The sequence below is a fragment of the Ischnura elegans genome, chromosome 8 (assembly GCF_921293095.1).
Source record: "Ischnura elegans chromosome 8, ioIscEleg1.1, whole genome shotgun sequence".
Taxonomy (NCBI): Eukaryota; Metazoa; Arthropoda; class Insecta; order Odonata; family Coenagrionidae; genus Ischnura; species Ischnura elegans.
The window spans coordinates 26,768,222-27,007,169 of record NC_060253.1 but is presented as its reverse complement, the minus strand read 5'-3'; the positions used below and the strand labels follow the sequence as shown (position 1 = coordinate 27,007,169).

Sequence of the window (238,948 nt, the reverse complement as noted above, 5' to 3'; positions counted from 1 at the left end):
TAGGAGTTTTATATTGTATGAGATTACAAATGCATGCATGAGGCACAGAGCTTAGGGAAACATCTTTTAATAATCACCCATTAAAATTACCTAAGTTCGGAAAGTTTACTTCGTTTGATAGGGTAATAATAATCCTTATTTAAGCCAAGCGCTACCTGCTAGCAGGGTACTCTGCTACCTGCTGGCAGCCTGCGTCGTATCAGCGCTCAAAGCCTCGCCGCAAGGTCACCTCATGCGACGACACCTGGAACCAGAGATACTTCACACGGACTTTTCCCACTATTCCTACTTAGCCGTCGCGTTTTCGCGCGCTTGAAAATTTTCACTTGCGTCGAATCGCGAAAATTAGATATCGTCATTTAAAAATCTAAAAGCGTGAAATACGTACTCCAGGAGTAATAATCTTTCGATTTAGTCAATAAAAAAAATATAGGAAACCACCCTATTCTCATGCCGGGACAATCACGCTTTATTCTTACGTCATTAGCATACCCACGCCAACTGACCAACGTGCGGTCATCTTCCTCTTGTCAGCGCTTCAATTATTGGCTCGGGTGCATAGCAAAATCACATTCGCAGCATGTCTTACCTAACTTAGTCATGCTAGCACTTCCTGTGGCCGACGGGGTTGGGTGGTGTGGAAGGTGGGAAACGAAAGGAAAGCAAAAAACGCTGATTTTGGGTGAGATAGGGAATGAAGGGAGAAATACGACGCGACAGTTTTCTCTTGCAGTACCTATGGAATCAATTTGTCGATATCATTTTCAGATATCTTTAACAGAGTTCAGTACACAAAATAGCTATCGTAAATATGTTTACGTTTTTTCCTTTACGTAAATATCATCATTTTTTACTTGAGGTTCACTTCTATTATGTATATGGTTATTCTCTCCGTATCCCATCGTCGGGTATTCGGTGGGTTATGCGACTCTTGTCCATCTGCCAATCAGCTGTTGGATGCATTAGCCGGAGATCGTAAACCTTTGCTCCGGCGGTTTCCAAAGTCAACACGTGCCCGTACCAATTTTGCTTGGGGTTCCTGGGTCTCATACTAAGATAAGGACGGACCAGAACGACCTATACTTGGCCTTCATCATTCCATTAGCGGGGCGTTACGAGGTCTGTTTGGGGACGTGCTCGCAGGACGAAATGATTTACGAGGGAGAATCCCTGTATTATCAGGCTGTTTGAGTATAACAGTGAATGTGAGTTGTCGCCTTCAAGGTTAACATGTTACCCTACCAGGCGCTAATAGGGTAATTGATATGGGGTGTCAGGAAAATCTTGATGGAGAAGGGTTTTACAGTAAAGATTTAGAATACATACTTTTAAGTTTTAGAGATTCGCGGAATCCGAACGAATTTTTCCGAGCGAATTAGGTTAAGAAATTCGTTTCACCGCAGAACAGTGAGGGCTTTAATAAATGCTAGGTGGTAAACAGTTGTCAAACACTCCAACGCGCGTTTCTTTTCTCTCGCTTTTTTACCTCGCTTCGTATAGTTGTCTTTTTCATTGATAGAACCTTTTTATTAATTTTTACCCGCTTTTCATTGTCTTATCGGATTGAAATTTTGCGATTGGCATGATTTTTGATGATAATAAAATATTCAATAATCAGAAATTTTATATTTTGCTCCATTGTGATCTAATTAATTAACTAGTTTTGCATATGACAAACGATTTTAAAATTTCCCAATAGAGTTTTTGGCAAATATTTCTTGAAATGCTCTGAATTGAATGATTCTCCACTATTTTGAAGCCTCCTTTAGGCCTCCTGAGGATGACGCGTCGAAACCATAGTAATGTACTAGTAAAAATATTCCCTGGAAAAATAAAGTTTAATTTTTCCTTCAAAATGAGTAAATTCCATAAAATATCGCCAGAAACCATCATCAGATTCCCTGCTAATAATTTTAAAATAAAAATGAAATTGAATATCATTAAATATCAAGCTTTTTCCAAAAAAAAGAGTAAATTGCACTAAAAATAAAAAAATAAGCATTCACTCGTAGAATGTAGCGTGAGTGCTGATTAGGCAATATTATTGCGTGCCAATCCTTACTCCTACATCCATCCATCGGATGGGACGTTAAGCCGTGGTTTCCGTAGAGCCTTTCGTTAAGATAAGGCTAATGCCGACGACGCAGAATATTTTATATAGTCAACTCACTTATCAGGCTATTGTACACTAATTTCTAATTAACCTAATTAGTAGCTACGCGCAATTCTCTGCGCGACGAAAAGCTCATTTCTTTGCTTCTTAGCACATTATTTACTGATTTTGAAAAAAGCGTGTTTTTAAAAAGATTTTACATTTTATTTCTATTTCCTTCTGTTTTTTTTACCAAACACACCGAGCCGCTCGCATCTGTAGACCACTTACGGGGGTAGAATGTAGATGCATACGCTCTCAGCCTCTGAAAAAATATTGCTGTTTTTTTAGACAGCCGCGTAAAAATGGGAGGAATTTCCCTCTGCCCGACCGATACGCTCCGGGAATGGAATTTTGCGTGGGCGTTTACTTTGGCTGGCATATCATCTCGTCCTAACAACCCCCTTGTTGATGTGCCAGAGGGATTTATTCTACCCGTGATTATCCCCTCCTCTCTCTCCGCCTGGCGTCCGCCCACTTCCGCGAATATATCCGCCTGATGGAGCGTGGGTATCTGCTTTCACTCAACGGACTCTGACGTAAAGATTGAGTCAGGGATATGATTGCTAAGAGGCCAGATATTTCATTTTTGAATCGGAGCCGAAATATGCTTGGTATTATTTTCGTGAAGGAACAATATCACCCGTCATCAATTCGAAGATTGGTCTGAAGAATCTCTCCACTCAGTTCTCCTTTCGTGTAGTCCAGCGGCTCCCAGCCTTTATTTTCCTCCCTAATCCCTCTCTACATATGTATATCACTAATATCGTACCCCCAAAAATGTAAGGTGCACATTTTATTCGGTTAGGTGAAAATTTTAGCTTTAAATAATGGTATAAATACAAAATATTTAAGTATACCGGGACTAGCTACGGTGATAACTTTAACGGAGTCACCCGCAATGCACAAACAGTGCGAAAAATCCATAGAGGACAAATCATTCGCCTAGACCGGGATTCGTACTCGGATCCCTCGATTTCCGGCCGAGTGATTTTAGCCAGTTAAGCTACCGAGGCGTCCGGAAATCGAGGGATCCGGGTTCGAATCCCGGTCAAGGCGAATGATTTTTCCTGTATAGATTTTTCGCACTAAATACAAAATATTTTGTAAATTCCCCATATGATTAGTATAAATATTTCCTGGTTAAGAGATACATAGTGCCTAAATTCCGCCATTAATGATTACTTCCGACGTACCCCCGACTGGTTCGCCGCGTACTCACAAAGAGTTGGCGTACCATCGGTTAGGAACTGCTTGTCTAGTCTGTTAAAACTTGTATAATTTTTTCTGTTTTACATCCTACATCGTCTGTTGTATACAAGGTGTGATGAAAAAAAGACCGGATATTGACATCGGTCGCGAATGACATCGGTTGTCGCTGAAAACAGTCGTTAATGACATCGATCGTGATTGATAAGGTGGTGACTTACGATCGCCCATTCGCAATTGACAAACACAAATGAGCGGTTAACGGTGATTGACAACAATGATACGAACTACGTGGCTCATCACTCCTCTAAAGCTTATGATACAGCTTCTTAATTTTCGGTGTTTTTTAGAAGATCCTTGTCAAAATTTGCATGTATTTGTGATTTTAAAATTAAACTCAAGTATTTACGATTTGGTAACTCTGTGTTGTACCTAGGCAAATGTTGACAAAGGTCTACCTTATATGACCCGAAACATTTGAGACAATAACGTGCGTTTTATAGGAGTATCGCTTCACTAAAATTGACATTATACAATCATTCGAACAAAAGTCATATGCCCCCTTTTTATAACGTTTTTTTTCAACTCGCTTTGTTGTTTGTCATCTTGTCCGGGTCAAATCTTGCTACTCAATTTTAACCCACTTTCCGATAAGCTATCAATCTGAAATTTTCAGGATAACCCAGAACCAGATGATAATTCAATATTCTTACACTTTTATTATTATTTTAACTGTACCTTGATTGTTATTCAGAGTTTAAAATTTTATATGGAGATTAGTTTTAAGAAATGGCCACCAAAATCCGATGGCAGCGCTGCGATCATTTTAAAGAGCGATAATTAGAGGGAGTCACAGCAACATATTTATTTACGCCATAGTTCATTGAAATATTGGTTTAACAAAAGTTTACTTGTATTATTTTTGTTCGTGAAAAAAGTTGTTTTTTTTAATAAAACATTTTTATTTAGGTTTACTTCTCTCCTGGGTCAGTTAGAATCATTAATTATGGCTATGCTTGCGTCTCCGATTTGTTCTTCGTGCGCACGTGTACGACTCTGCTACTCACTGATTTAATCCCACGTTTTCATTCTCGGACGACTCCAAAGAATGCCATCAAGCGATCAGGAGCCTCCCTTTTCACTCTTCATTCATGAATTATTCATCTGCTTCGGTTTCTTTCCCGCCAAAGAGGAGATCCCGCCAAAGCTACCCACCCGAGGCCCGACGCACAAGCCAGACTGCTCGGCTCCCAACCTCTCCCCAATCTAATGCCACCTCCCCTCTCGTGACGACATCGTGGGAGTCAAGTGCCGCCCACGCTCCGTTGTCCCGCCTCTAAAACCCAGGCTGGACCATGTTGCCCTTGTCCACACTCGCGCCTGAAGAGGAAGCATTCCTTCCGTTCCTTTCTGGTGACGTAACGCTCATTTTAAACTTTAAAGTGGTGATAGATCGGTCCAAGAGCACTGCATAGAGGTGTCCCAAATCCATCTCATGGGAGGCTGATTTCTGTTTCCACTTTGGTCGCATTTTAATCGGTTTTAAGTAATGTACGCTGAGCGGAAATGGGTGCAATGTGATCCTCATTTTTCCAATATTTTGCAGTATTATGTTTTTCATTGCGAGAAATATCATTGAATTGCTAAGAGGGAATATTGAGGGTCAATGCTATATGAGAATAAGTATACAATTGAGCGTCTATGAATTTCATAGATCACATCTTCATGTGTATAAATTTCGGTTAACACTCGTAACTATATCTTACTTTCCCGTGAAACTCGGATCAATTTTCCCGTTAGCGACACGAGTGGTGACTTTTGTAAACCCATTTAAATGCGCGATGGGAGACGACACATTTAGAGACCGTCTTGAGAATCGTTTTTTGTAATATTCGGGTCGGTCGGCGGGTCGGTCGAAGGCAAGGAGGTTGTAAATATCTGGAGGGGGCACCACTGGTTTCGAGCGTGGAGCACAGTGTGGCCGGAATGGGGGTGCTTGGGTAGGACAAACCACGCCCACTTTGACAAAAGCATTGGCAATCCCATAAGGGTCAACGCTTTCTATCAACGGTGAAATTTTTTATCATGACTCGTTAGTAAATTAAAGTAACCTATGGAACGCACGATTTTAACCTTTTTTCTTACTTCATCGGTGGGCTTCGCGAAGTTATGACTCAAGCATCTTTTCCCAGGGAAAAATTATTATCAATCCCCATGGTTACGTTCTTCAACCAGCTCAGCTGAAAATAAAATTTACTAGAATAAACTAGTCTTTTACCTGCACGTATATACTCGTATGTAATCTTATTATAGCCAACGGAAATCTAGCAATTATAGTCATAATGTATATTTTCTAGGATATTCCCACTAGTAAAGTGGCTTACAGAAACAGAGTTAATGCAATAATAGAAGTGTCGCGAATGGTGGGAAAAATCCAATAACAATTACAGGCGAAATACTAGTGATTGTAGTAGAATTTTTCCCTTATCGTAGCGCATTTTCAGAACACAACTTAGCCACATCAAAATTTCAGTAGGAGACTAAGTGCAAAAATTGTCGAACCAAGATGGTGGAACTTTGACCACGCTAAGAACTCGGAAACAGCGCCTCCAGATAATTACAACCTCCTTTTTCGAGGGGAATAATCACGAATTTTTCAAAAGAGTATCCCAGAGTCGGTCTCTAATTGTGTGGACAACCACCGCGCATTAAAATGGGTTTACAAAAGTCGCCACTCGCGTCGCTGGCGGACAAAGTGATCCGAGTTTCACGGAAAAATAAGGTAAAATTAGCGGTTTTAACAGAAATTAATATGAATTATGATGTGATCTATAAAATTCATTGAATCTAAATGCAATGTCTCGCAATTACAAAAAAATGTACTTCAAAATATTGGAAAAAAGTGGATCTCATTGCAGTCATTGCCGCAAAAGAAATCACCCTTCTATGGAATGGAATTGGGCCTCGTCTATGCAGTACCCTTGGGACTAACCACGGACTAGTCAGCGGAATTCCAATATGGCGTCACCCAAGTGCGCGTGAAAATTTTTCAACATATCATCCTGGTTTTTTATCAATTTAATTTTAGTACTTAAACTGAAATCAGGTTAATGCTTTCGGAGCATCCTGTTGATCCTTACTCTGAGGCTCCCCCTATATTGAACCGTATCCGCCCGTCACGGTATTTGTCACACGAAATGCGAGTACCTATACCTATCCGCTCGTCAAAGTATGTATCGTAATTGATTTTTTCTGTCGAACCTATCAATATAAAGAGGCTTTAAGATTACATTCTGTGTGTCGTTCTGAAATATTTTTTTTCGCAGCGCTAGCAATGTAAGCCTATCACGTGGCCTCCGAGTCTCTAGTGGCTCCCATAGCTTAATTCGTGTAAAATCTTTGTGCCGCTCTCTATTCTCTCGTTGCAGTTTTTTCGAATCTCTTAACTTTCCTTTGTATTTTATTAAACTATTTGTATGTATAGGTGGGGATAGACCTCAGCCCGAACTAAGTCTACAATCCACATTTTTTCGGAGTAAAGGGGCGCAGTACCTTTCTTTACCTGGGACACCTTGCGTTTTGAAGATAAGTTAAACCCACTGTTTTTGCAACAGTAGTGTAATGACATCTCGGCCTACAAATTCCTTCCACTGGATTGCTTGAGGAAACTCCTCTGCATTGAGAATATCTCAAAATCTTTTTGTATTGACGTAAAATCCCGTAAGCCATCTCAGTAAGCGTGCGGCGAGGGATGCTAGGCAACCAGCCGTTAAAAAAAAGGAAGAAAAAAGATACCCCTAACTTGGCCAACCTGGTTTGTGCTTACTCTTTGAATGACTCAGTTTTATATTATAGGTACTTAATATTTAAACATGCGGAAAGATAAATGTATTCTACCACGTACGGGCTGATTCGAAGAATTACTGAGATTCTCTTAGCTCTATGGATAACTCAAAACATATTTATCTATCATTTTCATACATAATTGATTCATTTTTTCCTCTCGTTGTTCTTCTTCATTAATGTTTTATATGTTTACCCTCCCCTGCTGTCTCGATTGTCTTAAATTTTTGCTTTCTATGAGGGTGGCTGAAAAAATGAAGCTTAAAATCGTTTGAATGAATTTTCAATCTTAAAATTATTTAAATAAATTTTCCCCCTCGATTCGTATTTTCCTGAAAATCACGTCGAAGCCTAAAATTTCACATTTTTTTTTTGTAATCAACAAGAGATTTTTCCCTTGAAAACCCGTTGTTACAATAATCACAAAATAACAGCAAATAGAGTTGAAATGTATTATCATTTCCAATCCGTTTCCATCGGCAGCTTGAGAGAAAAACTTTTTAATTATCTTATTTATAATATAATATTATTACACATGTTCCTCTTTCGATTAACGGGCTACAGGCAAAGAAATATGAACAGGCAGGACATTTGTTTTTTCCTGAAAATCACGTAGAAGCCTAAAATTTCACATTTATCTTTGAAATCAACAAAAGGTATTGCTTGAAAGCTAGTCTTCATAATAATCAATCGCGATTGGGTTAAATTGCAGACGGTCTGTAAGTTGAAATGTATTACCATTTCCAGTACGATCGAATTGGTAGTTAGAGAGAAAAGCTATGTAATTATCTTATACATTATTACTATGTACTATTCCTGTATGTTCCTCTTGTGATTGCCACGCTGTAGGTAAAGTTGTATAGACAGGCAGGACATTAGTATTATCCTGATATTCACGTAGAAACCTGACATTTCACGTATTATATATTTGAAATCAGCAAATTTTATTCTAAATCCTGCTATTGTAATAATAATTAGTCGCGAGTGAATTTATAATTAGTAATTGGACAGTGAGTTGAATTATATTCCCGTTTCCAGTTCGATTGCATCGATAGTTTTAGAAAGAAATATGACGTATTATATGTATTTTCCTCTTTCGATTACCACGCTCTAGGGAAATAAACAGGCAAAACGAATGTGGGGGGCTAGTTTCCATGTATAATTTATGCACATGTGCCATTCTTTGCCCCTCCCCACCCATTTGTTCTCCCCTCCCCCACTTCCGTGGTGGTCTTGGGAGGGGGTTGAGGGTGGTTACGAGGGGTGGCTCTCTCTCGGAGGCAGGCGGCGGCGCCAGAATATTGATTCCAGGGGCCTCCCGAGTAGGAAGGCGAGGGGCGGTGGGGGGTGCGCGCGGAAAGGGGTAGGTTTCTCCTCTGAGGGGGTGGAATTTTCGGGGGTGAGTCGGAGGAGAGTATTGTGGGGGCGTAGAGGGATGATTTTTCGTCCCCATGTGCCGTTTTGCGGGGGTGTGTACCCGAAAGCGGGGGGGGGGGGGGGGGGGTTTGGAGGGGGTTAGTTTCCTCCCCTTACTTCTCTCTCGTCGTGGTGAGGAAGGGGTAGTGTTAGTGTCCACTGCGTGGGTGTCTGCTTTTGCGGATACTTTGCGAATGGGCGGGGTGGTATTGGATTCATATCGGACCGCCAAACCCAAACGCCTTCCCCTTGCTCACACCTATGCCGCCTCAAAGGGTGTACGGCAGGGGTTGTAATTAGGGCAGCAGACGCGAGTCGAACGCATGGCTTGGATTGAGTGGGGATGTTCTTGATGGAGTGACGGTATAATCGTCATCATCAATAGTTAGCAATCTTTATATTGGTAATATCTGATGCTTTCCCGGCGAATATAGTCAAGGATATTATTATTCGGGCTTCCAGCCGGGTGGTCTCTCTCCATTCTGCCGACGTTTCGAAACTCGAGTCGTTCGTATACCCACCCGCTCGGCATAGTATCTATCTTTATTGATCGTTTCTGCCGGACCTATCAATATAGCGAGGCAGTAAGATTACATTCTGCGTGTCGCTCTGAAAGATTTTTTTTCGTAGCGCTAGCAATGTAAGCCTATCACTTGGCCTACGAGTCTGTAGTTGTTCCCATAGCTTAAATTCGTGTAAAACCTGTATAGCTCTTTCTGTTCTCTCGTTGCAGTTTTTGCGAGCTGAGTGAGTGCTTCAGCCCTGAGAATGGAACACGAACCGAGTTCCGAAATGTTGAAAGAATTGAGAGAGGCCACCCAGCTGGAAGCCTGAAGAGCCTTCATTAAATCCTAAGATTAGTGTTTGAAGCAGCTTCTCATTCCTATTTCCTATGGGCCAATCTTTTAGCAGTTACAATTTATAAATCGTCTCTGGAATGGCTAAGGCGAAGAGGGCATTCAACAAAAAGGAGAATCAACTTAAAGCTCATAACACAAGCATAGTGGATAAACTTTTCTCGCGATTTCCACCGGATTAAATTCTTAATTTTAGCTAAGGTTTCGAGCTCTGACTCGAGACTCATCCTCAGGGCTGTAAGGCATACTCTCTTGATAACGGTGGGGGTGTCACGAAGGGGTTCTCACTGTCAGTGAAATTTCGTGTAGAAACTGATTGAATTTAGTAGGGCATCGGTACTTTTATGGAGTATCGGCGTCGGTAGTATTCAGCAGCTCTGAGGATGAGCCCCGATTTGGATCTCGAAACGTAGGCTAAAAATTGAGAATTTAACCCGGTAGGAATCCCGAGAAAAGTTTACCCACATTGATGAAAAATTTCTCGGGATTCCCACCGGGTGTGGTATTGGGTTAATTCTCCCAACGTTTCAATGGCAAAGTCTGCCATCGTCCTCAGGGGTTAACTCTTAATGGTACTTTTTACGGTACTAAAAATAAGTACCATTAACAGTAAATCCCTGAGTACGATGGCAGAATCAGCCATTGAAACGTTGGGAGAATTAACCCAATACCACACCCGGTGGGAATCCCGAGAAATTTTTCATCAATCTATACGCCGGGAAAACCTAAAATTTTCCTACATTATTCGCGGGGAAAGCATACAATTGTATTTCACAGCCATATTTGTTAGGAAAACATTCATAAGATATTATATTATTGAGCATGTTTCTTAATATAAGCGGATCTTGGGCAATGTCAGCAGCAGAGAGGGCAAAAGTAGAGCCATTTGCAATGTGGAGAATCCAAAGAATGATGAAGATTAAATATATCAAACTAGTTAGCTATGAGGAAGTGCTAAGAAGAGTGGGAGAATAGAGAAGTCTGCTCAAAACCAGGAGATGGGCCAACTTAGTCGGCCACATTTTGAGGCATGATGGCTTGATTAAGGCAATCATTGAACGACAGGTGGACGGGAAGAATGGAAAGCAACGACCCCGAATGAGTTACATGGATGTTAACCCTTTCTAACCTAGATCTAATTCTGGAAGAAATCAAATTTCAACGTCTCTCAATTTCAAAACTGTAAAATTTTGCACTCAATCATAATTATCGTGGCAGCTAAATATGTTGTCATTACAATTCAAACAACAAAATAATGCGTAGTTTAAATATTTCCTGAATAGAACACAAAATTTATACATTTTTGATGTTGATTAGAAGCAACATTGGGTTATAATGGGTTTAAAAGAAAAAAAATACCACGCCATGAAAAAGCTAGCAGATAGGAGAGCGGAATGGAGTCGTCAAACCAATCTCACGATTGTTCACGTATGATGGTAATAACACTTCGGTTTTGTATTCTTCATCACCTCTTCCATGCATCTCATCTGAGGCCTTACTCTGAAGTAGTTAATTTTCCAAGTATTTCATGATTAATTGTTTTTATTACCGACAATTACTAATTGCAATCAAGGAATACCTTTTTATGATGGCGGGGGTGTCACGAAGGAGTTCCCATTGTTTGTAAAATTTTCTTGTAGAAACCGGTTGAATCGAGTAGGAGATCGGTAATTGATGGAGGATCGGCGCACTAAATTTATTTCACACATTTTTTTCCGCCAATCGTTCCTCGACAATGTTAACCATTATTGGTAAACAAGGGATAATCTTTGGATAACGTCGGGTGTATCCCAACGGAGTTTTTTGATTGTGAAATGTTCTTATAAAGACCGATTAGATTGAGTGTTGTATAGATAATATCTGTGGTGTTGGTATATTACACGATGTAGGAATTTATTTTACACATTTATTTATTTTTTATTCTGAACTGTTCTACTCTAGTAAATTATCTGTCATAACCAAAGGGTACTATCTGGATAACGTCGGTAATGTCACACGGGAGCTTCCTTCGATCGTGAAATGTGCATGTAGAAATCGTTTGAGTTGGTACTTCATGTTGTTTAAGTACAATAATTCATTTTATACGGATATTTAAAATAAGGGATTCTATTCTTTGGAACGGTATTCAACTGTCGTAATCACGGTATACCCTTTTGATTACGGCGGATGTATCCTATAGGATTGTATTTTTATTGTTGCGCGTACTTATAAAAGCAGATGGGGTTTTGAGAAATTCTATGGTACATTATATCCTATTTTGCTGTTCGTTATCACGGTAACCATTCTTTTTTTAAGATTAAAAAGTCTGGTAAAGACATTGCATTATATTGTACCTGGAAAGTCATGAAGTTTCGGGGGTATCTACAACGGAGTCATATTTTTTGTAGAAATCACGGGGTGTGTTTTTTTTACTTTTTCTTTGCTTTTTTCCATGCAGGAAGTCATTCAATAGCTAGAGAAACGAAGTCAAGGAGTCAGGCGCCTGAAGAAGTATGAAAAAACCATGTTGTAAACAGTGGATTAAAGTTAAAGTTATAATGCCATTACGGGCACAACATGAATGTCGATGAAGCAGCTTTGAATGAAACACATCAATGAAAACCAATAAATTATTCAGTAGAATCCCAGCGAAGTGAAATTGGCGAGTTAATTGCTGCATACATTAATTAATACTGAGGTAATTTAGATGTCTACTTTAGAATCCCGATGTTATGAAATAATATTTTCCTTGGTGAGAGTATTTTCAAAATACCTCGCATATGTGAATTCATTAAAATTTGTTTAGTGGAAGTGTCAGTAACTGGCAGATTGCAGACTTATGCAGCCACAGAAGAAATTCAATGCGGACCGTAAAATTATTAGCAGTTTCATGGAAAATATATTTCTTGAAAGGTCGAGAAGTATTTTTTTTCAATTAATTATATTGAGGCCAAGAAGACTTTACCATTTATCAGAAATTAATTAGTTTTAAATTTCAGGCTTATTTTACCATTTTGGAGAGCTAATATCGACTGTTTTCTTAAACGCTGCATTGCTTAGAAAAATCAATCAGCCCTTTCTTTCCCAGTTTTGCCTCCAAGAAACATCAAATTTGAAGAACCGAGATTTAATTTTTAGCATTTTAAGCTCTTTCAACGATAGTTCTGAGCGCAGAGTTATTTTGATTGCAAATTTTTTGAATGTGAAGTTGCCGTGATAATCATGCATGATTGGAAGATGCTCGGGTTTTTTGAATCACAAATTTCAAATCATAAATCAGGATTATTACGGATGCTTCCGCGGTAATTAAATTGGTGATTGTTTTTCGAGTTAATTCTGCGTCGACTCGTTTTTTGGCGGACGACAGTTACGGGCGCGTTCCAGCTCCAGTCTTCATTTGGACCGAATCTCTACGGCTTCTTTAGTGATACGGTCCAAATAACCTCTAGTCCTACTGAGTTGGGTAGTTTCTTCCCAGTGGATGTTGTGGTTTTCCTGGGTACAATGGCATCATTAGCCCTGATGTGTTGGGAAAGTCTCCCGACGAAACTTAGGCCCGAACCTGACCCGGTTGGAAACCCGAGAAGATTTCATCCTTGCTATTCACCAGGAAAAAATTCTCAGATTCTACATAAGATAGGTTAAAAACGATGTAAAAGAGAAATAATTCAAACTGAAGAGGATAGCACATATATGGGCGGAATGGAGAACGTCGTCAAACCGTTCTAACGATTGCTGACTTATGATCTTAATAACTCTTCTGTTATGCAACTTTCATCACCTCTTCCGTGTATCTCAATCAGATTTTTCTAATAAGAAGCACTTTATTTGAAAGCGTAATGAATGCAATCAGATAAAATTTATATGATCGCATCCCACGAGCCCATTTGGTCATTTCGAATGCATATGGCCCGCAGAGGCAGGCGGTCGACCTATAGTTTAGCATGAAGTAACATTTAGACAAGGAGGTGAAACTGTTCCAGGTGTTAAAATTCAAAAGATAATAAATGAAAGTTAAATTAACATATGTATCCGAGCCTTATTAAAAGAAATGGGGTGAGTGAACGTTTTTTCTTTATTTATTAAAAACTTTATTTTTCAAAATAAGTTAGCCAATTATTTATTCTTAATTACCTTATCAGTCTCACTTTTTAAGTAGCCCACTAGAGATAATGATTTTAGGGATATAATTTTCATTTAATTAAAATGGTATCCGTAAAATGATTTGAAAACCAAAATAATTGTAATTCAAAGATTGATGACATATAATTTAAGGAGCTTTTTTGTATATAAATGGCTGTATTTCGTTATCGAAAGATAAAGTGCAAATTGAAAAAAATTCGTCTGTTTATCATAATACGGTAGTCAGTGTTTGCTTGGTAACTGAATCCATATATCTCATCTTAGGCCTTCGACGCTCCTCCTGTTCGCTTGTTATGCAATAATACTATTCATCATACCATCACGTCTCGTTATGTGCCAAATAATTTTTCATGTCTTTTTCTTAGGGTGTTAGGAAGGCATCTATTCTCTTCCTCTTATTTCATGACTTCCTCATTAATCGCTTTATCGATTTTAATCATTCTTCTTAACCACCACACTGGGAATGCTCCCGCGCTGGACTTAATGGTCACTGTTATTGACCATACCTTGCTGCTACAAAGAAAAATAATCCGTATCTAAGTTTTGATTCATTATTTCCTCTTATCTCTGACTATATCCTTTGTAGTAATGATTTTTTTTCTTAAGAATGCCCTATTTGCTTGCATTTTTTTTTTTTACTATCAAAGCCTTTCTCGCCCCGTCCGGAGCTGGGTACTGTACTTGACTTCTGGCCATATCCTTGGAAATATGCAACACGCGATTTAAAAATGGAAACCGGGTAGCAGAGATATAAGGATTAATAGGGTTTATAAAAGTCTAATGTGTAGCAGAATCTCCGTTTTTGCCTGATGATTTGATACATTGATTTATTGTAAAATTATGTTATAATTTTTTGGCATAAGTAATTTATAATGAAGAATGGGCTTTATCAATGAATGGTACTTTGAATGTGAAGGAAGTCGTCGGAGTACGATCTCTCTTGAAAGATTTCCTTTAGATGAAAAGTAAGAGGTGTGATAGGTGTTAAAATTCGATTCGTGCAAGTGTGCCGTAAATTAATAATAATTTTTTGACCAATAAGGAAATTAGGGAGTGCAAACTTTCACAAAGTAAATAACGAACCTCTATTTATTTCAGAGTTGTCTATTCTGTAAGCCGTGTGGCAATGTATAATTCGGTAGAAAATCAAACTTCGAAGCTAACCAAAACTTTCAGTTACCGCCAGGTAAAGTGAAATTCTGTATCATCTTTTGGTTATCGCTGATTAGTGTCTTGTATTGAAGGTCTTTAAGAATTAAATGCAAAATTTTTGGCCAACGTTTCGATACATCTCTGTTCCTCAGGGCTTTTTTGCGATGAATATGTTTAGTTTATTTATTTAATAAACTAATAATATGATTTGTTTATTTATTTAATAAAAAACTCATATTCATTGCAAAAAAATCCCTGTTGAAAATATGATAATGTGTCGAAACGTGGGCCAAACCTTTTTCGTTTAGTTCTTAAAGACCTACACTTCAAGACACTTATAATCGTTAAAAGTTGAGATCAAGAGAAAGAATAAACACTCAACTTCTATTCATCGCTAATCAGAAATTATAAAACCGGTTGTAAATGTTTCTTTCTGAACGTGGGAATTCCTCTTTTCATTGAAAAGTTTCCCCTCCCTCGTGATGACGTGCTCATAGCCTCCTTGCAATTCATCCCTCTGATCACGGCGGCCTTTCACGTGCCGCGGCATCCTCCAGATGGCAGCAGCGGTCATTTGTGCGATAGGCGGGTTAGGAGAGGGTGGGAATTTGAAGAACACGTGAGCGCTTGCGTGGGATGACCTCTCTCGGGGGAGTGGCATATCCTCTTTTTTGGGCCAGTCTGCTTGCAGACACCTCTCTCATCTGAAATGAGATCTCATGCTTTCCCAGCGTTTGCTATCGGTGAAAGATGAGCGGGTTCTCTAGCGAGTCAGTTCAAGGAAATATCCGTGAACTGGTTAGGTGCAACCTTGACGGAGTCACTCGCAAGAGATTATTATTATTATCGTCTATTTTTATTAAATTTTATTCAGTTTTTTTAAATGTAAAAAGCAAGATTTCTCACTTAGATGACTCTTTACTGTTTTATTGCGTTAAGAAATTTTTTCGTGATATGGAAGTTGAAATTATTACAGCCTTTTGCAATTTGATGAATGTATTTCGATGAAGGTTGAGTATTTTGAAATAATTGTGCATATGTTTTGGGATGATACCGGTAGAAGAGATGACCATTGGAGCTATAAAAACCTGTTCCATATTCCATTTTCTTTTTATTTCTATTTATTATTATTCGTAAAGTATTATACCGAATAAGGTGGGCTTACATGGAACGTTTTGTGATTTAGCTAGACCAAATATTGATCACGCACCCGCAAGTCCATATTATTAATATTATTAAAATATTATACCATTTACTTTCAAATTTATTCACTGCATCATGAAAGGGTCCTTCAGATGCATTGATCTCCTCTCATTCTTTTCATTCCACATACCAGCGCACACGACCTAAAATTCAGAAAATTTATATCAGCCAAAATTCCGACTGCAAGTTTCACGTATAGGTATCCCTTTTTCTAACATTTACCTTCCCTTTTCAATTCCCCCTCGAATACTTCTTCTTCTCTTGACCACTTTGCCTCCCGCACCAGCTTCAACAGCCAACAGCAAAAATTTTCATTCTGATACCCACCTTTCTGTATATACACTGCATTTTTTAAGCATCATGGTGATGATTATGATTTCATTTTGTGTTTGGAAGGAAATTTCTTAGCTTTTCTACATAAACACACACTTTATTGCCGACTAGTTTCGGTTACACTGTACCATTTTCAAGACTGAATTATCATGAACATCAGTCTTGAAAATGGTACAGTGTAACCGAAACTAGTCGGCAATAAAGTGTGTGTTTTTGTAGAAAAGCTAAGAAATTTCCTTCCAAACATTAAATATGGAATTCTACAAAGTTAAGGCCTCAACAATTCAGTGCATTTTATTTTGTACTTATTTTTATCATCTTTAAATAATTTGTTATTTAATATTTAACCCAATATAAAGGCTCCAGTGCTGTTTTTTGTGTTAAATAAATGAATAAATAATGCAGGTTTACATGGAGTGCTTTGCGAGTCAGGTGAACCAGTTCAGATTGGAACTCTCTCTTCAGTTCACAATAAGGCCTTCTCCCTTTCATTCTGTCAATAAATTCCATTCTCTTCCTTCCCCTACCTCGCTTACCTAACATTCTAAGCGTACCTGGGCTAGCCACGGTGAAACCTTTACGGAGACACCCGCGATGTGCAAATTGAGCGAAAATACCACGGAGAAAAAATCATTCGCCTTGCCTAGGAGCCAGTTCAAAGCGGATGATTTTTTCTCTTAGGATTTTTTGCACAGATCTTATTTATCTTTTCATGAGATTAGAGTGAAAGACATTCGTAAATTTCCATTTAATTCTGTTATCGAATGACTCGGTTTCGACACTAGATGCTATTTTCATAGCTATCTCCACAAAGTTTTGACGAATAATCTGACACTAGGCCGGCGCTTATTTTTTCAAAATCGTCCAATTTAAAAATTCGTGGTCTCAAAATGTGCAAAATGATGAGGAAAAAATAATAAAAAAGTTTTAGGTTCGTTCGACGTCGGAGGGCCGTCCTGAGGCGCCTGTGGGCGCCTACACGCCCTTAATGCAGTTATTTTGAATGTTGAGTTTTTCGACCCGGATAAAATGTTTTATTAGGTAAACATGATATTTTAGAGCCCTCTGGGCAAATATTTCAACATACTACTCTTACGTAAATTCTTATTTCTTACACAAATTTTAATATCCCCTTTCCGCTCAGTACTTCATCCAAACCTGCCTGATCCTGGGTATCTTGTCTTGACGTTTCCTCTCCCAACCCATCATGCCTGGCGAATTTTTGTTTTTTATTTTTCTCTCCGTTCACTTCACCTCCTCCATTCTCCTTCAAAACCACATCCAGAACATCTCCAGAATTTTATCTCCTTCCTCCTTGTCCCTTCTCGACAGTTATCTATGTAAAACTTGATACATAAGCGATGATATCCCGTTATATACTTTCAAGATAAACGCTTGGCAACCACGGGAATTAAAGTTATGTTTTAACACTTTTACTACCGGTCGCTAATTGAAAAGCTCTACTGAAAAACCCAGCCATTTTTACTAAGTTCGTACATTTTTTTAAACATTTGCATCAAAACTATATTAAAACGAACTTTGCTCTTATTTATGAATGAGTTGAATAAAATTGATTGTTAACTTTTAAATATACAATTTCACAACGAAAATCTACTGTTTTTGAAAACTAATAAAGTTTTAACAAATTATGCATAGCCATAAAATGTATTTTAATTTTTTATTACGCTCTATTGAAATTTTGAATAAACGACCATTATCTTAAACGAATATTGGAAAAGTAAATTACAAAAGTAATAAAAGATGAACGAAAATGAGGTCTATAGACATGCATGGATACCAATTGCTAAACGCACTCTAAGGTCATTAGGCTATAAAAAAATAAAATTTACCATAGAAATGATTGAAATAAAAATGTTTTCACAACCTATCCTCATACATCTTGGGTTATTGGATCCCTATATACGATGGGGAAGTCCTTGTTTTTTGTGCTCTTGTGAGCAATACCTCTCTCCAATAAAAGGTTCTCTCCGAACGAGTGAATTAATAAAAACTCTAAAAGAACAGGTGATAGCGGAAGCTTTTGTTATTCTGAATTTGAACTTGAGAGGGATGGATGGTGAATATTATTTTTACTTCATAACTTATCCTTCCCCTCCATCTCTCGAATTCTTTCTATAAATTGCGATTTCGGCGATCTAAGTTTACAACCCCATTACTGAGGGCTTATCCTGATACGGGGTCAGCTCAATTTTCCGTGAGGCTTAGATAAATTGATTGTTGCATCAATCTCTCCTGGAATTTTCTATATCAGCAAAGTACCTTTGTTTTATCCCACCCAATGGCATGGTCGTGGCAGATGCTACGCTCAGAGACGACTGACTTTTGTGGCTTATCTTATTTTCCTTCACCCTTGATGGCGCCTCTCCTTTCTATTTCCGCTACATAGACTAGACCACATTCGTATAGAAGACTGAAAATATTCTACCATTCCCCTTATACCTAAGGACTATGTACGGGTTATCCATCGAAGAGTTATCTTTATGACAGAAGTTAGAAAACCCGTATATTCTCATCAGTACCCCCACTATGGTTAATTTTAGTGCTCACCTGTGTGGTTTAATGTTTTAGTCCTATTATAATGAAGTATACTCCGAGTGACTCATTTTTAGCTATAATTATCAATCATTGATCTACCTCATGGCCAATGTTCTTTAGTATTTTCGGGTTTTTAATGTAAAAATTTCTGTAATGTACGGAAGTGACCAATTTATAATCTTACAATCATCACAAATACAAATCATTATGTGAAATATTTATGTAGATGAAAACATTTTATCAAAGGCTAGTTTTAAAATTGCAACAAAGCAAAGAAAGGTAGCAGCTGTGACAAATCCATGAAAAAGAAATATTCAACAAAAAGTGGGTGAAATTAGTTTTTTTGGCGTGTTTTTTCTCTATCAGCATTCTAATTTTCTTTCAGGACTGTGAACTTTAATCTGAGAACATTATTTTTTATTGAAGGTAATGCTAGTGGGGAGAGGAGGGATAGAGATTTGGGCAGTTGAGTCAGTTTCGAGGAAAGTGAGAGGTTTATTGTTGTGCCTTGCGTTAGATGGGAGACCTGGAGAAATTTGGAAGCAATGTCATCTTCACCCATCCCTTCCGAGCCTTGAAGAATGCTGAGAATGTTTTCGGTTGCTCCCTCGGGGAACCCTATAGGCAGGGGTTAACTGCCCTATTGCTCCCCCCACTAGATGGCTCCAGCCCCCACTGATACCTCGAATCGTTGTGATTTCACTGTGTCACTTGTTTCTGAATGCATATTTAAACATTTTTCTCATCTTACTTTCTTGTTTCATTTCTTTTGTTCAATCGCGAGTCTATTATATCCGCACATAAAATTTCAATAAATTACCAAAAATATCTAGCTGCTGCAATTGTTATCAAATCTTTTGAATGCTTCTATTTACAAATGCACTGATTTATAACATATATTTATTGTTAATGAAGCGTAACTTCTCTTCCGGGTGAAAGAATCCGGAGGTAGGTGTACTACACTGGGTTGTAGGGTGATTTTTATGATTATGTCTCCAATCGGTTAAAGGTGCTTCAAGGTTTTGTTGCGACAAAAGATTTTCGAGTTTATATTGCAAAGGATTGATTGCTGATGATAGAATCTTGGTTGTAATGACTTAAAGTCTTCTTACATCATAAGTATTTTTCTATTTCTAGTACACGTTTTCTTGTGGATGATTTGTATCAGGATGAACTGTAACAGGTGAGTAGGAATCTGTATGGGAACATATTTTAAATGGCGGGGGAGTAAAATGTAATTGCGAAAGTAATGGTCATTAGGGAATTAAAGGAACTAGGTTTGAGGTGAAGTATTGACCAAGTTTGTATGGAAAATGCCCATAAATCTGGAAGGAAAATATGAAAAATTATTTTAAAGAAAGAACTAGTTGAGATTCTAAGGGATTAAATGTTTTAAGCACGGTGATTATTTAATTGATTCTCTTGAAATTATGACTCAGTGACAAGAGAAATTTAAATAATGATTTCCCAAGAAACGTCCCTTTTTTATGTAAAAATATCATAATGCATTAGCTTTTCTACTGCTTAGCAATATACTCAATTGATATGTTTCATCATATTAAAGGTTTTCGTTTTAATATCCTCTCAAGTTTTGTTTTCATTTTTGATGCCCACGAATTAAAATTCTACAGTAATATGGAGACCCAAATCAGAGTAATGAAACATTTCGAATTAATGATTTTATTTTTGTTAACGTCCTTTTTCCAGCTAGCCACTGTCTTCGCTAATTTATTTTGTAATACCTCAATAATTTTGGTGCCTTTATACACATTATAGAATAAAATGCCATGTCAAATTCCTCTTGAAGAGTCAGCAGAGAGTAGAAGTGGTCCCAATACTGAGCCTTGCGGAACTCCTGGAGTCGCGTTCGAATCAATTTTTTTAAAGAGGCAGCAATATGAGACGGGATATAAGGAAGACGTTCCCCTCGTTAGTCTGAACGGCTCGTGATGAGACTCAGTCCGTCCACAATGAAATGATTTTTAGTATGGTTCTATCGGTTAACCTGAAATTCGGTTAGCCACCTCCTCCTGAGAGATATAGTTAGGCACCTGCTATCTCCGCCTCCTCGCAACCGAGCTCTCCGAGCAGGAAGGGGAAGGAGAAGTACCCTTCTCCTCCTCTACCACCCCTGGCCCCCCTGCCGCCCCCACTACCACCCCTACCTCGAGCTTTTAACCCCTCCGTAGCGGGAGCCGAGCAAGCGGTACAGCAGATAGACTTTGGTGGGCCCAGTGTGGACGAGAGGCCGGGCGAGACGTGGGTACTCCTGGGATTAAACCGGGGCCCAAAGGTGAGTGGAGTGGATGATTGGCGTTTATATATTGTGTGTATGTGCGGTTTTCTTAAAGGGATATTGCTCCATCAATTTTTCTCGCTCGGGGAGATTCCGGATATATATTTCAGGGCGTGAGAGGGCGCTCGCTTTCCTCAGTGTGCTCCGAGGACATTTCCGTGTTCATTTTCTGGAAAATTTTCACGTGGTTTTTCCTTTCCAGTTTTCTTCAGTTTATTTATTACTCCCACGGGGATAGTGGGGATAGGTATCTGGGCGCGAGAGGCCGCTCGCTTTCCTCAGTGTGCTACAAGGATGTTTCCGTATTCACTTTATGGACAATTTTAGATCGTTTTTCACGTGGTTTTTCCCTTCCAGTTTTCTTCGTTATATTTTTTTTATTCTCTCGGGGATTGTGGTGAGATTTCCTTCAAAGGAGACGTGAGAATCCCGTTCTTGTGTGTTCTTCAGTGCCATTTCCTGATCGAATAACACCAAGGATGCAGTTCGGAGGATGCTCGAGACGCATTTTTTCAATGGAATTTACTGCTTTATGTATCCTTACGGGGGTAGTTGGAATATTCCCGGAGAAATGGACAGCTCTCTGCTTCCGTGCCTTCTGCAAGAGTTTTGCGAGTACCTTTAGCCCCAGGATTACCTCTGTATTTTCCCTTAGTGCTCTCAAACTTTCCTCATTTTGGAGGCAATTCAAGACCTTTTGTTCAGTGTCGACGTTGAGATTTTCTCTGTTGATGTTATTGACGCCGAGATAGCGGATATACCCCGGCTAGTAAGAGGGGAAGTATTGGTTCCGTGTACCCCCTTGCGCTCTGCAGGACTATAAATTCTTCTTTTAGTGCTATGGATGTTTATTTGAATATTTTGAGTATTTTTACCCTATCTATATTGAGTTCATCTAGTTTTGAATCCCTGCGGATTCAGCCAATCTCCACCAAGGATAGAGTAGTAGATGGTTCAGTATGTAACGAGTTATTCCATTACCTCCTCTTGGAGTGTGACCTTTTCTATTGGGACCAAGGTAGGTATCTTCTCTCTTTTTCTAGGGGATCATTTGTGATAAATTTGGTGATGATTTGATATTTATATTTTAATTATATCTGTTTTTAACTCACTCGAGGACGGTGAATACATTTTGGGCAGAGAAGACCTTTATATTTGCTTCGTGAGATCGCGTGGATAATCGAACATTTGCTCTTTAACTCAAAAAAACAAATCCCCATCTAGCTGAATTCTGTGATATCTTTGTTTCGTGGTTTCCGTTCAGTTTATGCGATTTCTCAGTACTTTTTCAATGAGTATGCCGGAAATGTATGTTGTACTCCCATATCTTTGCTATCTGCTTCGATCGTTGCTGAAAACGGTGCTTCTGTTCGTATTTGGGATAATTTATGCACCCTTTTTCCTCGCTCCATCCAGATGGGCTTTTCGGAATGCTTTGAGTATGGGAGATTTGATTGGACGTGCCTGTGATGACGGTAGGTTGTCAGGGTGAACGGTCAATTGTTGCCCCAGTCCATTTTTATATTTTATTCTCCCCCCAGTTGGGATCTCGCCAATTTCTCTCCAAAAACGGGGTATCCTTACTCTGAGCGAGACGTGCCAAAAAGTTGCGAGAGTGCGTGGCGCCAGAAAAGTCTCGCCTACGATCTATTTTCCGAAAGATTCACTCCAGGTGATCGTTCGGTCAACTCCGTGCAACCTCCTTTTCGACTTGTCTTTCTCTCTGAATGGGGTAGCAAACCCATGGAGATTCGAGTGACTCGTAAAGATTTATGAAACGTAAAGATGAGAATGAGTGGATGCGTAAAATCATGATAATACCACCGAGGAAGTAATGAAGCTATATTATACTTGGTATTGGTAAATTAAATAGGACTTGGTTTCTTTTTGTGGATTTCTGCCTTCACGGAAAAGTTGAAAGTTTTAAAATCAACTATATTGATTATGTGCTCGGGATTTCAATTTTATCGATTATTTCCTGGTGATAATTTGGAAATCAAGGGCATAAACTCGTGCATGATCTTTCGAGCTTTAATTTTGTTTTTCAGTCTGTCTCTCTGTTTATTTAAATTATCAAAATATGACAGCGCTTATCGTGATCCATTTGCCCCATATTGTGATTTTCAATGGTATTATTAAATCTATGATCATGCATCGGGGATTTCAGAGCAGAGATGAAATATTTAGAATCTTGAATCATTAATAGGTGTTAGTATATATATGAGGCCAAAAATGAGTGCGGTTCCTTGTGCAACTCAGGAACCTGGAATTAATCTAATCCTGAGGCTATTTTAGTTCTATGCTAGATAGAAATGACAAAGGTGGGCATATCTGTGTGTTATTCAAAAGTATGGCGACACAGTGGTAGATACAGTCAGGTAAATTAAGTGGCGCCTAAGAATCTTTTTGAGGTGGGTGAAATTTTATCGGGTACACCACCATGTTACTTGACTAGGCATGGCCAACTCAACATTCTGAGGATGATGGCCGCAGGGATGGCTAGTGAAACGAAACGAAAGTCAAAACCAGTAAAATTTCAATAGTTTCGTTCCCGGGAGCGAAAGATAGAAATGAAAGAAAAGGATTTAAACCCGGGGGACTAAACTCGGGGTCGAAACGAAATCGGAGTCAAAACCACTTCGGGTCGAAACTAAACAAAAACTGTGGGACGAAACGAAACACAGATTGTCAATGTTTCGCACCTGAGGGACCACGTGCTTCACCTTCGAAAAGTTTAGTTTCAACCCACACACCGAGTACGAAGTATGGTTGAATGAAGTAGAGGTTCGGCCTACCGCCATTAGGTGCATGGGGCACTCATAATTTTACCACAAACAGGAAAACGGTGATCGCAAACTGGCCATTCGAGTTTAAGATCAACGTTTCAACCTCTCTACACATATGTCACACGTAATGGATCGAAACTATTCCGTATTTTTTCCCTCCACTCAACTTCTGGGATCGAAACTTAACTATGAGAAGCGGAATTTCGATTAATTTAGTTTCGTTCCCGGGAGTAAAGTTTCACCGGGACGAAACTAAACTCCCTGGTGATTTTAATTTCGTGCGGGAACCAAACAAAACCCAGACCTCGTATTTTCGTTTCCCTCCGGGTCGAAAAGAAGCATTTTTGTTTCGTTTCACTTGGCATCCCTGGGTGGCAGAGTTAGTCGTCAAAACGTCGGCCGTGCCTTACCAACTAACCAGATGGTGTACCTGAAGAAACTTCACCATATAATGCGCCAGGAAACGTGAGCAATTTGGTTACTTTTTGACGCGTATGATTAGTTTTTAAATTGAGAAGTAAATTAGGCAATCTTTAATAGGCGTTGAGCTGGTTGAAGAGTGAAATGACGTCTAAGAAGATAAATGGAGGGTGGGTGAAACCATTACGCAACTAAAGATTTTTGTTAGGGACGTGAGATAAATGGTTAAATGATCATCGTTAAAACAACGACCCAGCTTTAGCATTTTTTGAGCCATCGGAATAGTTCTACGATCCGATCCAAAAGGTCGTTCCGTTTTGCGGAGGAAGTTCACCATTAGTGTAAAAGTGTTTCAACTTAGTGTGAAAGTTTTGTGACTTCAACGTGTGATCATGAAAGAGTCACAAATATTTTTCATGCGTCAATAAATTTAATCTTGTATAAGTGGAGATATCGTAGCCTAATGTAAATATAAAATCTTTTCTTTCTTGATTTGGTGAATATTCGGTATATCCATGATGAAAGAGCACAATTGGTAATTTCCAAACTTTTAAATTCCAAATCTCAACAACAGACCAAGATTTTAACACATTGTATCATTTTCAAGGCTTAAAAATTACACAATGTGTTGAAACCATGGTCGGTTTTTGAGTTTTAGAATTAAAAAGTGTATAAATTACCATTTGTGTTCTTTCTTCAAGGATTTATGTAAGTATTTCCCCATTTCCGTGAGCGAAGCTCATGTACTCAGCATCAAATGCCTCTATACTATCCATCTGAAATAAAAAAATGTGAAATTTGATATCCATGATAAGAAGAAGAACACAATGGTAATTTCCACACTTTTAATGTCACAACTCAGCAACCGACCATGGTTTCAACACGTAAGTGTCCAACACGTAAGTTACCTTGAAAATGACACTTACGTGTTGAAACCATGGTAGGTTGCTGAGTTGTGATAAAAAGAAGAACACAATGGTAATTTCCACACTTTTAATGCCACAACTCAGCAACCGACCATGGTTTCAACACGTAAGTGTCCAACACGTAAGTTACCTTGAAAATGACACTTACGTGTTGAAACCATGGTCGGTTGCTGAGTTGTGACATTAAAATGTGGAAATTACCATTGTGTTCTTCTTTTTATCATGGATATAAAGAACTTCCACAAAGTCGAGCCGGATACGATTTTATACGTGAAGTTTGATACATATCAAACTGCAGTCACTCAATTTTTCTACGGAAATAACCTCATTTAATGTACCTTTAGGATTTCGGAGACGATGTGATCAAAGAGAAAAAACTGGTCTGTACATTGCGTACGGAATTTTTAGAGGTGGCAAACCGGAAGTGGAAATAGAATGTAGGTAAAAGAGTAGTCGCAAGTTCCGGTGCATGTTTTTCGTGTAGCTCGGTGGAATTATTCGCTGTGAGTTTTCCGATTCCAAGTGATATAAACAATGCAAAGCAATGCAAGCATCTCTCTAAATAATACTATCTTTATAACTAGCCTAAATTTTACCCCAAAGAGAGGATTGTGCTACATTTTTTACGGCAAAAATTTCTCGGAAAATTCTCCTGATCGCTGCTCAGTTTTGGAAAATATCTCGCTGACATGGTCTGGTTTGCACAAAAAATCGAATTCGCTACATTTCATTTATCAGAAAACGAAAATTTTTTTTGTCAGGCTAAATTAAAGTTCCCATCAGGCTGACTTCAACGATTGGAGTGATGTCAATTAATGCGTTTCAGCAAATTAATTTCCACCAATATTCTTTGCTGCACATCAGTTATTATTATAGGATTTAAATTCATAATTGCTTAAATATCCTTTCTCTTACCCGTGTGAGGCATGTTTAGAAAAAAATCTCTCCTTAACCGTCATCATACCATCCCTATTACTTTATTACAAGCTAAATTGCGATATAATGGTGGTTACGAGCCCTTAGATGTACTACATGGGGCTGCAAGTTGGTTACATTTAAGAGACTCTTTTACGGTGACCGCTTCTTCAGAAATTAAATTGTTCAAAGTGAGCAGTAAGAAAAGGCTGAATCACAAAGTGGTGAATAAAGTTTTACTAGGTAAATGTTTCACATTTTTGCACTATTGTATGCGCTATGGTAGGAAGGTTCTTTGAACCAGACTTGATTCTATAGAAAGGGATACCAAAAAGTTTAATGAATGCTGTATTATTTATGCTGTATTATTTATCGCAAGGTGCTGAATAAGGTTTTAGCAGGTAAATGTTTTCGCATTTTTGCTATTGTATGTGCTAACGTAGGAAGGTGCTTTGAACCAGACTTGCATCTAAACAAAGGGATACCAAAACGTTTAATGAATGCTGTATTATTTATGGTAGAGTTCGGCTGTCAGCATGGTCATTAACGATCGGAAAAATAAATCCATACACATCCGGACGGTACCGTAAATTGCATAACATAAGGTATTCGGTAAATTTAAATATAAATCCTATAATTTATTCAATAAAGGCTTTAATAACATTTACATTTAATCTCTTCGCTATTCGCACCAGGTCTACATTCAGCTAAGCTGTCTTTTTTCTATTCTACTAGAACTAGACGTATAACGATGAACCAATATCTAATTCATTGTCACACCTTTGTAATGTGTAACCTTGAAAAGACGCTAATACTACTTTTTTTCTTTAGCTTTTTGTCCATTTCCCGGGTTTGATCTTACTATCTCGTGCTTTCATCTCATATACATAACTTTTGTAAATCGTACGTGAAAAGTATTATTCTACAAGTTTTTTTTGTGATATTTGTCGTATATATTCATTCTCCCCTAGCCAAAATCTAGGCTCTAAGCCACATGATTTACTAAAACTTCCAGTGATATTGTAGCTTCTTAAGAAAACGGTGCTCGCTGATAGGCGATTGCTGTGACGTCATTTCCACCATCACTTAGCAGGGACAGTGTAGGGGCAGACCATCTGGAACCATGACAAGGATGAATGGAATGACGTCACTGGCGAAGAGGAGGTTTTCTCCAAGCAGATGAATTTCATTTTTAACTTCTCGCTGCAGATGGACTCATGCCAAACATCGATATTGGATACTTATTCTCATTATTTATGAAATACAATGCGTGGTAAACATTTTCGGGGGTTCATTTCACGTAACATGCGTTAATACTTTTACTGTATCAATTAGATTCCAAGTCTTCGGAATAAACTCGAAGGAGCTAAGACCATCTGATGGTCAAAGCAAGTGATTGATCCTAGCCATCTATTTCCAACCCTTTTTTTCGAGGCCTATTAGGTGAAATGGATGGAATATAGAGCTATTATTTCAATGCAATTTCGTCCCTTAGAAATAGAAGTGATGTGTACAAAAGCAATTTTTACATCCGGAGGCATTATTTCGATAACATATATTACATGTTCATGTCACCGGAATAATTACAATATTAAATATCTAAATAAGTAGCAACACCGTTGAAGAGTAAAAATAAACAATGAAAAGCAGGTGGTAAAGGAGGGGATCCCTATATCATAGCATCTCATTTTTTGGCAGGATTTCATTTGTGAAACAAGATTTTAAAATCAAAACTTTTCCGAAAATTTCTGATTAGGATCTGATACGAATGCAATTCATTGATACCGCTTATACCTATCGTATACACCTACTTCACGTGAGACTTTCCGAGCGCATAAAAGATATTTGGAAGAAAGGTTAGTTGCTCGCAGGGATGATAAGCGGCCACCAAGGCGCGAGGTAGGGACTAGCTACGGCAGGAAGGAAGGGTTTGTTATTTTTCCCTCAAGAAAGAAAGAATTTGGGGCATAAAGATAAGAGGAGGCTGGGAGTGCAAGCAAGAAGAAAGGTTCGAGTACGCTTAAGTGAATTATTCCCTCGGCTGCCAGTATATACATGCTATATCTACGTTTTTCCAGCAATTTAACGGCTTATAAAAACTCGATGGCGTAATTTTGTTCTCATATTTTTAGTCTTATACGCGAATTGTTTTGAAATCCTTGTGATGGCTTCCGTACTTTGAAGCTGAAAATGCCTTTGGTTATATCTGAGTCAGAATATCTGAGCTTACAGTTACAGCAGAAGTTTTTTATTGTGAGTGTCACAAAAATTTGTTTGCAACGGTGTGTGGAGCTAAAACAAAACCTTGAAACAGAATAGGATCTATCCATCAAAATGTTTGCATAGTGACATCTACTAATTCATGAGTATGGAACCAAAAACCAATATTAAAAAAAGGACTAGAGTAAGACTGTATAATACGTTCACTTATTACACAAGAAAATAGGTGTCTGCGCCATAAACCGTGTTTTGGGCACTTTTTTTCGCGGATACCTACCATGTCAAGTGCGCGATCATGTTATTCCTAGGTCAGATTTGGATTTTATTGCGTTGTATTTCAACGCGTATTGTGTTGCAAATAATTCCATGCACTTTTTAATTTGCATGGCTTGAAGTAGGAAAATTGAAGTTTCGTGTTTCCATGCTCATGGATAAACAGTTTCGTTGGGATAGCAGTAGGAAAATATTTGTCACTCCAAAATTCACTAAATCTTGATTTACCTTGTGATATTCCATTATAAGTTTCCCTGGATATCAGACAATTACTTATTCCACTAATTTTTAGTAATTAGTGGAATTAGAATTAATTAGTAATTTGCGCCTGAAGATGATGATAATTCATTGAAAACCCGGGTCGCGCTCTGATAAAAAATAAGTGGTATTAGTAATCGTCTGAAATCCAGGAAAACTTATTTGTCACTCCAGTTTCCTCAAAATGCCCGATGTAGTGCTGGTGGATAAATTATCGTTGAGCGTGATAGCTTACGATGAGAAGCCCGAGAGATCGTCATATTCAACAATCGATTTTCAAGCCACACTCTAGTGTCCCGGGTTTAAACCGCGAGTGAACCCTTCGGGCACCCACAAGATGAATAAATAAATGCACGGTAACCCAGGGAATAGAGCTGGCGCGTCTAAAATTCACTCGACCGTGGTCTATTCTAGGGTGAACTCTACCCCCACATAGTAACCCAACCTGGACTTGGGTGGGTCAATGACTAAATAACCGATTCTTTACACATCCAAATGTAAACTCATGCAATGGGGTACGTGAATGTCATGCTTTGCCAAAATTAATATATTCTGAGTCAGAGTGAAGCACGTTTAAACCGTTGTCTACCTATCCTGTCTCGATCACTGCATTTCCTCTGCCATAATTGGATTTTATTACGTAGAATCACAACGCATATTGCCTTTCAAGCTATTTGGAGCACTTTTCAATTTGGATGGCGTAGAAGTGTAGCGAGCCACCAGCATTGCATATTAATGTAGGCTGCGTTTTCCGGGTTTCACCGCATCGGAGTTGCGTTGTGGACAACAGTTTCTCCTGCATTCCAGCAGGCGTCTTCAGGTCGAAGTGATTATGCCGTGTTTTGGCCGCCGTTATATAGGCAGCCCAGTGGTGTATGTTCTCCCTGATTGGCCACCTTGCGGTCAATAGCATAGTGGTATGGTGCGAAGAGTCTCTTCCACGTGTTGTGGAGTTGGTAGCTATCCTATCGATTGAAATTATGAGGATGTTTAGATATTTCAATCGTCTCTTGTATGATCCTCGGAAAATATCGGGATTCTCTGGCGATGAATTTCGTTTCTTCCCAGTTGATGTCGTGTCCAGGTTCACTCAGAGTATGCTCAGCCGACAGATGGAATTGTTTATTTTTCACCGCTCTTCGCGCCAGCAACATTACATATTCTATGTCAAAGTGAAGCTCCTTGGATCCCGTGTCATCCTCGGTTTCTGAACGATATCATCTTCTTGGGTTTCCTACCGTTTATAGTTTACGAGCACCGATCTCGAGGTCATTGTCTGCCATCATCATTAGGGTGAATGCTTCGGCCATGCATGGCCGATTATTATTTATGGTTCTGGCCCGGTTTGGGCCTTATGAGTTGTCTATATAGAGCCGTTGGAGCAATCGTCTGTTGCTGAGGTTGAAAAAGATTGCTCTCGTTAGAGTTTTACTACCCAAACACTCCCTCTTCTCTGAGGCAAACTTTGATTCATATACTTTTATTAGCTAGTTATTCTTCTCCACACCTCTCTTTTCCCTTCAGTAGGGGATACAGAAAAAACTAAAAGGGGGGGGGAGGTGCAAATATATCTTGAGTTACATTTACTTTTATCGTAATAAAAAATAATCAACTCACATGCAACGTTTAAGATAGTTTTGACTTAAGTAATTATCGATGCATAAAAGACAATTCCAGCTTATGTTATTAAAAAACGTTACAATCGTGGTTCTGCAATGCTTGGCAATACAGGCTGTCCCGCAAAGGGGGGCGTACCTCCATATGTATCCGCCAGTGCTTCCCTTCCTTTTACATGATTCCTTTGTTCTTTTACCGTGTTATGACTTTAATCTTCTCCAACATCTCTGCTGTCTTTTGCAATAACCGGTACTTTCGGCACTACATAATATTTTACTCGCTTATTCTCTCCAACCTAATGTCCGTCCCTCCTTGATGATGGTAACCTTTATTTTGACATCGCTTTTTATTATTATTATTGCATAAGTTACAATTTGGCAATTGGCCAGGTGGTAACATGTATATACAAAAAAGAAAAACGCAGCATCCCCACAAAGTCACCTATCAACTAGACAGTTGTACAAATTTTAAAATTTAATTAAAATTTCTAAAAAATTAATACGTTTTAAGCTTTTTCTTAAATATTTCTACATTACTAGGAAAGTAATCAACAGATTTAGGCGTTACTTGGTGGAACGATGAGATATTCATGGTTAAATAAAAAACACAGTACTATTCCACAACCTTATATTTTTGTAGTCTACTAGTTTCAACGTTACAACGTCATTATCAAGCATAATGACGTTGATACGTTGATACGTCTTGATAATGACGTTGTAACGTTGAAACTAGTAGACTACAAAAATATAAGGTTGTGGAATAGTACTGTGTTTTTTATTTAACCATGAATATTACTAGGAAAGGGCTCAAATAACTCTGCAGGCAATCTGTTCCAATCTTCAATTGTTTTATTCAGGTATGAAATTTTTGTAACATTGGTCCTCTGCGCCCGGCATTTGATTTTGAACTGATGATCGTTCCTACCAATGAAATTAGGTTTTCCCACGTCATTGCTAAATTCCCTCCATGCTTTATCCCGGTTGTATATTTTATACATACCGCAGATTCGGTTTCTGTTTCTCCTACTTTCCAAAGATTCCCACCCCAGTATTTTTAACATGCCTGATACGCTCTCTATCCTCCGATGCCTACCCAAAACGTATCGAGCCGCTTTTCTTTGAACTCTCTCCAAGGCCTTTATATGTCCCACCTCATAGGGATCCCACACCATTGAGGCATACTCTAGGATAGGCCTAACCAGTGTTTTATACGCCATTTCCTTCGTGCGAAACTTGCTTCACTTTAGATTTCTCATCACCCAGTGCAGTTTCTTGAAGGCTTTCTTAGCAGTATATTGAAAGTGTAGTATTTTCATTTTAGTGATCCAGATGTAAGCGTCTATGTTAATTATATTAATATTTACGTCTTCTTAAAACTTTAACCCTTAACCGGTGACGTGCGGTCTGAGAGACGTCTGCGTTTTTTAAATTATGAATATTTTCAAATTGGCTGTTTTTAAATGTCTAAAATTGTCGTTAGCTTCAAATTTTTGTATAATAAGGATGCAACACTGTTAAAAGTAAAAGTTTTTATTATTCAATTCTGTAAATTTACAAATTAACTCGATCGTCGGTCTGAGAGACCTCACTTCACGCCTGCAGAATGCGTCAAGAAAAGGAATAAACGAGATAAATTCAATTGGTTCCCCATTAGTTAGCCATCTTTCTTTGACATTTAAAACCTTATTATGAATTATGGCGAGATATTGACATTCAAAATCGATAATAATAATTCAAGTGTTTTGATATCAGTTTTTGGATCCCGTTTTAAATAACATTTTTTTACAGAAAAATTGATTCGTATCGGTAACGCATAAAATATGAAGTTTGGAATAGTTTAGAAGATAAAGAAACATAAAATTAATCAATAAAAATGGCGTCGTAACATTTTATGAATATTTGATTTATTTCGGTCTCCCAGACGACACGCCACTTGTAGTGTTACAAATATTTCACGTCACTGGTTAAGGGTTAAAATAGGATCGTTCACTCACACACGAAGTTACATTTCCTTAAAAGACTTCGTTGGATGGTGGGGAAATATAATTTCCATCGAAAAAATATCTCTCGTCAGTTTTAAAGTTAACATGAGACCGTTGCGACCACTTTCCGTGAGTTTTCCGTCTCCAGCTTTCTGGTTCATTTACTTTTTCAGGTAGGAACTTTCATTGGGGGATGGAATAGCTTCCAAGGGTATCGATAACAATGAACCACTTGCACATGTGCAATGCCGAGAGTTTCGGAGGCACACGTGATACGAGTTCGTTACGTCATTAACTTATCTTCGAAAGGGTTACGGCCGTCAATTTCTCGTCGCGAACAGCTCAATGAGTATGCGATGGATCGAGGTACATGAAAATACTGGTTTTCATATTTTTCAAACTTGATCACAATGGGGTGCTCTCATAAAATTAAAGTAGCTATTTTTTTTACATGTATCGATAAGTAAGTTGAAGTTATTAAGGTTTGCAAAATATGACTTCATAATTCTCAATATTCTTGTTATTACGGAGCTTCAAAGTTCGCGAAAATCACGAAATTCTTTCGCACTACAAAAACGTCCTGTGACGTCAGAGTGCGAGTAAGCAGATTCGCTCCATGGCAATAACAAACAGTAACGACCATAACAAACAGCTACGACGATAATGATTCATAACATTAAAGGGTGTGTCAAAAACAGTTGCGAATGGTTTTAAAGACTTTACGATGCACGTATTGCGAGATGGCTGAATCCGACTTCGTGAAGGCGCATTCTAGGAACATTTTGAAGGTAGATTAATTCATGGTCGCATATTCTTCTCTGGCAATGAAGATTTCGCGGAGTTGAGAAGCCGGGAAATTTAAACGTAAGATAAATTAAATGAACTATTTCGTTCGATAGTAATCTATAGCTCGTTTTGTAACTCATTTAATTACTGTCATTTTCTCATTGCTTTGAGATGCATAGATTTATATGCTATGAGAGATCCATAGATTTTCCTAAAACTGGGGCAAACAGTCAACTGGCACCACGTAAACGTTTTGTATACTGGACTCTGACGTCACGCTCAGCCAACATGGCGATGCGTGTTTGAAGCGCAAGATTACTATACGACTTTCAAAGTGGAATTATGCGAATAATGCGCATGTTGGAGAAGAACTGCTTTCACTATAATTTTTAGCGTGGAGGATACTTTTTTATTGCATAATCGCCCATTTTCAGTGGAATTCCCCATTGGCAATTAAAAAAACAATCAATTGGCGCGAGAGCTCATTAAGCAAAAAATATCAGCGGCACTTGTACTTAAAATTTAAATTCCCATAATTCGATTCCACTGGTGCCCAATTACTTTCCGTTGATAGTTTGGGAGATCGGGGAACATTTCATGAACTTAGGTTCTTGGTTTCTGCATTTTATCTAAAATATTCTTTGGAAACAAATGTAAAAACGCCATAATATAGAAGAATTTCTCGCCTATCTTCAATTTTTTAAAATGTATTTTTACACAGTTTATTAACTTGGATTTTAGATATGATGCAAATACAAAGTCTTGCATATCAACTGTAAACGGTGGGTGTCGTCATTTTCATAACTCTGCCAACGGTGAAAAGAAAGTGGTGAAAGAGCGCATTGGGCCTAGAAATTATTATTTATTTTATTATGTTTTTTATTGCCACACCATCGAAAGCTTTAAAAAAATTGGCATTTACACCGGGATTTCCATAATATTTTACGATTAAATATACTTGAACCTTTATGCCCTGAATGGGGGCAACATATCCAGGCGGGACTCAGATCTGCGATCTTCGATATGACAGGCAAGGACTTCACCTCGCCGCCAGCGAGGCCGGCGTTAATACAACTGCAATATTTACACTGAATTACGATTTCCACAGATATATTAATTCTACGGAAATATTTAAATGTTTCCTTTAACTAGTAGTTAGTAATTCTAGCACAACGGGCCGCATACCATGTAGAATGTGTGTTGTGTGTTGCATGGTACCAAAAATTTATCATCTGTTACGATTCTTGAGCTCATAAGATCCAGTTTCAGCCTCCTCGGCAACCCTCTGGTGTTGGATGTTCGTCATTGAGTGCTCACACCGCGGCCGCCTCGAGCGTCTGTCCCGAGTGGCCGTTTCTCCGAACAGAGTCCCCATGGTGCATGAGTCCCTGGAGACATGTGTGTGACCTCCAGTCCCTTCCCTACCCCTCCCCTCCACCGAGCAACTGGTCTCACCGCCGCGCGCCGCCCGTGACGGGGGCGGCTTATCGATCACTGGACCACGGGGACCTTCATTCACCACACCGCGACATCTATTCCTCCTCAATCATTCGTCTCTAATACAAGTTCCGCATTTCTCGCTGTTTCTATGAATGTTTTTGTTCTAGGGGGATGGGGTTGGTGTAGTGGCTGGTGTTTTGGCTTCCCACCCCGTGGGCTCGGGTTCAAATCCCGGCGGTGGCAGAGAATTTTCAAAGACTGACCGATCCCTGCTTGAATGCCATGTGGAGGACATTTCAAGCGCAATATTTCGTCCTTCGGATGGGACGTTAAGCTGTCCCCTTGTCGCCTTTTGTTAAGAGCAGACTAAATTAGACGCCGGGTTTCTCTCCACCATTCCTTACCTACCCTTCACTCATGGCGCAAGTGGCCTAATGTGTCGGTCGCCTCCTCCAAATACCTTACCATTCTTGTTACAATTCTTGCTCCTTGTTAACTTGTTCTAACTCTTTTTCTAACTCTTGTTTCTTGTAAAGGCCGGGGTGACGGCGGGTAAAGTCCTCACCAGCAAAACCGTAGGTCGTGGGTTCGAACCTCGCTTGAGTAGGTGGTTTTTATCCGGGGCATTGATATTTGTGCTGCTATTTGTTAATTTTAGAACTCCCATTGTGAGGGATGTCCTGTGCTATTAGCGGGGAAGTTGGAGGTAAATAAATGGACGATTCTTAGTATCTATGGTAACAGGAAATAGAATGAATGTGAAAGATAGTTTTTTTTTGATGAAACTTATCTTTTCCTAATATTCGGTGTTTGAGGAGAATATTGCAAATGGAATTTTACAGTTTGAATTCCTATCAGAACAGAGGGATTATTAGTGATTTAAACACTGCCGTGCGCATCTTCTTAATCGATAGACTTCATTGGAGGCACGAAAAAAATCTATTGTATCACGCTTGCTTTGGTTGTACAATACACTTTCTCCATCTATTTCTTTTACTGTCTCATACGGGGGTCGCAAGGCACAATCATCCTCTTTTAAACACTGCCTTCGTTTACCCATCATCGATCCATTTGTTAAAAGAGATCTCTTTTCAGGTATCAGAGGGTTCTCCATTTCCAGAATAGACAATCACCATCATCATCTGGTGTTTCAGAAGGAATCTGTAATACTTCAAGAGTGGGTAGGGGAGACGATTTGAAGAATTTTTGCCTATAAACGAGGTGGCAACTACTTAGTCACTCAGCTGCGACAGCATTTTTTTGAATGCACTTTTCTTGGGTATCCAGCCCTTCCGACATTTTATTTAATATTCTGCGTTTTAAGGACATTATATTGTTGAAGTTGGACGAAAATGTGAGATCATAATTGTCTTAAGCAATTAATATTTAAGCTTAATTGAATGAGAGCTTTGAGCAAGTATCAACAAATTTATTGCGCAATCTCACCCATTTTGAGATTAATTTTTTCCTTGTGAATCTCCGCAGCAGTCGGGATTTGAACCCGAACCCACAGGGTGAGAAGCCAACGTTCAAGCCACCACAACACCAACTCGATCCCCCACCGACCATTCAGTGAGAGAGAATGAGTTGTAGTATCTCTAGATTTGAGAACTTGAAAGACGGCCTGAAGATTCGTGAAATGCATGTTGGCGGGATTGAGAAAGGCGAAGTGTTTTTCCGAATGAGTTCTGTGTCTCTTGTCGTCGCGACAGCGTTCCTTCGAGGGGAAATCGATGGATTTGGTGGGAGATTGCTATCACTCTCGTGGATTTGAATATCACCCGATAGGAAGACCATCTTTTTTCAGCACCCTCCCATCTGTTCCTCTGCGGAAAAGTTGGCAGACTAAAATGCGTTCCCGCACATCCTCTTCGATCCAAGTGAACGAGCCCCTATACAGGGTGTTTCAGTTGGTTTTCAGGAGGACGTAGTGGCTGACTAGGTTCACATAAAGAAATAGGGTGGTTTCCAATTATTTTTTATTGCCTCAATCGAAAGATTATTACTCCTGGAGTACGCATTTCACGCTTTCATATTTTTATATGACGATATCTATTTTTCGCTATTAATTGAAAAGTGAAAATTTTCATGCGCGCGAAAACGCGACGGCTAAGTATGAATGTTGGGAAAAACCCATGTGACGTCATTCTCGATCCCGCTTTCGCCGTGTGAGGTGACCTTGGGGCAAGGATGTGTGCGCCGCTGAAATGCTCGCTGCTAACAGGTAGCAGAGAACCCTGCTAGCAGGTAGCGCTTGCCTTAAATAAGGATTATTAATAACTTATTAAACGAGGGAAACTTTCCGACCATAGGCAGTTTTAATAGGTGATTATTAAGACATGTTTCCCTGAAGTCTGTGCCTCATGCATGCATTGGTAATCTCAAACGATGTAAAACTCCTATCTACTCGTATATAAACTAGGTCCCTGTGACGTCACGTGGAGTGGCATCGCATGGGCGCCAATCTGGCCTTTTTCAAATGCAGTTAAAATTGACCATTGCCAATCGTCTAAACTGGGAATTGTAAAACCAAATAATTTGTATAATATGAATACACTAATGGTGGGTAACGAATCGCAATCAATACCTTTCGTTTTCTTTGATGAAGGAAAAAACCCTATTTAGGAATCGGAAATCGATGGATCCGGGTTTGAATCCCGGTCAAGGAAAATTATTTTTTCCCCAGTGGAATTCCGAATGTTTGTGCATTGCGGGTTCCGTAAAGTTATCATGGTGGCTATTCCCGTTATATCGTACTAGAATTCATTTAAAGATCAGCAGATATATAAAATACGAAGATGCCTAGCGATACGAAAAGGAATCAGTCAATATTGGAGTAATGAGTTGTAATATATTCGATAAATATCTATTGATTTGGGTTTCAATGTTATTAGATCATCGTCATAGTAATAATAATTTACTTGCATTGAATATTTGGTGGAAATGACTTATATTTTTGTGAATAATTACGACTCTTCATTCCAATTTTTCCTAATATTCAATGAATGGTCTCGTTTTTGCGGAGAATGATTGTGGTTAGGCCAGTTAACGATTCCGTGGGCACTGATAAAAAGTAATGCACTCTAAAGTAAATTATATTAGATAAATAGATGTGCTATAGTTATTTTTAATTTAAAACGCGGTGTTTTCTGCGGTCGAATCTCCATTGAGAAAGACCAAGTTTGGTTCCAGAGGGATGAAAAGCCAATTCTCTCCATTGACTGCTTCACTGGGTATAGAGCAATAGAAATTTTAATATTAAGCATAAACGATAACTTGAATGGTCATCATGTTAGCTTGACGCAAAAACAAGATATTTACATGCTTCTCTTGATATGTGGACGATCGTGTCTTTCCTTGAATAAGTAAAGCTTGCAACTATAAATAGTGGACACCTTAAGAACGTTACGCTACGCTACGCTAGGTATCACTTGGCAATTTGGTTTTCAGTCTCCAGCGAAAAGCTGTCTCCTGAGGATTTCGTAGAAAGACGATTTCAGGAACATAACCTTAAGAACGTATTGATCCATCGGTGGTTTTATTAATGCAAATTTGCTGTGAAACGAAAACTAAAGTACACAAAATTCATGAACAATGAATTGCTGAACACTGTGGCTGCTATCCACAAAATGAAGCACAACAGTCTTTAGTTAACAGGTGTTTTAAAGTCAGCTTTGCCATTCAGGAAAAAATATCTGTGATATTTCCGTTCAGAACCTAATGCAATCGATAAGCTGAAAGACCTGTTGTACTGGCGATTATCCGTTGGGTTCGACGGTCTTTTTATTGCTCAGTGTCACGAGAACCTGTTGCGATATCTTGCCAGCTGGAGGATAAGGCCGGCCTCCGTTAGGAGGAAATGGTCCCGAAATTGAATTATTCCTCTTGGGCGGGGTTGTGGTCACAGATCATGCAACGTCTAAAAATATACTGCTGCGCTCCGTTTTAATTGGAGTCTAAAATTATCTGCCTTAAATGCCTCAAAATGTCCTTAACCTAGCGATGTGTTTGTGCATTCGATCATAATCACTGCCCAACTATCACAAGATTGGTTTGATGCAGCTCTCCACTCAGTTCTCCCATCAGCTAATCTTTTCACACCTACGTATTTATTCTCTTTCACATTCTTCTTCACCTGTTCCATACAATTGATTGTTTGAGGCGTAACTTGGTGAAAGCGATTCATTATTAAAATTAAAAAGAAGAACTTTGTGCTTTCACATTAATATTTATTCACAAATTTACGACCATGGTTTCAACGTTAGTCGTCATCATCAGGTGAACTGTACAGAGGTCCATCACATCCTTTTATACCACCCTCTCCTAGCCTGGTATGAAAGGATGCGATGGACCTCTGTAGAGTTCACCTGATGATGACGTCTAACGTTGAAACCGTGGTCGTAAATTTGTGAAAAAATATTAATGTGAAAGCATAAGGTTCTGTTCCATACATTTTATTCGAGGTTTTCCTTTTCCTTTCTAACCTTCCACTTGTCCCTCGACGATTGTCTTCATCAGGCCATCATGTCTCAAAATGTGGTTTATAGGGTTGTTCCGTTTTCTTATTAAGGTTTTTGGCGAGGCTTCTCTTCTCTCACTGTTCTTAGGACTCCCTCATCACTTACTCAGCCGATGCATTTGGCCCTCATCATTATTCAATGACACTGCATTAAGAAATCCTCCACCTTCCAATTTTCCTCCGCTGCCATTGCCCATGCCTCGCTTCCGCAAACAAGCATGCTCCAAACGTAATTTCTAATAATTGGTTTCCATACTTGTGTGTTTAAATTTTCCATGTTGATTCAATATTTAGTCTAATACCCCTATACGGTATTTAAGGAAATCAATGAAACACTGTGTTACATCATAAAATTGTTTGTATTTACTGTTCACTACATCGTGATTAAATTGTTTGTATTTACTACAGCGTGATTATACAGGGTTCACCTGTCAACTGGAATTGGTCAACATTTTTTTCCCCTTTTTTCCTTAAAACCTGTTGTGTAGCTTTTCCTGCGATGAATCGCTTGCTGAACTTCTCGGTGAAGTACCAACAGTAACCCCCATTATCTTAGGTCATTAGACCTACTTTTTCAATTTTATTATAGCTATAAAAAGCTGTTAAATTCTAAAAGTATTGCTTGATTTCACAATGGAGTGTGGGTCTTGGAGTATGGGTCTTGAAGAATTTTAAATACAAAATATTTCGAGCATTTCAGTATATTTATGTAAAAATTCTTGTCCCTTCTTTTTAACTTATTTACCACTGAATTATGTTTTTACCCTATTATTGTAAAAAAAACATTGCTATAACTTTCTTTATGTTGTATCAAATTTATGCATCCATACTCATTCATCGCCCTTTTGAAGGTGCAAAAATTTGAAGAAATGCAGGAAAAAATTTGCATTTAAAATTCTTCAAGACCTACAATCCAAGACAGAATCAGTATTAAACATGGAGGTCAAGAGAGAAAACAGGTAGATATTCCTTTGATGTGAAATGTTCTCTTCGCTTGGGATAACAAGTGGTCTCGTTCTCTCGGATACAAAATCGCAATTCATTGAAAGAATTCGGTGGGCGGTACGGAAATATAAGTTGCGGCGATAAAAAAAAATTCCTTACTGAGCCATTATTTTGTCGCTCAGTGAGACCAGCTTATTGAAGAAAAGAATCGTTTACATTAATGTGAATGAAAGCGAACCTCGTGAGGCCGATTCTAGGAGGAGAGCAAAACTGAAAAGCGGCGATTCTATTGGCATGAGTTCGTCTTGCTTCGTCAATTTATCAAGGTAGTTCGGTATTCTTGTAAAACACCAAAAACTCGAGTCGGTGAAGCAGTTATGCATTCGAATATATATGGGAAATTTCACAAGTAAATATTCTCATAATTATGCGAGTGATTTAACCCATTATTCCCCAGAATGTGTTCAGGGCTTTTAACTTCGGTTTTATCTCACTTTCCGATTTATTTTGGCCTAATTAAGATGAATTTTTGGAATAAAAATATTTTCAACATATTATATGATATTCATAATGCTGCGTATACGCAACGCTGGGAAAACTCCGGTAAATAAATACAAAAAAAGTAATTTTTTAAAACTTTGGTTACATCTTTTATTTTTTGTCTTGATTTGCACACTCGATATCTTCGCCGGGCGTTATCTGCAGTATTCCTTTGGAGGAAATTCCCCATTCTGCCTAAACGGACATGCTGGGGTATGTCATTTTTCCTAGGGTGTCTCGTATGTGCGAATCGATTTTTATGTAATATACGCCATCAGTAATAAATATACAGTTATTAAAAAATGTTGGTGGAAATGACAAAATTAGAACTAGAGATACTTAAAAAAGTCAGTAAATCGAAGGAAAAATTATTCTAAAGTTGAAACTTGTTCTGAGAATTGGGATTCAGTAATGTTGCGTTATCGCAAGGCTGGGGATTAATAGGTTAAGCTTAGCGGATAGGAGAGCTGAGCGGAAATCTGCATCAAACCTTTATTCGAATTGTTGAATGGTCATTGCTGTACCGTTTCCATTGGGAATCGTCACTTAAGAACGTGAAAGGAGCCTTGAGGCAAAATATTAACGCCGTAGTTCGTAAACTGTTTTATCTTCGGCGGAATTCTCCGACGGGAGAATTGGAGCTCTTTGACATTCAATACACCGCTGATCCGCGCGGATCGATATGGGAGTTTGACATTCTCGGGAAACTCCTCTCCGCCCCCGCAAAACCGTGAATGCCTGGCGGGAGTGTTTTCTGGCCGCGTCGCATCTCATTCCCACCCGACATAGCTCCTTGTTAGAGTTTGCTCATTCCTTTGACGAGTTGAATTCCCGTTTCTACACGATTTGAACAGATAAAGACGAGGTATCTTCTGCCATCTAAAGGATATGCATCACTGCATCACTCCCGCTGGTCCGGTCCCCTTTCTCAACGTATTGCTGGTTTAAATGTAATACCAAGGTGATTACAAAGAGGGCAGGGATGCCGACTTCAAAAAAATATTGGGGGGGGGCCCAAACCGTGGATCTTGCCCCGGGCAATTTTATAATTGGTGAGTTTTGAGTTTTTAACCATTTTAGGAGAGTCATATGATCAAAATTAGAACACTGATAATTCTAATCTCGATATCTGGACACTCCGGGGAAAATCGACAAGCCCGAAAAATGTTTTCCTCACACCCATAAGGAATTTTTGAGGGGGCTCGGGCCCCCTCAAGCCCGCGCCACTGAAAGAGGTAGCTCCAATCCGTCCTGTACGGTGTTTATTTTCTATAATTTTAGGTTCTGGAACGCATAACAAAACATTTAATACACACGATTATCAAATGCCTAAAACATCGATTTTTAAAACTTGTAACAAAAGTTACAATGAGGCATCATGTTTTACCAAATATGAAATAAAACCTATGATATTTTTTTAGACGACCGCATGTTCCCTGAGAGGTTCTATAACGCTGCTACGGCCGAAATTAAGCACAGATCCTGTATAATTTTAATATATTTTCCCGCTTTGGGTTCATTATGATAGGTTTTAAAAGTGACGATAAGTGCAGAACCATATCCATATTCTCAGTATCTCCATAAGCGAGGCGGAGCATTGAAAGTTAATGAATCTGATCGATAATATCGTTATGAATATAAATTTTGGGTGGCAGCAATAATTAAACATTATTTCCCCATGAACTTCGGATCTTTCTGCCGTCAGCAACGCGACCCGAACTTTTCTTAACCCATTTAAATGCACGGTGCGTGACTGCAAATTTATTGGCCAATTGGAGAAGAGTGAACATTCGTGAACGATACTGTCATCCTGAAATTTTTTGGGGATCGAAAGTAGAGCCTCTTCAGCAATAGCGTGTTTCTCAAATTATAAATATTTACCGTGGTATTTTCTAGTATTTCATTTTTATTGATTGAGAATATATTGATTAATATTACGTGGAGAATAGATGTCATTTTTGCCCAAAAATCATATGATTTGTTTAATCATGAGAGTTATTGTACAAATAATAATTGGCTCCTGAACATGCTACATTTTTCGGTTAGTAAGAGATAATCCTAGTTTTGCAAATAATCATCGTTTGTAATTCAGTTTAAAGATGTTTCTTCGTATTATTGCGATATAAACCTTCTGAAAATTTTTACACCGCCTGTATACATATATTTCTTAACTTATATTACAATATTGGACAGGAATATCGTTAAAATGAACGGTTCGCTATTTCACTGTAGCTGTATCGCAAATTCAGTGCCGTTAGTTATGAGAAGTTAATTCTGAAAATGAAGTCGAATTAAGAATTAAATAGTATTTAAGTGCGTTTTCTTGCTTTTTGGAAGGCTAATATCGAATGAATTAGCATTTAATTTTATTGAATCGAGTAGAGTAGCATTTAAAAAATGCTAAGTGGGGTTTTATTAACTTAACTAGTTGTTAAGTGTCCACGTAGCTGGAAAAATATTTTATGTAACTTATGTAAGTCGACCAAAGTTCTAATTATTATTAAAAATTTCCTTAATTAATATCCTTTGCCGTTTAGCCTTGTGATTCCTCGAAGTTGAGTCGAGATCTGAATTATATTGTTTTTTTTTTATTTTTTTGCGACGTTCTACTTCGGCTCAGTGGTGCTTGAACCATTAAACTCTATAGCTGCGGAAGAACGTGAACGTGAACGAATGAAGTAGTGTAAGCCGTTCGCATCGCCTAATTCTCAGTATTTTAAAGCTCTTTTGAGCTAGTATATTTGAACTAGGTTAAGCAAAATCACGTTTTCGGTTGGCCTTAGCCATTTTCAGGCGTATTTAAGTGCTCTAGTTATTGCATTGACTGAAGAGGTACTCTTTTACACGTTTTAATCTATTTTTATCGCATGAGTACCATTAGTTTTAATCTATTTTTACCCAACAAATTTCCTTTTATTCTTTATTTCTGCCATGAGTGTCCCCATCCATTATAATTTAGGGTTTTTTTAATCACTCTATCATTATCAGTGGATTGGTGACCGGGAAAGAATTACTTTGTCTCATAGAACAGGCATATTCGAGGCTTCAGTCTAACAAAAAACTCTAGTTATAATGAACAAGCACTAATTTTCATTGATTGTATCATGTATAGCTTACTTACTCCATGATCTGAAATGCATTTAATATCGTTTTCGTTAATGCCATTTTAAGACGGTTTTTATGATATTGGTGTAACTGGTCGCCGTATCTAAGCTTGAAAAAGAGTAGCTTTTGCTTTGGGATCGTGGACTCAACAAAAATTAAATTGCAGGTTTTGAAAATAATAATTGAGTCGAGCCAATAATTTGTTTAAATAAATATGTGAAAGGATTCTGAAGAAAGAAATCTGAAGATTGGAAATCCAAAACCCTTTTCAAGTTGGGAGGAAAATATCTTCAAAACAGGTTTTTCGATCATATGAAGAGATAAAAGAGATACTCAGAGATATCTTACAATCTGTTATTTTAATATTCAAAATATAAAACACGTCGTTTAAATGGATGCAGTCATCATTAGATCATAAGCCAGTTCAGGGTTATATCTCTTAATAAGGGATATACCTATTAAAACTGCCTAAGGTCGGAGAGTTTCCTTCGTTTGATAAGGTATTAATCATCCTTATTTAAGCCAAACGCTACCTGCTAGCAGGGTACTCTGCTACCTGCTAGCAGACAGCATCGCAGCGGCGCACAATATCCTCGCCCCAAGGTCACCTCACACGGTGGAAGCGGGAACCAGAATGACGTCACACGGGGTTTTCCCATCATTCAAACTTAGCCGTCGCGTTTTCGCGCGCTTGAAAATATTCACTTTTCATTTAATTGCGAAAAATAGATATCGTCGTTTAAAAATCTAAAAGCGTGAAATGCGTACTCCAGGAGTAATAATATTTCGATTTTGGCAATAAAAAAATAATAGGAAACCACCCTATTCTTTTTTTCCCGCTGGGATAACCTATGACAGTTGAATATCGGATACGAAAATATTTCCTATTCAAATTTAATTGCCGTTAGGATTTCATGTATTCTGATCTATTCACATGGCTGTGAAGTTATTTATATTTCTTGAGGAATGGAGAGCAAATATTTTACAAAGAGTCACGCTGACATAATCTTATAGCATAAGTCGTTGTCTAGGGCGTGAATTAGCGAAATGGACTTAAAAACGTAAAAAAACTTTCTAGTTTTTAATTTATGCATTGATAATACTTTATTAATAATAATAAACTTTGTAATATATGTGAATTAAAAAGTCTTTTCCGGTTCATTATATCATCTTAGCACCTCACTATGTTTCTATGTCTGAAGGAAACGATAAATTAAGGGAGATATTTGCCAAACGGATAGATATGGTCAGTGGCGGATCCAGGATAGGGAAAAGGGGGGGGGGCTAAGTGGGGGTTTAAAATCCAGCAGTAGTGGAGGTCGGAAAAAATTACCATTCTAACTAATTAGAATTGGATAACCAATGGGGGGCTATAGCTCTCCTCATAGATCCGCCACTGGGTATGGCTATTGGTTTTCCGCAGAGCAGAAAAGGGCTCTAACAAATGCTAAGTAGGACACAGTACTAGCATCTCCACTTCCTTTTCCCTTCTTCGTTACGTAAACGATGGTTATACTAAAACCAGCTACACGCCTATTGACGCAGCTTGCGGAGAAGTATGTGGATGTACCTTGTTAAGTTATGGGCGTGGTTTAATTCATGGGTTGGAATACGGCTGTTGTCATATCGAATGTTTTATCTATTCTGCGCTAGTTTACTGTTCCCTCTATCTTAGACAGTAACTCTCATTCCTCAGCGCTGCCAGAATTTGACTAAATCTCGACGAACAGTTCAGAAGTTACCCTTCATTCTGGTAAACTTGGCTTCGGCGGCTTCGCGCGAACCCGGACTGCATTAGCACCAACTTGAAACTCTAGTCGCCGAGTGCTGTTAAGAGGTATATGCTTGGCAGGTCCAGGGACTCAAGTGTTTCTCACTGGCCGGGCCGCTACGACCTCGATGAGATAGGCTCACACACACACACAAACCTGAGCTGTTTCCTCGAACTTCTCGACAGCGTTCGTCACTTGACATGCGATACTTAGCAGGTGCCCGGATACCTGCGTTCTTACACGCGAACCGGATCGATGCCGTGTAGGTAGATGTTCTCCATACGGCAAGAGGCGTGAACATGGGTGATGCAAGCTAAAAACTAAACACCACAGATATTTATAATATTTTGTGAACGGAAAATTGTTTTAAAACACGAATCAGTTAACTATTTGAAAATGATGATTGAAATTGAAAAATTTATGATAAAAAAACACTATCTACAGCCGCTGAAAAATAATTTTGAAATGTATATTTTGCGCGAAAATGTTTTAGTCATCCTGGCGGGTATGCAACAAAGTAGCCAATAGTAGGGATGGACGGATCCAGGATTTTTTTCGGATCCGGATTCGGATCGGATCCTTGATTTTCGGTGCTGGATCTTTCGGATCGGATATTTTCGGATTCAAATGCATTTTCAAATTCCTGACGCTGAGATTCACCCGATGATTGTTCAACCTTTTGGAAAGAGTCACACTATGTTCCAGTCGTATTTTGCTATTTTTATTTTCCACGGCTGAAATTCTCCTATGTAACCTCTGCGAGAGCTTTCGAACAAAACGGTTCATGTGTAGGACAAGAATCGCGTGAGACGGCGCATTCGAAGATAGAATCGGAACTCTTTCCACCCTTATGGGGCATTGACTGTTGCATGCTATGGGCTATGCTATGGGCTATGTTGCATTCACTGAAGCTATTATTCAAAATTTCGGATCCAGATCCGATGTCTTCCGCGACTTTGGATCCGATGTATCCGATGAAGCGCAATATCCGCGGATATTTGGATCCGAGGTATCCGATCCGACCATCCACAGTCAATAGTTTACTTGAAAAATTTTAGATGCAGCAAACTCCATCAGTTTTATTAAAAGCGTGCAAAGAAAAATACTTTAATGAAATAAAATTTCGTATTTAATGAAAAGAGCCAAGTTTCAGCGATAAATTGTTTTCAATTTATGAAGGAAAAACTTTTTTGCATTACTCATATTTTTTTACAAACTTTACCCTCATTGAGCCTAGATTTTATCGAGATCACATTGAGTTGAAACAGTGTCAATATCATTTTTAGGCCATTTGGCTACTTTTAGGGGGGTTTCCAGTCCGATATTATGTAGAAATATTTCCTCATGTGCCTCGTGACAACCTTAGAGCTGCACTCTCACATCTCTCGGCGTATCGGTTTGAAGGTTTGACGTCAACTGGTAAAGTAGAGTTGCTATCCCGGCCCTAGTTACTTTACACTGACTTGGCTAAGGCGAGAATACTTTATCGGGTGTGTAATTTTTAATTTAAACTGATTTAAATCGTTAAAGTCACGTATTTCGTAATATGTTGTCTCTTAGCTCGCCGCTACCATTGCCGATGTTTTTCTGCTCATCTGCTGGCATTTTAGAGCTTATCCTTGTGGTAACTGTTTCTTAACCCACGGATATCCATGGCTGACGTTATTTTTTATGCTAATTTGAATTTGTGGACATTGAGTCACTTTGTGTGAATATGAATGAATGCCATAACGTTTTCAGAGCAACTAGAAACCGGAATATGTTTTCGCAATAGTGATTAACTATTGTTACGTAGGAAACGGGTTGGAATACGTAAAAAATACTGGTTTCTTCATCTTTCAAAATTTATGGCGACGAAAAATAGATTAAAATTCGCGAATGAGCTCATCGTTTTGAGTGCAAGCCTCAATGCCTGTTCTTTTCCGTAAATTTATTTATCCTCAAACGTATGCAATCGTGTACTGAACGCGCGCTGTTCATGTTACGAGGTCACTGGAGATCGTCCGACCGGAAGCTGAAACATCCGTCCACCTCGCTTTTAATTCGATGCAGTCCGAATATCCCATGTTGTTTGCTACAGTTATCAACCGCAGGATTTGTGGAGTGCCAAAAAAGCAGTAGGTAGTGAAAAACATTTTAATTACTGCTTGGCTGTGCTTTAGTTCATTACCTCGTAAAATGCATTTGCAAACTTTAAATAATCCCGATAGATGTTTCGCCGCTGATTTTATTACTGTGAACTAAATAAGAGTCATTAAGAAATATATTTACCTATCTAAATATTTATAAATTAAATTTTTTATAAATGGTCTTAGAAAAATTTGGATATGACATTATCTACATTTTTTATCGTATTGTCCCTATAAATCATGAACATACATTATCATCGTGTAAATATTATTGATGGAGCAATACGAAAAAATAGATTGGCAATTATAGTGCCAATGATTCATATTTTAATTCCCCAAAATCTTTTTTTAAGTGCTATCGCTTAGCACTCGGCAGCATTTTCGCGAGGACTTCTTTCGCTGAACTTTAGTATTGTATATATTTCTGTAATTTTTTTAAATTTCAGTGACATATTCTGGAAAATAACATTTTTAAGGCTATCCAAACGATTCATAGCCTGCTGAAATCTAAAAAAAGTTAGACAAAAATTTTAAATAATTTTTTTAGTTTGGATCTTAAAACTTAAATAATATAATAAAAATGGTTGGCAAGCACTGAATGGGATTCCATACTCCATTTGTTATTACAAACACCGTAGTCTAAATACAAGCTTTCAGGCATGTTAAAAATTAATGATGAACGACAGTTTCAGCTTCCTGGGAGCTAGGCTGCCCATGGGTAACGACATGAGCGGGTCGGTGATTTTTCACGTAAAATGAAATAAATTTAGCAATTAGAAATATGTCTATAGAGTAATTTATACAAAGCATTTATCGAAGTTTATTTAAAATATAACAGAAAAATAATCCAAAAATCCGCTTGTGACACCATACGTCTAGTAGATTTTTTTAACGCTTGTCCGACGTACACCGGAAGTTTTCTCTCCCGCGGTTGTTGTAGCTTTTTTGAATAATGAGCACGTTTTTTTCTTATATAATCCATTTTTTGAGCTGTTTGAGTGGTTGACGATATTTATAGCTGCTACAGGGATGCAGTATTTAGGATAATGTAAAATGCGAAGTGTTCAATAATCGTGAAAATCTCCCGCTCATCATCCTCAGCTGTTTGTCTGCCCTCTGGTAAGCCCAACTCTGCCTCCACCTCCTCCTGTACCAGGCCTCCTCCTTGGTTTCCCTGTAACTCCAATTCATCCTCACTTCTTCTGTCATTTTCAGCATTTTCTTCCACTTTTCTCCTTCCACTTTCCCTTAACTGCTGTATTTAAAATTTCCTTCCCTGTTAAAATGTGCCCGATCCAATACCCCTCTCTCTTTTGTGTAGTTATCAAAAATGTTGTCTTTAACCGCAGTTATTTCCATCACCTCCACATTTCTCTTTACATCTTCCCATTTCACTCTATCTAGCCTCCCCAAACCCACATCTCGAAAGCGTTTATCCTAGCCTTTTCTCTTCTTTTCCCATGATCCACGTTGTGCAGCCATACAGCATAACACTCCATTCATTACAATTCACTATTTTCTTCCTCCCCACTGCTGCATAAAACTTTTCTCTTCTTTCTTCTCATTAATGTCTATTTAAAACTTTCCTATCCATAGCAATTCTTGACTTGATATCTAACTCGCTTCCCAAATCTTCAGTGAACATGCTACCTATACATCTGTACCATGCTCTATTCTTCTCCCATTGATCTTAGCATTCACATTTCACCATTATTCACTCTCATAACTTTCGCTCTCTCAATACTTACTTTAATTGCATATTCTTTCATTCCTAGCTCTAAACTTCTTATTGTTTCTTGATTTGCGCGGTTGTCCTCGGCTAGAATCACCACATCAACGGTAAAATGGATGCTCTGTATCTCACATCCTGTAATCCTTATCCCTTTCCCACTTTTCAAGATTTTTTCTCACCAATATCTCAATGTACATATAAAATAGTGTTCGGAAAAGGCAGCAGCTTTTCATTACCCCCTAACCAGGCCATTAATTTTATAACTCAATTTTCCATTAACTCTGAGGGCCATTGGCTGGGTCTCGTACAATGTAGAATTACTTCATTGGCCCCCTAATCTTCCAGGGCACTTTCTTTATTTTAAGAATCTCCATTAGCTTATCCCACTTTACCCAGTCGAATGCTTTTTCTTAACACATTGTGGTCCGTTCACGTAAAATTACGTGTTTCCTCATCCAGCGGTAGCTGTCCGGTCTCGTATTTTTACGTGCTTTTGTATTATGATTCGTCACTCCTCTCTACGGAATTATTTTGGACTGTTTCACCAAGTTATTGTCGCTGCAAAAAATAAATAAAAACATATGCATTAAAAATATATGTTCGTTATAAAAAAGTGTATATGTACATGCAACAAACATGCATTATTTCTTGAGTTGTGTGAGGTTAATTGTGTACTTGTAGCTTCTGCGTAAAAAATTAAAATAATGGACGGCCTCCAGGCAAAGTCAAATGCAAAGGGCATCGGAGTAATCATAAGTGTTAATACCCAATGCAAAGGCTTACACCTTTTTATATTTTCCTACCGCACGTATGAATATCATTTCCATTGCGTTGACTTCCTCTCAATTCTCGCTTTTATGGGGAGTGCGATCACTCAAGGCGATATTGAGCCATCTACTCTCGCCCTCCCTGATAATAATAGTAGCACCACGCGATGGTTATGCCTCTTTCCACTCCCCTATCCGCCGAGAGCGGTAAACGGAGAGGCAGAGAGACACGCTAACCAAATTATAAGCCCCTCATCATTCGCCACCCCATTAGCTCCCCCTCAGGGAGCGATGATGATGAGGCGATTGTGCCCTCTAACACCGCGAATCAAGAAGACTGCACGCGGAGGCTCGGAGGAATTACGCCAAAGCGAGGCGGTTAACTGGGAGGAAAATTTCAGTGGTTACCTATTATGAGTCGGCGGTAGGTATGAGGATGACCGCTGGAGAAATCGCCCTCTGTGGGAAAAAATATAGTATAAGAGAAGGAAAATCATTAAGGGAAACGGTGATGAAAAATTCATATGCAAGCATTAAAGAAAATGAAAATCTTATCGGGTTTCCCACCGGGTGTGATAATGGGTAATTTCTCGCTACGTTTCAACGGCTGATTTTGTCATTGTCTTCAGGGGTTTAATCCTTACGGTACTTCTATTATTCTACTATTTTTTCAGGCCCTTGGTTTCCTTTATTGTTTTTTACGGATGTAGCGTTTAATTATGATATTCCAGGTTCTGCTTAATTGGAAGCCTTTATCTCTATTATTGCCCTTCTCTCTATATCTCCTATCCTGCAATTCTTATCCCTTTCCCACTTTTCAATATTTTAGTGACCAATATCTCAATGTATATATTAAAAAGTGTTAGAAAAATGCGGCAGCTTTTCCTTACTTTCTACCCTCTAGGAACGATGATGATGAGGCGATTGTACCTGTTAACACCGCGAATCAGGAAGACTGCACGCGGATGCTCGGAGAGATTGCTCTAAAGCGAGGAGTTCTAACTTGGGGAAAATTTCAGTGGTTACCAATGAATGAGTCGGTGGTATGAGGATGACCGCTAGAGAAATCGCCCATTGTGATAAAAAATAAAGTATAGGAGGAGGAAAAGGAAACGGTGATGAAAAATTTAGATGCAAACTTTAGAGAAAATTATTAAGGAAAGAAGATAATCAGCTAATTTGATACAAAACACTTCTTCTTTCTACATTATATTTGTTATTATTAGTATTATAAATAAAAAAGAGGATTTCTGTCCTCTATACATTTCCATACGGATGCACGGATTGCAACCAAAGTTAGTACCAGGTTAGTGGCGGATACATATGGAGGGTGCAGGGGGCGCGCGCCCCCCCTTATAGACTTGCCCGCATTGCCGAACATTTCAGAATCTTAATTTTAACTTTTTTATATCATAAGATAGCATTATCTTGTATGTGCGTATAACCAGTCTAAGTAAAACTATCTCAAATTTTGCATATAACTTGCTTATTTTTCATTACGATAAAGTATTGGTGGCGGAAAATATCTTTTGCCCCCCCTTGAGTTTTTCTGTATCCGTTACTATACAAGGTGCATCTCATACTCCCAAAGCCCGTAGTGGTTGCATTCGACTCGTTCCTTGCCTTGTTTTCTCATCACCGTTAGTTTCGTCACGTCATAGAACTTCTGTGGTTAGACATTCAACCGGGTGGGAATAAATATTATCACGCTCAAAGGGAAAACATAATTCAAAGGATTCTAACTTACCCATTAATTCTCTTGGTGCAAACCTTTTTGCTAGGGATTGCGTTCACATGTCGTTTTCGGTCCACGCACGTACTGACACTCATAATGATCAATGTTGTTGAGTGGGGTGTAAGCTGATCCCATACGAAAATCGTTTTAATAATGAAAAACACTTGAAATAGAAACTCTGTGAATTTTGTGGAAGTAACAATTTTATTACCGGTTTCGGCTGTTACACCATTTTAAAATACATGTATTTGAAAATGGTGTAATAGCCGAAACCGGTAATAAAATAGTAACTCTGTGAATTTTGTGGAAGTAACAAAATGTTTTTCATTATTAATATGGAGCCCTTCCACCACGTAAAAGCTTCAAGTTTATATTTAATATCGAAAATCGTTTCTTCAATTGTTTTTTTACCATCTACACAGTGTCGGATTTAAAAGGGAGACAAGGGGGCTATAATCCCATCCCCCATTGCGTCGAAACTCACATTAGATAAAGTCGAAATTTTTGGAGGTTACCACTATGCACAAAAATATTTTGTTATATTATATAGATTCTTACTTAGGTTGATGAAGAAGTCACTACTTAGAAAGCTTCCGAGTTTAGTGTTTCTTTTTTTGTGCTACTATGTCTATTGATATTGACTTGAGCTTTTTATAATACGTGCTACGTGCATCTCATTTTTCCAAAACATTGTTTATTTGTTATATTTTCCGATATATTTACCTAATTTAAGGAATTGAAATACAAATTAGCTCCAAACTTAGGGCCTATTTTACATGCTTTTGGTACGTTAAAATCTAGTGGCATATCCAGAGAGGTGCAAGGGGGGCCCATGGGTATCAAATTTACACTAGATAGAATTGTAATTCGGACCCCCACTACTGCTGGAAGGTTCCCCCCCCTTGTCCCTATCCTGTATCCGACACTGCATCTATGTATACCATCATCACACCTATTTTGTTTCTTTACCTAAAAAACCTGCAATGTGACCATGTGAATTCTAAATTCCAAGTATCCCTCTTCTCTGGGTACTATCCTTCCCGAGCAACGTCGGGTGTCCTCCTGGTAAAGTATACGAGGAGGAAAACCATTTAAGGTGACAGTGAAAAAAATAAGACGCAAAGACTGGAGAAAGGTATAAGAAGCAAGGATAAAAATTAATCACTTTGATTAAAAATGTCTCATATTTTCACGCATTAGAAAAAAAGACCTATTTTTAATAATATAGCACATAAAACCTTAATTCGTATTGGTATTCGTAAGATTTCATATCCATATTAACCTTTATTCCATCGTCCGTATTTTATTATGCGGATCATGGACTTGTTTTCATGTGTGAAAATTATGCAGCGCTAAGCTTAATGGTGTCTTAAATTGTATTAGCCATGGTTTTTGAAAGCAGTTGGTTAAATTCATTCATTCATGGTAGGAGGCTAGGTAAATTTGTACCAATATAATATCTTATTTTTAAAATATGTTGCCAAAATTTGCAATAAACTATTATTTTGCATCATATTGTCAAAAAAGAAGCTCCAAGTTGTCATCCAAATTGAACGTTAGATTGATAGCATGTATGAAACGTGATTTTCTAATTAATTCTTAATTTTTTCTAATGTCGGCAGTCATTTATGAAACCATAGTAGTTGAATAAATACGTTGGTATTTTATGTCTTATTTCCCCGTTTTCCAGAGCTAAAGGTTTTAAAAGCATGCTTACCTGAAACCCGTGTGAATTTCATTGTTTGTAACGTATACTCAAATATTATTTTTTATCCATTTCGCGCCGGTAAAATATAATTCTCATCAGTCTTGCTGCGGTGCGAGATTTTTGCTGAAAGTGAAAACAAAAAAATATCCCCACTGGTACCAAAAATACGAGAATAATGTGTTGGTGAACTGAATATATTTTATAATTAATTTCTTCCGGTTAGTGGTGTATATACTTCGATGTAAAATGAATCAATGCATATTTTAATTTCTTTTTGTCGAGTTTATGCCTCTGAAATTCTTCACAATTTTAATAAATAAACTCGCTGTTCTACTTTTTTCCAACGGCACTTAAATGCGGATTATGCGTCATTATTGACTTATTTGTAATGAAATTCTGTTGTTTTGCAGGGGATTAAATTTATTTTAGTTTTTTAAAAATTTGTTTTACCAAAATATCACTCTCGTTTTGCAATATTTTCTGTTTCGATTGCAATTCTTATGGTGCACGATTTTCCAAGATTTTATTCGTCAGTATTTAATTATGTGGATAATAGACTTGTTTTTATTTGTGAATATTATGCAACGCAAAGCTTAACGAAGTCCCAAATTGCTTGAAAAGTCAGTTTATTTTCATTCATTCATGGTAGGAGGCAAGATGACCTTGCACCAATGATTGAAATTTCTCTTTCAAAACCAATAGGGTGGTTTCCTATTATTTTTTTATTGCCTAAATCGAAAGATTATTACTCCTGGAGTACGTATTTCCGCTTTTAGATTTTTAAATGACGATACCTATTTTTCGCGATTAAATGAAAAGTGAAAAATTTCAAGCGCGCGAAAACGCGACGCGTAAGTAGGAATGATGGGAATAAGTCCGTGCGACGCATTTCTGGTTCCCCCTCCCGCCTTGTGAGGTGACCTTGATCGAGGCTCTGAGCGCTGATAGGACGCAGGATGCTAGCGGGTAGCTGAGTACCTTGCTGGCTGGTAGCGCTTGGTTTAAAAAAGGTTTATTAATACCTTATCAAACGAAGAAAACTTTCCGACCTTAGCCAGTTTTAATAGGTGATTATTAAGACATGTTTCCCTGAGCTCTGTGCCTCATGCATGCATTGGTAACCTCAGACGATGTATAACTCCTATCCTCTCGTGTAGAAACTAGGCCCCTGTGACGTCACGTGGAGTGGAATCGCATGGGCGCCAATCTGGCCCTTTTCAAATGAGGATAAAATTTGATCCTTGCCATTCGTCTAAACCGGTATTTCAAAAACCAAATAATTTGTGTATTATGAGTACACTAATGGTGGGTAACGAATCGCAATCAATGCCTTTCGTTTTCTTTGATGAAGGAAACTACCCTATTAGTTATTTTAGTTTCAGTCAGATACATAATATTTGAGTATTGCCCCTTAGGATCTCTTTGAAGATTAAAGTCAGAACGAAAAAAAAACTTATGGAGGGAACTGTTGTTATCGATTGTATTGCTATTGATTATGAATGTCGGCTCCAGTGTCGGCGTCTCCATATTTCATATCATTCATGCATCTTGCTTTCCATCCTCGTGTTACCACCAACCATATAGTCGAGAAGATGTAGATCTTCCGGGATTTCCTTCGCGTCGGTCCATATCTCATACGGGTGACAGTTTCGCTGGTGGTGCAGATGGCTTCTTTAAATCACTGAAGTAACGTTGCGGATTCAATCAAATTCGACAAAGATTTTTGTCCAATGCTACCAGAGTACGTAAATATAGGTTAGGTTAGGTTTTATACATTTACAGGAAATACCTCGCTAAGGAATATTTCTCTTCAGGGTTTGTCAAAACGTTTTATTTGCAAAACGTTGACATTTACTAGTGAGAATGTAGCAGCCACGGTAAATACATATTCCTCTGGAACTCTATTCTTTCAGGATGGCTATCGGTCCGGCATTTCAGAAGAGTTATAGAGAATTATGTATTTCCAGTTGCTGCTACATGATCACTAACGAACGTGAACTTGAAATAATCTTTTGACCAGCCCTGAAGAGAAATATTCCTCAATTAGGTCCTTATATAAATGTATAAAACTACCTATATCTTAATGTACTATGACCTCGTTGGAAATAAATCTTTATTTACTTTAATTGAACCTGCATCGCTTCTTCAGTGACCTGAAGAATCCAACGTCACCGCCAACGCGAAGGAAAGCCCGGATGATCTACATCTTCATTCACATCAACCCATGGAGGCCTTCATGATGACAAATATATAATTATTTCAGGAATCGTATGATAAAGCTGTTGTTATTTTGAAGAAATTGAACAATTATGGAAATAGATTCAGTGGTAATTTGGAAATTCTTCCGTAAATAAGCATTACTTTATGATCAAGTGTAAGATTTTTTCGTAATTTTGTATCGGTTATTGGTTTTGATTTCAATGCTACGACTCTTTCATTAATTAAGTCCGCTTCGACGCATAAAATTCTTTATCCTCGTTCCTCTGTTCATACCGGAAATCCTGGTGGATTTTTACCAGTCGCGAAAGGTATCAAAGTCGATGTGTGTATACGCTTGAGGTTTTCTTTTCATGGAGAGCTGGTGCTATTTTTCGCTCGCAGAGAACTACTGCTCTTTTCAAAGCGAGGGGGTGATCCTTCTATATTATGAGACGACCGTGGTCCACAAAAGTTTGGGCCTATTGTCTCTCTCGCTATATATATACACATATATATCTCCCATACGGTTTCCTTTCATTTCCTCTGCTGCCCACAGCTATGCTGTATATACCTCATCTCACGGATGGATCAAATAAAAGAGCCGGCCGTCAAGCATTTATATACATTGCTCGCATGTAATGAATCATGGGAGTTGCTCCAATTAGAATAAAAACCTGTTTTGTGGGAGTTGTAAATTTTTATTCGTAGTTTTCCCTTTATTTAGGTATGAGATCTCAAAACAAGCAAATTGATTGTAATAACTCATTGAATGCGAAGGAGGATGAGGTAGATGCATGTACGGAGAGGAAATAAATCATAGAAGTGCACCTCATTACAATTTTCTTCTTCTCACGTATTGGTATTACCTTTTCCATTTTCCTTTATCCCTCCAAGTTAGACGTTTTTTAATTATTCGAGTATTGATTACTAATTGACAGAATAACGGTGTTCTATGGATAGGTAGGTAATATATGCATAGCTTTCAATTAGCTTTAAAGCGCTCAATAGAGTAGAAATTCAGTGAAAAGTAATGAATTTCTTTCACTACAATCATATTCGGTGAACATTAATCCCTAACTCTTATCTGCTTCATATTTTCTGTACTCATGGTGTCCAATATCATTTCATTTCTGTTGACCCCTTTTCTTTGTATGTATGTTTCCACAAAGGTTTCGTGGTTCTTTGATTGTACTTCTTGTCTCCATTCCTACTCTCCTTCTGTATTACCTCCATTTTACCTTGTGCTAAGCTCATAAGTATTGATATTTTATTTGGTCCCCAGTCGTGGCTTATCCTCTTGGATACAACACCGCAATTCAAAGATTAATACCACTGCACACCCGATATGATAACCCAGATTTCGATGTATTTTGCATTTACGGTTCCTGGTGATTCAATAATCTATTTATTTTTCCAGTGTGTGCCCCGTTTTTTATCTCCGTAACAACGAATATAATCCATTTAAAACAATATCTTATCGCATCTGTGTACTATAAAACCCTCTTCCGACCACTCGCAATTACCAATGTTTGGGTTAAACGAGACGAGATACGACAAAAAATCATAGAAACGACCCCCTCTGAAACGGTTTAAAAACTCCTAGAAAAATTGGTCGAAACGATAAACTTTTTCTCAATGACAGTGTCACCAACTGTCTCTGTGCCTCTACGTTTTGGGGAAATTTGAGGATCAAAAATAGATTTTTTTTTCAATTGTAATTTTTTTCGAATCTAGAATTACGAATTTTCAGACCAATCGGAACACTTGCACAATTTTGGCAAAATCTTGCAATTTCACTATTTGGTGAATTATTATCTCAACAGCGGAGAGAAAAACGACCGCAAGCCTTTTCCGGGGTGTGTTAACCGAGATTTCTATCTTCTATGCACTTGCGGTTCCTGGTGATTATATATGCTATTTACCTTTCAGAAGTATGCCCCGGTCTTCTATTTCTATTACAACGTATATAATTCATCGGAAAATAATATTTCTATCGTATCTCAATATGAATATCTCCAGTGCATTTCGTTTGAGACGCCATCATTTTGACTAGCTTACTTCAAGTGTGCTGATAGCGTATGCTGAAGCTCCTAACCCTTTCCAACTCAGAGCTGCTTCAGGGAGAAATGAAATTTCAAGACCTCATTTTAAAAATTTGTAAATTTTCTACTAAATCGTAATTATCGTGGCAGCTACATATTGAAAAATCAAATTTTACAGCACAAAAGAACATGTAGTTTTAAACTTTCCAGAGTAGAGTTATGCATACATTTTTGATGCATAACTTATAAATGCATTAATTTTTGATGTAACTTAGAACGTCTAAGTTAGAAGCAACATTGGGCTATAATGGGTTACATTAATCCATTAACCTCGACATAAGAGTTTGCAGCCGCTCGACTGGCGTGCCAACCCAACCAACTGCTCCCTCCCATATCTGCGAGCCGAAATGATTACTCCGCGTGTCATTTTGGAAAGGCGTGCCTTGAGTTCGCAACCCCTGATCTATAGCAGTTCGGCCGTTGGCAGTTACCCATTTTCCCACCGCCGAAGCTTATATAAAAACAGATAAATTAGGCTATAACTAATTGGTTCAATTCCGGAACGTACCGAATCCTGGTCGGGGAAAATGATTATTCCTCAACGGAATATTTGAAATTTGCGTGCATAGAAAAATGAAATTCACTGTTTACTTTCCACTCCTAATATTTATTTACGCTTTTGTGCCGTGGACCGATAGATCGGCTTTTGCTTCTCGGCTGAAAAGTGCTACGAGCCAAAATATCGAATTTGACGTAATCAATTGTCCAGTAAATAATTATGCAGCAACTTAACTCTTGCTTACAAACTCTGGACTATAACTACTACTAAGTTAATTAACTATGCGGGAAAAAGTAGTATAATAAGTGTAAAATTTAAAAAAACAGCATGCTGGTTCACCAAAAACTGACCTAACATAATTTTTTCTCGAAGATGTTACATTTTATTTGAATACCTTTGGTATTTTTCGCCTGTGCCATTCGAAGTAGAAGGCACCAAGAGTGCTGACACATTTGACACTGACCGTAATGTAGATACTGTTATTTCATTAACAGGGTTATTATTACATTACCATTGCTGGTTGTTCCTGTGGCTATTGATAATAAATAGTAAATAATGCACTGTGAATTTCAAAACTTTGATGTATCAATTCGTAACGATTTTCAGAACTATTATTATAAATTACAACATATACTCAACCGCCACAGGATCTTGCACCTAGAAAATAACAATGAGCTGCCGAAACCCATGTTGGTCAACAATTTAATAAGTGTTTAGCTAAAAGCTGTGTTTCGTTTTGAAAATAATATTAATGATATACAGGGATATCATGAAAGAAAATGAAGTTTCAGTAATTCATAGGAAGAAAGTGGGGCAGAGATATTTCAGAATATGCCCGATCCTTGCTTGAGTGTCTTAAGGAGGGCACTTCAAGTGCAGCAAACCGTCCGTCAGTTGGGACGTTAAACTGTGGTCCCTTTTACGCCTTTCGCTAGGAGCAGGCTAATGTAGGCGACGGGTTTCTCTCTTGTCGAGTGACGAAGGAATTTTAATATTGAAATTTATTGATGAAGTAAAAAATTAGGCTCAGCTAGGTTTCCGGGTTGTCCTACGCGTCGATTCATCTCCGTGACGACAGTTTCGCCGGCGCTGCAGCAGGTGTCTTCAGCTTCAAATCTGAAGATACCTGCTGCAACGCCGGTGAATCTGCCGTCGAAACGATAAATGCACGCGGAGGACAACCCGAGAAGCTATCTTCTCCTACTGCACCACTTCGCGATAGCCTCCATGAGCATTCGAAGTAAAACATTGTTTTAGACGGCAAATTAAAAAAAAAACAAACTGCGAGTAATTCTGCTTTCATTTAAACCATGCTCAAAACCACACCATTATTTTATGGTAACCCTTTCTCCTCTTTACATTATCTTCCACGAACTTTCTCACGTGACCGCACTTAGAGTGCGTATCTCCGCCAAACATGGCGGCGCGGCGTGTGGCCGCAGTTGCCGCCTATAATGGTTTTCTTCGCCCTTTCTCTTCGGCTCGCGACACCCTAATCATTTCCCCAGTCGTTATTGCTGTTCTCCGCAGAGGCGCTGTCTTTGCGAGGGTGGAGGCGCGCCCTTTTGAGTAATTGGAATAATGATCGCGGCAAACCGTGTTGCCATTTCTCACGCCGCGCCGGCTGTGGCTGCGTGTTGACTTGCCCGCAAGCAGATCGACCCGGTCGTGTTGTGTACCGCCGAGTGTTTGTCTTACCGTTGCTACAACAGTCCAACTCGGATGGAATGTAAACAGGAGCGCGTATGATTGGTGCTAGGCACGTAGATGGGATTTTTTTTCGTTTGGCATCTAGGGTGGCATGCTAATTGCCTACATTAATATTTTGCTGTCAACTCGCATGAATGGGAAAATCATAAATTAATTCCATCAAATCATAAACTTTTATGTATATCTATTTCTGCCAAAGAATGAATTCCACTCTATCTCTTCTGAATATGTTCAATTTATGTATTTACTCGACTTACATATGTGACTGCTTCCATGGCGCGTAGACGAGATATTTACTGAGTTTTATTATTATTATTAAAGTATTTGACTGATTAAGGCATGATTCCATGGAGTACTTAGGAAGAATACCTGGAGCCTCCCCTTCCTTCTAGCACTTCCCTCTTCTATTCACCGTAAAGCCTGATGAGATAATCTAAAAATCTTCTGTCTAAAATTCCTATTATCTTCCTTCCTCTCCCTCGTTTGATTAACCACTAACCAAAATTAACTCCATTTATAAAACAGCTGTTAGGCACTGTAAATAGATGTATTTACTACAAAAAGATACTTTTTCCTATTTACTATTCACATGATTTAATGCTTTAAAGACGCAGAAATAAGAAGCAATATACGGTCGACATGTGAAATTAAGTCTACCTAGAAATGTTATCGCTGAATATCAATGTTGTTTATGCACTTAATTTTTCCTTTGTGAAGGTCGGAATAAAAAGATGTGGCAATATATCGAACTGTATTCGATGAAAAGATGGCAAGCTGGGTTTACAAGTCAAAGTTCACTGTCATCTTATTAACTAAAAGTCATTATATTGCAACTACTAGTGGCAAAAAAGTATCTTTAGAGTGCAAATACTCTTTGTGACGAGGAAAGTGGAAAGTATGTAATGCAATCCTCGGTTTGCACGGAAATAAATGACATAATTCTCGCACATACATTTTGGCTTTTGATTGCTCCCTTATTAGCAATAAATTGAAAAAAAACACTAGCTGAAGTACACTCATTATCGCCGTAGTTAAATCAACTTTGCCATTTGCGAAAAATCCATGATTACCTGTGACTATATGATGATAAGTATAAATATAACCATTGATTCCTACATGTTTTAACTGTTTCAATTACGAGAATGCATCGCATCAAGATCTCTTTAAAGTGCCATGTAGTGGTCAAAATCCACGTGTGAACCCAGTATTAAGCCAAGCTAAATTAGACCATTCGAAGTGCACATCGAATAATATGAAGATAGTGTTCCTCAGAGCATCTTTCTTTAGGCCGTTTTACACGGTGCACGGAATTGCGCAGGTTGTAACTGCATTGATTTCTCTTTATGGCGTGGAATTGCGCGAATGCACGAACGAAATTAGAACAAGGGCTATTTTGCCATTTCGCGTCCAAACATTCTCGCATGCGTTCTAGTAATTTACCCCAATTTGACACAATTTTGACTGCGCCTTCGTACAAACGTTAGATTGTGCAAGTACGTGCCCCGCGTAAAACGGACTTTACAAGTTGGAAAAAATGAAAGGTCCGTCTCGAAGAAAGCTGATCAATGTTACCACTGATAGTGCATTTTAATATATTTTCAAAAATGCCCACCGCGGGGCGTTGTGTTCAGAGCGATCCATTTATTCTCATCATTGGTAATTAAATATTTGTTTTTTTTTTATTCAGGGAATCATTGAAAATTAATGAATTTGATAGACCATGAATATAAATTTCGCTGAACAGACCTAATTATAGCTCATTTCCTCACTAAATTCACATTGCTCTGCGCCGTCAGCGCCTTAGCGGCGACTTTTGTTAATCCATTTAAATGCGTGGAGGTAGGCCGCGCATCTAGCGGCCGACTAGAGAATCATCCATTGTAATATTCGTGTGTGTGAGTGTGTGATGCTCATTTCACCACAAAAGGGTAGACAGTAGCCAACCCTTCCCTTCTTGAGTCTTATCCCCCTACGTACTACATGCCCTCATATCCACGTCTCGCTTCCGTAGCTCTGCTCCTCCAACCCCATTCTCTCCCTCACCACTGATTCGATAACAATGGATGCCATGAGCTCGCCCTCATGCTTTCTTCGCTGAGTTTAAAGGGGATGAGTCCATCGCCAGTTGGCCAACATTCTGTCCTCCGTTACATAGATTTCGGTCCGTATTCTCATTCGTTGCTGAAGGGACCACAAAAATGTTTTCATGTATTTTCTTAGCGATTAATCCTACTAAATTCGATTTATCACCGTTTAGCTGGCTTTACAGACCATAGTTACCACTAAACTGAGCCTTTGAACAATTGAATTCTGATACTCTCTTCCCATCGGAAGGAAAAACATTTGCGCATCAGGCCATCTTGATAAGAACCTCGGACATCGCTGCGTATTTAAGTACATCGGAAACAATTGACTTTAAAAGTTCATTTCTCAGCTAATATAATTCAAACAAATTTTTTAGATGAATTGAGATGGAAGATAAATATACTGAACTATAATAAAATATATAATAAACAGAGGTTTCATAGTACCGTTTTTGAGCCTCAAAATCACTGTCTTTATAAGCGAAGTTTTCGGACTTTCCAATTCATGACACATGGGAGTAGGCCATATTTGGAGCGCCCGGAGGAGCAAAATCATTGCTTTAACTGCTCCAGTATGTGATACATAGCGACCAGTATTCTACTGTTTTCAGATTAGTGCAGTGGAAGCTTAAAAATTATTATCGCAATACTATTATCAGCTCGGAAGTTTCAAATGCTCAAATACACGTCATGATGGAACATTTGGAAAAACTAAAGAAATATTACCATGGCGAAGGGGAAAATTTTCCCTTAATGAATTCCTATAAATTTATTTTTTTTGTATCGTAACTTGATCCAATTTTAGCGGTAGCTACGAAAGTAAAATGTTAAGAAGTACAATGGCGGCAGTATAGCAGCTTGTCTCGTCATTCTAGGTCGTCTTCCTCCTAGTTGGTCAGAAAACGAACATCCATTTTGATACTTGGACGAAACTTGAGGTTTTCTGGGGCAATGTCGCAACTGTCGCGTCGCACTATTATTATAAATTCATCTATATATAATTGGTTTTTTTCACTTGGGCTCAGCGTACCCCGAAACGCATGTACCTGTCTCTTTCAGCTATCGTGTGAGTGTGTATCTTTCCTTTCATTCTTGTGTCCTTGTCCATTTTTTCTGTTGGTGAGTGGTGGTCTGCCCCAATGCCTTCTGTTGGTTACTCTTGGGCCACAGCAAAGGGAGTTTTCTGTGCATACTGTATAAACCCCCGCCGAAATCATGGAAAATCTCAGCGTCCTGATTAAGCGCAATTGGTAGAGCATCCGGCCGGCAAACAGGAGTATCTAGGTTCGAGTCCCAGTCAGGTAGCATTTTCACCCTCTGAATTCTGGATTTTTCCATCTACCACAGTACCGTTGTCCTCGTCCTTTTTCTGTAATATGTCCCTATCCCTTTCTTTCCTTGCCCGTGAATTTATTGTATGCATGCGCTTAAGGCGTCATGTGTATGAATAAAGTAATATATAAAAAAGAATGAGTTAGTATATATAGTGCTACTTGTGGTTGTGTCTGATGCGTCCTTTGCGTCGTTTTCTCAATACAGTTAGTCACGCTATACAACTTTTGTGGTTGCACATCCTGCAGGGTAGGCACACCTCTTGACAATCTGAAAGGGAAAACCTAAATCAAAAGAATCTACACTATTAACCCTTTTACTGCCAGCCCATTTCAGGTGGGATGTACGAAGACAGCCAAGGCTATTTTCCGGAATTAGCAACATTTCAGATTTAAAAATTTTTCAGCAACTTAATTTTGCCTAATACATCTAGATTTTTTTCCCAATCCTTAAGATATATTTACATCATATAACCATCGATAGATAATGGGAGTTTACATAAATAACAGCCGTTGAAAAGGCTTCAATCATGAAAAAAAGTAAAATAATTCGGCCCCCAGCAGTTTTCGCTCAACCAGCGAGGGCCGATATATCGGCCCGGTGGCAGTAAATGGGTCAATCTATTAATCCTCTTGGAGCAAAACTTTTTGCTGGGTTGTGCGTTCAAACGACGTTTTTTGGTCTAGGCACCTACGGACACACACAACAATCAATTTTGTGGAGTGTGGTATAAGCTGCTACATATGTATATCATCATCATAAATACTTTGCTCCTTTACCTTAAAATCGCCATGTGACCATGAATTCCAAGTTTTCCGCTTCCAAGGGTACTATGCTTCTCGAGCAACACCGGGTGGCCTGCTAGTTATGTAGACCATGCAACCTCGAATACTCCCAGAGAATATTGAATCCTGGGAAAAATATTTGACCTAGTAACCAGTAGTGTCATGGTGTCGGAACGTGAACTGGTTGACAAAAGACATAATACTCAAATAACACTTTTTTCAATTTTGATGCCTAAAAGTTTCTGATGCATACATTCGTAACAAAAACAAAAAAATGTAATAAAATTTAAATAATACCCTGTTTTAAAAATAGACACACACACTTCTGAAAAAGGTTAAGGTGAGTGCGTTCCGTCGCTGCTAACTTTGCCATGACGTCATTGCTGGTAACCGCTATGCACCGACGTCTAGTTGTAGAAATACTTATTCAAAAAGAGTTTCTCGATGTTAACTATCTGGAAAAGCATCACTGCTGCACGGAGTGAAAAAAAAATTCTGTCCAAAAGATAAAGTCTTAATACTTTAAAAGCTGTTATTATTTTACCATCTTTTTTCAGAATTCTGCGTTTGGAAAATTAATCATTCCTGCGTGGTTTCACCTAAATCGTTTTCGATCGGTCATTACGGATGCTCTCTGTAATCAATCATAATGTGATGGGTTGGGATTTGAATAAATCTCAACCCTCTCCGTCTTATTTTTCCTGAGTATTGATTGCCTCTTCTGGCAGATTTGAAAGCACTTGAAATTATTCTAAAGGCACAGCATCATCTGTCTCATTCAAAGTAAAAAATTCCCCATATACGTTGGATAGTGTTTACGCGAAAGAATATGAAGCGGATAGACTCGAAGCTTGAGCATTTAAGTATACGGACTACGGGTACACTTGCATTATAGACTCTTTCAACAATATTTTTCATTAAAAATTCCCGATTGTGACCCAATGAGGGCAGGAAAAAATCTAGTTTTTTTCAGTTTGTAGAAGCAGGAGTTGAAGTAATGATGTTTACATCAGTGCGATTCGCGGATGATCAAGCATTGATTAGTCAGTCAGCGTGAGATGTACAGGTACATAAGGATGCGTTAGACAAGCGTTGCGAGGAATATGGCATGAGGATGAATCACAAAAAGACTAAAATTTTACGGTTTTGTGAAGCATCACGAACAAAGAATGTGAGGCGCAGGGTATAGGTAGTTAGGAAATAAAATTTAGCCGGTGGAGCAATGCAACTATTTGGGCTGCAAACGAGAGAAACACGGATGCAGCAGTAATGGAATTGGGAAGAGAACTGTGCCTGCAAAGGAGGTCTTCATGAACAGGAAAGAATTGATGAGAGGTTCTTAATGTAAGAGTTTAAAGAAATTTTTGGCGAAGAAAATCAAAAGAACTATTCGTGATGGAGTGGAATTTTCCCATATTGAAATTGAAAATTTTTCTTTCAATAGGATAGTGAAGAGCCTGATAGATACTTTAGCGTTTTACGATGCGGAAACATGGAAACTTAGGAGAGAAGATAAGAAAGCAATTCAAGCCTTCGAGATAAGGATATGTGTGAGGAAGCATGGGGTATGAGAAAGAATAGGGAAAATTAACGCTGAGGAGAAGAAACAACGAAGTTCTGGACATGGTAGTTGAGACAGCTCCTAAATATGATACGGATGGGATGGAAGGTTTGGATGGAGTAACTTTTGAATTGGAAGGGGATGTTAAAAGCAGTGCTACAGGGAAGAATATTGAGAGAGGAAGGAAGAGAATGGATGGATGAAAGTTTCACGGGTTTCCAACCGGGTCAGGGTCTGCATTGTGTAGGCCGACGTTTCGTTGGGAGACTTTCCCAACATCCTCAGGCCTGATGATGCCGATATCGCTGCGTTTCGATATTTATACCTTCCTCCTTCACCTAGGTGGTCTCTGATGCCTCTTTCACACTACGATTGTCCGAGCGATTGTCCTAACGATAGTTGGCCGAACTAGCCCTGTGAATGAATACATGTCCTGACAAAAGTTCTCGTAGTTCCGAACGTTGCCACTTTACGATGGTTAGGCGCTGGGAGACCGGAAAAGGAAGCAACAAGAGAAAGACGAAAAGTTCGAGAAGCTCTCTTCGCTCTAATTTTTCCATGGATTTGTCCTAGGAAGGAAGAATATAGGCCGAAGAAAAAATATTCGGTAAATACACGTTGAACACGGTAACATCTTGACCCCGCATACCTCAAAAGCTTTGCTAACCGTCAATTTCTCGTTTACTTTAGATGTCAGCACTAGAGAGCAGCTCAGGTTTTAACCATCGTCGTGTGAATGAACGATAGTTCCAACAATTGGTGGAACAATCGTAATCTGAACGAGGCATGATTGGTTCGGGACTTTCCCTCCCTTCTCGTCCTATTTATTATCGGGCTCCAGGCGCTACTTAGCTGCAGTCCTCGATCTCTATTGATGTTGTTTGGGTGAAGCGGATCTCTACGGCTTCTTTTGTGATACGGCCCCAATAACCTCAAGTCCTACCGAGTTGGGTAGTTTCTTTCCAGTGGATGTTGTGGTTTTCCTGGGTACAGTGGCAGTTTTTCTGTTAAACATTTTCAGGTGTTGCATGATATTATTTGATTTTTAATTCTGGTATTCGAATCAAAAAATTTTAATTCCAGCGCAATGATAGAATCTGGGATAAAAAGGTATTATATAAGATTATCTTTGGTTAGCATGCAGGGAAATAAGACTTCATTATTTTTTCGTAATATATAAAAAATATATCTCAAGCTGGTGGGAGGGAGAACTACACTAGGTGAAAATGGCTTAACATACACTTATAGTCAATTTTAGCTTCTACTCCTCATAGAAAGATAGATATTGGCATAGCTAGGAAATCAAGAATACCCAAACATTTTAAAAATCTCCATTTAGCAAGTCCAAGTTGGGAGGAGTGACATGCCGGGGTAGTCTGACCCTGACCCGGTTGCAAACCCGAGAAGATTTCATCCATGCTATTCACCGGGAAAAGCTCAGATTATTCTAGGGAATTGGATTTTTAGGCAGAATCAAAGGGAGTAGTTATCGTGATTGAAGAGTGTAAATTCATGATGGGAGTGGAGAGTGACAGAAGACCTTGTAAATACTCTACACACCTACCTTAACCCTTTAAAGACCGAACTAACTTACCTTCTGGTCCTGCAGGAACAAATGACTTTGTACGCAGTCACGCGCACGGGTGCAAAGTTAAATACACCGAAGGATGAAGTTCGCTTGAAAAAATATATGACTTAGCCGTGATTCGAACCCGGATCTCCCGATTGCGTGTTCAGGCGTGTTAACCAGTTCCACCACCACGCCATTTTCTCAGAGCGAACTTCGGGATGGGTTTTACCGAACAAGATGTTGACGTCACAAGTCCACACTGTGGCACATGTGGCGAGGGCCGTGCTTACAAAGCCACTGTCGGGGTGAAAAACCCTTATTTTGCCGCTGGTTTGCGACGACGAATTTCAAAGCACTGCAGGAACAAGCGACTTTGTACGCAGTCACGCGCACGGGTGCAAAGTTAAATACACCGAAGGATGAAGTACGCTTGAAAAAATATTTGACTTAGCCGTGATTCGAACCCGGATCTCCCGATTGCCGGTCAGGAGTGTTAACCAGTTCCACCATCAACTGGAACTGCTATTAACTGGAAGAGATATTATGAAAGAAGTCCCGAAAAAATTTAAATGCGTTTTTAAGCTTGTTTTCAAATGGGAACACGCCACGAAATTTTGTTATCGCTTGAAAAATAAATATGTACGTGACCAAAAGACTAAAATTTAAAAACGTAACGTTTACTGATCTCTTGAATAAACGAACATTTGCCACTGGATAGCGATTGTAGTGGGAAAATATCGAATAAACCGCATACTTACTCCAGATATGATGAAAATAGAAACCAACCATCTTAGAAAAGGCATAACTAACGACCAATGTGTACGCAAGTCAGGCGATTCGATTTAAAAATACCTCTGTACTTTATTTAAATGTCAAAAGCTATAAAATTAATCACAGATACGAGGTATAATTCTCATGAATTTTCATTAATCTGTTCCCAAATGGGAATATTAGACTGTAAACGGTAAATCGAATTTGGAATACATTTATTATCATAAATCCTTCAATTTCTTCATGAACTCCTAGCGACGAAAAATCGGTAGCTATTAAATGTACTATAAAAGGTATACTAAGCATATAAAGTCAATATATGCATTACTATACATTATCATCATCATCGTTCAACAACCCAAAAATTGGTTCGCCTCAGCTCTCCACTCTGCTCTCCTATCCGCTGCCCATTTCATAGTGACGTTTTTCCTATATTTTACATCCTTTTCTGTACATTTTACACGTCTGTGTGCAGAAATCGGTTCTTCCTCTAGCACCGTAATGCCATTTATGTTATCAAAGGTCTTCTGCCCAGTTTTGAGCTTCGGCCAATTTAAACTGTTTTGCCGATATCGAGCCATTTGAGATATTTCATGACACCTCAGCTGCGCGGGGCTATTCCTCCCACCTTCTTCTAGTTCCATATTCCGGATTGAACCGCTCTGAGAATAGGATTTTTAGATAGAATGAAATGGGTTGTTTCGGGACTTATTGTGAATTGAAGATTCCATGATAGGGGGAGGGCAGCCTGATTGAATAATTCGTATGTACTCCATGAAAAACTACTTTAATAGCATTAATAATAATTTAATTATTACCTATCCGTCAATAACTTCATGAGATACCAGCGACGAAAAATCGAATGCTAAAAAATACAGTGTGCAAAGTATGCTTAGTCTTGAATAAAAAAACCTTGTATGTACGTAAATAGTACATTAATTATTTATGTGAAATCTACGCGGTTATTTGATGAAGCATGAAGCAATTTCACCAAATCACGCCTCAAACTACCCATTATATTATTCTTCGCCTACTGTCGGCGTCAAAATGATATGCCGCTGCACTTTGCAAATTTATATCTGGGCTCGTGCGCATGATAAAATAATGAACAATACGTCATTTTAAAGAAAATTTTATTCCTAATTCCGATGTATTTCTTTTTTCTATGAAAAATTAAAATTGTAGACACGCCAGTGCTATAAGTGACACCGCGCACCGTAAAATTAGCCGTTTAATTAGTCTATCACTTCATGAGCTACTAGCGGGGAAAAGTCGAAAGCTAAAAAATACAGTATGTAAATTATACTTGGCCTTAGTAATTATTTATGTGAAATCGTCTAGGTTTTTTGATTCAACAATTTCAGTCAATTTCACCAATTCACACCTCAAACTATCAATTTTGTATTATGCTTAGTCTTGTATTTAACACTTTATAACCCAATGTTGCTTCTAAGCAATATCAAACATGTTTAAACTTTCAGCTCTATTTAGGAGATATCTAAACTAAATATTATTTCGCAGTGCGCATTTTAAAGACGAAATATTTAGCTTCCAGGATAATTATCATTGAGTGTAACATTTTCAATTTTTCAAAACGAAAACTCTTAAAATTTGATTTCTCCCAGAAAGAGCTCTGGGTTAGAAGGGGTTAAAATCAATATGTACATTGTCGTACATAGTACACGTAGTTTTGCACTGTAATCAGTTCTTACCATAGCACCGTAATGCCATTGGTGTAATAAAGGGTCTCTCTGGCCGGTTTTGAGCTCCTGCCAATTCAAACTGTTTTGCCGATATCGAGCCGTTTGAGATATTTCATACCACCTCCTCTGCGCGGGGCGTTTCTTCCCCACTTCCTCCTAGGCTCATATTCCGGATAGAACCGATCAGATTTTGGCCGCAAAGAGAGGCGGCGACTCCTCTACCCGACCAACTCCTTTGGGATTAATAAAATCCCTCTCTTTCCCTCCATTGTGATCGTGTTCTTCTCTTGCCCGTTTTCTTCAGCTCCCCCTGTTCCCCAGTTCTCATTGACCAAGAGAGTCGTTCGAGCTTCTTTATCGAACCGACGACCGGCGTCGCTGACCTAAATCCCGACCCGCTGCCGAGCTACCCAGCCATCTGAATCCGCAATCGGAGGCTTCCACCCCGGGGACAGTTTTAATCACGGAGCGCGCGAATTAGGGGAGTCTTTGCTCTCTTTCTGTCTATATATCTTTAGCGGTGGTCAAAGCACGTAATGAGTCACTGACGAACTAGAACCAACCAGTGGCGTAACTAGGGATGAGGAGATGTATCCCCCTTCAAAACCTAAGAGAAATTAAAAAAAAAAAATTTAAAATCTTGCCTGGATTATACATGTAATAAATATCGACCGAGTTAGTAACGAGGAAGTCCTAAGAAGAGTAGGAGAGAAGAGAAGCCTCCTGAAAACCTTAACAAGAAGACGAAACAACCCTAATAGGCCACATCTTGAGACATGATGGCCTGATGAAGACAATCGTCGAGTGACAAGTGGAAGGCAAGAACGGAAAAGGAAGACCTCGAACAAAATATATGGAAAAAGTAAATAAGGATGTGAAAGAGAAGAAATACGTAGCTGTGAAAAGATTATCTGAAAGGAGAACTGAGTGGAGAGCTGCGTCAAACCAATCCTAGGATTGTTGACCAGTGATGATGATGAACTGCATCTGCTTAAAGTTAAATTTTAAGTGCCAGAATGATGTTAAATGCATTTTCAAGCATGTTATTTTTCAAAAATTTTCCTGAACTCTCCGTTTCCTGGAGGGGTAGCCCCCACTAACCCATCTCATACCCCCCTATAGCCCCCTCATCCCCCCAAAGCATATTCCTAGTTACGCCACTGGAACCAACCGATTGCAGTCTGGCGCTAATATCCGAGCCCACGAATTGTGCAAGGTTTTTTAAATTATTTAACGGATGCCGTGGTAGGAACATCGGGAAGAGAATTGCGATATAAAGAAGGTGTTTATGAACAGAAATAAGCTTATGTGATGATTGTTATGTAATAGTTTAAACAAAAGGTTAGCGAAGAGTCTGATTGTAGCGCTTTACGGTGCGGCAACATGGACACTTAGAAAGGAGGACGAAAGAAAACTTGGGGTGTTCTAGGTGTAGGTGTGGTGAAGAATGGAGAAAGTTGAGTGCACGGGGGGGGAGTAGGAACGACGAAGTGCTGGACATGGTGGGTGAGGATAGAAAGCTTTCAGATGAGGTATGGAGGAGACTGAATGGAGTGAGTACTGAGCGGGTAGGGGGTGCTGAAAACGATGTTAGAGGGTAGAATATTGGGAAAACGTGGGAGAGGAAGGGAGAGAGTAAGATTTTTAGATAGTATAAAAGGGGGTGGCCCACATTGAACAGGGGAAGTCCATGATGGAAGGGGAGACTGAAAGAGTACTTCTCAAATACTCCATGTAAATATGCCTTAATTGGTTGAATACTTTAATTATAATAGAACTATTCTACTGGTTGCGATAGGTTTCCATGGATAATTTTGCAGACTACCCCGGAATATCTCTCCTGCCAACTTGGACTTGCTAAATGAAGATTTTTAAAATTTTTGGGTATTCTTTATTTCCCAATTATGCCAATATATCATTTTCTATGAAGAGTAGAAGATAAAATTGACAATAATTGTATGTTAAGACATTTTCACCTTGTGTAGTTCTCTCTCCCACTGGCTTGAGATATACTTTTTATACATTACGAAAAAATAATGAAGTCTTATTTCCCTGCATTGTAACTAGAGATGAAACAATGAATACCTTTTTATACCATTCTATCACTGAGGTGGAATTAAAATTTTTTATTCGAATACCAGAATTAAAAATTATATAGTATCATTCAACACCTGAAAATGTTTAATATAAGAACTGATCATATTTTTCTAGCGATAGAATTATTTCGGCGGTTACATTCATTTGTCAACTCAGATTTATGGAGATTTGCGAGTCTTTTGTTGGTTCAACTGAAATGGACTGAAGAAAATAGCATCAGAACATGCAATTTGTTTTTAGTAATCTTCTGGCTAATTTGTATTAATAATTATGGTAAATTTCAAATTGATAACGCGTATGATGAGTTTGAGTAATTCATAGTTGTTAAATCATCGGGGTAAATTTTGCGGAAAATATATGAAAAATATCATCAGTAACTTTAGATTATTAAAAGTATTCTACCAATGAAGGTAGCTTTCAATGGAGTACCGAATATTCTTACCTCTGACATTGTATTTATCATCCCCTCAACGCTCAGTACTCGATGGTAGGAGAGATGGGAGGATAGCGGCGTCAGATTAATCTACGGATTGATTACTGATGATAATAGTGAATTTCAAAGGAAGGTCCATTAAGGATATGGAAATAGAGCAAAGATTCTTTAAACTAAGGCGCTCCGTGATTAAAACTGTCCCCGGTGTTAAGGTCTCCGATTTCGGATTCAGCTAACCCGTTCATTGGTCTCTGCATTGCCTTAGGGAGGCAATATATTCTCCATTTTCCGCGTCGATTCCTCTATATTTCTGTAGCTCTTCCTTGTATTTTTTAACTGAAAAATGTCGAGTTGTTATATTTTTGTCTTTTTCGAAGGAGACATTGTTCGATTTCCTTCCATCACCCTTCTCGCGGAATTCCTGCCCTCTATATCCTAACAATGGTGTGTAGCGAGTCGGAGAATAACTAGAACATACCGTTTGGGTTTTGACTCGTAATATCCGGGCCCTTGACTTTCGAAAGGTCTATTTTATATGTGGGAAAATTACAAAGCAGGTAATCATGTGGTACAACGGTGCTAATCTTGGCTTAATGATGCTCTTTGTTCTCCCTTTCCCATTTAAATTCCCTTATTTATCTGGTTTTTTTTCTCTTATGTATCTTGACTAGCCCTACATATGTGTACATATATACATATGAGTCTATACATTTCTCTGCTTCAAGGGAATTGTTCTCACCTTTTCCCTCCATTGTACTTCCCATTTATTTTTACCCAGTGAATGTGGAAAGCATGATGGAGATTTACACATACAACGATAAGGGTGATCAAAGCGTGTAGCGATTCAGTTAGAACTAGAAACAACCATTTGGGGCTTAACTATATAATATCCTAGCTCACGATCTCCGGTAGATCTTATTTCCTGCTTTGGAAGTTTCAATGGTTTATAAATGTATGGTAATGAAATCCTAGGACTGAATTAATGCCTACCTCCAAGTATTCATTTTGTGCCTGTTGTACCTATTACTTACCCAGAGTTTTTATTATCTTTAGTACTTACTATTTTTGTGTCTCTCTTTAAGCCTAATCTTTGGCTTTCTTCGTGAGACTATTTCTTCTATTTTTTCCTCCAGTTTTCTTGACATGTTATTTTAACGATAAAAAAGTTTGTGAAAATATTGCTGAGAACAGTGGCGCCCTGCGGATGAGAAACATGAAGATTTGGAATGAATGCATCAGAATAGAGAATAAATTTTCGATATCTTACGCTGGAAAAGGAAGCAGAAGAAGAAATGGGCGGATGAAGCGTGGTATGAACGAGGAGGAGGCCTATGCTGAATAATATGAGAAAGGGGGGTTTTATAAAGAACCACATCTATGCCTAAGAATAACCTCAAATAGCGCACAGAAAGCGTTACACAGATGTTAAACGAATTAGGCTGGGAGCCACCAGAAACTCGGAGACTACGCACTAGGCTTCGACTGGTTGAACAAAAAAGAATATTTATCTTTCGGAGTGACACGGAGATCATCATATTAGAAGCCCAGTGGCGCAGCGAGGGGAGGGGTTTGGGGGATAAACCCCCCCCCCCCAGAACTCAGAAACGTTTTTAAGATTAATCCAATTTACTTAATTGGATTAAAATTACTTACAGAATAGTGTAAATATTAATAAAATACCCCTCCGAAAGCCGTAAAACTCACCATTTTGAACCATTTATCTTGTAATTTTTCTGAAGGAGTGTCCCCCGGACCTCCCGCTTACCCTGGCGGGTATTCCACACCCAAGACACCCCAGTATTAGTTGTGCCTAAACCCCCATAAAACCTTGCCTTAATTCCTAGCTGCACCCCTGTAGAAGCCTACTATATTTCCAGGTCCGACAAAAATGACAAATCAAGAGAGATATTTTGGCCAACGGATGGATACGTAAATTAGTTAATTGAAGCTAGGGGGACCTTGGTTAGAGCATTTCCTTCTCATTTGCTAACGGCCTATCTGTCGGTATTGGAGTAATTTTTAGATCCTAGCGTGAATTTCGATACTTCATGAGCCATGGCGGCGGTACCCCTTTCCTCGCGAGTTTATTCTCGGTGGATTGTAATTATTTAAGGTACGTTTTTTCAGACGCAGACGTAAGACCACGAGTCATCAGGGTGCCGGCGGGCGTGTGCCTCAGACTCATGCCAACTTTCACATCAAAATAAAGAGAATATTTGGCACAGCAATAGCTGTATTTTGTTTTGAATCTAAAATATAAGACCTATCATACCCTTGAGCCCCCCACCAGAAAATATCCTGGATTCGACCCTGGTTGCATGCAAATCAATCCTGTCGGATGTTTACTTCTATGTCTTATGTGTTAAAAGTATTTTCTTTCTATTTTCAGGTGAGTGCAATCCATGAGCCTTCACTAGTGATTGAGGATTTTCTCGACTGGGCAGCCGGTGAAATTTGTGAGTAAAAATAAGTGGAGAGGTATACATATAAGTATTGACATTATGGCAAAATAAGATATAAGGGTAATACACAAGAACGTTTTCGACAATTTTTTACTCCTCTCTCACCACACTGGGTGAGTAAAAATAAGCATTTTCCAATACCCTCCGTCATTCGCTTGCCTACGTAAGAGTTTAATTTTTTTAATACTTGCTTTTTTGTGAATAAAGTATCCTACCGATCAAGGTAGGTTTACATGGAGCATTTGCCGATTAATCTGACCTGTCATCCCTCCAAACTGGAAGTTCCCTTTAAAGTCTCAATTGGTCCCACCCCCTTTCACTCTATCTAAAAATCCTGTTCACATCCTTCCCCTCCCTACCACGCATACCCAACGTTGTTGCCTATAAGTAGCATTGTTTTCAACATCCTCTCCCCCCTGAAAACTCGCCTTATCCAAATCTTCTACCTCCTCCGAATACGATATAGAAGCTGCCTCTCCTCATTTGCCTTGTCCAGCACTTCGTCGTTCCTCCTCCACTCTCCCCACTTCACCAATCTTCTCCATACCCTCTTAACAAAACCGAATAATTCAGGCTCATTTTTAACTGTTTCTCCGGCAATGCCACATTTTTACTTTAAAAGCAGAAGGTAATTTGAAGTTAATGAGGCTTTAGCAGTATTTATTGTTAAATTAGATTCATTTAATTATTTATTATTATAATTGTTTTCCTTTTTCCCTCTTGCTATCTTGCAATGTTTGTTCACAGTGAACGGACCAGGTCAAGTTCAACTACGTTTTGTTATTGGTTGATGCTATTATTCTACTATTATTAGTTATAACTCTATTGAAAGGAACCGTCGGACAATATGACAGGTATCCAGGATGACTGATTTTTGTATCTTTGGTAGAGTTTTCTCCAAGCTTAGCTTCTTTAGCTGGTGTAAAACTTCGCATGGTGTGATTCCTGTTGTTGTTATCACTATTGGGCATATATCTACTGACTGCATCTTCCACAAGGCTTTGATCTCTGCTGCAAGTTTAGCATATTTATTAATTTTGGTAGAGTGTGCTTTCTGTACATTATGGTTTGAGGGAATTGTCGCGTCTATGAGGGTAGTGTGCCGTTTTATTTTTCCCGTTATTATTATTATTACATCCTCAGTACGCGCAAGCTTTATACACTCTTTGGGCGTTGTGTAAAGGGTAGAAAAAATTAGTTTGAGCGCAAAACCATTCGAATGCTCCACTCGACCACTGCATCTTCTTTCCGGGTGGTCCGCGTTTTATTTTCTCAAAAAAATGCGAAAAAATTGCTGAATAAGAAAATTTTATTTTTCGTCAGAACTTATCTTTCCCTTCCGTCTACCGAATTATTTCAACGAATTGCGTTTCGAATATGAACGAATAGCCTCATTAAAAAAATTAAAGCCAACAGCTTACAATGAAAATGGAATTCTTTTGAAATTTAGCCAATCATATTCTCTCGTCTTTCTTGGTCATTTGAATATAACCAAAAAACATAATAATATCATATCAAAACAGAGTTCAAATAAGTCTGCGTCCAAATATGTTTGTAGGGATTACTATAGACAGGGATGCCGACATACAAAAAATATTGGGGGGCCCAAACCGGGGATCTTGCCCCGGGAAATTTTATAAGTGATGAGTTTTAAGTGTTTTAAGCATTTTGGAAGAGTCATATGATAAATATTAGAACCCTGATAACTCGAATCTCGATATCAGGGCACTCCGGGGAAAATCGACAAACCTGACACATTTTTCCTTCACAATCTTAAAACATTTTCGAGGGGGCCCATGGAGTCGGCGCCACTGACTATAGATGAAAAAGGGGTGAAAGAATTTTTGGAGAAAAAATAGGTTTTTTGAAACTAAGTAATTCAACACATAAATCAGGTAGTTCTGTAATAAGAAACATACATCATATCCACTTACGGAGGAGATCAAATCTCTCGTTCGAACCTTCTCGTAGGGTATTTGCGAAAGAAGCAATTATTGAGCGGACTTGTAGCTTAAAGCCTAGCGGAGAAGCATCTGTGGGTAGACTTTGTCCCGCGGGGCTTTTCAAGGGAAAGGCGTATATAGAGTTGTGATGTCGCCCTCCACCGCCGGCAGACTTCGCCTCTAAACAGCTTCCTCCTCGCACAGATATGAAAGTTTGCGGCCGGGCGGGCTTCCGATGAATTGCTCTCTTCTATTTGCGTGACGTCATCTGACGGGGGTGGGAGTAGGGTGGTAGGGGTATAAGGAGAACGAAGCATCAATGTCACATGCACGCCTCGCCTCCGAGGGAGAGAGAGGGAGAGTGAGAAATCTGCGGGCGCCGCTATTGTTTTTTTTTTAACCTCCCGTCTACTAACTCACAGTTTCACTGAAAAATTACGCCGGGATCGAAAAAGAGGAAATCGAGACCAAGACTTTAAATTTTACGTCATTTCAAAACTATCAGCCGAGCTGCGATAATATTCGATTCTTCACTGCTCTTATAATAAAACTTTTGTGTATGGAAAAATTGTGCTCAATTAACCCTTTATAAGCCAATGTTGCTTTTAAGCAACATAGAAAATGTTTAAACTTTCAGCTCTATTTAGGAGAAATATAAACTAAATAGTATTTTGTAGCGTAAAATTTAATGACGAAATATTTAGCTGCTAGGATAATTATCATTGAGTGTAAAATTTTCAAGTTTTCCAAATGAAAAATCTTGAAATTTGATTTCTCCCAGAAACAGCTCTGAGTTAGAAAGGGTTAAGCGAACATAGGTTCATTTAAATTATTCGGTAGACGGAAAAAAATATTCCCCCATTGTGCCCTCCTCTTATAGGCCAAGAAGGCTTCTCCACTGGGTCAGATTTTCCGTATCCGACGTTTCGATGCAAGGTAAGGGGCATCATCGTCACCATGGCAGATCAGTCCTCTGCCCTTATAACGATGCCCTGATGCGCGAGTTGAACGGCTAAACTTCGGCCATGGATAACCAAACACCATTGATAACCCGAGAAGAATTCCTGCACCTAGCTCGTGGGGAAAGTCTAGGATTCAAATTACCTCTTGGCTTTATAGTTATTGACCGCTATATGCAAAAAAAAAATTCGCACTATTGAGTCAGTGGCGGCCCGGCCCATATTATTATTAAACTTCTGGCCTGAAGACGCCAGCAGGATGGCTGGAGAAACTGTCGTCAGCTATGGACAACACAACTCGGAGGAACGCCCGAAAGCCGTGACTCATATGGAGAATCGCCGCGCGATGAGAGAGAATGATCAACAATTATTGAGCGTATGCAACCCGCGTGCCTTCCAAAATGTCTGCCTGGGGTGGCACGCGCTCACTCTTGGGGCTTTATCTCGGGAACTACTGCTCGCAATTGGAAAATATTTCAGAAGCAGCATGTAAAATGTCCAATGTATCCTTGGTTACCAGAGAAAATTAGTTGAAAAATACCAGCGCCTTCTTTTCGCCATTCATATCTGAAAAACAGCCAAAAATGCCAAACTTTCTCAAATTTGAGTGCGATGCGGCACTTCTTCCCTTTATTCAATTGCAATTATATTTTACGCGATATGTTTTTACACCAATTGGCATAAAATGAGGGGGTGTCCCGAATAAATTCAAAAATAGAACAATATGGACCACCCTAGTGACTCATCTTACTATTACATCTTTGAAACCGGTGACAAATTGTCACGAATTTTCCCGTGGTCGCTTGAAGCTACCTTTTCGTGGAACAAATTGTGATTTTTTTACCATAATAGCATCCAGCAGTCTCCAACCTACTTTCTCGGCAACAGCTTTAAATTTTCGTTCATTGTCATTCCATCATTCGTCCTTGGGAACAATTATGACGCCTACTTTTGCATGAAATAATGGCAGAACACGGTCTTTCCTTTAAAATCTACAGCATTTCAGCAACTATAACAATTTTTTTAGTAATTCACTCGCTCCTTTCTAAAGAGAACAAGGATTATAAAAAAGGTACATTACTAAAAAAATTATTTTGGATAGAATGATACACATTTTTGAAGCGAATGGCATAAGCGTGAAGGATGAATGAGGGGCATTGCTGGTGTTCCGCTCATTGAAAATAACGGTCAACCGTCGAAGCCTGGTTCGCTGTGTGCTTAATTAAAAGCGTTAATGAATGTTAGACAAGGGATTTTCTTTTAACGTCCTAGCTTCTCTCAACTACGACTTTGTCTGTGAAGACTTGCCATGCCACTTCTGTGACTTTGATATGTGATGTCAGGTGTCTGCCATACTGTTCCACCTCTGGTAATGCAGTATTACACCAGCTATAGTGGTAAATATATCTACGAAAACTCAAACTTTCTTCTGAAGACAGGGCAACGAAGTCCCTTTTGACCACATATGTGGAGGAAGTAAGTTGGATGCCTAACCTATTATACACATTTTAATTACTTTTAAAATTATTCTCTATTATAATAGTGACATTTATATCTCCGAATTGCAATATTTGGGAAACTTTTGCGTATGGTGTTGGTGGTATTTTTTTGGAGTTCGTACTTAATAATCCACGAATGTGAGAAGGCTATGCTTGCCATTTTGATTAAAATTTGAATTACTTTTTTGACAGAAAACTGAAATAAGGTGATCTGTAGTATTACAGACAAATTGGTAGTAATGAAAATGTGGAAAAATTAATGTTGTACGTAAGTTTAAAAAATTAATCGTATTACTTTTCAGTTATTTCCAAGTTAATTCTGTGATTTGAGCCTTGTCCACAAAAACTTCACTTGACTTAAATTGGCGTAATTATGAATTTAAACACTCAATGAGAGGGTCAGTTAGTTTGCAAAAACTTATAATGACGGAACTCGACTTTAAGTGGTTATTACCTCCGAAGGAATTGAATTTATCTTGAAAGTCACCTACGGATGATTGTTCTGCATAACGAGAACAATAAAAACTATCGTGACTCCTCTCAAATTTCACGAATGATAAGTGATTTACGCTGTTATAAAAAAAATATGGCGTTGATTGGTGTGTTACATTTTTAGTCCAAGTTAAGTTGTTGGTTACGAGAATTAAGTGTTATTGTGTCTGATGATGGAGAATGTTAATGGCAGACAACTCACCATATTCCTCTGGAAGTTGATTCTGTTTTCTGTATAATCTTTATAGAAAATAAGCTTTCAATTGTACTCAATTTTCTACTGTGTCATCTGTATCAGTATTATCGATATAACCTCTTCTCCGAATATTCACAAAAATGTATGAATAACTGATTAGCGTGAGAATGGAAAATCATTCGATAGTTTTGTTGGATCCCTAATATGAGTTTGGGAGTGAATTCCGATTAATCTCTTATTCGGTTTGGCACGTGTTTGCGCTTTGCAATAAGAGGGAGAATCATTATCATACTTTGCCGTCGTGACACGGGAGAGCTAAGCATCCCATGACCTACTTAAACAAGCGGCACGGGCAGAGACCACGCGAAATATTATGCCTCCGCCCTCGCTGTACCCAAATTAGTGGTAGGAGGTCGTTTTCGGAGACAAAATTAAATGATCGTTCTGTTTGTACTTCTACCGTGGATACGAGATTGCTTCCTCAGAGGGGATGGTTGCAAACATAAGTAGATTTTGTGGATAATACATTGAAAATAATTAGTTATTTGAAATAAAACCATTCATGCCAGAAATTGTTAGTCACAACACTAATTTTTTCTCAATTTGTTTGCTACCTTAGCATCTGATCGATTGTTGAGGAGTTCACCGAATGGAAATTCATCGTAATAAGATACGCACAGCTTTAGTAATTTTTGTAAATTAATGTGGAGATGGCTGTTGATTTGGACGTGTTAAACGTCGGTGAAGATAGATGAATGTGATAGATGAATTATGTTTTTGAACTATTGAAATATCGTTGTACATACTTGACATATTAAATATTGATATCAAGTACATATATTTTATTTTTTGACGCATTGTAAACTGTTGCTGTCTAAATTAGTTTCTTGTACATAACCTGAATTTTTAGTTTTGCTCCTAGTTAGTGTGCTTTGTGCCAATGGTTTGGATTTTAATTTTTAAAAATATTTACATGTTAAGAATGCACCGTAATACCAAAATACCAATGCAAAATAATAAAGAATAAGACATTTAAACTGGAAATGACACAACTGTGCAATGACAACATTCTCTGATATGGCGTTATAGAGAGAAGAAATACTTTGCACTAATTGAAAAACATAATATTTATTGCCAAGCCAACATGTTTTGCTGCAATGCAGTATCATCAGTGCTTCCGAAACAGCTAGCTAACGCAATTATTATCAGTGCTGTGGAATTCCAAAAAGAATCGGCCTTCTCCATTCATTTCATGGCATGATTTTATTCACTCCACTCAAGAAATCGGGCGTTCTATTGTAATATAGGTGAAACGCCACAATGGTTATATCTACGCTGTACAGGTTGTATCACTTTGCGAAAAAAATCTGAAAGCTAGAATGTAAAAAAAGCGAAATTGCACAACCCCACTTTTGGTATGGTCACATTTTGGGTATATCTGTTCCGTACGGGAGAAAAAAATCTACAAACTTCAGCTTCCACTAAAAAAAAAGGCTGACGTTATCTTCAACTTTTTATTCGCCTCTTCTACGAGTGGATATCTCATCTCGTGTGTGTGAGAGCCTGTGTTTGGGATCGAAGAGATAGAATCCTCCAGATCTGGCCTTTAGTCCTCTCCGTCTGAGATAAAAATAAAAATTAAAAACAAACAGGAAAAAAATGTCTAAAAAAATATGGTAAAAAACTTTGCAAGCAAAGGCAGCGCACAGCACATCTAACCAAGATTTGGCAACATCCCACATATGCCCTCGTTCTTCTTTTATTTCATTTTTTACAGAAGAGCCCTTATTGGCGCTCGCCGACGTAGCAGGTGGCTGGAGAAAAGATAGGGATAAGGGGGGGGTGAAGGAAGTCAGGGGTTTAAAGGCGACGTAAAAAGTGCATCCGTGTGTAATACTTATACTTACTCATACTCTCCTCACTTTGTAATACTAGTTCGCGAAGGAGGGTGTATATAGGATACTTCGACGACTAAGTTCTAACAACACGTATCTTAAAAATTGCAACTTTTTAGGAGGGCAAAAAACGATTTAATTTTTTATATTGTATGCAATTTTATTGGAAATAAAAAACGAAAAATACATAAAATTGAAAAAGAATCATACATTTGCAAACAGATAAGTAGTTGTTTTTTGCTTTAATTTTATTTTTTATTAACAGTATTAGCAGAATTAACTCCAAATTTTGAGATATGTGTTGTTAGAACTTAGCCATCGACTTGAATTGGAATCTTGGATTTTTTCCATAGTCTCGCTCAGGATTATGTATGCGTCGAAACATGCTTCGTCTCCTCACTCACTCATTCAGTGATGCATTCCGAAGGTTGGATTGGTCGGCTCATCGGTACTCCGCACATTTTACCTGCCTCGGTAGATGATAACGCTCGTTACCCGCAAGATGCCTAAAGCTGCCTTGACAACAACTGTCTGAATTCTCCACATTACCCCTAACCCAACTTTCCTGATCGCGAGCGTCCAAACTTCGTTTATTTTTACACTTCGTTTATAATGCATGAATTGTGCGAAAAATCCATAGAAAAAATAATTCTCCTTGATCAGGATTCGAACCCAGATTCCCCGATTACGGGTGGAGTGCTTTTGCCAGTTAATCTACTGTGGATATTTATGGACACAACCGGAGAAGGTGGTATGGACTGCTGAGCATATGATACCACAAGCAGTTCAAATCGTGCGCACAGCACCACAGCCGAGGAGCAAAGCCCGAACTTAGAGCACATAGAGGTGTTCGGTCTTGATTAGTATTAAGTATACCTGGACCAGCCATGGTGATAGCTTTTACGTGAGCCACCCGCAATTCATAAATTGTGCGAACAGGTTACCGGGTCATCCGACGCGTTGATTCATCTTCGTGGCGGCAGTTTCGCCGGCGTTGCAATAGGCGTCTTCAGCTTTGAAGTGAAGTTCACCTCAATTTTGAGAGTTACTCTCACGTCAAATGCTATAAGGTTGATTTGTCTTACGTCTACAACAGTATTTTTTTAATCCATATCTTATGCATTACGTAGAAATGAACTCCATTTTATTCTGCTGAAATGCAGAAGAAACTCGTTCCTTTCAAAATGCAAGATTCGGCGTTTAGCTCAGGCAAGGGATAATGCAAGATGCTCGCGGCTTTCACGAGCAACTCCTCCTCCTTGAAAGGGAGTCAAAAAAAGGGTGCAGCTTGACATCTCGAAATCAGGGCACCTTCGAGCAAGGTCGGTAAAAGGCATTATCTCACCGTTAAATGGAGCTATTACGTTGTGATGCTGGAGATGGTGACACTTGTCTAAAGGGGAATACCCCGAAAAACGCTGTGGAGCAGAAGAGATAATGCATTTCCTGAAATCTATTTAAGGCAGGCGACGCGAACAATATAGGAACATGTGACGAAAAGGAGTCATTTTATAGAAATTACGGAAAAGATATTGTTTTAAACGACATTAAAAGATATCAACAACGCGCAGAAAGATTAGATGAGCTGGAAAAATGGATGATTATTGAGATGAAAAACATATAAGTATCGAAATATATGGAAATAAAATATGGAAGATAAATTTTCCGGCGTATTTAGGTGGAAATCTTTGATATGCAATATGATGTTAGCCTATTTCCTATGTGTTGCCTATTACCACACTTCTTTCTATCTTTCGACGCAGGTTTCGGCACATAATGCCGTTTCTACAGTTTGGCATTAAAACCTTGAAAATGGTATCATGTGGCGAAATCTAATAGAAACCATAATATACAAGAGCTTTAAGAATGTTAAACAGAAATCGAATACGCTGACTTCTGAAATAGTTACAACAAATGGTATATATTTCATATAACCTCAAGGGAATGCGGATAAAAAAGGAGTATAGAATGGGCAACAATAGCATGAAAAATGTATGGTTATCATCGACGAGGTAAATTAATTATCAGCGATTAACTACACTTACAGCAGCAGATAAATCAAAGGTTTTGGAAATAAAAGGTGCTGCAGAGGAACTACGAAAACAAAATAGATAGACGGAGGGGACTAAAGAGAAACCTTGTAAAAGCCATTTGGTAGCAATATTGGAAGGGATTCATACATTTTAAAACTAAGAACAAAATTGTTATAACCGTTAGGCGATATATATTTTTCCGTAAAACTTATTGCATTTTCGCGAGACGCATCACAGCATAGCCCATCTATTTCAATACATGATCCAAAATATTTCAAGAGGATGTGATTGCCCAACAGCTCTTGCCGGGAATTCCTTCACCAGCATGCTTTAACGGAAGAAAGTAGGCGAAGAATTAATATTGACAGTGTCTCATCAACGGTTGAAGTTCATTTTCCAAACACATAATCAAAGCATAGGTGATATGAGGGGAAGAAGGAGTAAATATCCAATCTATTCTATGCTAAATTAACTGAAATCACTTCCATTTCGCTTGTGCTCTTATCAGATCTCTATACGGTCCGTAGATTGTATATTGATTTACATGTACCATGCGAACACAGTTTGATGGAGGAAATTATGGGAAGTATAGATCGGAAATTGAAATGTTTTCTTCCGAATGGTGGAAAGATAAGCCTTTACCGAATTCTTTTTTGGTTTTATCAGTGTTTCACAAGATGAAATTTGGTCGAAATGTGAAAGGTATTGAAGACTTCAGTAATTCGATGACTAAAAGGAGAATTTGGGCCATGTCAGCAGTGCTGACCTACTTGCCTACATAAAAAAGTGCTGAGTAAGGAGCGAATTGCATTTTAAACAAGTATAACTTAAATTTAAGGCCCGATACGAAATATAATCCGAGGCGCTTTATGGTACTCACAGGCTAAAAACTCAAAAGTTATCCACACAAAAACAAACAAACGTGCATCATGATTAATTCATGGTTTCACATAAAATGACATATCGATGGCTAAGTTCTAACAACGCATCTCAAAAATGGCAACTTTTCAGGAGAGCAAATAAACTGTTTATTTTTTTTAATTGTATATAATTTTAATTGAAAAAAAAAATATATATATATAACTGAAAAATAAGCAAACATTTGCCAAAAAAGAGTTTTTTGGTTGAATTTAATTGCTTATTAATAATATTAGTAGTATTTACTCAGACCGACCAAGTTTTGAGATAGGTACGTTTTGTTAGAACATAGCCATCGATATATTACTGATATGCGTTACAGAATACTGGAATTTCAATATGCAGTAAACTAGGCTCAAACATTAGTGATCTCGTAATTAAAATGTTCTGCTAATATCAAACCCACACGCCGTTGTTATTTAAATAAGTGCAAATTAAACAAAATACTTTAACATATACATGCATGTGAGAGCAAAGAAAAATGCAGGGCACCTGAGAAAATTAGGAAATACTATAGCCGGTATTTATAATGCGAATTTTTAAATGCTAAAGGATTTAAATTACCACGTTAATCGATCGGATATTTTAAGTTTAAAAATGTCTTCCTTTTCAATTTATGTTGATACCTGATTTCAATATCTTATAAATTTTGAAAGTGAAGTTATTAAAAACATTTGCTATACGTTCGGCAAAATATCTCTCTAATTAAATCGTCTCATTCGGACCAAGACTAAGCGGTTTATATGAATTATAATAGAAGGATGATTTTGATAATTCCCGACTTCGATCAGACATTTGTGAATAACTCACAGAGAGTTCCAAGTCAAGCAATAAACAAAAATATTATCATATGCTCAGCAGCCCATAGCATCTTGTCCGGTTGTGTCCACAAATATCCACAGAGATGATTGACACCTCGGCAGCTTACACTATCGTAGAAACCCCCATCAGCGACATTTAATCACCAAAATATATTCTAATACTAGCGAAAAAGACCGTTGATTCTCATCGAGGAGGATAACATTTCGGAATTTTATCCAAATTTTATCATCAGAACAGAAAATAACTAGGTCTTCTTTTTAGGCATGTTGGGGCTATGGTGCTACGGAAGTATAGTCATCATCAGTGGTCAACAGTAATAACTTGGTTTGAAGCACCTTTCCACTCTGTTCTCCTATCAGCTAATCTTTTAAAGTCCGCATAATTTTTCTGATTTATATCATTCTTTATCTGTTCCATGTATTAAATTCGATGTCTTTCTTTTCATTTATCGTCATCCAGTTGTCTCTCGACGATTGTCTTCATCAGGTCATCATTCCTCAAAATACGGTCAGTTCATGTTGTTCTGTCTTCTTCTCAAGTTTTTCATGAAGCTTCTCTTCGAATAATTTATAACCTTCGAAAAGGACTGAAATAAATGCTGGGTGGAACATCATATAAGCATTTACTTTCTTTTGTTTAATACTAGTGTCCTACTAGACTAACTATTCGCCAGACGCCTATTGAGGCAGCTTCTGGAGTATTATGTAGAAATGTAGATAAATAAGTGATGACATGAGTTATAAATTAAAATTTAACCCTAAAACTAGAGCGGTGTAACATAAGCTATCATTGAGAATTCAGTTTTCGCTCTCGTGTTATTTCATTCCTGCGTGTTGTTGCGAAGACAGTAGAAGACATTTCATTCCTGCGTGTTGTTGCGATCTCAGTATCGCGCGTAAGATTTTAACGGTCATCGTCATCACTTGTCAAAAACCCTCAGATTAGTTTGACTACAGGTTCTCCACTCAATTTTCTTGTCGGCTAATCTTTTCACGCGAAAGATCCACAGAGAAAAAAATCATCCGCCTTGACCGGGATTCGAACCCGGATCCCCCCAATTTCCGGTCAAGTGCTTTAGCCAGTTAAGCTACCGAGGTATCATTCTTCCCTGCGGATATTTGTTGACACTACCGGACAAGGTGTTGCTGGACTGCTGAGCATATGATGCCGCAAGCAGTCCAAATCGTGCCCGGAAATCCCGAAAATCCCGGAAATCAAGGGATCCGGGTTCGAATCCTGGTCAAGGCGGATGATTTTTTCTCTGTGGATCTTTCGCACGATTGTGCATTGCGGGTGACTCCCGTAAAAGTTAGTCTAGTTCCGCGGCTAGTCTCGGTATACTTTAAACTAATCTTTTCACGCCTGCATATTTCTTCTCTTTTCCTTCTATACCTGTTGCATAGTATATTTTATTCGCGGTCCTCCTTTTCCCTTCTTGCCATCAATTTGTCCCTCGACGATCCTCTTCATCAGACCATCATGCCTCAAAATATGGCAGATTAGGTCGCTTCGTCTTCTCAAGTTTCTCACGAAACTTCTCTTCTCTCATACTCTTCTCAGGATTTCCTCATTACTTACCAGTTCGATTCAATTAGTTCTCATCATTTATCTTTCTAGCCTAGATTATTATCACGCATTATACTCGGTTCATCGTGGCAAACGTCCAATCACCACGGCCCAGAACATTCTCCTATTTAACCCCGCTATGCCTACCCACACTCTCATAGCCACGATTCCCACCCCACGGTGCAAAATCAATAAATCAGCGTGCCATTGATTTCGGGAGGGGGAGTGGGGAAATCGAGTGCCACCTTGTTGCCCACGGCAGATTTATGCACGTTCTAGGGTCGTCGCTCACACTCTTCAGTGCCACTTAATCTTCATCTTCCACCTCCCTCGTGTGGAACCCTCTACGGTGAATGGATAGCAGTGAGAGAGCTATGGGGGGAGGTCGCACCGCGTCACATCTGCATATAACCCCGTTACCCAATTCAAACATACGTGCGTCACGGTGTGAATTAGATTGAAAGTGCGCGGTGTTACGTGCTATATCTTAGTGCGTTGTGCTCGAATCTGCAAGTATGCAGATGCATGCACATATTTTTAAACCACTCAGTGATCTAATCCCAATGTTTTTTCTATTTTTATTTTATTTATTAATCCTCCCCGAAAACTGCACATTTAAGGCTTTTATATCAGAGGATTTTTCACAGTCAAGTAAAGTCAAGTAGGAAATAATACAAAATAATAATAAAATTATAAGAAAACAACGTTGTTTTCATTTTTGTTGTATTTATTTATTTATCTTCACCTCCCCGAAAACAGCACATTCAAGGCCATTACATAAGGGTATTTTCAAAGTCAAGTAAAGTCATCAAGGAAATAATACAAAATAAAAATAAATTTTTATAAAGAAAACGACGTTTTCATTGAAATTGTTTTAGCTCCTTTTTCTTTTGTGAATAAATTTGTTTTTCTTAATAAATTTCAATCAATTTTTCAATGAACTTTGACGTTAACGGATTTTTTGCCATGATACTATCATTCTCGTTCCAACAAGTGATCGCAGTGCTGCCAACGGATTTTGGTGGCCATTTTTTGAAATAATAATATAAAGATTTCATTTTAAATTCTGAATAACAATCGATATATGGGTGAAATCAATATAAAAGCTTTATAATATTAATATTTCCATCTGGTTCTGATATGTCCTTAAAATTTAAGCTTGATGGCCAATAGGAAAGTTGGGTAAAATTGAATTGCAAGAATTGACTCGGACAGGATGACAAACGACAAAGAGAGTTTATAAAAACGTTACAAAACTAGCTAAAATTGAGATTATTTCAAAGCACTGCATGAAATAAGTGACTTTGCACGCACTCACGCGAACATGTGCAAAGTTTAATATGTCGAGAATGAAATTCGCCATGGAAAAGTCATAAACCCTAGCCCGTATTCAAACTGATTCACCTTGGAAGAAGATGGCTTGCTGTTTTAAAGGGCAGCATACCTACCCGGTAACCGGGAGATCCGTGTTCGAAAACTTCCGTTGTTCACCCATTCAACACTTTTTGTCGAACCTATATCCTACGTGTCTGTCTCTCAAACTCAACGTGGATTTAACCTACAGTCGGTCTACAACACAAATTTTGAGATGAAAATATTCTCTTATATCCGTTCACGTAAAACGCTGGCTACAAGCGTTTTAAAAACAGCAGATTGCTTCCGGCGTTTACAAGCGCGGGCAATTATTGTGGCCTTTCACGCAAAAAGGTGGTAATAAGTTATATTCCTCCGCAGTCCAGATATCTTCGTCAAGTGATGATTAAGTTTTTTTATCAGAAAACGTTGAGTTTAAGCCAGGTATGGCAAGTGAAATGAAACGAAAATGTTTCGTTTCGATTCGGAGGGAAACGAAAATACGAAGCATAGGATTAGTTTCGTTCCCACACGAAATTAAAATCACCAAGGAGTTTAGTTTCGTCCCGGGGCGAAACGTTGGTTCGGGGAACGAAACTAAATTAATCGATACTCCGCTACTCATAGTTAAGTTTTGATCCCAGAAGTTGACTGGAGGGGGATAAGAGGGAATTATTTCCACCCATTACGTTTGACATGCGTTTAGAGAGGTTAGAACATAGAGCTTAAAGATCAAATGGCCAGTTTACTTTCACCTTTCTCCTGTAAATGGTAAAAATATGATAGCCCCATGCATCTAATGGTGGTAGACCGAACCTCTACTTCGTTCAACCATACTTCGTACTCGATATGTGGATCGAAACTAAACTGCTCGAAGGTGAAGCACGTGGTCCCTTTGGTGCGAAACATTATCTGTGTTTCCTTTCGTCTAGAGGTTTAGTTTAGTTTCGATCCCAAGTAGTTTTGACTCCGATAGCGTTTCGATCTGGAGTTTAGCTCCTTGGGTTTAAATCCATTTCGTTTGAAAATTTCAATACGTTTCGCACTTGCGAGCGAAACTATTGAAATTTTACTTGTTTTGGCTTTCATTTAGTTTCTATAGCCATCCGTGGCTAGACAGTAAGAGAGTAGGTTTGCATGACTTTAATATCGAACGAAATCTCCTTCCATCACTTTCCTACATAGGTTCTGTAGCTATTTAATTTGCCTCTTGTCCCATGCGGCTGATATTTGAAAAAACTTATGCTGCAAACTTATCGGCATCAAACATTTCAATGAAATTTCTAGAAACCACTGTGAACGCACCGCACCGCACTCAAATCCAACACAGTTGGAGTCTGCCGGCGTTGTAGGCGATGGAAATAATGTTTTAAGCATTCTGGTTCGCCGGTAGGCGCTTACAGCCGGCGCCGTCATGTCTGAACAAGCTTTGTCTGTGGACAGACAAGGAGGTTGTAAAACACTGGAGGCGCTGCATTCGACTTTTAAGCGTGGTCAGAATTCCGCCATCTTGGTTTGACAATTTTTGGACGTAGTCTCAAACAGTATTATTATTATTATTTCGTCTTATTTTCTCAAGCGAATTTAGGACATTGTTGTCCTCTCTTCCAATTAACTTGATGGACAATCACAAACATCCATGCGCAGGATGGTGATCAATCCACCCAGGCGGGATTCGAACCCGCGACCTCTAGGTTAGCAGCCGGGGGTATACGTATACAAGAACTTTGAGGGTTCTAGGTGAACCCTATTAAGGATACAACACACCGGGGTCGGGAACCAAGCAAGAGGCTTATACGCCCGATCACCCGGGAGGGGCTGGAGAGGAAGGAAAAAGGATAGAGGCGCCGCCGCGATGGGAGCCCGCCGACGCCTCTGGGAAAGGATAGGAACGGAAGGGAGGGGACGTGGGAAAACACTTTAACGCTACAGAGCGAAAAGGGCCCACTAAATAGCGAAACCAAGCATACGCAATTAATTTTCTAACAATTCTAGTAGATTTTCCTATGAGGAAGAAAAATCTATCGATCGAATCGGTAGATGTATACAATCAAGTATTCTATTACTTATATAGCCTCTGATTTATAAAATGAAAATATGAAACAACACAAACTTTTACTCGCGTTTATTGGCGCCGAGCTGTGGCGTTCTACGTGAAACAACCCTAACCTCATAGTAAAAACAGCATAAAGGACAGCTTATATTTGTAAATTTGCAAGAATATTGATTAACTATTAAATAATGCAATACATCTCCTGCGTTCCAAATCCCGGGTGAAGTCTTTGGACACCCCCGCACAAAAATCCATGAAGTACGAGGTGGCCCAGGATAAAGGAACTGGACACCCTGCCCTGGAAGTGTGTGATATTCACACGTCTGTGGCCTACTTCGGGCTGAGCTCTACCCTCACCTAACCTAACAACCATGGGGTTGAATCATTGACTGTGTGAATATAATATTCAATTCACGGTGCACCCATCCCAAACCCCACGAAAATATATTCTATTTACGTTATTTTTTATTTTTTTATTTTAAGAGTTGCTCACATACAGCATTTCTGCCAATTTATAGTGACGCAGTAACAAACATGAAATTTTAACATGAAAAATCTGAACAAAGAGTACAGGAATGAGATAGTAAAGAACAAAATAGATGGCACGAGGGAAGGGGGATGGAGAGGGAGGTTTATTTATTAGCCGAGGAATGCGACATGGCGAGTTTGACAAATGAGTTTAAGGGCAGAAAAAACGGATCAATATTGTCTGGCAATGAATTGAGCAGGGACCAAAGGCGGTGTTGTAGTGAGCGCTTAACAAGTGATAGTCTAAGGATTGGCGTGTGGAGTAAGGAATGTGTACGAGTGGATCGGTGAGGCACTCTTAAATTAATGGATGAAAGCAAATAAGGACAATCATTGTGTGAATTTAGAATATTGTCAATAAGTTTTAAATCTGTTTTAATCCGTTGTTGGCAGAATTTAGTGATTAATAGGGAAGATAGGAGTGAGCTGGTGGATATGTCACATGTTATGAAACTGAAGGTGCTTTTTATATGGGAAATGAACACCACGAAGAATTTTTTCCCCGGCTAATGGTGTCTGTGAATATCTCTCGAGCTTCCCACCGTGTAAGGCACTTATTTCTGCCGAAGAATCGATGGAATACTTTTCATCGCCCTCAGGGCTGGTTGATAAATTAAAACTATCTTTGACTCAGAAAGGTAATGAAGGGTGTTTTGAAAAGAATATACGTATTTCGAAGGTATGCATTTGTTAAACTTTAAGGCATACGAAATATGAAACTTTACTCACATATTTACGAAATTCTCAAGTTAACATTATAGATTTTCAATGAGTCCTCCATTACCGACACGAATAATATCACATTGATACTCAAATTCCTCCCATAATCGGGCAAGGAAGTCCTTCGTTACTGATGATTTTATGGCAGTACGGATTCGGTTCTTCACCTTTTCGAGGTTCTGTGGGAGTGGTGGATCAGAAACGTTATCTTTAACGAAACCCCATAGGAAGATGTCACAGGGTATCGAATCCACAGTCCGTGGAGCCCAGCTACTACATGCTAAGTCGCCAGCTCCTTGATGACCTATCTAACGTTTCGGTAGAGTTTCATTCAGAAATTTGCGCACTTGGCGACTCGAACGAAGGAGCGCCCGTCTTGTTGAAAACTGAAGTTGCCAGTGGCGCAGCGAGGGGGATATTTTTTTAGTTGCATTACGGCTATTTAAAGAAAAATATATGTCATGTTATAACTTGTTTCGCCAGTATACTAAAATTCCTATTTTCTTCATTCAATTCCAGGAGTTATTTAGGCTGAAAATGATATAATCATTTTATTTTATTCGGCCGAGATGAAATATTTCTACGAATTCCTTGTGTAGGCCATATCGGCGCAGTGAATTTTGAGAGCTGATTAGTTTACAGTGGGTCCGGTCCAGCAGGCGGCGTTTTCGTCGGTATTTACACCAGCCTTCTTCAGGTCACTGAAGAGCAGAGTGGAGTTTTCTGTTTTTTATAGCCAGCTGTTCGGAACAGATGTTTTATTAGCCAGTCTTCTCTCTTCTCCTATGTTTGGTTTGAGTATGCACTCGCCTCTAAGGGTGGGATAACTTGTGCAGGTCGATCATCTACTTACAATTTGTGTTTCCTCAACGAGTATTTACCGTTGCTCAAAATTTACGATGAATGGAATCAATCTAAAGCCACCTTATAACGGCAGGCCCAGATTGGTAAGCGTCGTTTATATCACACTAGCTGACCCGGCAAACTTCGTACCGCCTAACAAACAATGAACTTACAGTTTAGTTACACCATTTATAAGTCAAGAGCGGCTGCATCGTTACGAGTTTCTGCCGCGTGATGAGCTCACCTTCCGATGAAACTAATTTGCAAACATTCCGAGCAAGTGAAATCAAACTGCTCGATTCCTCGACAAGAACACGGACATTACCGATTGCCAACAATTGCTTGAAGATTAATATCAAGTGTCACTCCCCGTACATTTTTCGTATATCATCAGGAATTTCTATTACAGAGGTTTTAATTTCCATTTATCCTTACGATTTTGGGCAATGCATCATAAAAAAGGACTTAAACAAACGAATAAGGAGGCATCCATTAATTACGTGAGGCGTGTAGGCGGGAAGGAGGTTAACACCCAATCTTAGGAAGGAGGAGGGGGTCTTGGCAAGTATCGCGTAAATCTTTTTCCGCGAGAAACAGTGTAAAAAAACGATCTCAGTAATTTTGAATTTTAATCTAAACTAATCTTTGGTAAAAATAAATTGAAAAAATTGATTTTCCGTAAATCCGACGCAATTTCGTATGGATAAACTTATTTACACTGTAAATACACATTTTGAACAATCTCACGTGAGATTAGAGAAAGGGGGTCGCGCCAAATCTCACGATATCTCAATAACACACATCTACAACATAAGTTTCAGTAAACAGCCCTAATCGTAGTTTACTTTTAGAAATTATAGATCGCTTTAACGTCAGCGTCAACGTGCGGAACCCTTTGTAAACTCAATTTTTACTCTCGGTTGGTGACAGCACATATAGTTTCCTGCTGAAAAATCCTCTATTATAATATTCCCGCTCTCAAACTTATTGATATTAGTTATTAATTTGAATATTCCCAGTAGATACTCGAAGAATTAGATTGCTTTAGCAATTGAGAATATATATCTTTCAGAGTTATACAAAAAGCTTCGTATTAGATCCCGCACCATATCAGCATGTGCTTGAAGTATCTAATAAAGGGAATAAGGCTCTGTATTTATTGAAACTACAAAACAATAATCTTCCTGTTTCCACCAGAATTATGATTGTCCCATGTGTTATCTTCTCCATTATTTATTAATTTAATTATTGCCATTTACCTAAGTGTATTTGAAAAGTGTCTGGAACGGCTAACTAACTCCTGTGTTAGATTTATTTTTGACTTTGGTAGAGATGAACTTCTTTCCAAATTTTACATTGATCTGAATTGGTTACTTCTTCATTGCCGAAGAAATTACATCCTGGGATCTTTTCTGTTCTTACTATTCTAAAATCAGATTCTGGCATGCCTATTCGAATTATTCATCCCCCGCAAGAAAGTCACTGCAACTTCCACCCGTCATGATTCTGACCTTAAAATTCCTCAAGCCCGTACCAACATCTATTTTAAATTTAAATTTTTATGCTGCAGCATCTAAATTGTGGAACTCTGTACCGCTAAATATAAAAACAACTCAATCACTTCAGTCATTTAAAGAAAGGCTTTACTCCCATATGAAATCCAGGGCTTAGGTTATCATCATCGAGGTTTATCATCTTTATTTTATGATGTTATATTTTTGTCAAAATATTATTTATTTGTTGTATTTATTTGTTTGATATTTTCTTAGAGCGGAACGTTATGTGTATCTTCTATTCATTTGTTCTTACAGGCTTTTACCCAGAGCATAATAAACATTAAATCATTCATTCATATCAGGGCCGGCGGAAATGAAAATTTAAAAAAGGTATTTTACCGAACACATAGGTATTGGAATTAGTTTTTCCTCATAGCAATTAAGGAATTGAATAAATGTTTGTTCGGAAGTTTGTTGGGGCATTCCCTTTTTATTTGTCAGAGGCTGGTGTCCTTACACTCCCCGCCATACCTCTTTTGTGGCGGCTTGTGGGCAGTATGTAGACTTAGGATTTTAATCATAGACGAGAGTCGTTTAAATCCTCTAGGGCTTTCACTTGAATGAAACACGTGCAGAAGCCTTACTAGCATTATGCAGGTTTAAATGCAATCAGTCCATCGCATGCGGGACAGGGCGATGAATTCAAGTGACTTCCGCGTATTGATTTGTATGCCTGCTCAGTTCAGGCTCACGCAGGCGAAGAGTAGCGAATGCATTGAACCGTTTTGCAAGTAAGGTTAATGCACGGCGTTGTATCACATATAACTCATGTTAATCTTTATGATCGCCATAAGGAAACAATCCTAAGTTTGTGCGGAACATCCTTAGGGAAGAAATTCATCTACAGGGAAAAAATTCATTCACCTTGACCGGGATTAGAACCCGGATCCCCCGATTTCCGGTCGAGTGCTTTACTAGTTAAGATACTGAGGCGTCATTCTCCCATATGAAAATGTATGCTTATATATACCGAACAAGGAGATCTGGGTTCGAACCCCTACCAGTCATAACTTTTCCATAACTGTCAACGTCCTAGCCTTCACTTCCAAAGAGTGATTTTTTCCCTATGGATTATTTGCACAAATTTTGCATAACGGGTGACTCCGTAAAGCTATCACCGTGCCTAGTCCCGATATACTTAAATCCTAATATTAAGTTTGACGCAGATCTCCATTCCGCTCTCCTATCCGCTAGGCTTTTCAGAGTGACGTATTTCCCTTCTTTTACATCCTTTATAACCTGTCCCACGAAAATCATTCGGGGCCGTAACTATCTCTTCTACCCTTCCACCTGTCCTTCCACCAGGGGCGCAGATAGGAATTAAGGCAAGAAGGGATTTTCAGCACAGCTAATACTGGGGTGTCTGGGGGTATGGCATACCCGCCAGGGTAAGCTAGAGGTGCGGGGACCCTCCCCAGAAAAACTTTATGATAAATAATGGGTTTTACGGCTTTCTGAGGGATATTTTATAAGTGCTTACACTCTTCTATAAGTAATATGAATGAAATTAAGTAAAATGGATTTAAATTAAAAATTTCTATGAGCTCTGGGGGGGGTTTATCCCTCAAAACCCCCCTCGCTCCGCCACTGCCTTCTGCAATCGCTTTCATCATGCCACCCACCATACCTCATCATGTGGCCAACTAAGTTGTCCCGTCTTCTGCTTAAGGTTTTTAGATGACTTCTCTTTTCTCCCACTCTTCTTAGCAATTCCTCATTTTTAACTCAGTTGATCCATCGTATCTTCATCATTTATCGGTGCCAACACATTTTAATGATTCCACTCTTGAATACTCTACTTCTGTTAACGTCCAAGCCTTCACTTCCATAGAATGTTGCATCTGATGAATTTTTTCATCTTGAAATACTATGCTCGACTAAATTCAGTTATTTTCTTTTATTATGAAAATTTCCTGAGCATAAGTTGGTAAGATGATACGGTAGTTCATTTTATTTCCATTAGAGTACTATTCAGTGATCCCTTTACAATACGTATACATTCCATTAAACCATTTCCACCCAGAGCTACATCTAGGAGAATATAATTTCAAGACTTCTCACTTTAAAAATGTGAACATTTTCTACTTAATCATATTTGTTATGGCAGCTAAATAATTTTCCATTAAACGTTAGAGCACCAAACAGTACGTAGTTTAAATATCTCCTGAATAGAGCCGAAAATGAATACATTTTTGATGTTACTTAGAAGCAACATTGGGTTATAATGGGTTAATCCTTGTTGACTTTATCGCCGTGAATGAATAGAAGCTGCGAATTATTTCGTCACGAAGCGTTTGCACAATGGAGTGGAAAAACCTCTTAATGAGTCCAAAGATAGCGGTTCACCCTCCTCGACATCATCCATTATTCAACCCTTATTTCTCGTTTTGGTGGCTTTCACATTGGTCTTTCAAAACGAGGGCAGCCAAAATGAATTCCTTAATTGGATGCGTTTCTTTATTTAGCAGAGGGTTCCTTCTTTATAGCTGGCCTCGCCTTCCTGTAAGTACATACTATTCGAAGAATTTGTCTGGTAACCCGCCCGTGGGATAATCGTATAAATTTTCCGGATGCTTTGGCTTCTCTCTGAAAGGCCAACCTAAAAAATTGAACGTATCAAAAATCTGTTCTCAAAGTTCGGATAGTTAAAAATGCCTTAAAATTAAATAAAAGTTCTCTTTTGATTGTTAGCATTGATAATTCATATCTTGCTTTATATTCAACTTCTTCATGGCCCATTCTGAATCGAATTCCATAATAAGATGCGTTTAATTGTTAGGCCGGACTATCTTCAAATAAAAATTTATTTTGAAAATATTACATGCGTTCGTGTTTCTAACGAAAACAAGTGTCAGTATGTTTTTATTACTGGTGCAAGCGCGTACTGTCATGGATGCAGCTAGGTATCATGCAGGAAAAATTTATAAATATTTTTTTAAATGTTTTCTGTATGGGTCATTGTGTGTGGGTCCTTCCTCGGCGTCTAGTCATATGCTTCAAGTGTAATAGTTATTGGGGGAGATCTTAATATTCTATCCATAAATTGGTATACTTAACTATGAAACCGAATTCAAAGAAATCAGCGAGATCTTACTCAACGTACTTGAATATCACTCTCTAGCCCAAGTAGTTGACAAGCCAATGAGAGGAAATAAAATATTAGAACTTTTAGCAGTAAGCCATCCTTAGTTGATAAAATAAATCGATATTATTGACAGTATTAGTGATCACATAGTAATTCTTGCTACGTTAAAAATGTATGTAGTGTCAGCTGTAAAGTCAAAACGCAATATTTACTTATTTGATAAATGCAACTTCATTAAAATTGGCGAGATGCTTAATGATTCCGACAAAAAGCTCGTAGTATAACAGAGGATAAAAGCACAGATGGAAAATGGAAACACTTCTTAGAAATTCTGCGATAAGGAATCAACGAACTTATTGCGCAAAAACTGAAATGTGTTAATAAAGACCCACGTTGGTACAACAATGATGTATGAAGGGGCCTTAGGAAATTGAGAAAACTAAACAACTCGTGCAAAAAGAAGTAGATGTAAGATGTAATTTCACCAATGCCCCAGTTGTCTAAATATTGTGCAAATATATGCATAAACGCGGAGAGTAACTCAGAAGAAGCTCTAAAGAAGTTTTATTCTTGATAGTAAAATTACAGCATTGACAGCAGAGAACTTTTAGAGGCAGGATTTCGCAGATACGCGCCGGACTCTACCAATTAATCATTTTCCACATTGGATTTTTACAGGCGCTTGGGGATATTTAGTATGCAGAGTCTTCTTAAAGACCGCTTGCTGTTAATGTCCTAAAAAACCAGTAAAATACGTCGTTTTGAAAGTTATCGATTGCCAATAAAACAATCGTGAAAGGTAATCTTCATATGAACTCGGTTATTTTTTCCCAGTTCTTCCCTTTCTCTCATTTGTATCCATAGAAATTGAGCTATCGGATAGTCCTTCTTTTCCAACATTAAATAATCGGATGTGACTTATAACTTGCAGAAAAACACACGTATTAATAGCGATAGGGGCGCTCCCCCGTGTAATTTTTTAATACCCATTTGTAGCCTAAACTTTCATTTATATTCTTAACAACAAATGTATTCTTTGTGAGAGTAACAAAAATTATTATTATTATTATTATTGCTTTTATTATTATGATTATTATTAACTTTTTCCTTAAATTTTCTTCAGTTTTCAGTGAGTTGTTATATTGTAAAGAGCACGTGTTTTAACGAAAGTAACTTTAATGTTCTATTGCGTTGAGAAATTTTCTAGTGATATGGCAGGTTGAATTATTACAGACTTTTGATACTCGATGAATGTATTTGGATGAAGGTTGAGTATTTTGAAATTATTTTGTATATGTTTTGGGATGAAACCGGTAGCAGAGATGACGATTGGAGCTATATTAACCTGTTCCATATTCGATATCATTTTTATTTCTATTGCCAATTTTTGGCTCTTTTTTATCTTTCCGGCTGTTGTCTTTTCGATGTTATGAGACAGTGGTACATCAATATCAGCTATGTAACAAGTTCTATACTTCTTGTCAATCAGCATTATGCCTGGTCTATTATTAACTATAGTTTTATCTGTTTGGATCGACAAATCGTAATAAAGTTTAAATGAACCGTTTTCAAGCACTGTCTCGGGATGGTATTCATAGTATGGGGCCTTGGTATCTATTAACTTGTATTGATAGGCCAGTTTTTGGTAGGTATTTTTGCAACTTGATTATGCCTATTTAAATTATTATTAGTATTTTATCTTATTATTATTTTATTATACTATAATGTTATTGTTATTTATTAATAATATTTATAAATATTATTATTTTTATTATTGCTAACAGTGATGTATGTCTGAAAATATTTGGGTGGGTTCATTACTCCTTTGTCCCCCTCCCTAAATCTGCCATTTTAAAAGAACTAATAAGCAATAATTAATGAGGATACGCATTCAGTCTCTTCGATACTTCAAATATCCTGTGGTAATTTCCTTTTGTAACTTCCATTTCTTACGCAAATGGTCCAAGATGTTTATCTGATGGACCGAGCAGCCGGTTTTAAAATCTCGGGCCAGCAGACTGTGTTCAAGGGGGAAGGCGAAAGTTTCCCTCTCTGCACATTCCATTCTACCCTTCCACCCTCCCTTGGTAGATCGATTCTGCAATAAAACGCCTCCCATGAGAGGCCTTCTTCTCGTGAATTATACGCTCCTAGCCTACAAAGGAATGCGAGAAAAATGTGCCATTTGGACGTTAATGCTCCATGTTCTTCGTATTTATTCCAGCCGTGGTCCCTTTTCGTGAGATATATATGTATGTCCTTCGTTAAAGGTACCCAGTTATTCGAAATATATTTGGGTATTTGCTGAGATTTGTGAATGCTTCGAAATCTTATCAAATCAAACCGAATCGGCTATAAATTGATTCGTTTTTCCTGTTAATTTGGATGGGTTGATGCCAAACGATACAAAATATTCTATTCTAAAGGATTGGTTTCCAAGTAACGACATCAGACATTTGATTTTCTTCAAAAATCTGGAGCGCAAAATGATTTGCTCAAATAGTCGAATGGTTCTGTGAGTAGTTGTTAAATATTGTTAACGTAACCCTGTACACACATTTGCGCCGTAATTTGATTGGAATATACATTGAAAACTTATGTGCATTCGATTTGTCCGTCTAAAAATTTTCCATAGGTCATTTTTTTTTTCAAGAGGTAGTTCAATTAGGTGGTAGTGTAGATGTCATAAGGGTCAAGGAGTGAGCTAAGGATGTTCAGTGTCCACTATCGCCTTTAAAGGCCGTTTTACACGGTAAACGGAATTGCGTAATCTGACGTACGTGCAAAGGCGCAGTCAAAACTGCGTCGTGTAAAGCGGACAACACAACGTTATGAAAACATAAGAAACTCGTCCACTTTCTGTGTTTCTTATGACTGGTGTGCATTTTACTATCTTTTCATTTGTTCACCGTCAACGTCAGCAAGTGGAGTAGTTCCAATACCCGCGCACCTGCACTAAGCGCAAGAGAGTCACTCATTTTTCATAACACTGACTTTATGTTAATGGTCCACTGTGCAACATTTTTGAATAAGTCTTCAGGAGAGGAAATGAATTGCCGAATATAAAAAATATAGGGTGCCATTTAAAAAGACATACCGCTGTTAATATCTTTGTAAATAACAAAGCTACAAGGAAGGCAATCATGCTGATTAATGTTCCCCGACGGCTAATGAGCATTTGCTTGACACATTTTTGAATTTGCATCTGGACAAAAAGTTATTTCGGGTGGTCAAGATAAATGGGACACCCTGTATAGTCCTGCTGCTAAAGAAGAAATTGACTGCACATGATGTATTTGAAACTGTTGTTCTAATAACGAAACGCGTCGTGTTCGAATAAATCCTAAAAAATGTGGAATTTCTCACTAAACTATTAATAACTTCTGCCACATCGAGCGGCATATCCTTCAAGATAGCCCTGAGCACATACTCTAAGAAGATTCAGAGCCCGTTATATCCGAATTCTGCCGCTTCGAGAGCCAGAGATCAATGTTTCGATCTCCGGTTGATGTGAACTTTCTATTTAATCGTCATTCGTGTGTGAAAGGGGATATGGGTTCTTTTTTTGCCCACGAAGCTTCAATACTCATGACAGTTCGGCCGGCTAGAAACCTATGAAGGCAATGATTTTTCGGGAGAATTTTCACGCTTGAATTTTTCTTTCTGTAAATCATCATTAAATAATTCTAACGTTGATTGGACGCAGGTATCCATTTCGATCTCCTATCTTGTTGCCTTTTGGTATTTATTTTCTTTTATATCTTCTATAACCTGCTCTATGTAACTCATTCGGGGGCTTTCCTTGCCCACCTTCCCTTACTCCTGTCATGCTACGATTGTTTTCATTAGGCCGGCATGCCTCATAATGTGGCCAAATAAGTTTTCTCTCAAGGTTTTCAGAATAGGTCTCTCTTCTCCAACTCTTCTTAGCACTTCCTCATAACTTACTCGGTCGATCCATTTTATCTTGGTTATTCATCGGTCGTACCACGTTTCGATATTTTTTCCACTCTTGACTTCTCTACCGCTGTCACCGTCAACCTCACTTCCATAGAGAAACATGCTCCTTATACAGCATCTGATGACTTGTTTCCTTACTTCTAAGCTTGTATTCTCAGCTGTAAGAATATTCTTCTTCTTGTAGAAAGCCCTCTTCCCCTGCATTATTCTTTTGACTATTTCTTTTTTGTTTCGTCCGTCGTTGGTAATTCGACTTCCCAGATAACAAAACTCTTTCCTCTCTTCAAGCATTTGTTTTCCGAGCTTATTTTTTATCGTTGCTTCCTATCTTTTGCTGCATACTCAAATATTAGTCTTCTTTTTGTGCATTTTCAGGTGATATCTGACCATATTCCTTTCCGTATTTGTCGAAGCCTTCTTCGAATCATTCTCTGTCTCGGCTACGACTTCTATTTGTTCTTCCATGGAGAAATATGTATTTTATTCGTTACAAAGTCTTCAGACCATATTTATCGGTAAATGCCCACTGATTCCTGCCCGTTCAAAAATGTCGGAATATTCGAAACGCCATTCACGACCGGTGGAACTTATTTTTCGTCTTTTTTTCCTTTCTTATTTTTTCCGTCCTTATTTACAATTTTCCTCGTGATTCGAGCCCGATCAATGGGCGTTTTATTTCTGCCTTTCGGAGCAATCGGATCGGATTACCGCCCATCATCCCTTTGCCATGTAAATCCGCCAAACGGCGCGGCGTCGCAATCACGCAACATATCCTGTTCGTATATGTATATACAAAATCCATCTGAGGTCTTCCTGCCTGTCTATATTTAACTCCCTCATACATACATACATGCAACGAAATATCAAAAGAGGAACGATTGCAAAAAATGTCTCTCCAAAGCCGCGTTTACAAGATGCATTTACCCTTGTTAGTATGTGGTTGGACTAATGCTCGGATATACAGGTTGTTTCGGGGTGAATCTGCAATACCTCAGGAGGCGGTAAGGGATAAAATGTTAAGCGTTATAAGTCCATAAACATGGGGTCGCAACTCCATTGTTACTGAGCTATGGCAACGGAAATATTTTTTGCATGCTCTTTGTAGTTACCATAAAAACTATTTTTCTTGAGTATTCAACCATTTTTAAATATTTTACTCAATGCTCTGTTTTTTAAGGACATTAATGAATTACTTTTGGACGGAAATATTGGATTATATGTGTTTGAAACAATTGATCTCAAAGTGGGTGAGATTGTCCAATTGTAGCGTTTTTACTCGCTCTAAGCTCTCGTTTAATTTATCTCAAAGATACGAGGTGTGCTCGGAAAAACAACGGGATATTAAAAAATTTTTGGGTTTGGAGAGCCCGGATTCCAAAGGTTTTTTATTATCTTGGTATGTATACCTATGATATATGATAAATTTTTCAGCTGCATTCATTGTTTACATAGTCTGTGGTGCCCGCTAAGGTTAGACATGTTTTTATGAGCTCGGCGATCTACGTTTGTTAAAATAAATGAATCAAAGAATGATTACGAAGCAAAGAATGATCAGATTATAAAGTGTAACAAGCAAACAAGGCGTGTGAAATGTAAAAAATAAGGCTTATACTGAGTCTGCAGTGAATAGGACAAGTATTAACGAGTGGTATAAGCGTTTCCAAGATGGCCGTGATGACGCTGAAGATGACAAACCCCCAAGCACATCAGCAACCGAGGAACACGTGTAAAAAGTGAAAGAAATGCTTATGAAATTCTAATATAATGGATCTCTTTTGGAGACTATTGTGAAAGCGAAAACGGTAACTACTAAACGATAGTTACTTGCTTGTTACGTATTTATATAACACTGTCAAAACCACGTTCGATGAATGTGAGGGCAATACAAATAAATAAATTTTAATGGCAATAGCAAACTCCTTTGGAGACTATACAAATACATAGACACTGAAACTGTAAAGCTAATACTTAAAAATACCTTTTAAAATGTGCGGAAAAAAATGGAAAAAATGGTTGTGAACATATAATCTTATGGATATCTAATGCGGACTGTTTTGAAGGCGACAAAGTTAATGTGCACGAATAAATAATTTGTTATTTCATAAAACTAAAATTCCCGTTACGTTCTGAACACACTTCAAATTTCCATGACTTCATATCAATTCCAAACCAGACTCATCCATCCATCCTCTTTGCACTTTTACCCAACTGCTGGAGTGCAAAAACAAAAACTTATGAAAAACGACACATAAAACACATAGAGAAAACATAGTGACCAAAAATGGAAGTTAAGTATTCAAAGAAAAGAATTTTTTTAAATAACCTATATTGTAACAAGCAACCAAATCAATATAAGTTCAACAGATTCAGGCTTCAATTCTGTGAAATGCAGATATAATGTGAAGTAAGTTCAAGTTGTAGAAATAACGTTAAGTAGTACAACTAAAAGCATAATTTATTCAGTAAAATGTGCCAAGTGGCCAGCTCTGTCCAGCCACGACGGCAACAGTACATTCGTTTTCGTGCATTTTTTTCTCTCCTAATCCGAGAACGTCTCTTTGGTTGGGTGGGGTGAGGAGAGGAGTTGGGGGTTGTTTAGAGGTTGCAGGGATGTAAATCGCGTGGGCGGTCGTGCTGGATGGAAAAAAAGAGGACAAAAAATTGAATCCGACGATGCCTCTTGGGTCGTTAGAGACCTTTTTTTTTGTCGTCACGGTCAGTTCTCGGTGATAAGTCGGTATCGCTATTGTTGCTGGCAGGGAATCTTTATGAGTTTTCGTTTCTTTTGTGACGAAAAGTTTCTTTTGTTACCGGACTCGTCGGCGGCGGGGTGATTTCCTCGCCTGCCAAGTAAGAGATTGCGGGTTCGAGTCCCGTCTGAATAGTTTTCCCACATCCAGGCCATGGTTGTTCGTGCATGTAGAATAAGGTGGTTTCCTTTTATTTTTTTATTGACTAAATTGAAAGATTATTTGACAGATTGGAGTACCAATTTCACGATTTTAGATTTTTAAATGACGATATATATTTTTCACTATTAAATGAAAAGTGAAAATTTTCAAGCGCGCGAAAACGCGACGGCTAAGTTTGAATGCTGGGGAAAGCCTGTGTGATGTCATACTGGTTCCGGCAGCCGCCGTGTGAGGCCACCTTGGTGTGAGGCTATGAGCGCCGCTACCATGCAGGCTGCTAGCAGGTAGCGCTTGGCTTAAATAAGGATTATTAATACCCTATCAAATGAAGGAAACCTTCCGACCTTAGGCAATTTTAATAGGTGATTATTAACAGATGCTTCCCTGAGCTCTGTGCCTCATGCATGCATTGGTGATCTCAGACGATGTAAAACTCCTATCTACTCGTTTAGAAACTCGTATGGGCGCCAATCTGGTCTTTTTCAAATGCGGTTAAAATTGACCATTGACATTCGTCTAAACTGGGATTCTTAAAAGCTAATAATTTGTATATTATGAATACAATAATGGTGCGTAACAAATCGCAATCAATGCCTATCTCTTTCTTTGATGAAGGAAACTACCCAATTGTTCAGTTTACTGAAAACCCCGATGTAAAAGAGCAGCATGTACTGTTTACGGTGGTGTAGGAACTAATCAATACAATAAATAAATAAAATAATTAGAGCTTAAAATTCAAAGAGTAATCGTGTCATGGAAACAGTGTTGGAGATATGATGTATGTCCTCTTCAGGGCCTGGGTTTTGAATCTCAGCGGGTTTTATCGCACAGAATAGACGAGATTGTTTTTTCTTCATGCGATTTAAAGCAAATTTTCCATCTCAAGATTCGCCCTTTTGCCTAAAATTTTGAAAAATATACTGTCTTAAAATGTGACATCCTCGGATGCTAGGATGCAAATTTAGGCCACCTTTAATGTGGAACATACAAATAATAAGTATTTTAATTGACCTTTGTCCATCAATTGCAGTCGACTGGAGCATGCAGTTTTACTAACGCGTTGTGACTGCAGTTGAGGCTTGAATTTGCTATAATCATTTTTAAATCACAATTTTTTGTGGCAGTGTCCATAGGCTTCAACCTTGAATACTCCGGGAACTTCGATCATTGTGTAAACTGTCTACTCACTGAGACTTTGCGCTCCCATGCCTTTTAAATTCTTTAAATAAGTGAATGACGCTAAATGACTCCTTCAAAGAAAATATGAAGATTCATCTCAGTTCCCTGAGTCATAGTGACGATAGTGACTTCATACAACACCTCCCCATTTTCCGTTCTACGAAAAATTCATTCTCAGGTTACATTTATGGCTACTTGGCGCGCCCTATCGCTGCATTTGGAAGGCTCTATAAGTTCCATTATCATCAGCACGCACGCTATCTTGCTCATCTTATTTTACGAAGCTTCCCGCCAAGTTGCTGGTAACTTTCCCGTGGTGCTTACTTTTTTCCTGAGGAATGATATTTTGGGATAGAATTCAAGGGATGTTTCAGGTTTGGGTGGAGTGTTTGTGGTATATATATCGCCCATTTAAACTTTGTCAATAAGAGGGTTGCAATTGCAACTCAAAAGTTTTAAAAATGTTTGGCCTCATTTTGGATGGAAATATTCCAGGATGTGAAGTGATGAGGAAAGAAAATCTGCCTGTTACAGATTAAGTATGATATACAGGGTGGAGAATAAATTGTGTCACGCAATTTTTACCCTCGATAGCCGATGCCAATAGGAACCAAAAATAATAGGGCGGTTTCATTTTATTTTTTTACTGCCTAAATCGAAAGATTATTACTCCTGGAGTACGCGTTTCATACTTAAACACACATTTTTAAATGATGATATCTATTTTTCGCGATTAAATGAAAAGTGAAAATTTCAAGCGCGCGAAAACGCGACGGCAAGGTATGAATGCCTGGAAAAGCCCGCGTGACGTCATTCTGGTTCCCGCTGCCGCAAAGTGAGGTGACCTTCGGGCGAGGCTTTGAGCGCTGATACGACGTGGGCGGCTAGCAGGTAGCGCTTTGCTTAAATAAGGATTATTATTACCATATCAAACGAAGGAAACTTTCCGAGCTTAGGTAATTTTAATGGGTGATTATTAAGAGATGTTTCCCTGAGCTCTGTGCCTCATGCGTGCATTGGTAATCTAAGGCAATGTAAAACTCCTATCTACTCGTATAGAAACTAGGTCCCTGTGATGTCACGTGCAAAGGAATCGCATGGGCGCCAATCTAGCCTTTTTCAAATGAGGTTAAAATTGACCATTGCCATTCGTCTAAACTGGGACTTCTAAAAACAAATAATTTGTATATTATGAACACACTAATGGTGGGTGAGGAATCGCAATCAATGCATTTCCTTTTCTTTGATGGACGAAACTTTCCTATTGTGATAGAGACGCGCGGTACTTCATTCCAATCTTATATTTGTATTTATCTGCTCAGCATTCCTGGGCTCTTCAGATGATGATCCGCTTCGGGTTCCAAATCGCTAAGGGACTTATTCCCTTGAAAAGCCTCCTGTGTTGAGGCCGCAAATCCCATTACGGGACCGCGTTCTTTTGTTCCTTCGGAGGAAGATCTTTGGTGTTATCGGTTCCGGCGCAGGGTCATCTGTATTTGTCCCAGGGTCGGATACTTTATTTTATTTATTTTATTTTATTCTCAATCCACCGAATACAGCTCATATTGGCCATTTTAAATCGGGGTATTCAACAAATTTAACAAGTAAACGTACACGAACAACCATGCCCTGGACAGGGGAAACCTATCCAGGCGGGACTCGAACCCGCGACCTTTAGTTTGGCAGGCGAGGACGTTACCCCTCCGCCACCGAGGCCGGCAAACTTGTGATATTTTGGACGAAAGCGCAGAATTATTAATCCGCAGTAACTTGGAGCCAAGCGCTCTTATTTTTCACGAGTTTTTCCTGTTCCCGGATGCTCTGGAAAAATCATTACTTCAAATGCTCTGCCTGCCGGAGATCACGATGCATCCAAGGCATCCAGCAACAGGGCAAACTCGAGGCAATTTGGAGCGGTTGGCACAAAGTTTCCGCTGTTTAAAAATGGGGCGTTTTCGACCTAAGTATCATCAGTAATTCTGGTTTATTCTAGCATCAGCTATCCAGGGTTAAAATATCTTGGAAAAAATTTTCTCCACCCAATGAACAGGACGGAGTTCATAAGAGGGTCGTTATGTAAGAGTTTAAAGAAAAGATTAGTGAAGAGTTTGATCTGGAGTGTAGCTCTTTAAGGTACGGAAAGGTGTACACTTAGGAAAGAGGGCGAGAGAAGACTGGAGGCATTCGAGATATGGGTGCGGAGAAGAATGGAGAAGGTGAAGTGGACGGAGAGGAGGAGGAACGATGAAGTGTTGGACATGGTAAGTGAGGAGAGGCAGCTTTTAGATGAGATGCGGAGGAAACAGAAGGTATGGCTGGAGTGAATACTTAGCCGGGAGCGGATGTTGAAAACAGTGCTACAGGGTAGAATGTTGGGTAAACAAGGGAGAGGAAGGAAAAGAATAAGACTGTTAAATAGGATGAAATGAGGTAGGCGTTATTCTGAATTGTAGAGGGAAGTGCTTGAAGAAAGGGGATTTTCCCAGAATGCTTCTTAAGTTCTCCATGGAAACCTTCCTTAATCGTTAGAATACTGTAATAATAATATGTTGAAATAGTATATACTATGCATTGGTGAAGATTGCTCATTAAAAAGCAAATGATATTGGGATTGCACAAATTGTATTTATGAACATGGATGCCAACTGAACCCTACTTCATGAACATTTTATCATTGCTCTTCCTAAGAAATCACTTATTTGATGTATAGGCCCATGATTGAACTATGATTTTTATGTCTTCACTGTTGTTGACTCCAATGGCCTTGTATTTATGAACCTGCATGCCAACTGAACCTTCCTTCATAAACATATCTCCCTCTCTTATTATGTTGAGTAAATCGAATCCATATATTTTTATAATAATTGATCACACCCTCAGTGATTCAGCCCTACGTTGGCTGAGGGTAGAGCTCACCCTAAACTAAGCCACAGGAGCGTGAATCAAGAATTCACACACATTCAGGTTAGGGTGGCTAATTCGTTTCTCTGGGTCACCTCTCATTTCGATGATTTTTGATTGAAGGTGTGACAAAGGCTTCTACCGTGGTCTAAACCCATAATCCTCTGATCAGCACCCAAGCCAACGACTCACTACGCTATCGCGCCCCCGTAGTAGGCTGGTAAAGGAAACATCATAAGTTTTTCATTCATCAAAGTAATCTTGCATATCCAACAAGGTAAGATTTTGTGCCCCGTGTCAAAGCGATAGGCCACGTTTCCACAATGAATTCACGTATGGAAGTACGTGTTGGGACAAAATCCACTAAAATATAACCGTGGATACTACTTGAATATGCATTCGTGTATTGGCGTTGTTTTGGTGTATACGGTGCAATTTTGATGGAGAATGCGTTTACACATCCACCCGCGCGGAGATATGCATCGTGTAAACGCGTTCTCTCATATGTAGTTATTTTCTCAGCATAGACGGATTTAATAGGGGTACGTGCCCCGTCCCAGACGCTTAAAAAATAGACAAAATTTTTAATACAGTTATCATTACATTCGTTTTGTTTAGAGTATTAAGAAGCCTCAATTATTTAATTTCATAAAAATAACTTTCAAATTAAAATTGAGAGACTATTTCGTACAGTAACAATTTTATGTTGTTTTTAATCTCAAATATGAGAAGACCGTTTGCCTGTCATTGTGCCCCCCCCCCTTGAAAAAATTATGAATCCGCCGTTGTTTCTCACTCTTAAATCAAAATGATAGGACGTCATTAATTCTCTTCTCTCCTATTTTTCTTCTTTTTCCTTCCTTGTTCCCCCATCCCCTAGCTATGTCATACCGTTTTCTTCGAGCATATCAGTCAAATGAGAGAAGTTATGTGTCTGCCTGCATCCCCGTCTTCTAAACTCTGTGTATCTCGTGTAAATATGTTTAAATGGATCTGGATGGCGCATTTACCACGTTCCTTATATAGTGCATCCATTAACCTTTTTGTCATCTAGCATAAACTACTGCTTATTGCTCCCCTAGCTGCTTATATAAGGAGCATTTTTATCTATGGAAGCGAGGCTTGACGTTGACTGCGGCAGAGACTTCTAGAGTGGAAGCATTTGATATGTGGCGCTACTGAAGAAAGAAGAAGCTAAAATGGATCGACCGTGTAAGTAACGAGGAAGTGCTACGAGGAGTGGGAGGGAATGGAAATCTTTTAAAAACCTTAAGCAAAAGAAGGGACAGCTTAGTTAGCTCTATTATAAGGCATGATGGCTGAAGATGGTTGAAGGACAGGTGGAAGGGAAGAGGGTAAGAGACGGCCCCAAATGAGCTACACTGGTCAGCTGATAAAGGATGTAAAAGTGAAGAAAAGTTTATCAGATCAGATAGCAGAATGGGGAAATGCGTAAAACTAATCTTGGGATTGTTGACTCATAATTATGATGATAATAGAATATTTTCAAATTTTTCTTGTTTAAAAACTATACTTCTGTCTTTCGGAAGCACACATAATTTCAAGGACGAAATTATTTGCATATTTACTTATATTTTCAGCAGTGGATAGATGAAAAGGGAAGAAAACTAGTGTCTCCGATATTCTCACGTTTCCCATCTCAAGCATGGCGAACATCTCAATTTAGCTTTTTCCCCGTGGTTACCTTTTTTGTCCCTTGAGATCTTTGGACAAGAGCCCAGTGCGGCCTGAAATCTTCGTCTCCGCGGTCTCGTGGAAAATCCTCTTTCCTTCGGCGGTGAAGTCCTCAGCATATTTTCTCGTGAGAGCTTATTTCGCAGCGGGTGCAGGAAAGAATACGCTTTTTTATTTCGCCGACACTCGCATTCTTCGCCTGTTGTCCTTGTTTGCGCTGCGTGCCTTACCGTATGTTGTGAGAGACGTATTGGAATAAACATGTCGGGAAAGTCATTTCAACCCTGCATTTTCCAAGCCGTCTCCTCGTAAGCAAGTGTCCCTATGTGGCGAAAGGTTTACGCCAGTTTTCCAGAGCTACGGCAAGTAAGGAATTTCCAATTGGGTCGGTAATGCCCGCTGCTGGAATATTTTCAAACGAACCCTGCTCCAAATGTATCCAGCCGTTAGCATTGGATTTTGAAGAAATCTATTACTTAGGTAACATATTTTAGTGATGATATTGGTGAATTTATTGGCAATTTCATTAACATATATCTTCTTATTTATATTAATAGTAAGATGTCTTTTACTATAAAAAAGCAACAGAAAAATCGGTATTGGTTCATTATTATAGTTCATGTTAAAAGGAGGATTCTAAGAATTTCAATGGTGTGTTGGTTTATAAAAAATAACCAAGGGAATGTTTTCCCGCAGTAAAAAATATGTATTTTTCCTGATGATGCTGTAATGGATTATTTGAAATGTTGGCAAGACGAGCGACTGATTAAAAAAAAAATAATCGACCAATCCACAATTTGAACAAGTTATGCGAAATTGTGATATTGAAATATTAATAAAATCGACCATTTTTCACGTACATTACTGCCTTCAAGAGCTTTTTTTGCTAAAATTATGTGATAAGAAGTTGTTTGATTATTGTTATAACTTTTTGTGCGTGTATTTATTTTTTAATCCACAGTCACAGCTCATGTTGAAAACAGCAAATTTTACGAGTTTATGCTGATGTTACTTTTAGTGATTCCGACGTTTCGCGACTCAATTTACTGGTCATTTTTCATCGGGGTACGTTTTAGATTTCACTTTTTCCCTATGTATTGTTAAAAATTATTGCTTGTATAGATGAAATCATTCGACGATTAAAAAGAAAAAATAGATTTTGCTTTTAATTTTCGAAAGTCAAAATGTCCAAATAATTCCATTTGAATGTATTAGTTGATTGATCAGGCTTCATAACCTGGGGATATTCACAATGAGGCTCAAAGGTTTTAGGTCCTTCGTTCGAATACCGGTACAAGGGAATGTTTTCCCACGGCAGATAATATGTATTTCACCACTGTTCACTTGGCATCCCAAAAATCAATCACATCTCATGTTATCAATAATAATCTCACGTCTTACTTTATCACTAACAATATTATTATTGTTTTTAAATTTTGGGATCCAGTTCTCATAAATCATATTGTTTAAGTGCTGACAAAGTAGTGAAGAATGTGATGTATTGGAATTTTATGGAGGAGTGAGATAATTGATTTTAATTCTATTTCAAACGAAATACAGGAGGTACATCGGTTTGTAATAAATTATAGGATATAATACAAAAGTACTGTATATGATAATAGTAAAATGATAATGTGATGATTGCTCTCTTCCTTACATTTCTTTCTCTATTGATCACACCGACTTGCTATGATGCCGTCTGACCTCGCTTGCTTGAAACTTCCAATTCCTTTACCCTCCTACCACAGTGCTCACATTTTCCGTGGAATACCTTTTGTCGGAAAAACCGTTTGCGGAACGAAGCCGTTCTAGACGCATAAAAAGGCAAGAGACTTCGAGGAAGGTTAGCTACAAAAAAAAAAAGCTTGGAATATCTCAGCTCTGGCTGAAAGAACTCTAGCTTTTTTCTCAGAATTGACAAAAAATAATCTCAAATCCGAAAGGGTAGGCATGCGTTTCGTAGCAAAAGGTTTCCATTCCTATTGTTCTGTAGCCTTCGTTAAGTAAAGAATACATGTGCATAAAAATGCGGATTGATATCGTTCAACCATGAATGCTAATAAATGAGTTTTTACCTAGGATTTTTTTATTATTCCATTAGTATCGCTGGGCGATATCTGAAAGCTATGATAAGCAATTTCAAATAATCGAAGATAACACAAAAACTTGGTTGCCAAGGGGTACGAGTGAGTCTCTGTTCTGTGCTGACATCAAGAGGAAAATCAATTGCACTACTAATTATCTATTTGATCTCCTTTGTTTTCTATACCTAATTTCTGTACCTAACTCTGTGTAGAAAAAATAAATCACTTGTACCCCTTGGCTTCTCAACCACTCAATTAATAGTAGCGGGTGTAACTTTGTGGAAATCCTTTATCATAGGAATAGGAGATAAGTCGAGTTTAATTACAAATAATGTAAAATCTTGAAAATAATGAAAAGTTTTAGCATCAAATATATGCATAAATTTCCACCAACTCTAATGCAGGTATGACTGATTCCAAGAATTTCATGGCATTCATGCAGCGCATATGAAATCCTCATATATGTCGCTATGTAAATTTATTTATTATATACACTGGTATTTTGTACCGCTCCTTTTCGTTCCAAATGGGGTTTTGCATCTAGCGATTTTGAACCTATTTTTGGCTATGCGCTTGTGGTTCGAAACCTCAAAATATTGTTTTTTTGTGCCTTTTTGTATCGAGACTAATCCCAGATTTTTCTTTACGTTGAAAGAAATAGGAGTAAAGGTATCATTTTACATATTATCTCGTAAAAAACAGCATATTAAAACTCGTCTTACGAGTTTAGACCATTTAGACCATTCACTGTTACATTCTTGTGTTCAACACGGTTGCTCTTATTTGCAGTCTTGTAACGAAGTGAACTAATGAAATTACTACAGCCATCACCATCTTCGGTAATCTTTTCTTGTAATCAGTTCAAAATCTCGAGCCAGTAATAGCTAAAATTGGATTAATCGTTATATTTTGATGATCCAAAGTCAGTTCATAAAGTTAAAATATTTCAATTTTAACTCTATGAACTGGCATTAAACAATAGTCAAAATGCTACTACATTTACATGATAGTCAAAATAAAATAGTAATAATAGTCAAAATGCTACTAATATTTACATGCTAGTACTCCGTTTGAGAAAATATTGACAGCGATTGCATCATGTACAAGAGTAAAATGAAAAGTAATTATAATATGAGTTTTTATTATTTTCTTTATATATATATTTAATTATAAATCAGGATCTTGGAGCATAAGTCTTTTAAAAATCTAAATGCATAGTTTCGGTTTATTTTCATACCTTCATGAGGGTTTTGAAATGAAAATGAATGTATAACTTTCATACAAAAATAAATTAAAGTCTTACAATAAGGTTTTTTTTACTACAGAAAAGAAAAAAGAAAAAAATCAGTTGTAGATCAACAAAAAAGAAATGTCTAGAATTTTGACATACCTTTTTGCAATGTTAATTGATGGTAACTAAGGTTTTTGGTTTCCCATGGTTTCATGTTACCAATTAAATTTGATTAACAAAAGAAAATTAATGAATTTTTCTTAAATTTTCCATGTCTTATATTTTTTTACAACTATTTTTTTGTTAATTTAGAGCATTTCTTTAAATAATCATTTTGTTATGAAATTGTAAACAATTGCTTGTCGGCTTAGGTGGCGGCGTGGTAAAGTCCTCGCCTGCCAAACAAGAGATTGTGGGTTCAATTCCAGGGCGTAGTTTTTCCAGCTAATGTAATTGTTAAATTTGTGGAAAAGTCCGATGCAAAAGTGCTGTTTTCGGTGGTACGTGAAAAAAATAATAAATAAAATTCAATAATAATAATAATGTCTGTAATGATCATAGGTTCCACAAATTAAGATTGATTTAATATAATTGGGCAAATTTTACTTGCAAATTTAACCCATTCGCATGTTAATTTTTCATGGAACTAAAATAAATGCCTTTTATATTTTTCCAAGGGTTTTCATTTACCTATTATTTTATAGAATATGAAATTTTGTGTCAGGATGCAAAGAATTTTTATGGTATAATTTTAGTTGTTCTTTTTTGGGCATGATATTTAGTTTTAAGATAATATCCATTCAATAAAGAATTTTCAAATGCAACAACAAAAATGACGCTACCGTCAGTTCGCCGGCTCTTTACCTTAAGGAAATTCGTATCAAACCGGCGAATCGCCGTCTATTTACCCGAATGGGTTAAAAACGCCCATTTGTGTGATTGTAATCGATCTGGAGTACATTCTTTCAATACTTTTTCCATCACTGCTTATTTGTGAGGTGAACATTGTAGTCCATCGGTTATTCGGCATGTACTCAGCCCCGCAAACAAAAGTGAAGCGATCAGAGAGAAATCTCTTAGCTCGGCGCACCTGCTCCTCCCTTTAGAGTGAATGAAAGCAACCTCCCGATAATACCGTCTGGCTGGGGTCAGTGCTCCCTCTACGCTTTGAAACTTGCCGGGTCTGTACGAGAAGGTCCGCTAGGGTCTCCCTAAAGGTCTTAAAGGTTACCCATTCCGTAAAGGTCACAGTAACTCACTCGAGAGTTCTAGAATGGGGTGTTTCTTACACGAAGAGGACTATAGAGGAAGGGACTACAAAAGGTCCTCTATACCATTAGCGCCTCGATAATGCTCAATGCCCTTTATCTGTATGGAGATTTACCGTGATATCTTTTTCGTTTTATTAAACCTTTAATCATGTAAATAAAGCAAAAATTTCAATAGAAATCTCGGAACATCAAGCTGCTCATGTTTTATTACTCCTCTTTGTGCAATGAAAGGTGAAATTTGAACTTTTGGAAAAGTTTCTTATCTTTATGTAGTCCATTATTAGGGTGCCATTTTATTATCATAATGAGATGATAATCCAACTAATTTAAGTTTATTAAACTTTGTTGAGCGGATCATTTTCGCCCTTCATCTGTCGATCAAGATTATTTGGACGATTCCACCTCCATCGCAGGATAACTTACCCATTTCCTCCCAGAAAACTTTCTGTTTGCGAATGTGAAGATATTTAGGTATGTTGCTTCCGTGGTCGTCTTTAGTGATCCCGTGGCATATTTTGGTGACGCATCAACTTATTTCTTCAGAATGGCCGGCTGCCTTATCGCTACACTGAGAGGTAACGAGGTGAGAATCTAATGTCGTTCAATTTCTACGAGTGATCCTAATAGAATGGATGAATATCTTGTATGATGTTGGGCACGATATGGTGGAAGTTCTTAATATTATTAAAATAAGACATTGCAATATTTCCACTGAGTTTTATTAATACACAACGCGTTTCGTCGTTACAAACAACATTATCGATAATGTTGTTTGTATCGAAGAAACGCGTTGTGTAATAATAAAACTCAGTGGAAATATTGCAATGTCTTATTTTATTAATAAGAGTTGATAAATCTTCAGGGAAAGCATATTTTTTTCCTATAAGGGAAGTTAATAGTAATCTATACAATACCATTTCTTGTTTAATTAAATGATGCTTGCATGTACTTTTCAGGCAGTAGGCGTCCATATTAAATTTCTGCTGCACACCGTCTCTTTCCTAAAGTGGGCTTATTTCGATCCTCTTAATTTATAAACTATTCGGTAAATTAAGTTATTGCAAGATTCATCAACATTTTGAGACAATTCGACAGCTAAAAGTGATGCGGGTTTTCTTCAAGGGCCTCCATATGCTCAGAATAATAGGATGTAGCCACACGGCAACGGTGGGCAGAAATAAGTTAAGTGAAGCTTTCATTTGAATTAAGTGAATGTATAATATTTCAGAGCCAGTCGCGTGGACGGCGATGAAATAAATATGGGAAAAATTTCCCCTGAACCAGGAATCGAACCATGGACCTTGCGATTTTAACAGCTTTCAGCCAAAGCTAGCGTTTTCAGCGTGGCCAAAAGATCATAAAGTCGAGAGGGCTGCATTTTTACTGCATTACTGTCAGCTGTTTTCAAGTCGAATTCCTCGAGCCGCTGCACCTTTCGACCCAAAACAATGGGATGTTGATTGATTGAAGCTTTCGCGGACCATTTATTATAAATAAACTTCTTTTTTTGGGTATTTTCTACGTGTATGATCCAGCGCAAGACCATTCATCGTAAATAACAACCTTCACTCGGTGAATTATGGACATGGGCTTGACCATTCCAATGGACTTAGGCAAGATCATTATTCGTGTAAAGCAGCTGTATTAAGGTTTAAAAATATCCGGATGAAAGAATAAGAATTCATAAAATCGTGAAAATGATTGACAATATTTATGGTTGCTTATCAAAAATTCTGCAATTGTAAACGCAAATCGGTATTCATTTCTATTAGAACAATTGTCATTTCGCATTTCTCAGATAAGATGAATCCAAAGGAAAATAAATACTTCAGTTCGCTGCTTGGAAAAAAATCTTACGAATTTGTTGCCTAAGATCCGCAACACAAATCTTACAACCAGACTTGCTCAGGAAAAGATGAAAATAAGCCATTTCTCCACTTCTCCAAAAACTAATGATAATAAATATTTTTGTCGTTGATTCGTTAGTACTTTAGACATTGATAAATAAACAACCAAAAGATGCAATAAAATAATCAACGCATAAGTAGAACATAAACATAAGATACAACTCAAAGATACTGAATAAATGTGTTCATAATAATTCGACTTTATTGCACGACATTGGGACTAGAAAGTACTAGCTTCCATCTAAGCCCTCGTCATACATTAAATATTTGCTATTTATACATTTTCAAGTTACTCTTGAAATTAAATAGACTCAATCATGGAAAAAGGAACATAGAAGTACGATTTTAAGAAACAACAAACAGAATTCAAAGTGAGCAAAGTTATATTTACCAAGTGTAAAAATATGTGAGCAAACGTGGGCAAATTCTAAGCGACTTTCGTCCTTAATGGAAGAAACCCACTTCAGGAAAACGCCCACCAAAGAAGGGGGCGTGAAAAACCTGCGAAAAACTTCTGAGAAAGAGCCAATGTAAAGATGGGTGAATACAAAAACTAGAAATTACAAGAATATGTCAACCAGGAGAATGTGTACATTAGATAATGTAAAAAAGAATGTGGGCGCAATAGATTATAATCTAAAAGGTTCAAAAATTCTTTTCAATTAATTCTATCAGCTCTAGTGCCAAATTTTTGCGATTCATGGAGTAATCTACGTGGTCCAAATGTCTTACGTAATACTTGATCGACCCCTAAAGGTATGACTAGTTGCTCGTGAATCTAGGGCAGTTACACGAGTATTTTCTGCCCCTCTATCAGCTAAGGTGCCATTTTCAGCGATGCATGGAGTATTGTTAGGTGGCCACCTTTGGCCCATCATAATCATCGATCCTCCTGCTCCCCTTTCTTCCCGAGGGCTTGGCATGTGTTTCAGAATGGAAGTCTGCCAATTTCCTCTCGAGTGTGCTTGAAATTGCCTCTTTTGCCACCATTAAAAGGGTTAGGGACCAAGACAAGCCATCTGAGCCACCACTCACATTCTCCTTCGTGACTTTCTGTTGCTTTTGCTCTCTATTACTGCCCATCTGTTTTCGCGAATTAAGGCCGCCACGAAGCTTTTTCGACAAAGTTTCTGATGAAACTTTCTCCTCGGTTAATAGTTCTAGAGTTGGAAATAGTCCGCAGGATTATTTTGTGTTCCGCTAACAATGAGAATGTGGTGTCCAACGCTGGCCTAACGCGATGTTTTTGTGGGTTTTGAAAAAAGTTTTCACTTTCTTCAGATTTTTGAGGGTGTTCATTTGGCCAAAAATCCACTCTTCCCTGGAACGATGACTTTCATGTTTGGGCTTTTATGCTTCCTCTTAATTTTTTTGCTAGTCATTATTTTATTTCTACCTTATGCCACATGTCTCTAAACGATATTTAAATGATATTTCGTGGTGAAGTGTTTGAATCAGTAACTACCGAATGTGACTAGGTAACTCAAAACTAATGCTTTTTTTAATTCTCACTATTTTATCAGTAAATTGCCACTTTCCTATATGGTTCCTTTGGTAGAACAAATAAATATTAAGAAGGATGGCAAGCAGATTATTTAATAGATGCATGATTATAATTGTACTTTTCTTTCCCTTTGATTTCAATCCCTGATAATTCGCCATGGTAATTTTTAAATCTATTCGGACTCCAATCTATTTAAATCTATTATGATGCCAATAACAATATGGCTATGTGCAATTACTTTATTATAACGGCTGTAAAAGGAATTTTTGCTTCATATCTGTTGTTTTCTCAAAACAACAGTTGTATTTTAATTCTGATATCTATTCTACTATAGAAGTAACGCATTTTCATGAAATATTGTGGTACATAGTTGGTATTAAATCTAATTTTTCCCTAATATGCCGTAGAAAAACTAATTTATTTTGATGATCGCAGGTGGAATACAGTAATAATGGCATATTATGAAATTTTAGAAAAAAAATTCAGTAAATTTTTAGGTCGAAGCTTTATACCACAGAAACGATCTTCAGTAAGTATGAAAATTAATACCGGATAAAATGGAATTGAGCCAGTCATCAGAAAACCTTTTCATCGATTCTCTTTGGCCGTGGTCTCATAACTTGGTCCAATCCCTCTCTGTTCAACCGTACATTTTCTATCTCATTTATTTTTCAGCCTCAATTTCCCTTTCTAATTTAAGATATCCATTTTTCACGATTCTCCAACTGGAATTTCCTCAGTCCCAAGGAAAGCCACTCGCGTAAGACTAGTCCATCATATAATAAATTTCATTTATTATTTCTTTCACTGATAAAATTGGTGCTGAATAATCTTATTACCATAGTTTTCACCTGTGGTTATCTTAGGGGTTTATCAGGTGACAATCATGAATTTGCGCGAGGTACATGTATTTGAGTTGCGCTTCAAATCTTATTGACTAATGCTTTTAAAAATAGTGTCTTCGAGTATTGGTCTTCTCGGCAGTGGGCGGAAAACTTGTTTATTGTTTAATGCCGTTCATACCCAGAGAATCTTTATATATCGTCTTACTTAAACTATAGACAGACTTATACTCTTATCTCTAAGACTCTTATCAACGTTAAACATAGAGGCCAAGAAAAAGAAAAAAAGCTCAAGAAACAGAACGTAACTTTCCGCTTTCAGAAAATAGTACTCCTCCTAGGTCGGATTTCTATCGAAGGAAAAACTGCGGTAAACAGACTTTAGGTTTTAGACAGTAAAATATAACCACACTTTTGCCAAGTTGTGATATTTCTTATCACCGTTTGGTGTCATATGATTTATGTTTTTAGGCACGTAAATTTTCTTACTGCAAGGAATCGTTGTAATTGCTCATAATTTTTTCCTTTGGCATGGTAGGAAATAAAATAATCGACATTGCGGTGAAAATTAATTTTATAACCATACACGATGGTTAATTTAAGAAGTTTTCTCTCTTGTGGGCAATATTTTCCCTGTAGTTCTGCCCTAACTACTAGCGTTATGGTATTCTTTTAGTGTATTACATGATAATATACCTTGATTACTCTCTAGTTTAGCAATAAATTCGTTAGAAGTCATATAATATCTGTTTTGAGAGCCGTAAATTTATGTACTACAAAGATTCGTTGTCATTGCTAATATTATTTTTTATTTTGACTTAGGAGGAATTAATGGTCTTCATTGCGGTGAGAAGTAATTTTATAACCATTCACTATGATTAATTTGAGAAGTTTTCTCCCTTGCGGGCAACATTTTCCCTGCGCCATTAGCGTGTTCTACACCCATTAAATCATTTTAATTTTGACTCCGTGGTATCCCTGAGCTTCGACCGTGACGTGGTGAGGGTTGGTAATAATAATGATAATAATGAAACCTTCGCCCCTGGTCTCCACCTGCAGCTTCCGCCTTTCCTGGTCTCAGCGCTTTTTATTGGCCTCCCCACAATGAACCCTTCCCTCCCGTCCTTTGCGCTTCGGTGAGTCTCCTGGGGGAGTCTGTCTCCGCAATCGATACTTATTCAACGCCAAAGCATCAATTAGTAGCTCAGAAGTTCTCATTGGCACTTTCACTCTCAGTCGCGCACACACCCTAAGCGGAAACGAGGCAGACGGAGCCAGATTTTATATGCTGAACCTTCTCCCTGATTCAAATACTACCCATGTAAAAGATACAGTATTCGGCGTGATACGGTGGAAATCTTTGATATTCAGCCTAGTAAAACCACTTGTCTGTTTCCACACACTTTTATTTGAACCGGCCATGGTTTCAGCAACTCGAACCTTGATAATGACACGAGTTGCCGAAACCATGGTCGGTTTAAATGAAAGTGTGTGGAAACAGACAAGTGGTGTACTAAGCTGAATACGACCCATATACTTATTGCAATGGTGTTCCGGCATTTCTTAAGCGTCCCACATGAAAATATACCTAGATTATCTATTTATTGAAATACAGCCGTTTTAAGGTGTTTTCAAGTAAACATTATGCAATTTTCTTTTATGCAGTTCAAAATTAACGTTTGTAAAAAATAACTGCTGCAGATTACAGAGAAATATGCTGATACTAAAAAGAAAATGCTTCCAATCCTCTGTTAACTGGAACAAAATTCATTAAAAAAATGTATCTTTCAGCTTTGATTTATAACTTATTTCAAACTATCGGTTAATAACTAATTTATCCAGAACCAATGAAAGTGTCCATGTGATTTTAGTAGCAACACACTCGTACTATATTTTAATTTATGAATTTCATCTGTGATGATGGAGGCGGTAACACCAAAACGGATACACTGTCCACACTCCACAGGGGAAACTATACTTCAGAAAAATCATTGTATTAATGATAACTATATGTATCTAACCTTGAATAAAAATTATCATTATTAATTGGCCTTTAAATTTAATATAAAACTTATAATCTGCAGGTTATACAAATCTAAACTCTAAAAAATAACTATAAAAAGAATAAAATAATTAAAATTCAGGAGATGACTGCTTTTCGGAGCTGCCTCTTGATTGTTCGGAAGGGCGTTGAGAGATTCAGGGAGGAGTAGGTAAACGAAATTGCGTTGCACAAGTTGATGCCTGTAAAAAACGTGATCTCTGGGAGAGAGAAAGACGGAATTTAGGGTGGTGTAGTCGATGATTATTACGAAAGGGTCGGGTGGGAATTTGGAGTGAAATGAATGGGAGTATAAATTGAACTGGAGAGGCGGATGCTTTGTGGAGATCCACTGTAAAAATGAAGAATAGTACTATATTTTTTTCTATGTAAAAACTTTATTTTAACAGAGTCAACATGTTACACTGCACCGCAGCGTTATCAAGACTAATAAAAAAAGTTTACCATTCCAAAATAAATACACACTCACAAAAAAGAGAAGTTGGGGGTGAAAGGTTAGGGGAGAAGGAAGGATAAAATTATCCGATATTTGGTTTTTACCTTCCACCCCTGACTTCTCTTTTTTGTGAGTGCGCATATGTCAATTTTTTTCTGGAATGGTTAATTTTTTTGGATAGTCTTTATAACGCTGCAGTGCAGTGATACATGTTGACTCTGTTAAAATAAAGTTTTGATATGGAAAAGTGTGAAGTACTAGTCTTAGAATGGGAGTAATTCAGAGGATAGGTAATTACCATTTAACGTAGTATTGATGAGAGAAAGATCACAATATCCCTACTGCTAGATACTTTCTATTTTAGCTTAAAATGCGCTTTTTTAGGTTGTGATAGTATTATAAACGATTATTTTAATCGATGTATATTTATTACTTTTCTACTGAATTCAATACGTAATTCTTCTTCAAGCAAGTTGTCTTGGTGGTGTATTCAGTAGTTTTATCTGACAGAGCATTGTGAGATCCGGTTTTGAATTCTGGCTAATTCGAAGGATAATTTCGTCCCAAATATCAACGTAGGTATGAAGGAAGTATAGTTATTTCCGTTTTGCCATAAAATCTGCGTTATGGAAAGAATTGGAAGTTTTAAATTAAAACGGATATGTTAAACGTTTTCATTCTACGTTGTCTTTATTGGGCTACTGTGAGGTATCGTCTTTGTTCCGATTTCCTTGTACAGTGGTGTATTCTCTCATTCCTGTTTGAGTATTTTTCCTTTAAAATAAATTTGAAAGGTAGGTATAATTCTACAATTCAAGCTCTATTTAAAGCTAGCTGGGAATAAAAAAAATACTTGAAAGAAAGATCACAATATCCCTACTGCTAGATACTTTCTATTTTAGCTTGAAATGCGCTTTTTTAGGTTGTGATAGTATTATAAACGATGCTTTTAATCGATGTATATTTATTACTTTTCTACTGAATTCAATACGTGATTCTTCTTCAAGCAAGTTGTCTTGGTGGTATATTCAGTAGTATTAACCCTCCGTCAGTCGCGTCACATTTTGGAACGCTATTTGTCGCGCGGCGTCTCACAGACTTAAACAAAATGCATGAAATTTTAAATAACTGTTTCAACTACAATAAATCTTCCATTGAATGCTTAATTTCATGAATGGGCAACAAATTTATGCATAATAATGATGGAGATATTTGTATTAATAAAATACTTAACACTACTCACCATTTAGACGTTTATTACAGTTTTTCAACGTTTTAGTGACTTGATCTTTCACTAAAATGATTTTTTTACCAGTATATTCTTTGTTTTTCACATGTTCTCGATAGTTCTTAGCTTAAATTGTATCATATAATTAATATTTGCAATGGATATCACGAATACCTATGTAACCTATTGTAACTCAAGTTGTCGCGTGGCGTCTACCAGACTCCAAAAACATCAAAATATCAACGTTTATTCCATAAATGTAACAAAACATATATCATGTTGGTGACTATTTCAGAATCATATAATAATTAGATGCAAGGAATATGAGTTTCCTAACTATGAATATACAATATGGGCAAAGAAAATAAAAGGCCTGGCGTCTGGTGACAACAGACAAAATGAATGAAAGTAGAAATAACTGCTTTAACTACAAAAAATCTTTCATTGAATATTTAATTTCATGTATCGACAACAAATGTATGGATAATAATTATGGAGATATTTGCATTAATGAAATGCTTAGCTCTACTTAATATTTAGACGTTTGTTACAGTTTTTCAATGTTTTAGTGGCTTCATCTTTTACTAAAACGATGTTTTTTTACCTGCAAATTATTCTTCTTGGCCACTAACATGCTCTCGATAATCGTTAGTTTAAATTATGTCCTATAATGAAACTTTGCGATGACTACCTCGAAAATGATGGAGATATTGAATCATGTTGTACCTCAAGTTGTCGTTTGCGTCTAACAGACTCCAAAAACAACAAAATATCAAAGTTTACTCCACAAATGTGACAAAACATATAATCACATTGGTGACTATTTCAGAATCATAAAATAATAAGACGCAAGGAAGGTGAGTTTCCGAACTATGAAAATACAATGTGGGCAAAGAAATTAAAATGGCCAGGCGTCTGATAGTCGCCACGTGGCCAAACAATTGAGAAGCATTTCATCTCCGATGATGTATTGAGTAATTTTGGTGATTCGTTATTGCTTTTCAAGGGACTCGGCTGTTTCGCTCAACGCTATGCAGTGATATCCCTGATTTTTCGTGGATAAACCTGTACTCTGTACGCAATGCAATGGACATTCATTTAAATAGTTCTGGAATTTGAATATTTCATTTCATGAAAGTGTTAATTCTGAATTTGAATCGGCTCGTGGTTGGAGCAATCGAAGAAACATTGTCGAATGTTCTTAAAATATCAACCAGGTTAATTAAAACAGTTAAAATTAAATAGGATATTTCCTTCATCGTAGTTGTTATTAGGAATTTCCAATCAGGCAAATCCTATTGGTTATGCGCGATGTCTATTTTTTTCTGCGCGCTGCTCATAACGCAAGTGTATTCCAAATATTCGTAAGCCCTGTTCCACAAAATATCATTAACCGGGAATTTCGGCTATTATTTCGTAATTTTTTAAATAATTACTCCGAAATTATGTCACATAGATCTAATTATTGATATATATTTAATTTCAATTATACCAAGGGCATTGCTTAGCAAGGGCAGGGCTTGAAGGAGAAAAATAGCTCATTATTAGTGAAAAGGTAGTAATTTTTCCGAAATATGTCTCTGACAGCTTGAAAGGTGGTTTTTAGGTCAATAAAGGCAAACCCTTGATTAAAAAAGACGTCATTAAGCATGAAAAATCCCTCAATATGTAATAAGGTTCTTAGCATACTTTTCAGGCTTATTAAAACATCAAGTATCTGTTACATTTATTGCCTAAATTTAGTGAGGTTTTACCGACACAAATGGAAGTAATTTTCTAAACACTGTCGTAAAATATGGGATAAATATGAGAAAAAAATTAATGGCAGTACGAGAAATAGTGCATCAGTAATAATAAAAGTAATAGTATATGAATTGTAAAACGACGAATTGTTGGGAAAAATAAACCTTGCTAATGATATAAAATCTTGGGCAAAAAATACTTCTCGAATGAATAATCTCTGGTGAGAAAAAAGGAATACCAGAAATAAGAATTAATTAATTAAACCAGTCACAGAGCTACAATTTATCACAGTTCCTAATGCATCAATTCATGTTGTGATTCCGCCTGAGTTGAAGGATATCACATAGGTTAAAATAAAAAATGTTTGTTTTCACTTTATTTTCTTGGAACTTGACAGTTATGCAGAATGAAAATTTTCTCATTTACGTGCTTTCATGTTTAAAAAATTCATTTCTATAATATCGTATTGTATAATGTTTAAAATTGCTACTGTGATGTTGAAAGTAATGATATAAAAAAAATGATACTCGAAATCATAAAATTGCTTGTTTTCATTTGTTTTCTACTTAAGTTTTATGAAATAATTTTATTGCTTTGATCACACTAAATATTAATTTTAACTGTCTCCTTATTCTGAAAAAATAAAAATAATGTAAATTTTTATTGCATTACAAAAAAACGTTATAATTTTTATTGTTATTATTATTACGATATTGCAGGTACATTGTGTATCCAAAAAGTTAAGCCGGAAACGTTAAAAAATGAGGAATCAATATTGATTCATTGTAGAGGGAGAGTTGAGTAAAATTAAACATAACATAACATTCTTGGCTGTGAGAAATAGAGGGTGTTTTTTTAGGGAAACATCTGCATCATTGTCTCACCGCGAATTGGCTTCGTGCAAACCTTTAAGGAATCCGTTGGGGCACAAAAATGTTCCCCTCTTACTCGTCGCCTGAGTGCTCGCGGCTTATGAAGCGACCTCGGAACTCCGCCACTGCTGTCTCTCTGCGCGCCCACTTGGGACACACTTTCTCAAGTGCACGACGCTAATGATGCACCATCTCGTCTCACCTTCCCTGGAGATGACACTTGTTCTCGCCCTCCGTGGATTTTAAGAGAATATTTTCTTCGCAATTCGCATAAAATTTGAATAAATCAACGCCGCAGCCGGCATGCGAGAAGTACGAGGTGTGTTCAGAAAGTAACGGTAATTTTAGTTTTTTAAAATATTTATTTATTCGTCAAGATTAATGCTTTTGCCTTCAAAACAGTTCCCATTAAATGTTCATTAGAATAGATGTTAATAATAGATTCTTTAACTTTTTCAACGTTTTCATCGGTTGTTGGTGTGCTGTCATCTTCAGCGTCTTCACGGCTATTTTGGAAACCCATATACCACTCGTAAATTCTTATTTTACTCAAAATAACTCACTCGGAGGCAGTATTCTCAAAGTACTTTGGAAACGGTATTCACCGATTACTTAATGATCTGCATAGAAGTGCTATATAGTACTCCGTACGTACTCGGGTTATACTGAATCGTTTGGATTTTAGATCGAATCACATCGCTTGCACTCTAGCAAAAGTTTTATCCGTGTAGAATATACGATATTTTAAACGACTATCGCAGGCTACGAAAATATTGATAGATATCATTCAATTATTGTTTACATACAGTAAAACTCGCTTATGACGAATTTAGGGGACCGTCGTTCTACTTAGCTATAAATGGGATTTCGTTATATCGACAATAAAGGGTTTTGCCCTATAAATTACGGGCCGGCTAATGTTCCGTAAATGTGTCTGTATTTAATCAACAGATCCTTAACGTTCAACCATCGTCCCACCATTTCCACCATTCGGTGTAAAGGGAAGGATTTTAAGATCAACGACAGAACTATACGGTGACATATATATTTTACTCATGGCAGACATATCAGAAATTTTTTACTCATAGGCAAATCCTATTTTGACACTTCACGCACTTTTTTACACTTTAATTACTTGCCTTTATTTGCTTTGCAATAATTCTTTGATCCATTTCTTGGTATGGTAAGGTACCACCTATTTGGAGGAGGCGAACGACAGCTGAGGTCATTTTCGACATGCGAGGAGGGTAAGGAAGGAGGGGTGGAGAGAAACCCGGCGTCGGCATTAGCTAGCTCTTAACAAAAGGCGCCAAGAGAACTAATTTTTAGACCCATGCGAAAATCTGAATGCCTTATGAATCATTATGGCGCACGACAATCCACACCACCAAAACGATGTTTTTCTACTCTTTGGTTTATTTTAAGTAAGATGAACAATATAAACATTCCCTTGCCTGACGATTTTAGAAATTGTTTTACGTATAGCATACGTAACTTCAATTTCCATGTACTCTTCTAAACCTCGGAAATTGAAATCTACCTTTCGGCCTTATAAAAAATCAAGGAATGGGTGAATTTTAATTTTAAAACGCTCTTTGTAATGCGAAGATGTTGTTCTCTCAATAAAAAATAAAATGAAATGCAGCAATTAAATATTTTGCCCGTGACGAGATGAAGAAGACGACTGTTACCATAGTTTTTCGCGTTTTCTTCTTCACTCTTTCGACTGTATAAGCTAAAATTTTACGTTTGAACAATGTTTAATAATTCATTGTTGTAGTCGAGTAAACATTGAGTAAAACGATATATGACACGACCCTATGGAGCTTCGGCAGAATTCCGTACAAATGCTCAAAGTTTAGCATTGTACCTTCTGTGCGGCGATAGTAGTGAGTTTATTTTGGGCGAACTGTATTTTTTTAATGTGCGGTTTTGCAGATGGAGAATGGTAGGTAAGAGAATGAGTTATCGTGGTGTATGAGTGCGCGTGCCTTCCACTCGTGCCTCTTGTGGGGGTGCGGCTTCGGGGCGTGTCGCCTGTTGCTTTCGGCAATGCGTGCCTTTTCCTCAGTTCCTCTTTTTTTAGAAAGAAGAGATGTGCCGTGACTGCACGATTCAAACTACATTCCCACCAACTCGCGTGTGTTAGGATAATTATTTGTTGCATCAACGTTGTTGACTCAGACGCGATTACGTAGAATAACTACATGCCCAATTACTTCCGTGTGTTACTGATAATTACTTGATGCATCTATGCTGTTGCCTCAGACGTGATTTTGAAGAATTTGTCATTCTAATTAATTAATCGTAGTGGGCGTAACATGGTGGAAATCCATAATCGCAGGAATAGAGGGATCAATAACTTTGCTATTTCCACATAGTAATTTATTGACACCGACCATGGTTTCGTTACAGAGTAACATTATCAAGGTTGTGATAATTCTGTAACGAAACCATGGTCGGTGTCAATAAATTACTATGTGGAAATAGCAAAGCTGTTGATCTATTCCTGCAATTTATCATTTATCTACATCAATCCCAGCTCTTAAATTATACGCAGCAAGCCGCCTGAATGGGAGTGTAGCGCGTGCTAGAACAACTGCCATAACATAATAGAAGAAAAAAGATAGCAAATGCGCGCACTGTATAATTCGTACTGATTATTAACGCCCTTTATTGTTCGGAGGAAAAACGAATATGTATCCTCTACGTATCTGTTTGGCACATTATCTCTCTTAATTTACTGTTTCACTCGGAAAATCATTTCACTAAGCACTTCATCATAATGAGCCATTATCGAACGAATGCTGTAATTGAAGACAAACCACGTTATCTGCATGAAAATGGCGCTACGATTGAACATTAGCCTGAATTGTACAGGATTATCATTTAGAGAATGGTGCGGTTTCTGTAATTCATCGAAAGATACCAGATCTTACACTTTGCGATTTATTATTGTGGGGGTACATCAAGAGCGTTGTTTATAGACAAAATATTCGCGGTCTAAACCACATAACGAACAGGGATAATGAAGCAAATGTAATCATTAACGAAGTAATACTAAGTAATTTTTCGACAGAAATTGAGTATCGTTTGGACATTTATCGAGCAATCAAGGGCGCGCATTCCGAAATTCATCGATTATGTAAAAAACTGCGTTACGATAATTTGGAAAAATAAAAAAACCTAAACTATAAGCAATTCAGTTTTCATTTAAACCATGTTCAAAACTGCACCATTTCTTCTGGATAAGTATGCCTAAATTTAAAAATTTAGTACTTAAAAATATTCAGTTGGTTTTCTGCGTTTATATAAATAACATTGCTAGCCAGTATCCTATGATTGATTTGACGCAGCTCTCCACTCAATTCTAATACAAATTTAAATTATCCCACCCAAGTATTTCTTCTTTTCCGAATCCTTTATTACGTGAGAAGCGTCGCCATGAAAGAACGCTACACGCGCGCACGGTTTCAAGGGTGGAGAGTTTAAGCGTGTCGCCTGTTGCTCCCGGCCGGTTGAGGCAATCCGTTGCATATTTACGACTTGTTAAGCACTCAGCTTTTCCAAGCGAGACAGTGATAACATCGAGCCCAAAGCTTCATATGTGATCCACATTTTGCATAACAACTTCAATCGATATTCTACTTTTAGAACCATTAAAATGACTGTGACAGTATAGTTTTATCGAATCGCAAATTTGCGACGGATCTTCACCAAAATTTGTATTCACACCTTATTTCGCATTCTTAACAAACCTATTGGAGGGCGAAAGTGCTTCGAGTATAAATAAAAATTTACTAATACGGCACGTATCTTGGTGTCGGATAGAGAATAACTTGTACGTTGCAGGAGCCATCATAGATGAGAAAAGACGATCGAAAACAAACTGTTGCTATGGTCAACAAAGTTACGAGCCTATCCGCTTAGTTTGTATCAATTCGGGTAACAGGAGAGATTTGATATAATTTCGAAAAACCAATTAATGTCCTCAATACGAAAAACATGTCCCAACCCATCCCGTCATAACCCGACCCGCCCACATAATGTCGCTAATGCCGTCATAAGCCCGTGTATCGGAGTCAGTCTGCACATAAGTAAGCTATACTGTTGCCAAAATGACAATAGTTTGCTTTGAATTTCTCAGTCGTGATAGAATTTCCTTATGAGAAAAATTGATGCCTAAAACTACCGCTTTCGTCTTAAAAATTTTCAGGGCAAATAGTTTAGAGTCTTGTCAACATATGATTTTTTCTGAAAATTTAACCTCAGTTATATTTTTCGGAAGAGAAATATTGATTTTTTTCTTAGGGATTAATAATGAATAGGGTAATCTCTATAATTTTTTATCACTGCTCATTGCTCAAATATTCTAAAGATTGGTTTGACGCACCTCTCCATTCAATAGGGTAGTTTCCATCATCGAAGAAAACGAAAGGCATTGATTGCGATTCGTTACCCACCATTACTGTATTCATAATATACAAATAATTTGATTTCAGAAATCCCAGTTTAGACGAATAGCAATGGTCAATTTTAACCACATTTGAAAAAGGCCAGATTGGCGCCTATGTGATGCCACTCCACGTGACGTCACAGGGACCTAGTTTCTATACGAGAAGATAGGAGTTTTACATCATCTGAGATTACCAATGCATGCTAGAGGCACAGAGTTCAGGAAAACATGTCTTAATAATTACCTATTAAAACTGCATATGGTCGGAAAGTTTCCTTCGTTTGATAAGGTATTAATAATCCTTATTTAAGCCAAGCGCTACCTGCTAGCAGGGTACTCTGCTACCTGCTAGCAGCCTGCATCTCAGCGGCGCACACATCCTCGCCCCAAGGTCACCTCACTTTGCGGCAGCGGGAACCAGAATGATGTCACGCGGGATTTTCCCAGCATTCATACTTAGCCGTCGCGTTATCGCGCGCTTGAAAATTTTCACTTTTTATTTAATCGCAAAAAAGATATCGTCATTTAAAAATGTAAAAGTGTGAAATTCGCACTCCAGTAGTAATAATCTTTCGATATATGCAATAAAAAAATAATAGGAAACCACCCTATTATTAAATGAGCTAATACTGACGTATCTATACATAGGTTCCATATATTTTATCCGGGGTCATCCTTCTCCATTCTTACCATCCACTTGTCCCTCGACGATTCCCTTCACCAGACCATCATGCATCAAGATATGGCCGAATAGGTTTATTCCATCTTCTTCTTAAGTTTTACTAAGGCTCCTATTCTATCCTGCTATTCTGAGACCTTTCTCATCACAGTCTCAGTAGACCGTTAGTTTTTCATTATTCTTCGGTAGCATTTCATTTTGAAAGTCTCTACACCTGATTTCTTTATTATCTCCAGGCTAATTAACCCCTCTGATTGATTTAGTTACTTTTTGAAAGAGAATAAGATATTTTCATGCTGCCGCTTCTCATAACATGTTCCCATATTTTAAAGTTATAAGTTTGTCCTTTAATTTAGGAGAAATACGATTTCTATTAAGCTGAAGCCATGAATGTTTTAAAGATTCTATCAAAAAACATGGCCAGATACTACATATGGAGCATATCCCTTAATGGAAGCGAGGCTTGGACGGTGAAGGAAACAGAGAAGTCAAGAATAGAAGCATTCGTTTGCGAAGAATGATGAAGATAAATTGGTCGACCGAGCAAGCAATGTTAAGAAGATATAGTAAGAAGAATAGTGCTAAGAACAATGGGAGAAAAGAGAGGTTTTCTCAAAATCCTAAGAAGAAAACGGGACAACATAGTCGGCCACATCGTCAGACATGATGATGAAATCAGTCGCCGAAGAACAGGACGGAAAAAAGGAAGGAGACGGTCCCGAATGGTTCGCATTAAACAGATTAGTATTACGGATTTAAAATAGAAGAAATACGTTGCTTTGAAAAGGCTACCTATCAGATACATCTACATCTACACATATACCCCGCAAGCCGCCTAAAAGGCGTGTCAGGGGGTGTTAGGACACCAGCCGTTTATAGCTAAAAAAATGAAGTGCTCTAACGAAGTTGGGACTAGCGATTCAAGTCGTTAATGGTTCGGGGGAAAAACGAATTCCCATATCTAACCGTTCGGCAAAACATCTCTCTTAATTTATCGCTTCTATCGCACCTGGAAATATAGTGTGGCTGCAATATTACGTTCTCTGTGTCGCTCTTAAAGATATAAATTTCTCAATTGTTCAAGCAATACAGCCTCCGAGTCGCCAGCGGCACCCAACCTTATTCGCTTAACATCTGGGTAACACTGTCTGTACGCCCGTAGCAGTTTTTGACGAAACTCGCAGCCTTCCTTTGTATTTTATTCAGTTCGCGGATTAAGTCTTTCTGCACCGAATCCCATACGCCCGCTGCATATTCAAGGTGCGGTCGGACGAGAGCGAAATACCACCTTTCTTTTACTTTCTCATCCGAAAATCATCCCACAATATGCTTGACGAATCCTAATTTCTTCAGGGCTATGCCGCAAATATTCTTTATATGTGTTCCCCACGTGAGATTCGAGGTTATCGTAACTCCCAGGTACTTCACTTCGTCTGTTGCCTTTATGTTAATACCATCCACTGCATTAACTTGGTTAGAGTTGGACGAATTCCGCAAGAAATGTACCGTCATGGATTGGCCCAGATTAAGTTCGAGTCTCCACTCTTGGCTCCACAAATGAACGTTGTTTAAGTACGATGATAGAATTTCATAGTCAGAGCGATCACTTATTTCGCGATAGATGACAGCGTCGTCAGAAAATAAACGTATTTTACTGCTAAAAATAGCAGAGCTGCGTCAAGCCATTCTAACGATTTTTTACTTGTATGTTAATAGCTTTTTTATTTTACATCCTTCATCACCTCTTTAATGTATCTCATCTATGGACTTCAACTGAATAAATTTATTTTCCAAGTAGGTATTCTAGCATAAATTTTCCTATTCTCGGCAATCACTAGTCGACGATGGTAAGAGTTAAACGAGTTATTTCTGCGCCACGGAAGAAAAAAATAATACCACCGGTCGAGCGGGATTGAAGCGTCGCCATGAAAAAAGAACGCGACACGCGCACACGATTTCGCGTGTGGAGGGGTTAAAGCGTGTCGCCTGTTGCTCCCGGCATTCGTGGCATATTTACGACTCTTAAAGCGCTCTGCCGTGCCAAGCAAGGGAGAGATAAAACATGGCTCGCAGGACTTCAGCACTCTATTTTATTTGTGACGCGGTTTCGAAATCATGCTAACAATGTTCATCACTTTCTCAAGCAAGGTAGTATGTACAAGAGGGAAGGCGGAAGCCCTTCCAATCCCTCTAAATGAGGAGGATTATGATAAAAATTAAGTACCAAAAGTGACTGGATTAGTTTAATGAACCATGCATCAGGGCGTGTCCGCGGCGCGTTTTGATACCCTTTCATTTTGTGTCAATATTCGTATAAATTTACGTAAATATTAAACATAATTAGGTGTCGTTGTTTAGAACGAGTTAACCCTCTTGGTGCCACCTTTATGGAGTAACAATTGCGAGGCATATCGAAAGTATTTCAATTAAGTGTAACATCTTCGAGAAATATTTTTGTCACGTCATTTTTTGGTACATCAACATTCTGTTTTTCTTAAACTTTTTCCTAATATTATATAAATTTTTTGCTTTATAATTAGTACTTATTTTTTATGAAACGATTAATTTGATGCATGATTATTAATTTAAACAATTACCTACTCAAAATCTAGCTGCTGCGTCCCCGTGAAAAAATTGTCTGAATGCGTCGCTGTTATCAGGATTTGCTGTTAACCATAGTTAGTCATGCAACGGACTTTTTCTTTACTATTTTGATACTGCTTTAGAGTTTTTTTCCTTGCCATTGAAATAAAAATCGCTAGCAGTCTCGTTTTCCAACCATTACCTCCATTAAACTCTATGAGATTCACTCTTTCCATTTCTATCGCCAATGATTTTGGATCGGTAGCTTTTGGCCGTCTTTCTTTTTTTACCTGGAAGTAACCCTTCCAGTACTTTCTGTAAGAAGATGTCCGCAGCGATTATTATGTTTCAATGATGTCCGATGAGCTTTCCTTTTTTATTTAAAATAGTCTCAATATTTTCCTTTCCATAGGACTTGAGTAGGCGAAATCTCATAAGTTTTTGCATTGGTACATCTTGATTATGTTAACCACATCCAAAATTACAATTACATAGGTTCAATTTTGGTCTAGGAATCTAGGTTGTCCGTCTTTAGTGTGTATATGTATGTGAGTGGAGAAATTTTTTTATTTTTGAATTTTTTTATTTATTAAAAGTTTACTTACTGCATAATATTCATTTTAAATTTTGTGAAGGACTGGGAAGAAAATTTCGTACCAAAATATATTATGTACATGTATCCGTTTATTCACGTGTGATTATGCGCGAATAAGATATTTATTTCTAAACGTGGGATTTTGAGGGAAAAATAAATATTCACGAATTTCTCCTTTTAATAACATAAAAACCCCAGGAGGAAAGTCACATCGAAATGGTGGCGTAATTGTTTTTCCTTCTCAGATATATAATGAGACTCGCGCGTTGATAAAACTTCATCTGTTTCTGTACAAAAATATGTGACACAGTCGATGTTTATTATGAAATTTAATATCAACTTACACTAAAAAAAATGGAGATCTCTTCTGATGCTTCTTGAAGAGTTCAAGTAGTTTCAGTTTTTTGACTTACGATAGTACATAAAAAATACTCCAGCTCTGACGAAGAAAAATAAATTTTGCGAATCGTCGGCAAGAGGGTTGCTTGATTTAAAACAAATAAAAAGGTCAAGATATATATTCATCTTTATATGTTAAAACCAATTATTTAAATCATAGTTTCACCTCCAGATTAAAAAAGCAGCTAAACTTGTTCTAGAAATTATCTTACGTGTAGTGCGAAATTTTCTGATCCCATTCTCATTCCTTGAACGTGCGAAAATTTCGGCGTCACATCGCATGGACGCCTGGATTTTCCTTTCTATTTTTCTCCTTTTGTTTTATTTTCACACCCGAGCCCGAGAATAATTTTGAATTCACCCATGTGCGAGGACGAGAAGGTGGGAATATTTTTTCTTTAGCGGACGGGTGGGGGTGGAATGGAAGCGAGAATTCATTTCTTGATTTTGGAAATTCCAATGCGAATTATTGCGATTGTCCTTGACCTATACTCGAGGCAGTATTCGCAAAGTACTTTGGAAACTGTATTCACCGATTACTTAATGATCTGCTTAAAAGTGTTATATAGTACTCCGTACGTACTCGGGTTATCCTTGATCGTTTGATTTTTAGATCTATTCGCATCGCTTACTTTCCAGCAAAATTTTTATCCATGTAGAATATACGATGGTTTAAACGCCTATCGCATCCTACGAAAATAATATTGATAGCTATCCATTAATTATTATGTACATGCAGTAAAAATCGCTTCCGACGACTTTAGAGGACCGTCGTTCTACTTTGTTATAAATGGGATTTCGTTATATTGACAATAAAGGATTTTGCCCTATAAATTACAGGCCGGCTAATGTTCCGTAAATGTGACTTCTGTATTTAATCAACAGATCCGTAACATTTAACCATCTTCCTACCATTTCCACCAAACGGCTAGAAAGGGAAGGATTTTAAGATCAACGGTAGAATTACATGGTGATGTGCGCACGTTAGAACAACTGATAATAATTTAAGGAACGGTTAAGTTGCCAAGATAGCCGAAATTTCTTTATAGAAGAGGAAACAATTCCCCAAGGGACTAGAGAATATTTCGTTATAGCGGGGATCTCGTGTTATCCGAACTCGTTATATGCGGGGAAATTAACATTGGCGATCATAGGAAAGTCCAAGATACCGAGAATTCACCTCGTTATGGGCGCGAGTTACTGTGTTGGCTCGACACTCATTCAGTGCATAATTTTGCCTCTTCAAGGTGTCAAACATTCAAGCGCGAAAGCCACATTGAGAAGGCAAACCATACTTTTCATTCCTTTTGTCTCTTTCCACGCCTTCCTCCGGTTTATTTTCAGGTCTGCGTCGGAGAGGGCATTGTAGGTGGGAATTTTAAATCCATCCCCGCGGATGAGGAGTTATTTTTCCCTGGGAGTGCGGGCGGGGTTGAGATGGGATGGGAGGCGGATTGGCCTGCCCTCTGGCGTCGAAGCGATCAATGAGGGTGCGTGCGCGCCTCGAGCCCTTCAACTATTTCTTCGTCCGTTTCTCTCGTCGCTGGTATATCTTCCGCGCGCAGAATTTAGCTGCGTGCCGAGAGATGTCGCAGATTATGAGCTCAGGACGTTATCCGAATGTTAAATAGTGCTCTCACGATGTGTTCATGAATGGAACGCCCTTATCTCCCCGATTGCGTTAAAGGTGATGTCAGCTTCGCATTGAGTCTAAAGTGGCTGTATCCATCGGTAGATAATAGGCTGGTGATTACTTTCCATTTCATCATCACAATTGGTCAACAATCCTAAGATTGGTTTTTTGGTTTGGATTCTTGTGAAATCTACAGTTCCGAAAAATTAAAAACTACTGCCGGCAGAGTTGGCACTGCAGTTCAGATATGAAAAAAAAGAAATAGCATAAATAACTCAGTACAATTATTGCTTTCCTTGTTTTTATTTGCATCGTTTTAAGGTAAACTTCAGGCTAAGAAACGAAATATTTTGTTATTATCAAGGTTGTAACGGAAAAAGTACCGAATTGTAAGGGTGTTCGAGTTCATCATCGTCATTAGTCAACAATACTAAGATTGATTTGACGCAGCTCTCCGTTCTTTGCTCATATCCGCAAGCCTTTTCATTGCAGCATACTTCATCTCTTTAACATCCTGTATAACCTCTCCTATGTTACTAATTAGGGGTTACCCTTCTTCCCTTCCACCTAGACATGTACCGGGACTGAGGAGGTAAATATTATCAGTAAATGATTGCGAGATGGGTTTGACGCAGTGCTCTATTCTTCTCTTCTCTCTGATAGCCGTTTCAGTGTGACGTATTTCTTCCCATTTATGTTACACAGATTCAGCTTTGTACGTGTTTGTGCTACCACCTATACTAAAATGTACTCGGTGATGTACTTATGACAGTAGGCCGTGCCGTGGCAGTCATTCCGGTAAAGACTTTGGACACATAAATACCTAAGCAACATTTTAAATTCGTAATAATAATCTGTCCTATGTAACTCATTCGTGACAGTCCCTAGCCCTTTCTCCCGACCACCTGTCTTTCTACGGTTGTTTTCATCAAGCCATCATGCCTCAGGATGTAGCCAACTAAGGTGTCCTGTCTTCTGCTTAAGGTTTGTAGAAGACTTCTCTTTTCTCCCATTCTTCTTATCATTTCCTCAATTTACTCGGTCGATCTATCTTATCGTAATCATTCTTCGGTAGCACCACATTTCGAATGCCTCCACTCTTAACTTCTCTGCTGCTGTCAACGTAAAAGCCTCCATAGAGAAGAATTCTTTATATGGCTTTTCATTTAGGGAAATAATGTTCACTCAGTACGCTCCACACTGAATATTTATCGCTCTCGAAAATGGTTTCGATGCCGTTATACCATCATCTTAATAATGGTACCTTAATAATGGTTTGAAAATTCAATAACTTTGTTCGTTATACACTGAGAGTTTATCATCATTGAACTGTATCAAGGTACCCAAACATTGACGCAGCGGTATTGAAATCATGTTCAGTAGTTGCACATATTCCGTGTGGAAGGCATTAAGTGAATTTTGTTTCCTTACATAATGGTTCTAAAACGGTAAGGCGGGTTGAGGTCCGTCGGCGGGACACGAATAAAAAAATTAGTCACAAATAACGTGTTACAGCCATAATATCGTTTTAAAAATACAGCCATTATATCGTTTTATTTTTTATAAAATTGTTTTGCAGCTAGTGAATCATTTGAAATCGACGGAAACTAATGGCATGAATTTCTCATTCTTGGACTTGGTGTTTTTTTCTGATTTTTAAATATTTTATAGTTTTTACTTCGGAGCGTGAAGTCTGAAAAACTTTAATAATTTGTGGCGTAACGTTTTCGAAACGAAGGTTACTAATGTGCGTCATTTCGAGAACAAGAACTCTATCCACCCGTGGGTGTCGTGAAATAGACGGGCAAACCCAAATAGAAAAATCAACTACGCAATATATCTCCAAATAGCTCCACGACGAGTGATACCAACCAACTTACGAAAATGACGATCCTTACACTTGGCAAATGGTAAAACTCGGCCGGTGCTCAGCGAATGTGGGCGAGGCCTGAACACCCCGCTGGTTGCCACGCAAGAGAGAGATTTTCACGACTGAAGGTTGCATCGCGGAGGGGAAAACGGTTCTCCCTGAGCCATGAAAGGAAAGGAAATAAGGGGAGGAGATTCTTTCTCTAGGGCTGAAGGCAGTTGTGAGACGGCTGGGAGCTTTTAGCGGAGATGATTGGCTAACTCCCGTCAGCCAATATACAAGACGGAGAACAATAGGGTAGTTTCCTATTATTTTTTATTGCCTAAAACGAAAGATTATTACTCCTGGAGTACGCATTTCCTGATTTTAGATTTTTAAATGACGATATCTATTTTTCGCGATTAAATGAAAAGTGAAAATCTTCAAGCGCACGAAAACGTTGTGGGGCGAGGATGTGTGCGCCGCGGCAATGCAGGCTGCTAGCAGGTAGCAGAGTACCCTGCTAGCTGGTAGCGCTTGGCTTAAATAAGGATTAATGATACCCTATCAAACGAAGGAAACTTTCCGACCATAGGCAGTTTTAGTAGGTGATTATTAAGAGACGTTTCCCTGAGCTCTGTGCCTCATGCATGCATTGGTAATCTCAGACGATGTAAAACTCCTATCTACTCGTATAGAAACTAGGTCCCTGTGACGTCACCTGGAGTGGCATCGCATGGGCGCCAATTTGACCTTTTTCAAATGTGGTTAAAATTGACCATTGCCATTCGTCTAAACTGGGATTTCTAAAACCAAATAATTTGTATATTATGGATACACTTATGGTGGGTAACGAATCGTAATCAATGCCTTTCGTGGTCTTTGATCAAGGAAACTACCCTATTGTGTCATGAGCTTTTTACGCTGGATAGCTGATGCCATTATAAACCAAAATGACTCATGATACGATATTTAGTTCGAAAACGCACCATTTTTAAACTAAAGAAACTTTGAGCTTAGCATTCCGATTGGACGCGTGTTTGACCTGTTGCCGGATGCCTTGGATACCATGTGATCTCTATCTGGCAAAGCATTGGAAGTCATGAGTTGTCCAGAGTCGTAATTGTGAATATCTAGTAGCTCGAAGTATGTAGTTTGTTAAATTTAATAGATAGGAAAATGTTGAACATGGTCTGCTCTGCTTATCCTGAAAATTACAATATGCTAGCACAAGTTTTTGGCGAGTAATCCATCGTTAAAATGAAGGGTCGAGATGGAGGTATACATCCTCTTAAGTATCTGGTTCCCACTTTTCATTTCTCTATAGACCTTCCGTGGCAAGGAAGCAATTAATTTGTCACCTGAACCGCGCATTTGTGCCTGCACCGGTTTTAATCTCACCAAGGCAAAGAATCTTAGAACAAAGCATTACTCGGATCTTAGTGCCTCGGTGCTCCTTCCTTGCTTTGAGTCATCATCTACACCCTCCATTCGCTTTCAACGTACTAATATCTTCCCGCACCTTTCTCGTCCTTCCCATGCGCATGATCACTCTCATTAGCATCCATTTGGTGACCCTTGTCACGACCTCACCCTCTTCTCTGTCCACGTTCTCTAATTAAATTTCCTCCCCTTTCTAGCGTTTCTTTTTTAGTTTCCAAGTCGTCTGGTGTTCGCTGTTCGCGCCGCATAATGAAACGGTCTCTCGGAAAATTTGATGTTTGCTTTCAACCGAGAGTTTAGTAGAAAATCTTCCTCGAACTTATCTCTAACGAAAAAACAAAGAGTTACATTTCAAAAGAAGTGATATTCCGGTTTTCAGACAGTGTTTTAAAGTTGGAGGATGATAAAATATTTGACCGACGCAATACCTATTATTCTAACATAAGTTCTTTTTGAGCTCGGCGTACGCCTTATCTCTCTATTCTATGCAAATTTATATGCATTATAACTTTGCATAGAATTTTGTTAATGGAAGCAAAAAAATTGTAATTAATAGTATCGATTTCTTTTTTGTAATATGATTGTAATTATGATTAATTGTGAAAATAGTTTACCTAATTATTGAGATATCATGTTGGGTGACAGTGGCGGATCTATTGGGGGGGGGGATCTAAAGGGGCTACAGTTCCCCCCTTGGATATCATATCTACACTATATAGAATGGTAATGTTTGTTCGGACTCCCACAACTGCTGGGACGTCACCCCCTCCCCCCCACTTAGCACCCCCCTTGTTCCTCCCCTGGATCCGCCACTGTTGGGTGATATTAAAATTATTAAATAAATATTAATTCCTTTAATGCTATTTTTTCTGTGACTGTCCCCAATTTGAGTGTTGGGTTTTTTTGACTGCCCCATTTTCTTGGTATTATGTTCCCACGTACTTGTTGTTATACGAAGTCTCTTAAAGAGAATCTCCTTCGTTGCAGGGCTGCCCCGCTTGTGAGCGGAAGGCCCGAGCAGCTAGGGTAGGAGGAACAGAAGAACATCATCGGCCGCCACCATGTCGAACATGGCGCATTTGGTTCGGAGGCAGAGCTCCAGGGATCTCAACCCGCAAAGGTCCCTCGATAGACTCGAGCTCATGGAGATGCGAGGACGCCTGGTGGTCGAGAACGGAAGCACTAACTACGGCGCCACCAACGTCGCTTTCGAAGATACGTCACCGGGCAGCGGAAAGGTAAGTACATACCTCGTTATCACCACTGCGATGATAACAATTGCATCGTAAGGAGTGGTGAACTCATGTTTTGTATCAAATCAATGGTTCGCGCGTTCACTTCGTGGAATGGTGACATGATAGAATAAAAATACTTTTTTTGTATTCCGCACAGTATTAATTAAAAAATCCTCCGGTTTCGACGTTTACAGGTCGTTATCAAGAGATAAAAGAACCTCTTTTACAGAACAGAACTTATTTAACCTCTTGTTTATGAGCTGAAAAGGTCGATACCGGTAGAATTTTTAATAATTGCTGTGCGGAATTTAAGAATTTTTATTTTTATTTCATCATTGTTTCATTATCAATTTTCAATTTATTTTTTAAAATATTTTATGGTCCTAAGCGTGATTTTCAATATAAAGTTACTTTTCGTGCGTTAAAAAATATTGTAGGTGCATATAAGGATAAATAAATCTGTCGATAAAAATAATAATTGCGAAGGCGAGCACATCGGTAGTTGACAGCAGTACAAACTTCTCTATTATAGCTTGTATGATGTCAATAAGTAACTTGTGTAACCTCATCTTAAATTCAACCGATTCATGCGTGATATAGTTGAAGTTCGTCATACTTAAAGGTAAGGTAGCTGCACTTTCCCAAAATTTTAAGATACCTATCCATTTCAAAGCCAAGAAAACGATTTATCATAAAAAAAGAAAATAATAGTAATGTCGGAATGATCACAGATACTTCCAATTACGATCATTTAAATGCATTTGGAAAACCCATTTAAAAACACCCATGCGCGGACAGGACTCGAATCCGCCACCATCAACTCGGCGAGGGCGAGGACCTCGCCGCCACCGAGGCAAATAGAGCTATACAAAAAATCTTTGTTCACCACTTTCCTTTTGTTTTTTAAATATTTTATATCTATGCATGATTTACAATCTGCAATAATTTTTTCTGCGTTGAAAAATATTGTGGATGTAGATAAAGTCATAAGCCGATGCGTAAAAATTATAATTATGATAGCAGGAATATCAGTAGTTAACAGCAGCAAAAACTTTGTGTAATATCAATATAAAATTACTCTCTATTTCAAAGAATAACAAATGAATTATCGTATAAAAGGAAATGAAGATATGATTCAAAAAATTAAAATTATTTATCTAAGCAAGAAAATTATTTAACACCAAATAATACGATATTTGTATTCTTTTCTTAAATTTAATTTATGACAGATTTTTAGAGAAAATATTCAATATTTTATTGTCTGACCGAAATTACTGATTCTCAATTGTTGCCAATCTGCGCAGAACAAATAGATTAAAATTAAGTGAATCCCACACAAATATTATCAGGAAAACTCGCACCGGATTCAAAGTTCCCGAGCTATTCACAAGAGAAAATCTTTACTTATACTTTTCATGAACCAAAAATTTACAGTTGATAAAGACACTAATAGCATTTCAAGATATAGGAACTAAAACACCATCAATTCCTTGGAATAATGTTATCATTTCACCCGAAGTTGAGTACGCTGCGGTATCCTCATTTGTCTGAATAATCCTAGGAAATTAAGGGTATCCTTGTACGCGTTCGTGTCAAGTTCAACGAATTTCCTTCAGCGTTATTTTTGCGTAGCAGCGGGAATGTTTTGTTTCCATGCATTCTGTATTTGCGTCCCACTCGCTGGATCGGAGCAATCGTTTCGGTTTTCAATTACGAGCAATCAACGTGATGTCTTCGTTGTTGTCGCCTCATTTTTTCCCTCGTGAAAGGTTTTCGATTTTTTGCACGTTTTTTTGCGCGGTCTCGAAGTTCTTGGGGCAATTCAATTACAATTCGGCCCACAGATCTCGATCAATGATTGCCAAGAGTGACGGAGAAAGCGGACGGAAGATATATATTTTTGAACGTTTATGGTTGTGCTTGCAAATCATAAAATCAGAAGAACTGTGCGTGATGGAGTTGAATTTTTATTACTATTGTTACATAATGCTGCAAGTAGGCTATTGCCTGGTGGCAGAATTAGACTTACACACATGAATAACAAATCTACCTATTTAGTAACTATTGAAATAAACGCATGTATTTTGCTACAAATATAAAATTTTACTCCGGACCCTAAGTTTTGATGCAACTACATCATCTTAAAAGCACAAAATAGTTCGAACTTCGTTTAAAATGTTCCAGGCTTCACTTGGTAGAAGATTTTTATTAGATTATATATAATACAAAACTCGACTACCGACCATGGTTTCAACATATAAAATAATTTTCGACCTTTAAGGAGGTATACATATACTATACAACCATATAATTGTCATTATCATTTTGCTTTGCTTTATTTACTATATTTATCATAGAAGTATTACGCTATTAGTATTGTGTTAGAGTGTGGAAATTACCATTTGTATTTTTTAATATGGATTTATAATAGATAGTTAGATTTTCATGCGTTCGACTATTTTGCGCCTTGAAGATGATGCAGTAACATCGAAACATAGGTTGTGAGTGAAAGCTTTTAATCATGAAAAATTGCATGTGCTTCTTCCAACTACCAAATCACAACTCAAAATATTTCCTTTCCGTTATAAAAAATGAATCGCAAACAGCAATATCCACACTTTCAAACACAACGCCATTACCGATCATGGTGTCGATGCTTTTAAGTAATTCTCAGGGTGATGAAACATAAACTGTCACATTTATTTTCACCAGAGCCAAGGAGGGAGCGAATTAATTTTTTTATGATTTCAGTTTTTTTCCTCCCTCTCTACAGTAGGGAGTTCTATGATACATCGATTTTATCTGGAGGCCATGGGCTACAACCCTGCCCATACTTTGGAGCCGTATTTTTTTTTATCAGATTTTGACGGAATGATACTTTTTCCTCCTGTTTCCAAGGAATGCAAAACAAATTTTCCGAAAAGAGCGCTAACTATTTAAACTGTGATATGTATTTTCTTCCCCCTTTCAATGAAATTCGAGTTTTCTGCCTTTTCTGTGATGCATAAAATGCTGCCTGTGCCATCAAAGGAAGTGTGGTTATCTAATTGAAGGAGCGCTTGTCTTTTGTCCCAAGAAATCCGTGTTTAAATCTGTGGTGAAGCCATCGGAAAATCCCAAATATAAATCCTCAAAGAGCAAGGTGGTCTAGGGAAATAGATAGGTCAACCAGCTGCTAGCATGTGAATTTCACAAGCCTGTGGTGTATTCTGGGAGAGCTCTAATTTCACCTTCACAAAGCAATATTCGAGGTGAAGTATTAAGTTTTTAAAGGATTACCGCTAGGTTTCTTTGTTATATAAGTTATCAAATTTATTTTTTGGATACAATATTTTACCGCTAAAATATTTCGTTCAATGGAATAAGGCTCAACTATGAGGAAGTTAATACACGAAAATGAAAAGGAGACTTCGTTGATTTCCAATGATTTAAATCAGTGGGATTCAGCGAAGTCTCCTTTTCATTTTCCACAACTGTTTGCACTTCTAAGATTGGATACTGCTGTGCAATGAGCAGTTGCCTCTCTATTTCTATTTTTTAGATATTGCTCTCTTATGATAAACCTACTTCTCTTGCATCTTAGTGGGCTCTCTGACAACTTTGAAAATTTAGCATTTTTGTTAGGAATTAAACTTTTCAGGGAAAAATATTTGATCCCTTCCTGAAAAAGTTGCATATTTTTAAAAAGGTGATGAAGAAAAGAAAAAGATGTTGTCAAGGGTCTCTTATGATGTTTTCAGTTGTTTCCATCGTTATTTTATGTTACCAAAGTCCTACTTGCTACAATCTAGTAATAATAATAAGAATATATGGGGGGAATTTTTTGTAACTGTGATAAGAATGTAAATCGATAATATTGATACGTTTAAAAAAAAAACATGCAAATTTTTTTTTTTTTTAAGTTGCACTGTAGGAAAACATTTTTTAGAAACTCATGTACCGAGAAGAAAATTCGTGATGCATTTTGGTGGAGATTAGATCGGATGTATATACAAATGAAGTAGGACAAATCGGAGAAAAATGGAAGCATTGATCGGTTTGACCGACTGCATGGGGCTTCGATGTAGAGCAAGGATTGATCTGAAAAAAATTATGGAAAGAGCCATGCTACTTCTTAAAGTACTACTGTTAAAAAATTATTATTTTTCTCTGACTCCTTTTTTAGCTCTTTATTACTCAGATAATGTTATGCAGGAGCAATTAATCATGTTGTGTAATTGAAGTTTAAAAAAATAAATAGCCATCGTTCTTTTTAATTTTTGAAATTTTGGTCAAGATACAAAGTTTGTTATGATTTTTCACATGAGCTGCATAAGATCTAATAGATCATAAAAAGCAGCATCAACAAAAAACTTGCTTTTTTTTAGTATCTCGGGTTAACACTATATGCTATCACACTTCTCCGCTGCTTCTCACCTGTCGTTTCCAACAAGGTAATCCTAGCTCATGTATATTATGCAATGAACTTTTTACGGCTTTTTCTTTTTAAACGTGTGATAAACGCATTCCTGTGTTAATGTTAGTGCCTTCATTATGCTGAAGCAGTTGAGTGTTGCCACATGCGATAGCTTAAATACGCTGGAGACGGATAGACCTTCGGACCCTCGATAAATATTCATGACAGCAGCTATGCTAATTTCACCAAGTCGAAATATAGGGAGGGGAAACTTGCTAATGCATTATTGATCTGTGATGGTCTTGTTCAGAATAAGGTATTTAGGCATCGTATCTATGAAAATGTAAGCATCATTTTTAAAAGGATTTCATGCGTAATAAATGTTATTGCTTATTTCACACTCCTTTTTCTATCCTTCTTTACAAGGGTTAATATATGTAGCCTCAGTACCTTGTTATCATAGGAGTAAAAAGAAATTAAATTGGCGTACTACGACTAGGTCAAGTATTTTCCTACTTCATTCAGCTTGACTCGTGATATTCTTTGCGATGCCTTGAATATACGGTAGCAATAGCGTGTCCCCGACAACACGAATCTCTCTCTTATTTTCAAACAATCAATTATCTCTCTTTAATTCTGTTCCCATTGTTTCGTGAGTATCGTATTTAAAATATACTTATCATCATAAAAGAATCGTGCGGTTTAGAACTTGGTTTATATGGAAACAAAGTTACTGACAGATTTTGTTTTTTATTTTTTATTTGTCGTCTCAATGAGTTTTTGAACACAATTAATAAATTTCAATATGTGCAGCCTTATTCACTTGACAAATGTCCGAAAGATGCTCAAAATCTGTTCAAGATTTAATTGGCATTACTTCGTTAACGATTGTCATTGCTTTATTACTCCTGTTCCTTAAGTGGTGTAGGTCGCGAATTTTTCGGTCTATGAGAAACGCTTTTGATATACCCCCACAAAAAAAAGGTGTGAAATCGGATACATTCCTATACGAATTACTGAAACTGCGCTATTCTTTTCTCATAACCCAGCACTCTCTCTCCGTCTAGTCCGTTCAATTTTCAAAAGTCTTCCAGTAAATGTTATATGGTACCAGGTAGAATTTAATCATTTCAGCTACGACATATTTTATAATAAGTAAATAAAATAAATGAAGTTTTCAATTTTTTTGTCATGTTTTTTGTAATATTCCTATCAAAATCACATAATTTTGAGCATTTGTCGTTATGGCAAAAGTGGTAAAACACGCGACTTTAATGCAGACGTGAGTAAATTCCAGGCGTGAGTAAAATCCAATCTTTTTTTGCGAATAGTTGACATTCTGCTATTGTTGCCTACGAGAAATGGCTTCTTTGACCCTCATTTGAAAAGTCGTGAGAGGGATGTAAGGGTAATGGGAGGGTGGAGGACCAATTAGTTGACTGTGAGGGTCGCTAGTGAGCACCCAGGATTCAGGGGAGAGCGCGCAGCCTTGTTGGGCGCTAAAATATCTTATTCCTTAAAAAATATATCGCGGACGTAAACAGGGGTGAATTTTGTCCCAAAAGTGACCGTTAGTTTTATCTTTAGAAATGATGTCATTTTGTCTATTTGAGAAAATGAATTTTTACTGTATTTAGTGATCTTGAGCGGCATATAAATAATTTAAAATGGAATTATTTTAGCATATTGGTTACATTTTGTTTTTAGCGAAATTTTCCTGATGTGCAAGATATTTTGATAGAGCCAAATTATTATGGTAGAAACGATCATATGGATGACATAAGGTAAACAGACTACAGAACCGATAGATATCAGATGTTGTATTTTCCGCGCATAATAAGGGATCATAATCCCAGTAATATTTTTCCCTAGGATAACTTGACTCGGAATAGATAAAATAGGCCCTGCATACATAAGTGTTAAATTACCATAATTGTCAAGACTAGCTAATTGCATGCATTACTTGGCTTGTTGTAATAACTCATGCATGAATCAATTACTACGCTAACTTTTCGTTATCAAATACCCACGAATACTTTTTTTCATGGTAGCATGCTCGTGTTTTCAGCACACTCCTAGTTTCTGTTATGACCGCGTGTCGTTGTCCTGTGTGCTTGGCCTATGTCCGGCAATTGAGCGCGTTTCTGACTAAGGCTAGGATGAGTGCTGTATGCCTGGCGTGGAATCAACCCCTGCCAAACACCTGGTGGTGTAAAAACTCTTCTCGGGATACCACGCGGGTAAGATTATATGAGAGCGCCGACGTTTCGGGTACCGACTCGCTACCCATTCTCACGGCTACCCATTCTCAGTAGCCGTGAGAATGGGTAGCATGTCGGTACCGGAAACGTCGGCGCTCTCATATAATCTTACCCGCGCGGTATCCCGAGAAGAGTTTTTACATGTTGTTCGCCGGGAAAGTGTAAAGTCTTACACCTGGTGGTGGCTTGCACGGTATCTGGTAGATGCAGATAATACTTTCCGCAACACTTTTTAAGACTCTTAAATCAATAATAAAAAATGAAATCAAGAAACAAAAACTTAGAATAAATAAGCCATACCCTAGTATATCTACTTCTGTTTATTTATCCTCTTATCATTTTATGTATTCCACTATACTCTATTCATTTTATCTCTGCGGGTGAGCTGGTGTGGCCAAAGCAAGTGGAGATGAGCGGAGGGAAAGTTTCTTGGCATATGACTTTGCCTTTGCCAATCAGCAAACAGTAGGCGTGGCCTCAGTGAGTCGCTCTCAGACCTCCGCCGCGTGAACATCGTGAATCTGCTCGTGTAGTAGTGTTGCCAAACCTCACGCGTTCTTCTTGTATGTGACTAAGTATGCCTTCCACCAACGGTGCCTCATTCAGCGTGGTAGCTAACAATGTCATAGGCTTCCGTGAAAGGATAATTCCCAATGCCTTCCATATGAGTAGGTATATTCTCTAGTCGCTGGGGCCAAAATACCTGTGGCCACCTATCACTCGCACTTTTCCACTAACAAAGTGGGGTGGCTATGTACATTTAGAACGCTATGTTCGCTCCTCTTCTCTCCCTCGGTACTACCCCTCCCCTATCAGCGAAGCCATCCGAGAGTGTCCGCGCTCTCACGAAAGCTCACTCGCAGACATAAAGTGAACAGACTATAATACACCACTGTCTTGAATCCTAGTCGGTCAAAGTCTTTTCCCGAGCCTCTGAGCCCATAGCAACTTCCAGCATAAATCATGCGTAACACACTCTGTTCGCTAATAGCAGTTTTTATCAAATCGCATTACTTTCTTTGTATTATACATAGCTCACGGATTGAATCTTTCTGCTCCGGATCCCACATGCTCGTCGCGTTTTTTTAGGTGCATCGTGTCCTCTAATTCGCTATCTGCCGTTTCTGTCTATTCTTACCATGGATGTAGATCGATGACCATTGTGCATTTTATGCATAGATGACCCTTTCCAGAGCTAAACCTTATGAATGGCTCTCATCACTTGTAAATGTTCATTCATCCCGATTCAAGGCAAAGGCTTCCTCACCTTCTTCAGTTTCAAAAGGAAAAGGAAATATATAGGCGGACGGGGCTTTTCGTGGATCAGCCCACGCCAGTCAAATTATTTGACGCTGTTTAAACTTACCAAGCGCTTCGTGTGTATTTAGGATGCAAATGTAAAATTTTCAATTATTTGTCATTTTTTCTAACCCTCGCACAACGGTCCGAAATCGTAAAAATCCGGACAAAAGTCCCAAATCACATTATTTAAATAATTCCTTTGAGATGCTTTGTGAGAGCATATATAATACACCAAGTTTCAAGTCTCTGCCTCAAAGAAAAAGCAATTTTGTACTTTTGTCCGGTTTCTTTCCTGTTTCGGACCACTGTGCCTCGGCTCATTGCGTGGACTGAAGATATATTTTAAGCTTACTCGAGGGTGAGCTTAATATTACGCAAATTTTGCATTCTTTTGGAATACGATGCTCATAAATCGGAAAATCATTCTTATAACTGAATTTTTATGTCGTTTTAAAGGGATTATTTGCTTGGAAATTTGAAGAAATTTAATAAATGCTAGAGCACTCATGTCACTATGGCAAAAATACGGATCAACTTCATGCCTCAAGAATCCTGATAAAAATTATAATTGCAACGTGGTACCCTACTATGTAAGGAACATGGCTGCTGATTTAAGGATCTAGGTTTCAGATCCTTGGAGAAACCTTCGAACACTCTTAAATATAATCCTCGAAGTCCTAGATGGCCCAGGGAAAGAATTGGCCTCCAAATCCTGAATTTATGATACTCACATGCATGTGGCGTAGTTCGAGGTGAGCTCTAACCTCACCTATCCAAGCCAACCTATGAGTTGAATCACGGAGTGGGTTAAGTTCGTAACCAGATCCCTTATTGAGTTATTAGTGATTAAATAGTGAAATTGAAGTCAAAATATGTAAGCATGGTAAATAAAACAAAAATAAAATTATAAAAGTATTCTTTTTCCAAAAATAGTTTAGAATGCACTAGAAAGTAAAAGAAGCTTTTCATTTTTCGGAGAATGAAGCGTTGGCGCTAATTAGGTTAATTTTCCAGGAGTGCACTGGAGCCTGATTAAGCATTAAAACCCACGAGATCTATTCTCCAAGAGATGAAAAACTTATTTTTTATTTTGTAGTGAATTCTATGCTTTGTTTGTAAAACGCGTTTTCTTCTTAATTTTTTAATTCTATTTGTTACTATTTAGTGGAGAGTCATGTATTCTATTTTTGTTCCTTGCTTACTTTTTTGGCATTGAATCTGAACATATTAAATCTCAAAAAAATACTGTGAGCATAATTTTTTTACTAAAAACGGATTTTGATATATTAAAAAAATAAATTCGAAAAAAAGAGAAATGGGCCGGGATTGATCTCGTTTCATCCGAAAACTTTCAGTTTCAAAACTTATCGAAGAAACGAACGCTATCAATTGGGAAAATTTAAAACTATTTGTTCATTTGGAAATGTAATTAATTAATGACAATATCAATAATTATCTCTCATGATTATTATTAATTACAATGGAAAAACAATCTAATTGCCATGTTTTTTCCTAATCCAATTTTAGTACTGTAATCAAGAGCAAGCAAGCGTGCAAAATTTCAAGCCGAGCCGGCAATGGGAATTGGGTAAAAAAAATTACAAGATTACATCGATCAGATCGATGTAACAGACGAAGCTAGTTAAGAATAGTCGTGTAAAAATGCCGCTTAACGTTCGGCTAAAATAGCTCTACTTAATAGGTAAAAGTTCTTGCCTAAAACTGAATTATCCACAATGTCCGTACCCAGAGGCGGATCCAGGATTTTTTCTGGGGGGGCACTAGGGTCTAACAAGCAAACCTTCATCTCATACTTCAGATTAAAAATAAGATAAAACAATTAATGTACGTAGTATATTATTTATTTTAATTTGAAAGTTATAAATATGAAATTAAATTATTGAAGCTCCGTAATACAAAAAACAAAACAAACATAATGATAACCGTATAAAAAATTTGTATAATTTTTAAGCGTCTGGCGGGGGCACGTGCCCCCGTGTCCCCCGCCTAAATCCGCCTATGTCCGTACCCTCATTACACTTTTTAACCTCTGTTTCCTTTCGAGGGTCGGCCCACGCCAATCAGGAAAGCCCACGCGAGCCGAGGTCACTCAGGCCGAAAAGCCTTCACTCCCACTGACGCCATTCCAAGTCCGATAGAGCGGCAGCACAGAGCTCTCCTCGTTTCTTTCCGCCTCTGCGTGACGTGAACCGTGAAAGAATCCATCTCGGTGGAGGAGAATGTTGCGGAAGAAATCAGACAGATCCAGAGATGGCGGAGTGATTTATTTCGGTCACTGGAGTGGTTAAAGAGATAGGTCCTCGTGAAGCAGCGATTTATTTATACCGCCCTTCGCCTTTTTCAGGAAATCGGATCTTTACAGTGATTACCTTTTCGTCACTTTATAAGCATCAGAAATTCTTTTTAACAGATAAGCATCCGATTTTTTAATACTGAAGTTCGAATAGCTTTGATTCACCTCTCTTTTTTCTCTTGAGCCTTTTGATTATAGTCCCTGTTTGTTTTTACCTTATTAGGAATAAATAGATGTTGGATTGAGCATCATCGTGATGACATGACGTAGAGATTGGCTTATTTGTAGGTGTTTTTCTTACATCTTTCTTAATAGTCATCAAGACTGACCTCCTATCGTTTGGAGAAGGCTTTGAAAATATATATTCGCAAACTGAATGCAATATATATATTTTTGTCCCCAATGTGGTAATTTGAAATTTATTTTATCGTTTTTTTTCCATTCCAACTTTTATTAATAATATAAGAGTATCTTACCATACGTTTTTGTGCCTCTTTACTATTTTCCTTCCCAGGGTTCTCAAAAGACTTCTTTTATCCTAATTCTCTTAAAACTTTCAAAATACTCACGCGATCAAAAGAATATAATTAAAGACACACGATCATAGGCTAGACCCAAAGTTTTAACCCTGCAGTAGTGACGTAAACGACTGCGGATTAAGTGTTGACTTCAGTCTCCCGGATCAATGTAGAGTATGCGTATCATTTATCTTTAAAAAAAATTATTGTGCTCATTGGTCTAAAATTAAACCGCCTTAAACATTTCACAATTTAGAGAAAAAATGTGTACCGCTCATTTTCATCGCCAAGGTGATGCAATTGATTGCTTCATTTATTTTAGGCAAAACCTTTGTAAACTTGCGGTTAAACGTGTTGACTGTGCCAATATTATGTACTGAATCGCAAAGAACAGTAAACAGAGGTTTTAGATAACCAAATACATTTCGCATGTTAATGAATTGTCATGTATCACACAACTGTATTTTTATCATGTCATCATAATTAGGTAAATTAAAGATGCGAGTGGTAATGCTCGACCTGTTGTACCGGCTTGGGTCTTTGAGTAAAAATGCTTGTGAGGAGTAAATTTTAAGCTCTTACAGCGGAGAAGAACTTTGAAAGTGGATGCTGTTAAAGAGTATGGACTGCAGAATAATATTCTTTACCTGCGCCTTTCTATAGGTAAAAATTATCGAAGCTTTCGGTCGTCTCCTCCAAATACTTAATAAACTAACTTAAATCTAGGTATTCTTTGCAGATTCATACGATTCTTATCATGGATGACGTAGATTGAATTTCGTTGATAATGGAAATACGAGATCTCCATGATAAAAACACAAATGTTAATTTACACACTATTTAATTTCACACTCAACGACCGACCATGGATTCAACGCTTTGTGTCATTTTCAAGGTAATCCAACCAACGCTCTCTCGATATTTATACCAAGGCCAAGGTAGGAGGTGGGGGGAATATGGAATTGGAGTGAGGGGAGTGGGAGGGGGAAGAGTTTAGGTGACCAAGTAAATTGTGTGGAAATTACCATTTGTGTTTTTATCATGGAGATAGCGAACTTCCACAGCCTGAAACGATTTTATACAAAATACGAGCGATTACTCCATCATTACGAAAATATATTCCTTAATATGTCTAAATAAAAGAGGGATTATAAAAAATTAAGAAAGTCAAATTTTAGGTATGAGAGATCGGGCGTCACCAATCTAGGGTTAATGTAAACTTTCAAATGTTATGCATGGCCATGAACTTGAAATAGGTATAAGGAGAGAAGTCAAGGTGGATAGCAATGGAGATCCATTCATTTGCAGTGACGAAACAATAGAGTGCTCGGTGGTCTATTTTTCTCATTTTTCACTCCTATGTCATGAATAGAAGCCAGAGTTACGGAGATTTTCAAGTGCGATGCATCTCTAGTTGGTTACACCTTCACGAATCCTATTCAGCTCGAGACTCCAGCTATGAGCGTTGAATCCTCCGCACGTTAAGCTTTTTACACCACCCACGAATATTACAGTACATGATTATCCAGTCGGCAGGCAACACTGCTGCCACCCATCGAGATTTTAAGTGGGCTTACTGACTTGCTTTGCTGACAGTAGAGTTATTGAATTTTATCGGGAAAACCACCTCTCATTCTTCATCCGAGGAATGCTACACGACTGTCATACCATCACTTCTACACATCATCCGTGCAAATTATGATAACGACAATAAATGAAATAAATTTTCCTAAATAAGAGTTATGAAAAAATATGAAAAAAATTTGTTATCTCGGAAAATAAAGCTTTCACCGTAAAAAAAACTACACCATTGAAAGTTGAAATGTCTAGGATTATTCTGAGTCCATTGTAAAAATGAGCTACCATTCTCTTTATGGATAGCATAATATGAACGAAACGTATCTCAAGCAAAATCAGCACAAGTTTCAGCGATGCACATTGCGTTATTCAGCGTTTTCATGATTTCTGCAGAGTACACCCAACATAATGTTTGCGGTGCCATAGCCAAGTAACTAAGGAGTCGTTTACCCCACGTTTATAAGACAAAAGAAATGCCTAAAATTGTCTCCCCTACCACCTCCAGTATTGCATGTTCCTCCCGAAACACCCTGTATTTCATTTCAGGGGCGTAGCTAGGAATTATGGCTGGGAGAGGTTTAGGTGCAACTAATACTGGTGTGTGTGGATTACGGCATACTCACCAGGATAAGCGGTATGTGCGAGATTAATAAATTGCGGAATTTTAAGATAAATGGTGAGTTTTACGGCTTCCTCAGGGATACTTTATTAATCCTTACACTTTTCTATTAGTAATATCAATCCATTCAAATAAAATTGGCTAAACTTAAAAATTTCCCCGAGCTCTGGGGGTGTTTTATACCCCAAAACCACACCCTCGCTGCGCCACTGTTTCATTTCGTCCATCAGTTGAGACATTCAGTCGTGACCGCTGTCGTAAAGAGCAAGGCAATGCCTTTGCCGGGTTTTTCTTCAACCTTCCTCCCTCAACTTCCCATTGGTGCAAGTGATCGAAGCTGTCAGACATCTCCTTCAAATACTTACCTATCTACCTTAAAGTTAAGGTATTCTTTGCAGATTTGTGCGATTGCTCATCGCATGCTTTGCGATCAAGATCCAGATAGTTTGACCGTCGTTGACAAAGTAAATACAAGATGTCAGGAATTAAGGCTAGGGGAGGTTTTAGGCGCAACTAATACTGGGGGTATGGAATTAGGGAGGTGCGGGTGCCCCCCCCCCAGAAATTTTTTAAGATAAATCGTTCAAAATGGTATGTTTTACGGCATTTTGAGGGATATTTTATTAATCCTTACGCTATTCTATTAGTAATATTTATCCAATTAAGCGAAATGGATTAAATTTTAAAATTTCTCTGAGTCCTGGGGGGGGGGGGGGATTTACCCCCTTATCCACTCACAGGTTGCCACCGTCCTCACCCTTAACCTTCTCCCCATCTCAGGTGAGTCAGTATACAGGCTGTCCCACAGGTCTTGTGTCATTTTTGACCTCTAATTTTAGTAACTTTGAATCGAGAAATATTCATTTAAAATGCCATACTCATGGGAAAGGTCCTAACTTTTGTTGAGTGTAAGCAATATTATACAATTTTGACCTTTTGACCTCACAATGTGGGTCCAAACCGAAAATTTGAATTTGCCTTATGGGGTTTCAATGTAAACACATCGAGATAGAAAGAAGTCTGAGTTTCATTGACCAATATATCACTTCATAGGTTTTAGGACACGAGAAAACCGAAAACAACACTTTTCTTTACGAAAATTCAACCGTTGACCCAGTAAGGTCACAGTAAAGGTCATAAGGGTGGCAAAAAGAATAGTATACCAACAAAGTTGTCGATCCATAGGTTTTAAAGGGCGTCCAAGTAAATGGTACTGTCCTAATAGCCGTATTATCCACTAATTGACCTCCAAGGTTAATACGAAAGTCAAAGGAATGAAATTCTACTAAGCAATGACCTCAACCATTCGGTAGACCAAGTTCCAATGCTTTCTTCACCTTTAGTCTTGGTGATGATGCTGTTTATCGAAGCTTGTGGGGAATTAAATTAAATTTGTAGGAAGCAAAGTTTTTATTTTCATCTAAATCTACATACTACCCCGCAAGCCGCCTAAAAGGCGTGTAAAAAGGAAATGCTCCAACTAAATTACGACTAGCATTTATTAAAGTCCTTCATGGTTTGGGGGAAAAAGAATTCCCATATCTATCCGTTCGGCAAAACATCTGTCTTAATTTATCGCTTCTGTCGAACCTCTAGTGGAGCTCTAGTATTATCTCTCCGTGTCGCCCTTTAAGATATCCATTTTCAATTGTTCAAGTAATCTAAGCCTAGCGCGCAGCCTCCGGGTCTCCAGCGGCTTCCTGCCTAGGTCGCCTAACATCTGGGTAACGCTGTCATGTTGGGTACACCCGTAGCAGTTTTTGAAGAACCGCGCAGCCTTCCTTTGTATTATATTCAGTTCGCAGATTAAGTCTTTCTGCACCGGATCCCATACGCTCGCTGCATATTCAAGGTCGGTCGATTTTACTTCCTTAAAACGGAATTCTTCAGTGTAAATTCCTCTAACATTCAGGAAACCAAGTACAAATGTTTTACTTACCACTAATCTTGATGATGATACTGTGTATTGAAATTAGCCGAGAATAAAAGTTAACTTGTAGAAAGGAAAGTTTATATTTTCCTTCTTTATAACGAGATTTTACTATGTGAAGGTCTCAAGCATTCAGTAAAGAAAATATTTTCCTTGAGATTCCTAAGTAAAAAACTTGACATTCATTTGTCCAATGTATGATTCGAGATCGCGATAACACCGTAGCCATGGCCACCGCGAGTATTCATTTGTTTTCTGTCCGGGGGCTCGCAAGGCCGTGGTGTTAATATCGCTGCAATCACCGGGAGTGCCACGGCTTGAACTTTGTCACGTCACATCTATCCCTCGAAAATGTGAAAGAAATAAAAATCTTGAAAACTGTTCCCGCTCCCGGAATTTCTTTAAAGCGCCGTGATATTTAAGTGCAAATCCTCGCGGGGAAGGAGACTTGACTGTTTCGCTTCGGGTCGATATGAAGCGGCGATTTCTCCCTTCCATTGTCTTTTAAGGGACGTGCAAGTCCTCTTCCCTTCGCTGCGGACGGGAATAGAAATATTGTCAGCCTGTGTTGTAAAAAAATCCTTTCATCTTCTTTCCTTCCTTCAAACTTCTTGTTTTTCTTTTCCTTCGAATCATCAGTTTACCAAAGGAGTTACTTCCCTCCTTCCTCTTTCTCTTTTCTTGTGACTTGTTTATCGATTTATGCCGATTATCTTTTCGGCTCATCATCAATGTCATCATTGTTTGTTTTTTCATCATTGTTTTCGAAATCATCATTGTTTCAGTATCGTTTATGCAGTCAACCTTTTTTTTTTGTTTTATTAGTATTTTATTTTTCTTGAAGTAAAAACCAGCAAGCTAATGTCTGCGTAGTGAAAAGAATCTGAAAATATAACCTACTTATAATAATAATAATAATTGAAAATACAGAAGCCAGTTGATGAACTAGGTAGTTGATCTTTTTCATCTCAACTCTCAGATTTTATTTACGAGAGCCGTTTTTTACAACCTCAGATGGGTCATGAACAGAAGACGAAATGGTTGATTAGAAATTATTTCATAGGTAAATATTGAGTACTTCTGGTGTCCTTTCGACATAATCACCTCGGCGATCGAGGAATTGGTCGTGGCTGTGGATAAGCTTTACTATACCTTCTTTTTAGAAAGTCGCCGCCAATGACTACCAATGCCTTTGTCCTGAAGCTTATCACCCATTTGAAAACGCTTCTCACCACCCACATCTTCATTTCAGCGATGGAAGATGGAAGTCACACGGCACTAGGTCGGCATTGTACGGAGGGTGATCGGAAATGTTCCATTGAAATTGCTCATGGAGCAGTTGGGGTGCATCAGCGCTGAGATGACAGTCGTTGTCATGGATCAAAGCACTTACAGAAGCCAGCATGTCTCTTCTTTTGTTTTGAATGGGAATGGACGTGATGTTTCACACTCTAGTCACAGTGCATTAAAAATTCTCTTTTATCGGCACAAAGATGCACACCTGTCAATGCTATAGCCATTCGGCGAGTTTTCTGGCTGTGGCTCCGCAGTGCACGCTTGTCGGGAGAATAAATTAAGACATTGTTGTTGATGAGATTGCCACTATCCTTAAACTAACAATTCACGGTCAGGAATGACTTGAGCGTGTGGTACGGAGGACGTGCAGTTGCCCTATCCGCGCAGAACCCGCCTGTCGCTTGCATGGTGTTTTTGCTGATCTATCGGGTGTTGAAAAAAAACGGCCCTCGTAATTAGCGTGACATCGACAAAGATTAACTTTTTATGGCAAAAATTTACTCTTTAAACGACTTCTAACTCTTCATTCATCTCCTCTATTCCATGAAGTTATTTTAAATCGATTTATACCGGTAATACTTTCGACTTATTTGCAAATTCATCATTTTTCTGCTCACATAGGTATTTATTCTGCACTAAATATTAGCATAAAGTTATTCGTTTATTATTAGAAATTAAGGTGATCAAAAAATCGGAAGAAATAAATGAACGACACATCCGGATTTCCTTATAAAATTTAATTAACTCTCAAGCAAATTTTTTTACTCATTTCTGTTTACCATCAAGTTTTATGCATTTTACGTGATACATACAAAGAAAGGGAGAAATTCGTGCCTTCTTTTTTAAGGAATTCAGCGTAGTATTCATTACTGGTAGCTGTCATCTTAGCTAATCATCGCCTAAAATCGTCTTTTTTTTCAAATCTATTGGTACGAATCTTATCCCATCGCACTCTCTTGCCTATTATTTGGTGTCTTTTCCCGCGACACAGCCCTCAAAAACTACGTTCGCCATCCACCCTACTTATTTTGTTATTCGAAGCCGTCTATTCTCCTCCTCTTCTGCCTCTATGATTTTAAGACTGGATTTCGTCTCCTATTTTCATCATGATTCAATGACCTTTTTAATCTTTTTGTGCTCCCATCGCTCAGAATTCATCATTAAACTTTTTCTACTTAACTTGCTTTGTCTGTTTGTCTTTTCCATCGATGGAACTTTTGATTTATTTTCATCCCATTTTCCACAGTCGGATTTGCTTGAGATTTTGCCCTCTTGCTTGCTCCTGATGACACAAATACTTAGATTTCATAATTGGAAATTTTAATTTTTTTCCATTGTGCTCCTTAAGTACTTAACCAAATTATCATATGGATAAATGGTTATAAATTTTAGCAATATATGGCTTTAGAAATGAATGTTTTGGCAAAAATTTCTTTAACCGCTCTCGTTTGATTGATTATGTACATGATTTGCCACTGAGTAGTGGAAAATAAAAAAATATTTAAAAAACGCGCTCTCTCCAAAATAAGTACATAATGCAATTAAAAGTCAAAGAGCTTTTCATCACTTGAAGAATAAAGCGTGAATGCTGATTAAGTTTGATTATTGCCTGCCATCCTTAGGCCTGGTTTACACAGAGCGAGCCAGTATCAGGAGCTGGCGTAGTCAGTTACCGAAGCGCAACTACTCCCACCGTGTGACCGCATCATACGAGTTACTTTTCAGTGCGAGTCGGTCAGTAACTCGCCGCCTCTCGCCTACCCCCACCATGCCACAAGCAGCAGCTCGCATGTGACTCGGACGTCAATTTGCACGGTATTGCGAAATGAGAGTAGCTCGTGAGTTCGGGACCACGCCGGGTGCATTCTTCGTGTTTATGCGTTTCAAGTAGCGATTAAAAACAAGAATTGGCGGACAGATGGGCTTTCAAACAAAATATTAAGTTTGTGGACTTATGCAAGGACCAAACCAACGCATGGAATTGCTCGAATCCTAATTGTAAGGACAGAGATTTGCGTAAAGCCTCGCTTGAGCACATTCGTATGGAATTGAGTTTGAAACGTCACTGAAACGATGCGAGTGCACACGTGTAATAACTGTCTACTTTCACGCCAGCAGCTCGCTCTTGTGTGACCGGGCGAGACGAGTCGAGCTACTGTCATGCCAGTGCCCAGATCCAGTAGCTGTCTCGCGTCAGGTCAGCAACTCGCATTCCGTAACCGCGCCCTTACCCACCTATCTTATTATTAGTATGAATCGATTTAAAAAATCGTTTTAGATAGAGGAGATGTATGATGCGTTAAAAGTCATTAAATTTTTTGCCATAAAAAGTAAATCTTTGTCGATGTCATTGAACTACATAAAATGTGAAGGCAGAGATGAAAAAGATCAACTAGTTCATCAACTGACTTTTTATATAATCACTATTGTTATAAGTAGGTTCTTTGCATTGCGCAGATATTAGCGTGCTTGTGTTTGCTTCAAGAGAAATAAAATACGAATTAAATAAAAACGGTTACTTACCAATCCATAGGCCCTTCTACATTCATTTTTAATAAACATAATCGGTACACTTACTCTATTCTCCGGGTGAAAAAAACGTTTTTTAATTTTTTTTGTGCATTAAGACCCTTTTTTTGGAAAAGGCGTGTTTTATATTTTTTATTTTATTTTATTATGGAGACACGTTGAATGTTCCCAGATTCCTCTTTGATGCATCTACAAGTCTTAATGCTGTTATCAAAACAACCTGTTTACACTAGATTAAGCTCCTCACGATTCATTTAAACATCTATTGCCATGAATGTAAAAATAAAGGATACCCCAGTCGGTTTCTAGGTCTCTATTTCTTAGAGATCACTAAGTGTAAGAATCGTACCACATAATTGACGTTATCGAGTCAGGGATATTATGGTTATCAGAGGAAAGTTAGGGTATTTCAAATTGGTCAGGTCAGGACAACTACATACTTCTTCGATAGCCGCCTCAATGGGCGTGTGGCGGGGGTTGTCAGAAAACCATCTGTCAACATGAAAATGGATAAAAAAGACTTCATCTACATCTACATAATACCCTGCAAGCCGCCTAAAAGGCGTGTGGCAGGGGGTGTTAGGACACCAGCCGTTTACAGCTATAAAAAAAAAGAAGTGCTCTAACGAGGTTGGGACAAGCGTTTATTAAAGTCCTTTATTGTTCGGGGGAAAAACGAATTCCCATATCTATCCGTTCGGCAAAAAATCTCTTTTAATTTATCGCTTCTGTCGGACCTGGAAATATAGTGTGGCTCTATGATTATGTTCTCTGTGTCGCTCTTAAAGATATCCATTCTTAATTGTTCAAGCAATCTAAGCCTAGCGCGCAGCCTCCGAGTCTCCAACGGCTCCCAGCCTAATTCGCTTAACATCTGGGTAACACTGCCTGTACGCCCGTAGCGGTTTTTGACGAAACGCGCAGCCTTCCTTTGTATCTTATTCAGTTCGAGGATTAAGTCTTTCTGCACTGGATCCCATACACTCTCTGCATATTCAAGGTGCGGTCGGACGAGAGCGAAATAGCACCTTTCTTTTACTTTCTCATCCGAAAATAATCCCACAATACGCTTGACGAATCCTAATTTCTTCAGGGCTATGCCGCAAATATTCTTTATATGTGTTCCCCACGTGAGGTTCGAGGTTATCGTAACTCCCAGGTACTTCACTTCGTCTGTTGCCTTTATGTCAATGCCATCCACTGCATAAACATTGTTAGTGTTGGATGAATTCCGCAAGAAATGTACCGCCATGCATTTGCTCAGATTGAGTTCGAGTCCCCACTCTTGACTCCACAAATGAACGTTGTTTAAGTCCGATGATAGAATTTCAGAGTCAGAGTGATCACTAATTTCGCGATAGATGACAGCGTCGTCAGCAAATAAACGTATTTTACTGCTAATGCGGGAGCAGAGATCATTAATGTATATAATGAACAACAGGGGGCCGATTACGCTTCCTTGTGGAACACCTGATGTAACTTTTACAACATCAGAGCTAATTCCGTCAAGAACTACTCTTTGTTTACGATCTCTGAGAAAGTCGCGTATCCAGTTTACAACTGTTTCGTTTAATCCGCATGACTGTAATTTGTATAAAAGATTGTTGTGAGGTACAGTGTCGAAAGCTTTCTTAAAATCTAGAAATAGTGCGTCAACTTGTCTTTTCGATTCACCAGATTTTATAACGTCGTGAAGAAAGAGCGCGGGCTGTGTTTCGCAGGATATATTTTTTCGGAATCCGTGCTGACAGTCATGGAGGAAGTTACGTCTGTCCAAGAAAGTCATGATATTACTAACAACGATATGTTCAAGTATCTTGCCTATAATTGATGTTAGTGAAATTGGCCGGTAGTTGCCTGGGTCATTTCTGTTTCCCTTTTTGAAAATGGGTGTAACGCTTGCAATTTTCCAGTCGGGCGGTAGTCGGACTTGGAGATGCGCAAACTGACTTACTTAAGTCCTTTATTGCTCGGGAGATAGACGATTTCATTTACCTTTCCGATCAGCGAAATATTCTCTCTTAATTTATCGTTTCTATCGAACCTAGAAACATAATGGGGTTCTAAGATAATGTTCTCCACTGTTTCGCTTTGAAAGATATCTATTCCTTGTTTTTTGGCATGCATCCAGCGAGACGATAGCGGATACGTGACTAATTTGTTTAAAAGCTATATAACGCTTTCTGTTCGCTCTTCGTGGTTTTTTTGCGAATTGCTCAGGTTTACTTTGTATTTTATAATGCTCACGTATCCAGTATTTTTTCGAGGAATCTCATAGAATCATGCTCACAGCATATTCGAGTAGCCTTACGAATACGAAATTGCACCTCTCTTTAACTACTTCATCCTAATGTCTTACTTCAACACGCTTCAAGGTTTCTTTCTTCTATAGGGCTCCACCACTCTATTTCCTATTAGTGTTCCCCACGATAGGTTCGAAATTATCGTAACTCTCAGATATTATATCGTCCATAGCGTCAGTAAACATTCGTGGCATTACGCGTAATTCAAAATAACTGCTGTACTTTAGGATGGCTGGGGCTTTTACACGGAAAGACGAGTGGTAAATTTGTCTTTGGATATAAATGAAATTGGAGAAAATCCGTTTATTTTTTATGTCAATGAAAGCATTTAAGTTGATTAAGTTACTCATTTTATGGATATATTTAAGGACATTTTTTGATGTGCCATTTGAATTTGACGCCATATTTAGACTTTAACTGTGCTTGGAATTTTAAATAATAACAGTATAACTTTATTCCACTCATACACCATTGAGGTATACCCCTTAAAAAAGCAGTGGAATATATAGGTACCCCGTATGAACTTGTTCTGGAGGTACCATCGCACATTGTTCCAAAAAAAAACTGGTTCTATCAATGACACAATTTTTCTTTCATTCAATTCAGTGATTAAATAATATAAATAATATTAAATAATAATTAATTATTGTTTTCTTATCGTTTGTGCATTTAATTTTAAGAATTCAGTAATTATGCATGCATACAAAATCATCATGGCGAGCATAGTGCATGATAAATAACTTGAATTAATTAAAACCGCGAGTACATAAACCCAAAATGCATTAAATTAACAACATTTTATGTTAACTTTCAAGCTTAGAACACTAACACACATGATAACTGCGACACAATTGATAATTTTAGAGGTCAGTTTTTCCTAAATTTCAATTTAAATAAGTGTGTTTAGATGGAAAGTTTTATATGCCCATATAGCTTTTAGATATTCGATATGCCACTGACTCCTCTTCAAAAATTTGATGCCATGGTGAAAAGGAATGTGTGAAAAAGTAGGGTAAGTGAAGATTTTTTCCGAGACGAACATAAGAATTCGAGAATTTGTTACAACCCGGATAATATCTCCATTTTTCCGTAACCATAAGATGAGGTTTTGAGAAACTTTGACCTCTGACCTTTCCATAAAGGGTATTGTCCTACCCTCCGGAGCGCAGGGCTTTGCTCATGGCGTGAGAGACAAAGATAAGAGTTTTATGGTGGGAGCTGAGCAGTGTTAAGTACTGTGTTCTTATTCGTTATTACTCCAACTGAATTACGCCTTAAACGGGGTCATGTTAAGACAGGCAACATTTTCAGGTACTGATTGTCTTTAAGCCTGAATGATACGATCATTTTCTTTCGTTGCGAAAAGTAATCACCAGAGCGATCGCTTTTCGCGACCGGAAACGTGATCGCTCGAGTGATCATTTTTCTAAGTAACACGGTCCCTCCCGCCGTCGCTTTTCGCATCATTTCCGATATCACAGCTCGTTGTCATAGGACCCGCTTCACGAAAATATATAGCGTGTTTGTTTATCTATGTCGTTCCCATGATTGTCAAACGTTGCGCTGCAATCGCTCCGTACGGGCATGCGTTCTGATTGGTTGATATTGGGTTTTAGTGACGGTTTCAGCGACGGAAAAAGCGACCACACGAGTGATAAAAAAGTGATGGAATCATCATCATTAGAGTGATCGCGAAAAGCAATTGCCGGCGACGATCATTTCCGAGTGATCACTCTAGTGATCGCTATAGTGGTCATTCGTAAATGACGGATAAAATGATCGTGTGATTCAAGCTTTACCGTGGGCTTTACTGTGCGTAGACGTTAATGGAAGCTGTTCAGTGTTCACGGGCCTTTTTTTAAATACGTATACTAATTAGGGTGCTATTAATGCAATTTAATTGCATACTTATCCGTTTACGTGTACCTATTGACCGTTTTCAATATATCCTAGCAAGCAATAGTTCTTTCCCCATAATAAAATGTTCATTATTTTCTGCCAACCTAAAAATAAGGTAGTCACCCATTTTACCCGATATCCTTGCCAGTTGCCTACACTGAGTATTCTTGACTTCAGAATCACCTTATCAATTATTTTTTATCATTTTTTTTCCTTATATTGACCTCGTTTAATTCATGCTAAAATAGTTCTTGGAGTGTAGGTCAATGTATGTTTTGCAAAAAAGTTTCAGCCAACTTTTCTGTTTATTTTAAACTATCATCAGGGCTTACCTTGCATATATTTATTGATATTTTATTTTAATCCTCATTTTTGTTGGGTATATCAGTCTTTTGAAAAATAAGATTAGTTCGTCTACATTTATGCTGTCTCTTTAAAAATGGACCCCATTTGATATTCATTGGATTAAATGTTTATAACCATTTCTTTCACTTTTTCCACGTTTTCATCGGTTGCTGCTAAGATGGAAGTTTCGTCATCTTCAACGTCTTAATGGCCACTTTGGAAACGTTTATATCACTCGTAAACTCTTGTTTTACTCATGGGAGGCTCGACAGAGGCCTTTCTAAACATTTCACACACTTTTTACTCTTTATTTGCTGATCATTCTTTGCTTTGCAGTCATTCTTTGATCGATTTCCTTTAACAAACGAAAATCGCCTAGCCCATAAAATCAAGTCACAGATAAAGCAAACGGTGAAACTTTTACCTTATCCAGGGGCATGAATGCTAAAGTAATGAAAAAAAATAATAACCGGAGTCTCCAAACCCACGGAAATTTGAAATTCACGTTATTTTTCGAACACGCTTCGTAAGTACTGCCCCAACTACTTTGAGTCAATCCAAGGGGAAAGAACTCCAGTCAAGTTTCATTCGCGGGGGAGAATTTTTATCGTCTTAGCACTCGCCAAGTAAGCGGTTAACTTTCTTCCCTCGGATAAAATGCCTTTCCACAAGGGTTGCGGATACATCATTTGCGGCTATCAAGCTTTTTATTTTTAGGTGGACCGCTTCGCGCTCAGCATCTCCTAATGGACATTACGGAGGAATCTGAACTGGCATCTTGCCAGATCACGCTTTCCACTGAATTTTGTCTCCAAAATCCTCGTGCGCTCAGATGGCATTAATACGTAAAATTACACATATTTTACTGAATTCGATCAATCAGAGATGCGGATTATTACATATCATGTCGTCTTGAGGTATCATTATTAAAACAATGAAAACTGTAAAATTTGGCGATTACAGAAAAAAATCATGAGCGCTTTTTTAGAATGGCTCTTAATTCCCGTATACTTATTTCAATTTTTTAAACTACTTTTTTTTGGAATGGTTTTGCTCTTAAATCGTTCCAGTGAACTATTGTCCTATTTAAGTAGGAAAACATTTTTGCATTGGTCCTTTCTGTCTGTCTCTGAGTCTTGGAGTGGTGATAATTTTTTATCACGAGGTTTGGTATTGTTATTTTCTTCCTATGTTCTGAAGATGCTTATTCCCTGCTCACTATCCTATGCATCCTCAGTGATGATGTAATCAGTTCCTCTTATTCTAGCCTTAAGTCTCCTATCATGGGGCTTTCGTCAGTCTACCTACAAAATTTTCTTTTTTCGTGATATTTCAGGTTCTCTTTGAAACTTTTTTTTGTATGATTTTCTTATCATGCGAAATGTCTAGGTGCCGCGAAAAATATTTTCTGTAATTTTTGCCTTCCGATATCGGCATTAATTCCACTCTTTCCTATTTTTATTTCAAAATAGAATATCCTTGTCTAAACCAGCCTGTTTTTCCTGCTTGTATTACGTTGAGAGGTCCCGTTCACAAAAACCAAACTTGGCATAAGATAACTCATTACAAACCAGATCAATTATTAAAATATTCCATCAATAAAAGCAAAAATCGCGAATAACTCCTGTAACCGATTTCAGGTGGCTAAGAAAGTTTTTGTGCCTCACGGTAGACAAGAATATTATCGATGCGGCTGGTTTATTTCGAGAGAAATGTGAGTTTTTGTCAAATAATAATCATCCTGTGTCCTTTAAAGTTTTTTAAATCAACATTAGCCGCTTTTGAATTTTCAGCTGTATAGTTACGCTACGATAAGTTAAGTTGCCGTTAAGTTTTTGCTTTAAGTTTTTAGTAAAAATCTCATTCAAATTCTTGCATTTATGGAAGATAATAATAAACGGGCAGGGATATATTGAGATATTTTCTCGTCATAGTTCACAATTTAAGCACCACTCTTGTTGGGGCGCTCTAAAATATTTAATGACTCCAGCCTCCTGTGGTGAATTAATGTGATGAGGGCTTTTCGGTGAAATATCCCAAAATTGTGAGGACCTTTTACCTTTAATTAACGGGAGAACCGGGAATACTCTGTGGCGCTTTGATCGCCTTTAGGAACGGAACAGTAAGGCATTTAAGTTCTCACTCCCATACTACCACAGGAAAGGTTTCAGGGTTTAATATTGGGAATGGGTTATTTCAAACCCGCAGACAATCTATTTTCGAATGAATTGAAGGGTTTTAACGCTGGAAATAAACTAAATACTTGCCATTTTGAGTTTAAAGGATAGATTTAGAGTGAGCAGTCGCTGTAGTGAATATATTTTCGGGTTAGCTTTTCCAGAGAATATCTGAGCTCATTTTTTAAAATAAAAATAATATTTTTGTAATCTTTAATAATAGTGATTTCCTAATATATTTTAGTTTTCAAAGGTTTTTCATTGGTTATTGTCCGTATTTCACAGTCTATGGCTCGTTATACAGATTATTCATGTTTTTATTTCTATTAATTTTCTGATAAAGGGTTGATAAAGTTGTAAAAATGGCAAACAAAAAAGAGTGTAAATACCCCGAAAATAGTTTTTGAATGTCAGAGACTGAATTTGAAAATTAGTTGTGAGTTCGTTTAGACCTTCAAGAGACCTCTTTTTCATGCGTAAATAATATCGTTTTTGTCATTTCTGTATATAGTTTTTCTTGTTTGCTTAAATTCTGCCTGAGTTCGCCTGAAATTTTTTACTTGTTTATTATATATCTTTTGTGTGGCATGATTGAATAAAGTCCTGGTGTAACTCCGAATGCCGCACCCCAAAATGAGGTAAATCCCCTCACTTAGGTACTTCACGACCCAAATCCCATTTTTTTAATTGAATGCTAATAGCGTAGCTCAATGTAGCTAATACTTGCCATATCAACTTTATCGTCTTAATTGGCAAAAATATTCTACGTACTTCACTGCCAAATGCATTAAAGTGACGGTACACACATGATTTTAGGAATATAAACCGTAGGGTTCTAACCAAACTTAATATCTCCTAAAATTACGACTGAATTGAATACTTTTTTCTTTTTCCGTGAAGTTTTCGTGAACAGATGGATAAACTGGATTGATTTCGGAGCTTTATGTACAAATCAATTTGCTTCTTCTCTCTGGTAATAACTCCTCATTTCATTCCGTGAGCAGCGTCCAAAGGTAAACCTTCAGAGAGAAGATCCCTGAAAAGGAGAAAGTTGCGCGGGGGTTGAAGGGATCTTATTTATACCCCCGTCGTGTATCGGATCCGACCGTTTCTTTCGGGGATTTCTTTTATGTCTTTCCATCGGCTCAACCACTCCTTTCCAAGGCTCTCTCGTATTGCTTTCCGCTAGGTTTGGGACACTTCGTGAGATGAGCAGCATCAAGCGGATATCCAGTCACGTTTGTTTCACCTTTAGATCTATTTGGATGAAATAAAAAAATAGCTTAAAGTTGAGTATTTTTTTATTTTTCTGGAAACGTGAAATTATATTCTCAGAGAGTTGGTCTTTAAGAATTAAATGCAAATTTTTTGGCCAACGTTTCAGTATATTTGTATACCTTATAACACAGCTATGAATGAAAATAATTACATTAATTTGATGCATAAAGGTATGAAAGGGTGTTACAATGCTTTTTACAATAATAAAATTGAAAGAACTCATTGAAAATTTAAATTGAAGAGACAAGAAATTAGACGTATCTTTTTTGCAAGGAATATGATTTGTTTATTGATTGTAACTAAGCAAATAAAGGCTTATCAGTTTTAATTAGTTAAATAAAAATAAATTTTTCTTAATTTTTCAATACATGATATTTAAATATATTTCAGGAGATTAATTACATGGTGGCTACGTGAATCAATTTAGGTACCTGCTTAATTGATCAATTTTTCTTGTGGTTTATGAAATATAGTATTCATTCAAAAGGTCCAAAAATATAGTAAATCCAAGTTCCAATTTAATTGTGAGGGGAAAATATCTCCGAAACCAGATTTTCGATTGTCTTTAGCAGCCATTGTGATGATTTCCTAATGACGATCGAAAAACCTGTTTCGGATATACTTTTCCTTCTCCTTCAACGAGGGGTCATTTTAATGTTTTCATTTTTTTCACTCCTGGTTGTGACTTTGTGGAGGTATTTGAAAATAAAATAGATAGCTTATTCCATTAATTACGGAATATCTTCGGACTGAACGGCGAAAATAGAACAAAAACATATCCAGCATATATCGTTAATTTCATGGAAACCCCGCCGCAAAATCAGGTGTAAAAATTTTCTCGAGGCACAATATTGTTCCTCGACGACAACACTCGTTTTTGTGCAATAAATGTGTATTTTCTGCATTTTTTCTGTTAATCTCTGTGGAAGAAACTCAGTTATGTACTATAAAGATCTATTTTATGTTCCGTTTACTTATAAATATTGCTAATGTAAAATAGGAAAAATCTTAGTATTTTATCTTCTCTTTGTCGTAAATATTGTTTTAGTTTGCGAAGTAGGCAATTGATCTACCTTGATGAGCTTACGGATACCATCTCAACCAAAAAATTACTTACCTACGTTTGTGCAGGGGCCGTTATGAATCAATAGGTTTTCTTTCTTCACATTTATTGGAATTTTTCTGGAATGGCCGTGCTATATTTGTGGAAAGTTCCTCGTCTATTTTGTGTTTACCTACTTCCTCGCCGGATTCTCTGTTTTAGAAACGCATTTTGGTCCATATTGATCCCTCCGTCTATTTATCTTTGTTTCAAGGAGGAAATTCAGGTCAACTAACGCTTAGTTTGACAAACTTCTCCGCTGCCGTGGATTTTATGGTTTTATTGTCCGTGAATCTTTTACGTCTTTAATTCTACTATGTCATGGTTTTTCCTCGGCTTTTATCTCTACAGCGCAAGAATTTCATCCCTTTTTTACTTCCATAAACGTTACGGATCTTCCACAGAAGCACCTCAGTATGCTCCCGAAATCATTTTTAGGTTTTAGAAGGAGAATATGAGCAATGAGACACTCATTTTAATTTTGTAACTTGAAAGTTTTTATTCTATGAATTCAAAAAATATTGAATATTTGTGAAGGATATGATGAATGAATCAACCCTCTTAAGGAGATTGATTACATGATGGCTACGTTTGAATTGAAGGGACAATAATTTAGACGTACCTTTTTTGTAAGGAATATGATTTGTTTATTGATTATAATTAAGCAAATAAAGACTTATCAGTTTTAACCTATCAGTTTTAATTTGTTATAAAATAAATTTTTCTTAAGTTATCAATAAATGATATTTAAATATATTTCAGGAGAATGATTACATGGTGGCTACGTGAATTAACTTAGGCACCTGCTTATTTCATCCATTTTTCGAGGGGTTTATGATATATAGTATTCATTTAATAAGTCCCGAGATAGGAAATCCAAGTTTGAATTTAATTGAGAGGGGAAAATATCTCCAAAACTAGGTTTTCGACTATCTTTATCAGTCATTGTGATGATTGCCTGAGAAGATCGAAAAAGTAAATTGAGTCAATGAGATTATCAGTTTAATTTTATAACTTTGTAAGTTTTCATTCTATAAATTTAAAAAATTGAATATTTCCGAAGGGTATAAAGAATGAATCAGCCCTCTTAGTAATTGGCACTGGCATGGCACCGCAATGGCGAGATATGCCAAAGGTATTTGAATAAATTGTAACATCTTCGAGAATAAAAATTGCTTGATCTATGTGGGTATCTATGAATACTGCTTTTTAAATTTTACTCTCATTATTTAAAATTTTTACCATGTAGTTAGTGTGCAGTTGTAGCCCTGATTTCGTACTCAAGAGTTAATTTGATGCATAATTATTTATTTGGACCATTAACTATCTCTAAGCCGATACTTCGGCTCGTGGTACTTTTCCGTTGAGACACAAAAGCTAAATATCTGTCCGCGCTACAAAGAGGGTTAAATCTTGATGATCATTCGAATGCTGTTGCGCAAATTGGTTCATCGTGTGAAACTGCCGTGTGCCTTTTATCTTGAAAAGTATCCTAAATGGCTGCAACCTATAAAGTTCCTGTGGCAGAGGCGTTATGATAATGCCTATTGTTAAGGATGAACTTGTTTAGCGATGCAGCTTTGGTGAACATCTATAACGTCCTTATTTTCACTAGGTAGAAGCATTGACTCTGTGACGCCGCTAAATATCAATTGACCAATCTTTAATTTCACTCATGCGTTTTCCAAGCATACGGTCAAATTTTGTGAGAATTTTCTATCAAAAATTCCAAGTTGCATTCTTAAGTACCATCCTAAAGTCTGTGACCAGTATTGAAATGCCTTGTAGTGTCGGACAAATTATCTTTTTTTTGCTCAAACGAACAAACTGTCTCAAATACTATCTCTAATATCCTCTAAGCCGAATTACTTTCACAGGATAGGAGTTTATTCCCCAATAGATAAAATTAATTTACCGCAGCGATCTTTTTTGCACGCTTAGACCATCAAAACCCTTCGCGTCTTAAATATTACGCATTTCTCAAAAGCCATCAATTTGATTCATTGTTTTTATTCACTTCTACAAACTTATGGTAATCTCTTTTGTCACCAGGGCACATTCCTGCTTTCGAAATAACTTTCGCTACTTGTTGGAGGAAACTTGGGTGGGGTTGACGGTCACGGGCGTAGCTAGACTTTGATCGATGACAGGTCGGTAGAAAAGTGAAAAATATTAAAGGGGCGCTGAGATACATCTCATTTACCACTAAAGTAATCTCGTTTCAAAATGTAATTGAATGAAATTCTCCACATATTAAATAGATTTACAATATTTCAAAGCAATCAAAAGCCCTTTAAAAGATTTTATCTCGGTGCAATTAGAGGAATTGCGTCATGCCTTACCTTGCGGAACTCCAACATATTAACAATTAATTGTAGCAATCAAATTTTTTGCCGATATTTTAATTTCACTGCCGTTTTCGATACGTTTTGTGTCATTCTCAGGTAATTTCCAGAAAAAAGGGCAAAATGTATTGAAACGGTTCGTGAAATCAACGTCTTTGCGGAAAATTGACAGAGACTTTTAATTCTTAATTCGTGAAATTTTATTTTAAGTTTCTGTCGTTTCATAATCTAGCTTTTAATTATAAGCAACTCATTTATTAATATATCCTTTTTAAATGTTATATGCATTGAATTTTATGATAAATTAGATGACTCTATGATTTTTTTTCTATGGAGCAAAAATACCGCAAAATGCATTTAACCCTTCACTGTATTTTGTATCATATTTGATACACTACCTTAAGTGCCAGTTATTCCTGAAGGGTAGAATTCTTCCTCTCTAAAGCAATGGTGCATGAGGTGTGATACCCCCTCCCCTACACAATGTGATTCTCTAAGCGGTCAGTAGGTGTTATAGGTGATCAGCTTCTCGTTACATGGAAGGAAGTCCGCTCTCCGCATGACAGCCAAGATTTTTCCTACCCATCTCTAGAGTAATCAGTATAATTATTTTGTCATTATAAAAGCCTGTTTACTCGGTGCATTAACGTGTACGGGTTGATGTCTAAATGTATGAACGCGAGAATGAACGCCAAAATGCGCATTGTAAGCATCAAACTTGTGCGAATGCTTGCACATAAAATAGAACCTGTTCTAATTTGGTTCAAACATTCGTACATGTTCCGTTCCGGTCCACAAAAAGCATTCATGGAAGCAGACATTAACTCGTACGCGTTAATGTATCGTGTGACCAGGCCTAAAGAAAGTAGTTAGTAGGGGTACGGGCGCCATTGGCAAGTTTTCATTGAGTGTCATATGTGATACATATGCATTTAATGTAAAAGTTGTCTATAACTATTATGCATCATATTTGCTACGTATTCAAATGTTCCTTAAAAATTGAAATAATAGCAGAAAAAGTTAATAAAGTGTAGTAATTGAAGCGTTTCTGGATATATTTCGTAAGAAAAATTTTTTGACACGTATTTAGAAATTCATGCATTTAATGGTTAAACTGGTCGTGCGATAACTTGTAAGGGTTAAGCTGGTCGTGCGTTGAACTATTTTTGAAGATTTTCATGCAACCTTTAATTTGTCAATTCGTTCAGTTCCCTTCTTTCTCGTAAAAAACTCGCCGAACGTTGTGTTTGCGTAAAAAGGCGTGCGTAAGTCGTGGTGGCCTATGTTACAGGAAGAGCCTCGCACTAGGGTCGCGGAAGCGGGGAAGGAGCGCAGCATCCCTTTACCGGTCTGAACACCTCTCCTGCGTCACCGATCGATCGCGTGAATCCGGAAAAGGGAGAAAATATCTGCACACACGCCCCGGCTAACGGGAGTCGTCGTTTGAAGCTTTTCTTCTCAGTTCCGCACGCTGTTATGTCGAACGAAAATAAACACCTTCTTTCCTAGAAACGTAATTCGAAAACGTGAATTTTCGAGAAGTTTTTTTCAATTTTTTCATAACTAACATGGCTTTTTCATGCCCCGAGGAAAGGATGTAATGATTACAGCGACTTCAAAATTTATTTCTTTGAGAAAATTTTTTCGCCGGCCTCGGTGGCGGCGGGGTAAAGTCCTCGCCTGCCAAACGTGAGGTCGCGGGTTCGAGTCCCGCCTGGGTAAGTTCCCCTTATCCAGGGCATGGTTGTTCGTGTACGTTTCATTGATGAATTTGTTGAATACCCCGATTTAAAATGGCCTACGAGAACTGTATTCGGAGGTTTGGGAATAAACTAAAATAAAAATAAAATGAAAGTGTTCTGCGAAAATGCTTTTCTCCACTTTGGGTCTCATTAATTTCTTTTAAATGATGTTGATGGATGTATATAATAGTTACTAAGTGAGCGGTGCCGTTGTAAAATTCATGATTCAATGATTTATGCCCTTCACCCGTTTATTATTTTACCACATCAAATTAGCGGAAAATACCTTTTACTCAACTCAAGCTTTTTGAAGAATTCATTATTTGTGGGCATTTAAGTGTTTTTCCGCTCTCATATATTTTTCATTTTTAGCTCCATTGCTATTACTCTGATTTTAGAACTAAAAATTTAAGCAGATGTATTATATGGCATTAAGAAATTTGGAACAATTAAGCATTTTTTGATGCTATGAATAAAGATATTTTACTTTTCATTCCTTCATTTTTAACGAGTAATGAATGTAATATGGTACATCTAAAAATGTGAAAATGCATTGAATTTCTTATATGTGATATTTAATTTCGCATTTTATAAGCGTTTTACAGGTCTTATTTACCCTCTAATATATTTTTATAATGCTTTCTTATTTTCCCATGCATTTTTTTTTCCTCATTTGGCAAATAAAGGGATTGAGTTGGTTCGGTAGCTAGATTTCTGGCTCCACGCCATGTGGGTCTCGGCTCAGAAGAAAGTAGAAATAATGTACAATTAATTAAAAAATTATGATTATGTATAAATTAATCACATATTCTTTAAGTCTTATAGTCTGTATAATATGATAAGTAATATAATCTTTTAATATACGCTTCAAATGCAACACTCCATCCGATAGGATGGATGGGACGTTGAACCCTTGACATCTTGGTGGAGGGAAATATTTTCAGTCTCCCCGATTTCTGTTTAAACTTTATTTCTCCTCATTTTATAAGATTACTGCCTCCCGCTCCGTCCACAATTGGGCGGAGTTCGAGAGAGCCACAGATAAGCCGGACATTTCATAATTAACACGAAAGAAAAGTGGACTGTATGAAATAAAAAAGATAATGGGTCTCCGCGAGAGCACTGAGTGACTTACCCCAGGCCGCTAGGTTATAGGCTCCAACGTCAGGTGTCTTGATGATAACAATGATACCCGTTGGTCGGTGCGTCAGTTAGTGAGGCCGGGTTCGTAGCCTCATGGGCCCAGGAAAGCACTATATAACGAAAAAGTATTCCGACAGGTGTCGGGATAAAGGGCAAATCTCTCACTGCCCTCTTAAAGATCCAGCGATTTGTTCGATGGGTTTTTCTTCCTCATAGGAAAATCCTCTAAAATCGTTGGCACATTAATGGCGTATGCTTGGTTTCGCTATTAAGTTGGGCCCTCTTCGCTTCTGTAGCGTTGGGGTGTTTTTCCCTCGTCCCGTCCCTTCCGTCCCCTTCCCTTTCCAGAGTCGTCGACGGGCTCCTATCGCGGCGGCGCCTCTTTCCTTTTTCCTTCCTCTCCAGCCCCTCCCCGGGTGATCGGGCGTATAAGTCTCTGGCTTGGTTCCCGGCCCCGGTGTGTTGTATCCCTGAAGGGCTCCCCCTGAGCCCTTAAGCCATTTGCCCTCTTTAGGCCATAAATGAAAATCCCCTTAGGGCGCGAATATCAAACAATTACTGTTTTTTGTGAGATTTTTTAAAGAAACTATGATTCTTCTTCTTTATAGCCGTTCCTAAATAGCCGCGTCCAAGTCACTCGATCCTGGGATTTCCTTTTAATCAAATCCTTTTCCATCAATTCATTCTCGACACGGTCCCTCCATATTCTCTTAGGTATTCTACTCATTATTTTGCCTTCCACTGGCAATTTCTTTAATTTTTTCCGCTGTATACTCCCCATTATAAATTTTCTTTACCACGCATTACTACATTTATGTACTTACTTTTATTGCCACGAGGTAGGAGTCAGAATCACAGAAATAAATCATTCTAAAAACTCTATAAATACCATGATCCGTTTCTAAGATTATCTTTACGGAATAGTCCTCACTTATAATAGTTTTAATCTTCAGGCAATGGTGTGATTTTTTTAAACCCAAAAAATGCCAAATTCACATCCACGTATAATATTTCAAAGATAGCTATCAATCAAACGAAGATATCTCTTCACGCTAATCATTATCGATGGCATTTAGGTAATTTGCGTTCACATATATATGAGTTTTGTGCATCCTGTACCGCCATTCAATATTCTTTTTCCTCAAATCATCAGCTCGTTATTAATTCCAGTACACATGACGGATGTTTTTTTCTTTACCTATCCTCCTTTTTTAACCCTCCGTCAGTCACGTCACATTTTGGAACGCAATTTGCCTCGCGGAGTCTCATAGACGCCATTTAGTAATGGTTAAGGAAAACACATGCCAGTTGAAACAACTTTTTTAACAGAAAAAAATCATTCACATAATATTTAATTTCATTCGTGGGAATCAAAATTTATGCATAATAATAATGATGGAGATATACATATTAATAAAATACTTAACACTCGTTTTTTTGCAGCAATAATAGTCTCATTCATGTGATATACTTATTGATTACAATCATAAATGTGTAGCAAAAAGTCGCGTTCCCCAAATTTAATGCTTTAAATAGTTGTTAATAGTGTTTGTTTAAATTATTAAACGCATTTAAAAACTTTGCAATGAATATCGCGAAGGAATTAGACTATTGTACCTCAATTTGTCGCGAGACGTCTACCAGACGCCAAAAGCAACAAAATATTCGTATTAATTCCAGAAATGCGACGAAACATAAAATCATATTGGTGACTAATTTGAAAGCATAAAATAACAAGATACAACGAAGGACAGTTTCCTAACTTTGAAAACTCGATGTGGGTAAATAAAAGAAAATGGCTTGTCGTCTGGTAGACGCCCCACGACCGACGGAGGGTTAAATATGTCCAAACCATTGAATCCTTCCCTGTTGCACCTTCCTTGAGACTTCAACCACTCCTGCCTCTCCCTTATTGACTTATTCATTTACATATATCTTCTAAATTCGAAATAATATACAATTAATAAAAAAATTGTGATTATTTAAATATTGATCATATATTCTTTAAGGCTTACAGTCTATAATATGATAAATAATATATTTTTCAGTTGTGTAATCTTTAAGATAAGTTAAAGGCTGTACAAGTGTACAAGGTTAAATAAATTAAGAAACACTCAAATAAGAGATGAACTCGGTGTCCTGGCAGTCACTGATAAACTACAAGATTACAAACACAGATGGAAGGAGCTTATACTTCGAATTCCAAAAGAAAGAATTCCAAAACAAGCAATGGAATATCAACCATTTGGCAAAAGAAGTATAGGAAGACCAAGAAAAAGATGTTAATGTGGAGTCGGAGCAGGCTTAGTAGCCTAACCCTGGAAGGAAGAAGAAGGAGATAACATTTAAATTTGCACTTCAAGTACAACACTCCATCCGGTGGGACGGATGGGACGTCAAGCCTTCACCGCCCCATGACGCCTTTTTTTAAGAGGAGGTCAATGCCAACGCCGGGTTTCCTTCCGATTTTCTTTCCCTTAACCTTTCCTTTTGGTGCGGATTACCTTGTCTGCTAGTTGACTCCTCCTAGAACCAATAAAATTAGGGACTCACAGCTGAGACCTTTATCTTATATTGATTGACTTTGAAACACGCGCATTCGTTTTCATTGTCTTGGGCACTTAAAGCAGTACTGTATGCGATGCTAATCGTATGCGTGTGAAGGAAGACAAAAGACCTTCGAAGACGCTTAATTGGAGGCATTGCCCTATGTCAAACTCAAGAAGATCTTGCTTGTGCATTAGGAGTTACCTACCAAGCCGTTTTATGCAATAGCAAGGAACTTGTGTTCCTTACGATTCGACAAAAGGATTTTACAGCATGAGAACCCTCAACGCAATGCTGCCAGTCCCGTTAAAAAAATTAAAAATTACAAATTCACAAATTTTTGTGGCATTCTAGTCTGGATTTTTATTTCAGTACCATAATGAAACAAGAGATCAACTGAATATCCTTTTCAATTGGAGCTCACGCTTATACTCGGAGATTAGATTTTTTAACGCCATGAGCTTCGACGGTCTTTCGTTTTTCTAGGAAATATTTTCCAGAAAAGTTAATGTGAATTTTGCTGTATGTCGGTTTGCGCAACTGTTTGTTCCTTTCAAAGAGTGTAAAAATGACCACTATCGCGTTTTCAATCTTAAAGAAAAATGCGATTTTGGAGGTGTATTAAAATACCTAATTTCAATGCGATTCGATCTTTTTTCTCCACCAGTTACCGCTAACTGTTTTTTTTTTTTTAATAAGCAGGAATTGGTCCAGTATCATTAACCACGTGATACGATCGGTAACAGTATGACTGTTACCATTACTTATTTCTTCTTCCTACCGATTCAAGTATTGAGCTTTTCATTTTATTTAGTCAAGTGACACAGAAGCAAAACAACAACAATGTACACAGGTAATTTATATAAACAGCTGAAGCGTTAAATTGCAATCTAAGCAATTGAAGCCAGTTAGCTCATACTTTGCGTTTTTATCTATGCTCTAAGTAGGAGTTCATGCTTCAGAATAGCAATACGCTTGCGAAACGCTTAAAAATGTTATATTTTTATTCTCATGATGCGGCGTTCATGTAAAAATTAAGTAAATATGCGATATTTCGATATTTATTTTGAAATGGTGCATATTATTTTATGTATTAAAATTTCAAAATAAAAATCAATTTAATATTTAAAATTGCATAAATGTGCCGAAAAATTATATTTTCCACCACTTTCACGTTGAAAAACTCTTGTGTTCTTTTTCTATGTCGTTGAATTTCCTTTATTACAGGAGAAACTAGAATTTTTCAATTCTCTCGCCAATTGTAAGAAAGCCCAACGTTACTTCTTCCCTGCCGGAGACTTCGTCAAGGCCAATAATCTCACTTTTTCTGCGTAAATATAAATCTGATTGCAGAAATACATTTTAAATATTCCTGACAGTTTTCATTCTTCTGGTAATCACTAAAATCCACATATCAATAATCATTTGACGGTTACCTCTGTTAAAAAATTATAATTTTCAAAAATCTCTATGGATTCTCTAAAAATTCATAATTTATAATATTTCTATAATCCGAGGATAGTGGGATTTTTGAAGTCCATTCGAGTCCTTAGGCAACGTTTTTTGCGCCTACCGATTTTTCTGCATAGCTAACATGCGCTTTGTGCGGCCTACTGTGCCGTTTCTAAGACTAAAGCACACGAACAATTTCAACATTTGTACCCTTGTCTAGCTTCAAATCTATGACCCTTTCAGACCCATTATTTCCAAACGTGACCATTCTGTTGGTGACGGTCGGTGTAACTGATATCAGCTTTCATAAAGATATATTATCTCTTTCTCTTTGTGGAATGTTTCCTTTGCGCCTATGTAAGATTTTTTCCCCGTGAGTAGAATAAATATTCTCACTCCCATCTCTGTTTATTCCTTATCTTACTCCCTTCTCATATTTCTCCCTATCTCGCTACCTGCCCTTATAATATATCACCCTTTTCCCTACCCCTCTTACAGCCTCGTGTACCGCGGGGCGAGGATTTCCATTGGGTTATTGCGCGGTGACGTCACATCCAGTCTAGTCATCGATCCTGATGCTCAATCCATGCTCTAACCGTGCCAAGAGGTCACAAGGGCCGCCGCGCATCCTAGTCCTCTTCTTTTTTATTATTATCTATTTTTCGTATCTCCGCCCACTCTTCGTGTTCCCTCATTCTCCCGAATGCCCCTCACTAAACCGGAAATAATTGGAAATTTGATAGTAAACTTCTGGGCGGGGTAGGGTATGACATTTTTCTCGGTACGAATTTTAAGGACTTGTGGACGGGAGCGGAATTTTTATCTTTTTTTCTGCACGTTCCGGTGTAATTTTTTCACGATCATTTTAGGCAGTTTTGTGTCGAAGATGTTCCTCACTGTGAATTTATCTGCGTATCACATAAAAAAACATAAACTGTGAATAACGAAGCATGTTTTCAGCTATATTTTTGACTTTTCTTACTTTCCAAGTGCCTGTAGCACTTCTCACCAGATCTATTCCATCGTGGACCGCCCTAGATTGTTGAGGGTGTTAAATTACCGGGAGTGTTAGAATTAATTTCACCCCAAACACATTTTTCTGCGCATTCCGGTGTGGTTTTTCACGATCATTTTATGACGTTTTGTGTCGGAAATGTTGCTTACTGTGCATGCATATAGTTGAACCGTGGAAAGACATAAATCTTTAATAATGACGCGTGTTATCAGTTAGATTTTTGATATTTCTAACTGTGGAAGTACTTGTAGCTTTTCTTACCAGATCTATTCCATCGTGGATCGCTCTAGGTTTTTGAGGATGGAGAATGTAAGAATTAATTTCACGTCCAAGACAATGAGTTAAGTAGAAAAAATCATTAGGGTTTTTCCAAGAAATTTTTAAGAGCTTTATTATGAATCTGAAACATTTTAATTGACACCGGTATACCAAAATCAAAGAAAAGAAACTTATGCTGCGGTACCTACTCGCTTTATGAATTGGCCGAAATTTTGTTTACTCGAACGAATCAAATACAGAGAAAAGACATTGCATTAATGTTCACAAGTCTGAAATCTAGTCAAGTAAGCATGGGTTCCACTAGTATTTCTTTAAATTATCGAAATTACTCATGCAATTTTTTGGAGTCTTTTAAATATGAATAATTTGAATCTTAAGTAAGCGTAAGTAAGTTACATAGCCCAATCTTTCCTTACTTTCTTTTACCTTAGTAGTAATGGTTTTAATGTTAACTGTAGCCAGAACAGAGAGTTACTTATAGGAACTACTCTCAAGGACCACATAATAGATGAATTCAATCTATCAAATATTAATGTTCATGGAAATTATATTTATTTAATCGTGGCCATGAGAAAATTTTAAGATTTATATAGTTGAGTACACAAATTTACAACTGCATTTCAGCAAAAAACATGTCAAATCCTTATTTTCATTGAGAATTCAATTTAATTTTAAGGAGTGTAATAAAGAAATGCTAAACTCACCAATTTACAGCTTAGGCTTTATACACGTTACAATTTCCATCTCAATTCACACAGGCCCTATAATTTCCTATTTTTCTTTAAATCAAACGTGCATAATTATCCACACAAGTTTTTTCTCCATTTATTTTTAAGAGTTTGAAATTGATGTTTCGATTAAAATTTCTGTGGAGTAATATTTATCTGTTTAGCGATAGCCAAAACTGATATTTAACTAGAAATTCGTGAATGATGGTTCCTCAAGACGGTTAAACATGTCGTGATTGTTAAAATGTTTGTAAAAATTACAGTAGAAATACACAATTTTATCTTCCAATTTCTCCATGCTTCCGGTACGACCGCGTAGGTTTGTTGGTGATGACAACAATTTAATGTGTGTGCACCAGAAACATGGAGAAATTGGAACCTGAACACCGCGGAAACCTACGTAGTCACATAATTTTATCAACCACCAGTGCTTAGCTGTTATCTAACACTGTGTACCCCTATCATAACCACTTTTTACAAAGTATAAACATCATGGCGGTAGCAATTTAAGTTTTATCATTCCGAGGCAATGAGTAACCGTTAGATTAATCGCGAATGGTTGATTCTCCTTTGCCGAGAAATAAATGCTATCAGTAGTGATCAATAGCCTAAGGGAATGAGTTAGGGTGTTGCTTATTTTTTATTTTTTCTCGGATTTTTGATTTCTACCCCTTAAAATATGCTATTGGGTGCAGAATGGATATCCTATAAATTTCAGCTAAATTGTTTAACATTTAGAGGTCGCTCAAAGAGCATAAATGCAATAACATTAAATTTTCCCAATTTTTTGAAGTAACATCAGTTTCAGGGGTAACGCACGATTTTATGGCTCATTAGGGCCTAAATTCGCTCCATTTTTACGTCCGCTCAACAGTTTTCCAGGAATACAATACTTTTCCGCGATCTACAGCCGCGCGTCACACCCCTGACGGCGAGCTGGTCGCTCGCGGGCCGCATTCACCGTCAACTGATCACGGCATTACGCCCCCCTCGCGCCTTCCCTAGCGAAAGTCGGCGGAAGAAAGGAGGATTCGTATACTATACTGGCGTTTTTCATACCGAGTGTTTGCTGTAGTTTATCCTTTAAATGAACTACATCACTGGTCTTCGAACCTAACATATGAAAAAAAGGAAATTCTCAGGTTTAAAATACCCAAAAAAAAACGATAGACTGAGAACCTTAGATATGAAAACAGTTAGTTACCTCTATTTACGCTTGTTGAATCAATTGAAAATGCTTTATTATGTTCGCTAATCTCCATTATTAAACGCAGTCGTGAACAATCTCAGCAGTCGCCCGGCCACTAGCAATTCCGGTGAGTTATGGAATCTTTAATGTTGTTTTTATTTCTTCAATCAGCCATGAGATTTATAGAACCACCTAATGACGTAATATGCAAAATAATATTTAATTACTTGATTCAACGAATTAGTAAATATTTCCTTTGGTAGACAGTAACCCCTGTTACTACAACATAGTAGCAGCAAGAACCATTGCTGCTCATATCTCGCGCTAATGCCCAAGGCATCAAAGATCAGTGCAATTTGGGGTGTAATGAGGATTTTACTACCAATCTATCTTTTACTTGGCAACTCCGTTGGCGTATCATCAATAGAATTCGTTTCAGAAACATCCTCACTACTTAAGATTAAAATATCATTATTTCTTAAAAGAATGACGTATCATCAACAGCAATTTAATAACATGAAAAGGGAATCGATAGCGATTTATTAGTCTTAGTTTTACAAGGCCTACTTGGTTTTCTGTGTACTCTTTAATTCAGACTTCCTGCTATACTCGTCATATCTTCTCTTCCTCTCTACTCGTCGCGCCGACTTCTCTGCCGCCTCTCTCTCTCTATAAAGTGCTTCATTAAGGATCTCATTATTTGGCAAGCCAAAGGTTTTATAGTTGTCCCGGTAAACCAAGTTCACCCCAACCAGCCAGTTTACAATGTATTTCATATTACGCGTGATTTGGGTGATTAGTTTTGTTGGTGCAAGCAGAAACTCAAAACTAATAAATGTATGGAAGTTTTTCAGAAAGAAAAATATTTTGAAAACTCTCTCTCTATAAGCTTAGGATCTTTTGAAGTATGTGTCCCGGTCGCCTCTATATTTTCAAGAGCACTTTATCCATATCGTTTTGAATAACTTCCAGAGCATTTACCGCGGCAATATCAAAGAACTGATCCAATTTTTCATTCAATTCCATGTCATTCTTTAGCTGTTTTGTAGATGGCCGTCAAAAATAAATCTTGAATTTTAACAGCTCACTGCACACTGTGCCTCTATTTAATATATTTCCCATATTTCTTGAATTATTTGAATTCTCGACATAATACTCCGGAACGGGACCACGGACATCATCGTTAGTCTCGTATTTGCATACACTTCTTGTTTCAGGGTTAAGTGGTGGTGATGGAACAACTGCAGCACTTCGCGAATCAAAGTCAGCTTATTTTTCACGAAACAAGCAGCGATAGCTGTTATAGGGACGCCGCGGCGCGCCGATGAGGAATACTTCACTAGACTTGCGCGCGATAAACAACATTGTATTTGTCAATAGCGTTTCGACTTCGAAAATTTACTCTACGCCATTCAAAATCCGACTGCGATGAGATTAAAGAAAATGTAAAACACGCAAACTTGGGTAAGAAAACATACACAGTTGTCTCTAAACATCATTCTTAATGGTTCCATCTATTCTGCGAATTTATCTCAACGAAAAAGTCTCCAGAATTTATAACTATGTAAAACCATACAGGTTTTTAGGTAACACCTTCCTTCCGCCGACTTTCGCTAGGGAAGGCGCGAGGGGGGCGTAATGCCGTGGTCAGTTGACGGTGAATGCGGCCCGCGAGCGACCAGCTCGCCGTCAGGGGTGTGACGCGCGGCTGTAGATCGCGGAAAAGTATTGTATTCCTGGAAAACTGTTGAGCGGACGTAAAAATGGAGCGAATTTAGGCCCTAATGGGCCATAAAATCGTGCGTTACCCCTGAAACTGATGTTACTTCAAAAAATTGGGAAAATTTAATGTTATTGCATTTATGCTCTTTGAGCGACCTCTAAATGTTAAACAATTTAGCTGAAATTTATAGGATATCCATTCTGCACCCCATAGCATATTTTAAGAGGTAGAAATAAAAAATCCGAGAAAAAATAAAAAATAAGCAACACCCTAGAATGAGTGTTTCCGACACATGTTGGCCAGATGTCCTGCCAGCCTGCGGAAAACATTTAATCAGAGCTTTTCGAGAGCCAATAATCAAGATAAGAGAAGACTGGATGGTTTGGAATTGTTGAAGCGATTCTCCCAGAACTCTTAAATTAACTCGTGGTACCTTGTTTCGAAAGTCACTGATTTTTTTGCCTATGGCTTCCATTCTCCTCCATTTCTCAATCGATTGCTACATCCAATAAAAATTCTTTACTGGTAATATTTGTCTTCATTTGTGACGCAATACTTACGCTTTCATCTTATCTAATCACATCCTAATGTCAACTTGTGCTAGACTTGGCCCTCGGCCACTCAGATATTGATGAAAATTGTGCATATTTTTTCCCGTCAAACGTATATAGTTCAGTATGCAAGTTAATTACTGCGTATGAGCAAATAATCATGTCAAACTCTTATTTTTATTGATAATTCAATATTCTCCCTAATGAGGTGTGCATTATAAATGCTAAACCTTTCAATATACCACTCAAGCTTTGCATGCGTTCAAAAATTCCATCTAAATTCAAAATGATCCCACAGTTTTCTATTTTTTTTTGTAAGTAAAATGCCTTTTGAAGTTTTTTGAGGACATAAAAAAAAGGATTTAGAAACCGAAAAATGCCGTTCTCTTTGTTACCTTAACTTACGCAATCGGCAGTAAAAAAAATTGTAAGTGTGTCCAACCTCGTATGCTTGTTATTGTATTGAACAAATCATTGTGTTATTTTATTATCTTTTACAAATTTCCACATCCATCGCCCACCCTACATAGACGCTGCTTCACATATTTTCGTAATCTAAAGGGTTCCTTTGCCGAAAGTGGGTCTAATCCGCGAGCCTTGTTCTCTACTGACAAAAATTAGGAGTCTATGAGCACTTCTCAAACCCCTACGCTGAAATCCTTCTGCTCTTTCAATATCTCCTTAACTCATGGTTTGATCTCAAAGTTTCGAAACTATCTAGGATGCTACGCTTAGTGAGATTCTTAATCAGTCTATTCCACGAGTTTTCCTGAAAGTTTTGGGCGTTTTCATCTTCCACTCTTTCCTCTTAGTTGAGTTTTGTTTCGACAAAGCTTTTAATTGCCTCGTTCCTTCACTAGCAAAGTCAGTTTCCCCAAAACGTCTACGACGAACACACCCGTTACATATTTCTCGTGCAGGTAATCAAAGTCATTGGAGTCTATCCACGGGTATTAATCCTATAAACACCGTATTATATCCAATAAAACTCCAATTGAGATTGATATTTGTGTTAAAGAGCCTTATTTCCGGTAAATTCTAAATATTTATGAATAATTATTATTTTATTCCTAAATTATCTTTGATATTTGTCCAAGGAGTATCAATCAACTGGAAAAATACCCTTCCATATATTATATGGTATTATATTTTCAATAACGTAAAGGGCAAATAATAAAGAAAGAGATATTCAACATGACGAAAACTAGCATAGTGAATACAATTTTTTACAATAAATTATTTGATATATAAACAGTTAAAACAATATTTGATAATATTTAATTCACAGTCATGGATTTTTTCTCTACTTCGGTGTTAATTACGGTATTTAACATTCACCCCAAATAATTAATTCCTTCGTGATTAGTCCTCCCCATACGATACTGAAACACCAAATATTAGTTAGGCTAACGAAGAAAGACGCATTCTGCGTGAATTTTGGTGCGTTTTGGGCATGGGAGGGGCGAGCGGGGAGGGGACGCGAGCGGCCGGCTGCTCCACTACCCGCCACGCTGCGTGGACGTTGGAATATTTTCTTCGCGGAGACGCGCTCAAATTTGGCATATTGTGGCTCAACGTTAAAATGCACGAAATTGTTGACCGAAATGGCAGTAAATATTCAAATTCTTTTGGGATTGACTATGGATTATTAAACTCGTCGACTTGTGACCCGCCCCCAATATATGGCCGATGAGTGAGGGACAGGGGTACACCTAGAGGTGTAAATGTTTTTGGCTTTATTTTTGATCAGTCCCACAGCTTTTTTTCAATGGACCTGACTTCATTGGGAAATATCGATTTTTCGATCCTCCCTAAAGTCCTGGTTACACGGTACATCTAGCGATTTGATCGATGGATTTTTCTTCCTCATAGGAAAACCCACTAAACTCGCTGGCACATTAATTACGTTTGCTTGGTTTCGCTAATAGTGGGACCCGCCCGCCTCTGTGACGGTGCGGGATTCCTCGGAGGCGTCGTCGGGCTCCTATCGCGGCGGCGCCTCCTTCCTTGTTCCTCCTTCCATTCCTTCCCCTTCTGGGCGCAGAGGAAAAAAGCTCGCGCTTACAGTCCCTGCCCCAGAAGTGCAACCTTGCGAGCCCGCCCTGGAGCCTCGTTTCCACTGGTTACACGGTACATAAACCAGTACATGTTGATGTCTGTTTGCATGAGTGATTTTAGTGGAACGGAACAAGTTCGATTGCATGAACCAAATTTGAACGGGTTCTATTTTCTATTCATGCAATCGTACAAGTTGGGTGGTTACACCGAGCATTTCATGGGCTCTTTCTTTACCGTGTCTCCCTCTCTCTCTCCTTGCAGACGGGTGTGGATGGTGCGGCGGAGGCGCGGAGTAAGGTTGCGGCGGCGGTGTCGGAGGCGGCCGTGGCGGGGGGCGGCGCCGTGGGGCTGGCGAGCGGAGGAGGCATCGGGCAGAGCGGGGGCGAACAGCGAGAGTCGTGGGACAGCAAACTCACCTTCCTGCTGGCCACCGTGGGATACGCCGTCGGACTCGGGAACGTCTGGAGATTCCCCTACCTTGCTCAAAAGAACGGCGGAGGTAAGCAATGCCAGAGAATACCCACGACGCAACTGGATGCACCCTGGCATCTTTTGCGCTTATACTTTTATCCTCCTACCGTCACATTTCTTCTAACAGTGCATTTTGTTCCCCTTGTCCTTTATTTATTGAAATATTCCGGTGACGTGTAGCAACCTTGTCTTACCCCTCCTCTTCACGTATAAAATTATTTTTGAAGGCATAACTTTATGAAATTTTCCCACAAATATGGCCAAATTTTGGAGTGCTCCATGCTGTAAAAACTTACCTTTCCACTCAGGTTTAGATTCCACAGGAATAAATTTCAAAGTATAATATTAATCAATTTAAAGGCACTCAATATGTAGGCTAGAGAGAGGAGTGAATAGTTGAAAAGTTTCGGTTGCGTGTAGTAACCTTGCCTTACCCTTCCTGGTCACGAATTAAATTTTTATAAGGCGTACACTTACGGAATTTTACCATAATTAAGGCAAAATTTCTAATAGAGTCTTCTATGCTAAAAAAACGTACTTCTCACTCGGTATTCGATTACACAGCGGTAATCTTCTAGGTATTTCAAGCTTTTTTCAATGTGTGGGCATTCAATATTAGAGAGGAGGTTGATGAAGATGAAATTAAGAAGGTTAATTAACGTGAGACGCGAGTCATGGTCCATTTAGGTGATAGAGGGTGGTGTTAGGGAAAAAATTATGGATAGTAGAGTAGAATAAGGAGCTTGTTTTCTTGCACTCGCGTGGAAGTGAATTTGGCGCGCCAACCGGGGAGTTAAAGAATAATTAGCCTTTGTGAAGTCCTTTCAATGCGTTTGAATTTTAATACTCCCCTATATCACCAAAAATATTGCCACACCATTATTTCCTTGTGGTTACAGCTGCGCTGTCTGTCTGCGCTGTCACCAGTTAACACCGCGTCACTTGTCTGCTACGTGAACAAGTGCATTTAATTTGTATCGATTCATATTTATGCTGATGGAAATGAGTTTTTTTTTCAGAAACCCCCTTTCATAACGGTCATTAATCTTTGTTGTTGCTTTTCCACGGTATCCAGTTGCCCATGACAGTGGAGACAACAGCGGCCCCGGGAAACGGGGTTACGATATAAGCCAAATCTACCTATAATCCAAGATGATCATCAGCAGGGAATACTGATTTCCATCGATATAAATTTTGGTCAGCCCCAACATTATTCACTCACTGACTTTGTAGATGATTACGTATTAGTAAAGCCATCAAGAAGGAAACACTAAGACACCCAATTGATGATAGGTTCGCAGTTTAAAAAATATTTATCAGATCTTTTTCTGTGAAATATGCTTTGTAGAAACCTATAAAAATGTGGCTCTAATAACTTCTCAACTTTTGTTGCGAAAAAATTGCTTTTTTTTATTTCAAGCTTCCAAAGTTGTGCTCAGCTCAAACATCCTTAACCCTTCCGTGAATGTGCCTAGAAAACTTACGTTAACGACTATGTGGGGTATCTCAGGTTACCCATTTATAATTCATTAATTATATGTTGGAATTTAGTCTTTCTTCCAGTTCAACACTATGGCTTTTTTTAATGATATAATATCTTGTTTTGTATTATTTATAAAAACACTTTAGGCTACATTTAGGTTTTTACATTGATTTCGTGCAAAATGGCAGGAATGTTACATATTTTGCTATTGCTTCAGTATATGTATGCTGCTGACTAACATGCTATGAAAAAACAAGTACAAAAGGTGCGAACATGTAGAATATTAGCGTTATTGAAGGTATAATATAAGTGGCACCTTTTTTTCGTGACAACGGTCATGTAGTGTATTTAAATGCGTTTTTAATAGAGAGGCATGCGTTTCTCTCGACCGGTCGTATTTTTTCATATTTTGTGACCCATCACTCGTTTAAAACTAACGCTATCTCCTTGAAATTTTCGTAGTTATTAAAGTAGACAGTTTTCATAATTTCTTATACCTTATACATAAATTTTAAAAATGCCTTAAGAAAATACTGGGGAAAAGTTTTAAAATTTGATGTAGAGGTATATGTTACCCAGGGTCTACTTCATAAAACTTGATAATGTCAAGGTGATAGTATTAGTCTCAAGTGGGTGATTTGTTTCCGAAAAATACGGTGACGAAGGAGGTGTCCGTCCTCTTAATATTAAATTCTAGCCAAAAGTAGCCCAGGATTGAGTTTAAAAAAATTACGTTGCAATTAGTTTTTCTGTGTCACTTTTCGTTATTTAGCTAACCCATTTCTGACCATCGTAGCTACATCCTACCATTCTGAGCGTATTATGCTTTCCAAGATAACACGCTATCCTTTTTGCTGTCGAATCGCCACGAATATCTAGTTGTATCTTGCAATAAATAAATAAACTTATTAGTTTATTTTTGAAGTCGGTCAAAATAAACCTAGCGACGGAAAGATATTAATGCGAAACGGATATTCAATATGGACGCCTAGTGTAAGTCAAATAAATGCAAAGTATCATCGATGTAAACAGAAAATGGCGTTGTTTTTCATAATTTTTACTTTCTTCCATCCAAAAAATATGCTTCCCCTGAATATACATCCTTTCTAACAAGGTCGCTCGTAAAAATTGAACAGCATTAGATTCTGACCTCGTTACCACCCTTTGTAGCTATATGTATCACCAAAATATTTCACTGATATACTCAATACGGCCATAGGAGCAAAGTACCTCATTGTCTTCGCAAGCAGACAGTTTTCCGTGCGGAAATGGGTCGTTCGGCTTCAAACTCGAATGCACACATTTTCTACGCCGACAGTAAATATCGATGTCTCGACAGCATTGATTTTGGCTTAACGATTGTCTGTCAGTGTCGGCTATCAATATCTTTCTTCCGATGCTTGTCCTTAATTTTCGCCGTTTAACACCCCACTCATTTACCTATCACCCTCGAACCCTCATCTCTTTCAGCCTGTCAAGTTGACAGCGCTAACTCAAATATTTGGAATGCACGGCCTTTCAGCGCCATTGGCCCCCTTTCATGCTTCAAGCTTCCCTGAATACTCATTCTTCGGGCTATCCTCTTTGGGCCTGAGTGTATGTACCTTGAGTTGCGTTCTCTGGTCCTATCAAAGGCTTTGGAAGCCTCTTATCATAAGGGGATTCCGAAGCGACGCGTTCTACAATCAATCTTGAAAGATACCGTGCTTTTACTTTTAATGTGAATTTTTTAATGACATGTAACAATATAGTAGAATTTTACGAAACTGATCGGCGAATTTCATTTTTTGTTATAGATTATAATTTGTTTAATGCCGCTATTTGGAGTGCACCTTTGTATTCACATTTATTCCGACCGAGTATTCTGAGAATCTGAAATACCACTTTAGAGTGCCAAATGATACACAAAGATATCGTACTGTCCACTTAATTTTTATGTCACAAATTCTACCGTATGTGTTTCTACTGGCTTGCAAAAACCATCAGATAGTAAGATATTTCAATTCCAGACAGATATATACTCGTATCTTCCAAAAGTAGCGGGAGGGGAATGATCAGAAGGAAGGATGGGGGAAGGAAGCGCAGATATATAGTTAAGAAAGATAAAATCATACTGACCAATACAACCAAAATTCCGGACCTGCGAGATATCATAAGATGAAAAATTTTTGGGGTTATAAAGCAGTTAGGGGATTACATCAAAGACAGGCAGACAGACTAACATACTCACTGTCGTTCAATATCTTCCTTTTCCTTGTTACTATTTCCCACTGTACGGCCGCATCTAATTTTTGTGCGAAAATAGATAGTCCCAGTTAACTTAAATTTGCCCTTTTTCTTAAAAATGAATAATTTTCACATCAAAATGGGATAGGTATTTTTCTTGCATTAGGTGCTTGGCGAAGCATGTTTTCGCCGTAAAATTTGCCTTCATTTTAAAGTACTACTCCTCGGATATAAAATCACGCCTAATTATGGGAGTTGCATTGCTGTTGTTTCCGGTTTTAACCTTTTACATGGATCATATTCTATTTCATCAGTGATATAGTTATGTAATACTGAAATGTGTAATGTGATTCGGCTAGAAGTAGCAGAAAGCTGCGTATTTTGCTGCACATTTTAATTACACATACGGGTCTTGAAGGGTAAATTGATAACATTTACTGAATATTGCGTTTAAGTGGTCACTGGTATTATATTTATACACTAGTTATTTATTTTTTGCCAGTGTTATTTGGTTGTTTTTGAAAAAAAAACAACTTCAGATAAAGCTTTGCGTTGAAGCTCTGGTTGTGAATCAAAGAAATTATTCGACGTAATTCGGTTTTTAACGTTGAAAATTCATATCAAAGAGATTCTAATACATAAATATAATAATTTGCATGTTCTTTTGGCTTAAAATCCAAACATGGGATATTTATTTTTCGCGTTTTCAGTATCTCTGGTTTCCCGAGAATTTTTTGGTTCCGAGAAAATATTTTGATGGAATTCTGTGTTTCTTGAGCATTGGATTCACCAGTTGTTCTCACCCAATACTTTCTCAAGCTAAGGGAATGTTGGGAATTCTGGAATACCCACCGAGAAAAATATGTGGGCAATTTCAAATTAAACCGTTTGATATTGTTTCGAATTTTTAGCAATGAAATAGTTGGCTCTTTAGGCATGACCTTTTTTTGAACTCTTTAATTTGGTTTCGAATATTCTCCGATACAGATCCGCCAATTTAAATTTTATTGTTATTTTTTATTTATCTTGAGGTTGGTTCAATAAAAAGTATATAGCTTTTTAGCCAACGTTTTAGCATCCTCAGGGCTATTTAAACACATCAAGGAAGTCAAGTAACAATAACAAGTCAAATGAAGAATTATAGCGAGTGTATTTACATCATGCGATAAAACATCAGTTTTGTCTTTTATTATGCAACTCAAATTTTACTATTATATAATGCCCGGTAATTTATCATTACAAACCTCAGGAAAAAATATTTTAAAAATTAACTATGTAACTTGGTTGATTTTAGATACTCCTTAATATGAAAATGCTAAAGTACGTTACTTAAATTGATTCTTTTAACTTTGAAGTGAGACATGTGAGAATTGTAGTTAATTGCATCATCTTCAGTTCTGCTATTCGAGCAGAACATTGGAGTAAAACGGATACAGCAGTAAGGGCATCAGGAAATGAATTCCGCTGGAAAAGGAGGCGTTCATGAAGATGAATGAGCAGATCATACGATCGTATCGTAAGAAAGAGCATTAGAAAAAGTGTGGTGAAGATTCTGATCTGGAGTGTTGCGCTTTTCGGCGCGGAAACGTGGAAGCAAAGGAGTGACGACGAGAAAAGACCGCAGGCCTTCGGTATATGGGTGTGGGGGAGTATAGAGACGTAGGAATGAAAGGAGGGGAGGAGGAACGACGAGGTGCTGAATGTGGAGAAGAGGAGACCGCTAGATGAGATACGGAGGTGGTGGAGGGTTTGGGTGGAGCGATAGAATAGCAAGGAAGGGAAGTTTAAAACCGTGATGGAGAGAAAAATGCTCGTAAAAAATGTAAGCGAGGAAAATGATTTAAATTATAGATATAATAAAAGGGAATAAGTCTAACAGTGCATTGAAGAGACAAGTCGAATTTAAGAGGGGAAATTATTAGGGGCTGATTAGTAAAACAGCCCAAGTAAACCTACCCGAACAGGTAGAATAATTTCTGCCCACCGTAGCCATGTAGCTAAAGCCTACCATTCTAAGCATGTGAGTCTCTTGAAGAGAGCCCGCACTCCTATACCTCTCGAACTGTCATAAGTACCGAGTTATGTCGCTGAAGTTTTCATGAAGTTCATCCTTTCATTAGTATATGTTTGAAGCCGATAGAAATATGCCAACAAGCGGAAAGAGACAGAAGCGAAACAGAAATTCAATATGGGCGCCTACTGTCAGAAAATTAAATGTTAGAATCATAAAATTAAACAGGAAATGGCATCTTATAGATTATTTTAACTCTCCTTCTCCTAGTAATGTGCTTGCCCTGAAGTTTTATCCTTCCTAACAAAGTTACTCGTAGAAATTGTACAGCATTAGTTTCTGGTTTCGTTACCACCCAGAGTAGCTATATGGCTATAAGTGTCATTCTGAATAAAAGAGTTGATGTATCACCAAAAGAGTTCACTGGATTACTAAAGACGGCCATAAGAGCAAAGTAACTCATTATCTTCGCAATCGCAAAGAGAAAGTCCTCTGGGTGGAAAAGGGTTAAAATAGGTTAACCTTCGCCAGCTTGGTACCATGCATGTGTGTATGTTCCCTAATCGGTGGTGGTTCCAATTTTTATGGCAGGTGACCAAGGGCACTTTGGCCATCAATACCCATAGGAAAGCTTGTAATGGAAAGCTTTTATGAATACTGCCGGGAGAGAAGAGTGAAGTTCCTTGTGGGGCGGTCACTCTTTACAGAGTGCGTCAATGTGTCTCTAGCTTTATATTATGTCATCATCATCTTCAGCGATTAACTATCTTAAGATTGGCTTGACGCAGATTTCCACTCAGTTCCTATAATAGGAGCTCTGTGGACATAATAACGGTTTAAAGAGGACCTGAAAAGACTTAAGGCCTTCGAGGCCTGGTGCTATCGCCTATGAAAAAATTGTATAAACATTTATAAAATTTGTATACATTCTTATACATTGTCATGACAATTGTATAAGAATGTATACAAATTTTATTCAGGTTCATAAAATTTTTTCATAGGGGATGTAGCGTCTGGAGCTGAACCTCAAATGGACTTACGAGATGCGTTCAGAATATAACGGGAATTTTAGTTTTTTCAAAAAAAAATTATTCGTCTTCATTAATTTTATTGCCCCTAGTAGTCCCCTTTATATATATTTAAATATATTATCATAAACGTTACTTGCACTTTTTTCCACGTCTTCGTCGGCTGTTGATGTGCTGGGATGCTCATCATCTTTAATGTCTTTCTCAGCCATCTTGGAAGCGTTTATACCACTCGTAAATTTTTGTTTTACTCATAGCAAACTCACTATACGGCCTTTTTTTACATTTTACATCCTTTTTACACTTTTACACTCTATTTGATCCTCATTCTTTGCTTTAAATCATTCTTTCATCATTTTTTTTAACAAATGAAAATTTCCGAGCTCTTAAAAACACGTCTAACCTTTTATGCCTCGTTCAGATTGGGATTGTTCCGCCAATCGTTGGAACTATCGTGCATTCACACAACGATGGTTAAAATCTGTGCTGCCCTCAAGTGCTGATATCTAAAGTGAACGAGAAATTGACGGTTATCAAAGCTGTTGAGGTATTTATTACTTTGTTCAACGTGTATTTAACAAATAATTTTTTCCGCCCATATTCTTCCTTGCTCGGACAAATACATGAAAAAAAATAGAGCGATGGGAGCTTCACAAACGTTTCGTCCTTCTCTTGTCGCTTCCTCATCCGGTCTCCCAGCGCCTAACCATCGTAAAGTGGCAAAGTTCGGAATTACAGTAACTATTGTCAGGACATGCAACACTGCTAGTTCGGCCAACTATCGTTAGGACGATCGCTCAGACAATCGTAATCTGAACGAGACGTTAGCGACTGACACTGACTAAGTAAACAATGAATACAGCTAGAATGTTATCGTACTTCAGAGACATGTATGCCAAAATAATAAATAAAATTTTCACAACCGGACTATCCAAAATCACGACATTTAAAAATCCCGGTAGTTTCTGAACACACTTCGTATGTATAAAAAAGTGTATCTGCCTTTAACAATTACCATCATCATTAATTATATTAATCTGAAGTTCGTTTTTACGCAGCTATCCAGCTATGTCTCCCATTAGGTCTAAAAGTAAGAATGGTCTTTCCTCATTCTTACTCCGAGCATGAGGTAGTCTCTTAATACCTACATAGCAAAGTGTATAAGATGGTGTTAAGAGACTGAAATTTCCATAGATAAAATAAAATAAATATAAAAGGAAAAGGTGGAGTGGATGGAGAGGACGTGAAACGACGAAGTGCTGGACAGAGTGAATGAAAGGAATAAGTAATAGTAAATGAGATACGGATGAAACAATGGATGAAAAGGAACACGCGAAAAACTATGGAAACGGCGAGACGGTCGTCTTTTCATTCTGGTCTCAGGAAAAATATTTGATTGGTGCATTTGCTTGTATTTTTTATTCGTTATTTTGGTAGAGTTCATTGCCGTGGGGCGATTTTCGTCTTTTTGGTTTATTTTAAATACGAGGAACAACATAGATATTTCCTTGCATGAAAAGTTTAGAAATTTTTTGCACATTGCATACGTAACTGCAATATCCATTTTCTTTTTTACATCTCGGAAATTGAAATATACCTTTCTGCTATTTTAAAAATCAAAGAATTTAAAAAGCTATTTGTAATGCGAATATTTCGTTCTGAGTGTAAAAAATGAAATGCACCAATCAAATGTTTTTCCCGTGACGAGAATAAGAATACGACCGTTTCGCCGTTCTCATAGTTTTTCGCGCATTTTTCTTCACTCTTTCGACCGTAGAAGCTAAACGTTTACGTCTAAACAATGGTTCATGATTTATTGTTGTATTCGAATAAGCAACGATATATGACGCGACCCTATGGATCTTCGGCAGGATTTTATACAAATGCTTAAAGTTCAGCGTTCTACCTTTTTTGCACCGATCGTGGGTGGATAGTTTATGCCATGAGTCATAGCATTTACGTAAGGAATACAATGGAGAGAAAAATGTTGGAGGATAACTCCCCCGAGAAAGACCTAGATGTAAGTGCCAGGGCCGGAAAAAGAATGGCCTTGCCGCGAGGAAACAATGCGAATTGTTGGATACCTCGATTTAATATCAGGATCGTGGTAACTTATCTTAAAGACCATATTTTCATCAATTTGATTCCAAACTTTTACTTATATAACTTGTATTTGAATATAAATTGCTGCTAATTTCCTACAATAATTTAAACTTAACCGCGATTGTTTGCTCTCTTCTTTGCAAAAACGAATATCGTGATTAACATTTGTTTTAAGAAGCAAAAAGCTGTAAAGACTAAAACGCGACGGTTTAATTTGAAAATTTTAAAGTGTCCGAAAATATTTTGAAATATTTCACAGGCGAATAAAAAAAAAGAATCAACAAAAACGTAAAATGCGTACTTCATATTTCTCATATAATTTCGTTGAAATCGATGGATTGCGGGCGAAACGAGACATTCATTGACCCAGATTTCTAAATTAGAAAATTTGCCTAAAGAAGGCTTTATGGAGCAATAACAGCACATTATATTGTCCACTGTGCCGTTACTAATATCCTGGCTCCTATTTTCAGGTTTTCTATTGGCGTTACTATTAGTTTTCTCCCGGAGGGTATTAGAAAAAGCGGCAACGTTATTTGGATTGAATGATTAACATTTAATATATTTCCGGCAATACGTATTTGCTACTATTATAATTTACTTTAACTTAGCTACGCTTAGTTTCTTTAGCTAAGCCACCGCTTTTGTTGGTTGGGCTCAAGTTTTTAAAACTGTTCGATTCGAGTTTTTCTTCAATTTCACTCGAATTTTGAGTTTCTCACACACGCCGAGTTTTTTGTAAAATGGGATGGGAAACTTGTGCCTCATTACTTCATGTTTTTCTTAAGGTCGTTTACAGTCACACAGTAATGGTTATTATGAATAATATTATCAGCCTTTAGAGAATTGTTCTTCATTATGCAGTATTAACTCTTAATGTATCGCCGTCAATACGTATTTGCGAACATTATAATTTACTTTTATTTAGATACGCTTAGTTTCTTCATAAGCCACCGCTTTTGCTGACTGGGCTCAAGTTTTGAAAACTGTTCGATTCGAGTTTTTTCTTCAACTCCACTTGAATTTTGAGTTTTTCACAGACGTCGAGTTGTTTGTAAAAATGAATGGGAAACTTGTGCCTCATTACTTCATATTTTTCTAAAGGCCATTTACAGACCCAGAGTAACAGTTATTATCAGTAATTTTGACTTGAATTGACTTTAGTTTATTTAACCTGGGTTGGGTGAGGCCAGGTGGCCCCATCTTCCCCCAACCCAGGGCTCTCTGTACAGAGTTTCATGTCATGACAAAGGGGTGGCTCGCAGGCCGGTAAAATGTCTGGCTTTCAACAATAATTTGGATTCCAGTTCATCTCTGGATCAAACGGCGATTAGCGTTTTTGGCGTTACTATTAGTTTTCCCCCGGAGGGTATTAGAAAAAGCGGCAACGTTATATGGATTGAATGATTAACTTTTAATATATTTCCGACAATACGTATTTGCTACTATTATAATTTACTTTAACTTAGCTACGCTTAGTTTCTTTAGCTAAGCCACCGCTTTTGTTGGCATCCTTTCTGGCAACGTGGTGATACCGTCGCCGGAAAGCCCCAATTTTGGCTATATGTGAATAGAAGGCATTAGTGAATAAATAAATAAATATTTGAACATATAAATACACAATTAATAAATAATTAATTTGGAAACATTAAAAGAGTTAGAATAAAAGGATGAAACGCTGTATAAAACTGTCAGCCTTAAGAGAATTATTCTTCATTATGTAGTGTTATCATAAAAGAATGGTGCGGTTTCAGTAATTCATAGGAAGATAGTAAAGTGGCAGAGATTTTTCAGAGGCTGCCCGATCTTTGTTTGAATGTCTTGAGGAGGGCATTTCAAGGGCAGCACTCCGTCCGTGGGATGGGATGCTAAGGCGCTTTTGGCCATGAGTACGCTGGTATCGACGCCGGGTTTCTCTCTCACCGAGCGACTGAGGGCGCACACATTGAAATATATCAATCATGAAAGAAAACTGTTTGAGACGAAAAACTGGTAAAATAAAAAAATAAAATGTAAGACACGGTCTCAGGCGTTAATTTGTGGAATTGCTTCATCATAGAATAAAATAAAATTACTTTGTTTTATTCCACACTTTATTTTAAATAGCACGACCCGGGTTTCAGCATTGAATGCTATGATGATGATAGCATTAGATGCTGAAACCTGGGTCGTGATATTTAAAATAAAGTGTGGAATAAAACAAAGTAATTTTATTTTATTTTATTCCATAAAAAAATAAAATTAAGGAAATGAAACATGAAAAAGCAGGAGCAATTTCCACAATTTTTCAATTTAATAGCACTAACGGTTTCGCTTTACAGCATCATAAGGTGTAAAGCGAAACCGGTAGTACTATTAAATGCTCCTGCTTTTTCATTTTTCATTATGCCACGTTTCCACTCCATCTCGCCTGAAACCTCAGATTATAAAGTTAAGGTAATTCTGTTTTCATTTAAAACCATGTTTTCATCCAAAAACGGAACCATTCTTTTATGATAGTCCTGCAGTTTGGTAACCTTTTGTAATCGAGTATACATTTGTTCCGTGTCGCGCAGGTGCTTTCCTCATCCCTTACTTCGTGATGCTGGCCATCGAGGGTATTCCCATATTCTACCTGGAGTTGGCGATCGGCCAAAGGTTGCGCAAGGGAGCCATCGGGGTGTGGAACCAGATGTCGCCCTACTTGGGCGGCATCGGAATCAGCAGCGCCGTCGTCTCCTTCAACGTAGCCCTCTACTACAACACCATCATCGCCTGGTGCCTATTCTACTTCGTCCAGGTAAAGAAACATTCATTCAAGAAAACATTTTTGTCTTTGCTTCCTTAGCAATGTGATTCAGGGGCGCAGCCAGGAATTAAGGCTGGGGGGGGGCTTAGGTGCAACTAATACCGGGGTGTGTGGGGCTATGGAATATCCACCAGGATAAGCGGTAGGTTCGAGATTGATAAATTGCGGAATTTTAAAGATAAACGGTTCAAAATGGTGAGTTTTACGGCTTTCTGAGGGGTAATCTCTGCATGTCTTCAGGGTTTCCTTCCGCGTTAGCTTGATTGTGGATATTGTCCACAATCAAGCTGACGCGGAAGAAAACCCTGAAGACATGCAGAGATCAAACCATCGCCGCGGAAACCTACGTTCTAACATTTTTCTGAGGGATATATTGTTTATTCTTACTCAATGTATTTGTAATATCAATTCATTAAAGTAAAATGGTTTAAACTTAGATATTTCTCTGAGCTCTGGGGGGGGGGGGGGGTTTAGCCCCCAAAAACCCCACTCGCTGCGCCACTGATGTGATTAATATGATGAAATTCTTTCGAGGCGAATTTTTTGCGTGAAGATTTCTCGGGATATCCACGGGTATTGGTAATATTGGTATGTAAAAAGATATAAAATATATTTTGACTGCTCTAGCCATAAATTAGTATCTCAAAAATCATTCCATTCAGGCGCGTCTTGAATTTCTTGTCCAGAAAATCGAATGTGCAAAAATTCATCCATGTAATCGTATATATTAAATTTCGCCCATAAACCGTTTGTCAGAATACCTGTCCACAAAGCTGTATCACGAAAACTCTTTCCACATAACTGTGCCTCACCCAATTATTTAATTTTTGTTTTGGAATCACGATTTCAATTATTTTTTATCATATATTTTTACCGAAAAAGGAACATTTCCGTATCCTGCCTCTAAAAATCCATTTTCTCGTATTAAAAGACCTTTTTCACAAAAAGGAGTACAATTTCATTTGCGAAACTAATCTTCAATAGACCATTAGAATATTGGGATAAAATACGATATTTTTTCATTAATTTTTTTCAATAAAAAAAATAAACGAAAATCGACTTCACAAAACGAAAATTGAATTGTTGGCCGAGACACGACTGGTATTCTGACAGACGATTTTTATGGACGAAATTTCAGGTGCGATTATATTGCTCAAATTTTACACACACGATTGTCTGGACTATAAATTCAAGATGAGTCTGAATAAAATGGTTTTTGAGATACTACTTTGCGGCTAGAAGCGGTTGTACTTTATTTTACATGTCTTTTTATTTACAAATATTTAAACCGGTGGAGGTACTGAGAAGATTTCACGAAAATATGTTTAGGGTGTTCACATTTCCAATCACTATCATAGACACACTAAATTTAACAAAAATAATCCTCAAAGTGTGAGGTGGCCCACTTAAAAGAACTGCCCCCCTCCTACCCTGAATGCGTGTAATTCACACACCCGTGTCTTGGTCCGGGGTGAGCTCTATCCTCACTTATTCAAACCAATCTTTGGGCTGAATCACGGAGTGATTGATTAACGTATTATAACCCAATGTTTATTCTAAGCAACATCAAAAATGTATACGCTTTCAGCTCTATTCAGGACAGACTTAAACTACGTGTTCTTTTGTGCTGTGAAGTTAAATGGCGAAATATGTAGCTGCCTCAATAGTTATGATTGGGTATAAAATTTTCATTTTTTTGTAAGGAGAAGTCTTGAAACTTAATTTCTCCCAGAAGCAGCTCTTGGTTAGAAAGGGTTAACTAACAGAAGTTTTCACTTATGAACTCATAGTGGATTTAAGGAGTGAGGGGTTGAATATTAGAATTTGTCAGGTATTATTATGAGAACTTTATAAAAACGGCTCTCATTCCATAGGTAATTTAAAATTGATAAGGTGCTCAATATTGTTTGTTATTTACTAATTACAATACTTTAAACACAAAGCTCCATGTTAATTACGGGATATGATTTTCCCCGTGCAATTTTTGTCTCTTCTGTGAAATGTAATTGAATTATTCTCCTTTATCTTCCCTCTTTGAGCCTTTCTAAGTCAATTATTTTTCGTTTGAATGTCTCACAGCTCTAAGTAATATAGCTTATTTTATCCTCAAGAGTTCACACGACACTATTTGTCACGAAAATTAAAAAGGTTGCTTCTAAAACGTAATATTTTGTTTTTTTTTCATGATTAAAAAAAAAGAATCTCTGGGTAAAGTTGGTATTAATTCTAGTACGTTCTCCTTTCAGAGTTTCCAAGCGCAGCTCCCGTGGGCTGAGTGTCCCAACAAGTATTACGAGAATGGTTCTTACGTTCCCGAGCCCGAGTGTGTGGTAAGTGCTTGGAATTCTTATTACTTGGACTTAGTATTGTGTATTAAGGATATGTTTTTTTGGAAACTTTTTGGATGACTTTAGGAAACAAATTTTCACACCGTTGCCTTTGAAAAAGGTCCATCATTGAGCCATTAGACTCAAAGGTTGTTAGCAAAACTTCGTGACGAAAAATAGCAAAAAGATATAATAAAGGCAAAAATTTCTTTTTTTGATTCTTTATTCTTAAACTCGGATAGGATCAACATTTCACCAGAAACGACTCTGCGCATAAGTAAAATGTTTAGTACATAAATTTCCACCACTTTTACATATACTTATACATCATGAAGGTATTTTTTTCTCCGATGAACACTTGGGACTCTAACGCCGTTTGTTTTTTTCAGCAAGAACCCGATTTTTCAATAATAAATTCAAAAAAGACGATCGTTGTATTCTTAAATTTTTGACAGTTGGTTCGTATATGTTTTTCATTATTGAAACTAAAAATTACCATCATTCTTTCCAATACATCAGTTTTTACCATCAAGTTAAACTTGGATATCTATCGGGCTTCCAACAAGGACATGTTTGCCTCAATGCCGACGCGTCGCGACGTTTCGGCAGCCTACTTCTCTATCGTCCTCAGGGAATGAATGCATTTACAAATTTTCATTGGTCACATATATTGGTCAGGTTGGCGAAGAATTGCCACCTGATTGGTGGAAGTTTCCCGCGTGCTCTTTATATGTTGCCCGATTGGTGTCCGGCTGAGTGGAAAATCAGTATCTCGGTTCATATTTTCCTCCTACCAAATAAAACCAATCGATCCTGCATCTACAAACCCATTTTAAATATTTTATGATGAAATTGTAAGAGGCGACTGCCGTTTCCCTTGCCTCATTTCCTTTTCCCAGACCAGCTCAGCTATAAAATCCCTTCCTTTCGCTCTCACGATTCCCCTACCACTCAACGCAGACAGGAAGCGCTCGCATGGCCACGTAAGGTAAGAGATCTTTTCTTAAGAACGTGAGCCTGCAACGCACCTGGGAAAGAACGGAAAAACGCTGATGAGAGGGAGACGGCAGTTCGCGGGGCAGTTCGGGGCAGTCGACGGTTGTAAGGAAACCAAGGCAGAATAAAGTGTGATTCTCCCCGACATGTGACTTCTCCTTTTTCTGCGCGACTTTCCTTATTCCTCTGCGGATGACGAGGACGACAGCGCCCGGCAGCTTACAAAATCATCATATATATTTTAAATGAACTTTCATCAAATGGACTTCCATCAAATATGATGAAAGTTCATTTGGTGGCTCCAAATGAATCAGTACACAATATAGTTTGGTATTGGTGTTGATTGGTTGTTACATTTCCTACTTGGAGTAAATGCCAACGAGAGCGATTTTCCGCTACTGCAAATGCGACCTAGGCTAAACCGGTAAAATGTGATATCATGTTACGTGTCTGGTTGGCTGATTACGACGATATAGTTTGTTTGCATATTTCATATCTCCATTGAGTTTAATAATCACGAGGAAAGAGACGTATGAAGATTTTAATCAAATATGTCGGGTGTTTCAAAATGGTTAGCGGGGCTTTGACGCTTTATAATATTGATTACACTAATATTATGACTATAAATGATACATCAAATGGAAATGTAGTTCAAACGATTTAACTTAAAAGCCTGGAGGTGTTTAATGTGAGCAGCATTCGTGCCATTACATTTACATTACAGTTACCTAACATTTACATTACAGTTGCCTTAAATTTACTTTATGTTTGCGAACTTGTTCATTTCCCGTAATTTTACTGAAGTTTGGGTTTTAATATTGGCCCGTGAGGTTTTATCTCATCATTTGTACGGTGGATGAAGTCCTACCCTCTCGACTAAGTGCTTAATTGTCTCAATTTCTGTTTCAGAGGAGCAGTCCCACTCAATACTTTTGGTACCGCACGACGCTCATGATTTCGGAGGACATAGACACGCCCGAGGTATTCAATTGGAAGATTGCCCTCGCTTTGATAGTTGCCTGGATGCTCGTCTACATGTGCATGATCAAGGGCATCGCGTCTTCAGGAAAGGTAAGTCCCGCGTTTAGAGCCTGCATTTTCTCTTCCTTCAAGTCCTTCAGGGTGCGCTGCTTACTTGGAAACCTTTAATTCTGCGGGAATTTCGATCTTCTGGAGAAACTCGGGGGATTAGGCGAGTTATCATTACTAGTCATCAATCTAAAGATTGGTTTTGCGCAGGTATCCAGGGCGGTGTGCTGGCCAGGCAGTCCTTAGTGCCTGCATTTCTCGTATTAAATATTTTATCGCCTAAACAGGGTGGAGAAAAATAGTCACAAAATTTTTACCGTGGATGCCTGATGCCAGCAGGAACCAAAATTACTAATGATGTTTGCGTCGAAAACGCACCATTTCTAAACGCGTTTAGATTACGATTGTTCCAGCAATAGTCGGAACTATCGTGCATTCACACGACGATGGTTAAAATCTGTGCTGCTCTCTAGTGCTGAAATCTAAAGTGAACGAGAAATTGACGGTTAGAAAAGCTGTTGAGTAATGCAGGGTCAAGATATTACTGTGTTCAAAGCGTATTTAACGAATAATTTTTCTCCCGCCCATATTCTTCCTTGCTTGGACAATTCCGTGAAAAAATAGAGCGATGGGAGCTTCACGAACTTTTCGTCTTTCTCTTGTCGCTTCCTCTTCCGGTCTCCCAGCGCCTAACCATCTTAAAGCGGCAACGTTTGGAACTACAGTAACTATTGTCAGGATATGCATTCACACTGCTATTTCGGCCAACTATCGTCAGTACGATCGCTCGGACAATCGTAATCTGAACGAAGCATATGAGCCAAAGGCTGCTGGGCCGCATGCTTGCCCTGTTGCCGGATTCCTTGGATACATCGCGATATACGGCAGGCAAATCATTCGAAGAGCAGAGGACATATGGAAGTAAAGCTATAACTACACTCTGCGCTATAACTAAAGCTGTTAACCGAAATTGACGATCGTGATCAAGGGCGGATCCATGATTTTTTTCTGTGGGGGGCACCATGGTCTAACTTGCAAACGGTCTTCTCATATTTGGGATTTAAAAAACTACATGCAACAATTTCTCTACAAAATATACTCTTCATTTTATCATAAAAGTTATTAATATGCAAATATTTATAACTTTTATATAAAATATATTAATATTTTTACTAAAAATCTCGTGTGCTTTTTAAACGCCTGGAGGGGGGGGGACGTGCCCTCGTGCCCCTCCTAAATCCACCTATGATCGTGATGATTTATCTCACATTCATATCACACTTAAATATCACATTCATACCAGTTACATGCTATTCCTTGCGATTGTCAATATTATATTGCAAATACGTATTGATAATAAAAGGATCGCTGTCCCCTCTTCACCACGTTGCGAATATTTTTGAAAACCGATTAAAATATGCCCTAAGTGGCAATAAAAAAATCAAGTTTCAACCGGACGTTCTGGTGCCTCCTCGCCAGAGTTCCCTTGCGCACGGCTATCGTCGTATGATTCGACCGATCCATTGATTCGGCTCCATGTGTCCTTATGTCCACAGTTCCACCCTGGCGACATGCTTCCGCCGGCGAGGCCGTGTTATCCTTGAGATGCGAGCAGAGCGACAACTTAAGCTCCCGTGTGATGCGAGGATTTTCCTTTCGCCCTATTTCCACCCCTCCCCCTTACCATCCCGGCCCACATGCTCACTAGAGTTCGTTTCAAACATCTTTGCGGCCGAGAGGCAGTCCAAGTTTTTCTAAAAACCAACCAAAATGCGAATTTCAGTCGTTTTCAGTCCTCCATGGTGCAATGGCGCAGCGAGGGGGGGGGTTTTGGGGGATAAAACCCCCCCAGAGTTCAGAAATTTTTTAAAAGTTAAATCCATTTTACTTAATTGTATTAATATTACTTATAGAATAGTGTAAGGATTCATAAAATAACCCTCAGAAAGCTGTATTACTCACTATTTATCCTAAAATTTTTCTGTGTAGGGCCCCCGCACCTCCCGCTTACCCTGGCGGGTATTCCACACCCCCTGACACCCCAGTATTAGTTGCGCCTAAAACCCCTCCCAGCCTTAATTCCTAGCTGCGCCACTGCCATGGTGTACGCTTCTTAATTAAGTTAGCAGTGTTGCCAAATGGAAAGAAGGTTTTTGACAGTCTTTTGTTTCCATTCCACTCTGTTCCGCGACGCTGCACGAAAAATTCCGAGCTTGCACGACTGGGCCGGTCGCAAAGATATTTGAGAAGGATCATAGCTCGGAGAACAATTTTAAAATGCGAGGAGAGGAGCTACTTTGCATTCGTTCGGACGAATCTTGAATTCGTGGCGAGCAGATGGTATCCCGCACAGAAAGATACAGTCTGGTAGCAAAACACCAAAGCTGTGCATTTGTCAAAAAGTACCAAGATCGAACAAAGAGAGTTACAGTCCGTTACAGGGGCGGATCCAGGATTTCTTTCTGGGGGGGCACAAGCAAGCCCGTATCCAGCAGGGGCACAGCTAGGAATTAAGGCTGGGGGAGGAGGGTTTAGGTGCAACTAATACAGGGATGTGTGGGGGTATGGAATACCCACCAGGATAAGCGGTAAGTGCGAGATTAATAAATTGCGGAATTTTAAGATATATGATACAAAATGGCGAGTTTTACGGCTTTCTGAGGGCTGTTTTATTAATCCCTTCACTATTCTATTAGTAATATCAATAAATCAATAGTATCAAGGATATCTCGTAATACAAAACGAGCGCAATGGTAATGGGACCATATTAAAAATCTTGCATATTTTTTAAGGGTCTGGGGGGGGGGGGGCACGTGCCCCTGTACTCTTCCCCCCCTAGATCTGCCAATGGTCCGTTAAAAATTGTTTCCCCTGCACGGACGACGTCGGTTTTGGGCGTGGACATATCTATTTTGAAGAAGTACAGCTACATGGAGGAGTGGGTTGAAATTACAATTTGTGCTTGGGACTCGACTAAATTTAATGTCTACCCTTGACTTAGTCCCAAGTTCCCCTCTGAAGTTAAGTGTTGTAATTCAAGCAAAAAGAGTCGGGTACTGTGTCTTTCCAGGACCGCCACCATATACCAATTCTTTTGCAGCTTAGAGTGCTGATAATTTTCAACATTTGTTTTCAATTCACCACTATGTGCAATAACTTACCTATCATTCATATTTCAGGTTGTCTACGTAACTGCAACTTTCCCCTACCTTGTGCTGATCATCTTTTTTTTCCGTGGAGTGACGTTAAAAGGAATGTCTGATGGTTTGAGGCATCTATTCACTCCAAAGGTAAGACTCTGAAAACTATTATTGTTGCATATTTTAAAATCACTCACATTCAAGTTTGTTTATATGTATTTTCTTTATGAAAGGTTTGAAGTGCTACCTTTATTAGCATTTTTTTAAATGTTCTAGGCATACATTAAGTAATTCTCATGTACAGTGGTGTAACTATGTTTTGGGGGAAGGAGGGGCCTGAAGGTGGTGACCAACCCCCAAGCAACCAGCGGTCTGGAAAAAAAGGGCCCTGGAAATACCTTTTACATAACTTTGGCACTTCAAATTTAACTTCAGCAGATGCAGTTATTATATGTCAAAACTATACAATAGTTATAGATAATTATTTTACTTCTTTGAGGCTTTAGGGGGGATCTGGGCGCTCATCCTGAAATGCTGACGGTAATTAAATAAAAGTTAACGACTTTGAAAAAAAAAATTCTGCAGCATTAATTAATGGTATGTATATCAATATGCTGTTTTTTCATTTTACTCTCATTATATTAATTGTCAATAAATATAATTTATGTTGATGTTTTATTCAAAAGTTTACAGGCAGCATAATAATTCATTTTAACTTAAACCTTTCAACAAAGCCGATATATTGCACTTAGAAGATTAAGTCAGCAGCAAAGCACTAAGCATAAGCACAACCCACAAATCTATCTGCAATCTGCTATCTATATACAATCTCTGCTTAATTTTAAAAAGCTATTAATTAACGGGGAGCATGGTAGTCCAGTAGGTAAAGCACTTGGCTGCTCATCAAGAGGTCGCAGGTGTAATCTTAGGTGATGCCTTCAGACTCCCCATATCAGAATCCTCAAAGTGCTGGATGGTCCAGGGAAAGGAACTGGCCCCTCATACCCTGAATGCCTGAAGTTCACATGCATGTGTCCCAGTTGGAGTGATCTCTACCCTCATCTTTGGGCTGAGTCACTGAGAGAGATTAATTATTTTTTTTGGTACGCAATGAAAACTGCTTTAAATTATATATCAAATCATATCACGAGTGATTGGATTCAGAGCATCATTCTATTTAAAATTTGCTGAATGAATTATGATCAAGAACGGTCTTCAAATCTAGTTTTACGTAAACTGTTTTGGTGCCATTATTTTTTGGTTTTAGTTACAATTACAGCTCTAATCTCGCGAACTGGAGGAGCTAAGAATTGAAGGACCAAACCAACCTATCCATAAATTTTTCATCTTTAGATTATGTATCCTCTTGCTTTTCTGGTTGAAAATTTTAAGAAACCTGCTTCAGAAACAAGACTTCATGGTAAATACCTTCAAAATTTTGTCTTCTTGAACATTTTCAGTGGTACACCTTGACAGATCCAGTTGTATGGCTTGAAGCTGGGACACAAATTTTCTTCTCGCTTGGTCTTGCGTTTGGTGGCCTCATTGCCTTCTCCTCGTACAACCCAGTGAACAACGACTGCTTCAGGGATGCCATCATGGTGTCCTTCACCAACTGCTTCACCTCTATGTTTGCGGGCATTGTGGTCTTCTCAGTTATTGGTGAGAACTTTAACTGTGCATGAATATATTGTTTCACTCATGGGTCTAAAGTAATATTTTCCCTTATTTTCTCATTCTTAAGGTATATTCTTTTTATTGCCTCTCTTTTCTTGAAGCACATGGATAATCCATAGCAATAGTTTCTAAACCATATAAATGTTGCAGATGTGATTTTTTTCCAAAGCGGTCGATATTTTCTGTCAAAATGCCCCCTAAGATGTATATAGAAGGGGGAGATTGTTAATGGCAAAAATATAATATTCCCCATTCAGATATTCCACATAAGTTTAAATTTATGAAACCTGAATGTTTTTGGCCCACTTTTAATGTGTTGATTGTCTATTGATTTTCGACTGGAATGAGCCCTAGGGCCTTTGGGCTGAATCACTGAGAGAAACTCTGTAAGAAGACCACACAATGAAGGAAAAAATAGCTAATAAGGGTCTGAATAAGAATGAATTGAGTTTGATGCTGTTGATTTTTTGCTGTGAATAGCTCAAGAGATAGAAGAGGAATTGAAAAATGGAAAAATATGGAAAGCCTTAAAACTCACCAATTTGAACCATTTATCTTAAAAATTTTCTGCGGGAGGGCACCAGCACCTCCTGGATTCCATGCCCCCCAGCATTAGTTGTTCCTAAAACCATCCTAACCTTAATTCTTAGTTGCACACCTGACTGACACACCAGCTTTATGTGAATTTAAACTAAAGGAAACTATTTTCTAAAATTGATTTAGGATGCAGATATGTTCACATGTGTTAATAATAACATAAGCAAGGAATGGAAAGTATGCCGTACAGTGTGTGGTGTGTAGTGCACTTTGAGCTTTCTCTACAAGGATCGTGCCAGAACTCTTAAGCTCATATTTGATTGCTCTAACAGAATTAACAATACAATATTCATTGCAAAAAAATCATTGCATGTTACACCTATAATATGAAGTACATATAGTGGGACTAAGATGAAGCATACCCCAATAGTTTCTTTAATAACTAAGAGATTAGAAGTTTTCTTCATGGAATGTAAGTATTGATGTGCCCTCCTAAGGCTTAGAGAAGTGAAGGTCATCAGATGTTGTGTTCTATTAAAAGTTTATTTTGGGGAAATGAGGTAAATTCAGTATTCCAATTTGTGGTAAATCTGATACGTAGCATGTGTGGAGCTCAGCTACTTTTATACTAAGTATTATGTCATTACTGTTAGTAAAAAATTGGGTATGCTGAGGCATAGTTGTGCTACAAATCATATTTGGCATAATCCCTCACCTTCTGCCTCCAAGAACAGGCTTTACAAATGGGTAATTTCCATTAGTGTAAGAGAGTTGTGCATCATGCAATGATTTCTTTATTTATCTTGGAAAATAATCAACTGAAACGCAACAGAAAAAATGAAAGAAATACTCCCTGGAAATGGTATTTTAGCAATCAATAGAATGTATATAACTGATAACTTGAGGCTTGACTTTGTGAAACCTCTCCATATTGGAAATAAAGGAGTTAAAACTTTATCAGGTTCACTATTATATTAATGAGGGCACGACCCGGGTTTCGTAACGTAGGTAGTTATACCTGAATATGTAACTACCTTATGAAACCTGGGTCGTGCCCACATTAATATAATAGTGAACCTGACAAAGTTTTACTCCTTTATTTCCAATAGAATGTATGTTGATATTTTTTTAAATTTATTGTTGCATTATCATTTCTTTAGGGTTTAAGGCACACATGACATATGAAAAGTGCCTGGAGGATAGAAATGCCACACTGCTGTCGTACTACTCTTCTTTGGCTAGTGCCTCTCCCTCACAATCTCCCTCTCTCGGATGGGGTCCTTCGAACACCACACCCACGTTCTCCACTGCTTTCTTACAATCAACTGTGGTGCCAGACCTACCAAATCTTCCAGAATGTGACCTCGAAAAGGAACTGGATAATGTGAGTGTTTTGAAATTCACCCATAATTAATCATGATTGTTTAATAACTAATTCATACAATAAAGTGACAATCAATTTTTCTCGTAGTGTAGAAGGAAAGGCAACTCGGTAATGTGTATAGATTGAAAACTCATTCCAGTTAAAATACCCATTTTGGTAAACAGTTAAAGATTGGTACCTAACAGCTCCAGATCCATGATAGGGACCAAGGGGTGCTAGGATAGGCTTGGGGGGTAATCTCCCAGCAGTGGTGAGGGTCCAAAGAAATTTAGCATTTACTTAGTGTAAATTGGATACCCAAGGAGGGGACCATAGCCCCCCTTAGCCCCTCTCTGGATCCGCTACTGGTACCTAATATAAATAATGGTTGCAGAAGTAAGTTTGTGGAAATATTTCATAGCATTTAGAAGCTTAAGAAATTACAACTTGGCTATTTCCATATGAGGTTTAATATTAACCAACCTCTGTTTTAATAGCTAGTGGCTCTTATCATTAACCTTGATTATTATTGATAATGGTACTGTGTGACAGCACCACTTTGGGTAACAATAAAATCTCATATAAAAATAGCCAAGTTGCATTTTATTCAGCTCTGACCATGGCAATATTGAGTGTATCCTGTAAATATGAAGGATTCTCGCATTTTTTCATATCAAGGCATATTATGAAGAAAAAAACTTATGTAAATACATGCATGATGAATGTGATTGTGTGTACACACAGTACATAAGTTACTACATGTCTTTCTTTTATTCACAATCATTAAGCATAATTTTGAAAAAATACATATCATAAATTTCAGCTATCTATATGTTTTGCACTTTTGCGTGAATCTAAGCATTTACATCATTGCCACTACTTGATGTTTTAATAATCACTCATTATACTACATATGTACTCAGTGTTACTCTTAAGAGAATAAATTAAGCATCATTATTTTCAGGAAAGGAGTTGACTGCCAGTATTTATAATTATGTATTGGAAATAATGGACCTCATTATTACATATTTTTGATTCCATATCTAGTGTTCTTCAAAGATGTGTATTCCTCTACATATTTTCTGGCTCATTGCCAGAGATGTCTGATGGCAGTTTGTACATAATGTTTGCTATAATTACAGGAGGCTCCAATCAGAGTGGCTGGTGAAATTTTATCATACTAAAGATTTAAACAATTTCTCGGTGATAATCTATGTGTATATGCAAAGTTTTGCATCATATGAAGAGATTACTAACTATTGAAAAAACTTTCATTCAATCATATATCATTTCATCATATGAATTTTGATTCAAAATTTTGCATTTTTCTCACCATTTCAAAATCTATCGATGTTTTTTTCTCTCCAATGCTATTGAGACATTTTGGCTTCATCTCAATGCTCGCATTCGGCACTCAAATTCCTCTGCTACTATTTATAATAAACTTTGTTTTCATGGATATGCTCTCTATTGAAGATATATCTATTGCAAATTTTTGGGATTTTTTTATTGGTATTAGATATTATATCTCTCAAGTATTTGTAGAATTCAAGTATATTCTACATTTTTGTTATTATTTGTGCTAACCACTATTTATAGGGAACTGCACTTTTATATTGTGTAATTCACTTTCATTCCCATAATGCAGAGGCCATATATCAGACAATGAACAGTGAAAAAATATGGGAATCTCATAGTATGAGTGCCAAGAATCATTAAATGATAAGTTGGAGCGTTTTACCTAAATATTTTTATGTGATTTGAATTCATTTGACAGGATTTGTTCGTGATTTGGACAATTTGAACTGAGCTTAAGAACAGCTTCTTTGCTGCTTACAGAATCTTCAAAATTTCTCCTCACTGTGAGATATCTTGAAAAGCACCTAAATGTATGTTAACAATTATCAGAGAGAATTATAGTATGTCTGGGAATGCAAACTGAGGCACTGATGCACAAATCAAGGTTGGAACTGCACAAAAATGAGGCACTTGTGAAAAGAGGAAATGTTGATTGCACATTTAATCATAAAAGTGGAAGTCGTACGCACATTCATTTTGGTATTAGCATGTAGTAATATTGTAGAGTGATGGTTAGCATGTTATCACCTCATGAAAGTGATGCACAAAGTTTGATGTTTTCTGTTCACAGACGTAAATATGTATGTAGCACGTGGTTACCATCAAGCCTATTCATATTCTTTCATCTCTCTGAATTGAATGCATGTATTTTCCATGTCTCATATCTTCTCCACTGGTACAGTCTACAATAACATACAGAATGGCCAAAATAGAGGAAAAAATAATGTCCTTGCAAATGTTGGCGAGAAAATTATATTTTTCCTCGATACGCAATGACTTATTCTTCAGACATTGGAAAAAACATGATACATTCTTCAGACTTGACCATTAGTGGTATTGATTGACCACCGGGAATGACCTAAGTTGCATCTAAAATTTATTTGATCAAAACACTTATAAAAGTAGGTATGTACATAGCAGTACTGTATGTTAAAGGTAATTTTCTTCACAGAAAAAGGGTAAATCACAGGCTGATTGGCTGATCACAGCTTTGGCCATTCATTTAGACATAGAACATGGAACCTTTAATATATATTTGTATATGTGGGACCAAAAATTGGAAAGATCTCATAAAATGAGTGGCTGCTAGTCACTTCCGCTGATACTCACTCACATTGCATAATTACTATGTCAATGTGATATTTCATCTTATTCATGACAAAAACGAAGCAAAGTAACCTTTCACAGCACATATTTCCATGTAAACATACTTATGGCCTTATATGTATTTAATAGCTGGTTAAAGTAACTCGCTCACCTTCATATCCACACTATAGATCATTTAGTATCTTTGATGAATGTAATATTAGTTCATTTTAAGAAATATATGTAACATTAGTTATAAAAGGGAATTTTTTTTCACTTCTCCCCTTCCTTGTTAGTCGAATACATTAATTTTATTTATTTTAATGTTTCTATTTTGAAATTTGCTGACATGTTGACAATAGAGAAAAAAATGAACACAATTGATAAATTACTGATAAATTTTTCTTTGTTAAAAAGAATATCTTGTTTTCACAAAAATTTTCTGATAGTGCTTTGAATCCATTAGTTATGATTGTGATCAATATAAAATTAGTTAAGACTTACTGCTTGCATTTTTGTTTCTCTGTGGATATCTACATCATTTATCCTTATGATGAGTTGATGGAGATTTCATATTGATAATTATTTGCACTATACTCACAATCAGTTTTACCTATTTGAAATCTATTACCTGTTCTTCAGCAAATGAGATATCAAAATATGGCAATGATGAATTAAAATTTCTGGTAATTACATATTGAACCACAAAAGGTTTACAGATCTTAGGGGTTGATTAAAAACTTAAGCCAAAAACTGATGGGGTTGTTATAGATGCTCTTTCCAGATACTCTTTATATTATGAGCAAACTTTTTTGATACACTTAAAATATGTGGGTCTTTCCAATTGCATTAAAGTGTGAAGAAAATCAGGAAATAGGGTATAAAATATTTTGGAGATAAAAATTATTTTCCAATGCATATTATTTTTTGTGAGATGGTACTATGCATTGTGCTCTGTACACTTCCTTCATGACTATTGACTCATTAATAAATGCTATTGAAGAATTTGAGTCCTGATTATTAACTTGATTGATTAAGTTGATTCATGTAACTAACTAAGTTGATTTATGCAACTAACTAAATTTTTTATGTAACTGAGGTGTACTATGTACTTTTTGTGATAAGCAGACCAACTGGTAAGTGCTTGCAGCTTGTTATTATGAATGGAATACACACCATTATGTAGCTAAAATACGCATAGACACCAAGGTTATTGTAAAGATTATTTATTTGACTCCGATTACTTCACATGAGTATATTTCTTACAAATGTTCTCCACAGATTGCACTGAGTGTCCTGCATGTATAGTAATTGTTGAATATTTCAACTCTGCCGCATGTGCAGCGGTGAAATTCACTATAATTGCAATGGAAAAAAATTCTTTTGGGAATTGAACCACAGAATTGTAGATTTTCATGTCACGTTGTGCAGACCACTACACAATCCAGATATACTTTGCCTTGGATATCAATGAACCTGGATAGTGCAGTGATCTTTGCAAAAGATGTTCTTAGGTATCCCTATCCCTATTTTCAACTTTTCATGACCACTTATTTGAATTCTCATAGTCTGCTGCTGGCACTGGCTTGGCGTTCATCATCTTTACTGAGGCCATCAACCAATTCCCAGGGGCACAGTTCTGGTCCGTCCTTTTCTTCCTCATGCTCTTCACGCTCGGCATTGACTCCCAATTTGGAACCCTCGAGGGAGTTGTCACTTCTGTCGTCGATATGAAGTTGTTCCCTAACTTAAGGAAAGAAATCCTCACCGGTAATTATCTTCTTTGGATTTACTTAAGGAAAACTATAAAATATCTATAATAAACAGAAAAGCTTCCGTAAAAGGTCACCTCTGTTCAGTGGTCACCCCCAGTGGCAGATCCAGGATAGGGACAAGGGGGGGCTAGGGGACATAGAGTGTAACCACCTAGCAGTATGGCAGGTCCAAACAAAATTACCATTCTATCTAGAGTAAAATGGATATTCAAGGGGGGGCTATTGCTCCCTCTTAGCCCCCCCCCCCCCATAGATCCGCCACTGGTCACCCCAGTAAATGGCCATTTTTTATCAGAACAGAATATTTATCAGTTTTCCTTATCATGCTTATTAAAAATGGCCATCCACTCACTGGCTACCCCTCTTACTGACCTTCAGGAAGACCTTAGCCACTCGGAATGGCCAACTAAAATTAATTATAAAAATAAAAATCCCAGGGATGCAGTGGAAATAAAAGTAAAGCCTTAACCCTTTCTAACCCAGTTTCTTTTGGAAGAATTCAAATTTTAAGATTTTTCATTAAGAAAACTTGAAAATTTTGCAATCAATCATAATTATCGTGGCAGCTGAATATTTCCTCATTACAATTAACACCACAAAATAATGCGTAGTTTAGATATTTCCGAAACAGAACATGTAATGCATACATTTTTGATGTTGCTTAGAAGCAACATTGGGTTGTAATGGGTTAAACACTTGCCTTGTCTTTGGATCCACCTATAGTAAGTGAAAGGAAAGATGAGATTACTTATTCCTCTATGACTTATCAAAGTTTCCAAATGGTTATATGAGGTCAAGAAAATGAGCAAACCTCTCAAAAGGATGGAGGTAGTAAAAATGGAACTGAATATCTAATCAATGGTTGTTAAAAATTTGATTGAACCCTTTATTTTATAAATGCTCATTAGTGTTTTGTAATTTACCCAAAATCCCCGATTCAGCAGCCACTCCTTCAAACACTACTTTTTCCGGGAACCATCAGTGACACCCCTAGATAGGTTTTACTGTAATTCCATGTGTTTAAAATATTATATAATTGATGAAATACCAATAATATCCAATGTCTTGACATAGTGGTGTGGATGCTACTTACAGTTATGTACTGCACCCCATTATGTGTACATGCTGAATACTACCTATTTTTCCATTTCCTTCATGCTACTGTATTCCTTCTTACAATAGTTTCATTGGATGTTCTCCTTTATTTGCCTTGAATGTACCATCCTTGGCTTTCATTACTCTTGTTATTGATTCAAATAACTTCTAATGGAGCCACATTCTGAGATAAGTATTAAATCACATTGTAAATTTCTACTACTGACCCATATTTTGGCACAGAATCATTTTAAAGTTCAAGTACTCAAAATTAACATACAGTTCCAAAACCTAGGTGATAAAATCACTTTTTCGTGACTTTCAGTGTGTGAAAGTCAGTATCCAAAAATTGAGTCGGTCATGCAAATGTTTTAGTATAAATGTTTTTTTTAATACACATTAATGTCTGTTTTATAGTGTTATACTCTTAAATGAAGTACTAAGCTTAAAAAAAATATTTATATTAAAATAAAAATGTTAAAAATTTATAACTTACCTTGCTGATATTAAAAAAAGTTAATTTTTAAGAATGAAGTAAGTTGAATTGTGTATTGCCCAGGGTACACTATATACATGATTATATTTTTGTTGATGTTGGTGTTATTTTCATTTTATGACTTCAGGTGGCCTCTGCTTGTTATGCTGTCTCATTTCCATGGCATTTGCTCATGGTGCAGGGAATTATGTGTTCGTTCTTTTTGATGACTTCAGCGGCAACTTCCCATTATTGATAATTGCCTTCTTCGAGTGCATTGGGGTGTCATATGTGTATGGATTGAAGAGGTAAGTGATTTTATGCTTTGCTATTTTCTTATGCTTGTGATAAATAATTTTCCATTTTAAATTTAATAATATCTAGATTTTAATCTATATTATAATAATAGAATCAATGATTAAATAGAAATAGAACTCTATAAAACTCTTTTATACACTTCATATTTTTTTATACACTTCGCTTCACTTTTATATAATTCCGAATATAATAATTCTAAAAGAAAAGTAATTTTTTGGGAAAATTCGACTTTTTTCTTTCCATGAGTGTTCAATTAAGGAAGCAATGATTTTATTGCTTAAATGGGTGTATCCTCAAGAGTAAGCAACCACACTGGCCAAGTACGTCATGTGGGTTATTCAACATGTAGGATACACATCTAGAAACCCTGCATATCATTGACTACTAAGTAGCATAATGGCAAGTCGATTATTGGCATAGTTTTCGTAGCCATTGTATATGTTTCCTGCAACAATGAGTTTATATTATCATATATCAATGTAAGTAATAATGTCGTTGTTACTCATAGTCTTACAGAAACAATTGTGCCAATGTCGACCAAATGTTCCCCAACCATTGCTGGAATAAGGGAATGATGGGAAAAGGCATCTTCATAATTATGTCTGTGGCACATATAGAAATGGGTGGGGATAAAGAGATGAAAGTTTCTGGATGTAAACAGTTAATAAGGATTTTTTCCAAAGTGCTAGTTGCCACATGTATTGACCTTGAGTTTGATACCCCAATTGAAAATGTTGCTGTCCCCTTTGAGAATTCCATTGTCATCTCTGATAAGTCTCAGTTAGAACATTGAAAGAAAAACTCTTTCCACTTAAATATATTTTTTTATTTTTACATTCTTTCTTTATTAAAAAATTAAAGTATATTAATTCTTTTTGCTGGGATACCAAAAACAATTTTTAATCACCAAAAACCTTGTTCATTGATAACCAAGTTGTTTAATTACTTAAATGTTAAAATTGGTACGAAATTGGTGTAAGATATTGGAGAGGTATAAGTTCTTTATGATGCATTGAATGGACTTCAATGAAGTTAATCCACCCAGTGGCACAGTGAGGGGGGGTTTTGGGGCATAAAACCCCCCCAGAGCTCAGAGGAATTTTTAAGTTTAATCCATTTTACTTAATTGGATTGATATTACTAAAAGAATAGCGTAAGAATTAATAAAATATCCCTCAGAAAGCCGTAAAGCTCACCATTTTGAACCATTTTTCTTAAATTCCACAATTTATTAATCTCGCACCTACCACTTATCCTGGTGGGTATTCCATACCCCACACACCCCAGTATTAGTTGCACCTTAACCCCCCCCCCCCCTGCCTTAATTCCTAGCTGAACCCCTGAATCCATCAACTATCAATTTCATCTTCATACCAGGTTTGCGGACGACATAGAACTTATGACTGGGCGAAGACCAGGACTGTATTGGCAGGCGTGCTGGAAATACCTCTCTCCCCTGGCCATGATATCCATCCTGGTGGCCAGTTTTGCAGAAATCGCCACCGAGGGCAGTGGGTACCCAGCGTGGGTGGCCGGGCGTGGTGAGACAGAGGAGCGAGAATGGCCCAATTGGGCCATCGGCCTCATTGCTGTACTCATACTCGCCTCTGCCCTCTGGATTCCCGTTGTTGCAATAGCAAGGTGAGTCCCCCATGCCATTTAAGAAGAAAATTCGGAAATAGTAATTATGAATTTTCGGGTAGTTTAATTCCAAAATCAAACAGCTTTAAATATTTAGGAGTCCATTTATCTAAGAATTTAGGATGGGGTTTAAACGTCGAGCACACAATCAAAAAATCTTTTTAAGTACTGCACTGGGTGATGAGAAACCTCAGAGGAGGCACCAGGGCCATGAAATAAATGGCCTATACAACCCTAGTACGACCAACTTTAGAGTACGCATCTCTTGTCTGGGACCCACATTTTAAAGGAGAGGTGAATAAATTGGAGAAGGTGCAGAAAAAGGCTGCTAGATATGTGTTGGGAAAGCATTAAAAAAATGGAAAGTGTTTCAGAAATGCTCAGAGTTCTAAGGTGGGAGAGTTTATAGGAGAGGAGGAAAAGAAGCAGGCTATGTGGCATGTCTAGAATAATGAGTGGGGAAAAAGCATGGAAAGAATTTGGGAAGGACATTTCAAAACCCAGCTTTGTTGGAAAAAATTATCACCAGTTCAAGAAAAAGTGCCGATCACAAAGGACAAATACAAAGCAGTTCTCCTTCTTGAATAGGACCTCAAGGGACTGGAACGACCTACCAGCAAAACTATTTGAGCCCTCCCCGAAAAATTTACATACTATTTTTAAAAAGCTGTTGAAGAAATAGGGACTAAGGGCTTCTTATGTTTTCTATTGTTTTGTCATCATATGTACATGATACCACCAGGCCAATGGCGTACTTGTAACCATTCAATAATAATAATAATATACTATAACGGGTCAAAAATTTTTCCAAGTAGTGAGGTGTAGCTGCAATTGCATTCTTAAAAAATTTAGCTTCCTATCTTGCGGCAAAATATATTAAGTCCTTGTTGCAACATTGAAAATTCAACATGGTTTGTTTAAGTATTGTCACCCCTCCAAACTTGGACTTGAATCTTCAATTCATTACAAGGCATACTCCAATTCTATTTCATTCTATCTAAGAATCCTATTCTCTTCCTTCACTGTCCTCACTATCCCAACAATATTCCCTCTTAACATTATTTCCTGTTTTGAACATCCCCTCACACTATTTGCTCAATACAAATCCTCTGTCTCCTCCACAGCTCATCCAGAAGCTTCTAATCCCACCTTGAAAATATTTTCCTCCCTCCAAATGAAAAGCACATCGTTCAAGTTTTATTTTATCATGTTCTAGCATTGAGCTCTCACTTTCAGGGCTTTTGGCATAGTTATTGTAGAAGATGAGGAGACTGCATGGTTCCCACGTGAAGAATTGAGGGAGCTGCATGGTGTGTGCCCTCATCGAGTCACCATGGCCGAGACGTTGCTGTTTTGCATCCACGAGGATGGCTCTGAAGGGCTCTGTTGCCCGACTCGACCACCAGATGGCGAGGAAGATGAGGATGATGACACTTAGCCATGAGGAAAGCCAACTTAGGTGTAAGGAACCTTCACAAACACTTTCCATGTCCAATTGTTTGGCTGTTTGTTGATTTCCCATACCATGTAAGTATAAGGAAGGTGTTTGTTGTAAATTATTATAACTTCAAGTTCAAAGTGTACAAATATTGTAATATTTACTTGGTTGTTACAATGATATACCTTGGGTACATTAAAATAGTTTGACTGTGTAAAAACTCTCAGTTACGAAAAATAAGTTTGAATAGCTCATTTAGTTACTATTATTTGAAATAGATCTGTGAAATGATTAATAATTGTTGTAATTAGTTCTTGCATTTACCAAAATATTAGTATGTAGCCATGTAGGCACTAATTTCAGTCAATACTTTTAGTAATAAAGGTTGCTCATCTGTTATGTTTCTTCATAGGTGAATTATCGGGTGAGTGTGCCATGTAAATACTAAATATTTTCCAAGTTTGGTTTAAAAGGTTTTCTGAGGGTTGCAAATAATCTGTTATACAAGCTATTCAGGAATGGTTGCAAATGTCTGTGAGTGTGTACATATCATTACCAGCCCTTTTTTATAAGAAAACTTACAAATTTCTTGCCTACATATTTGCAATTTTTTCTATTTTCTTTGGCTTTCCCCGGTGTTTCAACAAATTCTTGGAATCATAGTTACATTAAAAGGATTCTAAAACTATAATATAGTACAGTATTTTCCATATTTAAGTTGACATTTTTTAAATGCACATTTTCCTCTGCTGCAATTCATCTTCAACTAATGTATTCTTACATTTTTTTAGTCTTTCATATTGAGAATATGCTTCCACTGAGATGGAAGTATACATCTAATTTCTATTTTTTCAATTCTCTTTTCATTCATCTGCATTTATGTGATTGTGATTAATAACGTTTGAACCTTTTAGCCATGATATCTTCTTAATTGATATTTCTTATAAGAATCCTTGTCACTATAATTTGTCTCCTTGAATTTGACAACCATTTTCTATCTTATGGTATCTCTTCATGCACGTACATATTTTCAAATCATTTATTCTCAGTTTCAAAATCAAATGTCTTTGTTAATGTTTTTAGGTATATATTGTCATTAGCCTCTCATAAGAAGTTGGCTGAGCTTAATAATTAACTATGATTTTAGAAATTGTCTTGAGCCTTGGAAAAAATAAGATTTTTATGTGTTTATTTGATGCATGGGTCATATAATACCTCTGTGAAAAAAATGTGGTATTTTCTTTGGCACTTTCATAGCATTCCTGGGAGAGTGTAAGGAGTGCCTTCAAGTGTTGAATCCTATTAAGAACTTATAATTTTATTTCTTGATTGTTATAATTTCTTTATTTTTTTTAGTTTCCAAAATTTTTGAATAAAGTAAAAAATTTAGGATGAACAAAATTAATCTAGAAAAAAGCCATCTCTCTACCATCATGAACACTTAAAAGCTCATGTTTAAATAGCCTGTTTGAAGCTTAAACCGTGTTTTTTTTAGGTCCAAATTTTGCCCATTCCTCATTCCACCAGCTGAAAAGTTCCCATGTTTGTCTTATTCTTCTATTATGTTATAAATGTAAGACAGAAAATTACCTTGATCTTATCCTCATCTTATACATTTGAGCTTGGGATAAAATAGTCGGGAAATATGCTTACATCCTAGCTCCAACTGTGTTTGGCTTTGGGAGGTTGTTCGTCATGAACAATACTGATTTATAATTATAAGATTAGGCAGATAATTATAAGTGTGCAAGTGCCAAAATATTTTTTCTCGTTTTCTTCATGCTTTTTCTCCCCGCAATTTTTGCTTAGATATGCAAGCATTTATTTTAACATTAAGAGAAACACAATAATGTGTAAAGAGTATTCGTTTATTTACAATTTGTCATCCTTCAAAGAGTGAAGAAGACAATAATTGAAAAGAGGCTGAAAATTGCTTGCCTTCTAAGAGTTATAAGGGAAAGCTTTCATCTTGAGAGCAAAATTTATCCTATTGAATTTAACATTTCAAAGGAATCGAAATTTGTCATACTTATTTATTTTGAATGCCTCCTGTGCATTTTTCTAGATGTTTTTAAATTATCGTTCTCCTATCCATGTGGAGGAAACAAAAATTATTAAATTGAAAAGTTTTTACTGTTGTTGGTTGTATTTTCATAGTATTTTATGAGTGTTTACTTACCACATAAACTCCAAATGAGATGGTGATGAACTTTTTAAATGTGGTATTCTCTGCATTTGCATGAATTAAGATAAGAAGTCTTTGTGAAAATTGCTTTTTGAGCAATGTGTTGTGTGTATATAATACTTATTTTATTTGGCTATTGTTGTTTTCAATATGACAATAATTGATAAATTATTCTGAAAATAATATCTCTGAAAACATTTATACTTTCTCAGCTACACCTATTGAATTACCTTGAAAAATTGAGTCAAGATTTGAGACTTGTACACTAACTTTTCCAGGAAAAACATTAAATCCTGGGTTTTCATGCACCATTTAAATATTCTGGACATAAAAAAGTTATGCTGAAAAACAGCATTTATTATATGCCCTCCTTCTCTGGTCAACCTATTATAGTTTCATCTGTAAAAAAATGTTCATAGTGTGAATTGAGAAAAGTGTTTTCAAATACATCTACATATTTTTATTTTCACTTGAAAATGTTAATATTATTTTATAGGCTAGTAAATAAATGCAAAAGTTAAACAATTGTGAGAAGTATTTTTGTGTAACTGCTTAGACTACCTTTGTTATGGCTTAGTCATAAATTTGGAGTCAGTGGTTGTCTATGATAGGCAATAGCCATCCTTTGTTCAAATGTATGCATTAAAATATTAACTTAACTGATGTTGAAGCAAGTTTGAAGGCATATCCATGAAGTCTTTGAGTCGTAATTATTTTGTCAAAAATTAAAGTTTATAATAATCATGTATCTAGCAATCATTTTTGGGTGTTAATAAGAAAGAAAATGTAAATGGATGTATGTACTCTAAAATGAGTAGGTATACTTGAAGTATTTGGATTGGTTTCTGCACATGATGTGTGAGATGAATTCTAAATGAAAAACATGCTATGCTTTCTTGCCTAATTTTTCCATTAATTTAGGAATATTTTCATGATGGATCTCAGGTTCACATATCATTTCATTTTCACATATCTTTTTTCTAGTTGTCTGTTTTGAATTCAATATGGTAATACGTTGAAGCATTGCCATTAGCAGTATGATATACCTAAGTACTGGTTACTACATTGTGAGTAATCGTTGATAGTAGTGTAGGTAACAAGATCTGAATCAACAATGGATTTATAAGAAGAATGCAAATATTGATTTGATATTATTTTGTGGAGAACCTGCTTATGTTTACACATACATATATTGGTTTCCATAGTTCATCAAAAAAGAACAAATTCCTATAGGTATGCATTTTTAGGCATTCTCATGTTTTTAAATTTAAAGTTATCATATCAGATTTTCATATCATCCGCATGACATAAATTGATTTGGCAGAGAATAATTCGAAAAAGTAGGTTAAAATGCATCTAATTTTTGTGTCGGCTGTAAAATAATTATTTGTTGAAGAATAAAGTTTCATAAGTTTTACTCATTGTCAGTCCAATACATCTACAGAAACTCAGCATTTCACTCCTCTAATTGTGAGCATTGTCAGAAAAATGAGCCTCCTGATTACTCTCTCAGCCAGAGGAGCTAAATGTGGAGTTATTTTTAATTTTTTTAAATTAAGAAAAACTGGGAAAATTAATTTTTATTGCAAACAGAAGCAAGACAATACTCTTTGCCATCATTATAATTTATTTACAAAATTAAAAACTGCAAAAGCTGTGGAAGAACTTGGCTATTATCTCAATTTTTTTGTTAAATTTGAGTATCAAAGCATATTGTCAATATCGTGTTGTTGGATACTGAAATTATGCATCAAAATTTGTACATTGCAGTTGTCTTTAATTTTTATTATCATTTCTTAGCATTGTTGATGGGGTGCTTGGTGTGAACTCATGCAATGATTCTCACTAATGGTTCGAATTTATCGTTGTCAACAGCTTTCGGGAGCAGCTGCGTGTTGCACTTTGTCATGCGAGCTATCGTGTCCATTGCAGGCCGCATCACCAGGCGATAAACGAAGCGATCAGTCATTCATCGCCTGATGGTATGGCCTCAAAGAACGCGAAAGCTCGCACAACAAAGTGCAACACTTTGCTACTCCTGAAAGCCGTTGACAACGATGCCTCTCACTGCGAAAGCCTATGTTCCAGGCTCGACTTTAGTTTATAAACACAGTAAATATATCAGATTTCAAAATACACTCAAAAATTTATTGTACTATGCACTTGCCTCCAAATTTAGATGTATTATTTAACAATGCAATCTAATAATAATAATAATGAAAGAAATGATCAATGAAGGGAAAAATTTTCTCAAACAAGTTTATACAACCACATTATGTCCACAATTTTTGGTTTCCTTTCTGATGGCATGTAAATCATAGTCCAAATTAAGGCGAGCAAAATTTCAAGCATGTCACATCTCATTTTTTTTAAGGGTAAAAGTCATAAATTGAATTCTAGAACTTTCTTTCCCTTGCATAATTTCTACTGGTCACCAGTTTGGAAGTTAAGGTGGAGTAGAAGCGAATCCATGTAGATTGCCCAAAGGTGTACTTGTCTGGGAGAGAGAGGAATTTTTGGCAAGGAAGTTGCATCAACGTAATCAGGTGACAGACATAGTTTATGCTCTAAGGCAGGCAAACCGCTGGTATTCCAATTCTGATGCATGCACCGGAAAAGGAAAGTGATATGACATGTTTGAGTATCCCTCGTCAGAATTTGGTATAAAAATAACATGCCTATAGAAAGGAAACTGATTTTCTCGCTGACATATTTATTATCAGAATACACTTATCCCAATTTGGTACTACCATTGTGCTCTCTTTTTCATTGAAGAATATTTTGAAGGGGGAAACTTTTCAATATGCCTAGAAAAATGGATGACATTGATTATAAAAGATCTCCTAATTTATATCACGCTCTGGAATAATCTTAACCTCTCCTTTCAGCCCATGTTTACATTGAAAAATGGGCAGCTTCTTTTTTGTTCTTTTTTCCTGTCCATCTCAAAGTATCCATTCTCACCAGCTCTGGCCTAGAGGAGTAATATTGTCCTGGGAATGATCGAAGAGAAGCCTATTATCAGGTTTGACCTTCTATTTTCAAAATGAGCCAATGAGTTTATGATCTATTTCCCAAAAGACAGACCAAGTTTTACTTGAAGTGTTACTCTTATGAAATCTGAGTTAAGATGGACTCCCAAATAAAATCTCCAACTCAGCTGTTGCCTGGCCTTTCGTCCTTCAGTAACGGCTGTCTAGCCATAACACCAACCAAATACCATCTTTAGAATTTCATTTTAAAAAATCATCATCACATAAATTTAATCATTTCTTCGAAAATTGCTTCATTTTATCTGTGAGGAAAATTGGTGCCTTTATCTAATATTGCATATTATGAGTTGAGTCATGAAATTTGATGTCGGATCTTTCTAATTCTTGTCTGCTCATGTAATCATCATTTTTTCTAGTGCTGTAGGATGTAATGATGCAGTCAAAGTTCCTTGAGTTGCCTAGTTATTCACATCTATATTCTCACGTATCGTATTGAGTCAAAAGTACTGTGATCATTAGCACTGATAGTTGCGCGGGATTGGATGATGATAACAGTGAGGAACAAGGAAGGTCCGTAGTTGCATCCATAATCATGCATTCTTGTGATCTCAAAGTACATAAAACACAACAAAAACCTCCATGAATGTTATCTTTGGTATTCTGAGTAGCGATAAAGATCTAGGACTTAAGATAAAATTCTCCCAAAAAACCAGCAGTAAATCCACTGTAGTACCAAGTCATTGTTCACATAGATTGCAATGGGGAAAAATTACTTACTACTCTGGGAATCAAAATACTGTGCAAATCACTGTGCAGACTACACTATCGAGGTTCTTTGATTCTTGGCAATTAATGTGAATTTCTCCTCTGTTCACTCTGCAGGATTGAAACATACCCCAAATAATTGTTGTAGCACCTATGAATTCTGAATGAAGCAAAATGAAGTCCTATAAACACTTTTTTTGTAAAAATTATTATGGGATAAAGAAGCACTGTTCCTAGACAGAATCACTGTGAAATGACGTGTTTTCTTTTTCTCTAATTTCTCTGATTTTGTGTTAGTCTTATTCTTTGGTAGTTGCTAAAGAAGTTAATAGTCATTCTGAGAGGCCAGAAATCTAATTTTGTTAGTTAGGAAGATTTAATAACAGTGCTAATAAATGTTGGCTAATGTCTACAAAGGGTTGTATTTAAATAGTGTACAGTTAACTTGATGACGAATGAAGACCTAGGTTAGAGATTTAGTGTGTGTAAGGTTTGCGTCTGCTCAGCTTCATGTGCTGTGAAGATAAAATTGGCTAATAAATGAATCAAGTGAAGCTGAGAGAATCATGAAATAATTAATCTAGCATAATGGCACATGTATGATAAAATAAATGAAATAGCATAGCAATCTCCATTTCTTGAGTTACAGCATATGTGTAGACCACCCAAGTAATTGATTTGAAACATTAAGGAATAATTTCAAACTCTAAAAATTTGTAGTCCTGCCTTAACATTCACTCTGTTGTGATATTCAGTTGTATCTATGGACATTTTTCAATCTTGTGAGACAATAATGAAGAGCTGGCATATGTTTTCTAAATAAAAATTTAGAGCAGATTACAAAATAACCTCATGGATGTGATATGTATGTATGTATGTTAATATTTTTGTGATATTTTTTTGTACAATATAATATAATATAAATATATTTGTTTAACCATAGAATCATTATGGTGGTGTATTATCATATTTATTACCAATTAATGTGAGTTGTAATTTGTGAAAGTGATGCTCAGGGTGATTTGAATACCCCTGATGACAATAAAACTGGGATATAAATGGAAAATAATGAGTGTAAATAGTGGTACCTGAGCATCCATGATTTTATTTTGCATTTAATTGAGAAGGAATGTCCAAATTTTTAAACAAAATGCATAAGCTGGAAAAGTGTGCTCTATTAGATTAGTGAATTTTGGCTGTAAGGATATGAAGAAAGTCAATCTAATAAAAAATGTATCCATGCTCTAATGCTGTGCATTTTAAATTCCTATGTGAGTTCATGAAATATTATGTTCCTACAAGTGTTAGCCAATGTTTTCAATGGGAAACATCTTTGACATGGTTATTTCATAAAAAGGAACTGTGGAATTTCTATTTCCAATGACTCTACATTTACATTTAATTTGCCTATCTCTTGCCTTTGCTGATTTTAATTAAAGGAACATTTATTTAATTTTTTTATAATTACTTAATCGCTGAGGTTGTACACATAATTTTGTGCACTTCATTTACTTTAAGTTGCTGGTCAGTTTCAGCTGGTCAATGGTAATTTTAACAGTCAATTTTTTCCATTGGAAATCCAAAGAATGGATGATGAAGTTTAATATTTCCTCCTTTGTTGTTAAAAAGTTCAAGATTGCCATTTGTAATTATTTTTAATTTTTATACTTGTCCCCTTTTGATTGAGGTTACTGTCATGTTTTTTTGTACATTTTGGAGGCTTCCTTATCGATACCTCATTTAACCTAGTTCTTTCATAAATGTATTGTGATTGGTTACACTGTCCATATCATTTCAAATAGATGTTTAATTCAGTCAATAATTTGCCATACTTGTTTGATAGAGCATGAGATATGAAATACTTATGTAATTATACTGCCTAAAATTCTGTTACGAAATTCATAAAATAATAATCCCTTTTGTAAATGCAATACCTAAAATTATGAATTGTAAATAGACTTGTTGTTTGTTCATGGTAAAAAATAAAATGTTTATAATTGAAGGATCATCTCATTATGATTTGATATTTTCTCTCTTAGTATCAATGCACCTCTGTCTTACCAGATTTCACGTCATTTAATTTAAATCATTTCATCGGGAGAAAATAAAATGCTTACATTGGACCAGGATCTTTAACACTTTCCCTACTAATGATGAAAATACGCGGCAGGACGTTTCTTGATCCGGGATATGAGAGCCGCAAATTTTCGTCAAAGATTTTTCTGTGCAGGCGATCAAATGCTGAAAATATTCATTTCCTTGCTCTCCCCCATGTATGATGGTCAAGTGCTTGCAAAGTCTTAGTTTCGGGACCCAACAAAGCAGGACTAAGGTCGTACTCTCGAAATCCAGGAGTTGGTAGCCGGACCCATTGTCTTATATTACCCCTCTTTGTGGTAAGGGACTGCGGTCATTCAACTATTCATTCAGTCAGTTTTACAAATAAATATTTGTTCCTCTCTCAAAAAAATAAACTAAGAATTGCATTCTTTGTCTTTTGAGCAGCGTTTACTATTTTTAAATGAAATTCTACGACAAATATTAACTTATATCTCAATTTCAGTGTAAACATCATCATGGAAATTGTTGCTGCATTAAATGCGTTAATATTTACGGTAGAGCTTCGTTCCAAATTTGGCAATTCGCAGAATAAAACGAGGAATTCAAATTGAAGTCTGCAATTTATGTAGAAGCAACAGTTATCCATATAGCTAATTCATATAAACAAAGCAAGATTGACCGCAAACCAATGCCGCTATGGTAGGGTTATAAACCCTGAAAGGAGGGAGCCCAAATACCCTCGGAATCCCCACCAGGAAGAGTCAAAAAAGGGTGCTGAGAACGAGTGATTATCACGAAACCTTTCTTAACGAATATCCTGCAAAAATGCTCTGTAAGAAGGGGACGGAAGAGTCTCTTGGGGATCAGTACAGCAGCCATGCTAAGGCGAGAACTCCACCGTCTCCAAAGGGTTAAGACCTTTCTTACTAAATATAATGATAATTTATTATTTATAGACTTTCTCCTGCACCATGCGTAATTTATTTGTTTAAATGTCTTGATATTTTGGGGGGGAGGGCACAGACCCCCCTTGCTATGCCACTGGACCTATTAGGGAAGTAAATAAAAAAGTAAATATCAGTATTTGTCATGCACTTGACTGCTGCTAGTGGGGTGAAGCTCCAAAATAAAATCCTTGAATTGCAAGATGGCTGATGGAAAGGAACTGGCATCCTAATTCTTATAATGTATGTATGAGGTTCACAAATCTGTGGCATTGTCTGGGGTGAGGTCTACCCTCAACCTAATGTGAGAGACGTTTGAGTTGTATTTATCATAGAGTGTAGCATCTTCTACCAAAAAATTTAACCCTCTCTTCCAGGTGGTATAGGGTGGTTTCCTATTATTTTTTTATAGCCTAAATCAAAAGATTATTACTCCTGGAGTACTCATTTCATGCTCTTGGATTTTCGAATGACGATATCTATTTTTCGCGATTAAACGAAAAGTGAAAATTTTCAAGCGCGTGAAAATGCGACGGCTAAGCAGGAATGATGGGAAAAGTCCGTGTGATGTAATTCTGGTTCCTGCTGCCACTCTGTGAGGTGACCTTGAGGCGAGGCTTGAGCGCTGATACGACAGGTAGCAGAGTACCATGCTAGCAGGTAGCGCTTGGCTTAATTAAGGATTATTATTACCCTATCAAACGAAGGAAACTTTCCGAACTTAGGTAATTTTAATGGGTGAATTAAGAGATGTTTCCCTGAGCTCTGTGTTTCATGCATGCATTGGTAATCTCAGACGATCTAAAACTCCTATCTACTCGTATAGATACTAGGTCCCTGTGATGTCACGTGGAGTGGAATCGCATGGGCGCCAAACTGGCCTTTTTCAAATGAGGTTAAAATTGACCATTGCCATTCGTTTAAACTGGGATTTCTAAAACCAAATAATTTTTATATTATGAAAACCCTAATGGTGGGTAACGAATAGTTATAGAATAAATGCATTTTGTTTTCTTTGATGAAGGAAACTACCCTTTTCGTTTACTCCCCACACCCAGGTCATGACCCCCTCACAAATTTGACACTGAATCTGCTCCTGTTAAGGCTTGGCGCTCAGTCTATCCTCTATCATGTATTTTATTATTCATTGATGATGGGTGCTGTTTTCGGGTACTCCAGCTGCATTTTTCTGTTGCGAGTGACAGTTTCAAAAGCCATTTAGCTTTTGCCTTCTGGTCAAAGTTGGGAAGCTCGTTATTTTGCCACCTCACCAACATGTGGAAGAGAGTGCTAGCCAAGCAGAACAATGGAACACACATATAAGGTAGTGAAATAACGAGCTTCTCACCTTTGACCTGAAGACAAAAGTAGGATGGCTTTCAAAACTGTCATCACTCACAATAGACAAACACAGCTGAAGTGCCAGGAAAATTGCACTCATCATGAGCATCACTGTGCAAACCTTGGGAGGAGTTAATTTTCATGTATATTTAAACATAAAATATCATGGTTAGTCTTTACTCAACCCTTTTACTGCCAGCCCATTTCGGGTGGTATGTGCGAAGACTGCCAAGGCTATTTACCAGAATTAGCAACATTTCAGATTTTAAAATTTTTCAGCTACTTAATTTTATTTATTGCATCTAGATTTTTTCCCAATACTTAAGATATATTTATATCTTATAACCATAGATAGATTATGGGGGTTTACTTAATTAAATTACAGCCGTTGAAAAGGCCACAATCACGAAAGAAAGCCAAATTAGTCGGACTGATAAATCAGCCCCTGGCAGTTTTTGCTCAACCAGCAAGGGCCGATATATCAGCCCAGTGGCAATATAAGGGTTAAAATGAGATAGCCTAACTTTATATTGTAACTGGCTCATCCAACTACCATCAATCCATCACCTTCATTGAGGCCTAACCAGACATTTAGCCAGGGAGGGGTGTCAGGGCTTCAGTTTCCCCCTGACCTTCAAATAACTTTTTTCCCCATGGCGACTACCCACAATACATGTGATGAGGAGACCACTTGCCCAGGGGTATCTATCCTCTGAAATTCTATTTATAAATTTCATAATGTCTGCCAAAAATCAATGACCACTTTAACTTTCCGCATCATTCAAACAAAATATGTAGCTGATTCAATGAAATTTATGGTTTTCCCATGCATGCTAATAGGGTAGTTTCCTTCATCAAAGAAAACGATAGGCATTGATTGCGATTCGTTACCCACCATTAGTGTATTCATAACACACAAATTATTTGGTTTTTGAAACACCGGTTTAGACGAATGGCAAGGGTCAAATTTTATCCTCATTTGAAAAAGGCCAGATTGGCGCCCATGCGATTCCTCTCCGCATGACGTCACAGGGACCTAGTTTCTACACAAGAGGATAGGAGTTATGCATCGTCTGAGGTTACCAATGCATGCATGAGGCACAGAGCTCAGGGAAACGTGTTTTAATAATCACCTATTAAAACTGGCTAAGGTCGGAAAGTTTTCTTCGCTTAATAAGGTATTAATAAACCTTTTTTAAGCCATGCGCTACCAGACAGGAAGGTACTCAGCTATCCGCTAGCATCCTGCGTCCTATCAGCGCTCAGAGCCTCGATCAAGGTCACTTCACAAGGAGAGAGGGGGAACCAGAAATTCGTCGCACGGACTTTCCTACTTACGCGTCGCGTTTTTGCGCGCTTGAAATTTTTCACTTTTCATTTAATCGCGAAAAATAGATAACGTCATTTAAAAATCTAAAAGCGCGAAATACTTACTCCAGGAGTAATAATCTTTCGATTTAGGCAATAAAAAAATAATAGGAAACCACCCTATTGACTAAAAAGTAAGTTTGTATAGGCAACCTACATTACCAAGCTCCACACGGGACAAATCTCTGGCTATGAACTTGGGCTTGGGCCAATGTTAAGAGCTCTTAATGGAAGTCTCCTCTGATCTCAATAAAAGGGATTGGCCTGGGTCCCAACAAAATGATGATCTATATATACATACTTCTGTTATGGTTTATTTGTGATGTGTATCTTAATATCATTTTCCTGCCAGAAATTTAAATTCATTCATGTGCTCTCTTTTGTACGCTACTGAAACCGGCAAACTGTTTTTAACCCACATCCACCCACCATTAAACCATATGGCTACAGCCAACCATTCTGAGTGCAATAGCCTCTGGAAGAAAAAATCACACACATTTTTGTCATCTAATAGTCACAATTTTTTTAAGGTCAAAATAAAACTGGTAGCGGTGGGTGGGATATGGAATATCAATATGGGATGATAACTGTCTGTAAAGTATATTCAAGTTCTATACAGAAGTATGTTAAGAATGTCACTGTACTATTGATTTTAACTTTCCTTCATTCAAAAATATAGTAATTTCCCTGAATTTTCATTCCTTCTATCAATGTCTTTCGTAGATTTTGAAACGCATTAGATTGTGACCCCGTCACAGGTACAAGAGTAACACTTCTTCAACACTTGAGAATTTAGTATAATGTCACAGTTCTTATCTGATCACTGTAGAACTCAACTCACCGATGCTGTGCAAAAAATCCTGAGAGAAAAAAAATCATTCGCCTTGACCGGGTGCAATCCAATCTAATTGGAATGCTCATCTTCTCATTTCCAGTTGAATGCTTTAACCAGTTTCGTTATCGAGACATCATTCTCCTCTGTGGAAATTCGAGGGCTTTACTGTACAAGGTAGTATAAGTATACTATGATGGTATGGACTGCTGACTCTGACTTGCCACTGACTGTAAAAGTTATCACCATGGCTAGTCCCAGGATACTAAATTAAATCACAAATGATTGGTAAAAGAGGCACAAAGTATGTGTACCCATGGTTAATCACACTGTAATTATCTCTAGCTATGATCCCATTTCACAAAAATTTTAGTGTAAAGTAACAAAAAATGAAACAGCTGCAATTAAAGGCCATACAAAAACTGGCTCACAGACCTCACCACAGTAAATAAATTTATGCATAATTTAAGTAACATCTTTCACACTAAAGGGTAGTTTTAATTACATATTTCTTTAAATTTATACCATACATATACAATACATACCCTGTTATATCCAGTCAATATTTCACAATATTTTATTATATATTTTGACACATTTACTAACAATTATTTCTGCTTACCTATAGAACATTGCCCGTGTAGTATTATGATGAAATGAAATCCATATCCGTGAATGTATCCCTTTATTCAAGTTCTCAATAGTTTTTTTAGAAATTAAAGAAAGCGGGAAAGGGGTATAAACAAAACAGTAACGATTTACTATGACGCCACCTCTCGGACTAATTTATAACTAAAACTTAAATGTGTTGCCGCATTTCAGTGATGGTTTGTTGATGTTTTAAGATTTGAACTCTTCTCGTTATTTCGTTGTTAATGTGAAGTTTTCAGTGGTTGAAAGAGTTACAGTTTGAAGGAACTGTTTTTATTTTTGTCGTAAATGCTTAAATAGTTATGTCGACGAATCCAAAGAGAACGATTTACGTTGGTAAGGAACAGGCTGCTTTTGAACATAGTAATTTTATGAACAAGGGAGTTTTCAACTTTCCTTTAATATGTTAGGTGGGCTAGCGGAAGAAGTGGACGAGAAAGTCCTTCATGCTGCCTTCATTCCTTTTGGAGACATTGTGGATATTCAAATACCATTAGATTATGAAACGGAGCATCACAGAGGCTTTGCTTTCGTTGAATTCGAATCTGCTGAAGATGCTGCCGCAGCCATTGACAATATGGTAACTTACTTTCATTTACTTTATCAAAGATCGATTTTTAACTAATATAGGGGTTGGTTGATTGAATTCTGTACGTTGTGGAATCAGAGTGCATGCTACAGTTGCGGATGTATGCTTGCGTTTCTACGAGTTGGTTTGTGCATTTTATGCTATTTATTGCCGTAAAATTGAACGATATAGTTTCTGATGGTACAGTGCTTAAAGTTGATGGCTATTCTACCTGTAAGAAACGTATACAGACTATGCTTGTGCTCGCTGAAATGGCTTCGGTTAATGGCTAAAAGTGAAACCTTTGACTACCGAGCCAAACATATCCGATCAACCTGATAACATCTTGGGTTAGTTCCATTTGGTGGGCTTATCTCTAGGTTTAGCGGATCTAACTTCGGCCCTATTTCTCTACTTTTGGTATTTATAGTTAATCTCCGCAAAGTTACCGAAGAGGAATTTCCCTTTGTTGTTTCCCATGACTTATCATCCTGAAATTTCATGTATGCATCGTGATGTTTAATGTAGTAATAATAGCTACGTTTCTTTGTTGTAGTTCTTAGTTTCTCAATAGTTCTATGAGAGCTTGTATTATTTTTGGTCTTCAAGCTTCTTTGAAGTAAAACTTTCTTTTGCTCCTACATTTTTTCCAAAATTTGTTAGTACTTAGATGAATTTACTTATAATGGATTTCGTTTATCGAAATTTTAAAACTGTTGATATATATTGAACTAATGAAAAATGGAGGTTTCTTAATTATTTTTTTAAAGCATGGTTATTTTTGGTACTTTAATGGATAAACGTACATATTTTTTCCTGCTTCCGCTGAAAAGTCGGAATATGCAATGCATTAGCTAATTTTAGGTCATGCATTGATGTGTGAATGGTTTCAATGGAACAAAATGTATACAAATTCATGCACCAAATGAGAACAATCTCTATTTTCTGTTCATGCATTCGTGCATGCTTCGCTGTTCTGTAGTGAACTTTTGTGTTCATGCATTATTTACTGATATAGTTTATTATGATTGAAACATTATTTCATATTTAATAATTGTAATTTTACTGTAACAGTTAATGACGTTGCTACTCATTGTTTAATGACCAGGTAGTGTAGGGTTGAGATATTTTCATCAATGTAGAAATTGTACGCTTTCAGTGATTCCAAAAATTTGCTTCCTATTATGCTAGCAGTACACTCTTGCTGAGATAAGATGGGAGCAGGCAAGATTTAGAGTGTACATGATGCGTTTGGCATTTTTCCCTCCGCCTCGCCATGTCTTGGCCTCACCTGCGATCAGTCTCAGAGCTGTTTTCGGCACGAGACAAAGGACCTGAGTGACCATGAAATCACCCAAGTGCCAAGCTCAAGACACCCCTGTACACTAGGCCGGCCCTTATTTTTCAGAATTGCGAAAAGTTATGTTTTCCTAGTCTCAAAATGATCCAAATGAAGTTTATATTCACATGTTAAAATTTGGTTACTTCAAAATAAGGGCAACCAGTGCCCCAAGGGCCCTAAGTACTGAGGACCCTCAATTTAGTTTTTCGGAGCAGTAAAAGTGTATCCCTATGTAAAACGTAAAAGTAAAGCCTTGCCCATTATCTGTTTGTTTTGACCTATCTCTAAGCGTTTACGAGATATCGTCCGTCATAATGCAATCCACCCCCCAGGGCGCTACCCGGCACCGCTGAGGTACGCGCCGCACCACTTACTAGAGACTTACCCTCCACCCCCTCCCCTCCCTCGACAAAGACTTTCCTCCTGATGACAATATTTACATGCTGGTGGTACAGAATTGAACTGGTTGTTTCTCTTGTGTCATGATTAATGTTGTTTAAGCCCACAATGTCAATTTTAGCCCTTCAGTGCCATCCTATGCACTGGGTACCGACCCCTTAAACCTTAATTTGTTGCCACCATACAGCCGCGAACCATTCCAGCAAGTTCCAAAATGCTCTTTATGTACAAAATATTACAAGCATTGTTCTGTGAGTTATAAAGGAATGAAGGAGATGAGCAGGGCTTCCTAGGCTCCAACAGTAGATAGAAATATTCAAAAAAGAAGAAACGAGGCAGTCAGTTCACAGACAGTGGAGAGACAGTTATAGTGTACAGTGTGCAAAGGATAGGAAGTACTAAGTTTTTTAGGATGTAAGGAGAATAATGACGAAATAAGTAGTTTATCATGAATACACGTGACATTCATTTTAAGAATGGGCCAACAAGGAAAGGCATGAAATCAAGACTAAATCCAGGCATTGAACTGGTTGGAAAAGAAAGTGAAGAAAAACTTGGCTGAAAGTTACCTACATTGAGAATAGTACTGTGTGTTTTCTCTATCACCTAATGGGTTCGAAATGCATGAGACTTAGTGCGAGAAAAACCGTAAGAAATGCATTTCATCCATGGTACAAAACGAGAATTCCTGCTATTACGGAAAATAAAGTGATTGAAAAGCTAGAAAAACTATGCAAAGAATGGATGAACGTGCGACCAAATAAAGAGAGAGCGCGAAATACAGTGGATATGAAGAGAAGAGAATCTTTCGTAACAAAACTTGATGATTTGTTTGACAAAGTTGCAAGGAGCGGTACCATTGAGTTTTTGACGCACAAGGAGGAAAGTGCAGTTAATCTCTCGGATAAATGTGCTTGGGCGGAAGAAGTAAAATTCTTACGCAATCAAAGAGGAGCACGAATTGCAGTTATTAGTGGAATAGATTTCAATATATTCAAAAAGAAAGAAAAAGATGTGGTTCTCCGCTCCCAACAGGGACCCGCAGTTCCTAAAAAGGATTGTTAATTGCAAAAGTGTTAACCTGGACATAGCGAAAGTAGTACAAAAGAGGTTTTCAAACCACTTGTGGTACCTGAGTGAGGAGTTGTAGGCCTGGCATTCTTTGACGGATCCTTTTCTAGGTATAAAAGGAAAATGTGATACTCCATATGAGGACATGCGGGGAAAAATATGATCCACCGAAGAAGGCATTCTATAAACATAAATACATGACTAAGATATCTATATCAAATTTTGTCACTACTAATTCAAAAAAGCTATTTAATACATTGTAAATGTGCACTCCATTCTTTGATGCGCACATGGGAGGATGGGATGAACAACCAAACACGATTTGCAAATTATTCTCGGTCCACAAGTAGTAAATGATTGTGCAGAGGGAGGGGTGAAACAAATTCAAGGTTTTTAGTCAGTTAAGGAAGAAAGCTTTAAAAATTTATTACTAAGTGCGAATTTTCAACGTAATACAACCCCTAACGTGCGCAAAGGCACTTTAATTGCCAAATATGGGGTTTCAGTGAAAGATTAGAAGTACTCTGAAAATCTATTTTATTTTGGTTGATATCTACTGAAATTCAAGACCAGCGTGAAAATAAATTGATCAATTGGATTGGAAATATTGTCATTGCAATTTAATTCTTTCTAAAGTAAGCACATTTTTTCAGAGGCTAAATATTGCTAGTAGGAGTAAAGACTTTGTTGAGGGAGGGGAGGGGGTGGAGGGTAAGTCTCTAGTAAGTGGTGCGGCACGTACCTCAGCGGTGCCGGGTAGCGCCCTGGGGGATGGATTGCATTACAACGGACGATATCTCGTAAACGCTTAGAGATAGGTCAAAACAAACAGATAATGGGCAAGGCTTTACTTTTACGATTTACATAGGGATAGCACTTTTTCTGCTCCGAAAAACTAAATTGAGGGTCCTCAGTACTTAGGGCCCTTGGGGCACTGGTTGCCCTTATTTTGAAGTAACCAAATTTTAACATGTGAATATAAACTTCATTTGGATCATTTTGAGACTAGGAAAACATAACTTTTCGCAATTCTGAAAAATAAGGGCCGGCCTACTGTACACTCTTGCTTTTGTTTGGGCTCACGTGCATGCTTCCCCATGTTTTACAGTCCGGCCGTCGAGAGTTGTCCGATGACAGTTCAAAAGGAGGGGCGGAGAACCCTGCGCCTGCACGGTTTGCAGCCAATTGCTGTCCCCCAAACGCACCTCATACCCTCGCCCAGTCATACAACGTTGTCTCATGGATATGAAGCACTGAAACAAGCCTGAGCCACCAAAACAAGCCCTTTCTGCGAATCGCCAAAACAAAGGAATCTTCCTTTGGGTCCTTCACGCTCGTCGTCCCTTCTGGTTCCTTTCTTAAGGGAACCCTTTTGTTTACGTGTGGTGTGGGCGTTTCCATTTCTTACCTGGCAACCTTGCCCCCTACTCCTTCTAGCTGTCATCGGACAACTCTCGGCGGCCGGACTGTAGGTGTTGGTCCCTGAATCTTGCTGATAAAATACCAAAAATTTTCTCTAAAATAACTCATGATTTTGACAGCCTTTTATTAAATATGCGTGGATTGCTTTCATCCACCATCTCCTACATTTCCAGGGTTTCTTGACTTCGAAAATGCTGCTGCTGCTAGTTATTCCTAAAGACTCTCTTCCAATTTAATCACCTACCTGACCAACCCACCCACGTTTCCGACAGTTACTAGGAACGTAGGCTATAGGCCCACCTCCTCAAGGCCCCTAGACACGGCCCCTTGGCAAGAGTGTGAAATGCAACCTAGCAGTACAATCTCATCGGGAAAATTCTGACCAAACATCTTGGTGAATTTGTACTGCTAGCATAAGAGTTTATCAGAGCTTTCTTTAAGAGGGAAGCTTTTATCATTTTTCATGGCATTGTTATTCTAATTACTCCTTTGGTGGGTGCACCACTGCATTCTTTGCAGGATACTTTGAATTTCTTGCTTATCTAAGTTACTAGTGGGTGCACTAGGTCTTTTTCAAGCTATATTATGTGTACACTATGTAGTACCTATGCTGTTGTTATGCAATGGATATTGCATCATTAATTCCATTTGAGCTGTGGTGTTCTGGTATGATCCTTTCAGCAGAAGCCCAAGGTAAGAGCATTGCTGCTCTCTGTGTGGCATACTTTGTATTTCTTGGCTGTGCTGTTATGAACACATGTAAACTAGTTAAAATCATTAAATTTGCTATATCTATTTAAGAAAACAGTATCCTTTAATTTTAATTCATGTTAAACAGTTGCATCTGTTGTGCTGCACTGAGTGCTGTGAGTTCCTGTTTTCATCAACTTAGAAGATGCATCTGCTATTGAATTAAATTATATACACAGATACATAATAAATTGTTTCATTTTTTTATTTCCAGAATGATTCTGAACTATTTGGTAGGACTATTCGAGTCAATTTAGCGAAACCACAGAAGATAAAGGAAGGGTCAAGTAAACCTGTGTGGTCAGATGACACATGGCTAAGAGTTCATGCAGGAGAGACTCTCCGTGGGTCAGAGGAAACAGAGAAGTCCGCTAATGAAGGAGAGGAAGTGAGTACAAGCATGTGCTCTACATTTCTTTGGATATTGATATGTATTTGATTTACTTCTAAAATATTTCAAAGTATACCGGGACTAGCCACGGTGATAACTTTTACGGGAGTCACCCGCAATGCACAATCGTGCGAAAGATCCACAGAGAAAAAATCATTCGCCTTATCCCGGTCAAGGCGAATGATTTTTTCTCTGTGGTTCTTTTGCACAATACTTCTAAAATTCTAATCAAAGAAAAGATTTACCTCTGAACTAACATAAAGCTAAAATTTGACCATCACTTTATTTTATTTACAGACAAAAACAACTAATGAAGAAGAGATTAGTGTCCAACCCCCTGCCAAGAAAGCAAAAACTCAGGTATACTTGAGACGTTTGTTTAATCTCATGTTAATTGTCACGTTAAGATTTTGCATGTGAATTGATTTATGTACATCATTAATTAAAATGATAGAGCCATTTTCAAAACTTCGTATTTATTCGAGTAAAAATCCAAAATGAGCAAGCTTTATGCCAATGAAAAACAGCAGTTTTCATAATGTGTGATATCAAATTTATTTAATAAATTTAATAATTTGCTAGTATTAATTACTTTTTAATTATTATTTATGTACAATGAAAAAATTCTGATGCCTGAAGGTTTTTGCTGTTTAAAGAGTTTTATTCCTAATGTACAAAAAGCTATCAACTGATATGTAATAATTCTCACTTATATAAGTACATAATCAATTGTGAAGAGTACTATATTTTGGTTTTTTATTTGTCATGGGTTATTATATTTTTATGCAATCCTATTAATATCCTTTGGAGGAAATAAAATTTATCTTTTATTTGCTTTGCAGGTGTATTTTGAAATCAAAATTGGTTCTAAAAATGTTGGTAGGGTTGTAATGCAGCTTCATGCGGATGTTGTGCCGAAAACTGCTGAAAATTTTCGCTGCCTGTGTACTCATGAGAAGGGTTTTGGGTATCGTGGGTCGTCATTCCACAGGATTATTCCAGATTTTGTATCCTTTTATAATGTGTGCCACTTATCATTGTTTTCTTGAGTTATGACTTTATCATAGAATATCTTGGTTTCTTTTAGTGGATGCTTTAGATAGATATTTTTTTATCTTTTCATCTTATTTGATAGATGTACTAAGACTAGTAAGTGTGCCTGATGATTCGAAAACTGGAGGTAAATTCTCTCATATATACTTATTTAGTGTGGTGTATCAATCCATCATCATTTAGAAATATGTACTAAGAATTTCACTTTTCTAAATATGTATTTCATATTTAATTATTACTGTGCTAAGCTGCATATTTTGTATGTTCCAGTCTTTTTTCCATTCTTATCGTCTGATGCTAACTCCAGTCTAATTGAAATGACCAGTAAACCTTTTCGTGCCAGCTTCTGCTACCTGGTACATACTTGCAAAGAGTGCCTGGGGTTTTTGGACTAATCTGTTGTATTTAGAATTACAGTACACTCCCAATAGGGTAGTTTCCTTCTTCAAAGAAAACGAAAGGCATTGATTGCGATTCATTACCCACCATTAGTGTATTCATAATACACAAATTATTTGGTTTTTGAAATACCGGTTTTGACGAATGGCAAGGGTCAAATTTTATCATCACTTGAAAAAGGCCAGATTGGCGCCCATGCGATTCCACTCCACGTGACGTCACAGGGACCTAGTTTCTACACGAGAGGATAGGAGTTATACATCGTCTGAGGTTACCAATGCATGCATGAGGCACAGAGCTCAGGGAAACATGTCTTAATAATCACCTATTAAAACTGGCTTAGGTCGGAAAGTTTTCTTCGTTTGATAAGGTATTAATAAACCTTTTTTAAGCCAAGCGCTACCAGCCAGCAAGGTACTCAGCTACCCGCTAGCATCCTGCGTCCTATCAGCGCTCTGAGCCTCGATCAAGGTCACCTCACAAGGCAGGAGGGGGAACCAGAAATACGTCGTACGGCGAGATTTCCAGGCATTCATACTTAAGCGTCGCATTTTCGCGCGCTTGAAAATTTTCACTTTTCATTTAATCGCGAAAAATAGATATCGTCATTTAAAAATCTAAAAGCGTGAAATACGTACTCCAGAAGTAATAATCTTTCGATTTAGGCAATAAAAAATAATAGGAAACCACTCAATTATCGGGGATAGTGATGGGGAGAGACGGCACGAATAATCGGAAAACACAGATGTTCCAAACTTTAATTAAATGTCTTGTAAAGTTCATAATTTATGTAAAACAAGCAATATGTTATTATTTATGCAGTTATTCTGTTATTTAAGAGTGCTACCCGGACTTGAGAGCTTTCTTCACCAGTTTGCTATGTGAGGCCAGGTTTCAAAAACCACACGTCCGTGGCTGTGTGATGACGGATACAGAAAAGTGGTTTGCATGAATGCTTCAAAACCACTGCTTGACGTTGCACACTACACTGTCAGGCACAACGCCATGTAGTCGCGTCTCGCACAAGT

The 238,948-nt window shown here is 37.7% G+C and overlaps 2 protein-coding genes across 2 annotated transcripts in view; both read left to right on the top strand.

The window, feature by feature from the left end:
* The first annotated feature begins 21,073 nt into the window (after positions 1–21,073).
* Positions 21,074–225,330, top strand: LOC124163461 (sodium-dependent neutral amino acid transporter B(0)AT3). Its single transcript, XM_046540381.1, has 13 exons — positions 21,074–21,136; positions 139,934–140,184; positions 185,062–185,299; positions 196,678–196,901; positions 199,157–199,240; positions 201,143–201,304; positions 204,442–204,552; positions 205,863–206,064; positions 207,777–208,000; positions 212,212–212,413; positions 214,137–214,296; positions 215,684–215,947; positions 217,184–225,330. Exons 2-13 carry the CDS (start codon positions 140,008–140,010, stop codon positions 217,383–217,385), a joined length of 2,250 nt encoding a protein of 749 aa, XP_046396337.1. The 5' UTR covers positions 21,074–21,136; positions 139,934–140,007; the 3' UTR covers positions 217,386–225,330.
* Positions 225,331–230,697: 5,367 nt separating this feature from the next.
* LOC124164009 (peptidyl-prolyl cis-trans isomerase) overlaps positions 230,698–238,948 on the top strand; it is an 18,437-nt gene continuing 10,186 nt past the window's right edge. The window contains exons 1-5 of the mRNA XM_046541161.1: positions 230,698–230,861; positions 230,936–231,105; positions 236,292–236,465; positions 236,766–236,828; positions 237,311–237,475. Coding sequence (XP_046397117.1) covers positions 230,828–230,861; positions 230,936–231,105; positions 236,292–236,465; positions 236,766–236,828; positions 237,311–237,475 — 606 coding nt within the window. The 5' untranslated portion in view covers positions 230,698–230,827. The remainder of the gene's footprint in view (positions 230,862–230,935; positions 231,106–236,291; positions 236,466–236,765; positions 236,829–237,310; positions 237,476–238,948) is intronic.

What these genes read in the sequence shown, in the direction of transcription:
- LOC124163461 (XM_046540381.1), top strand. Translation starts at nt 140,008, where the DNA reads ATGTCGAACATGGCGCATTTGGTTCGGAGGCAGAGCTCCAGGGATCTC. An exon ending in GCATCGCGTCTTCAGGAAAG is followed by an intron (nt 201,305 to 204,441) that starts GTAAGTCCCGCG and finishes TTCATATTTCAG; the next exon opens with GTTGTCTACGTAACTGCAAC. An exon ending in CCCGTTGTTGCAATAGCAAG is followed by an intron (nt 215,948 to 217,183) that starts GTGAGTCCCCCA and finishes TCTCACTTTCAG; the next exon opens with GGCTTTTGGCATAGTTATTG.